This window comes from Lethenteron reissneri, chromosome 2, assembly GCF_015708825.2.
Source record: "Lethenteron reissneri isolate LAM-NWPU_2019-01 chromosome 2, ASM1570882v1, whole genome shotgun sequence".
Taxonomy (NCBI): domain Eukaryota; kingdom Metazoa; phylum Chordata; class Hyperoartia; order Petromyzontiformes; family Petromyzontidae; genus Lethenteron; species Lethenteron reissneri.
In genome coordinates, this window is record NC_083780.1 from 461,775 (window position 1) to 711,616 (window position 249,842).

General features: G+C 52.1%; 6 protein-coding genes across 16 annotated transcripts; 1 reads left to right on the top strand and 5 right to left on the bottom strand.

Annotated features, from left to right (window-relative positions):
* Positions 1–2,051: 2,051 nt before the first annotated feature.
* Positions 2,052–64,129, bottom strand: LOC133362815 (serine protease HTRA3-like). Of its 6 annotated transcripts, none has more exons than XM_061582017.1 (12): positions 63,831–64,129; positions 58,789–60,295; positions 55,906–56,078; positions 50,295–50,507; positions 38,301–38,418; positions 34,087–34,300; positions 31,273–31,467; positions 27,700–27,732; positions 17,698–17,812; positions 17,108–17,165; positions 3,061–3,156; positions 2,052–2,685 (listed from the first exon to the last, which is right to left on the bottom strand). In XM_061582017.1, exons 2-12 carry the CDS (start codon positions 60,150–60,152, stop codon positions 2,520–2,522), a joined length of 2,745 nt encoding a protein of 914 aa, XP_061438001.1. In that variant the 5' UTR covers positions 60,153–60,295; positions 63,831–64,129; the 3' UTR covers positions 2,052–2,519. The 6 variants fall into 6 exon arrangements, with proteins under 6 accessions (XP_061438001.1, XP_061437775.1, XP_061437854.1 ...); XM_061581791.1 differs by having other exon boundaries at positions 58,789–60,552; positions 63,831–64,003; XM_061581870.1 differs by having other exon boundaries at positions 58,789–60,552; positions 63,835–63,973.
* Positions 64,130–69,571: 5,442 nt separating this feature from the next.
* On the bottom strand, positions 69,572–85,715 carry LOC133339722 (urokinase plasminogen activator surface receptor-like). 2 transcript variants are annotated; one of them, XM_061547958.1, is made up of 4 exons: positions 84,907–85,715; positions 84,341–84,464; positions 83,105–83,227; positions 69,572–72,965 (listed from the first exon to the last, which is right to left on the bottom strand). In XM_061547958.1, the coding sequence occupies exons 2-4, from the start codon at positions 84,402–84,404 to the stop codon at positions 72,763–72,765; spliced, it is 390 nt and encodes a 129-aa protein (XP_061403942.1). In that variant the 5' UTR covers positions 84,405–84,464; positions 84,907–85,715; the 3' UTR covers positions 69,572–72,762. The 2 variants fall into 2 exon arrangements, with proteins under 2 accessions (XP_061403942.1, XP_061403902.1); XM_061547918.1 differs by lacking the exon at positions 84,907–85,715 and having other exon boundaries at positions 84,341–84,888.
* A 2,405-nt stretch (positions 85,716–88,120) lies between these two features.
* CHMP7 (charged multivesicular body protein 7) lies at positions 88,121–119,573 on the bottom strand. Of its 3 annotated transcripts, none has more exons than XM_061548308.1 (12): positions 119,410–119,573; positions 111,189–111,834; positions 110,381–110,555; positions 109,966–110,145; positions 109,537–109,670; positions 104,868–104,916; positions 103,536–103,655; positions 102,157–102,258; positions 91,886–91,943; positions 91,090–91,212; positions 90,056–90,151; positions 88,121–89,667 (listed from the first exon to the last, which is right to left on the bottom strand). In XM_061548308.1, exons 2-12 carry the CDS (start codon positions 111,686–111,688, stop codon positions 89,621–89,623), a joined length of 1,584 nt encoding a protein of 527 aa, XP_061404292.1. In that variant the 5' UTR covers positions 111,689–111,834; positions 119,410–119,573; the 3' UTR covers positions 88,121–89,620. The 3 variants fall into 3 exon arrangements, with proteins under 3 accessions (XP_061404292.1, XP_061404274.1, XP_061404283.1); XM_061548290.1 differs by having other exon boundaries at positions 90,056–90,162; positions 119,410–119,571; XM_061548299.1 differs by having other exon boundaries at positions 90,056–90,166; positions 119,410–119,570.
* Positions 119,574–125,652: 6,079 nt separating this feature from the next.
* ADO (2-aminoethanethiol dioxygenase) lies at positions 125,653–136,487 on the top strand. The gene is made up of 2 exons (XM_061548036.1): positions 125,653–126,223; positions 133,881–136,487. Exons 1-2 carry the CDS (start codon positions 125,672–125,674, stop codon positions 134,304–134,306), a joined length of 978 nt encoding a protein of 325 aa, XP_061404020.1. The 5' UTR covers positions 125,653–125,671; the 3' UTR covers positions 134,307–136,487.
* Positions 136,488–150,636, bottom strand: BCAS2 (BCAS2 pre-mRNA processing factor). Its single transcript, XM_061548110.1, has 7 exons — positions 150,148–150,636; positions 146,766–146,858; positions 143,181–143,251; positions 142,671–142,832; positions 138,226–138,276; positions 137,777–137,857; positions 136,488–137,038 (listed from the first exon to the last, which is right to left on the bottom strand). Exons 1-7 carry the CDS (start codon positions 150,220–150,222, stop codon positions 136,831–136,833), a joined length of 741 nt encoding a protein of 246 aa, XP_061404094.1. The 5' UTR covers positions 150,223–150,636; the 3' UTR covers positions 136,488–136,830.
* Positions 150,637–171,768: 21,132 nt separating this feature from the next.
* TAPT1 (transmembrane anterior posterior transformation 1) lies at positions 171,769–195,198 on the bottom strand. Of its 3 annotated transcripts, XM_061548256.1 has the most exons (14): positions 194,929–195,198; positions 192,272–192,396; positions 191,593–191,711; positions 190,536–190,698; positions 180,962–181,097; positions 180,409–180,506; positions 180,099–180,168; positions 179,566–179,646; positions 178,961–179,070; positions 178,160–178,219; positions 177,735–177,803; positions 176,422–176,498; positions 175,438–175,601; positions 171,769–174,483 (listed from the first exon to the last, which is right to left on the bottom strand). In XM_061548256.1, the coding sequence occupies exons 1-14, from the start codon at positions 195,155–195,157 to the stop codon at positions 174,182–174,184; spliced, it is 1,803 nt and encodes a 600-aa protein (XP_061404240.1). In that variant the 5' UTR covers positions 195,158–195,198; the 3' UTR covers positions 171,769–174,181. The 3 variants fall into 3 exon arrangements, with proteins under 3 accessions (XP_061404240.1, XP_061404214.1, XP_061404161.1); XM_061548230.1 differs by lacking the exon at positions 194,929–195,198 and having other exon boundaries at positions 191,623–191,711; positions 192,272–194,794; XM_061548177.1 differs by lacking the exon at positions 194,929–195,198 and having other exon boundaries at positions 192,272–194,789.
* Positions 195,199–249,842: the final 54,644 nt, after the last annotated feature.

Here is a 249,842-nt window from a genome sequence, read left to right on the forward strand (position 1 = left end):
GACAGGTAGGTTCCCCACAGCGTTATGCAGACGATTAAAAGATAATGCCGTTTGACTGATTCGGAGTGAGACCTCTATTGTCAAACCGCAGCTGGTCATAAGCACACCGCTCACACACTACGATCACCCTCACACTCTCCCACACGACTCACCCTACACTCACCCACAATCTACACACACGACACCCTGCACTCATTCAGTCACTCACACTCCACACCCTACACTCACCCTGACCCACATGCCACACTCTGCACTCACCCACTCACGTCGCAGTATTCAGAATAGTTTATTTTGAGGAGTCACGTGCCCGCCATCATCGTCATCAGTGTTCACGCGCGACAGCTGCCCGAGACCGCGTGCTACACGCGTGCGTGCCTGTGTGAGCATGTGAGGAAGGCTGTTGAGGGGGCGGAGTCGTGTTTGTGTGATGTTGAGGTGAGTGTGTATTCGTCTGTGTGCGAGTGTATTAGTCTGGAGGTGTGCGTGAGGTTGAGATGTGTGTGAGGAGGTGTAATATCAAGGGGCGTGAGGTAGAGGTGAGTCTAGGAGGCGTGTGTGTGAGGCGGTGTGCTAGTGGCGAGCGGTGGCGCAGTGGTTAGCGCACTGCGCTACGAACCCTTGTGACACGAATTCGATTCTCGCTCACGGTTAAAACCAGTGACGATTATCTGAACCAGTCCTGTGGCTCCCCTAGGTCGACGCACCTCATATTAGCGTGATTGGCAACGTATGGTGCGAAAGAAGTTCAACATACATACAAATGAGTACCTGGTGCAGTGTGTAAAATCAACGCTGGGGGGACAAAGGCGGGCGGGCATGGTGCTGGCCATCCACTGCCTCGTGTGCCATGCCGGCCTTCATAGGTGCTTCTCGCGACCAGCACTTGCCCCAAAAGTCCGTTAAGGCTATACGGGGGATCGTTGTCTTGTCTAAGTGAGGAGGTGTGAGTGAAGTTGAGGTGTAAGTCCGAACACTTGTTATCAAGTCCAGTCAACCACGAACACACACAGAGTCAGCTCTTTGAATGAACAACGTCTGCCAGGGGTGACCAGTTCCAGGTCGTTGGTCCGGAGAGCCGACCGTGGAGAGACGGCGCTGGCCGCGGTGCCGCGTGCGGTTCGCGCTACGAGGGGGCAGCGGCAGCGGTGGATTGCGGTGGGATCCTGGGCAGCGTCGATTCGGGACCAGTGAGGCTGGGCACTGCTCATGGGGATAGGGGGGAGCGGACTGGTGCTTGTTGCAAACGAACCGGCAAAGGTTGATAGGCGACGGTGTGTTTGATGTAACTCGTGGCGAGGCACTCTCGCTGACAGTGTTGGAGAAGATGGCAGGAGCTCTGTGTGTCGATGTGGGGGTGAGGAGGAGTTCTGTGTGACGATGTGGGGGGTGAGGAGGAGCTCTGTGTGACGATATGGGGGTGAGTAAGAGCTCTGTGTGTCGATGTGGGGGGTGAGGAGGAGCTCTGTGTGTCGATGTGGGGGTGAGGAGGAGCTCTGTGTGACGATGTGGGGTGAGGAGGAGCTCTGTGTGACGATGTAGGGTGAGGAGGAGCTCTGTGTCGATGTGGGGGTGAGGAGGAGCTCTGTGTGTCGATGTGGGGGTGAGGAGGAGCGCTGTGTGTCGATGTGGGGGTGAGGAGGAGCTCTGTGTGTCGATGTGGGGGTGAGGAGGAGCTCTGTGTGTCGATGTGGGGGTGAGGAGGAGCTCTGTGTGTCGATGTGGGGGTGAGGAGGAGCTCTGTGTGACGATGTGGGGGTGAGGAGGAGCTCTGTGTGTCGATGTGGGGGGTGAGGAGGAGCTCTGTGTGACGATATGGGGGTGAGGAGGAGCTCTGTGTGTCGATGTGGGGGTGAGGAGGAGCTCTGTGTGACGATGTGGGGGTGAGGAGGAGCTCTGTGTGTCGATGTGGGGGGTGAGGAGGAGCTCTGTGTGACGATATGGGGGTGAGGAGGAGCTCTGTGTGATGATGTGGGGGGTGAGGAGGAGCTCTGTGTGACGATGTGGGGGTGAGGAGGAGCTCTGTGTGACAATGTGGTGGGTGAGGAGGAGCTCTGTGTGACGATGTGGGGGGTGAGGAGGAGCTCTGTGTGACGATGTGGGGGGTGAGGAGGAGCTCTGTGTGACGATGTGGGGGTGAGGAGGAGCTCTGTGTGACGATGTGGGGGTGAGGAGGAGCTCTGTGTGACGATGTGGGGGGTGAGGAGGAGCTCTGCGTGACAATGTTGGGCGTGAGGGCGAGGAGCTCTACGTGACGATGGGGGGTGAGGATGAGAAAGAGCTCTGTGTGACGATGTGGGGGTGAGGAGGAGCTCTGTGTGACGATGTGGGGGGTGAGGAGGAGCTCTGCGTGACAATGTTGGGCGTGAGGGCGAGGAGCTCTACGTGACGATGGGGGGTGAGGATGAGAAAGAGCTCTGTGTGACGATGGGGGGTGATGATGAGGAAGAGCCAGGCGTGACGATGTTGGGCGTGAGGGTGTGGGGGTGAGTGGAGGTGAGGGTGGGGTGTGAGGGTGAGCTCTACGTGACGATGTCGGGCGTGACTGTGAGGAGCAACTCCTCCTGGCCGCGCCGTATGAGGAGAAGCAGCTTCTCCTCCCTCTGCACCGCCTCCTGCAGTGACGTGGTGCGCGTGGCCACTCGGCCATTCACAGCCACCACCACGTCGCCGTTTCTCACCCCAGCGCTACAAACAGCACAACATCCACATCACCGTTACTCACCCCGGCACTAACACCACCACCACCACAACATCCACAATAACAACATCACTGTTACTCACCCCGGCACTAACACCATCACCACAACATACACAACAACATCACTGTTAGTCAACTCGGCACTAACATTCACCACAACATCCACATCACTGTTACTCACCCTGGCACTAACACCATCAGACGAGGTAGTTAACATCTCGCCACCGTAGTGCCCCAACAACAACTACCACCACCATATCACCATTACCCGGGCACTATCAACAGCAACCACCACAACAATAGTATCAACCACAACATCACCACAACATTACGGCCACCGCCGGCACAGGGAGTAAGGTCACCTGGCAGCGGGTGAGCCCGGGATGACCTCGTGCACGTAGATTCCGCCGGAGACATCCGGGAAATCCCGGAACCGGAGCCGGAGCTCCTTAATCAAACTGGGACATCATCATCATCAACACCACCATCATAATTATCATCATTACAAGCAACACCATCATAATCAACGTCATCATCACCACGCTCATTATCATCACCACCATCTTCACCACCATTAACATCATCACTACCACCATCATCATCATCACCACGGAACCGGAGCAATAGCTCCTTAATCAGACTGGGACATCAACATCATAATCATCACCACCATTATCATACCATAATTATCATCACCACCACCATCATCACCATCATTAACATCAATATCATCATCACAAACATTATAATCACGGAACCGGAGCCAGAGTTCCTTAATCAGACTGGAACATCACCATCATGACCATCATTAACATTATCATCACTACCGTCATTATTATCATCATCACCGTCATCATCACTAGCATCATCAGCACGGAATCAGAATAGGACCTCTTTAATCAGACTGGGACATCATTGCGACGATATGGTGATTAACACTCACTGTACCGTTGGGTCTGCAAGTTCGTGCTTGTGTAGAGTTCTGATGTTAATTGCTGTATCGTTCTGCAAACAGGTTTTGAATGTTTGGTACCAAAATGCTGCACGCGCGATAATTGTTTTGACGTCTGTCAATGGTAATGAGGGCTGGCGGGAGGTGTGGGAATAAACTTCCTCTGTACATGGAGCAGTGCCCCGTGTCAACCTCCTTCTGTTCCTCTCTCAAAGTTTCACCTCCTCCTCTTCTTCATCGCCCATTCCCCTCCTCCGTCCCCTCGCCCGACCACTACGTCCGATCCCTCCCTTGCCCTTCCGTGACCCCCATGCGCCCTCTGTTACGGTCACTCATTCCTCAGCCCTTTGCATGCCCCTTGCCATCTAGATCACTCTCGATTTGTTACCGCTTTTAAACTACGTACAGCGCCTTGAGCTAGGACGCTCTATATAAAAATAAATTAAGATAATTACCTCACCTATTTAAACAGCAGTTCAGACAATTAAATGCATCACTGCCAGGAGACAAAAGCGTGGCTGAGACTTCACATTTGAACTGGACAGAAAGCGTGATTGTGTTTAGTTATAACTTTATATCCATGATAGAGGTTTTTTGGGTTAGATCGCGTAAATATATAAATGTGTCACTAAAACCCGCCACCATCCGACACAGCCAACTAGTAAGGGTTGTCACGTAAACAGAATGTAGTGTACTTCACGGAGGCACACACTTGAACTTGGAGGCAACACGTTTATTACACGGCCCCAACAGGGCTACTACATAACCGTACACAAGTAAACTAGACCCTGACGGGGTCAGTCAGTAACACTCTGAATGATCCACGATGTCGAGCGAAGACCGAAGATCGAGGAGGCGTAGCACGGCGGGTTTATACCAGAAGACAGACCATGAGTGCTCTCGGGACTTCCCTTTTATGTTCCCGAGCGTGAGCTCGCTCCGTTTTCGGCCACGCCCCCTTCTGTATCTCACCAGAAGGTTCTTGACCGAACATCACGTGTCCCTCAAGCCACCCCTCGGGCCCCCCCCCCCCCCGCTACCCTGTCCCGATCACTTGCCCTCTTGGGTTCACCCAGACTGTCACGACCGTCGCCAGAACTATCCCCCTGAGGGCTCGCTTCCATGCATACCCACTTCATTGCCAGAAAGAGGCTCAAGACGTACAATTCCACTCTTGTGACAGTAGCTGGCACTAAACGCCAGAGTGACTCCATTTACGTCACTACATCACCCCCCGCCCTTTAGAAACAACCGCTGAAAGAGCAATAAAAACGCTATCTATCTATCTATATATAAAAGTCATTGTGTGTGGGTTTGTGTGTGGTCGCGCCCTTGGCTCTCCAACGGTGGGGTTTATGTAAAAAAAAAATAGCCAGGCACCACGCCGTAAGCCCCGTGGTCAGCAAGCGCTATTCCTTTTTTACATCCTGCAACTTAAATTTAGTTTAATTAGCGATTTACTGCAATTTTTGTGCGCTTCGCATTTATTGATTTATGACGCGTGCACGACCATACCAACTCACGCGCCTTTGGTGGGGAGGATGGCCCATGCGAAGTCACACGCCTTCGGTGGGAGTGAGGGTCGCGTTAAAAATCCTATAAAAATGACACTAAACGCTAAGGTAAATTCTTCACTGTCTCATGTCCCCCCCCACCACGATGCGTGCAGTTATTACTACTATACAGTCGGTAGATGCACCACTATAGGCCATAGATATTACTGCAGAGCGGCCGGGGACATTGTGCCTGGGGGGAGGTGGGGGGGGGGGGTAGGGGTAGCAGCCCAGCCCCAGACTGCGAAGGTGCCATCTCGGCCGGCTGGACAATCTAGGCGAGGCCGGAGGCTCTGCACGGGACTAGACCTCAACACGCCACTCTGTCAGGTGAGTACTTTGTGCTATAGAGTCGATAAATACTGCTATAGAGTCAGCATGTACTACTGTAGTGATAGCAGGTACCACCACAGTCAGTATGCACTGGTGTAATCATAGCAGGTACCACCACAGTCGGTATGCACTGCTGTAATCATAGCAGCTACCAACTCGGTATGCATTGCTGCAGTGAAAGCAGGTACCACCACAATATACACTGCTACAATCATTCCGTGGGTCTACACCGCCTCCTACCCATAAGACAAGCACATTGGTTCCCTGGTGGCAATCGTGACAGTGCATCTGCATTTCCGTGGCAGACACCTTTTCTGTATAGGACTTTAAACGAGTAGTCCTGGAGGACTTCCAACAATCGGGAAAGCTGCCCGGACAGTTGTTCAACCCGCACCGCATACTGGAGCGCTGTGCGATCCGTGCGTACCACAAAGTCTCTGCCATAGAGGTACGGATGGTATTGTTGCATAAAATACACGATGGCCAACAATTTACGACGCATCACGCAATAGCGCTGCTCTGCTGGGGACAATACATGACTCCCATATGCCACAACATTCTCCACCCCATCCACAACTTGAGACAACATGGCGCCAATCCCGGTATCACTGGCGTCTTTGTCCAGGATGAAAGGCAAGGATAAATCAGGGTATCGGAGGGGAGGTGCCTTCACCAACCCATCCCAAAACACGACAAATGCTTCCTCCTCATCCTTCCTCCATCAAAATTTTTGGCCTTTAGCCATTAGAATATGGAGCGGTTTTGCGATTGTTGTGAACCTGGGGACACAGTAGCCGATATTTGTCTTATAATCCCCAGGGATCTGCCGTTTGCGGCAAAACAAGGAATCTCAATGGTGCGAAGTGTGCACGCTTTTTGTGGCAAACAATAAAAAAAAATCCGATATTATGGTAGCGGATGCACCGGTGTCAATGAGCATCCGCACCTCTACCCCCTGTATGGTTCCAATGACGGCTGATAATCCCACCGACGCAGTGATAATACGGTGGTCCAATGCCGACCACTGACCAGGCTGCCATGGTCACCCGTCACCTGCTAAACCCCGATTCTCCCGCTCAACGACTCGACAAGGCAGTCCAACACGCGAACACGACCTGGCGCCCGAATACAATGGGTGAGGTGAATGCAAGGGCCGGGTGTGTGGTGTGCCGCGACTTGCCTGGGGACCCAGCGGAGTAGAGGATGGCCGGGGGGAGGATGACGGCGCCATGGAGAGTCTCCCTCGATCGGCCCGGCATCCCAACGAGATGTGTCCCGGCAGGCCGCACTTGAAGCAGTTGATGGGAGTGCTTTCCGGGCGAAGGCCGGTCCCCTTCCTCAGGTCTTGATCTTCTTTCCACTCTGCCTCGTCCTTCCTCCACCTGTTGCCGTCGAGCGAAGCGAAAGCTTGAGATGGATCAATGGCTTCGGGCGATTTTGCCAACTCGGAGGGTCTGGCGCACGCCGCCACCCTCGCACGCTACTTTAAATTGAAGTGCGCCTAAAGACACTGCGCGACCTTTAAAGATGACAAGTCGTCATCTTGTGGCTGGCAAAACGATGTCCAGTTCCTTGGCCAGCCCCAACATGTGCTCCAGGACCAAGGAGTCCAACCATCCTTGTCCTTCTTCAGGTATACAGCCTGCACCAGTGACACAAGCACGCTGCAGAAGGCAAGGGTCATCTCGGCCTCCCCCCGCCGTCGTGCAGCAAACTTGTGTCGCACATTAGATAGCGGGTAAAAAATTCCTGCCATCTGGGCAAGAACTTGTGGAAGTGATTGGCGGTCCTCTGATGAAATGCCATAAAACGCCCCCAAGGTGTCGTCGCCCAGCGGAGTCGGAAGCGCCCGCAGCGCCTCCACGTCCATCCACGCCGCAAGGTTGCAGGTAGCAGTGAAGCGTTGGCGAAACGCCGCCCAGTCGCCTCCCGCCACCACAAGTTCCTTAACAAAAGAAAGCTTCTTCTGTAGTGTCGGCACCGTGGACTGCAGGTTTTTCGGGGGGTCTGTTTTGGTGGGAACTCCATCCCGTCCGTCGGCCTAAATGGCGGCCACATGCACGGGCCACGTTTCTTGTGTTTCCTACGCGCGGGAAACAGAAGCAGCGGAGTCTTCTCCCCGTGGCACCGGCACGCCGACCCCTTTGGTTGGCTCCCCCAGCCCCAGCTCGGCGATCAGTGCTGCTGCGGCAGCCAGCAGGTCAGCGAGGCGGCGGCCGATCGATCGGCGCTTTCCCCCCAACAATGGCGGCGTAGTGAGGGCGGGCTCATCTGGCTGCTCCGCCGGCAGAGCCCCCTCGCTCTCTGTCTCTGGGGCTGCTGCTCCCGGGGCTGTCTGGGGAATCACCCCATCATCGTCCTCCTCATCTGAAGACGCCTTGGTGAGTAGTTGTCACCTAGTTAACATTGCGCTACACTAGGGCTATCACCGAGCTACTATTTTAACTTCTAACGCCAGATGTAGTGTACTTCACGGAGGCACACTTCAACTTGGAGGCAACACGTTTATTACACGGTCCCAACAGGGCTACTACATAACCGTGCACAAGTTAACTAGACCGCAACGGGGTAACTACATAACTGGGTCAGTCAGTAACACTCTGAATGACCCACGATGCCGAGCGAAGACCGAAGATCGAGGAGGCGTAGCACGGCGGGTTTATACCAGAAGAAAGACCATGAGCGCTCTCGGGACTTCCCTTTTATGCTCCCAAGCATGGCCTCGCTCCGCCATGACCCCTTCTGGATCTCACCAAAAGGTTCTTGACCGAACATCACGTGTCCCTCAAGCCACCCCTCGGGTCCCCCCGATACCCTGTCCCGATCACGTGCCCTCTCGGGTTCACCCAGACTGTCACGTCCTCACTTGCCCTTCCTATGACCGTCGCCAGAACTATACCCCCGAGGGCTCGCTTCCATGGCATACCCACTGCGTGGTCACCACATCTATGCCTCTATATAAGGAACAAAACAATTAGACTTCTCCACAAATTTGCATGTCGCCTGATGAAGCTAGTTGTAATTACTGGCAAAACGTCGTACTCAGATTGTAAATGGTGTGGCTTGGCAACACACTGGTGTGCTGTACTAGTGACGAATTGGCATGTTCTGTTTACGTGACAACCCTCACTAGTTGGCTGTTTTGGGTGGTGACGGGTTTTATCGCCACATTTATATATTTCTGCGATCTAACCCAAAAAAACCTCTATTATGGATATTGGTTGCAAAAGCCTACGTGTTAAATGTAACTTTATACTTTAATAAGATAATACAGATTCTTAGACACATAGATGTAAAATTATTGTTCTATTGAAAACGGACATGGTTATAGCCCTCAAAGTTAAAAGGCAAAATGTAAATATTCAGAGAGAAAGGACGTGTTTAGTGAAAGTGTTGGCATTCGTTTTCATCAACCTGCCCTGTAGTGGTGACGACGATTGTCCGGTCCGTAGCGAAGTGGTGACGGCATAGCCACCACCGTAGCGCATTGTTCCTGATCGTGTGGGGGTTAAACACGAGAGCAAGCAAGGGTCATCAGGCTCTTTGTCGACAGGCAGAGACACAAGCTTGCACTCTTGGTGCACAACAAACGACACTCCGGTGCAAATGACAACACACACACCTGTATTTTGCAGGACGTTAAGAGAAGTGTTTTGCTATATTTTGCTTTGATGTGGCACCTCAACCTTTGTCGTGCAAGCATCTCGCGGGAGACGAGACAGAGGACTGATGCAGTTTAAATTGGTAAGTTAGCCAATAGCACAGCACATTGCTAAACCAGAAGTACCAACTAATAGTGGAATCGGTAAAAGGAAGACACCAGTAGTGTATTTTGCTTGTTGCACATTTGGACATCTGGGAAGGGACTGTTGGGGGAGAAAGAAAATTGGTGAAACAACCCGAAAAAAATAAACTCCACATCAAAAGAGTGAGAAAGTGTGACAATTAAAAAGAAACTCTTGCAAAGGCAGGATGTCAACATGTCATGCCAGCAGAGGTGATACATCAAACAGTGGAATTGGACGGAAAGACAACAGTCTCATTGTTCGGAACATGCGCTGTTGTAACCAACGTACCAACAGAGTCAGGATTTGTGAGTGGTTCAAAGGGTAAATAGTGGGTTACAGTCATGAGAGATACCGGCTGCACTGTCGTAATCATCAAAAGAGGACTGATTTGTGATTCATAATTGATAGGGGGAGAATGCACACGTGTCTTAATATATGGGGTGTCCCATTGCCAAAATTAAACGAGAATGTCCATACTTCACCAGAACTGTACACGCGATGTGCATGGGCAGTCCGATTTATGATGTAGTGGTAGGCGACGTAACAGGAGCCAGAAAACTAGAAGACATTGAAAACCTTAATATAGTGATCAACAATTCTAATGGGGAGACTCCCCTAGAGAATGTGTACCCAGCGGGCAAACTGACTGAACTCTGGCGAGGACAGGAATGTAGAGAGGAATCTTGAAATACATTACCAGAGCAAACAATAGTTGATATACCACCAAAGGAAAATAAATAACAGAGTTGCAAGGTAGCTAATGCGGTGACCACTCGAGTAGCAGAGATTCGTGTAAAAAAGGCAATGAAGCCAATAAAAATAAATTCACTCACTGCAAGAAATAGGGGTAGCAGAAATGAAAGAGGCACAACAATAGGCCCCAAAGTTTGGAAGATCTGTCGATAAAATCTGCCACTGGTCAAAAACATTACACAAAAGAAACATGATTGTGGAGACGGGAGTGCTACATTGAGAATTTCAATCTCCAAACATTGAGCATGGGAGAAAATGCAAGCAGTTAATTCTGCCTCAGACCATGCAAAAGCAAGTATAGCAGCTGGGACATGATTGATGAGCATTAAGCAAAAGCTTAGCAAAGTGCAGATATTTCCAATTTTGTGACATGGGTATTGAAGGTCCCATTGGGACAAATTGCCATTGGAGATGCAAATTTTGAAAGAGTTGCAGTAGATTTAATTGGCTCATTTAGTCTCTCCAACGGGATACGGGTATCTTAACCCCGATAGAGTATGCCACGCGATATGGTGAGGCAGTACCACTGAAAACCATTGAAACAGTTGAAGCTAAAAACTAGAAAAAAAAAATATTTTACCAGGTACAGGGCCCAATGAGCTATTTCGCTCTTTTTCAGAAGCGACCTGACCACAAAACACGTTGCTTTGGAGTGGCCAGGTAGGAACTTGGTTCAACCAATCCGAGAGCGTACATGTTTGGGAGGGGCGCACCTCTGGTTGGCTGCTGGCTCGCGGTCACTTGACGCACTTCAACCAATCCGAGAGCGTACATGTTTAGGAGGGGCTATGCACGACAGACAAATAAATCCCTGGTGGGCAGTGTGGAACTGTTGTTCCTACCTGTATAATAGTTCAGTGAAGTAGATTATTGTGTGGAAATGTATAGCAACCAAATACTGCAAATGCATGTTTTCTAGTAGTAGAGGGAAAACCGAGGGACCCAGAGAAAAGTTCATGTGACTACGAGGAGAACATGCAAACTCCCAATATACAGGTGTCAGGGTCAGGATCGAAATCACCACCTTCTGTATACAGGGTGAGGTAGTTAATATCTCGCCACTGTGGGTTCATTCTAGTTTTGATAATTGCTTTTAATGTTCGCCAACTAGGTTCGACTGGTTTCTACCGGATTGTTATACGTGTGTTAATTGCTTTGATGGTCACACTGTTCGGTCATACTGGTGTCATGAAGTGACCAGTGTGGCGGGGGAGGGGTTAAGATAATCACCTCACCTAAATAAACGGCAGTTCAGATTGGGGGCGCCGCGGTGGAAAGATGTTCACTATCTCGCCTGCTTTACAGGGGCGCATGGGTTCGATCCTGACCCTGACGCCTGCATTTTTGGAGTTTGCATGTTCTCCCTGTGGTTGTATGGAGTTTTCTCCGAGTCCTTCGATTTTTTTCTTCCACATTTCGAATCATGTGTTTAGAGTCTTTAGCTGCTATAAATCTCCACATGACAAGCACTTCATTGAGCTATTGTGTCCAGGTCGCTCCTGAAAAAGAGGCTCAGTGGGGCTTACCCGGTAAAATAGTTTCAAATAGTTTCATAAATCTTTTTCCCTCTCCTATTCCTTCTCTTTCTGCTCTCTTTCCCTGCCTTCATCCTTGTGGACTTCCTCATTCGTCTCTCTCGCTCGACCTGTAGCTCACGCCCGTCTCCAAAATGTGTGTAGCTCTGCACCCTCATAAAGCCCAACAGCTCACCCTCCCTCTCTGATGAGTTCCTCAGTGTCTGCCATGCTTCAACTGTGATCTCCATTGGCATACAAGAGTCACCGTGTATAGGACTCGGCTTCCTGCACAGATCTGACGGCTTCCTTTAGTGACACTTTTTTGACATCTCTGTGGGCCCATTTTTGCCGGTATCAAGATGATGAAATGAAGAATAATCTTTACCCCCTCCGACACTCCAGATCCCGGAATATAAGCACCCACTATGTCACGTACGGGGACATTAAATCCAGTGGGAGGATTTGTGGTGATGTAGAGTAACTTATTTTTGTATTGGTGATATATTGGACACCGAATGAGATGACAGTTTGCCAGTACAGGAGACCCTTGAATATCGCGAGGGGTTACATCCTTGGAAAGTGCCAGGAAAGTTAAAAATGCGACATTCAATACTTAACCCTTACATACATAATGGAGCTAGGTACATGGCAATCAAAAATAGACAGCATCATAATTGAAATAAGTATACTATACCGTATGCCAATAAACTAAAAACTAAATAATTTTAATAAACATGGAAGCCCAGTACCCAAGTTCGATTCCTGCTCACGCCTGACACCAGTGACTATTATCTGAATCTGTCCTGGGTCTCCCCTAGGTCAACTCTGCCTCAAACAAGTACCTGGTGCGATATATAAACATCTCCACGAGGGAGACAAAGGCGACCGCGCGTGGTGCTGGCCACCCACCCTCTCGTGTGCGTGCCGGCCTTCATTAGGTGCTCACTAACAGCACTTGCCCCAACAATCTGTTGAATCAATACGGGGGGTCTTTGTCGACGAGATGCTTGCATGGCAAAGGTTGAGGTGCCACATCAAAGCAAAATACAGCAAAACACTTCTCTTAACGTCCCGCAAAATACAGGTGTGTGTGTCATCGTTCGCACCAGAGTGTCGTTTGTTGTACACCAAGAGTCCAAGTTTGTGTCTTTGCCTGTAGACAAGGACCCTGATGACCCTTGCTTACTCCCGTGTTTAACCCCCACACGATCACGAACAAAGCGCCACGATAGTGGCTATGCCATCACTACTTCGCTACGGACCGGACAATCATAGTCACCACTACAGGGCAGGCTGATGGAAACGAATACCAAAACTTTCACTAAACAAGTCCCTTCTCTGTCTGAATATTTACATTTCGCCTATTAACATTGAGGTATATAACCATGTCCAACAACATTTACAATTCGAGTACTACGTTTCGCCATAAATTACAACCAGCCTCATCAGGCAACAGCCAGAGATGTGGATAAATCATCCTCCTGTTTCCGTCTTAAATGGAGGGATAATTGTGATGTCATCACTTGTGAGCCAATTAGGTGTGAAGACCTGAGGTGATATATCGTACTCAAATTGTAAATGTTGTAGGTTTATTCTCCAACACACGACCGGTGTGCTGGACTAGTAACGAATTGGCACGTTTTGTTTACGTGACAAGCCTTCATCATTGGCTGTGTCAGGTGGTGGCGAGTTTAACGACACATTTGTATATACGCGATCTCCCCCCACCCAAAACCTCTATTATGGATATTGGTCAAGAAAGCCTACGTGTTATAAAGTGATGAGTGTGAGTGAACAAGTAAAAGTATTAGATAAGCTCGATATCGGTGAGAGTGCAATGATAACTGTTGCGTTATCATTCATGGCCGATGCGGCCACCTGATGCACAAATGACGCATCAAAGATTCGGCGGCCACGAGTGTGGTCACCAATCCCAAGCCAGCTGCTGTCTTCACTCCTTTAAGGGAGGAATGGACAAGATCCACTCTTCGTCTGAACAGACAATTGAGTGGATAACAAATCTAAAGTTACATATTTAATCTGCTGCTATTAGTACATACGAAAGAAAGAAAGAAAATAAAACGCCTGCATCTCCCAAAAAGTCATGCTCCTGAATTCCTCACCATCACTTCCTACACCGTCATCGTCAAATCATCATCATCATCAAAGGTAATAAAAAAAGTTCTTCATGATTTATTACTTATTTATTGTAGTAATCGTTATTAAACATCTACCATTCCCCCCCCCCCCCTACTATGTTCACTCGCACCAGGAACGTAACCCAATTATTCCCGTTGAGCAAGGTTTCTGCACTCGCGAATTCTGCATTCGCGAGCGTTTTTAAGAATGTATTCCCCGCGACTGGAGAGGGTTTACTCTATAGCTCAGCGGGCTTTACATGGTAAAATACTTAGTTTATAGATAGAGAAATGCAGCATTGCCAGGAGGAGACAGCGTGGCAGAGGCTTCGTATTTGAACGGGGCAGAAAGCGTGAGTGATTTTTGTGTTCTAGATTTGAAGCTTTCGTGACTGCAATGATTCATATTCTTAGGTTTTTTCGGTAAAGTCACGTAGGTAAAAACATTAAAAAGTAAAATAAAATAAAAATCACGACGTTTCGGAGGCAACACAAGCTTCCGTCTTCAGGTGGTACCGTCACAGCCACGACAGCTGTATCAAGTAAATGAGAGATTGCAGGAGTTACCACTGCGTTTATATAATGGTTGGAGAAGGTGGTGGGGCAAGGGCCGCATACTTATTATTAATATGGTAAGATGAGGTTTGAGACTAAGAATAGATTGCATAACAAAGGCTGAGCCTTTGTTATGGAGAGGTGCGGTTTGTGACTCAACCTGTAACAAGAAGACCACCACTAAACATGGTTAAACAGTAATGGTTGTCTGTCAAATAAGATTGGCAAATAAGTGTAGTTAAATCTTTTTTGCATGGTTAATCACATCTTTCCAATGATTACTCAGTTTGTAACCGTCATCACGGTTGAAATTATGTTATTTTATTTTACGTTTTAATGTTTTTACCTACGTGACTTTACCGAAAAAACCTAAGAATATGATTTGTGTGTTGTTTTAACTTTATACCTTCATAAGATAATACAGACGCTTAGACACATAGGTGTAAACAGCCATTCAGATAGTGAAATTCAGTTAATTTAGGTCGATTTAATAACCTAAATCGACGTAATTTATGGAAACTGAGAGAAGGGGCGTGTTTAGTGAACATGTTGGTATTTATTGTCATCAACCTGTTCTGCGGTGGTGACTACGATCGTACGGTCTGTAACGAGGTGAACCTACCCGACTGGTGACGGCCTAGCGACTACCAAGCCATTGTTCGTGATGGCGTGCGTGTCGAACACGAGATCAGCAAGGGTCAGGGTTAGTCATTCTGGTGTTGTCAGCGTCGTTGAGACGTTTCTTTGCTGGACTGCGCTTTAATGTGTCTAATCTGTCACCAAATCAAAAACCAAGCTACTCTGCCTCATTACAGATTATCCCAGTGAATGTCATTTCCCCGTATGTGACAATCATCAACATCATCAACACCACCATCATAACCACCACCATCATCACCACAGAACCAGTCGGAGCTCACTAATCAGTCTAAGACATCATCACCATCATTATCAGTGTGTGGTGAATGAGAGTGGTGAGACGAAATTTCAATTTAAAGCTTTCGTGACTGCAGGGATTCATCTTCTTGGTTCTTTCGGTAAAGTCACGTAGAAGGAAAATAATAAAAAATAAAACATAATAAAATAATTATCACGACGTTTCGGCCACAACGCAAGCAGCCGTCTTCAGGTGGAGAACAGGTCTGTCGAGAAGGCCTTCTCGACAGACCTGTTCTCCACCTGAAGGCCTTCTCGACAGACCTATTTTCCACCTGAAGACGGCTGCTTGCGTTGTGGCCGAAACGTAGTGAGAATTATTTGATAATGTTTTATTTTTATTATTTTATTATTTTCCTTCTACGTGACTTTACCGAAAGAACCAAAAATAAAAAGTGGTGAGACTGTTTATGTGATGATAGTGTGTGGTGAGTGTGTGAGTGGTTAGAGTTCGCACCTTGAGGTGAGGTTGTGTATGTGTGAAGAGGATGTCGTGTGAGTATGGTGAGACTGGAGTGAGTGTAGTAAGATGACGGAGTGTGGTGAGGCTGTGGTAATGTGGGTTTGTGTGGCTCTGGTGAGTAAATGTGGTGAGGCTGTGATGATCATGTAGGTTGTGAGGCTGCGGTGAGGCTGTGGTAATGTGGATTTGTGAGGCTGCGGTGAGTGCGTGTGGTAAGTGTAGTATTGACGATGAGGTTAACTGGTGGCGAAATGGTCCGGGAAGCAATGTCTTCAGTATGAGTTATATGGCTCTCCGACTCACCAGCCCTGCTCCTGGCCTCACAAGCTGCGCCTCGGATTTCCTACGGAGCTGGCCCTCTGCTCCCTTCGTCGGCCATCCTCTACACTGCGGCTTTGGCCACAGCTGCGCCCGTGTCAGTCCATCAACAATGCAGCCTCAATTAACCTATCCTTGTTATCCAGCTCAGCCACAGATGCTTCAGCGCAATTCGTTTTTTTAGTCTTAGCAGCCTGCCAAGAATGTCTTCCCATGTATCCTATATAACTGTTGTGCAATGCCCATCCTATTCGACTTGTGCATTGTGCGATGTTGGATCTATGGGTAATAAGTCATTGTTGATTCATGATCTTGTCAGTGATATCGACACTTTTTATTTAGTTTTTCACTGAAACCTGACATTCACATGCTTGAGTTAAGTTGGGCTACACAATTCATCATGACCATGAACTTGCTTAAACTCAGTGGTTGAGCCGGTCGCTAACATCGCACTGCTCGCCCGAGACCTCGCCCGGGACCTTGCTCGTCATCCTGGGGGATACGGAGAGGCCGACCCACGTCCATGTGTTTGCAAGGAGCGATTACTGCGATGCTGTTCTTTCGTGTTCCCACCCGAGTCCTCGGTGAACTTGTTCATGTTTTTGTTTTTTGTTTGTTGCGGTTGCACCCGATTCAAGAGCCGAATGGCTCACAGGGCTATACCAAATAAATGAAACTGAAAACTGAAACTCAGCTGCTAGAATCTTATCAAGAAACCCAGCCGAGCCCTATGAAGTTCAGATTGAAGTTTAACATTCTCCTTTTTGACCTATGAGGCTCCCCAAAGTGGACAAGTTGGTTACCTTACAGCCTCACCGGGGCCTTGTGCTTGTGTGGCCACCCCGAAGGCTTCATTCTGCCCCCCCCCCTAGTTTAAGTCCCAGCTTCTTCGTTTTTCCTCTCCTTGGACAAAGATTTGTTTATGTTGTGATGTGCCATTGCCTTGAGTACCTTGTAGGAAAGCGCTTTATTAATATGCGTTATTAGCGTGCATGTCGAGGATGTGGTGAGACTGTGGCGAGTGAGGTGAATGAGTGAGTTATTGTGGCGAGGCTGTGATGAATGTGGCGAGGCTGTGGTGAATGTGGAGTGAGGGCTCGCACCTCGTGGTGAGCGTCAGCATGCTGATGCCGATGTATCGTCGCTTCATCTCGTTCTTCTCTGTGAAGACGACGAGGATATCATCATCGCCATAACGACAAAAAGGGGGGGGGGGGTTGGAGGAGGAAGAGAATGTGCATGAGCGGGAAGAGAAGGGGGAGGGAGGAGTAAGGGGAGGGGGAAGTGAGGAGGAGGGAGGGAGGAGGAAAGGGAGGATGAAAGGAGGATGGGAGAAAGAGAACGAAGCAGTGCCGGATTAAGCTGGTGCGGGGCCTGTAGAATTTGTTATAAAGGGGCCCTAAGTAAAAAAACACATACATATTAAAACACACATTTTGTACTTGCACAGTAAAGTAATTATATTTTTTCATTTGCTATACAGGCAGATAATACGACAAAATGCTAACCTTAAACACGCAGTCGTTCATACAAGTTGAAGGCAGTATAGTACTATAGTATTAGAGCAAGTGTAGAATCACTGATAGCTTGAAAGCATTTGGTGCGGGGCACTTGAAAGTTCGGGGCCCAGAGCATATGCTACTTTTGCTGCACTGGAAGGAAGGTAGAGGATTAGGGAGGGAGGACTCCCCACCTCTGGTCTGCCGGTGGTGCGACTCGGAGAGGAAGAGGCGAATGCGGTCAGAGGGGATCGCAAACGAGATCCCAGCAGCCACCTTGAGCGCATTGATGCCAATCACCTCGCCATCCTAGCTCATCAACACCATCAACATCATCAACATCATCAACATTATCACCTCCAACATCACTACCGTCATAATCAACATCATTGCCTACCACTTGGTTTTCCCGGGCCATTGGTTCAGGGAAAGCTGCAGTGGTGGCCACCATCTTTTCAACCTTTTCCACCTTTTCCCACCCACCTTGTGGACCCTCCATCAACTGCCGCATTTCCCCTGGTCCCCTGTGTGGTCATTGGTCGCGACCTTGCTGCCCGCTGGCTCATCTTTAGCGGCTATTATGTGGCTGGGAGGTTACCTGCATACATCAGCGCGGTCCTCTCGGCGGCGTCTCCGGCTGGCTAAACCGGCTTGGTTGATCCGGTGTCGCTTCTGTCACTAAAACACGTCACCTACTTCTGAAATGTAGCAACGAGTTACTCGCCTGATTTTCTGCTGGGCCTGAAATACACTTCCGCATCATCCTGACCCAAGCGCCCACTCGGCTTGTCAACTGCGGGGATTAATACAACGACGGCCTTATGTACAGTACACCGTAGGTGTACAGTCGGAGAATGCATTCATCAATTGACCTGACTCATGCGAACAAATGCATCATTAATTCTCATCGCTGGTTCCCAATCTCATATACCCATCATATCGCATAGACTCCGTCATCTGCCACTCGGCAAGAATCAATGGTCTCCTCCACAAACTCTCATCCCGTCTACACCTGCCCCACATTCTGTATACCCATGATGATTACATTTTCCTTATTAAACATTCTCTGAATTAACAATACAACATTGAGTATTGATGATTTTCCTCTGGAGGGGATGACTGAGGGTGCCACGGTGTCTGGATGTTAACTGCCTCGCCTGGTATACAGGAGGTAGTGGGTTAGATTCCGACACTGAGGCCTACATATTTGGAGTTTGCATGTTCTCCCCGAGGTCGCGTGGATTTTTCTTTCGGTCATCCGGCTTCTCCCCCCACATTCGGAAATAGGCGTTTAGAGCATTTGGCTGCTGTAAAAAAAAATCCACATGATAAGCTATTATTTGTGGCAAGGTTGCTTTGAAAAAGAGCTTTGTATCTCAGTGGGTCTTACCTGGTAAAGTAATATGTAGTGTAGCTATTATCTGCCTTACTGGAACGTGAAATTCATCATTCGATGTTCTCCCCTTTCTTAAATCAGTTCCTTCACGTTTCCACTTCTTTGAACGTGCTCGGCCTATAGGTTGATAATAGGGGTTTTCCCCTTTTTCTGGCAACAAAACTGAAACCTTTTTACAAGTGTAATGCGGGCGTAAATGACCTTCCGGATGTGACGTCACGAGGGGGAGGAGTTACGTCACGTAGGGGTAAGGGTTCAGGTCTTAAAGGGGAGAAACCGGAAGAGGAGGGGAGTGATCGAGGACTGAGCTTGAGTGGGGCCACGCAGGGCGAGAGCTGGGGGTGGCGAGATCGCCACACACGCACAGAGTACGGTCGGCACCGTCGGCCAGCGGTGACCGACCCCGGAGGAACCAGGAGCAGCCGAGGGGGCTGTAACGAGAGCAGCCGGAGCGGCTGCCCGAGAGGACCAGCAGCGGGGCTGCCTACGAGAGGGAGAGACAGCAGCCGGAGAGGCTGCAGCGGGAGCAGCCGGAGAGGCTGCCGAAGAGTCCAGCAGCGGGGCTGCTGAAGAAAGGAGAGAGAGGCTACAGCAGCGACAACAGCGTCAGCCGCAGAGTGGAGAGTCTATGCGAGAGAGCCGTGTGGGGAAAGAGGAGGCGAACCCGAATAAAGGACACCAAGCCAGATACCGTAGTCGAGTCCTTTATTACACTGGTGTCGGCATGTCAAAGCAACTAAGAAAAAAGAATATTCCGACGCCATCATCTGCTTCATCATCCGACGATGACGGCCTCCCTCCAGCGATGGACCCAGCTGCGTTGGTGGAGGAGACCCGGCCTGGAGCGAGTGCGGGTCCGGGGGTTCAAGATGTCGCCGCGTCGGCGGGCCCGTCAGCACCAACGGACGCGGATTTCCGATGGGCACAGATGGCGGAGCAGCTTGAGACGCTCAAGAATGTGTTGGCGCAGTTATGTGCCCTCGTAACGCCGAGGACGGCGTTTGGGGGAGCCGAGGGTGGTCCACAGGCCGCCGCCTTGCCTTCGCCGTCGACGCCATCAGCCACGCGGCACGAAGACGCCATCTTGGGGGAAGGACGGCGGGAGGCCGCCATCTTGCGCTCTCCGCGACGGGAAGCCGCCATCTTGACCACGCCGCGATGCGACGCCATTTTGAACCTGCCACCGGAGGATTCATCGCTTGAGGACGGCGCGCCAAGGAGTCGCAGTCGTCATCTTACTACGGTCAAGGAATTCTCCATCGGGGGCGATTGGAGCGCTTTCGCCTGCAGATTTTTGGCGGCGGTACGCTCTGCAAGGTGGACTGACGCTGAGGCTTTGGAAGTGCTGCCGACTCTTCTGGATGACGAGTCGGTCAGATTCTTTCGTTCTATAACGGCCGAAAAGAAGAAAACATTACGAGGAGTTTTTGACGAAATGGCGGATGCTTACGAGCCACCCGATGATGCTCATCGCCGATTTGCTCAACGACAGCGAGCGCCCGAGGAGTCGCCGGTGACGTTTAGGGGTGCGGTGCTGGAGTTGGCTATGGCCGCATATCCGGAGACGAAGCCTGACCTGCTCGAGCCTCTCATCTTGGGTAAGATGCTCGAGCTGTCCCGGGATCTGGGGATCCCCATGCCGATGTGTGGCCACGAGAAGCTGACGTCCCGGGCGGCAGCTAAATGTCTGGACGCCCAGTTTAACCTGCGCCGGTGGAAGCAAGTCGCGGCGTGGACGGGGGGACCCATCATCGAGGGAGGTGCCGTGGGTTGGGACCCTAAGAAGGCGGTATACGTGCCGGATGAGGGGAGCCCGCAGGAGCTGACGGCCGCCTCGGGTCCATGGTCGGGCCGCGGTAGGCCGGTCCCGCGTGCTGCACCGCCGGCACGGGGCCGTCGGGACGCGGGGCCTGCGATGCGGCGCAACGACGTTGACTGCTTCCGCTGCGGGCGTAGGGGCCATTACGCCAGGGACTGCTGGGCCCGTATCCCGGATCCGCCCCAGTAGGAGGCCTCGTCAATGGACGCGCCAAAGAAGGAACCTCCAAGACAGGCAAGTCGGTGCGCACCAGACACCCGGCAAGGCTTTACACCTCACCCATCACCGTTGTCGTGCGATCCGGGTGTTGTTATTAACGAGAGGCCATCGACGGGGCCATGTCGCTCGGTGACACAGTGGCGTAAATTGGCACGGAGGGTCGTCGCGGCCGCTACTGGTTCGTCTACTGTACCGGGGTCTATACAAGGGGTGGACGTGCGTATTTTGGTTGATTCCGGTGTGTCCGCGACCATTATATCGGATGTCATTTTCCATCTCCTGGGCATCCCACCGATGGCCGTGCGTCCGGTATACGGGTCGTGCGTCGCTGCGAACGGGGGTAGCATGGGCATTGTGGGACAGGTGGACGCTAAAATATCTATCGGGGAAGTGTCGGCCTCGGGAATAGTGTTAATTTCAAGATCTCTGACTGTTCCTTGTTTATTGGGCACTGATTTTCTGGCTAAGATGCCCATTTTGATTAAAATTAATGAGAATTGTATTGAATTGCCGGGTGGCCGCAAAATTTCGTTTCTGCCGTCGCCCTGGGGGCGACCTGTTCGCCATCCGCCACCATAACGGCCGGATTGGCGCTGGTTGGGGCGCAGACCATTGTCCGGCCGGACCAACAACCGTTTTTGCAGGTGCTCAATGCGAGTGCCGAGCACGTATGTGTTCCGGCTGGTACGGTGGTGGGACATGCCACTACGGCATTTACGGCTCAGGATTGCCTGCACAGCCAGGGTGTGGTTGATGGAATTTCGGTGTCGAGAGCTTCGGATGATCGCTGGATTGCTGACTTATGTAGGGAAAATTCTTCCCTGTCCGAGGAACAACGGGGTGCGATTCGTAAATTGTTATTGGCTTATTCGGATGTGTTTAGCTCTGACGATTTGGATTTAGGACGCACCTCGTTGCTTTACCATCATATTGACACAGGGGACGCTGCCCCTATTCGGTTGAACTCGCACCGGATGAGTCTGGCTGAACGAGAACATGTTCGGGGGGCAGTGGATGACATGTTGGCTGCGGACATAATATCTCCATCTAACAGCCCATGGGGCGCGCCTGTTGTTTTGGTCAAGAAAAAGGACGGCAAAATGCGATTTTGTGTTGATTTCCGGAAATTGAATAAAATATCGGTGGCAGATGCGTATCCCCTGCCGCGTATGGACGACTCCCTCGATGCCTTGTCGGGGGCCAAGTTCTTTTCGACGCTAGATCTCTCTTCGGGATTCTGGCAGCTCCCCCTTGACGAGCCCTCGTGGGAGAAAACTGCATTTCGTACGCCGCAGGGGTTGTTTCAGTTTAATTGTCTCCCGATAGGGCTGAACGCGGCCCCTGCCACATTTCAAAGGTTGATGGAACTTGTGTTGACGGGGTTGCAGTGGGAGACATGTCTCATATATTTGAATGACATTATCGTCTTCAGCCGCACATTTGATGAACATTTACGGCGGTTGGAGTCGGTGTTCACGAGGATGCGTTCCGCGAATTTGAAATTTAAACCTAAGAAATGTCACCTACTGCAACGGTCCGTCCGTTATTTGGGGCATATTGTGAGTGCGGATGGGGTTGTTACGGATCCGGAGAAAACAGCGTGCGTCCGGGATTGGCCAACCCCGGCCACCGTGGGGGATGTACGTCGCTTTTTGGGATTTGCCTCATATTATCGGAGATTTGTTCCGAATTTTGCGACGATCGCGAGGCCCTTGCACCTCCTTACGGGTAAGGGACGAAAATTTGGTTGGGGACCGCCGGACAGAGGCGGCTTTTCAGGGCCTGCGCGATCTACTGGCAACGGCGCCAACGTTGGATTATCCGGATTTCGATCACCCCTTCATTCTTGATACGGACGTGAGCGACACAGGCATTGGCGCGGTGTTGTCTCAGTCTAAGGGAGGTGTGGAGTGCGTGGTGGCGTACGGTAGTTGGGTTTTGTCTCCCGCAGAAACCCGCTACTGCGTCACTCGCAGGGAACTTTTGGCTGTTGTTTTTTTTCTACGCCAATTTCGACCGTACCTGTATGGTCGTTCGTTTATTGTACGCTCGGATCATGCGGCCTTGCAGTATGCTCTTAAAATGGACCAGCCATCCGGCCAGTTGGTGCGTTGGTTGGACACGCTGCAAGAATTTTCCTTCCAAATTCACCATCGGAAGGGGGTGCGCCACGCCAATGCGGACGCACTTTCAAGATTGCCGCAGCGCTCCCCTTGCGCGTGCGCGTCGGGGACGCATAGGTGTGCGCTGATTCAATCTCCCCCTCAGCCGGTTGTGCTGGCTGTCAAGATGCCGGATGCTCCGATGGAGCCGGGTCCGACTGATGGGGTTTTGAATCTGCCACGGTCTGTGTGGATTCGGGAGCAAATGTTGGATGATTCGTTGTTGTCCTTACGGAAGCGGTCTGTGGGGGACAAGGGGAGTCCGAGTACGGGTGGGGTGCCGGAAACCGCTCTCCGGGATGGTCTGCTCATGTGGCGGGAAGGCGTCCAGGAATGCTGGCGTCTGGTAGTGCCGGCGTCCTTGCGATACGAATTGATCCGAACTCTCCATTGTGACACGCTCTTACATCTGGGTGTTCAAAAGACCTTATTGACGTTGCAACGTCATTATTTTTGGCATGGCATTGCGACAGATTTCGTCGGGCACGTGCGTGCGTGTCCAGATTGTGCCCGGCGAAAGCCACCTAAACATCCTTATGTGCCGCCGATACAGTCCATTCAGGTGTCTCGAGTTAATGAATTGGTGGCACTGGACATTTTGGGACCCTTCCCACCATCTGCGAGGGGTAATAAATATTTGCTGGTTGGGGTGGAATACCTCTCCCGTTGGCCGATGGCCTGGCCGTTGCCCGACCAATCGGCCGCGGCTATTACCGACGCCTTTCTGTTTGGGTACGTTATGGACAAGGGTGCGCCGGAGAGACTCCTCACAGACCAGGGCCGAAATTTTTCTTCTAAATTGTTGGCGGAAGTGTGCGCAGCTCTTGGGACTAAGAAAATACGGACATCTCCATACCATCCGCAAACGGATGGTATGGTCGAACGGCTAAATCGGACCTTGTCCGCCATGTTGTGCCACACGGTGAGTGAACAACAATCGGATTGGGATTTGCACATCCCTGGGGTGCTTTCGGCGTACCGTATGACGCCGCATGCGGCTACAGGATATTCGCCGTTTTTCCTGATGTATGGTCGGGAAAACGTGCCACCGATGGATGTGCAGTTGGGTACCGGGGTGAGGGGACCTGGTAAGCCACTTCCAGATTACATCCGAGACACCGTTCGCCGGGTCACGGAGGCGCGGGAGGGGGCCCGCGTGGCTACGGCCAAAGCTCAGGCCCGGAACGAGCGGTATGCTCGGCGCTCTAAGGGGGAGTGCCCCTGGAAGGTTGGGGACCTGGCCTGGCTCCATTGTCCGCAAGTGCGGCCAGGTACCTCACCTAAGTTGCACAAGCCATGGCAAGGGCCCGTCCGCCTCATTGAGGTTCCCAACTCGCAGTCGGCACGTGTTCGGATTGGATCTCGTCGCTGGTTCGTTCACACTTCGCGTTTGAAACCATATGTTGCTCCTCTACCTGATGCGTCATCTCCTGATGTTGCCTTGCCGGGGTCTGTTGCTGCCGACTCACCCTTGCCTACGTCCGTTGATCTTGCAAGAGCACCTGTCGTGCCTGTTGCAGACAGACCGGCCGTGACGCCGCAGGTGAGGAGGGGCTCTGCTCGGGGGGTGCCTGCCAGGACTGCGGGAACTCCGAGCCCCGCAGCCCTTTCGACCCCGCTGCCAGCACAATCGCAGGACACCTCCGTGGCTGAGCCGTCGGGTACACGGGACCGGGATGCTGGTGGGCCTCCGACAGCGACAGGAGGATTGCGGCCTTTTGCTCTTAAGACCCCATCACGCTCCCGCTCTGCGGGAGGGCCGCCGACCGTCCGGGACGGGCCGGCGACCCGCACACATTCTAAATATCTCACGTTTCGTTAATTGTTCATGTTGTGTTATTGTTCTTGCTGTTATATTTATTGCATGCTTTGTGTCCTTTGATGTGTCTGGGTCGGTTTCGCTCGTTACTTGTTCATGTGGTGTTGTTGTTCTTACTGTTATATTTATTGCATGCTTCGTGTCCTTTGGTGTGTCTGGGTCAGTTACGCTCGCATTACTTGTCAGAGGTTTTGTTCAGCCGAGGACGGCTGGGTTTTCTCTACGGGGGAGGGTGGTGTAATGCGGGCGTAAATGACCTTCCGGATGTGACGTCACGAGGGGGAGGAGTTACGTCACGTGGGGGTAAGGGTTCAGGTCTTAAAGGGGAGAAACCGGAAGAGGAGGGGAGTGATCGAGGACTGAGCTTGAGTGGGGCCACGCAGGGCGAGAGCTGGGGGTGGCGAGATCGCCACACACGCACAGAGTACGGTTGGCACCGTCGGCCAGCGGTGACCGACCCCGGAGGAACCAGGAGCAGCCGAGGGGGCTGTAACGAGAGCAGCTGGAGCGGCTGCCCGAGAGGACCAGCAGCGGGGCTGCCTACGAGAGGGAGAGACAGCAGCCGGAGAGGCTGCAGCGGGAGCAGCCAGAGAGGCTGCCGAAGAGTCCAGCAGCGGGGCTGCTGGAGAAAGGAGAGAGAGGCTACAGCAGCGACAATAGCGTCGGCCGCAGAGCGGAGAGTCTATGCGAGAGAGCGGTGTGGGGAAAGAGGAGGCGAACCCGAATAAAGGACACCAAGCCAGATACCGTAGTCGAGTCCTTTATTACACAAGGAATCATGTGTGGACCAATCAGTTTCGAGGACAATGCATATATTATCAGAGTGTGTTTTTTGTTTACATTTTGACCACACGTATTGTCGTTAATGCACACATGATTCCTTGTAAAAAGGTTTCAGTTTTGTTGCCAGAAAAAAGGGGAAACCCCCTATTATTATATTTTAGTACTCGTAAAGGAGGTCTAATGACATATATAGGTTCTTCCTCTTGGCAAACTCATTTCAAGCTTTTGGTATAAAACACAATTTCCTGAACATGATACACAGATTAATTATTATTTTCAATCAGTCTGATTTAAATCCACTTTCCACCCTGACGTCCTGTCTTACTGCAACTTCTGACTGGCTCGCAGAAAATTTTCTTCAACTAAATAACTAGAAAACGGAAGTTCTCTTAGTTGGGCAAATCAATTACCTCACATCAGCAATCTACCGTCGGTCTGCTTGACTCTGATCTTCATATTCGTCAACAGGCACGAAATTTGGGGTTCATTCTTGACTGTAACCTCTCCTTTTATTCTCACATATCCTATATGTGCAAGCCCGTTTACTTTCATCTCATCTTCGTAACATTTCCCGTATCCGAAACTCTCTCCGATATGACTGCCGAAGCAATAGACGACTGCTATGTTTTTTTTAATTTGGTCTTCCTTCGTTTCTCATCCAACGTGTGCAGTACAGCCAAAGCGCAGCTGCAAGAGTACTTACTCATACCCGTAAGCATCATCATATTACGTACACCCACTTCACGACCCCTCCACTGGCTACCTATTCGGTCTCTAATCACCTTCAAGGATGCATTGTTTTCCAAATTCTTTGTGGACATTGGAGCGATTGGTATAAATGAGTCGTTACCTTTTTGGCACTCCATCACCGCCCCTTCTATGAAGGTTTCCTGGCTTGGTTGAGAAGTTGGGACTGTGCTCTGGGATGTGTAGTAGACCTCATGGACTGATTTGTTGTTGTGATAACCTTTGTTGTTTGTGCATTTTGTTTTGGTGACAATTGTTTATTAATTTTGATTTTGCTTGGTAGTAGTAGGGTTTTCATTTACTTGGTAGTAGTTCCTGTATAAGGTAGTTGGTCCTTATATAATTAATGTACAGCGTTGTACATTAATCTTAATTTATATAAAAGGGAAATTTGTGAATATGTGTGTCTGTTCAAAATGTTTAGCATACTGCCCAACATGCAACAAACTTGAAATTTGACATGTGGGTACTTTCCAGACTGTACACCATGCAAAAATTATAAAAAGATACTTTTGGGGGGGGGGGCGCAATAATGCATCTATTTTGCACGGCAAGTAAGCTGTGACGTCACATCTGTCATGTCGCCCGCATGCGGAAACGTAATGCGGTGTGCCTGCTGACGTCCGCATTCTCCGCGTAGGCCGTGTATCCCGCACAAATGCGTGGCATAGCTGTCTCGATTTTCTAAGTCAACGCGACAATTTTCAGTTCGCTATTAAATATAAAGCAGAAAATACATCTGTTTGTGTGAAGCAGCAAAAACTCTCGACGGCTGATCTCTGACGTCATGAAATTTGCACCGCTCATGCTGCCTGGAATTTCTAAGGGAACGCGACAATTTTCAGCTCGCCACGTAATTCCCTTCCCGAGTTGCCTAAATCGACCTTGCGTATAAGTGGGTTAGGGTTGAATTTCCTTCAGTGAAAAACATCCGATTAGTTCCATTGATTTGTTACGGCTTTTTTCTTTATTGCAAGCAGGAATTTTTTCAGGGGTTTTCAGTGAAATATAAGGGAATATGAAATTAATCCTAGACAAGAATCCAAGTACCAGGCGAAGCAGGGTAGTAAAGCTAGTTATTTATAAAATGAAAGTACGTTTATTATTATCACTACCATCACTACAACCAACGTGAACATCATCATGGTTATTACATCATCGCGCAGGCTGCCTCATCATCGTCGTCGTGGTCGCACTGTGTTTGACAGCCGGTGCCCCAGAGTAGGGTCAGGGTCATGTGACATCACTCACCAGGTTGACGAGCGGCCCTCCAGAATTACCGTACTGCAATGACATCACCAACATCATCATCACCATCGACACCAGCATCACTGGCATCACCATCATTAACATCATCACCAACATCACCGGAAACTATCAATATTACCAACATCATCACCACTGTCAAATCTGAGTTTTTGGGCAAGAGTGAGAGTATGTGAATGAGTGTGAAAGTGTGTGTCAGAGAGAGTGCTAGATTGTGTGTTAGCATATGTGAGAGTGAGTGTGAGAGTGTGTGTGAGAGAGTGCGTGAGAGTGTGAGAGTGTGTGACAGTGAGAGAGTATGGGTGAGAGAGTGCGTGAGAGTGAATGTGAGAGTGTGTGTGAGAGAGTGCGTGTGACAGTGTGCGTGTGTACGGGAGTGATAGTGTAGCGGTTAGCGCGCTGTGCTAGGAAGCTGGCGACCTGAGTTCGATTCCCGCTCATGGCCGACATCAGTGACGATAATTAATCTAAACCGGTCATGGGCCTCCGCTAGATCGACTCAGCCTCAAATTAGTACCTGGTGTGATGTGTAAATATTGCCACTAGGGAGACAAAGGCGGCGGGGCGTGGTGTTGGCCACCCACCCCCTTGTGTGCCGTTCTGGCCTTCATTAGGTGTTCGCTAACAGAACTTGCCCCAACAGTCTGTTTAGGCTATATGGGGGATCTTTATCTGGCAAAACAACCCCCTACCTCCTCGTTGGTGCCGGACGGTAACGCTGTGGTGAGCAGTGCCATGGCGGGAGGGCAAATTTCGATTGGCCATTCCCCTCATGCCAAAGGGGGCTCTGGACGGGTGCGAGGGGCTGGTTACCCCTCCACCTTCAATTCAAGTACCACTAAATTATGGAAAAAACATGTACTTAAGCTTGTGCCGGAGGCCCCAGGGTAACATGCGTCGATGACGTCTCCTGGCCAAACCCCATTTGGCAGAACCAGGAGATTTAATCTTTACCCTCGGGGTTCCTCCAGAAACAGCCAAAAGCCACTGCGGGTGGCCACATGGAATGTTCGAATGCTCACTGCAGAGGAGAGGCTGCCACTCCTCTGTCAGAAGCTGGACCGGTACAGCCTGGATCGCTGTGGTATTCAGGGGGTACGGTGGACCGGCTCTGGCTCCTACCACCATGAGGGGTCGACAGTCCTCGACTCGGGGCAGGAGACTGCGAAACAACAGGGAGTGGCTCATCTTTTGAACAAAAGAAGGAAGGGGGCATGGAAGCGTGGCGGTGTGGAAAGCTGTAAGCCCCAGAGGCAATGAGTGGTGGTCGTGGTTACTTATGCCCCCACCAAATACGAACATCAGTGGAGGGATGCAGGCAAGGCTGATGAGTCAGATGCCTTCTATGACCTGTCACAGGTGCTAGCTAAAGTGGCCCCTTGGGATAGAGTCATCTTCTTGGGTGACTTTAATGCCCGAGTTGGTCATGATGCTAACACCTGGTCTGGAGTGATTGGAAGGTATGGGCCAGATCAGTTCAATCACAACGGTAGGAAGCTGATAGATTTTTGTGTAGCCCATGGGCTTGTAATTACCAACACGCTGTTCTGAGATGATCTTCAAAGCAAAATTCTGAGGGAGAGTGGTGTTTGTGTGTAGACTCTCCTATATAACATCACAATAACAGTCTGGACCACTGAACGGGTTCTGCTGGATTGGAAGGTGGTCCCTCTCTTTAAGAAGGAGGACCGCACAGACTGTAACAACTATAGGGGCATCTCTCTCCTGAGTATGCCCGGGAAAGGTTCTGGCAAGGATTATTCAACATCGCCTTGCCAGGCACGCTTAGGAGAGGCTTGCGTAGCCCCAATGTGGTTTTAGGAAAGGGCGCTCCTGCACAGATGACATATTTTCTGTCTGTCTGCTACAGCAGAGGTATAGCGAATTCCGACAGGATCTACAAAAAAAAGATCTATTATGGAGGACCTACATCTCTGCTTTATTAACCTGATCAAGGCCTATGCTACCATGAATAGGCCTGGGCCCTGGGTTGTTCTTCATGCTTTCGGAGTCCCTAACTCTCTGCTCACAAATCATTAAGGACCTTGATGATGGTGGGCAGGCCCGGATAAAACTATTTTGGCAGGAGTCTGAGCCATTCCCTGTTCACTTTGGGGTGTGACAGGGATGTCCTCTGGCTCCCAGATAATTAAACTTGTTTCTTACCACTTAGTTTGTGAAGCCTTCTCTGGCTGTACCGGAGGAATCTCTGTCTGATACAGATACAATGGGAGGCTGATTGATGCCCTGGTGCGGTCAAGGGATGGCACCCTATTGGTCAACCATGTTATGTATGCTGATGATCGGGTCATTGCTGCTCACTTAGAGGAGTTGGAAGTGCTGCTGCTCAATCTGGGATGTGCCACTATGAGGTGGGGCCTTACCATCAGCCCCACAAAAATGAAGCACCTGCCTGGGTATTTTGTGCCATCAAACACTCCACTCCTTCAACTCCCCATTGGTGATGGGGCAGTTGTGAGTGGAGTTTTCCATACCTGGGCAGTGTGCTTATGACCAGCTCTGGTTTGACAGCAGAGGTCTCACTTTGAATCAGTCGAGCGGCATTTGCTTTTCATCGGATGCGTAATACTGTGTGGAAGCTTCCTGGTCTGTCGCTCTACACGAAGCTTCAGGTCTTCTTGGTCACCGTCATGCCCTCCCTTATCTATGCTTGTGAAACGTGGACCCCCCTAAAGGAACATCTTCGCAAGTTATAAACATTTAGGCTGGCCTGCCTACAATCCATCTTGAGTTTAACCAGGCTGGATTGTGTGAGGTCACAAATCCTTGAAAGATCTGGACAAAGTCCCATCGGTGAGCTCCTCCAGCAGGCAAGGCTGCATTGGCTGGGTTATGTAGCCCGCATTCCCAGACACCGTATACCTAAATAGCTTTTTTCAGTTGGATAAAAGGGGCTAAACCGGCGTGGCACGGGCTAGAGAAGAGATGGGGTGATGTGGTACAAGAGGATGTGGAGCTGAGTGGACTTGCTGATTACTGGTACTAGCAGTGTAAAGATCGATCTCTGTGGAGGAGGCTCGTGAAGGACGCTATTGGACAGTTGAAGGCAGTTGCCCTCCAGCAACAACAGAGGAGCGATGCTCACGACAATGAGTGGAGCGCCGGGTGGCTAAAACACAGCAAGTTGGCACATTAGGGGGCACAGGTGGTGCATCGGCCCATCATCTCAGTCAGCCAATCCATGGCACCTGGGTCTGTCCCGTGACCTCCTGCCAGCATGCGTTCGATACTTCACGTGGCCATAAAGTACATCTAGTGGCGAATAGTGTTTGTTGATGTGAGAGTTGGAGTGAGAGAGTATGAGAGTGTGTGAAAGTATCACGGTGTGGTGTTTGGTGTTTTGCGATCCAGGGTGGTGAGTATCACAGTGAGGTGTTGTGCGCATTGTGTTGTGGTGCAGTGTGGTGATTATCGCCGTACCGTGGGTGCAATAAGTATCACGGTGTGGTGTCACGTTGTGGCGAGTATCTCGGTGTGGTGTAACGGTGTGTTACGGTGAGTGCCGTGGTGCGGTGAGTGCCGTGGTGCGGCGCGCACATTGATGATGGCGTCGGTCTGGATGTAGTCGAGGTCGGAGTCCTGCAGGCCCAGCTCGCGGCCCCCACGCTGCGCAGTGCTCACAATCCCGGTGGTCACGGTGTTCTGCAGAGCGAAGGGGCTGCCGATGGCTACCACAAACTCGCCAGGCCGCAGCTCACTCGAGCGGCCCAGCTGCAGGACGGCCAGCGGTTGCTGCACAAATGCACGCCCACATACACACAGTCACGGACGTACACACCTTCACACACGCATACGCAGTCACGCATGTGCAACGACAACCGCCACGAAGTGACGATGACGTCACCGTGGCACTTGTGCCAGGCTAAGTGCCCTTGAAGGCCACGTGAAGTGTTGAACGCCCGCTGGCTGGAGGTCACGAGACAGACCCAGGTGCCATGGATTGACTGACTAAGATCTTCGGTGGGGGCATAAGTAACCACCACCACCACTCCTCGCCTCTGGTTGATGGGAAGGCGAGCCCAAAGTAGCCTGGGGCTTACAGCTTCCCACACTGCCACGCTCCCACGCCCCTTCATTATTTTGTTCTGAAGAGCCACTCCCTGTTGATTGGCAGTCTCCTGCTCCGACTAGAGGACTGTCCACCCCTCATAGTGACTGGAGCCAGAGCCAATCCACCGGACCTCCTGAATGCCAGAGATCCAGACAGTACCGGACCATCTCACGACAGGGGAGTGGTAGCCTCTCCTCCGCAATGAGCGTTCGAACATTCCACGTGGCCACTCGCAGTGGCTTTTTGTTGTTTCTGGAGGAACTCCGAGGGTAAGGATTCAGTCTCCTGCCTCTGACAATTGAGGTTTGACCAGGAGATGTCAGACGTCTGTCTACCCTGAACCTCCGGCAAAAGCTTTGTTCTATATTTTGCACATAGTTCAGTGATAGTTGAATTGAAGGTGGAGGAGTTACCAGCCCCTCGCACACATCCAGAGCCCCCATTTGGCCGCTGTAGTGGCTACAAGCACCATGTGGGGAATAACCGATTTTTGAATTGGCCTTAACTGCATGGCATTTCTCACATCCACCACAGCATTACAGTCCGGCACCATCGAGGAGGTATGATGTTGTTTTTGCATGCACAGCCATGCACTCACGCGCATGCGCACACAAATGCAGTCACAACAACAACCGCCATTCGCCACGAAGTGGTGGTGACATCACCACGGTGTTTGTGCCAGGCTATGTCTAGTCATACACACAAGCACAAGCAGTCATCCAAAAAACGTGTGACGTGAGAGGCAATTAGTGTGACAAGCCACCAGCAGGTGTCTGCAGGGAAATTCGACCGCAAATCGCTGTTCCCATGCCGAATGTTCAACCTAAGGCTAAGAATTAAAGATGGCCACCAAGATAACTACTACAACCTGTTGTGATTTTTTCCAGTTCCAGAGCAGCTTCTCTTGATATTTCAAAACTTTGTACAGGATGTTTGAGGTCTCGAAATTCAATGGAATATTTTTTTAATGTGCAGGAATTATCCGAAATATATGTGAGAACAATTTTTGAAATGTTGTCACATGATTTTTATACACGTGAAAAATATTGTTTTGAAGGTAAAACACCAACCTACGGCACTGCATCAAATGTACTGCTACAAATCTGTTTTCCTGCAAATTACGTGATTCCTTTCAATTCTAAATACGACAAAAATTTGACATTTTACACATCTGACAAGAGCACATGGTTGTACACGGCCATTGCACTTTTTTTGCACATACGGTTCCTGCTTCACGTCCACGTCAAAGCAGGCATCCGCAACGGCATTTACGGGGGGTCAATTTTTCCTACAGCGCCGTTGTTTCCACCCCGAGTCACGTGTAGCATGAAGCTCCCATGTGGACTGCTTTGTCGTGCGAACGCATGATTTGTTGTGACGGTGCATCACTCGCTGGGGACAGAGATTCTATTTGTTTGTTGTTTTGGTGAATGGAAAGTAGTAGACAGAGTCGATGCGGTGCCTGTGGTCCGACCGCCTAAAGCTACACCACAAACTCGTCTGCAGCAGGTATTGCATTGTCAGTGAAAGGAACCTTGCCCATTTCGGAATCTCTCCCACCCTGCATGCTTGCTGAGTGCATCACACCTTGCGGGGATGCAGATGGTGGGTTTGTGTAGTGTGTGGTGTATGAGTGTGTGAGTAAGTGGGTCAATGAGTGTGTGTGTATGAGTGGGGAGCGGTAGTGTAGCAGTTCACCCGCTGGGCTACGAACCCGGTTACCCGAGTTAGATTCGCGCTCACGGCCAACACCAGTGACAATTATCTGAACCAGTCCTGGGACTCCCCTAGGTCGACTCTGCCTGAAATAAGCACCGGGTGCGTTGTATAAACATCACCACTGGGGAGACAAAGGCGGCCTGGCGTGGTGTTGGCCACCCACACCCTCGTGTGCTGTGCCAGCCCTCAGAGATGCTCGCTAACAGCACTTGCCCGGGAGACAAGGTTGTGATGGCCAGATCATGTAGGATGTGGAGCTAAGTGGACTTGCCCAAGACTGGGCACTTGGAGACAGTCGCCCTCCAGCAACATCAGAGGGCATAGGAGAGACGCTCACAACGAGGAGAGCACCAGTCAGCTCAAACGCAGCGAGTGGGGCCACAGGTGGTGCATCTGGTAGTCATCTCAGTCAGTCAACTCATGGCACCTGGGTGTGTTCCGCGATCTCCTGTGAGCGAGCCTTCGACACTTCACGTGGCCGCAAGATTCAACTAGCCTGGCACAAGCGCCATGGTGGCGTCACGGCCACGGCCGTTGTTGTGGTTATTGTGTGGGTGAGTGAGTTAGCGAGCACGTCACACCTGCGGGTGGATGCGGATCGTCGCGATGTCCACCTTGGTGTCCACGTCCGTGACCTCGGCCTCGTACGAGCGGCCCCCACGCAGCGTCACCATGACGACGCGCGTGGCACCCCCGCCCCCCACCACGTGCGCGTTGGTGACGATGAGCCCCTCGTCCGAGACAAGGAACCCCGAGCCGCTCGACACGGGGGCCGCGCGCGCATACGTGGACGGGCTGCGTCGCACCCCACCGCACCACCATACAGCACCATCACGCGTCACACCACATTCACACACCTACCCTGGTGTGTATCTCGATCAAGGCCGTAATTATAATATATATTGGGGGGGACACATCCTCCCCAATATTCAAATATGCTCAAAATGTCCCCCCTCAATATATTGCTATAAAATAGGTTTCTGTTTATATGATTGTGGTTATGGTTGTACTTTATTAATCCCTAATCTCTGCCATTACATACAATGAAACAAGAAAAGGTAAAAAAGAAAAAAACAGAGCAATGTAATACAATACACTATTAGACATTATTGTAAAAAATAAATAAAAAGTCCATCCTATGTGTTAGTGATTTTTTTATTTTAGGCAGGAAATGGAGGGGGACCCCAGACCCCCTGGAAGATGTGTCCCCCCCCCAATGTTGACTCCATGGCTATGGCCTTGATCTCGATGTACACACACACACCTGTTTCTTACACGCACACAGACCTCTGTAAAAGACAAAGGTCCACCGTGCAGCCTACACAGGCTGTGGGGGCAAGTGCTGTTAGCGAAGGCCAGCATGGCACACGAGGGAGTGGATGGACAAACAGCACGCCAGACTGCCTTGATCTGATGTTTACACACCGCACCAAGTACTCAATTAAAGGTCGACTAGATCTAGGGGAGGCCCAGGATTGGTTCAGATATTCGTCAGCAATGTTGGCCATGAGCGGGAATCAGTGCACTAATAACTGCACACGCACATCACACACGGATACACCCCTCTCACACCCCACATACACAAACCTTCAATGCACCCACACACCTCTCCATCACACGCCTCTCCATCACACGCCTCTCCATCACACGCCTCTCCACCACACGCCTCTCCACCACACGCCTCTCTCACACATACATTTCTTACTTTAGTAGTAGGTTTTTACCCTTTTGAAGTGGTACAAAACTGACACCTTTATTCAAGGCATCATGTTTGCAATAACCACAACACAAGTAGTCAAAAAAGCAAACAAAAAGAAGCAACTCTGATAATGATAATAATATGCACTGTCCTTGAAGTTGATTGGTCCACACCCAAGACAGCTTTCTTTAGAGCCTAGTCCCCATTGGTGTTGGACCAGATGACACCAGAAGGCGTACAACTCAAACACAGTGCAATATCAGAGTCTTGAGAGCTCGGGGTAAGCATTTACACTATGAGATCTCTTCTACCAGTGGCAAAATATAGTAGTAGGTTTTTACCCTTTTAAACTGGTACAAAACTGACACCTGAATAAAGGTGTCAGTTTTGTACCAGTTTAAAAGGGTAAAAACCTACTACTATATTTTGCCACTGGTAAAAGAGATCTCATAGTGTAAATTTCTTACCTTCTCACAAATGTGCCAAATTGCTGCATTTTAATCGCCCGGCGCTATGATCATTGTTGTCAGCATCGCTCCTCCGCTGTCTATTGTTGTTGGAGGGCGACTGCCTCCAAATTCTTGGAACACCATTCAGAGAGGCCGATCTTGAATCCGCTGGTACCAATCATAGGCAAGATCACGCAGCACCATATGCTTCTGTACCGCGTAAGTCTATCTCTTCTCTAGCCCATGCCACGCCCATTCAGCCCACTCAGCCCACTCTATCTGGCCAAACAGAAGCTGCTCGGGCATGCCGTGGCTGGGAATGCGGGGGCTACATGATCCAGCCAACGCAGCCTTCCCTGCCGGAGGAGCTCACCGATAGGACTGTGTCCAGATCTTTCAAGGATATGTGAGCTCCTCTCACAACTCAGTCTAGTTAAACGCAGGAAGGATTGTAGGCAGGTCAGCCAGATGTTCAATTAGAGGGCTCCACACTTCGCAAACATATACAAGGGAGGGCATGACTGTGGCCGAGAAGACCCAAGGCTTTGTTTGGAGCGACAGGCCAGATAGCTTTCACATAGTATTACGCAGTCGATAAAAAAGATAATGCCGCTCGACTGATTTGGAATGAAACCTCTGCTGCCAAACCAGAGCTGGGCATAAGACACACAAAAACCATCGCATATACACTCATTCACATTTACACACGCTCCGCACACACACACACACAACAACCGCCATTCGCCACTAAGTGGAGGTGACGTGACTACGGCTCTTGTGCCAGGCTATATGCACTTTGAGGCCACGTGAAGTTTCGAAGGCTCGTTGACAAGAGGTCACGGGACAGACCCAGGTGCGATGGGTTGGCTGACTCAGATCACCGGCCGATGCACCACTCGCACACATACAAAACAAAGATCCCCCGTATAGCCTTAACATACTGTTGGAGCAAGTGCTGCTAGCGAGCACCTATGAAGGCCGGCACGGCACACAAGGAGGTGGGTGGCCAACACCACGCCTGGACGCCTTTGTCTCCCTAGTAGCGATGTTTACACACTGCACCAGGTACTCATTTTAGGCTGAGTCGACCTAGGGGAGGCCCAGGATCGGTTCAAATAATCGTCACTGGTGTTGGCCGTGAGCGGGAATCGAACCCGGGTCGCCAAGTTCGTAGCGCAGCGCGCTAACCGCTACACTACCGCTCCCCACACACACACTGGAACACACACACACAACAACAACAACCGCCATTCGCCACTAAGTGGTGGTGACGTCACCACGACGCTTGTGCCAGGCCATGTGCACATTGAGGCCACGTGAAGTGTCGAACGCCCGCTGGCAGGAGGTCACGGGGCAGACCCAGGTGCCACGGGTCGACTGAGATAACCGATATGACTGGCTGATGCACCACCTGTGCCCCCTACTGTGCCAAACTGCTGTGCTTTAGCCACCCGGCGCTCCGCTCGTTGTTGTGAGCATCGCTCCTCCGCCCTCCGTTGTTGTTGGAGGGCGACTGCCTCAAACTGCCCATTAGCGTCCTTCACGAGCTTCCTCCACAGAGGCCGATCTTGACACTGCTGGTACCAGTCATCGGCAAGTCCACTCAACTCCATGTCCACATCACTCCATCTCTTCTCTAGCCCGTGCCGCGCCCGTTTAGCCGCCTCGATCCGGCTGAACAAAAGCTGTTTAGGCATGCGGTGGCTAGGCATGCGGGCTACAAGACCCAGCCAGCGCAGCCTTGCCTGCCAGAGGGGCTCACCGATGGGACTTTGCCCAGATCTTTCAAGGATTTTGTGAGCTCCTCACACAATCCAGCCTGGTTAAACCCAGGATGGATCGTAGGCAGGCCAGCCTAAATGTTTCTCACCGGCAAAGATGCTCCATTAGGGGGGTCCACGTTTCGCAAGCGTAGAGAAGTGAGGGAATGACTGTGGCCGAGAAGACCTGAAGCTTCGTACGGAGCGACAGACCAGGTAGCTTCCACACAGCGTTACGCAACCGATGAAAATATATTGCCGCTTGACTGATTCGGAGTGAGACCTCTGCTGTTAAACACACACACACACACTGGAAAGCACACACACGCACACTGGAACACACACACACACACTGGAACACACACACACACACACACTGGAACACACACACACACACACTGGAACACACACACACATACACTGGAACACACACACACATACACTGGAACACACACACACATACACTGGAACACACACACACATACACTGGAACACACACACACATACACTGGAACACACACACACATACACTGGAACACACACACACACATACACTGGAACACACACACACACATACACTGGAACACACACACACACATACACTGGAACACACACACACATACACTGGAACACACACACACATACACTGGAACACACACACACATACACTGGAACACACACACACATACACTGGAACACACACACACATACACTGGAACACACACACATACACTGGAACACACACACACATACACTGGAACACACACACACATACACTGGAACACACACACACATACACTGGAACACACACACACATACACTGGAACACACACACACACACTGGAACACACACACACACACTGGAACACACACACACTCGCACGCACCTCTTGAAGATCTCGATGTGCACCACGGCGGGCGCGGCGCGCTGCACCACGTCCGCGATGAAGTTGTAGCGCGCCCGCCGGCTCTCACGCTGTGGTTGGGCCCCGGCACCACCGGGGTCTACAGGCCGCACGAACAGGTACGCAAATACCCCGATGCACAGCAGCACGAGCACGCACGCGCACACGCGCACGCGCACCACCCAGTGCGGCGTCGCGCCCGCACGCACCCCGGAGACACCATGACCGTGGCCACCCTCCTCCTGCTCCTGCCTGGCACCCGCCATCACTCTGCCTGGGAGGCGAACTGATGGAACTGATGGTGGTGCTGGTGATGATGGTTACACTGATTTAGCTGATAACAATGATTCAGCTGATTACACTGGCCAATTAATGGGACTGATTACAATGATTTAGCTTATCACATCGATTTTCCTGATGACACTAAGATAGCTGAAGACACTGGTTTAATTGATCACATTAGTTTAGCTGATAACACTCGTTTTCCTGATGACACTAAGATAGCGAAAGACCCTGTTTGAACTGATCACACTGGTTTAGCTGATCATACGGATTTAGCTTATGATACTCATTTAGCCGATGAAAATAATTCAGCTGATTACACTGGTCAACTAATGGAACTGACTTAGCTAATGACACTGATTTCGCTGATGACACTGATTTAGCTGATGACACTGATTTCGCTGGAGATACTGGCTAAACTGATGGCACTGATTTAGCTGAAAACACTGGATTTAGCTGATGACATGTATTGGATGACAATAATTCAGCTGATAGCACTGGTCAACTCATGGAACTCATTGAACTGATTTAGCTAATGACATCAATTTAGCTGATGACACTGATGTGTCTGATGGCACTGGTTTTGCTGATGACTGATGAAGCTGAAGACAATACTGGTTTCACTGATGACACCGATTCGGCTGATGGCACTGGTTTGACAACTGCTGTATCTATTGCTCATGCTAATGTGCTGTTGCCACTGCTGCTGCTACTGACGATGATACTGATGGTGGTGGTGCTACTAATGCTGATGACGATAAGTTTAGAGCGGCTCAATTCGACTCTGGGTGCCTGGACCCTCGTGGTTCCGCTCCCTGCTTCCCCGGCCCCTCCCCGCGTGTCCCAGCACAGAGGACTCAATGTGGGAGTCTGGGCTAACATCCAACCACAACCACCGAGGTCTGGGGCCCAGTGTACACAGCCAAACGGTAGGGTTCCATAATGCCTAGAGACAGCACAGTGTACACACACATTAGTGTACACACACACACATTAGTGTACACACACAGTGTACACACACATTAGTGTACACACAGTGTACACACACACATTAGTGTACACACAGTGTACACACACAGTGTACACACACACACTAGTGTACACACACACATTAGTGTACACACACACACATTATTGTACACACACTAGTGTACACACACACATTAGTGTACACACACATTAGTGTATGCACACAGTGTACACAAACATTAGGGTACACACACATTAATGTACACACACACATTAGTGAACACACATATTAGTGTACACACACATTAGTGTATACACACATTAGTGTACACACACACACATTCGTGTACACACACACACAGTGTACACACGCACACACATTAGTGTACACACATATTGGTGTACACACACACATTAGTGTACACACACAGTATACACACACATTAGTGTACACACACAGTACACACACACACATTGTACACACACAGTGTACACACATTAGTGTACACACACACATTAGTGTACACACACACATTATTGTACACAGACACATTAGTGTACACACACAGTGTACACACATTAGTGTACACACACACATTAGTGTACACACACACATTATTGTACACAGACACATTAGTGTACACACACAGTGTACACACATTAGTGTACACACACATTATTGTACACACACACACATTAGTGTATACACACACATTAGTGTACACACACACATTAGTGTACACACACATTATTGTACACACACACACACATTAGCGTACACACACAGTGTACACACATTAGTGTACACACACACACATTAGTGTACACACACACATTATTGTACACACACATTAGTGTACACACATTATTGTACACACACATTAGTGTACACACATTATTGTACACACACATTAGTGTACACACACACACATAGCCCATGGGCGAGGTCAAAGAAGTGGTGCCACCCAAGGGACAAATCCCGAGTGGTTCTGAGCTCTTCACGTGGCCAATGAGAGTGACGTTTGGCAGCGCCATCATTTACAACGCGACTCGCCGTTATTTTCCACACAAAGATATTAGAACCAAACGAATCGGCTGTACCCTGTCCGGCATTAATAGAGCAGGTATGAATATGTACAAACACCAAAAAGGCATATATTGGTGGCGGGATGTTGACTACCTCGCCTGGTATGGAGGATATAGTAGTAGGTTTTTACCCTTTTAAACTGGTACAAAATTGACACCTTTATTCAAGGCATCATGTTTGTAATAACCACAACACAAGTAGTCAAAAAAGCAAACAAAAAGAAGCAACTCTGATAATGATAATAATATGCACTGTCCTTGAAGTTGATTGGTCCACACCCGAGACGGCTTTCTTTAGAGCCTAGTCCCCATTGGTGTTGGACCAGATGACACCAGAAGGCGTACAACTCAAACACAGTGCAATATCAGAGTCTTGAGAGCTCGGGGTAATCATTTACACTATGAGATCTCTTTTACCAGTGGCAAAATATAGTAGTAGGTTTTTACCCTTTTAAACTGGTACAAAACTGACACCTTTATTCAAGGCATCATGTTTGCAATAACCACAACACAAGTAGTCAAAAAAGCAAACAAAAAGAAGCAACTCTGATAATGATAATAATATGCACTGTCCTTGAAGTTTATTGGTCCACACCCGAGACGGCTTTCTTTAGAGCCTAGTCCCCATTGGTGTTGGACCAGATGACACCAGAAGGCGTACAACTCAAACACAGTGCAATATCAGAGTCTTGAGAGCTCGGGGTAAGCATTTACACTATGAGATCTCTTTTACCAGTGGCAAAATATAGTATAGGGCTTTAGCTGGTAAAATAAACAAGAGTTTAGGGTCTGGATGAGGTGTGAGGAATGTGTGGCGAGGTGGAGGGGTGAATGAGGACGGGTGTAGGGGGAGACGCAGGGCGGCGAGGGTGACTTTAAATGATCCATGAAAAATGTTCCGAAGCAACCCCCCACATACACCCCAACATAATACTCAACCACACAGACTCGCCTCCTCGCCACACACACTCCGTCTACTCCACATCCTGCAGAGACCGATGCTTGGCACAGTCGCTAGCTCACCCACTCACTCACCCGTTCACCCACTCACTCACCCACTCATTCTCTCACCCACCCAATCGCCCACCCAATCGCCATCTTAACTGCTCACCCGCTAACTCACCAAATCGCTCATTTATCCACTCACCTGCTATTGCAATCCCTCATCCATTCACCCTACTGCTCACCTACCCATTTCTCTCACTCACTTCTGACCCATTCACTCACCTCATGCGCCATTTCAATAGGAATAATTAGTGTCTTGCCTCACGGCAGATGTGGAGCGTACGTTCACAGGAAGTTCCTGTTTTTTATGATAATTTTGGTCACGTGACCAGGAAGTCACGATGTTAGATTTCAGTGAACCACGCGGGCATGGGCCATCTTACTCATAATTCAAGATGGCGGCACGCATCGCATCTCAGTGAGACCACAGCCGCACTTGTCCATTGTGGGAGCTTAAGAAGCATTGTCTGTAAGTTTGTTTATATTCCTATAATATTGGCAATGCTGTTGTAATGTTGGAATGACCGTTATAGTGATGTAAATGCCTTTGTAGTAAGTATATATGGAGGCTTGACGACAGGATCGGAGGCACACTTATTTATTACACCAACACAGTTGTACAGGTCACTTGGCTACAGGGATTCTCGACAGCTAACCCCTCCAACCTATACCAATTCCTCCACTACGGGACTAGGGGAGGCTATCTGTCCCAGCTTGGTTAAGCTGGGATCCCGGCTCCCTGAGTCACCAGACCAGCTTCGTCTGGGCTCTCGGGGCCACGCCACCGGCTTGCCCTGGTCGGCCCTTATAAGGACAGCGAGCCAGGGGAGCTCTGGGGCCTACACTAGCTGGTCTTACGTCTTCTCTGGTTAAAGCTGAGTCCCGACCTCGAGCCCTCGAGCTCATCACCTTTTATAGGACTCGCCCCCGAGGGGGGGCCCGTGGGGGATACACATGCGGACGTCGGTGCTAGCGCCACCCTTGTGTACGGCCGTAACCCCGCCCCTTGTGTTTGTTGGCCATCCGTGGCCATGCATAATCACACCTCAACATTCGTAGCCATGCGCAATTACACCTCTACATCACCCCCCCCTGTACAGCTCGCAGCCGTCCCTGGCTGCAAAAAAAAAAATCAGAATAAAGGTGCATCCCTCACAAAAACCCCGTGTGTGTGCCTCGCGTAATTTTTAACAAGAACAAGAGAACCTTAACAAGAACAACAACAGGAAGAGAGAGAGAGAGAGAGGAAAAAAAATAACCCGACGCACCCCCCCCGAATAAATACCCCAAAACCAACATATATACACACACTCCGGACGCCACCCCTCCCATTGTCCGCAAGGCCCCCCAACGGCCGACCTCACAATAGTCTGCGCGTTTTGGCGCGCGTCCGCGCGGCGGGCCCGTCACAAGGGCCCGTCCTGGCACGCTCAGTGACGGTTGTTGACGGTCCGGGTGCAAGAGAGTCAGGCGTCGCTGCCGAGTGACCCCCGACCCCTCCGGGAGGGGTTGGTGGGTGTGGACCCGTCACTCCTGTTTCACCTGGGGACGGAACAGTTGGCGTCAGGTTAGGCGAGTGCAGCGACGACGGGGAGTCGGCGACACCCTCACACGTTTGGCCATGCGTGTGTGTGTGTGAACCACGGGGCGGCGCGACAAATGGTTTTAACCTTGAGGGGTGCACATACCACCGGCGCCTCCCCCATTTGACGCGAACACATTGCGGCCGCAAAACCTGCACGACCTCCACTGGCCCCCGCCACGGCCGTACCAATTTCGACGAGGTTGCCAGCGGCACCTGAGGACAGTGCAACCACGCCCTGTCCCCTGGTTCCCATTTGACCACCTGCACCCGCCCCAACCGAAGCCTCTCGTTCGCCTTCTGGCGGAGTTCAGAATTTTGCACGGCCGCTTCCCGCGCCTCAGACAATTTAGCGATGTTAAATTTAATGTGTTCGGACAAATTAGACTTCGCCGGGAGCGCCGAGAGCTTCAGCTGGGTCGCCACAGGGGGGTTAACTTCGCGCCCATACATTAAAAAGAAAGGGGAAAATCCGGTGGCCGCATGAGGAGCCATTCTGTAGGCCTGCAACACACCGGCTATGCGGAGGTCCCAATCCGTCTGGGATACCGACACCTGCTGGGACAGCATGGACGTGATGGTCCGATGCAGCCGTTCCACCATCCCGTCAGTTTGTGGGTGATACGGAGAGGTCCGAACCTTCTCCGTACCCAAGAGGTCGCACACCTCACGTAGGAGTTTACCAGAAAAATTCCTACCCTGGTCAGTAAGCAGCCGTTCCGGAGCACCTTTGTCGAGGACATAGCCCTGGACAAAGGCCTCCGCGATGGCTGCTGCCGACTGGTTCGCCAGGGGCCAGGCCATAGGCCATCTCGTGAAGTATTCAACCCCCGTTAGTAAATACCTATTGCCCCTGGGCGTAGCGGGAAATGGCCCAAGTATGTCCAGAGCGACGAGCTCGTTAACCCGGGAAACTTTTATGGACTGCAGCGGAGGGTTGGACCCCCTCGCAGGCGGCTTCCTCTGCGCGCATTGCGTGCATGACCCCAAGAGATCCCCCACGTCCTTTTCCATGCCCGGCCAGAAGAAATCCAGCTGGAGCGTGGCAAAGGTCTTGTGAACCCCCAAGTGCAGAAGCCGCTCATGAACAGCCCATACCACCTTACCCCTTAAAGCAGCAGGCACCACAAGCCGCTGGCGCCGGGTTTTTCCATCCCAGTGCATCAAAAGACCCTGGAACAACCCCCACGAGTCAACGTTTTCCACCCCCTGACCAGCCCCCCCGACGCGACGGCGCAAAGCGAGGAGGGAGGTGTCCTCCATTTGGAGGCGTCCCCATTCCGCGACCGGCAACCCCAGCAACGAATCCCTCCCTTCTTGCTCGATAGGACCCGAAGCCGAAGGTGCATCGGTAGCGGCCACGAGGACCGAATCGGTGGTGACGTTCGGGGGCCTACAACGCCCCGAACCCAACAGGCACGCGCACTCCGAAGTGGGTGGCAATCGTGACAGGGCGTCAGCGTTCGTGTGGCGGACACCCTTACGATATGTGGTGACAAAGTCATAGTCTTGGAGGATCTCCAACCATCGAGACAACTGGCCCGATGGTTGTTGAACCCGCAGGGCGTACTGTAGGGCCGCATGATCTGTACGGACGGTGAACCGCCGACCGTACAGATACGGGCGGTACTGCTGAATGAAATAAACAATGGCCAATAATTCCCGACGGGTAACGCAGTACCGCTGTTCGGCTGGAGACAGTACCCGACTACCGTAAGCCACCACATGCTCTACGCCCCCGATGAGCTGGGACAGCACACCCCCGATGCCCGTGTTACTTGCGTCAGTATCGAGCAAGAAGGGTTGTGAAAAATCCGGGTAATTCAACGGCGGAGCTCCCACCAAAGCATTTCTGAGGGCGCGAAAAGCAGCCTCCTCCTCCGGCCCCCAATGAAACCTGACTCCCTTGGACGTCAAGGCATGCAATGGTTTCGCAATCGTAGCGAAGTCAGCCACAAATCGCCGATAATACGACGCGAACCCAATGAAACTCCTGACCTCTCCCACAGAGGTGGGAGTCGGCCAGGAGCTGACGCATTCCGTTTTGGCGGGATCAGTGGATATCCCCGAGCGCCCAACAATGTGACCCAAATATCGCACCGATTCGCGGAGTAAATGGCACTTCTGTGGTTTAAATTTCAAATTGGCAGCCCGCATTTTGAGAAAAACAGCACGCAACCTCTGGAGGTGTTCCTCGAAGGATTTGCTAAAGACGATGACATCGTCTAAGTAAATCAAACACGAATCCCATTGCAAACCTGCCAAGACCAATTCCATTAACCGCTGAAAAGTTGCCGGCGCAGAATGTAAACCCATCGGCAAACGGTTAAATTGGAAGAGGCCCTGCGGTGTACGAAAAGCAGTCTTAGGTTTCGATTCGTCATCCAGAGGAAGCTGCCAGAATCCAGATAGCAAATCAAGGGTGGAAAAGAATCGCGCACCGGCCAAGGCGTCGAGCGACTCATCCATCCGAGGAAGCGGGTACGCATCTGCCACAGAGATTTTGTTGAGACGCCGAAAGTCAACACAAAATCTCAGTGAGCCGTCGTGTTTTTTCACCAAAACGATCGGCGCGCCCCACGGGCTGGTGGAAGGGGAAATGATATCGGCGGCTAGCATGTCATCAACAGCCGATTTGACATGATCCTTTTCGGCGGGACTCAACCGAAAGGGATTTTGGCGGATCGGCGCGCTGTCACCCGTGTCAATATGGTGTCGCAGCAATTTTGTACAACCAATATCAAATTTGTGTTGACTAAAAACGTCAGCAAATTCGCTCAGGAGAACTCGCAGCTGCGCGCGCTGCGAGTCAGACAGGTCCACTGAACCCGCGCAAAGCGCATCCAGCCATCCGTCATCAGAGTCCGAATGCGGTCGCGACGGAGGATCGGTGGATACCTGACCCACGAGTGGTTCCTCATAGGGCACCGGCGTTGCGTGTGCAAGCACGGTCCCTTGAGGAACCACGGCCGTTCGCGATCCCACATTAAGGACTGCAATGAAGGGGTCCCCATCCCCTCTCACCATAGTCTGAGCCGCGAGCAAATCGGGTCCATTGACCCCGGCCCGAGATGGACCCAACAAGACCCCCCGATCCGCAACCCCTGCATCAAACGACCGACGCAACCTAAGAGGGACGAGCATCTGAGCCCCCGGAGGCACGCGCACAGTTTTTGTGACGAGCGCCTGCACGGTGGCAAACGCCCGACGCTCCGTGGTGGGGGAAGACAGAAATGTAACGCGTCGGCCCGATGGGAGCTCAATGCACCCTTGGTCAATAAGGATACGGATGGGCATTTTGGCCAGAAAATCCGTCCCCAACAGGCACGGAACCGCGAGTGAGGAGGAAACCAAAACAGGGCCGGATAATTTAATGTCCCCAATGCAGATAGTGGCGCGGATTTGGCCAATAATGCCCAGAGAGCCTCCGTTAGCGGCATAGCACGGCACGTCAACAGGGAGCAAGGGACGACTTTGAACGGGAAGGATGTTATAAATTAAATCAGATATAATGGTCGCCGATGCCCCTGTGTCAATTAAAATCCGCACCTCTACCCCATCAATGTGACCGACCACGACCGATGATCCCGCCGACGCAGCAACGACACGATGGGCGAGCTCCGACCACTGACCCGGTTGGAGCGCTCGCCGCATTACCGAACAATCGCGCGCGACGGACGGGGAATTTGGAGCCCTGTTTAGTTGAGCGCGTGAGTGTGTGTCGGATGTGTGCGTGGGCCAAACGTGTGAGGTGCCGCGACTCGCCGTATTTCTCTGCTGGAGCTTGGGAGGAGACGGCGTGGCGTCCTGACGAGGTGTCGCCCCGCGCTGACGGGGAGCCCGGCATCCAGACGCAACGTGGCCTTGCAGGCCACAGTTGTAGCAGCGTGTGAGCGCCCCAGATGACCTGGGCTGCTCCTGGCGGCTCGGTCCATTCCGAGCCTGCGGTGCCGCCGATCTCCATTCCCCTCGCCGCTCCACCCCGCAGACCTCCTCCGATGGGAGGGCGGTGGTCGCCATGGCATGGCCGGCCGCCCCCTTTTGCCGCCTTCCGACGCAGGGACCGCAAGCCCCCGTGGATGTGGCGCGCGACCAGCAGGGACGACATCTCCGCGTCGTCCTGAGCCAGGACGTTGACGTCCAGCTCGTCAGCGAGTAGCAGCAGCTTCTCAGCCACCATGGCATCCACTCCTTCCTCGTCCATCCTTGGGAAAGCAGCCTTTGCCAGAGCCAGGAGAGCCGTCCGGAAGGCCAGGGGTGACTCGTTGGCGCCCCGACTCCGATCGTGGAACAGCTGCCTGCAGTCCGAAGGCGGCCCATAGACGGCTGACAGCAGCTGCAACGCCAGGTGTAGAGTGGCGCGCTTTTCCCTCGGCGCCGAGGTGAGGGTAGCCAGGGCGTCGTTGTCCAGCATCGCTGGCAGCGCGCGTAGAGCCTCGGCGTCCGACCAGTTCGCCATCTCTTGATGAGCGATGAACCGCCTCTTGAAGCCGCCCCAGTCTCCGTCAGCGCCGACAAATTCTTTAAGAGGCGGCAGACGCTGTTGTAAGGCGGCGTCCGTGGCCGCAGAACGCTCTCCGTCGCTCCCCGCCGATGATACAGTGTGGGCGGGCCGTGCACATGGCATCGCCGGTCGCTCTGATGTTGACGCGCCGGCCGGCGTTGATGATGTCACGGCTTGTGCTTGGCGCTCAGCAGACACGTGACGCGGGCCGGCCCCGCCCTCCGCTCGTACTGTAGAGATGGCGGGAAATTTGACCGCGAGCCGCGTCGGGGTGGCGGGAAACGTCGCCCCGCGCCGGCTGCCGTCGTCGACCCGCGCTGCTCCTCCAGCCCCCAGCCGCGTGATCTCCTCCAACGCGGCGGCCGCGGCGTAGAGCAGGTCCGCCAGGCGGGAGTGGGCCAGCCGGAGTCCCTCGGCCGACGCATCCCCCTCCTCCTGTCGTAGCGGCGCGGGCGTACTCGGCCCCGGCTGCTCCGATTCGACCCCGGCCATCACTGGTGGAGAATCGGCCGCGGCGTCTTCCATCTCCGACTCCCTGGTACGTGTCGTCCCTCGTGTGTCCATCGTTGGACGTTTACTTCTGACCCCAGATGTAGTAAGTATATATGGAGGCTTGACGACAGGATCGGAGGCACACTTATTTATTACACCAACACAGTTGTACAGGTCACTTGGCTACAGGGATTCTCGACAGCTAACCCCTCCAACCTATACCAATTCCTCCACTACGGGACTAGGGGAGGCTATCTGTCCCAGCTTGGTTAAGCTGGGATCCCGGCTCCCTGAGTCACCAGACCAGCTTCGTCTGGGCTCTCGGGGCCACGCCACCGGCTTGCCCTGGTCGGCCCTTATAAGGACAGCGAGCCAGGGGAGCTCTGGGGCCTACACTAGCTGGTCTTCCGTCTTCTCTGGTTAAAGCTGAGTCCCGACCTCGAGCCCTCGAGCTCATCACCTTTTATAGGACTCGCCCCCGAGGGGGGGCCCGTGGGGGATACACATGCGGACGTCGGTGCTAGCGCCACCCTTGTGTACGGCCGTAACCCCGCCCCTTGTGTTTGTTGGCCATCCGTGGCCATGCATAATCACACCTCAACATTCGTAGCCATGCGCAATTACACCTCTACACCTTTATGGTGCCGTTAAGTTGTTGTAGTAAATACGAGGCCTAGTTAGTAACGAAGCCTGCGACTTTCTTTATTGTGGATGTTACTTGTGATTTAGTAGGTCGAGTCAGACTTGTGCCTATGTTGCCATCATGAGAGTAAAGATGACGAAGTATCTCATCCACAGTTTAGTGTTATGTGTAATGCTGTACTTTTGGGGTGCAGTGGGATGAATACACGATGTGCCTGTATGCAACGCACCGGCTTGTGCTTTTGGCTAGTTGTTCAGTGGTAATGTAGGGGCCTAGTCCATCCAGGATCTATTGTTATCTAAGACAATGTTCTGATGCTGTGGTGTTCATTGTGTTGGTGTTTCCGGATTATAACAGATGCTGTATCTGTGTTTTCTTACCAGTTTTACCTTGTTACAATCAATAAATGACGATTGGAGTTGGACGTTCATCCTGGCTCCGAGGGTTTATTGAACGCAAGGTTATATACTCGACTAGCGGTGCAACGCAGCGCACAGCGAGGCCGAGATAATTAGAATTCCATAGATATCTGCAGACAAAGTAAATCTTAATAAATCTTAAGCATCGCTCTCAGGAGGTTCCTGCAGCACTGGGATGCTTGGTCTGGAGCTCGTCGTTTTTAATGAGAGTTCGGCTTCCTGTGGGAGGAGGAAATTTGAGAACCCGGAGAAAACCCATCACCGCGATGTATATGAGGCAGGGGGCGGGGGGGCACTGGGGGTCTACACAGATCGATTTATGAATTCGCGTGATGCACTACCATCTCCTGGCCACCACCTCCTTGCAGCTCGGCGAGTTTGGAAGCTTGGCGATCTCTGTGTGAAACACCAAACCTTGCCTTCAACGTGCCGAATCACAGGTGTGCATCACCCCACAGAGGCAGGTAACATTGCGGTCGTGGATTCCTAAATCCGTCTGTGTGGAACGTATTATACCTAGGGTAAAACAGATCACGGGAGCACGCAGCTACGTTTACAGGAATAATTTTCCTTGCGTCCACACAGCATGCCTCACCCCACTCCTCACCTCACCCCACTCCTCATCCCAGTCCTCACCCCACCCACTCACTCACCTGCCCACTCTATTCACTTACACACCTATCCATTTACTCACCTGCCCACTGTATCCACTCAGACACCTGCCCACTCACTCATCTGTCCAGTCACTCAACTGCCCACTCACTCACCTGCCCACTCTATTCACTCACACACCTGCCCACTCACTCAGCTGTCCACTCATCTATCCACCCACATACCTGCCCACTCATTCACTGGTTAACTCTTTAGACGAACACGAGTTCACTCGTTTGTCCACCCACTCACCTACCCACTCACCTGTAAACACGCTTTCCTGTCATAAAACACCCCCCCTGCGCACCCACTCTCCACACCCCTCCCAGACCCCCCCCCCCACCTGGGTCGCAGGCTCCCCGCTGGAGCGCAATGATGGAAGGGAGTCCCTGGTGGGTGCTGTGCGAGCGCGCCGCGAAGAGCGCGCACTCGCTGCGGTACGTCACGCCGTCGCTGCCACACACTGCTGAGTGGGGGGCCGCCGCACACACGCACCACGCTCGGGGGGGCCGTGCACCCCCACCACCAGCGCTACGCCCAACACGCCGCGACGAGCCTGGGTGGGAAGGTGGCGGGGGGGGGGGTGCATATGGGGAGAGGGGGGGGGTCAGTGGATGGGGGGGCATACAAGAAAGAGAGGTATCATCATCCGACACAACAATCCGCGCCAATCAACTGGACCTTAGCCTGAAACACATCATTGAGACTTAATTACCCGTCAAACGCGTCGCCGACCGGCTCCCCTCTCGTGACAACCGCGGCTCTCAACCGCAGCTGTTGCATCTAAACACAGCAGTCGCCGACCGGAGGCCGTCTACCTATGCCCCGGGCTCGAAGCCAGCCACATCTCTCGCCTGAAAAGCAGCCACCAGCAAGCTCATCACAGTCCTCGTGCACTTCACACAATCGTAAACACGGTTCTCTGCAGTCAACCGCCCACGTCAACTGCGGTCCGCACTTCGCGCCATCTTCTATCACAGCGAAGTAGAGACCGCGTGCCATCACCTGGCCGAATCTTCACTTGCTCTCAAATTCTAGCGAACTAGCATCACCTCCACCATCAGCGTGCATCTTTCAGCTGTAAAGATCAACCACCAGCCATTCCCCTTTACTCCCCTCACTCGAAAAGCCCTCTCACCGTTACACCCCAAGAAGTTCTCATCTAATCTTCAGCATTGTGAGATGCGTTCGCACGACTGACGCTATATAACATATTATTATTAATATAATAAACTCTTCTGGATCTATTACCAGACAGTGCCATGATGCACTGTGCTGACAAACTTGCAATTATGGCCTCTCCTTTTACTCGTGCCTCATTCCCGTCAGTGTTATCCATTCATCACTTAAATTGAGCCGAGTGACACTTCTGCTAATGAAACCTATCTCTAAACCCTGATGACCCAGCAAACCACTGCCCCAGCACCAACTTATAAACCATCTCCAAACGTCCAGAGTGCCTCGCATTTGTCAGAATTCAAATATCACTTCACTTGAGCCCCTAATATCTGCCCTCTTTGTCTGCCTTCGCCCAGCCCACTCACGATTAGCGATTACATTTTAATTTTTCATTCATTCCCTAGTCAGCCTCGACATATGCTGCCTTTGACACTATAAATCGGCACAGCTCTTCAGTGGCTTATATCGTATCTCTCTGACAGACTGTACCTACGTCAAAGTAACATCCACTGCAGGTGTCCATCAGGGGTTCATCGTGGGTCCTTTTCTCAGTCTAAGTTTCCCCAATCGGTCACCTCATCGACAATCGCAGCATAAACTATCACACCTGCAACGACGACACTCAATTATAGCTCACTATTAACTCCGATCAGGGTCCAATGAACCTTGCCGATTGTACCTCAACCTTACAGAAATCGTATTGGTCTAATCATCTCATATTAAACCCCGCATAATTAATCGGAAGCTCTTTTCCTAGGAATCAGGCAGTGGCTCACCATGATGTCTCTCCCTCAAAATCTACTCATCGCTGGCTCAACCATGAGTCTCTCAAATCATTTGGAAATCCTCGGTATCAATTTGGACCCCGGTCGATAATCACGTGCTCCACATAATGAAGAAATGCAATCATCATATGGCACATTCACGCAATGCCGACTGCAGCCACTGCAAACACTGTGGATTGTAGCATTGTTAACACTCGCTCTCAACAAACTACAACCTCTCACACACTGTCCAGGGCATTAGGTCTGGCCATGTGGCTTCAATGGCTACGCGAAAAGCCTTGCACTGCCACCCCCCCCATTCATTTATAAAATACTCGAACCACGAAGTTCGTGAGGAGCGTTGATTGGCCATGATAACGTGGCTTTGTGTGGGTTAGATTGCGTAAATGTAAATGTGTCGCAAACCCACCTCCACGCGACACAGCCAATTCGTAAGTTTCGTCACGTGAACAAAAACGTGGCAATTTGTTACGACTGTACTTTAGCACACCGGTTGTGTCTTCGAGAACAAACCCACAACATTTACAATTTGAGTTAACGACGTTTCACTGGTGATTATCACCAGCTCTCTAACACGCAGGTAGTGCTGAAGTAGTAACCAATTGGCACGTTTTGTTCCACTGTCCAAGCAGTGGAGCAATTCCTCTACCTGGGATCTTCACAGACCACTGATGGACAATGTCGACCTGATGCCATGCGGCAGATTGGCCTGGCCTCAGGAATAATGAATGGTCGGAACCGCATTTGGTCCCAGAAACGTTTAAGTCGGGGCACCAAAGTGAGAGGCTACCAATGCTTGTTTTGTCAGTTTTGTTCTCCTGTGCAGAGGCCTGGACATTGCTTCAAGCTGATTTGGATCGGCTGCAGTTCTTTCACATGTGATGCCAAAGACACCTTCTTGGCATCTGATGGTTTAACTTCGTTAGTAATGTCACCATGGCATCTGCGACCGGTTTCCTAGCGATTGGGAGCTTAGTTCGAGTGAGACGGCTGTCACTTTTTGGACACGTCGTCCCTATTGATGCGAAAAATTGCGCATTTCGGTTTGCGGTTGATTTTCAAAATGGACTGCGACCCTGAAAAAAATGGAGCCGCCCCCGTGGTACCCCCCCCCTCCCCTGCAGTGATCCATGGATCAAACAAATCACTTGAGATGCTGGTGTACGGCCGTAAGAGCAGTTTATGCGAATGCTGTTTGGTGCAACGGTCCTTCGCTGACTATGCGCAATAAATGAATGAATGTGTTGGGTGGAGGTGGGTTTACAACAAATTTAAATTCACGCGATCTAACCCAAAAAAACGTTATCTTGAATAATATTGGCCGCGAAAGCCGACATGTTGAAGGGAGTCGATTGCTTTTATTGTATGTTTTGCCGCATTCTGGCACCTTCTCAACTGATCCTTGCCCTTCAATAGCCCTGAGTTCACCAGCGGATCTTTACCGACCTTTATAAATCCATTAATTTCCCTGGGCTTTCGCGGTTTGAACCATTCCACCAATCCGCTCTTCCCATTCACGACCCACCAATCCGATGAGCGAGAACGGGCAGCCCATCGGGGCGCGAGTTGATGCTCGTGGTTGAACATTCGGGGTATTGCAGAGAAAGACCATACCCATTGTAGCAGCGTCCACTACCCCCCACTGTCCCGGCTGAATGGCATTTCTCCGTAGCTGCACCAGCGGCCATCTTGACCTCTCTCTCCCTGCACATACGCAGCAGCAACATCCAAGCACCATCCACATCCAAGCTCAAGCTCTTACCTATTCAGTGACTCAACCATTCAGTGAATCACCCGTTCAAGCTCTCACCCGTTTAGGCTCTCACCTGATCACAGACTCACCTGTTCAGAGACTCACCTGTTCAGTGACTCTCCCATTCAGTGACTCACCTATTCAGGCTTTCGCCTGTTCAGGGTGGTGTACCAGGAACTTGAAGCTTTGGGTCCAATTCGCAAGATATGCGCGTTATAAATTGTGTCTCTTTCTATCCTAATTTTGGAGCTTTCGTGACTGCTGTACACGCAGGGGTATCCTGATGTGTACCCCTGCGTGTACCCTCGTGTATATCCCTGTCTATCCTCGTGGATACCCCTGTGTGTGTATCATTATACGTAGCCTAATGAATATCCGTGTGTACCTCTGTCTACTACTGTTTACCCCCGTGTACCCGTGTGCACCCTCGTGTACTCCTATGTGTACCCCTGTGTGTACTGCATGTACAAGTCCATCCTTGGCCTCCCAGATGCCAGGAAGAGTCAGGGCTAGGGCCTATTCACCTTCGTCTGTATTTGTCTATTTGAGATTGGGTGCTGTTAGTGGTTTTGGAGGCTTGTTCAGAGTGTTTCTTTTCTTCCTCCCCTGTGTGTTTAGAGCTATCATTCCCTCCGCACTTGTATCATTCAGGTACCTTCATCAGGAGCCCCCTCCCCTGCCTCCCAGGAAAGATTCCCCGGACTGTCATGGCAGAGGCAGCCTGTCGAGGTGCTTGCATCTCTGGGTCCCAGCGGCTTGGGCAGAGCCGGCCCTGCAGCTCTCCACTCAGGGGATCGAGCAGGTACCCAGGTATAGGAAAGCGGGCATCGAAGCCCATCGGACTTGCTCCCTGGTTAATATTCCTATCCAGCGTAATGTTGTGCTGCAACCTATGGTCACTCGGGATGTTCAGGAGCCCACCCTTGCCATCGCGCTTCTGAATGCAAGGTCAGCTCTGCATTGTTTACGCCCCATTAGTGTGCGACACAATTGCTGTGGGATGCCCCCACCTTGGCTGCGCGAGGGTTGTGATCAACCTTGACCAGATAGTAAGAGAGGCGAGGGTGTAGCCATAATTTTTAAGTCTGATCTGATATGTACCATCCATCCTGGATCTAAGGTCAGGTCGTTTGAGTATCAGACCTGCATTCTGCCACAAACGGGAGTCATGGCATGTATATCATCCTTGTGTAAAGGCCACACGGCTACAGGAGTGATGCTGTGCATAATTTATCCAGGTAATCTCCCCGCTAAGTTTGCAATTCCCCTGTACTATTGTGCTGGGAAATTTCAACTCTTGGGTCGATGATTCCACGGATTAACTTGCCATAGATCTATTGGCCACCATGGGGTCCATGGGTTTCACCCAGTCTATGTGTGGTGCAACTCATGATCACAGCCACACACTGGACCTCATCTTCACTCAGGCGGTAACAGAATGGGGAACTTAGCTTTCTTTCCCCCCTCATGGGCTGATGATGGGGTGATTCAGGGTTTCGTCATGAGAGGTACTCATACCCCTCTCAGATGGTGTAGTGGATCCGAGCTTCATTGAATCCGGTCCAAGGGGCTCATGGAACCTACTCGGTTTGATATGGCTGGATCTATTTATTCCCATTTTGGGGCACCACTGTCAAGCAAGTTGAGAAGCATGATTGTTTACTCTGATGCTCTGCCATCAACAATGTTGTACCTCGTCAATTAGTTCCTGCATGCCTGTTGGCAGCTCATGACCTTGTATAATCAACCCATGCCTTTGTATCGCTATGCCTAGACTATGGCAATATCCTTTATGCAGAGCTTCCATCTGTCCTCGTGCAGAAGCTTCAGCCAGTGAAGCTTTAGCAGCTCGAATGCTGAGGCGCAGCTCCCACTCTCCACGATCTGCACCGAGTTCCAGTAAGCATTCACATCCAGTACAAGCTTGCTATTTTAGCCTATAAAGCTCCGCACAGTCTTGGACGTGCATGTCTATGGGCCTGGTTGGTCTCTCATTCCACTGCGGTCGATGTGCTTGCCGGACGGAATGTGGGACTCACTGCTTTCTCATTGCATTTTCTTAACTATACTGTGTTTTATCGTTTTCACCAGAGTGTATCTTTTGAGACTGTGCAATGTTGTGATTCCCCCTTGAGTGGGGGTGATATTACATTTCTAATAAACCTTTCAACCTTTTTAAACCCAGAGTGTATCCCTGTCTGCCCCCACGTATACCCACATGTACCCCCGTGACGCACCGGCCCTGCACACGAGTCCCCTTCCGCAGGGATCCCAGGCCGCTGGGAGGCACAGGGTCCCCTCGGGGAGGCCGCACTGATGGCAGCAGCCACACGGGTCCCACACCTCCCCCTGGGGGCAGCCCGAGGGGGGCAGCAGGGGGCAGCGCGCCGTGTTGCACAATTCGGGGCAGCTGGTAGCACACACACAGTACACACGCATCACACACACAGTACACACGCATCACGCACACAGTACATACGCGGCACACACAGTAAACATGCAGCACACACAGTACATACCTGATGCAAACAGTACACACGCAGCACACACAGTACATTTACAGTGCACATAGTACACACGCAGCACATACCACGCAGTACAGAGTACACACGCAGTACACATACAGCACGCACGCAGTACACACATAGTATACACGCAGTACACATACAGCACACAAACTAGTTGAGTTCTGCACCCACTTTGCTACGATCTGCTGTGGAAATGCTGACCCCTACCCAGCCGTGTGCGTCACTTATTGCGATGCTGTGTACATCGTTGTGCTGCAGATCTGGTCGCCTCTGCTTCTACCCGACATCCACACGACCACAAAGGAGCGTATTCATCGCTATACTGCTGCTAATGTCGGGTATCGAGCCAAACCCTGAACCAGGGTTCCTCAACTTTGGATTGGCCAATGCACGCCCTATCGTCAACAAGACGGTGCTCATCCAGGATATGATCAACGAGTGTGGACTCCACATATTGGCTGTTACAGAAACCTGGACATATGACGACTCACCAGACGTAATTAAGCATGAGGCTGCATCGAAGGGATACGCTGTTGTGCATAAGCACCGTTGTGGGAAGCCTGGTACCAGCAGCCTGCATGGTGGTATTGCACTGATTCACCATGAAGACACCTGCGTGAAAGTCCTAAAGCGACTCATTAACTGAGAATAGGGGTTTCCCCTTTTCATCTGGCAACAAAACAGGTGTTAAGATGTTAAAACACCAAACTGAAACCTTTTACAAGGAATCATGTCTGCATTAACCACAATACTTGTGGTCAAAATGCAAGCAAAAAACATACTCTGATAATATATGGGTACGAGTTCATCAAGAACAGCAGTGATGCAATTTCCTAATTGAGCTGTAAGCAAAAAACATACTCTGATAATATATGGGTACGAGTTCATCAAGAACAGCAGTGATGCAATTTCCTAATTGAGCTGTAAATTAATTGGCCGTCTATGCATGATTCAGACACGCCGATGATGACCAGATCTTCTGATAGAAATCATCATGGTCCAGTTGTTTCCAGTCTCTGTATAATATCGTTGTGACAGGTGGGCGAGTCATCGGTAATACCACTTTGCTCATGATGAGACTGTGATCTGAAATACCCACATCTGCGATAACGTTGGTCACAGTTACAGCATTGGCGGATATGAAGATGTGATCCAGTACATTTTCCCAAGCGACATGTTGCGTCGCTGGCGTGCTGGGTTCAACTGTGACTGTCAATGCTCTTGGCAAACTCGCTGTTGATTTTATCACAAGCACCAGTTAGTCCGGGACACTTCAAGTCACCACAGATTATGTGGTGCAGCCATGTCAGGTGAGTTGATGTTGATGTTGAGGACATTGTCAGTTGTTGTAGGGTTAGCCGGTTGTTCTGGATCATGATGGTTGAGTACCTCTAGGAAATGTTGGACCCATCTTAATGCTTGTTCACGCTCAGCAGTGATATTTTTTCCATTTTGGTCCTTGACAGGGGCTAATTGGTTGTTTTTTGCCGCAAACGTTTAATAATCTTGTACAAAGTAACCATATCGCCAATGGCTGCATCTCTATCGGCTTTGTTTGCCATGTCCTTCACAAAAGCGCTTGTGTCTCTCCTGGCGCCCCTCTTTACCTCCTTGTCTCTGCTCTTGTAGGCCAACCGGATCTGTTCCTGGATCCTCTGTGACTTCGTGTTCAGTAGCTTAGCTTTCAGCTGTTTCATTTCCTCTATTCTTTGCCATGTGTCTGATGAAATCTATTATTTGTTCTCTTTCTGTTTGAAACCCAGGTCTTTTTTGCTGTTTGAAGGTACATACCCAACCAGAATATGTCGTTTGATCACCACGTGCAAAATATAGTCAGGTCCTGCAATTTTAATATCAGGACTCAATGACACATTCGACCACTATTGAGTAGTGACAAAGCCAACAGGGTGGTGTGTAGCATAGACTCTACAAAGCTCAATTATGGAAACTCACTCTACGAGACGTCTGGCATAAACATTACGAAGCTGCAGCGTGTACAAATTCTTTGGCACGTGTCGTGATAGGTACTCAAAATCCGACGATGTCCATCCAGTACTCGCTGAGCTGAAATGGCATCTGGTTGCCAAACGAATATATTATCAGGTTGCACTCATTATGCACAAAGTGCTTGTCACAAATGAACCACAATACCTTGCTGATCTAGTCAAGGAGCATAAACAATCACGCGAACTCCGGTAATCCTCACAGCGGCTTTTGGCTAACCATAGAACAAAGCCTGCGTCACTGCATCGCACGTTTTAAGATGCACTTCTGCAGCCATCTTGAACACTCTGCCTTCTGATATTCGGAAGTGCTATGCACTTTTAAATCTAGATGGACACCCCATTTCTTTAAAAATTATTTTTGTGTTGAGTTTGTTGTCCTTCCCCCGCACCTCTGATTAGTACGGTTGGCTATGTACGGTGCTAAAAAAGTTAAACATACATACAACATACATATATACATGAAGTTGATGCCGATGGCAGTGATGATGATGGCAGTGTTGTTGATGAAGTTAATGCTGATGGCAGTGTTGATGATGAAGTTTGTGACGACACTGTTGATGTTGATGATGTTGTATGCTCCACGCACCTCGCGAGTAGCGTGGCTGGATGGAGGGTTCTCTCTCGCCGGCGGCCATTCTGGCTTAGGGGGGTCATTGCGGTCACGGCCCTTTCGTCCTGGGCCCCCCGTCGCTCCTGGAGCCCCCCACCCCCGCCTCTCCACGGCTCTGCTGATGGTTCTAGTGATGATGCCGCTGCGACTGATGATGAGGCGCATGATGGTGCTGATCTGGTCCTGTTGCATTGAGACCCATTCAAGTGATGGTTCGGTCCAGTTATGACGCTGTCCGTGCTGTGGTGGTGGTTATGGCGGTGGTCGTGGTGGTTGTGACTAGCAGTGGTAGTAGTTTTAATGTGAGTGTTGGTGGTGGCGTTTTTGTGGTTGTTGGTGGTGGTTCGGCCATTATTAATGGTTGTTTGAGTGGTGCTTTGTTTGTTGTTGTTGTGGCTAATGCGAGTTTTATTGTTGCTGCGTGTGGTAGTTGTGTGTTTCTTGTTGGGGTTTGCAGCTGGTTTGTTTATGCGTGCCTTGTGCTTGACTGTTGTAGTGGTGGGTGTTTTAGAGTTGTGGCTGTTGGTGGTGGTTGTGGGTGTTTTAGAGTTGTGGTTGGTGGTGGTTGTGGGTGTTTTAGAGTTGTGGTTGGTGGTGGTTGTGGGTGTTTTAGAATTGTGGTTGGTGGTGGTTGTGGGTGTTTTTGAGTTGTGGTTGGCGGTGGTGGGGATTTTAGAGTTGTGTCTGTTGGTGGTGGTTGTGGGTGTTTTAGAGTTGTGGCTGTTGGTGGTGGTTGTGGGTGTTTTAGAGTTGTGGCTGTTGGTGGTGGTTGTGGGTGTTTTAGAGTTGTGGGAGGTGGTGGGGGGTGGGTTAGAGTTGTGGTTGGTAGTCGTAGGTGTTTTAGGCTTGGTGGTGGTGGGGGTTTTAGTGTTGTGGTTGGTAGTGGTGGGGGTTTTAGAGTTGTGTTTGGTGGGTCTTTTAGAGTTGTGGTTGGTAGTGGTAGTTGTGGGTGTTTTAGAGTTGTGGTTGGTGGTGCTGGGTCTTTTATAGTTGTGGTTGGTGGTGGTGGTAGTTGTGGGTGTTTTAAAGTTGTGGCTGGTGGTGGTAGTTGTGGGTGTTTTAGAGTTGTGGTTGGTGGTGGTGGTTGTTTTAGAGTTCTGGTTATGGGTGCCAGGTGGCCCTTGGCTGTGTGTAGTCGTGGTGCGTGTTGCGCTGGTTGTGCCGTTGTTCCTGGCTCTTCTTTTTTTGTCACTGCCCATGGCTGTCCTCCCGAGCCTGTGCGTGTCGACCTGCTTGTTGTTGTTCGTGAGTCTGCTAGATAAATTACTTTGGTTCTTCTTGCGGGCTGAGCGTTTATGGCTCATAGGCTTGTTGGTCATAGTTGTATTGTTCATTAACATCCTTCTAGAAACAGTCTGGTTGTTGTTGTTGTTTAAGAGTTCAATGGGCACGGTCTTGTTGTTGTTGTGTTCCACCACGGCCGCTATTTTGCCACTCCAGGACCCCTTGGGTCCTTCAGACCAGGGCAAAGGGACCTGGGACCCTGCGGGGTCCCCAGCGCGGTCTGACTTCATTGTGACCCCCACGCACCCCAACAACACTAGCACCAGCCACTGAGGAATCCCCATGTCCCTGCCTCGGGCCCCCACACCACTAGTAAAGGGAGTTGGTGCCCAAGTGGACTGGGATCCAAAGTATATGGGGTGCTGGCCAGGAGGAGAGCAAGGAGGGTCAGGGAGAGCAGGGCCGTGCGCAGGTGAGTTCCGGTGAGTTTAGCTGCAGCACAAAGGAATCGTAAGCCTAGAGGAGAGACAAGGAATAGTTAGACACCTAGGGAGGGTGATGGGTCGAGGTACAATGGGGGAGGGTTGTGGCTGCATTTGAGGTATTGGTTGGGAGAGGGTGAGAGGTAGGCGTGGGTTAGGGGTAGGGTTGTGACTGCGTTAGCGTTATTAGTCGGGAGACGGTGAAAGGCAGGCCTGAGTTAGGGGTAGGGTTGTGGCTGGGTTAGCGGTATTGTTAGGGAGCGTGTGAGAGACAGGCATGGGTTAGGGGTAGAGTAGGGGTAGGGTTGTGGCTGGGAACTGATCAATGAATAAAGGATCAGGGATAGGGGTTAGGGTGAGAGTTGATACTGCGCTATGGTTAGGACTGGGTTAGGAGTTATGTTTCATTTATGGTTCGAGGTAGGATTGGGTTAGAGGTAGAGTTAGGCCTAGTTTAGGGTTCGAGTTAGATATTTCTAGTGTGCAGTTAAAATGCGAGGCCTAAACCCGTGTTAAGGGTCGAGGTTGGCTCTGAGACTTCATTCACGGTATAAACATCCATTTCACCCCCACGTCCCACTCCTCTATTACAGACAAGGCCTCCTCAGTCAAGTCCTGTTTGTATCCTTCACCCACGGGTCACGATGTCCTGCTACAGCTCTCCCAGCTTGAAAAAAAGATTTAACTACACATATTTGGACCATCTTATTTGACAGGCACTATTCTTCAGTTACCGTATAGTTTCTTCTTTTTTCACACACTGGTTTTCCTACTTTAAGTTTTACCACACATATTTGGCAAATCTAGAATTAATCCCAGCAACGTAACAAAGTGCTGTTTCATCTACATAACAAAGGCTCAGTCCCATTCACAGCAGCCGCACCTTTACATCAGCCGCACCTGAACAACTCTTAGAACCTCCCAGTTCAACCATTCTACACAACAAAGACTCATTCCTAACACCGTGCTTCAGCCGCACAGAACCTCACAAAAATAATATTCAGGGCCTACCTTGGCTCCTCCCACCCTCAACCAGTATATATATACAAGGACTGTTTTCTTGGAATTTCTCTTACTTGATACAGCTATCGTGCTGTGACGGTTCCACCTGAAGACGGAAGCTTGTATTGCATCAGAAATGTCGTGATTTTTATTTTATTTTACTTTTATTAATTAAATTTTTTTACCTACGTGACTTTACCGAAAAAACCTAAAAATATGACTCCTTGCAGTCACGAAAGCTTCAAATCTAGAAACAAAATGGCAGTGATGTTTATGATGGTGGTGACGCTGACGATATTGTGATGGCGGTGATGTTTTTGGCTTGGACAGTGATGGTGATGTTGGCAGTGATGGTGGTGCCAATGTATTTTTCTGTGTGTGTGTGGAGGTGCTGATGTGATTGATGTTGAACTGGTCACTTATGAAGTCAGTGGTTCACAGCTGAGGTTATTGGTGGAGTCAGGGCGACCCCCAGTGAGGGTCATATTAAGGGGTGACGGCAGAGTGGGGGCTGGTAGTGGGTGGGCATGGTACAGAAAACATGAAGGCACAGTGAACAGTCACGCACGAGCTGACCACAGGGACACGGTGATCCTGGTGGGAATCCAAACCCAGGCGCCCACATGGACTTCACTCTCACCAACAACAACACTAAGCAGCGGTGACGTCACCACAGCGCTTGTGCCAATTTCGGCGCACTATGAAGCCATGTGAATTGTCAACGGCTCATTGTTAGGTCACCGAACAGGCGCACCACCTGTGCCACTACTGTGCCTACTTGCTATGTATCAGCCGTCCGGCGTTCTGCTCGTTGTTGTGAGCATTGCTCCTCTGCCCTCCGCTATTGTTGGAGGGCGACTGCCTCCACCTGCCCAGTGGTTTCCATCACAAGCCTACTCCATAGAGGCATTTCTTGGCACCGCTGGTACCAGTCATCGAAAAGTCCACTCAGCTCCACATCCTCATTTACCGTATCAGTCCATCTCTTTTCCAGCCGGTGCCATGCCCGTTTACCCCTGTCTATCCGGCCAAACAGAACATGCAATGGTTGGGCATGTGGGCTACATGAGCCAGCCAACACAGCCTCGCCTGCAGGAAGAGCTCTCCGATGGGACTGTATCCAGGTATTCTAAGGATATATGTGCTCCTCACACAATCCAGTCTGATTAAACCAAAAATTAATCATGGGCAGGCCAGCCTGAAATTTTCAAACCGACACAGATGTTCCTTTGAAGCAGTGGTTCTCAACCTTTTATTGGCTACTCTGTACTCCCCTTGTTAAAATTTAGTTTCAACCGAATGTACCCCCTTTGAAGGACTCAAAATGGTTCTGAGAAATAAATGTATGAAAAATGAACATCAATATTGTAACCCATTATCCATTTTGTGAGGTATCCTAACTAGCTAGTACCCGCAAGCGAATACAAAAATTCAACGGACGCTCTGCACGAATGATGTAATTTGTTCGCGCTCGCTGGTTACTCTTGGAAACCACATTGCTTACGTTCAATGAGTTTAGAAAGGTATTTTATATCTTTCGAGGTTACCATATGGATTAAAATTGTATTGTACTTATTATATATTGACAGCTTCATACGTGATTATTCATATATGATATAATTTCACAAATTTATGAATCACTTCACGTGCCCACTGGGACATTGCCACGTGTGGAGTGACAAGTCAAGAAACGTCCACACAGCGTTACGCAGCTGAGGAAAAGATAATGCCGCTTGACTGATTCAGAGTGAGAATTCTGCTGCCAAACCGGAGATGGTCATAAGCACACCGCCTTGGTAAGGCAACTTCTTCACTCTCTCCACAACTGCCCCATCACTCATGGGGAGTAGAGGGGCTGGATTGTTTGATGACACAAATACCCAAGCAGGTTTATGCGGGGCTAATGAGAAGGCCCCACCTCTTAGTGGGACGCTCCAGGTTCAGCAGTAGCGCCTCCAACTCCACCTCTGAGTAAGCAGCAATCATCAGATCATCGGCATACGTAACATGGTTGACCAATTGGGAGCCATCCCTCGAGGCATCGATCAGCCTCCCATTGTATCTACAACTATCTCACCCACAGTCACACTCTCACTAAGCCACACTAGACAATACCAAGATCCCCCGTATAGCCTTTAACAGACTGTTGGGGCAAGTGCTGTTAGTGAGCACCTGTGAAGGCCGGCATAGCACACAGGGTGGATGTTTAGCACCACGCCTGGTCGCATTTGTCTCCCTCGTAGAGATGTTTGCACATCGCACCACGCTAACCACTACTCCCCACACACACACACTCACCTACACACTCACCTACACTTCCAGTGTGCACGCTGACCTCACCGCAGCCCACGAGGTGAAGAAGTGAGAGCGGAACGCGGGTGAGGTGGGGATCGGCAGAGTGGGGAGACGCGCGGTGAGCCAAGGGATCTCCTTGGAGGAGGCGTGAGGGAGAGAGCGACCGGGGAGGAGGGAGGAGAGGAGGGGTGGTTTGTACGAGAGGGAGGATGGAATGATCGAGATGGGAGGAGAGATGCAGGAGAGGAGGCGGCGGGACGAGAGAGGTAGGGAAGAGGGTGGAGTGGTGAGGAGAGGAGGAGGTGGATGGAGAAGAGAGGGAGGAGGAAGGGGGTCACGGGAGGAGAGGTGCAGGAGGTTGAGGGAGGAGGAGAGCGATGGAGAGAGAGCAAGAGAGAAAGAGAGTAGCTGAAGAGATGGAGCTGCAATAGGAGATCAAGGAGAGAGCAACTCTCCGTGTCTTCGTGTTGTGGTCATTCCTGCAGTCACGAAAGCTCCAAATCGAGTGTGAGGAGGGGGTCTTGGAGATCTTTCCGAGCTGCCCGAACCCCAACCTCGTCCCCTCCACCTCCACGTGGCCTCCCCCTGGTGCAATCCACACAGGGCGGGGGAGGAGTCTGATGGGGGGTGGGGGCTGTGGTGAGGTGGGAGCTGATGGGGGTGGTGTGGTGGGGGCTGAAGTGAGGTAGTGGGGTGGGAACTGTGGTGAGGTGGGAGCTGATGGGGGGTGGTGTGGTGGTGCTGTGGGGCTGGGGGCTGTGGTCCAGGTGCTCACCACGTGTTGGGCTCACGGCGCGTGTTGTTGTGGGCGCGTGTCACGTGATCAGCTCACCCCCTCCCCCGGAGCCCCTCCCCCCACCTCCAGGAACGCGATGCTAAGCGCCGCCATCAACTCTTTCACGATGACCACAGCCACATCGAAACAACAGACGATGACCATTACCACACAATTAACACGAACACCGATTTAGTGAGCAACTACCACCACCACTGTCAATGGGAAGCGACTCCAGACGTCGCGCCGGTTTGTGCAGAGTTCGTTGACCATACTTCACCAGACTGGTCAGCGCGGGTTTGTGCAGAGTTCGTTGACCATACTTCACCAGGACAGAGTGCAGCCCATTCTCCTACAACGCGTGTTTTAATAACGCTAGATGGATGTAACGCGATGAATATTGTAGGAAACACCTCTTTTTATATAACGCGGATGCGAATTGGCTATAACGCGATCGGGGTGAACAGAACGACGTCAAGCGAGTGGGAATCAGCGGTGGTACGGCTGCCTCCCACAGGGCGGGATGCTGCTGGATGCTTGTGCGGCCCTGCGGACGCGCCTCGATGTGCTCTACCTCCTCTCTTTATACAACTAGCAGGTGGACCCGTTCTTCGCACGGAAATTAATAGTTTAGTCCTAGTCTATTATATCCATTATTTCCTTCCCCCCCCCCCAAAAAGCCGCGCATTTGTGCGGGACACACGGCCAACGCGGAGGGTGGGGGGGTGCGTGACGTCAGCAGGCACACTGCGTGACGCTGTGACATCACAGATGTGACGTCACCGCTCACTTGCCGTACAAAATATATCCATTATTGCATTGTGAACAGTCTGGAAGCTACCCACGTGCGAAATTTCACGTTTGTTGCATGTCGGGAAGTATACTAAACATTTCGAACAGACACACACATTCACACATTTACCTTTTATACATATAGACGAGAAAGATATACAATTATAACGCGATTTTTCCACAACGCGGCGTTCTTGAAGAACGCAACTACCGCGTCATTGTAGAACAGACTGCATGACAACAATGAGAGTAGCTGCACTGCCTTAGCCCCCCCCCCCCCCCCACAGCAGCAGCAGCCTGTAGCACCTGGCATGCACCGCGGTGGGCCCTGTCCAGGCCCAACCGGCGCACTGCGCCTCCGATCTCAGCGCCGCCCACTCACCATGGCCCATTGTCACTCGTCACCATCACCGCCCAATAAAATCCGCCGTCATTAAATTACCACCAATTGCCATTAATATCCATGTCCTCTTTCACCAATCACCAACAATGAATTAGAAACGGAGCTTCATATTAACTGCAATTATCTCCGTCCTTTCCCAATCCATGTTGACCGGCGTGGTGTAGTATGGCCAAGCAACACAGTGAGAGGCGTGGGGAGGCTTTCTTCATCCAGCAGTGGAGCGGTGCATTCCATCACCCGACAGATGAGCATCAGCGACAGACCACACATCCCGAGATTGAGCACAATCTGCAGTTATAGCCACGTGGGGATAACGACTCTGACAGCGATGCCCTTGTTCATTACAATTATTGTAAGTTGGTGACTATGAAGCTACTGAGTGAGTGACTGGGTGAGTGACTGAGTGGGTGACTGGGTGGGTGACTGAGTTAGTGACTGGGTGGGTGACTGGGTGGGTGACTGAGTGAGTGACTGAGTGAGTGACTAAGCTGCTGAGTGAGTGACTGAGTGAGTGACTAAGCTGCTGAGTGAGTGACTGAGTGAGTGACTAAGCTGCTGAGTGAGTGACTGGGTGAGTGACTAAGCTGCTGAGTGAATGACTGAGTGAGTGACTGGGTGAGTGACTGAGTGAGTGACTGAGTGAGTGACTAAGCTGCCGAGTGAGTGACTGGGTGAGTGACTAAGCTGCTGAGTGAGTGACTGGGTGAGTGACTGGGTGAGTGACTAAGCTGCTCAGTGAGTGACTGGGTGAGTGACTGATTGAGTGACTAAGCTGCTGAGTGAGTGACTGGGTGAGTGACTAAGCTGCTGAGTGACTGGGTGAGTGACTGATTGAGTGACTAAGCTGCTGAGTGAGTGACTGGGTGAGTGACTAAGCTGCTGAGTAAGTGACTGAGTGAGTGACTAAGCTGCCGAGTGAGTGACTGAGTGAGTGACTGAGTGACTAAGCTGCTGGGTGAGTGACTGGGTGAGTGACTAAGCTGCTGAGTGAGTGACTGGGTGAGTGACTGGGTGAGTGACTAAGCTGCTGAGTGATTGACTGGGTGAGTGACTGAGTGAGTGACTAAGCTACTGAGTGAGTGACTGAGTGAGTGACTAAGCTGCTGAGTGAGTGACTGGGTGAGTGACTAAGCTGATGAGTGAGTGACTGAGTGAGTGACTAAGCTACTGAGTGAGTGACTGAGTGAGTGACTAAGCTGCTGAGTGAGTGACTGGGTGAGTAAGCTGCTGAGTGAGTGACTGAGTGAGTGACTAAGCTGCTGAGTGAGTGACTGGGTGAGTGACTGAGTGAGTGACTAAGCTGCTGAGTGAGTGACTGAGTGAGTGACTAAGCTGCTGAGTGAGTGACTGGGTGAGTGACTAAGCTGCTGAGTGAGTGACTGAGTGAGTGACTAAGCTGCTGGGTGAGTGACTGGGTGAGTGACTAAGCTGCTGAGTGAGTGACTGGGTGAGTGACTAAGCTGCTGAGTGAGTGACTGGGTGAGTGACTGATTGAGTGACTAAGCTGCTGAGTGAGTGATTGGGTGAGTGACTAAGCTGCTGAGTGAGTGACAGGGTGAGTGACTGAGTGAGTGACTAAGCTGCTGAGTGAGTGACTGGGTGAGTGACTGGGTGAGTGACTAAACTACTGAGTGAGTGACTGAGTGAGTGACTGGGTGAGTGACTGGGTGAGTGACTAAGCTGCTGAGTGACTGGGTGAGTGACTGATTGAGTGACTAAGCTGCTGAGTGAGTGACTGGGTGAGTGACTAAGCTGCTGAGTAAGTGACTGAGTGAGTGACTAAGCTGCTGAGTGAGTGACTGAGTGAGTGACTGAGTGACTAAGCTGCTGGGTGAGTGACTGGGTGAGTGACTAAGCTGCTGAGTGAGTGACTGGGTGAGTGACTGGGTGAGTGACTAAGCTGCTGAGTGATTGACTGGGTGAGTGACTGAGTGAGTGACTAAGCTACTGAGTGAGTGACTGAGTGAGTGACTAAGCTGCTGAGTGAGTGCCTGGGTGAGTGACTAAGCTGATGAGTGAGTGACTGAGTGAGTGACTAAGCTACTGAGTGAGTGACTGAGTGAGTGACTAAGCTGCTGAGTGAGTGACTGGGTGAGTAAGCTGCTGAGTGAGTGACTGAGTGAGTGACTAAGCTGCTGAGTGAGTGACTGGGTGAGTGACTGAGTGAGTGACTAAGCTGCTGAGTGAGTGACTGAGTGAGTGACTAAGCTGCTGAGTGAGTGACTGGGTGAGTGACTAAGCTGCTGAGTGAGTGACTGAGTGAGTGACTAAGCTGCTGGGTGAGTGACTGGGTGAGCGACTAAGCTGCTGAGTGAGTGACTGGGTGAGTGACTAAGCTGCTGAGTGAGTGACTGGGTGAGTGACTGATTGAGTGACTAAGCTGCTGAGTGAGTGATTGGGTGAGTGACTAAGCTGCTGAGTGAGTGACAGGGTGAGTGACTGAGTGAGTGACTAAGCTGCTGAGTGAGTGACTGGGTGAGTGACTGGGTGAGTGACTAAACTACTGAGTGAGTGACTGAGTGAGTGACTGGGTGAGTGACTGGGTGAGTGACTAAGCTGCTGAGTGAGTGACTTGGTGAGTGATTAAGCTACTGAGTGAGTGACTGGGTGAGTGACTAAGCTGCTGAGTGAGTGACTTGGTGAGTGAATAAGCTGCTGAGTGACTGGGTGAGTGACTAAGCTGCTGAGTGAGTGACTGGGTGAGTGACTAAGCTGATGAGTGAGTGACTGAGTGAGTGACTAAGCTGCTGAGTGAGTGACTGGGTGAGTGACTAAGCTGCTGAGTGAGTGACTGGGTGAGTGACTAAGCTACTGAGTGAGTGACTGTGTGATTGACTAATCTGCAGTATAAGTTAGTGGGTGAGTGTTAGGGAGTGCGTGTATTAGTGTGACTGTTAGCCACTGTTAGTGGGTGGGTGAGTGAGAGTGTTAGTGAGAGTGTGTATTACCGTGAGTGGTAATGTGTGTATTCTTGAGAGTGTGAGTGTTAGTGAATGTTTGTATTAGCGTGAGTCTTCGTGATTGTATTGGGGTGAGTGACAGTAACGCTGTGGTGAGCAGTGCCATGGGGGGTGGAACAATTCTAAATTGGCCATTCCCCTCGTGGCAATTGGCCACCTGTAATGTTTGAACGCTCACTGCGGAGGAGAGGCTGCCACTCTTTTGTCAGGAGCTGGACCGGTACCGCTTGGATCTCTGCAGTATTCAAGAGGCCCAGTGGACTGGTTATGGCTCCAGTCACCATGAGGGATGGAACGTCCTCTACTCGAGGCAGGTGGCTGCCAAACTACAGGGGATAGCTCTTCTTTTGTACAAAAGAACGAACGGGGCGTGGGAGCGTGGCAGTACGGTGTGTGGGAAGCTGTGGGCTGGCCTTCCCATCAATCTGAGGCGAGGAGTAATCGTGGTGGCTACTTATGCCCCCACCGAAGATGAACATCAGTGAAGGGATGCAGGGAAGGCCGATGAGTCACGTGCTTTCTATGACCTGTCACAGGTGCTAGCTACAGTGGCCCCTCAGGATAGCGTCATTCTGTTGGGTGACTTTAATGTCCGAGTCGGTCATGATGCTGGCACCTGGGCTGGAGTGATTGGAAAGCATGGGCCAGATGAGCTCAATAACAGTAGGAGGCTGTTAGACTTCTGTACAGCCCATGAGCTTGTAGTTACTAACACGCTGTTCCAGCATCGGCGCATCTAAACAACTTCACGGATGCATGCCGGGTCCAAGTGTTGATGGGTTCCCACGGACGCACTCGGAGACGGAGGTAAGTTATGGCCTTTCACCAAGGGTTTATTAAAGACTTCACAAATACACACAAGGGTACACAACTTCCAGGGGCTAGGGGTCCTACACCGAGTCCTGGTCCCTGCCCGGCTAGCTCCAGTCTCTCTCTCTCGTGTCGGATCGGGGACTCTGCCAACTTCACCGACCGGAGAGAGAGCACCTCTATCGGCTACCACCGGCTTCTCCCCAGACTCACTACTCGATCCCTCTCTACCCCTGGTTCTCTCTTCACCCTTTGTACTCTACCCGTTCCCACAGTGACCCCGCTTTCGTCACGGGGTCTCCCTTAAGTACTCTAGGAGACGTGACGTCATCGCACTGAACACATGACGTCACGTTCCCATTTTACTCCTCTACACAAGTAAGAACTGGACTTTATAGTGATGAAACAATGGATACGGGCCCATGTCCTTGACACTAGGACCTACTTTGGAGCTGATCTGGCCACTGAAGATGCGCCTACCATTCTTTCACTCCAGTAATGGGTGTATATCTAACACCCCATACAAACCTGCAGTGGCCTGGTCTCAGTTAGCTGATGAAAGTAGCAAGCCAGAATTTCATCATCACTTGCAGCTGGGGTTGGCATCGTCAAACCCTCCTCCTGATGCCAAGGGGAAATGGGCGAGGTTTAGGACTGTGGCTCATGCAGCTGCAATGGCTGCTTTGGGTACACAGTGAAAACCTCCCCAGAAGCCCTGGCTGATAGAGGTGTTCTGGATGGCTAAGAAAAAGTGACAGGCCCACTCCCACCATCGACAGCATCCCACGTCGGAGAATGAGGAGGTTTACTGCAGCCGTCGCTCAGAGGTTCGGAGAGCCGTGCGGTGCTGTAAGGGTGGGTGGTGTTCACGGGTTGCTGAGGAGATGGATTCATATTCTTTTGGTCTTTCAGTAAAGTCACGTAGATTGGTTCAAAGAAAATAACAAAAAAAATTACAAATACTACGTTTCAATCACAAAACAAGCGATCGCTTGTGTTGTGATTTAAACGTCGTAGTTTTTAGTTTTTATTTTATTTGAACCTATCTACGTGACTTTACCGAAAGACCAAAAGCATACTCTTTAACTCCAACAGAAAAGTAACTTATAGCACCACACCTATCACCATCATTAGGGGGAAGAAAGCTTATCCAATCTCCGACCCCCAAGAACAGGTTTGCAGATGTTCTAAACATTTATGTGAGGTCTTGGGGGAGGGGAAATTCCTCAGCCAAGAAAACATCATGGTACAAAGTGTGGATCACCCTGCTGCGGCTGTTGTGCCTCAAATATTGTAAGTAGTCACCTCCTGTGACTGGCTGGCTGAAGTGCTATCTGTTGAGGAAGTACAGAAGTCGTTTCAGAGTCTAAGACCAAAAAAGCGCCGGGCAGAGATGATCTCCCAAGTTAAATGCTGAGGGAGGGTGGTGTTTGTCCGCAGACTGCCCTATATGACATCATAATAACATCCTGGACCACTGGACGGGTTCCGCTGGATTTGAAGGATACCCTAATAGTCCTCCTCTTTAATAAGGTGGACCGCACAGACTGTAACAACTAGAGGGGCATCTACCTCCTCAGTGTGCCGGGAAAGGTCCTAGCAAGGATTATATTTTATACCTACGTGACTTTACCGAAAGAACCAAAGAATAAGGATTATACAACATCGCCTTGCCAGGCACGCTGAGGAGAGGCTTGCGGAGCCCCAATGTGGTTCAGGCCAGGGCAGTCCTGCACAGATGCTATATGGTACAGCAGAGGTGTAGGGAATTCCAAGAAGACCTACATCCTTGCTTTATTGACCTGGTCAAGGCCTATGACACCATCAGTAGGCCTGGGCTCTGGGTTGTTTTTCGTGCTTTCCGAGTCCCTGACTCACAATCATTAAGGACCTTCATGATGGTGGGCAGGCTCTGGTAAAACTACGTGGCTGGGAGTCGGAGCCATTCCCTGTTCACCTTGGGGTGCCACAAGGATGTCCTCTGGCTCCCACATGATTTAACATATTTTTCGATCACGTAGTTCATGAAACCTTTTACGGCTGTACCGGAGGAATCTCCATCAGGTACAGATACAATGGGAGGCTGATCAATGCCATGTTATGTTTTCTGATAATCTGGTGATTACTGCTCACTCAGAAGAGGAGTTGGAGGTGCTGCTGCTGAACCTGAAGCATGCCACTAAAAGGTGGGGCCTTACCATCAGCCCCACCAAAACTAAACACCTCCCTGGGTATTTTGTGCCATCAAACACCCCACCCCCTCAACTCCCCATTTGTGATGGGACAGTTGTGTAGAGAGTGGATCAATCGAGTAGCATTATCTTTTCTTGGGCTGCATAACGCTGTGTGGAAGCTACCTGGTCTGTCGCTCCTCACGAAGCTTCGGGTCTTCTTGGCCACGGTCATGCCATCTCTTCTCTCTGCTTACAAACATTTTCACCGGTAGGGAATATTTAGGCTGGCCTGCCTACGATTCATCATTTGGTTTGCCCAGGCTAGATTGTGTGAAGAGCTCACAAATCCTTGAAAGTTCTGGACAAAGTCCCATCAGTGAGCTCCTCTGGCAGGCAAGGCTGCGTTGGCTGAGTCATGTAGCCTGCATGCCCAGCCACCGCATGCCTAAACGGCTTTTGTTCGGCTGGATAGAGGGGGCTAAACAGTTGCGGCACCGGGTAGAGAAGAGATGGAGTGATGTGGTACAAGAAGATGTGGAGCTAATTGGACTTGCTGACGACGAGTACCAGCGGTGTCAAGATCGGCCTCTGTGAAGGCTCGTGAAGGACGCTACTGGACAGTTGGAGGCAGTTAGCACAGTAGGGGGTACAGCTGGTGTATCTTCCAGTCATGTCAGTCAGCCAACCCATGGCACCTGGGTCTCTCCCGAGACCTCCTGTCAGCAAGCCTTCGACACTTCACGTGTCCTCAAATTGCACCTGGCCTGGCACAGGTGGGGAATGGCGGGTATTGGTATTGCTATCAGTGTGAGGTGTGTGTATTAGTGAGTGTTAGTGTGTGAATGCATTAGTGTGAGTGTGAGTGAGTGTTATTGAGTGTGTGGATTAGTGCGCGTCTTAGTGAGTGCATGTATGAGTAAGTATGTGTATTACTGAGTGTTCGTGTGTATTCGTGAGTGAGTGTATTAATGTGTGTATTTGTGAGTGTTATTGAGTGCATTGGTGTGAGTTGGTGTCCCTGTCATCCCATGACCTAGGTAGCGACCCCCAACAGGAGAACGAGGAGGAAGAGGAGGGGGGGTAGCCACGTGACCGGTCCCGCGCGGGGAAGGCCATGCCCCCCAGATTTCTCATTGCAGCGGTCGCCGTGGCAGCAGTGGACGCGCACCCCCGCGGGGGGGGCTGACTCGGCAGCGCGGCAGAGCACGCGCATGGAGCACATCTTCATTACACCTCCTGCACTCCGCACAGCAGTGTCACACCACACGGCACTGTCACACCCCACGGCAGTGTCACACTACACATCACGTGGTGTCACACCCCACGGCACTGTCACACCACATGTTACGCAGTGTCACACTACACATCATGCGGGGTCACACCAAACGGAAGTGTCACACCACACAGTGTCACAACAACAACCGCCATTCGCCACTAAGTGGCGGTGACGTTACCACGGCGCTTGTGCCAGGCCATGTGCACCTTGAGGCTACCACGTGAAGTGTCGAACGCCCGCTGGCAGGAGGTCACGGGGCAGACCCCGGTGCCACGGGTCAACTGACTGAGATGAGTGGCCGATGCACCACCTGTGCCCCCTACTGTGCCAACTTGCCGTGCTTTAGCCACCCGGCGCTCTGCTCGTTGTTGTGAGCATCGCTCCTCTGCCCTCCGTTGTTGTTAGAGGGCGACTGTCTCCAACTGACCAGTAGCGTCTGCAGGAGCCTCCTCCAGAGGTCGATCTTGGCACCGCTGGTTCCAGTCATTGGCAAGTCCACTCAGCTCCACATCCTCCTGTATCACATCACTCCATCTCTTCTCCAGCACGTTCAGTGCCTGTTTAGCACCCTCTATCCGGCCGAACAGAAGCTGTTTAGGCATGCGGTGGCTAGGCATGCGGGCTACATGGCCCAGCCAACGCAGCCTTGCCTACAGGAGGAGCACACCGATGGGACTTTGCCCAAATCTTTAAATGATTTGCGAGTTCCTCACACAATCCAGCCTGGTTAAACCCAGAATGGATCATAGGCAGGCCAGCCTAAATGTTTATAGCTGGCGAAGATGTTCCATTAGGGGGGTCCACGTTTCACAAGCGTAGAGAAGGGAGGGCATGACTGTGGCCGAGAAGACCCGAAGCTTAGTGTGGAGTGACAGACCAGGTAGCTTCCACACAGCGTTATGCAACCGATGAAAAGATAATGCCGCTCGACTGATTCGGAGCGTGACCTCTGCTGTCAAACCGGAACCAGTCATGAGCACACTGCCCAGGTATGGGAAACTCTCCACTCTCTCCACAACTGCCCCATCACCAATTGGGAGTTGTGGGGGTGGAGTGTCCTATGGTATAAAATACCCAGGCAGGTGCTTAGTTTTGGTGGGGCTGATGGTAAGGCCCCACCTCTTAGTGGCACGCTCCTGGTTCAGCAGCAGCGCCTCCAACTCCTCCTCTGAGTGAGCAGCAATTACCAGATCATCGGCATACATAACATGGTTGACCAATAGGGAGCCATCCCTTGACCGCACCGGGGCATCGATCAGCCTCCCATTGTATCTGTGTAGTGGCCAACTTGTAGACAATAAGATTTGGAGGCACTTTTTTATTAACAAGTACCATCAGGGTTAACACACATCTATTATTGGCGACACTACTCAGCCAGGACAGTTGGTAGGCTGAATGACTAGTAGCACCCCAAGATGGTAGAGACGGAGACGACAACGAGAAGAATGGTGAAGACGACGAGAAGAATGGTGACGAAGGACTTCAGCAGCGCGACAAGGATCCCACTCCAACAACAGCCCCGAGGTCTCCTACAGGGGCCCCTCTTACACTCTCTGCGTGGCCTCACTCCACCCCCGGCCACGCCCCCTTTCTGGAACCTACTAGCGGGTTCCTGGTGGGCTCCTTCTGTGACTTTCCCCTAGATCCTCTCGTGTATATCCTGGCCTGCTGACGTCAGAACTGCTGTATGCCGCAGATCTCTTTTTCTGCCAGCAGCCAGTGCTATGCCACTACACCTGTACCAGATGGAAATTCCTCCGGTACAGCAATTAAAGGCTTCACGAACTACGTGGTCAAAATAGATGTTAAGTAATGTGGGAGCCAAACGACATCCCTGTCGCACCCCAAGGTTAACAGGGAATGGCTCCCACTCCCGGCCACGTAGTTTTACCATCATGAAGGTCCTTAATGATCGTGAGGCGGGAGTCGGAGACTCCAACAGCACGAAAAACAACCCAGAGCCCAGGCCAACTGATAGTATCATAGGCCTTGACCAGGTCAATAAAGCAGAAATGTAGCTCTTGTTGGAATTCCCTACACCTTTGCTGTAACAGACAGACAAAAAATATGGCATCTGTGCAGGACCGCCCTTTCCTAAAACCACATTGGGGCTCTGCAAGCCTCTCCTCAGGGTGCCTGGCAAGGCGATGTTGAATAATCCTTGCCAGGACCATTCCCGGCACACTGAGGAGTGAGATGCCCCTGTAGTTGTTACAGTCGGTGCAGTCCCCCATCTTAAAGAGGGGAACCACCAGGGCATCCTTCCAATCCTTCGGAACCCGTCCAGTGGTCCAGACTGTTATGATGTCATGTAGGGCAGTCTGTGCACAAACGCCACCTTCATTCAGCATTTTGCTTGGGAGATCATCTCTGCCCGGTGCCTTTCCTGGTCTCAGACTCTGGATCGCCTTCAGTACTTCCTCAACAGATGGCACCTCAGCCAGCCACTCACAGGGGGTGACTTATTCCTACAATCAGAGGCAACGCAGGCTCAGCAGGGTCATCCCCACTTTGCCCCATGATGTTTTCCAGGCTGAGGGATTTCCCCTCCCCCAGAACCTCACAGAAGTGCTCAGCAAATCTGCAAACCTGTTCCTGGGGGTTGGAGATTGGATCACCGTTCTTTCCCCTAATGATGGTAATAAGTGTGGCGCTGCAAGTTACTTTTTTGATGGAATTAAAGAGCGATTTGTGATCGCGGGCCACTGAGGCAGATCCCATCTCCTCAGCAACCCGCGACCATCACCCATCCTTGCAACACCTCACGGCTCTCTGAACTTCCGAGCGAAGGCTGCGGTAAGTTTCCTCATTCTCTGATTTGGGATGTTGTAGACGATGAGAGTGGGCTTGTCAGCCAGGGTCTCTGGGGAGGTCTGGACCGTGTACCCAACGCAGCCATTGCAGCTACATGAGCCACAGTCCTAAACCTCGCCCATTTCCCCTCGACATCAGGAGTGGGGGACAATGCCATTAGCTAGCTGAGACCAGGCCACTATGGGCTTGGTCCTGGTGTCAAGGACATGGGCCCGCATCTGCTGTTCTGTCACTATGTAGTCTAGCAGATGTTCTTGCTTGGACCCGGCATGCATCCATGATGTTGTGTGGATGCGCCGATGCCATACAGTGTCACACCACACAGCAGGCTGTGTCACACCACACGGTGTCACATCACATGTCTTTTGTCACCCTAGTGGCGATGTTTACACACTGCACCAGGTACTCATTTGAGGTTGAGTTGACCTAGGGGAGGCCCAGGACCCATTCAGATAATTGTCAACACGCACACACAAGCACACCACATGATGTTACACCAGCACATCACACCGCATCACACTGCAACGTTATTACACCACATGGTTTTACAACAGCACACCACGTGGCAGTATGCCACACGGCAGCACGCCACACCATACACGTATACAACATACACGTAGCAGCATACACACGCGATCAGGCGAACAGCATCACACCACACAGCATAAAACCATATACGCCATGCACACAGTAGAATACGTATCATACCATATACATAACATCATACCATATACCCACCACACATCCCATCATCTGCCCTTCTACAAGCACCACACACCCAGAGGATGCGCGTGTATTTGCTCGCTGAGACGTAAGGGCAGTATGGTCCATGCAGGTGAATGGTCTCATGTTGACGCTGTGATGAAAGAGGAGGAGAGAGGGAGGGGGAGGAGGAGGGGTTGGAGAAGAAGGTGGAGAAGGTAGTGGAGGAGGAGATGGAGGAAGAGGATGGGTTGGAGCAGCAGCAGTAGGAAGATGAGGGAGACGTGGTGGAGGATGACGAGTTGGATGTGGAATGGGAGGTGGAGGAGGGGAGGAGGTGAATTAGGAGGTGGAGGGGAGAGAGAGGGGGAGGAGGGAGAGGTTGAGGGGGAGGTGAATTACGAGGAGGTAGAGGGGAGAGTTGGAGGGGGAGGTGGGAGATGTTGAGGAGAATGAGCACGTGGGAACACGGGAGCTCTGTGCTCTCTGTTTGTTTGTGTTTGGGGCTGGCGCGAGTTTCAGATGGAACCTGTGCAAGGAGAAAACGCGTGTGTGTATGTGCCTGTGTGTGCATGTGTGTTTTCCTGTGTACGTGTGCATGTGTGTGCCTGTGTGTGTATGTATGCCCGTCTGTGTGTGCCTGTGTGTGTGCCTGTATGTGCGCGCCTGTGTGTGTGTATGCCTTTGTGCGAGAGCGGTAGGGAGGGGTAGTGGAGCGGTGAGCGCGCTGTGCTACGAATCCAGTCACCCGAGTTCGATTCCTGCTCACGAACAACACCAGTGACGATTATCTGAACCGGTCCTGGGCCTCCTCTAAGTCGACTCATCCTCAAATGAGTACCTGGTGCGGTCTGTAAACATCCCCATTGGGGAGACAAAGGCGGCCGGGCGTGATGTTGGCCAACCCCCTTGTGTGTCGTTCTGGCCGTCAAAAGTCTGTCAAAGGCTGTATGGGGAGATCTTTGTGTGGGGTGCGTGTGTTTTATAAAGGAAACCGAGCGAATGTTTTGCATTCTTTAAATGTATATGCCACCGAGCTGATGTTATTTTGACATTTTTACTCTCAAAGACAAAGATCCCCCGTATAGCCTGAACAGACTGTTGGGGCAAGTGCTGTTAGCGAGCACCTATGAAGGCCGGCACCACACACAAGGGGGTGGGTGGCCAGCACCACGCCCGGCCACCTTTGTCTCCCTAGTGGGAATGTTTTTTACACATCGCACCAGTTTCTCATTTGAGGCTAAGTTGACATAGGGGAGGCCCAGGACCGGTTCAAATCATCGTCACTGGTGGTGCCCATTGTCTCCCTAATGGGAATGTTTTTAAATCCTTTATATTAAGTTCACTTGCTTGCTTGCGCGCTTACGACCGTGCAAATCTTTCGGTCGTGTTTTAACCCACTTCCCGTGATCCAATCGAGCTGACATTTTGCACACAGACTCGTTGTGCGTGACAATGTATTTTCGTGGGAAAAAAAAATCCAAAATTTTACACCTTTTTGGGAAAAGAAATTATATTTAATTACCAATTGCTTAATGGTGGCAGGCAATCATCTGACCCATAGGTGGCAGCCATCTCAAGCCAGAGGACGAGAGGACTCTAGCTGCCACGCATATAAAGGATTTATAGTGAAAAACTTTGTTTTTACGGGTTAATTTTTTTACACATCGCACCAGGTTCTCATTTGAGGCTCAGTTGACATAGGGGAGGCCCAGGACCGGTTCAGATCATCGTCACTGGTGGTGCCATGAGCGGAAATCGAACCCGCGTCGCTGGGTTCGTAGCGCAGTGTACTAACAGCTACACTACCACTCCACTAATACACCATCACATGTACACAACAACACCCGCCATTCGCCATTAAGTGGCGGTGACGTCACCACGGCTCCTGTGCCAGGCCAGGTGCACGTTGAGGCCACGTGAAGTGTCGAAGGCACGTTGACAGGTCACGGTACAGACCCAGGTGCCATGGGTTGACTGACTGAGATGACTGACAGATGCACCAGCTGTGCCCCCTACTGTGCCAACCTGCTGACTTTTATCCACCTGGCGCTCCGCTCGTTGCTTCTCTGCCCTCCGTTGTTGGAAGGCAACCGCCTCCAACTGACAAGTAGTGCCCTTCACGAGCCTCCTCCATAGAGCATGACACCGCTGGTACCAGTCTTCGGCAAGTCCACCGAGCTCCTCATCCTCCTATACTGCATCAGTCTATCTCTTCTCCAGCCCGTGTCGTGTCCGTTTAGCCCCTTCTATCTGGACAAACAGAAGCTGCTAGGGCATGCGGTAGCTGGGCATTTGGGCTACATGCCTCAAACCAATGCAGCCTTGCCTGCCGGAGGAGCTCACTGATGGGAATGTGCACAAATATGTAGTGGGTTCTATTAAGACACATGCCGAGACTTGGAGGCAACACGTTTATTCCTTGAACAACACAACTTCCACTGCACAACTACTTAGGGTGTTGACCACCACGGGCTAACACATAACCACTCAATAGCGAGACTATATACGGCGGTAACCACCCCGGGTAACTTCGTAACCACTGACGGGATAACTATATTCGGTGACCACCACGGCTATTCACAACCATTCGTCTACGCGCTCGGATCCAGAGAACCACGTGCTGTCAGGTCCACGCTGTAGCAGGGGATCGTGGACGTCGCCCGCTGAATCCATTCCCAGAGACGAGCCCTGAGAATCCGCGCGACTCGCCTTTTTATCGACCCTGGCATGGCCAGGCTCCGCCCTTGGCCACGCCCCCTTTCCAGATCTTTCTGGTAGAGTCGGGGATCTGGTCACGTGGCCCGTCACATGCCCCGTGGCCCCCGTTATCCCCTCGTCTAGTCACGTGCCCTGCCCGTGTTCACCGGGAGTACCATGTCCTCACACGGCCTCTCCCCACTGGCACTCGGACCATGCCCCCTGGGGGCCCAACCCCTCACGGATGCACACCAGTGCTCGGGAGAGGTCCCGCATCTGCAGTACCTCTTTTCCGCCGGTACAACGCTATATACACACTATGTACACCACTACAAATATATCAAGGTTTTGTGAGCTCCTCACACAATCCAGCTTGATTGAACCCAGGATGGATCGTAGGCAGGTCAGTCTGACTGTTTCTAACCGGCGCAGATGTTCCATTAGAGGGGTCCACATTTCACAAGCATAGAGAAGAGAAAGCATCACTGTGGCCGAGAAGACCCGAAGCTTAGTGTTGAGCGACAAACAAGGTAGCTTTCACACAGCATGACGCAGCCGATAAAAAGACAATGCCACCCGACTGATTCAGAGTGAGATCTCCTGCTGTTAAACCGGAGCTGGTTATAAGCACAATACCCAGGAATGGGAAACTATCCACTCTCTCCACAACTGCTCCATTGCCAATGGAGAGTTGAGGGGTAGGGAGGTGCTTAGTTTTGATGGGGCTCATGGAAAGACCCCATCTATTCAGGTTCAGCAGCAACGCCTCCAACTTCTCCTTTGAGTGAGCAGCAAACACCAGATTATCAGCAATATGATTGGCCAATAGGGAGCCATCCATTGACCGCACCCGGGCATCGATCAGCCTCTCATTGTGTCTGTACCAGATGGAAATTCCTCCGGTATAACCATGAAAACTTCTAAGACTACGTGGTCAAATATTATGTTAAATAATCTGGGAGCCAAAGAACATATATGTCCTACCCCAAGGTGAGTAAAAGGGAATGGATCTGACTACTGGCCACGTAGTTTTACCCGGGCCTGCCCACCATTATAGAGGCCCTTAAAAATTGTGATTAGAGAATCAGGGACTCCGAAAGAACGAAGAAGTGCCCAGAGCCCTGGCCTGTTGATGGTATAATAGGCTTTGACGAGGTCAATAAAGTAGAGATGTAGGTCTTGTTGGAATTCCCTACGCCTCTACTGTAGCAGACGGACAGACAATATGACATCCGTGCAGGACCGCCTTAGTCTGAAACCACATTGGAGCTCCGCAAGCCTCTCCTCAGCGTGCCTGGAAAGGCGATGTTGAATAATCCTTGCCAGGACCTTTCTCGGCACACTGAGGAGTGAGATGTCCCTGTAGTTGTTAAAGTCTGTATGGTCCTCCTTAAAGAGGGGGACCACCAGGGCATCCTTATAATCCTGCAGAACCTGTCCTATGGTCTAGACAGTTGTGATGATGTCATGTAGGGCAGCTTGTACACAGACACCAATCTCCCTCAGCATTTCGCAATGGAGATTATCTCTGCCCAGCGCTTTTCCTGGTCTCAGACTCTGGATCGGCTCTTGCACTTCCTCATCCAGCCATTCACAAGGCTGGCTACGCCTGCCAATATTTGAGGCACTTCAGCCACAGTAGGTAAAGGGTAAAGATGTCGACATGCAAGGGGTAAGGTAAAGGTAGCTCGGAAGAATTACCCGGTAGGGTAAAGATAGCGCAAAGTATTACCCGGTAAATACGGTACCTTGTTAACAGATAAAAGCTCCGTGGCGCAGTCCGTGGCGCATTCCGTGGCCTACATTTAATAAGTAATATTAAAACAAACTTGATTAAAAACACGCTTTTATGAAATGTGCGAGTAATGATAGAACTCCACGACTCCAGGAAGTGGCCCCGAAGCTTGCCACAACGTAAGGGACCGTGGTGATTTACAGCCAACGTCAGTTGAGCGTGGACAATTAGACCCAAGCCGAAACATAACATGTAAAAAATATTGTTTATAAATATAGATTTTTTATGATAGAATATAGTATTATCATCTACATGACCTAAGTATACCAAGTTTGCAGTCGATACCACATTAGGATAAAAATTGAGTTTCAAGATTTGAGGATACAACAACAACAATAATGACAACGACAGAGTGAGTTAAAAGAAAGCGTGTAAAATTGGAATCATCGAGAGTATTCTATATGATTAAAACGCTCTACGTAGCATTTACCGTTATCAACCTTGTTCATGTGTAGTAGATCCCTAGTAATTACCCTGTAATCGGGTAATTTGTATGGGGTAAGGGTAAAAGGTAGGGTAAAGGTAGGCTCGTTGCTTTTTACCCTTTACCTTGTACCTTACCTGCTAAAGGGTAAAATGTAAGGGTAGAGTGATTGTATTGTGGTAAGGTAAAAGGTAGGGTAAAGTAGGCTCGTTGTTTTTACCTTTTAACTTTTACCTTACCTTGCCAATGCCTAACAGTAGGGTTGTCCCCTTCCCCAAGACTACATAGAAATACTCTGCAAACCTGCAGACCAATTCCTGGGGGATCAGATGACAATTCTTTCCCTTAAGGATGGTGATAGGTCAGGCGTTGGAGTGATTTATGATTGGGGGCTACTGAGGCAGATTCCATTTCCTCAGCAACCCGCGCCCACCACTCATCCTTGCAGCGCCGCACCGCTCTCGGCCGGAACACCTCCTCCTTCAGCCAGGGTCTCTGGGGGGGTCTGGCCATGTGTGAGGAGGAGTGTCCGGGCTTTAAAAGCCTCTCCCTTTTTTACTCTCACTATAACTACTTTATTTTATTTTACCAGGTAAGGCCCACTGTGCTATATAGTTATTTTTCAGAAGTGACAAATGATAGCTCAATGAAGTGGCTTATTGTGTGGAAATGTATAGCAGTAACCAAATATTCTAAATGCGTGATCTTGATTTTAAATGTGGAGGGAAAGCCGAATGACCCAGAGAAAAATCCACGCGACCACGGGAAAAGAGAGAGAGAGACACGCAAACTCCAAATATACAGACATCAGGGTTGGGATCAAACCTACGACCTCTTGCATACCGGGCGAGGTAGTTAACATCTGTGGTTTTATATGTATGCTGAACTTATTTTGCACCGTACATAGCCAACATGAGTCTCTGGATCTCTATAGGTCTCCATGTGTATGGGTCTCTGTGGGGCTGGATGGGTCTCTGGGTATATGTGGGTCTCTATGAGTCTGTAGAAAAATTCGTTTAGAGTATTTGGCCGCTATATATTTCCACGTGATCAGCCACTTCGTTGAGCTATAATTTGTGATAGCTATAGAGTAGCTCAGTGGGCATTATCTACATAAATAAAATAAAAGATGCCCTGCAGCCAGGCGACGGCCCGCGTTATGCGTCCGCGCGTGGCACAGACTGCGAGAGAAGCCGGCGCGATGTGGAGGGAGCATCAAAACTGGCGAGCTAAAGGTGGCCTGGCATGGTGCTGGCCACACCATCCACTCATAGGTGCGCCGTGGCGGCCTTCATTGGGGCTCACTGACAGCACTTCCCCTAACACCGTGTATGGGACATCCTTGTCTTCGTGTCTCAGTATCGCCACATGTCGTTGATAGGTGGAGGTGACAGCGGCGAGTGACTGGCACGGGGATGAGTGCAAAATTACACTGCAAGTGGCACACCACATCCAGTATACCCGGCTCCCAAACACGGAAGTAATGTTTTCGGTGGTAGTGATGGTAGTGATGTTAATGGTTGTGATGGTGATGGTAGTGATAGTGGCGGTGATGACCCTGATGGTGATGATGTTGGTGATAGAGAGGTGATGTTGATGGTGGTAATGATAATGGTGATGATGATGGTGATGTTCGTCGTGGTGGTGGTGGTGATGTTACTCACGTGTGGAGGGCCCCCCGATGAAGGTGGCACACGTGTCGGAGTGTGGGGGGCACGCCGTGACCCCCTGCGCGTTGCACTGCCGCTCCGAGAGGCCCACACACGCGTAGCACTGGATCCCAGCCACTGCGACATCACAGCATCTTCAGCATTACAACATCCGCATCACAACATCTGCATCACATCAGCATTACAACAGCAGCATCACAACATCGGCATCACCTTATGCGCATCATAACATTGGCATCACAAAGTGGTCATCAACATCACAACATCGGTATAACATCACAGCATAAGCATTACATCATCATCACATCACCACTATCACAACATTCGCATCACAACATCATCACAACATCTGCATCATCCATCACAACATCAGGAATACATCATTAACATCACAGCATCATCATCACAACAGCATCAGCAATATCAGCAGCATCTCATCAACATCACATCAGTTTCATAACATAATTTCAACATCACATCATCATCATTTACATAATCAGAATTCACATAATCATCACTGCATCATCAGTACACGACATGAACAATATCAGCAACATCTTCATCACTAAAATGAGCAATTTCAACATCAAAATAATTATCATCAGCAACATCACATCATCAATATCATCACACAATCAGCATCACATCAACATCACTACTTCAGTATCATAGCAGCCACATCATATCAGCATCACATCATCAGCATCACAACACCAGCATTACATCAATACCAAAATCAGCATCACATCATAACCGTCATCACACCATTACCATCATCACATCATCGTGATTACAATCGTCAATATCCCCATCACACCATCACCTTCACAGGTCACCATCACATTAGTAGCAACACACCGTGACCATCACAATGACCACACGACCATCACCCATGCCTCCTCCTGTCCCTGTTCCAAAGTTCAAACTTCACATCTCATTTATCTCCACATCTCTTGGCTCCTAACTCTGCTCATGAGACACTGAATGTCGGAACCGGTCCAGTGTTGCTGGTACTGCACCGCTGCTGTTGAAATGATGCACTCCCACAAGGACGTGTAGCTGATGGGATGGGTAAAACACAACTGCATTTATTTGTGAAGAATAGTACTGAACGGATCTTTGTTCCATATCTCATAATCTCAGCTCCCCTGGCCCCAGGTTTCGATGTCCCAGATTCTCCCTGGTTAGAGATCCCAGATCTCCTGGTCCCCTGCTCCAAAGTTCTCTTACCTGTGATGATGCTGGAGCTGGAGATGAGGATGAGGAGGAGAGCGGGAGAAGGGAAGGAGAGCATGGCTCCGGTGAGGAGCAGCGCGGGGAGTGAGACGGGGAGAGCTCAGCTCACACGGGCAAGCTCACGCACACACACAGGTGCACACAAAGACAAATATCTCCAGTATAGCCTTTAATAGACTGATGGGGCAAGTGCTGTGAACGAGTAGCACCTATTAAGACCGAAACAGTACACGAGGGGACGAGGGCCACCACCAGATCCGACCGCCTTTGTCTCCCTAGTGGCGATGTTTACACACCGCACCAGGTACTAATTTGAGGCAGAGTCGACCTCGAGGAGGCCCAGGACCGGTTCAGATAATCGTCGCCGGTGTTGGCCGTGAGCGAGAATCGAACTCGAGTCGTCGGGTTCGTAGCACAGCGCGCTAACCGCTTTACCACCGCTCCCCACAGCCACGGACACAGTGACACACAGTCACGTACACACACATACCCACGTACACATACATAATGACATCGTCACACGCATAACCTCGTAGGCACACAGTCACGTACACACTCACCTTCCGCCGCCCTGTGGGGGGATTGAGGGGATTGCGGGGAGTGGGGGGATCAGGAGTGATCCCCGAGTGGAACGCGCTCATCCGATTACTACTCAAACCGGCCCCGCAGGAACATAAAAGCCGGCTCACTCTCCTGCCCTCCTCCCGTGAGCAGAGGCCAGGGTCCAGGTGTCAACCCAGGTTCTGACCCCTACATCCGGGGTAGGGTCAGGGATAGGGGACAGGGCTTCCGGAACCACCAATCACTACCACAACCACCACAACCCATAACCACCACAACTAACCATCACCACCACCACAACCACCCATCATCACCACTATCAAACCACAACCACCACCATCAAACCACCACTATTAACACCAGCACCCTCATCACCACCACTGCCCACATCACCACCATTATCAACACCACTACCACCCATGACCTCTAGCACCCAGGCTGGGAGGGTGGTTGCAATTGTGGTGGTGGTTGTAGTTGTGTTTGGGATGCCTTGTGAGCCATCAGGCCACGGCAGGTTGGTTGCGGTTGCTTGCATGGCTGTAGAGATTAGACTGTGGTAGTCGTGTTAGTGTTGGAGGGTATGTGTGTTGTGATTGTGATGGGGGTTATCTCAACTGGTCTTGGGCCTCCTCAGCTTCAAATGTGTACCTGGTGTGGGGTGTAAACATGGGCGTGGTGTTGGCCACCCACCACCGTGTGGTCTTCATAGGTGCTCGCCAACAGCAATTATCCCAATAGTTTGTTCAAGGCTACACGAGGGGATCCTTGTCTTTGGAGATGGTGGGTGCGGTGTGTGGCTGTTAGCGTGGCTCGAGCGATGATCCCGTTAGAGAGGAGATTGTCTCCGCGTGACTACAGATCGTCTCTCGGTGTCACCGCGCGGCATGGGACCAGCGCTGGTGGGGAGCAGTGGCGCCGCGTTTAGCGTTCTGAGTAAAACGAGGTTTTCGGAATTGCGTTGAATCTGGTTGTCATAAATGGTCACTGACACGATATGACTCGCAGCCATTGAACTTTCTCCTGTGCTGGGCACTCCAGGAACTTTACATCGATGACAATTGTGAATACAGTAATCCCTCGGTTAACACGAGTAATCCTTTCCATGAAAACTGCTGCTAACCGATATAACTGTTAATCGAATATAGGAATTACATGAGTCTGCAAGAGAGCTGTTGCCACGACTAAAACAGAAAACATAATGTAAAAACAAAGCCAATCGAGGTCTAAACTCTCATAAATGGGCGTCGCTGATTGGCTGAGGGCATGGTTCAGTCCACTTACGAGCGCTCGGATTGGCCGAAATTGGCACCCGCGTGCATAACCTAAACATACCATTAATCAAAAATGTAACGTTAGTTGAAACCATGGGAGTTCCGATGTGAGGCGAAACGTTAACTGGAAATCTGTTAACCGATGTCACCGTTAACCTAGGAACTACTATATTAAGCAGGGTGTGACTACCACACCGCCATTTTCATCAGTGACGTAACTCGTGACGACATAACCAGGCCAGCTGTCGGGCAGGTCACGTACATGACTCCTACATCTACAAACGAGATTAATGGGACAAATACATCCAACGCAAAGCATTACTATAAGGTAGCCAATGCCAGCCAAGGACACGCAAAGTTACCCACAGCGGACCGGAGCATTCTTGGCAGTGGGTTCATCGTGTCCCCTCCCTACGGGTGACTGAGGGGAAGGAGCGCGGGGGGATGCAGAGCGTGTCGGTCACAAACTCTGACCACCGACACAGGTGACTTTTCTCCTCAGCGGTTGGGCGCCATCACCTCCATACTAGTTATCAGCTTTTTCATCCATGTTTTGACGGTGTCCCTGTGCAAAACTGAATGCCTCGCGAAAGTTACATATCTCTCAAAGCTTGATTTGCCCGAGGAGGAACATTCTCCATCCTCCTTCAGTGGCAAAGGCTAATCCCCCGAGTTATCCTCCTCCACCCTGGGGCTCTTTCCCTTCCCGGTATTTTCTCCTGCCCCATCCCGAGGGGTCAGACGCAGGCAGTGCCTTCTCGGGGACCTCCCGAGGAGGCCCCCTCCAACGTGAGACAACAGGCTTCTGGCCATGTCAAAACCGGACCGTCTATGTGCAGCTTCCCTGGGCCACCCCGTGGTCAGATTCACCCAGGCTCTGTAGCTCAGAGACCTCCTCACTGTCAAGGTCTCCTTTGAAGACACATGACTAACCCACTGCTTCCTCGTCCGAGCTACTCGGCACTGGCTTGCATGCCCTCCTGCACGGCAAAGCTTCCCTATTAACCGTTGCTCTTCTAATGGTCCTGGGTCCAAGGGCACTTCTCGCTGTGCCAACTGCCTCCGGGGCCATCACTGGGTGAGGCAGGCATTGACGGCACGATGGTTCCGACCATTTTTGTTTCCCCCAGTTCACTTGGGGAGGCGATTCCTCATGGCGCCGACACAAAGTGGTGTCTGGACGCTGCCGGTTTTAGCGATCGGCTACCCCACGGCCCCACCGGGAAGTTTACGGGCCTTTGGCCTCGATTCACCCGGGTCTCTCCGCTTCCCGGGGTGCTGTGTTTTGTGCGAGGGTGCTGTGCCGGTCCCTGGGCTGCTCCTTTTGAGCATCACCACCGCATCCTTCGGAACGCAGGGGGACCTGCCTTGCGTTGCTGTAGCCATTATCGCTCACGGCTTTCACTTGGCGCCAAAATTCCGAAATCTCCACGCTCTCTCCTCCCTCTCACGAGGAGGAAAGGCGCCAGAGTGTGCACTCCTCATCCATTGTGCGCAAGTGCTCGAGGCGCAAGTGCTCGAGGCACAAGCGTGGAGAGGTGCTGGTCACTGCCCTTTAATCACTCGTAGCCAAGTTATTGCTGTGAGGCACGGAAAGCATATCTGCAGATACAGTTAGCCCTCTCATGGCTGCCGTGTCGCAAGAACACAGCTCGAACCCCAGCTGCTAAAACTAATCTCAGAATGAGCCTGCCTTCCACACCATCTTCAGGATCGTGCTTCTAGCCTCCCCCACAGATATTGGCGCTCCTGATAGTGATGAAATAGTGGCAGCGTGGCCATGTGGGGGTAGCAGGGTTCCCACAAAGCACAGAGGGATTAATATTAAACATGTTCAGTGATTTTAAAAGTTTCTGGAGAACCCGGCGCAGGATGTAGGTCAATGGTTGCTAATTGGAGAGTATCAGTGGCCACCGTATGATCACAATAACCGATGCTGTGATCAAACTATTGGCTTTTATTTAAAGTGCAACACCGCAACATAATCCCAGTCTAACCCAAGATCCCGTGAAACCCGTCCGAACCACAGGTTTACACCTCGTATTAAACCCTGCCCACAGCAAGCCCTCACCTCAATCAGGACCTCATTGAACAGTCTTAAACCTGGTTTTCAGTTCATCTGGCCTCAAACATTCGTCAGCTTCATCTTGAAACCCAGCCTCGTCCAATAAATACGATTTAAACGCAGTCTTAACCCCGGTCTAACATCAACATAGTTTTAAACCTGCTCTAACATGAACAAACAAGCCCTTTCATACGATTTCAATTGAACAGTCTTAAACCTGGTCTAAATTCAACAAACGTGGTCTTAAACCAAGTCTAAATTCAACAGTCTTAAACCACATCCAGTACACCCTCTTGTCATGGTTGTGGATACTACTGGTCACATGCGTGGCCTGCTCGAGTCTAGAAGTGACCTGGAGGACATCAAGGGAGATCCCAAGTGCCGAGTACTGATGTCACTGGCGAGCTCCAGTTGAGTCGAATCCGGCTTGAGTGACGGAGGGAGACGCAGGATGATCACTCACAGCTCTCTTCTCTCGTAGCTCACTGCTCAGCAGCTGCCTCAAACACAGGAAATCTCTGGAAGAACCAGGACAGGTGGCAACCCTCGACCTTGGCCCGATTACCAATCACTGCACACACAGAAAACAAGTGCGGCTCTGCACTCAATTTAGCTGAATTCCAGCTCTGTTTTACACGTAGGGTTTCGCGACTAATATCATCTATAATATAGGTTATCTGGGTTAGATCCCGTAAATATAAACCTTTACGGTTTGACTGCCACACAACGGACACTGCCTCTCTGTGGCAGAGCGGGCAGCAAGGTCAAGTCAGGTTGATTTTGTTTGACCCGGGCGAGATCTCAAGGAGACAGGGGGGTTAGAGTTCTCTCTTGCAAGAGCCACCTGGGTCACCAAAACGGTGTTGCCCTCTACTGTGTGTGGACCAGAGTGCCACATGAAGAAAAGGCTCTCGGATGTAGCTCCGTTGTATCTTCTTCCACAGGGCCACTCTCTATTTGTGAGGGGGGTCTACTCCCCTGCAGCTCTGCGAGATTTCCAAAGAGAATCCTTTGTTTTAGCGATGATGCGAAGCCAAGAGTAGCACAATCAGGATTACAATGGGGTGTGTGCGAGTCTCGTACTCAAACTCTCGCAGCTGCCGGGACTGCATTCTCCTGTGGAGTGGCACTTCAATAAAGAGGCAGGTACGATGATCTATCGTGCCTTCTGGCAGTGCCGCTTGCCGCTGGTGGCTTGCCGCAGTGGGCCTTTGCAGCCGTGCTCAGCACGAGGAGAGGCACAGAGTGATCGAGCCCCCCGTCATCTGGGGGCCGTGAGATGCGGGGCCTTGGGAGGGCCAGAGGGTGCAGGCACCCCCCGTGGTGCACCGCTCCGTGACGGGGAGATGCAGAAACAAAATGAAGCAAGGGCGGAGGTCACAGGGCATCCATGACGGAAGTCTGACGGTCGCTCGCCTGCAGTCCTGACATGTACAGAGACACGCACACACACACACAAAGACAAATATCCCCGTTTAGTCTGAACAGATTTTTGGAGCAAGTGCTGTTAGAGAGCACCTATGAAGGCTGGCACGGCACACGCAGGGGTGGGTGGCCAGCACCATGCCCGGCCGCCTTTGTCTCCTCAGTGGCGATGTTTACACATCGCACCAGGTACTCATTTGAGGCTGAGACGACCTAGGGAAGGCCCAGGACCGGTTCAGATAATCGTCACTGGTGTCGGCTGCGAACGTGATTCGACTCGGGCCGCCGGGTTTATAATGCAGCGTGCTAACCACTGCACCACTGCTCCCACACACACCGTACCAGTGTCACTGGAAACGGTGCTGACGATGTTGTGTCGCCATCTACCTGTGATGTTGCCGTGGCTACGGGCCACGTCGCCGTGGATCTGGAGCCGCGACAGGTCCAGCTCCACGTCGCTAAGGAGCCGCTCCGACATGCGACCTGCGACATCACTTCCTGTCACACAGCACCACTTTCTGTCATGCGACGCCACATTCTCATTATTACTGCTACGACGCTATTATTAGAAAATATTTCAGGAGGATCCTGCCAAGTTTTCGAAGTAGGTGGCAATGTTGTGCATTATTTTTGGTTCATCATTGGGGATGTGATTTAGCAATATAATTGCACTCACTAACTAAACTATTTTTTATTTTACTAGGTAAGGCAGCCAAATACTCTAAACGCATCTTTCTAAATGTGGACGGAAAAACCAGAGGACACAAAGAAAAACCTACATGGGGAGAAAACATGCAAATTCCAAATATACAGGCGTCAGGGTCGGGATCGAACCCGCGACCTCTTGTATATCAGGAGAGGTAGTTAAAATCTCGCCACTGCGGCGCAGAACGAGGAGAGAACATACAAACTCGACATGCACTCTCACATACACACGAATATACACAGGTCCTCCATACAACAATTAAAACTGTTGGGACAAGTGCTGTTAGCAAGCACTTATGAAGGCTGGCACAGCACACCAGGAAGTATGTGGCCAGCACCACGCCTGACTGCCTTTGTCTCCCCAGTGGCACACCACACGAGGTACTCATTTGAGGCTCAGTCAACCCAGGGGAGGCCCAGGACCAGATCAGATAATCTTAGTGGCCGTGAGAGTGAATAGAACTCGTGTCACCGGGTTGGTAGCGCTGCACGCTAACCAATGCGCAACTGTTCCCCGCACAGGTAAACGCACATGGATAGACACACAATCACATGCAGACTCACTCTGTACAACAGGGGGGAGAACAAACTCCACGCAGAGAGGAAGCACCCTAGTCAGGAATTCAACCGAGGCACCGTTTGCTGTGCCGCCACCCTACCGCTTCCTGACATAAGATGTTACTTTTCCTGTCATGTGACGTGTCACCGCAGCTCACCGTGGCAATCGGGGCTGGCCTGGGGAACTCTTGGTAACTCCGGCAGGAGCGTCGAGGAGGCGGTGGGGGGTGCCTCATCCAGCAGCAATAGTGCTGACAGCTCCTCCTCCAGCTCCAAGTCGTCTACGGGGAGGGGCACGGGGGGATGGGCACAGGGGGGTGCATGGGGGGGGCATGGTGTGGGGGACAGCACAGGGCCACAGAGGGACACGGGGAGACAGGGAGATGTGGGAATACAAGGAGACAAACAGGAAGAGTAGGTGTTTGTGTGTGTAAAAGTATAGGTGTGCGTGTATGTGTGTATATGTGTGGGTGCACTTCTATGGAGGAAGTGGCTCATGAAGGAGGCTACTGGGCAGTTGGAGGCAGTCGCCCTCCAACAACATCAGAGAGCAGAGGAGCGACACTCCAGCAAAAACAGAGGGGCCCCAGCTGGTGCATCGGCCAGTCATCTCAGTCAGTCAAACCATTGGACCTGGATCTGTCCCGTGACCTCCTGTTAGTGAGCCTTCGACACCTCACCTCACGTGGCCTCAAAGTGCATCTGGCCTGGCAAAGGCGCCATGGTGACGTCACCATCACTTAGTGGCAAATGGCGGCTGTTGTTGTTGTGCATTTCTGTGTGGGTGTCTTTGTGTACATCTAGGATTCTAGGTGTGTAATCGTGTAGGTGTGTGTGCGGTACCAGCCTTCATAGGTGCTCGCTAACAACACTCGCCCCAACAGTTAGTTAAGGCTATACGGGGGTGTCTTTGTCTTTGCTGTGTGCAAACATGTCTGTGTGTGTGCGTGTTACCTGTTCCGGATATGTCTTGAGAAATCGCATGACTCACATCTTCCTGCTCCTCTTTGAGCTGCACACACAGACGTGCACGTACAATGACAAAGATCCCCCATATAGGCTGATGAGACTGTTGGGGCAAGTGTTGTTGGCGAGCACCTATGAAGACCGAAACAGCACACGAGGGGGTGGGTTGCCAGCACCACGCCCGGCCGCCTTTGTGTCCTCAGTGGCGATGTTTACACATCACACCAGGTACTCATTTGAGGCTGAGTCGACCTACGAGAGCCCAGGACCGGTTCAGATAATAGTCACTGGTGTTGGCTGCGAGCGGGAATCAAATTCGGTATGCCAGGTTCGTAGTGCAGCGCGCTAACCACTACATGACCGCTCCCCACTCATACAGACGTACACGTACAACAACCGTCATTCGCCACTAAGTGGCGGTGACGTCACCACGACGCTTGTGCCAGGCTATGTGCGCGTTGAGGCAGGAGGTCAGGAGGCAGACCCAGGTGCCACGGGTCGACTGACTGAGATGACTGGCTGATGCATCACCTGTGCCCCCTACTGTTCAACTTGCTGTGCTTTAGCCACCCGGCGCTCCGCTCGTTGGTGTCAGCATCGCTCCTCCGCCCTCTGTTGTTGTTGGAGGGCAACTGCCTCCAACAGCCAAGCAGCGTCCTTCACGAGCCTCCTCCACAGAGGCCGATCTTGACACCGCTGGTACCAGTCATCGGGCCCTTGCCGAGCTTACATTTACACTTACAAGCGGATTTCCGGGTCCTAGCCGAGCTCCGCCCTCACCAAGCTTCTGTGCACAAACACCACCGTCCCTCAGCATTTCGCTTGGGAGATCATCTCTGCCCGAAGCCTTTCCTGGTCTCAGACTCTGGATCACCTTTAGTACTTACTCAACAGATGGCACCTCAGCCAGCCACTCACAGGGGGTGACTTCTTCCAATATTTGAGGCACCACAGTCTCAGCAGGGTCATCCCCACTTTGTCCCACGATGTTTTCCATGACAAGGCATTTCCCCTCCCCCAGGACCTCACAGAAATTCTCAGGAAATCTGCAAACCTGTTCCTGGGGGTCGGAGATTGGATCACCATTCTTTCCCCTAATGATGGTAATAGGTGTGGCGCTGCAGGTTACTTTTTTAATGGAGTTAAAGAGCGATTTGTGATCGCGGGCCATTGAGGCAAACTCCATCTCCTCAGCAACCCGCGACCACCAACCGTACTTGCATCGCCTCACGGCTCTTCGAACCTCTGAGCGAAGGCTGCGGTAAGCCTCCTCATTCTCTGACGTGGGATGCTGTAGACAATGAGAGTGGGCCTGTTGCTTTTTCTCAGCCAGCCTGAACACCTCCTCTGTCAGCCAGGGTCTCTGGGGAGGTCTGGACCATGTATACAAAGCAGCCATTGCAGCTGCATGAGCCACAGTCCTAAACCTTGCCCATTTCCCCTCGACATCAGGAGTGGGGGACGATACCAACCCCAGCCACAAGTGATGATTAAATTCTCACTTCCAATTTTCATCAGCTAGCCGAGACCATGCCACTATGGGTTTGAATGGGGTCCTGGGTGTACACCCACCACCGGAGTGGAAGAAGGTCAGGTGCATCTTATAGATGACAAGTCAATGGTCAGTGAGCAGATCAACTCCACGGTAGGTGCTGGTGCCAAGGACATGGGTCCACATCCGCTGTTCCGTCACTACGTAGTCCAGCAGATGTTCTTGCTTGGACTCGGTATGCATCCATGATGTTGTGTGGATGCGCCGATGCCGGAACAGCGTGTTGGCAATTACAAGCCCATGGGCTGATCTGGCCCATGTCTTCCAATCACTCCAGACCAGGTGTTAGCATCATGACCAACTTGGGCATAAAGTCACCCAACAAGATGGCTCTATCCCGAGGGGCCACTTTAGCCAGCACCTGTGACAGGTCATAGAAGGCATCTGACTCATTGGCCTTGCCTGCATCTCTCCACGGATGTTCGTCTTCGGTGGAGGCATAAGTAACCACGACCACAACTCCTCATCTCTGGTTGATGGGAAGGCGAGCCCAAAGTAGCCTGGGGCTTACAGCTTCCCACACCTCACCGCCAAGCTCCCACGCCCCCTTCATTCTTTTGTTCAGAAGAAGAGCCACTCCCTGTTGCTTGGCAGTCTCCTTCCCCCGAGGACAGGACTGTCCACCCCTCAGTGAGCATTCGAACATTCCACGTGGCCATCCGTAGTGGCTTTTTGTTGTTTCTGGAGGAGCCCCGATGGTGAGCACAGTCTCCTGGCTCCGCCAAATGAGGTTTGGCCAGGAGAAGTCATAGACACCTGTCCCCCCGGAGCCTCCGGCACAAGCTTAATACATTTTTTAACTCGTAGTTTAGTGATAGTTAATTGAAGGTGGAGGGGTTACCAGCCCCTCGCACCCGTCCAAAGCCCCCATTTGGTCGCTGTGGTGGTTACAAACGCCATGAAGGAAAGGGCCAATCTAAATTGGCCCTCCCCCCATGGCACTCCCCACCACAGCGTTGCCGTCCGGCACCACGAGGAGGTAGGGGGCTGTTTATGCCGGACACGTGCACTTACACACACATGTACAACAACAACAACCGCCATTCGCCACTAAGTGGCGGTGACGTCACCACGATGCTTGTGCCAGGCCAAGTGCACCTTGAGGCCACGTGAAGTGTCGAACGCCCGCTGGCAGGAGGTCACGGGGCAGACCCAGCAGGTGCCACGGGTCGACTGACCGAGATGACCGAGATGACTGGCTGATGCACCACCTGTGCCCCCAACTGTACCAAGTTGCTGTGCTTTAGCCACCCGGCGCTCCGCTCGTTGTTGTGAGCGTCGCTCCTCCGCCCTCCGTTGTTGTTGGAGGGCGACTGCCTCCAACTGCCCAGTAGCGTCCTTCACGAGCCTCCTCCACTGAGGCCGATCTTGACACCGCTGGTACCAGTCATCGGCAAGTCCACTCAGCTCCACGTCCTCCTGTACCACATCACTCCATCTCTTCTCTAGCCCGTGCCGCGCCCGTCTAGCCCCCTCGATCTGGCCGAACAAAAGCTGTTTAGGCATGCGGTGGCTGGGCATGCGGGCTACATGACCTAGCCAACGCAGCCTTGCCTGCCGGAGGAGCTCACTGATGGGACTTTGCCCAGATCTTTCAAGGATTTGTGAGCTCCTCACACAATCCAGCCTGGTTAAACCCAGGATGGATCGTAGGCAGGCCAGCCTAAATGTTTCCAACCGGCGAAGATGCTCCACTAGGGGGGTCCACGTTTCGCAAGCGTAGAGAAGGGAGGGAATGACCGTGGCCGAGAAGACCTGAAGCTTCGTGCGGAGCGACAGACCAGGTAGCTTCCACACAGCGTTACGCAACCGATGAAAAGATATTGCCGCTCGACTGATTCGGAGTGAGACCTCTGCTGATAAACTGGAGCCGGTCATAAGCACACTGCCCAGGTATGGGAAACTCTCCACTCTCTCCACAACTGCCCCATCACCAATTGGGAGTTGTGGGGGTGGAGTGTCCGATGGTACAAAATACCCAGGCAGGTGCTTAGTTTGGTGGGGCTGATGGTAAGGCCCCACCTCTTAGTGGCACGCTCCAGTCTCAGCAGCAGCGTCTCCAACTCCTCTTCTGAATGAGCAGCTATTACCAAATCATCGGCATACATAACGTGGTTGACCAATAGGGAGCCATCCCTTGATCGCACCCGGGCATCGATCAGCCTCCCATTATATCTGTACCAAATGGAAATTCCCCCGGTACAGCTATTGAAGGCTTCACGAACTACGCGGTCAAAATAGATGTTAAATAATGTGGGAGCCAGAGGACATCCCTGTCGCACCCGAAGGTGTACAGGGAAAGGCTCCGACTCCCGGCCACGTAGTTTTACCCGGGCCCGCTCACCATCATGAAGGTCCTTAATGATCGTGAGCAGAGGGTCAGGGACTCCGAAAGCACGAATAACAACCCAGAGCCCAGTCCTACTGATGGTATCATAGGCCTTGACCAGGTCAATAAAGCAGAGATGTAGGTCTTGTTGGAATTCCCTACACCTCTGCTGTAGCAGACGGACAGAAAATATGGCATCTGTGCAGGACCGCCCTTTCCTGAAACCGCTTTGGGGCTCCGCAAGCCTCTCCTCAGCGTGCCTAGCAAGGCGATGTTGAATAATCCTTGCCAGGACCTTACCCGGCAAACTGAGGAGTGAGATGCCCCTGTAGTTGTTACAGTCGGTGCGGTCCCCCTTTTTAAAGAGGGGGACCACCAGGGCATCCTTCCAGTCCTGCGGAACCCGTCCAGTGGTCCAGACTGTTGTTATGATGTCATATAGGGCAGTCTGTGCACAAACGCCACCCTCCCTCAGCATTTCGCTTGGGAGATCATCTCTGCCCGGTGCCTTCCCTGGTCTCAGACTCCGGATCGCCCTCAGTACTTCCTCAACAGCTGGCACCTCAGCCAGCCACTCACAGGGGGTGACCTCTTCCAATATTTGAGGCACCGCAGCCTCAGCAGGGTTATCACCACTTTGTGCCATGATGTTTTCCTGGCTGAGAGAATTTCCCTCCCCCAGGACCTCACAGAAATGCTCAGCAAATCTGCAAACCTGTTCCTGGGGGTCGGAGATTGGATCACCGTTTTTTCCTCTAATGATGGTAATAGGTGTGGCGCTGCAGGTTATTTTTTTGATGGAGTTAAATAGTGATGTGTGATCACGGGCCACTGAGGCAGACTCCATCTCCTCAGCAACCCGCGACCACCACCCATCCTTACAGCGCCTTACGGCTCTCCGAACTTCCGAGCGAAGGCTGCGGTAAACCTTCTCATTCTCTGACGTGGGATGCTGTAGGCGATGAGAGTGGGCCTGTCGCTTTTTCTCAATTAACCTGAACACCTCCTCTGTCAGCCAGGGTTTCTGGGGAGGTCTGGACCGCGTACCCAAAGCAGCCATTGCAGCTGCACGAGTCACAGTCTTAAACCTCGCCCATTTACCCTCGACATCAGGTGGAGTGGGGGACGATGCCAACCCCAGCTGCAAGCGATGATGAAATTCTCGCTTGCAACTTTCATCAGCTGAGACCAGGCCACTTTTGGTTGGAATGGGATCCTGGGTGTACACCCACCACCGGAGTGGAAGAAAGGCAGGCGCATCTTACAGATGACTAGTCGATGGTCAGAGGGCAGATCAGCTCCACGGTAGGTCCTGGTGTCAAGGACATGGGCTCGCATCCGCTGGTCCGTCACTATGTAGTCCAGCAGATGTTCTTGCTTGGACCCGGCATGTATCCATGATGTTGTGTGGATGCTCCGATGCCGAAAGAGCGTGTTGGTAATTACAAGCCCATGGGCTGCACAAAAATCTAGCAGCCTCCTACCGTTATTATTGAGCTGATCTGGCCCATGCCTTCCAATCACTCCAGACCAGGTGCCAGCATCATGACCAACTCGGGCATTGAAGTCACCCAACAAGATGACTCTGTCCCGAGTGGCCACTTTAGCCAGCACCTGTGACAGGAGGTCATAGAAAGCGTCTGACTCATCGGCTTTGCCTGCATCCCTCCACGGATGTTCGTCTTCGGTGGGGGCATAAGTAGCCACGACCACCACTCCTCGCCTCTGGTTGATGGGAAGGCGAGCCCAAAGTATCCTGGGGCTTACAGCTTCCCACACCTCACTGCCACGCTCCCACGCCCCCTTCATTCTTTTGTTCAGAAGAAGAGCCACACCCTGTTGTTTGGCAGTCTCCTGCCCCGAGTAGAGGACTGTCCACCCCTCATGGTGGCAGGAGCCAGAACCGGTCCACCGGACCTCCTGAACATGTACACACACATGTTTACACACACACGTACGCACACACACGTACGCACACACACGTACGCACACACACGTACGCACACACACAAGATAATCACGCTCGTGAGTTGTTTGTTATGGAACCGCCCTCCTGCAATGAGCGACTTGCATCCCATCAACACACTTGTACCCCAAGTGTCAGCTGGCCCTGTGTGGCACAAGGTGACTCAGCACCTGGCATTATGCTGCTAGGAAGGCGCGATGCTCGCGACCGCATGTGATCCCAATTGCGCGATTTGTGCAGTAACTTTTCGAATTTAGAACATTTTGACCGTGACTCCAGCACACAACAGCATACTCTTGTGAATGACGTCAGGGGATCTTTAACGTTCACTGTGAAGCAGGCGGCGCATGGTATTTGTACAGTTTATACACCCACCAGTGTGTTAATCAGGGTGGTCTGAGTGAGAGCACTAAAGTGTACGGATATGTTTTGTGTTAAATTTTTTCTCTAACCCCTGCCTCTCTCCGCCCCCGCCCCCGCCCCCCCCCTCTGTCTATTTAAAGGCCTCGCCACAGAGACGATTTCCCTCTCTGTGCCTGTGTTACTCTCTCTCTATGTATCTTGGTGATATCTGTCTGCTTATATGTCTGTCTATAGTTTTCTGGTTAGATTTTTGTTGCTATTTCAATTATACCTGATGATGATTGCTTGTGTTGCAATCGAAACGTCGTATGCTATTATTTAATTTATTATTTTATCTTTATACGTGACTTTACCAAAAGAACCAAAGAGTATGTTTCGTGTGTTTGTGAGTGTGTGAGAGAGTGAGTATATGCGTGTGTGTGTGGGGGGAGTGGTAGTATGTATGTTGAACTTCGTTCCCACTGTACATAGCTAACTGTGCTAATCTCTTTACCTCGCTCAGTGTACTGGCAGTCTTTCATGTAGACTGTATTCTGCTTTTTAAGCTGCTGATCGTATTGCCAGCTTATTATGTCGACTGTAGCAATGCTTATGTCATTGAGTCAGCGCACTGCCAGTCTATAATCTAGACTGTAGCCTGCTTATTAACTTAAGTGTGCGTACTACTGCTCTATAATGTACAAAAAAATTCATGCAAGTCACATTGACACATTTATCAGTGCTGCGCTACCTGACCCCCATCAAGACACTGCCCTTTTTTATGTCGTCTGCAACCAAATGGTCCATGGCCCATATGGGCAGTTCAATACAAATTCGCCATGTATGCAAGACCGCAGGTGTACCAAGAAGTATCCACAAAACTTCTTGAAAGACACTCAGTCGGCCCATGATGGCTATCCACTATATCGTCACAGAAATACTGAGCATGGTGGATTTGAAACAGCGCTCAGACCTGCCGCTAACTCTCAAATTATGGTTGACAACCGGTGGATCGTTCCCTACTGCCCTCTTCTGTGCAAGATCTTCGAGGCCCACTTTAATGTGCAATTCTGCAATTCCGTGAAAGCCATCAAATATGTTTGCCAATACATCAACAAAGGTTCTGATATAGCTGTCTTTGCCTTACAAAACAATGCGGCAAAGTGTGGATGAGGTTCAACATGTTGCCCAAGGAAGATACATCAGCAGCAATGAGGCCATTTGGAGAATTCTTCGCTTCCCCATCCATGAGCGTTCCCCCACACTCATCCTTTTGGCAGTTCACCTTGAAAATGGTCAACGCATCTACTTCACCGAAGGAAATGCCCACCAACAGGCGCTGGCTCAACAAGATATCACCCTGATGGCGTTCTTTGTGTTGTGCCAAAGTGACCCATTTGCTGCCAACCTGCTCAACCATGAAGTTCCCTCCTACTATACATCGAGTGCTAAAAAAAATGGAAGCAACATGCTTCTTACGGTGAATCTGATGCCTTACGAAGAGTCTACACAGTTCATCCCAACAATCAGGAGTGCTACTTTCTCCGAATGCTTCTCCATGTTGTCAAATGGCCCAAGTCTTTCCAAGACCTCAAAACAGTGGAAGGAGTTGTCTATCAAACATACAGGGAAGCTTGCAATCTTCGTGGAATTCTTGAGGATGATCAGCATCTTGATAAAGCTATGACAGAAGCTTCTGTTAGTCAGTCCCCTTCCCAACTGAGATTGCTCTTCTGCATACATCTTCAAGTTTGCAGCCCATCTAACCCCATGGGACTCTGGCAAAAATACAAAGAGGGCATGAGTGAGAACATCCTCCACAGAGCTTAACGAGAAAATGCAAACCTCCACGTCAACTTTTCTGATGTCATCTTCAAACAGGCCCTCTCACCCTCCTTGAGGAGAAACTGCACTCCATTGGTGGAAAAGACCTCGCACATCTATGGGACTACCAACACCCTACAGGGACAACATGCATCCCCTTGCTCAAGAGATCCTACGTGAAATATCCTATGATGGTTTAGAGCTTCTTAAATGTATTGAGAAAAATGAACCAAAGCTGATGGATGCACAAAGAGAAGCCTACACGAAAATCTTGGAAGACATTGAGAGAAAATGCAAACCTCCACGTACTGGGAAGTCCTTTGTTCTCAACCTGCTCCTCGCTAAGGTTCGCCAGAGGGAGAAAATTGCTCTAGCTGTGGCATCATCGGGGATTGCTGCGTAAGTCGATGTGTGTGTGTGTGAGTCGATGTGTGTGTGGATCAATGTCTGTGTGTGCAAGTCGATGTGTGTGTCTCTTTCGCTAGGGCAACTCCGGGTACTTCCCGCTAGTCTTATATATAAATGTCATTTTTCGTCTGTCTGTCTGTCTGTGTGTTCGCACGCTTGCGAAGGATTTGGCTCTCAAACGGTGGGGTTTACATTTTAAATAAACAAGTAAACCCGTAAAAACAAAGTTTTCACTCTAAATCCTTTATATGCGTGGCGGCTAGAGTTATCTCGTCCTCTGGCTTGAGATGGCTGCAATCTATGGGTCAGATGATTGTCTGCCAGTATTAAGCAATTGGTAATTAAATATTTAATTTGTTTTCCCTAAATAGTGTAAAATTTTGGAAAAAAAATTTCACGAAAATTAATTGTCACACACAACGAGTCTGTGTGGAAAATGTCAGCTCGATTGGATCACGGGAAGTGGGTTAAAAAACGAGCGAAAGATTTGCACGGTCCTTAGCAAGCAAGCGAACTTAATATAAAGGATTTAAAAATATATTCGCCTGTGGAGGACGCGGGGATCGATCCCGCGACCTTTGGCATGGGAAGCGAGGGCGCTACCAACTGCGCTACTCCACCACGGCCTGTGGAGGGGTTACGCTCTGGGCTCTTACACTCTGACGTTCAGCCAAAGCCATGAATGCGTTCTATTTGAATATATGTAAAATATTTTTTTTTGCCTAAAAAGTGCAAAATTTTGGGAATTTTTTTTCACGAACAATAATTGTCTGGCACAACGAGTCTGTGTGGAAAATGTCAGCTCGATTGGATCACGGGAAGTGGGTTAAAAAACGACCGAAAGATTTGCACGGTCCTAAGCAAGCAAGCACGCGAACTTAATATAAAGGATTTAAAAATAGCTAGGTACCATGTCGTAAGCCCCGCGGTGAGCAAGCGCTATTCCTTTTTCCCAGCCCTCAACTTTGAATTAGTTGAATGAGTGATTTTGTGCGATTTATTGTTATTTATTCATTTATTCTGCGCACTAGACCATACCAACTCACACGCCTTCGGTGGGGGGGACGGCCCCTACCAAGTGACACACGTTCAGTGGGGGTGAGGGGGACATTTTCTTTCGCATAAAAAATGCTAAAAATACACCAAACGCTCCGGTAAATTCTTCCACAGTGTGATGTCCTCTTCTCCCCTCCCCCACCCTGATGCGTGCAGTTATTACTATACGGTCGGTAGATGTTAGCACTTTAGGTCGTACATATTACTGCACAGTGGGCGGGGGGATCATGGCTGGGGGGGGTGAGGGGTAGCAGCCCAGCCCCAGCCTGCCAAGGTGCCACCTCGGCCGGCTGGGCAATCTAGGCGAGGCCGGGAGCTCTGCACGGGACTAGGCCTCACAACGGCTATGTTAAGTACTTTTTTCCTGCTTCTTTTGCTAAACTCACGTTGATAGAAACATTTTATTTAAATAATCACCTTGCAAATATTACGCTAATCATGTGTGTGTGCACACAACTAATATTTCTAAATTTACTTGGTGAATATTAATCAAATTATTATTGTGTCTAAGTCCTTGTGTGAGTCCATGTGTGTGTAAGTCGATGTTTGTATGTGTGTGGGTCGATGTCTGTGTGTAAGTCAATGTGTGTGTGTCTTTTTTGCCTGGGCAACGCCGGGTACTTCCCGCTAGTAAAAAAATATTCTGATTATATCTGTGGGTGAGTAAGTGAGTGAGTGAGCAGGTGATTTGGTGAGTGGGTGAGTGTGCCAGTGATCGAGCAACCGGGTGAGTGAGTGGGCAAAGTGGGTGAGTGGGTGAGTGAATGAGGGAGGGTCCTTGCCTGCTGGATCTCGTCCATTAGGGCGTCCACCGCATCTGTGTCAGGGCCCGACTGTAACACTTTGTGCAGAGCAGCCTTGCCGGCCTGAAAAGCCTGGATCACCTAGAGACACGGGGACACACGGAGAAACAGAAGCAGACACGCGGACGCACGAGGATGCAGGGGGAGACATGGAGATATGCACGGAAACGGGGAGATATTGAGATACACAGGAATGCACGACACACAGGGAGACGCAGGGAGACACGCGGACATGGGGAGGCACGGAGATACATGGGGACGTACAAAGATACGGGTCCATACGGTGAGACATGGGGACACATGGGGGAAAATGGAGACACGGACTTGCATGAATATACAAGTTGTTGTGGTGGTGTGTATACGGTGTATGGCGTGTGTTAGTGTTGCATGTGTGTTTTGTTGCATGTGTAAAGACCCCGACACACATTGTGCCTTACTAGGAGCCTTTATTTGGACACAACCCTATCTCTAGGCCCGGGCTCGTTCGTGATGCTTAAATTTCGTCCTCTCTCCGAACGTCTCCTCCCCTTACGCCGTCCCCCACTTTTATAATTCCTAAACCCCCTCTCTGGAAACTTTGCTCACCCTACGCCCCTCATCTTCCTCCAACGGTTGTCAACTGTCGCCTCTACAGTCAACCTTCGCTTCCCGCCTTTTACATTTGAATCTCCCCTCTAATCTCTTTGAATCTCGTCTCCTGACCAATCATTTTTGAGACCGCCCTGCACCAATCGGAGGCCTTGGTTTATTTCCTGACTCTCTGTTCGCGCATACGCTTGGGTCTGGTAAGTGGTCTGTTGCCTCGGTCATTACACGTGTGTGTGGTGTGTGTGGAGAACAGTAGTATAGCAGTTAGCACGCTGCACTATGAACCCGGTGACCCGAGTTCGATTCCCGCTCATGGCCATAGCCAGTGACGATTATCTGAACCGGTCCTGGACCTCCTTTCTGTTAAAGAGACAAAGGCGGGCGGGCGTGGTGCTGGCCACCCACCCCCTCATGTGCTGTCCCGGCCTTCATAAGTGCTTACTAACAGCACTTGCCCCAACAGTTTGTTAAGGCTATAAGGGGGATCTTTGTGTTGTGTGTGTTGCAAGTGCGTGTGTGGTGTATGTGTGGTGTACATTCAACATCTCAGTCAGTTGACTCATGGCACCTGGGTCTGTCCCGTGACCTCCTGTCAGCAGGTGTTCGACACTTCACGCGGTCTTAACGTGCACATAGCCTTGCACAAGCGCCGTGGTGATGTCACCGCCACTTAGTGGCAGATGGCGGTTGTCGTCGTTGTACATTTAACATCAACCGTATTTGCCCAAGTGCTTGTGCCAGGCTAGGTGCATGTATAGTGTACCATGTACCATGGCGTCGGTGTGTGCCGCGTGCACGCTCTCCAGGAGATGCTCCAGCGACTCCTGCTGCTGCTCCAGGCGATCGAGCTGCTGCTGCACGCGCTTACACGCACGGAGGCAACGCAGTGCCTACACACAGACAAAGATCCTATGAACGCCGGCACGGCACGCAAGGGGCTGGGTAGCCAGCACCACGCTCGGCCGCCTTAGTCACGCGAGTGGCGATGTTTACACGCCGCACCAGGTACTACACGACAACAACAACAACCACCATTCACCACTAAGTGGCGGTGACGTCACCTAAGGCGATTGTGCCAGACTATGTGCACGTTGAGGCCACATGAAGTGTGGAACGCCCGCTGGCAAGAGGTCACGGGGCAAACCCAGGTGCCGCGGGTCGACTGACTGAGGTGACTGGTCGATGCACCACCTGTGCCCACTACCGTGCCAACTTGCTGTGCTTTAGCCACCCCGCGCTCCGCTCGTTGTTGTGAGCGTCGCTCCTCTGCCCTCCGTTGTTGCTGGAGGGCGACTGCCTCCAACTGCCCAGTAGCGTTCTTCACGAGCCTCCTCCACAGAGGCCAATCTTGACACCAATGGTACCAGTCATTGGCATGTCTACAAAGCTCCACGTCCTCCTGTACCACATCATTCCATCTCTTATCAAGCCCGTCCTGCGCCCGTTTAACCCCCTCTATCCGGCCAAACAAAAGCTGTTTAGGCATGCGGTGGCTGGGCATGTGGGCTACATGACCCAGCCAATGTAGCCTTGCCTGCCAGAGGAGATCACCGATGGGACTTTGTCCAGATCTTTCAAGGATTTGTGAGCTCTTCACACAATCCAGCTTGGTTAAACCCAGGATAGATCGTAGTCAGGCTAGCAATTTTCAAACCAGTGCAAATGTTCCTTTAAAAGGGCTCCAAGTATAGAGAAGGGAGGTCATAACTGTGGCCGAGAAACTCCTGGAGCTCCGTATGGTGTGATAGACCAAGTAGCTTCCACACACTGTCATACAGCTGTTGAAAAAATTATGCCGCTCAAATTATTCAGAATGAGACCTCCACTGCCAAACCGGAGTATGTCACCAGCACACTGCTCAGGTACAAACGAATTGCAGCCTCTCCTCTCCTTCAAAGTTAGCCTTCGAACATTCCACACGGCCAATCATTTCCTATCATTTCTGGCTCCGTCAAATGGGGTTCAGCTAGATGTCTGAGGTGCCGTTCTTCCTGGAGCCTCCGGCACAAGGTTACATAGGATTTTTCTTTGTATTTTTTTAAAGGATGCTGAATGAATGAAAGTGAATAAATGACGGAGCGAATGACAGTGAGTGAATGTACCTGGCGCTTGCTTCCCTCCCGCACGTGGGTCCTAGCATCCTCCTTCAGCCTGTGGAGAAACAGCGACTCAACCACAGCCACCACAACAACCACAACAACCACCAAAACAATTACTAAACCACGATAACCTTTGCTCCGTGTGTATGTGTGCACATACAGTGTGTGTGGTGTGTGTGTGTGCGCGTGCCTGGGAGTCGAGCCATTCCCTGTTCACCTTGGGGTGCGACAAGGATGTCCTATGGCTCCTACACTATTTAACGTATTTTTCGACCACGTAGTTCATGAAGCCTTCTATGGATGTACCAGAGGCATTTCTATCTGGTACAGCAGATGCAATGATCGATGCCCAGGTGTGGTCAGGAGATAGCTCACTATTGGGCAACCATGTTATGTATGCCAATGATCTGGTAATTGCTGCTCAATCAGAGGAGTTGTAGACTACTGCTGAACTTGAAGCGTGCTAAACAAAACTAAGCACCAGCCTGGGTATTTTATGTCATCATATTCTCCATCTTCTCAACTCCCCATGCGTGATGGGGCAGTTGTGGAAAGAGTGAAGTTTTCTTACCTAGTTCTGGTTTGGCTGCAGGTCTCCAAATCAGACGATCAGCCTTATCTTTTCATCAGCTGTGTAATACTGTCACACCATACGAAGCTCCGAGTATTTTCGGCCACAGCTATACCCTCCCTTCGCTATGCTTGCAAAAAATGTACCCCTTTAAAAGGGACATCTACACTGGTTTGAAACATTCAGGCTGGCTTGTGTACAATCCATCCTGGGTTTAACCAGACTAGATTGTCTAAGGATCTACAAATCCTTGAAAGATTTCGACAGTCCCGTCAGTGAGCTGCACAAGTCAGGCAAGGTGAAGGACGCTACAAGGCAGTTGGAGGCAGTCGCCTTTCAGCAACAACGGAGGGCAGAGGAGCATCGCTCATGACAATGAGCAGAATGCTGGGCAGATAAAACACAGCAAGTTGGAATAGTAGGGAGCACAGGTGGTGCATTGGCTAGTCATCTCAGTCAATCAACCCATGGCACCTGGGTCTGTCCCGTGACCTTCTGCCAGCGGGCGTTCGACACTTCATGGGGCCTTAAAGTGCACATAGCCTCGAACAAGCATCGTAGCGACTTCACCGCCACTTAGTGATGAATGGCGCTTGTTTTTGTTGTGTGTACGTGTGTGTACGTGTGTGTGCATGTATGCACGTGTGTACGCACGTGTGTACGAGCATACACACGTGTGCACGAGCATACACACGTGTGCAAGCACATTTGTGTATGTACACACGTGTGTGTGGGCAGCGATAGTGTAGCGGTTTGCGTGCTTCGCTACGAACCTGCCGACCTAGGTTCGATTCATCCTCATGGCTAACAACAGTGATGATTATCTGAACCAGTCCTGGGCTTCCCCTAGGTCGACTCAGCCTCAAATGAGTACCTGGTGCGATTTGTAAACATTGCCACTAGGGAGACAAAGGAGGTCAGGCGTGATGTTGGCTGCCCACCCCGACATGTGCTGTGATCTTTGTCTTTGTACTTGTACACGTGTGTGTACTCGGCAAAAACAACCCCCTACCTCCTCGTGGTGCCGGACGGAAACGCTTTGGTGGACAGTGCCATAGGGAGAGGGCCAATTTAGATTGACCATTCCCTTCATGGCGTTTGTAACCACCATAGCGGCCAAATGGGAGCTCTGGACAGGTGCGGGGGACTGGTAACCCCTCCACAGGCATCTATGACGTCTCCTGGCCAAACCCCACATGGCGGAGCCAGGAGATTGAATATTTACCCTCGGGGCTCCTCCAGAAACAACTAAAAACGACTGAGGGTGGCCACGTGGAATGTTCGAACGAGAGGCTGCAACTCCTCTGTCGGGAGCTGGACCGGTACCGCCTGGATCTCTGTGGTATTCAGGAGGTCCGGTGGACCAGCTCTGGCTCCTGTCACCATGAGGGGTGGACAGTCCTCTACTCGGGGCAGGAGACTACAAAAAAACAGGGAGTGGCTCTGCTTCTGAACAAAAGAACGAAGGGGGCGTGGCGGTGTGGGAGCGTGGTGGTGAGGTGTCGGAAGCGGTAAGCCCCAAACTACTTTGGGCTCGCCTTCCCATCAACCGGAGGCGAGGAGTGGTGGTAGTGGTTACTTATGCCCCCACTGAAGACGAACATCCGTGGAGGGATGCAGGCAAGGCCGATGAGTCAGATGGCTTCTATGACCTCCTGTCACAGGTGCTAGCTAAAGTGGCCCCTCGGGATAGAGTCATCCTGTTGGGCGACTTCAATGCCCGAGTTGGTCATGATGCTGGCATCTGGTCTGGAGTGATTGGAAGGCATGGGCCAGATCACCTCAATAACAACAGTAGGAGGCTGCTAGATTTTTGTGCAGCCTATGGGCTTGTAATTACCAACACGCTGTTCCGGCATCGGCGCATCCACACAACATCATGGATGCATGCCGGGTCTAAACAAGAACATCTGCTGGACTACGCAGTGACGGAACAGCGGATGCGGGCCCATGTCCTTGACACCAGGACCTACCGTGGAGCTGATCTGCTCACTGACCATCGACTTGTCATCTGTAAGATGCGCCTGCCATTCTTCCACTCCGGTGGTGGGTGTAAACCCAGGACCCCATTCAAACCCAAGGTCGCCTGGTCTCAGCTAGCTGATGAAAGTTGCAAGCGAGAATTTAATCATCGGGGAAATGGGCAAGGTTTAGGACTGTGGCTCATGCAGCTGCAATGGCTGCTTTGAGTACACGGTCCAGAACTCCCCAGAGACCCTGGCTGACAGAGGAGGTGTTCAGGCTGGCTGAGAAAAAGCGACAGGCCCACTCTCATCGTCTACAGCATCCCACGTCAGAATGAGGAGGCTTACTGCAACCTTCGCTCGGAGGTTCGAAGAGCTTTGAGGTGCTGCAAGGATGGGTGGTGGTCACGTGTTGCATAAGAGATGGAGTCTGCCTCAATGGCCCGCGATCACAAATCACTATTTAACTCCAGCAAAAAAGTAACCTGCAGCACCACACCTATTACCATCATTAGGGGAAAAAACGATTATCCAATCTCCGACCCCCAGATTTGCTGAGCATTTCTGTGAAGTCCTGGGGGAGGAGAAATCCCTCGGCATGGAAAACATCATGAGACAAAGTGGGGCTAACCCTGCTGAGGCTGCGGTGTCTCAAATATGGAAGAAGTCAACCCCTGTGAGTGGCTGGCTGAGGTGCCATCTGTTCAGGAAATACTAAAGGCGATCCAGAGTCTGAGACGAGGAAAGGCACTGGGCAGAGATGATCTGCCAAGCGAAATGCTGAGAGAAGGTGGCGTTTGTGCACAGACTGCCCTACAAGACATCATAACAACAGTCTGGACCACTGGACGGGTTCCGCAGGATTGGAAGGATGCCCTGGTGGTCCCCTCTTTAAGAAGGAGAACCGCACAGACTTACAACTACAGGGGCATCTCACTCCTCAGTGTGCCGGGAAAGATCCTGGCAAGGATTATTCAACATCGCCTTGCCAGGCACGCTGAGGAAAGGCTTGCGGAGCCCCAACGTGGTTTCAGGAAAGGGCGGTCCTGCACAGATGCCATATTTTCTGTCCGTCTGCTACAGAAGAGGTGTAAGTAATTCCAACAAGACCTACATCTTTGCTTTATTGACCTGGTCAAGGCCTATGATACCATCAGTAAGCCTGGGCTCTGGGTTATTCTTCGTGCTTTCTGTCCCTGACCCTCTGCTCACAATCATTAAGGACCTTCATGATGGTGAGCGGGCCCGGATAAAACTACGTGGCCGGGAGTCGGAGCCATTCCCTGTTCACCTTGGGGTGCGACAGGGATGTCCTCTGGCTCACAAATAATTTAAAATATTTTTCGACCACGTAGTTCGTGAAGCCTTTGATGGCTGTACCGAAGTAATTACAATGGGAGGCTGCTCGATGCCTGGGTGCGGTCAAGGGATGGCTCCCTATTGGTCAACCACATTATGTATGCCCATGATCTGGTAATTGCCGCTCACTCAGAGGAGGAGTTCATTCCCACCCTTCTCTACGCTTGCGAAACATGGACCCCCCTAATGGAACATCTTCGCCGGTTAGAAACATTTAGGCTGGCCTGCCTACGATCCATCCTGGGTTTAACCAAGCTGGATTGTGTGAGGACATCACAAATCCGTGAAAGATCTGGACAAAGTCCCGTCGGTGAGCTCCTCCGGCAGGCAAGGCTGCATTGGCTGGGTCATGTAGCAAGCCTAAACAGCTTTTGTTCGGCCGGATAGAGGGGGCTAAACGGGTGCGGCACGGGCGAGAGAGTGATGTGGTACAGGAGGATTTGGAGCTGGTATCTGCGGTGTCAAGATCGGCCTCTGTGGAGGAGGCTTGTGAAGGACGCTGCTGGGTAGTTTGAGGCAGTCGTCCTCCAACAACAACGGAGGGGGGAGGAGCGATGCTGACACCAACAAGCAGAGCGCCGGGTGGCTAAAGCACAGCAAGTTGAACAGTAGGGGGCACAGGTGGTGGATTAGCCAGTCATCTCAGTCAGTCGACCCGTGGCACCTGGGTCTGCCCCGTGACCTCCTACCTCAACGTGCACATAGCCTGGCACAAGCGTCATGGTGACGTCACCGCCACCTAGTGGCGAATGGCGGTTGTTGTTGTTGTTGTACTCACGTGTGCGCTCTCTGTCTCTGAGCGTGAGCCCGCGCTCCCAGCAGCCCCTGCGCCATCTCCAGCTTCATGACGCCGACGTCCACAGGAGACAGCGGTGGTGCGTGCACCGCGCCTGGCGCCGCAAACTTCACTACCTATACCACAGCCACAACAACCACAACAACTGCAACCATCACGAACGCACACGCTTAAACGAGCACAACAATCACAACCACATCAATCACGACCGCCACAACAGCCACCACACCTGTAACTCTCCAGGTGAAGTGATGAGGCTTTGCTCGCCTCTATATGGTAGATGGTGACCGTGCTGATTGAGTGGCGAGTGTAATAAGTAGTGAATGTACAAAGTGCGTGGTTACTATGGTGAGCTGTCTGTGAGCTGTGTGGGGAGCTGCGTGGGGAGCTGTGTGGTGAGGAGTTCCTGACCTCCACGCCGTCAATGGTGAGTGTGGTGAGCTGCTGCCGTTGCTGCAGGACTCGGAGAGCCATGCACAGCGTCGCCTCATTTGGCCAGACGGCCGCCTCAACCACGGCGCTCAACCTCACAGCGACCGCAGCAGCGTGGGGCCGGCCAGCCCGCCAAGCCAGCACCGCACTCGCCGCCTCCTGCAACCACGCGCACAGCCACCCTCGTGATAACACAACCACCCTCGCAACCAAACTCACAACCACGCTCGTCATAACACAACCACTCACAACCACTAAACTGCGCTCAAACACACTCGTCATAATACCACCACACTCACAACCAGAACAACCAGACTCAACACCACACCTGGTAACACACATCGTGATGCATGACATCACACTGCAAATGCACCGATGTTATCACGACAGTTACCTCGACGACGCTGGGCAGAATGAGGCACTCGTCGGGAGCGATCACGTCACCGCGACCGCCGAGCAACGAGTCGCGCGCCCACCTCAGCGGAGTGAGGGCCAGGCGCCCAGCCCCCCACAACCAGCCATGCCCCGTGCCCCCCCCCATCTCCGACTCACGTACCAGTGCCCCCTCCCTGCACACCGCACACGCCACATAGTGTGTACACCACACACACCACAAATAGTAGTTATACAGCCCACATAACGCAGAGTGAACTAAACTTTTATTTTACCAGGTAAGGCCCACTGAGCTACGTAGCTCTTTTTCAGAAGCGACCTGCCTGCAAATGATTGCCCAAAAGAAATGGAATATCACGTGGAAATGTATAGCAGCCCACTGGCCGTGATGTGATCTCTGTGTTGTTCAAATGCCAGTCCTGCTAAGCCACACGCAAACTCACAGGAACCAAACCTAACGACCTTGTGATTACACGCGAACTCACAGGAACCAATGATAAGGAACGTGTAAGGTGCCGAACGATTACCGGCTCCAAATGCAAGAGAGGTCATTGTCCTTGGGAACAGACTGCATGATTACACCACATATACACTACACACAACACGCAGAGTGTGTACAGCGCACATACACACACAACACGTATAGTGTGTACAGCTCACACACAACACACATAGGGTGTATACCTACACCACCACCTTCAAAACCTCCACCATCATCACTATCCCCACCACCACCTGTCACCACCATCACCATCCCCACCACCACCACATCTCGCCGCCGTCGCCGCCGCCGCTTTCCGGCCGCTCACCGCATCATCTCGCGCAGCACGGTGGCGAGGCCGAGGGGCGGCCGCGGGTCGGCGTAGCGGTGCTGCAGCCGTGCCAGCGACAGCGCCGCGTCGCCGCTCGCCCGCGCCTCGCCCACCATGCGCTCGCGCCAGAATCTCAGCCGCCCGTCCCAGTCGGCCGGGTTCACGGCGCGCGCCGCCTTGAACGCCGCAAACAGCACTCGGCGCCGCTCCTCGTCCGGCCACGGCGCCACCGCCGCCTCCTCATCACTTTCGCGAGCCGGCGAGCTCACCGGCAGGCCGACTGGCGAGTGGACTGCTGGTGGTTTGGCTGGGGAGCTTACTACGATGCGAGCCGAGTGGACAGGTGAGCCAGCCGAGTGGACGGGTGAGCCAGCCGAGTGGACGGGTGAGCCAGCCGTGTGGCAGGCTGGTGAGCTGATCGGTGAGTTTGGTGGTGAGCGGACCGGTGAGCGAACCGGTGAGCCAGCTGGATCGTACATTTTATCCGGACCGATCATTCGGTCCAGAAGGGATGTTCTGTCCAGAACAGATGATCTGTGTAGATCGGGTGAATTGTTCTGAACCAGACACTCTATCCGCAGGAGACGCTATGTGGGATCTGGAGTCTGCAGTTGTGCGCTGATGTCATCACCTCCGGCATCACCTACATCACCACGCACATCACAGAAATTAACATCACTAGCAACATCACAACACTAATATACCTGCAACATCAGCAATGATACCAACATCATCAGCACATACATCACCTCCACCGACATCACCAACCACATCACTTACATTAACAGCAAAATCCGACATCACCAACCACATCACTTATATTAACAGCAAAATCAACACCATCACCAACTATATCACCACCATCATCTTATCATCATCATCATCATCACTTTATCACCACCATCATCTACATCATCACCACCATCACTTACATCACCCTCATTTACATCACCACCATCGTCACCATGACGTGAATCATCGCCTCATCACCAATACGGTGACGTCACTACGGCGCCCGTGCCAGGCTACATGCACTTTGAGGCCAGGTGAAGTGTCGAAGGTTGCCAACAGGAGGTCACGGGACAGATTCAGCAGGTGCCATGGGTTGACTGACAGATGAGTGGCCGATGCACCAGCTGTACCCACTACTGTGCCAACCAAATTCGAGCCACCCGGCGCTCCGCTCATTGTGAGCGTCGCTCCTCCACCCTCCGTTGTTGTTGGAGGGCGACTGCCTCCAACTGCCCAGTAGCGTCCTTCACGAGCCTCCTCCACAGAGGCCGATCTTGACACCGCTGGTACCAGTCTTCGGCAAGTCCACTCGGCTTCACATCCTCTTGTACCACATCACTCCATTACCACCATCACCACCTACAGCATCACCAGCATCTACATCACCATCACCTACCTCAATCTCACCACCACCTACATCACCACCTACATCACCACCACCTACATCACCACCACCACTTACATCACCACCACCACTTACATCACCACCACCTACATCACCACCACCTACATCACCACCACCTACATCATCACCACCTACATCACCACCACTTACATCACCACCACCTACATCACCACCACCACCTACTTCACCACCACCACCTACTTCACCACCACCATCACCACCACCACTTACATCACCACCACCTACATCACCACCACTTACATCACCACCACCTACATCACCACCACCTACATCATCATCACCACCTACATCACCACCACTTACATCACCACCACATACATCACCACCACCTACATCACCACCACCTCTTACATCACCACCACTTACATCACCACCACCTACATCACCACCACCTACATCACCACCACCACCTACATCACCACCACCACTTACATCACCACCACCTACATCACCACCACTTACATCACCACCACCTACATCACCACCACTTACATCACCACCACTTACATCACCACCACCTACATCATCACCACCACCTACATCACCACCACCACCTACATCACCACCACCACCTACATCACCACCTACATCACCACCACCACCTACATCACCACCACCACTTACATCACCACCACTTACATCACCACCACCTACATCACCACCACTTACATCACCACCACTTACATCACCACCACCTACATCACCACCACCTACATCATCACCACCTACATCACCACCACTTACATCACCACCACCTACATCACCACCACCTACATCACCACCACTTACATCACCACCACCTACATCACCACCACCACCTACATCACCACCTACATCACCACCACCTACATCACCACCACCACCTACATCACCACCTACATCACCACCACCACCACCACCTACATCACCACCACCACCTACATCACCACCACTGACATCACCACCACCACCTACATCACCACCACCTACATCACCACCACCTACATCACCACCTACATCACCACCACCTACATCACCACCTACATTACCACCACATACACCACCACTTACATCACCATCACCTACATCACCACCACCACCTACATCACCATCACCACTTACATCACCACCACCACCTACATCACCACCACCACCTACATCACCACCACCACCTACATCACCACCACCACCTACATCACCACCACCTACATTACCACCACCTACATCACCACCACATACACCACCACTTACATCACCACCACCTACATCATCACCACCACCTACATCACGATCACCACCACCTACATCACCACCACCTACATCACCACCTACATTACCACCACCTACATCACCACCACATACACCACCACTTACATCACCATCACCTACATCATCACCACCACCTACATCACGATCACCACCACCTACATCACGATCACCACCACCACTTATATCACCACCACCTACATCACCACCACCACCAACATCACCACCACTTACATCACCACCACCACCTACATCACCACCACCACCTACATCACCAACACCACCACATACATCACCACCACCACCACATACATCACTACCACCACCACCTACATCACACCTACATCAACACCTACATCACCACCACCTACATCACCACCACCACCTACATCACCACCATTTACATCACCACCTACATCACCACCACCACCTACATCACCACCACCTACATCACCACCACCTACATCACCACCACCACCTACATCACCACCACCACCACATACATCACTACCACCACCACCTACATCACCACCTACATCAACACCTACATCACCACCACCTACATCACCACCACTTACATCACCACCACCTACATCACCACCACCTACATCACCACCACCACCTACATCACCACCTACATCACCACCACCACCACCTACATCACCACCACCACCTACATCACCACCACTGACATCACCACCACCACCTACATCACCACCACCTACATCACCACCACCTACATCACTACCACCACCTACATCACCACCTACATCACCACCTACATCACCACCTACATCACCACCTACATTACCACCACATACACCACCACATACACCACCACTTACATCACCATCACCTACATCACCACCACCACCTACATCACCATCACCACTTACATCACCACCACCACCTACATCACCACCACCACCTACATCACCACCACCACCTACATCACCACCACCTACATCACCACCTACATTACCACCACCTACATCACCACCACATACACCACCACTTACATCACCACCACCTACATCATCACCACCACCTACATCACGATCACCACCACCTACATCACCACCACCTACATCACCACCTACATTACCACCACCTACATCACCACCACATACACCACCACTTACATCACCATCACCTACATCACCACCACCTACATCATCACCACCACCTACATCACGATCACCACCACCTACATCACGATCACCACCACCACTTATATCACCACCACCTACATCACCACCACCACCAACATCACCACCACTTACATCACCACCACCACCTACATCACCACCACCACCACCACATACATCACCACCACCACCACATACATCACTACCACCACCACCTACATCACCACCTACATCAACACCTACATCACCACCACCTACATCACCACCACCACCTACATCACCACCATTTACATCACCACCTACATCACCACCACCACCTACATCACCACCACCTACATCACCACTACCTACATCACCACCACCACCTACATCACCACCACCACCACATACATCACTACCACCACCACCTACATCACCACCACCTACATCACCACCACTTACATCACCACCACCTACATCACCACCACTTACATCACCACCACTTACATCACCACCACCTACATCACCACCACCACCTACATCACCACCATCACTTACATCACCACCACTTACATCACCACCACCTACATCACCACCACCTACATCACCACCACCACCTACATCACCACCACCACTTACATCACCACCACCTACATCACCACCACTTACATCACCACCACCTACATCACCACCACCTACATCACCACCACTTACATCACCACCACCTACATCATCACCACCACCTACATCACCACCACCACCTACATCACCACCACCACCTACATCACCACCTACATCACCACCACCACCTACATCACCACCACCACTTACATCACCACCACTTACATCACCACCACCTACATCACCACCACCTACATCACCACCACTTACATCACCACCACTTACATCACCACCACCTACATCATCACCACCACCTACATCACCACCACCACCTACATCACCACCACCACCTACATCACCACCTACATCACCACCACCTACATCACCACCACCACCTACATCACCACCTACATCACCACCACCACCACCTACATCACCACCACCACCTACATCACCACCACTGACATCACCACCACCACCTACATCACCACCACCTACATCACCACCACCTACATCACCACCACTTACATCTCCACCACCACTTACATCTCCACCACCACCTACATCACCACCACCACCACCACATACATCACTACCACCACCTACATCACTACCACCACCTACATCACCACCTACATTACCACCACCTACATCACCACCACATACACCACCACTTACATCACCATCACCTACATCACCACCACCTACATCACCACCACCACCACCTACATCACCATCACCACTTACATCACCACCACCTACATAACGATCACCACCACCACTTATATCACCACCACCTACATCACCACCACCACCTACATCACCACCACCACCTACATCACCACCACCACCTACATCACCACCACCACCTACATCACCACCACCACCTACATCACCACCACACCTACATCACCACCACCACATACATCACTACCACCACCTACATCACTACCACCACCTACATCACCACCTACATCACCACCACCTACATCACCACCTACATTACCACCACATACACCACCACTTACATCACCATCACCTACATCACCACCACCACCTACATCACCATCACCACTTACATCACCACCACCACCTACATCACCACCACCTACATCACCACCTACATCACCACCTACATTACCACCACCTACATCACCACCACATACACCACCACTTACATCACCATCACCTACATCACCATCACCACTTACATCACCACCACCTACATCATCACCACCACCTACATCACGATCACCACCACCTACATCACCACCACCTACATCACCACCTACATTACCACCACCTACATCACCACCACATACACCACCACTTACATCACCATCACCTACATCACCACCACCTACATCATCACCACCACCTACATCACGATCACCACCACCTACATCACGATCACCACCACCACTTATATCACCACCACCTACATCACCACCACCACCAACATCACCACCACTTACATCACCACCACCACCTACATCACCACCACCACCTACATCACCACCACCACCACCACATACATCACCACCACCACCACATACATCACTACCACCACCACCTACATCCCCACCTACATCAACACCTACATCACCACCACCTACATCACCACCACCACCTACATCACCACCATTTACATCACCACCTACATCACCACCACCACCTACATCACCACCACCTACATCACCACTACCTACATCACCACCACCACCTACATCACCACCACCACCACATACATCACTACCACCACCACCTACATCACCACCTACATCAACACCTACATCACCACCACCTACATCACCACCACTTACATCACCACCACCTACATCACCACCACCTACATCACCACCACTTACATCACCACCACTTACATCACCACCACCTACATCATCACCACCACCTACATCACCACCACCACCTACATCACCACCACCACCTACATCACCACCACCACCTACATCACCACCTACATCACCACCACCACCTACATCACCACCACCACTTACATCACCACCACTTACATCACCACCACCTACATCACCACCACCTACATCACCACCACCACCTACATCACCACCACCACCTACATCACCACCACCACCTACATCACCACCACCACATACATCACCACCACCACCTACATCACCACCACCACATACATCACCACCTACATCACCACCACCACCACCTACATCACCACCACCACCTACATCACCACCACTGACATCACCACCACCACCTACATCACCACCACCTACATCACCACCACCTACATCACCACCACCACCACCTACATCACCACCACCTACATCACCACCACTTACATCTCCACCACCACTTACATCTCCACCACCACCTACATCACCACCACCACCTACATCACCACCACCACCACATACATCACTACCACCACCTACATCACTACCACCCCCTACATCACCACCTACACCACCACCACCTACATCACCACCACATACACCACCACTTACATCACCATCACCTACATCACCACCACCACCACCTACATCACCATCACCACTTACATCACCACCACCTACATCACGATCACCACCACCTACATCACGATCACCACCACCACTTATATCACCACCACCTACATCACCACCACCACCTACATCACCACCACCACCTACATCACCACCACTTACATCTCCACCACCACCTACATCACCACCACCACCTACATCACCACCACCACCTACATCACCACCACCACATACATCACTACCACCACCTACATCACCACCTACATCACCACGACATCACCACCTACATTACCACCACATACACCACCACTTACATCACCATCACCTACATCACCACCACCACCTACATCACCATCACCACTTACATCACCACCACCACCTACATCACCACCACCACCTACATCACCACCACCACCTACATCACCACCACCACCTACATCACCACCTACATTACCACCACCACCTACATCACCACCACCACCACCACCTACATCACCACCACCACATACATCACCACCACTGACATCACCACCACCACCTACATCACCACCACCTACATCACCACCACCACCACCACCTACATCACCACCACCTACATCACCACCACTTACATCTCCACCACCACTTACATCTCCACCACCACCTACATCACCACCACCACCTACATCACCACCTACATCACCACCACATACATCACGATCACCACCACCTACATCACGATCACCACCACCACTTATATCACCACCACCTACATCACCACCACCACCTACATCACCACCACCACCTACATCACCACCACCACCTACATCACCACCACTTACATCTCCACCACCACCTACATCACCACCACCACCTATATCACCACCACCACATACATCACTACCACCACCTACATCACCACCTACATCACCACCACCTACATCACCACCTACATTACCACCACATACACCACCACTTACATCACCATCACCTACATCACCACCACCACCTACATCACCATCACCACTTACATCACCACCACCACCTACATCACCACCACCACCTACATCACCACCACCACCTACATCACCACCTACATTACCACCACCACCTACATCACCACCACCACCACATACATCACTACCACCACCACCACATACATCACCACCACCACCACCTACATCACTACAACCACCTACATTACCACCTACATCATCACCACCACCTACATCACCACCACCTACACCGCCACTTACATCATCACCACCACCTACATCACCACCACTTACATCATCACCACCACCGACTTGACCACCATCACTTCTTTTTCTCCACGATCCAGAGAACACGGTCCGCGGTTCCTTCTCGCAGGGATCCGGATCCGCTTTATGCGATCCGATTCCGTGTGTCGCGTAATCGTCAGTGTGGGAACGCCGCTCCCCGCTGCGCCTTCCCGCCCACTGCGCCCACTGCGCCCACAGCGCCCACAGCGCCTGCGGCAACACAGAGCGGGGGGGGGGGGTCCAAACCCCGGATGGAATCGTAATCGAGTTAAAAGTGTCGATGTGATTGGATCGGAAGCCGCCGCGCACCGACTCCGCGGGAATCGATCCTAGCGGAGTCAAGCTCGCAGCGATGCACGAATCGATTATTAATCACCGCTGGGCGTGGGGGGGGGGAAACGTTCCAGTCGCATTGCGATAGCGGCGCGATTCCTGAACCGAGCTCACGGGTCTTGATCGATGCCATTAATCGACCCGGGGGGTCGGGAGGTGACTCTGTCCCGCCCCTCGCGGGTCGCCCACCCCGTGACGTCACCAGCGCGACTCCTCCGCCGCCATCTTGGCGAGGGAGGGAACTGTGACGTTTCGGGCCGGGGGCCTTCTTCGTGAGTCATGGAGATGGATCCCGAGCGGGGTGGTGGCTATGCACGCCTGTGTAATGCAAGCGAGGAGTCGGTGGACCACACGCAGATGTTGCGCAACCTGCCTTGCCGTGGCTCGCCAAGAGACGGCAGTACAGACCGTGGTCTCATCGCCATCTGTTTCCATCTGTATGGAGATGGATCGCTGCTGCGCTTGGCGTGGGTTTCCACCCCACGTGAATTAGCTGAGCACATCTTACAAATAAAAACCCTATTGTAGCGGCGGCAGGACCCTCCTAAAACAGGGTCACACGGAGTGGCTCCCCTGGATAGATTATTATTTGACAATAGCAGACAACGCCTGCATCACACGCACGCGTTTTCACACATACAGGCGATGCTTTACCCATCCCATCACCCGCTCCACAGCCTTCCTGCTGGGAGTGCCTCTCATCAGCGGCACAACTCTGCACCGGGTTCGACATTCAACTTCTCACCAGCAGAGCCAGCCTCTCTTGAACCGGTGAACTGCCCAGATGTTCTGCCGGTATTTGGCTGCTATAAGTGTCCACATGATGATACGCCACTTCGTTGAGCTATCATTTGTTAATAGGTAAGGACTGCATATTCTTGGGTCTGTCGGTAAAGCTACGTAGATAGGTTCACTAAGGTTGGTTCATCAGCATTCAGTCCTTGTTGTACCAAATCTTGAATGATTGCAATGGTGTCAGGCACAGGAACTTTGGTGAAAAGAGAGACCACATCGAAACTAACAAGCAAATCGCCTGGAGATAGTAAGATGTCTTTAATTAGAGAAACCAAATGAGCTGAATTAAGTACACGCTGTGGGCTCACACGATATTGATTTATCCAAGACGAAGGTACTTTGCAAACCCACTGGCTATCATCACAGATTTGTTCATGAAGCCATCCAGATATATAAACACAGACACAACTTCAACCGAGAAGATAGGTACAAATTGAGCAACCATTGGAAGGACGTGATTAACCAGGTAAAATATTAACTTGCTATGATGTTTCCATCCTTTCTATCGATGTTAACTGACTCTGAGTTGCATTACTAGGTTGGATGTCTTTGTATTGACAGGCTGGGTAACCACTGCCCCAGCGTCTGTGGTTGGACCATCTCTAGCTCCACCCACCGACCTTGATGCACCCATCTCAGGCCTATATAAGACCGTGTCTCATCAGATTTCTCTCTCTCTCACCTGAAGACGATTGCTTGTGTTGCGATCAAACAGTCGTGATCTATTATATTTTTATTAGAGCATGTTTTCATGTTTTGCCACAAGTTAGTGGGGTTAATGCAGACTTGATGCCTTGCAAAAGGGATCTATTTGGTGTTCGAACATCTTAACACCTGTTTTATTGTCAGAAAGTATAAAGCCTATTCTTTCTAGATTTGAAGCTTTCGTGACTGCAAGGATTCATATTCTTAGGTTTTTTCGTTAAAGTCACGTAGGTAAAAAATTAAAATTAATAAAATAGAAATAAAAAAATAAAAATCACGACGTTTCGGAGGCAACACAAGCTTCCGTCTTCAGGTGGAACCGTCACAGCCCGACAGCTCTCATTTGCAGCATTTTGTTATGTAGGCTAGGCGTAGTCACAAACCGCACCTCTCCATAATAAAGGCTCAGTCATTTGTTATGTAGTCTATTCATAGTCTCAAGCTGCACCTTACCATAATAATGAAAAGTGAGCCGTTCCTGGCCACCCCCCCCCTCAACCATTATATATACGGAGTGGTATCTCTTGTAATCTCTCATTTACTTGATACAGCTGTCGGGCTGTGACGGTTCCACCTGAAGACGGAAGCTTGTGTTGCCTCCGAAACGTCTTGATTTTTATTACTTTTATTAATTTTAATGTTTTACCTACGTGACTTTACCGAAAAAACCTAAGAATATAAAGCCTATTCTTATTTTAACCTCATGCAGAGCACCCGCCGGGTGCTCTGCGCACCCGCCGGGTGCTCTGCGCACCCGCCGGGTGCTCTGCGCACCCGCCGGGTGCTCTGCGCACCCGCCGGGTGCTCTGCGCACCCGCCGGGTGCTCTGCGCACCCGCCGGGTGCTCTGCGCACCCGCCGGTGCTCTGCGCACCCGCCGGGTGCTCTGCGCACCCGCCGGGTGCTCTGCGCACCCGCCGGGTGCTCTGCGCACACCGCCGGTGCTCTGCGCACCCCCGGTGCTCTGCGCACCCGCCGGGTGCTCTGCGCACCCGCCGGTGCTCTGCGCACCCGCCGGGTGCTCTGCGCACCCCCGGGTGCTCTGCGCACCCGCCGGGTGCTCTGCGCACCCGCCGGGTGCTCTGCGCACCCGCCGGTGCTCTGCGCACCCGCCGGGTGCTCTGCGCACCCGCCGGGTGCTCTGCGCACCCCCGGGTGCTCTGCGCACCCGCCGGGTGCTCTGCGCACCCGCCGGGTGCTCTGCGCACCCGCCGGGTGCTCTGCGCACCCGCCGGGTGCTCTGCGCACCCGCCGGGTGCTCTGCGCACCCGCCGGTGCCTGCGCACCCGCCGGGTGCTCTGCGCACCCGCCGGGTGCTCTGCGCACCCGCCGGGTGCTCTGCGCACCCGCCGGGTGCTCTGCGCACCCGCCGGGTGCTCTGCGCACCCGCCGGTGCTCTGCGCACCCGCCGGGTGCTCTGCGCACCCGCCGGGTGCTCTGCGCACCCGCCGGTGCTCTGCGCACCCGCCGGGTGCTCTGCGCACTCCGCCGGGTGCTCTGCGCACCCGCCGGGTGCTCTGCGCACCCGCCGGGTGCTCTGCGCACCCGCCGGGTGCTCTGCGCACCCGCCGGTGCTCTGCGCACCCGCCGGGTGCTCTGCGCACCCGCCGGGTGCTCTGCGCACCCGCCGGGTGCTCTGCGCACCCGCCGGGTGGCTCTGCGCACCCGCCGGGTGGCTCTGCGCACCCGCCGGGTGCTCTGCGCACCCGCCGGGTGCTCTGCGCACCCGCCGGGTGCTCTGCGCACCCGCCGGGTGCTCTGCGCACACCGCCGGGTGCTCTGCGCACCCGCCGGGTGCTCTGCGCACCCGCCGGGTGCTCTGCGCACCCGCCGGTGCTCTGCGCACCCGCCGGGTGCTCTGCGCACCCCGCCGGGTGCTCTGCGCACCCGCCGGGTGCTCTGCGCACACCCGCCCCCGCCGGGTGCTCTGCGCACCCGCCGGGTGCTATGCGCACCCCGCCGGGTGCTCTGCGCACCCGCCGGGTGCTCTGCGCACCCGCCGGGTGCTCTGCGCACCCGCCGGTGGTGCTCTGCGCACCCGCCGGGTGCTCTGCGCACCCGCCGGGTGCTCTGCGCACCCGCCGGGGGTGCTCTGCGCACCCGCCGGGTGCTCTGCGCACCCGCCGGGTGCTTCTGCGCCACCCGCCGGTGTGCTCTGCGCACCCGCCGGGTGCTCTGCGCACCCGCCGGGTGCTCTGCGCACCGCCGGGTTGCTGGCTGCCACCCGCCGGGTGCTCTGCGCACCCGCCGGGTGCTCTGCGCACCCGCCGGGTGCTGCTGCGCACCCGCCGGGTCTCTGCGCACCCGCCGGGTGCTCTGCGCACCCGCCGGGTGCTCTGCGCACCCGCCGGGTGCTCTGCGCACACGCCGGGTGCTCTGCGCACCCGCCGGGTGCTCTGCGGCACCCGCCGGGTGCTCTGCGCACCCGCCGGGTGCTCTGCGCACCCGCCGGGTGCTCTGCGCACCCGCCGGGTGCTCTGGCACCCGCCGGGTGCTCTGCGCACCCCGCCGGGTGCTCTGCGCACCCGCCGGGTGCTCTGCGCACCCGCCTGGGTGCTCTGCGCACCCGCCGGGTTGCTCTGCGCACCGCCGGGTGCTCTGCGCACCCGCCGGGTGCTCTGCGCACCCGCCGGGTGCTCTGCGCACCCGCCGGGTGCTCTGCGCACCCGCCGGGTGCTCTGCGCACCCGCCGGGTGCTCTGCGCACCCGCCGGGTGCTCTGCGCACCCGCCGGTGCTCTGCCCCCTCCGGTTGGCCGGCCAACCCGCCGGGGTGCTCTGCGCACCCGCCGGGTGCTCTGCGCACCCGCCGGGTGCTCTGCGCACCCGCCGGGTGCTCTGCGCACCCGCCGGGTGCTCTGCGCACCCGCCGGGTGCTCTGCGCACCGCCGGTGCTCTGCGCACCCGCCGGGTGCTCTGCGCACACCGCCGGGTGCGCTGCGCACAGCCGGGTGCTCTGCGCACATGAAACCGCCGGGTGCTCTGCGCACCCGCCGGGTGCTCTGCGCACCCGCCGGGTGCTCTGCGCACCCGCCGGGTGCTCTGCGCACCCGCCGGGTGCTCTGCGCACCCGCCGGGTGCTCTGCGCACCCGCCGGGTGCTCTGCGCACCCGCCGGTGCTCTGCGCACCCGCCGGGTGCTCTGCGCACCCCCGGGTGCTCTGCGCACCCGCCGGGTGCTCTGCGCACCCGCCGGGTGCTCTGCGCACCCCCGGGTGCTCTGCGCACCCGCCGGGTGCTCTGCGCACCCGCCGGGTGCTCTGCGCACCCGCCGGTGCTCTGCGCACCCGCCGGGCTCTGCGCACCCGCCGGGTCTGCGCACCCGCTGCTCTGCGCACCCGCCGGGTGCTCTGCGCACCCGCCGGGTGCTCTGCGCACCCGCCGGGTGCTCTGCGCACCCGCCGGGTGCTCTGCGCACCCGCCGGGTGCTCTGCGCACCCGCGGGTGCTCTGCGCACCCGCCGGGTGCTCTGCGCACCCGCCGGGTGCTCTGCGCACCCGCCGGTGCTCTGCGCACCCGCCGGGTGCTCTGCGCACCGCCGGGTGCTCTGCGCACCCGCCGGGTGCTCTGCGCACCCGCCGGGTGCTCTGCGCACCCGCCGGGTGCTCTGCGCACCCGCCGGGTGCTCTGCGCACCCGCCGGGTGCTCTGCGCACCGCCGGGTGCTCTGCGCACCCGCCGGGTGCTCTGCGCACCCGCCGGGTGCTCTGCGCACCCGCCGGGTGCTCTGCGCACCCGCCGGGTGCTCTGCGCACCCCCGGGTGCTCTGCGCACCCCGCCGGGTGCTCTGCGCACCCGCCGGTGCTCTGCGCACCCGCCGGTGCTCTGCGCACCCGCCGGGTGCTCTGCGCACCCGCCGGTGCTCTGCGCACCCGCCGGGTGCTCTGCGCACCCGCCGGGTGCTGCGCACGCCCCGGGTGCTCTGCGCACCCGCCGGGTGCTCTGCGACACGCCGGGTGCTCTGCGCACCCGCCGGGTGCTCTGCGCACCGCCGGGTGCTCTGCGCACCCGCCGGGTGCTCTGCGCACCCGCCGGGTGCTCTGCGCACCCGCGGGTGCTCTGCGCACCCGCCGGGTGCTCTGCGCACCCGCCGGGTGCTCTGCGAACAGCCGGGTGCTCTGCGCACCCGCCGGGTGCTCTGCGCACCCGCCGGGTGCTCTGCGCACCCGCCGGGTGCTCTGCGCACCGCCGGGTGCTCTGCGCACCCGCGGGTGCTCTGCGCAACCGCCGGGTGCTCTGCGCACCCGCGGGTGCTCTGCGCACCCGCCGGGTGCTCTGCGCACCCGCCGGGTGCTCTGCGCACCCGCCGGGTGCTCTGCGCACCCGCCGGGTGCTCTGCGCACCCGCCGGCATGGCATGAGCGCTGTTGTCTCCCTACCCAACATGGCGACACGGGGGTCACACGCCCCCCCCCCCAGCTGGCCCCGTCCTGCAGCTCGCATGGCGGGCAGCAGCAGCAGCAGGCGGCGAGGAGGAGGAGGCGGCGGCGGCGGCGAGGAGGAGTTGGGAGTCGTGGCGGCCATGGCGGGCAGCGCGGTGAAGGGGATCTTCCGGCAGGCGCTGAGAACCTTCAGCAAACCCTCGGGGAGGGCGGCGGCGGCCCGGGGCTCGGACCCCGCGGCCTTCGCCGAGAACCTCGCGGCCCTGCGCGCCCTCCTGGACGCGGTGCGGCCCGAGGACGTGAACGTGGCGCCCGGGAAGGGAGGAGACGGAGTCGATGAGGATGAGGACGACGGCGGTGGGTACTCGATGTCCGGGGGGTTCGGGCCACCCCCCGTGAGCTACATGGAGATCGCCGAGGGGGTCCACTTCTCCATGGGGATCTTCGTGCTGCGGGCGGGGGCCTCAATCCCGCTGCACGACCACCCGGGCATGCACGGCCTGCTCAAGGTCCTCTACGGGGAGCTGCGGCTCAGCGAGTGGGACCGGGGGCCCCGGCGGGAGCCCGCGGGGAGCCGCGCCGCCGCGGACCCCGCGCCCCCCGAGTTCAAGGTGACGACCGCGCGGGGCGCGGGGGGAAGACAAAGGGGGCCCCTTCGGCCCCCCGCGGGGCGGCTCTCAGAGGGGGCCCGCGGGCAGTGCTGGAGGCTGTGGATGGGGTCCTCCCGGGGTCCTCGAGTTGAGGGGTTGAGCGGCAGTGGGGACGGGATCACGGGGCGGGGTGAGGGAGGGAGGTGAGTGGTGAGGGAGGTGAGTGGTGAGGGAGGGGAGTGGTGAGGGAGGTGAGTGGTGAGGGAGGTGAGTGGTGAGGGAGGGAGGTGAGTGGAGAGGGAGGTGAGTGGTGAGGGAGGTGAGTGGTGAGGGAGGTGAGTGGTGAGGGAGGTGAGTGGAGAGGGAGGTGAGTGGTGAGGGAGGTGAGTGGTGAGGGAGGGAGGTGAGTGGTGAGGGAGGTGAGTGGTGAGGGAGGTGAGTGGTCAGGGTGGTGAAGGAGGTGAGTGGTCAGGGTGGTGAGGGAGGTGAGTGGAGAGGGAGGTGAGTGGAGAGGGAGGTGAGTGGTGAGGGAGGGAGGTGAGTGGTCAGGGTGGTGAGGGAGGTGAGTGGGTGAGGGAGGGAGTTGAGTGGAGAATGAGGTGAGTGGTGAGGGAGGTGAGTGGTGAGGCCTTGAGGTGAGTGGTGAGGGAGGTGAGTGGTGAGGAGGTGAGTGGTGAGGGAGGTGAGTGGTGAGGGAGGGAGGTGAGTGGTGAGGGAGGTGAGTGGTGAGGGAGGTGAGTGGTGAGGAAGGTGAGTGGTGAGGGAGGGAGGTGAGTGGTGAGGGAGGGAGGTGAGTGGTGAGGGAGGTGAGTGGTCAGGGTGGTGAGGGAGGTGAGTGGAGAGGGAGGTGAGTGGTGAGGGAGGTGAGTGGTGAGGGAGATGAGTGGTGAGGGAGGTGAGTGGTCAGGGTGGTGAGGGAGGTGAGTGGAGAGGGAGGTGAGTGGAGAGGGAGGTGAGTGGTGAGGGAGGTGAGTGGTGAGGGAGGTGAGTGGTGAGGGAGGGAGGTGAGTGGTCAGGGTGGTGAGGGAGGTGAGTGGGTGAGGAGGGAGTTGAGTGGAGAATGAGGTGAGTGGTGAGGGAGGTGAGTGGTGAGGGAGGTGAGTGGTGAGGGAGGTGAGTGGTGAGGGAGGTGAGTGGTGAGGGAGGGAGGTGAGTGGGATGGAGGTGAGCGGGAGGTGAGCGGGAGGTGGAGGGAGGTGAGTGGTGAGGGAGGTGAGTGGTGAGTGAGGGAGGTGAGTGGTGAGTGAGGGAGGTGAGTGGTGAGGGAGGTGAGTGGTGAGGGAGGTAAGTGGTGAGGGAGGGAGGTGAGTGGTGAGGGAGGTGAGTGGTGAGGGAGGTGAGTGGTGAGGGAGGGAGGTGAGTGGTGAGGAAGGCGAGTGGTGAGGGAGGTGAGTGGTGAGGGAGGGAGGTGAGTGGTGAGGGAGGGAGGTGAGTGGTGAGGAAGGTGAGTGGTGAGGGAGGGAGGTGAGTGGTGAGGGAGGTGAGTGGTCAGGGTGGTGAGGGAGGTGAGTGGAGAGGGAGGTGAGGGGTGAGGGAGGTGAGTGGTGAGGGAGGGAGGTGAGTGGTCAGGGTGGTGAGGGAGGTGAGTGGGTGAGGGAGGGAGGTGAGTGGTGAGGGAGGTGAGTGGTGAGGGAGGTGAGTGGTGAGGGAGGGAGGTGAGTGGTGAGGGAGGGAGGTGAGTGGTGAGGAAGGTGAGTGGTGAGGGAGGTGAGTGGTGAGGGAGGGAGGTGAGTGGTCAGGGTGGTGAGGGAGGTGAGTGGTGAGGGAGGTGAGTGGTGAGGGAGGGAGGGTGAGTGGAGAGGGAGGGAGGTGAGTGGTGAGGGAGGGAGGTGAGTGGTGAGGGAGGTGAGTGGTGAGGGAGGGAGGTGAGTGGTGAGGGAGGTGAGTGGTTAGGAAGGTGAGTGGAGAGGGAGGTGAGTGGTGAGGGAGGGAGGTGAGTGGAGAGGGAGGTGAGTGGTGAGGGAGGGAGGTGAGTGGTGAGGGAGGTGAGTGGTGAGGGAGGTGAGTGGTGAGGGAGGTAGTGGTGAGGGAGGTGAGTGGTGAGGGAGGTGAGTGGTGAGGGAGGTGAGTGGTGAGGAGGTGATGGGTGAGGGGGAGGTGAGTGGTGAGGGAGGGAGTTGAGTGGTGAGGGAGGTGAGTGGTGAGGGAGGTGAGTGGTGAGGGAGGTGAGTGGTGAGGGAGGGAGGTGAGTGGTGAGGGAGGTGAGTGGTGAGGGAGGTGAGTGGTGAGGGAGGAGGTGAGTGGTGAGGGAGGGAGGTGAGTGGTGAGGGAGGTGAGTGGTGAGGGAGGGAGGTGAGTGGTGAGGGGGAGGTGAGTGTGAGGGAGGTGAGTGGTGAGGGAGGTGAGTGGTGAGGGAGGTGAGTGGTGAGGGAGGTGAGTGGTTGAGGGAGGTGAGTGGTGAGGGAGGGAGGTGAGTGGTGAGGGAGGGAGGTGAGTGGTGAGGGAGGTGAGTGGTGAGGGAGGGAGGTGAGTGGAGAGGGAGGTGAGTGGTGAGGGAGGTGAGTGGTGAGGGAGGTGAGTGGTGAGGGAGGGAGGTGAGTGGTGAGGGAGGTGAGTGGTGAGGGAGGTGAGTGGTGAGGGAGGTGAGTGGTGAGGGAGGTGAGTGGTGAGGGAGGTGAGTGGTGAGGGAGGTGAGTGGTTGAGGAGGTGAGTGGTGAGGGAGGAGGTGAGTGGTGAGGGAGGGAGGTGAGTGGTGAGGGAGGTGAGTGGTGAGGGAGGGAGGTGAGTGGAGAGGGAGGTGAGTGGTGAGGGAGGTGAGTGGTGAGGGAGGTGAGTGGTGAGGGAGGTGAGTGGTGAGGGAGGTGAGTGGTCAGGGTGGTGAGGGAGGTGAGTGGTCAGGGTGGTGAGGGAGGTGAGTGGAGAGGGAGGGAGGTGAGTGGTGAGGGAGGTGAGTGGTGAGGGAGGTGAGTGGTCAGGGTGGAGAGGGAGGTGAGTGGTGAGGGAGGGAGGTGAGTGGTGAGGGAGGTGAGTGGTGAGGGAGGTGAGTGGTCAGGGTGGTGAGGGAGGTGAGTGGTCAGGGTGGTGAGGGAGGTGAGTGGAGAGGGAGGTGAGTGGAGAGGGAGGTGAGTGGTGAGGGAGGGAGGTGAGTGGTCAGGGTGGTGAGGGAGGTGAGTGGGTGAGGGAGGGAGTTGAGTGGAGAATGAGGTGAGTGGTGAGGGAGGTGAGTGGTGAGGGAGGTGAGTGGTGAGGGAGGTGAGTGGTGAGGGAGGTGAGTGGTGAGGGAGGTGAGTGGTGAGGGAGGGAGGTGAGTGGTGAGGGAGGTGAGTGGTGAGGGAGGTGAGTGGTGAGGAAGGTGAGTGGTGAGGGAGGGAGGTGAGTGGTGAGGGAGGTGAGTGGTCAGGGTGGTGAGGGAGGTGAGTGGAGAGGGAGGTGAGTGGTGAGGGAGGTGAGTGGTCAGGGTGGTGAGGGAGGTGAGTGGAGAGGGAGGTGAGTGGAGAGGGAGGTGAGTGGTGAGGGAGGTGAGTGGTGAGGGAGGTGAGTGGTGAGGGAGGGAGGTGAGTGGTCAGGGTGGTGAGGGAGGTGAGTGGGTGAGGGAGGGAGTTGAGTGGAGAATGAGGTGAGTGGTGAGGGAGGTGAGTGGTGAGGGAGGTGAGTGGTGAGGGAGGTGAGTGGTGAGGGAGGTGAGTGGTGAGGGAGGGAGGTGAGTGGTGATGGAGGTGAGCGGGAGGTGAGCGGGAGGTGGAGGGAGGTGAGTGGTGAGGGAGGTGAGTGGTGAGTGAGGGAGGTGAGTGGTGAGTGAGGGAGGTGAGTGGTGAGGGAGGTGAGTGGTGAGGGAGGTAAGTGGTGAGGGAGGGAGGTGAGTGGTGAGGGAGGTGAGTGGTGAGGGAGGTGAGTGGTGAGGGAGGGAGGTGAGTGGTGAGGAAGGCGAGTGGTGAGGGAGGTGAGTGGTGAGGGAGGGAGGTGAGTGGTGAGGGAGGGAGGTGAGTGGTGAGGAAGGTGAGTGGTGAGGGAGGGAGGTGAGTGGTGAGGGAGGTGAGTGGTCAGGGTGGTGAGGGAGGTGAGTGGAGAGGGAGGTGAGTGGTGAGGGAGGTGAGTGGTGAGGGAGGGAGGTGAGTGGTCAGGGTGGTGAGGGAGGTGAGTGGGTGAGGGAGGGAGGTGAGTGGAGAGGGAGGTGAGTGGTGAGGGAGGTGAGTGGTGAGGGAGGTGAGTGGTGAGGGAGGGAGGTGAGTGGTGAGGGAGGGAGGTGAGTGGTGAGGAAGGTGAGTGGTGAGGGAGGTGAGTGGTGAGGGAGGGAGGTGAGTGGTGAGGGTGGTGAGGGAGGTGAGTGGTGAGGGAGGTGAGTGGTGAGGGAGGGAGGTGAGTGGAGAGGGAGGGAGGTGAGTGGTGAGGGAGGGAGGTGAGTGGTGAGGGAGGTGAGTGGTGAGGGAGGTGAGTGGTGAGGGAGGGAGGTGAGTGGTGAGGGAGGTGAGTGGTTAGGAAGGTGAGTGGTGAGGGAGGTGAGTGGTGAGGGAGGGAGGTGAGTGGAGAGGGAGGTGAGTGGTGAGGGAGGGAGGTGAGTGGTGAGGGAGGTGAGTGGTGAGGGAGGTGAGTGGTGAGGGAGGTGAGTGGTGAGGGAGGTGAGTGGTGAGGGAGGTGAGTGGTGAGGGAGGGAGGTGAGTGGTGAGGGAGGTGAGTGGTGAGGGAGGTGAGTGGTGAGGGAGGTGAGTGGTGAGGGAGGGAGGTGAGTGGTGAGGGAGGGAGGTGAGTGGTGAGGGAGGTGAGTGGTTGAGGGAGGTGAGTGGTGAGGGAGGGAGGTGAGTGGTGAGGGAGGGAGGTGAGTGGTGAGGGAGGTGAGTGGTGAGGGAGGGAGGTGAGTGGTCAGGGTGGTGAGGGAGGTGAGTGGGTGAGGGAGGGAGTTGAGTGGAGAATGAGGTCAGTGGTGAGGGAGGTGAGTGGTGAGGGAGGTGAGTGGTGAGGGAGGTGAGTGGTGAGGGAGGTGAGTGGTGAGGGAGGAGGTGAGTGGTGATGGAGGTGAGCGGGAGGTGAGCGGGAGGTGGAGGGAGGTGAGTGGTGAGGGAGGTGAGTGGTGAGTGAGGGAGGTGAGTGGTGAGTGAGGGAGGTGAGTGGTGAGGGAGGTAAGTGGTGAGGGAGGGAGGTGAGTGGTGAGGGAGGTGAGTGGTGAGGGAGGTGAGTGGTGAGGGAGGGAGGTGAGTGGTGTGAGGAGGGAGTGGTGAGGGAGGTGAGTGGTGAGGGAGGGAGGTGAGTGGTGAGGGAGGGAGGTGAGTGGTGAGGAAGGTGAGTGGTGAGGGAGGGAGGTGAGTGGTGAGGGAGGTGAGTGGTCAGGGTGGTGAGGGAGGTGAGTGGAGAGGGAGGTGAGTGGTGAGGGAGGTGAGTGGTGAGGGAGGGAGGTGAGTGGTCAGGGTGGTGAGGGAGGTGAGTGGGTGAGGGAGGGAGGTGAGTGGAGAGGGAGGTGAGTGGTGAGGGAGGTGAGTGGTGAGGGAGGTGAGTGGTGAGGGAGGGAGGTGAGTGGTGAGGGAGGGAGGTGAGTGGTGAGGAAGGTGAGTGGTGAGGGAGGTGAGTGGTGAGGGAGGGAGGTGAGTGGTCAGGGTGGTGAGGGAGGTGAGTGGTGAGGGAGGTGAGTGGTGAGGGAGGGAGGTGAGTGGAGAGGGAGGGAGGTGAGTGGTGAGGGAGGGAGGTGAGTGGTGAGGGAGGTGAGTGGTGAGGGAGGGAGGTGAGTGGTGAGGGAGGTGAGTGGTTAGGAAGGTGAGTGGTGAGGGAGGTGAGTGGTGAGGGAGGGAGGTGAGTGGTGAGGGAGGGAGGTGAGTGGTGAGGGAGGTGAGTGGTGAGGGAGGTGAGTGGTGAGGGAGGTGAGTGGTGAGGGAGGTGAGTGGTCGAGGGAGGTGAGTGGTGAGGGAGGGAGGTGAGTGGTGAGGGAGGGAGGTGAGTGGTGAGGGAGGTGAGTGGTGAGGGAGGGAGGTGAGTGGTGAGGGAGGTGAGTGGTGAGGGAGGGAGGTGAGTGGTGAGGGAGGTGAGTGGTTGAGGGAGGTGAGTGGTGAGGGAGGGAGGTGAGTGGTGAGGGAGGGAGGTGAGTGGTGAGGGAGGTGAGTGGTGAGTGAGGGAGGTGAGTGGTGAGGGAGGTGAGTGGTTGAGGGAGGTGAGTGGTGAGGGAGGGAGGTGAGTGGTGAGGGAGGTGAGTGGTGAGGGAGGGAGGTGAGTGGGTGAGGGACGGAGGTGAGTGAGTGGGTGAGGTGAGTGGTGAGGGGAGGGAGGTGAGTGGTGAGGGAGGTGAGTGGTGAGGGAGGGAGGTGAGTGAGTGGGTGAGGGAGGGAGGTGAGTGAGTGGTGAGGGAGGTGAGTGGTGAGGGAGGTGAGTGGTGAGGGAAGTGAGTGGTGAGGGAGGTGAGTGGTGAAGGAGGTGAGTGGTGAAGGAGGTGAGTGGTGAGGGAGGTGAGTGGTGAGGGAGGTGAGTGGTGAGTGAGGGAGGTGAGTGGTGAGGGAGGTGAGTGGTGAGGGAGGGAGGTGAGTGGTGAGGGAGGTGAGTGGTGAGGGAGGTGAGTGGTGAGTGAGGGAGGTGAGTGGTGAGGGAGGTGAGTGGTGAGGGAGGTGAGTGGGTGAGGGAGGGAGGTGAGTGGTGAGGGAGGTGAGTGGTGAGGGAGGTGAGTGGTGAGGGAGGGAGGGAGGTGAGTGGTGAGGGAGGTGAGTGGTGAGGGAGGTGAGGGAGGTGAGTGGTGAGGGAGGGAGGTGAGGTGAGGGAGGTGAGTGGTGAGGGAGGTGAGTGGTGAGTGAGGGAGGTGAGTGTGAGGGAGGTGAGTGGTGAGGGAGGGAGGTGAGTGGTGAGGGAGGGAGGTGAGTGGTGAGGGAGGGAGGTGAGTGAGTGGGTGAGGGAGGTGAGTGGTGAGGGAGGTGAGTGGTGAGGGAGGGAGGTGAGTGGTGAGGTGAGTGAGTGGGTGAGGAAGGGAGGTGAGTGAGTGGTGAGGGAGGTGAGTGGTGAGGGAGATGAGTGTTGAAGGAGGTGAGTGGTGAGGGAGGTGAGTGAGGGAGGGAGGTGAGTGAGTGGGTGAGGGAGGGAGGTGAGTGAGTGGGTGAGGCAGGTGAGTGGTGAGGGAGGTGAGTGGTGAAGGAGGTGAGTGGTGAGGGAGGTGAGTGGTGAGGGAGGTGAGTGGTGAGGGAGGGAGGTGAGTGGTGAGGGAGGGAGGTGAATGGGTGAGCGAAGTCGGTGGGAGGTGAGTGGGTGAGTTGGTGAGGGAGGGAGGTGAGTTGGTGAGGTAGGGAGGGAGGTGAGTGGGTGAGGGAGGGAGGTGAGTGGTGAGGGAGGTGAGTGGTGAGGGAGGTGAGTGGTGAGGGAGGTGAGTGGTGAGGGAGGGAGGTGAGTGGGGGAGGAAGGTGAGTGGGTGAGTTGGGGAGGGAGGGAGGTGAGTGTGTAAGTGAGCCACGGGACGATTCGTGGTAGGTACCCGGCATGCTGCCTGAGAATGATGGAGCCCCAGAGTTTTGAGACGCAGACTCGCACAGAGACCCATAAGCGCGTGATCGGTGTCTTGGTCAACGGTGACTTTCATTCAAATCCGCGCTGTGTAACCCGGTGAGAATTCGAAAAACCAGGACAGGAGTCGCATTCGCAAGGGTGACCCGGGCCACCACGATGACAACAGAAAACAAAGTGCAGCATTGAAGCTAATGGCAATGGGTGACATCCTCTGTGCGGTGCTGTGACTCATTGAGACTTCACATTTCGCGCTGTGCCCCCCCCCCCCCCACAGCCGCCACTGCGCGCGTGGCAGCGGCCCCTCGTGCGTGCGTCGCGCTACCACGGGCAGCAGCGCCTCTCCGCGCTGGCGCCCTGCCGCCTGCTCACGCCACACCGCGGCAACCTGCACCGCGTGGACGCCGTCGGTGGCCCGGCTGCCTTCCTCGACATCCTGGCGCCCCCCTACTCCCCGGACACGGGCCGCGACTGCCACTACTACCGCCCGCTCGTGCCGGCCACCGCCACGCCGGGGCGCGGCCTCCTCCCCCCGCAGTCCACCGCGCCGCTCCACCACCGTGATGATGGCAGCAACGACGACGACCATGGTGGTGGTGGTGATGAGGATGATGTAGGGGAGTCCTGCTGGTTGCTGGAGATTCCGCAGCCAGCTGAGTTTTGGTGCGGGTCGCAGGATTATCCGGGCCCGCCGGTCATCTAGGCTCACCGAGGATCACTTGCCGAGGATCGGCAGTGAGAGGACTCTGTGAGATGGCGACGATGGTGATAATGAGTTAAGGTTAGATGTCGTGATTTTTCAGTTGCCATTGGCCGAGTGAAGAATCGACATTGAAGTTAATCTGCAAGGTAAAGGAATCAATAGTTATCACTGTGTGTGTACTAGTGTTCTGCGTAGAAATAGGGCCCACGTCTAACAGAGAGGGTCCGTGCCTATAAACATCCGGCAGATCACCAGCATTGGTTCAAGCGAGCCTGGCTCTGCTGATGAGACACTGCATGTCGAAACCGGTCCAGTCTGCTTGAACTGAATCAATGCTTCCAAATTGTAACACTTGCAGAATGTCGTATAGAATCTACATATCTATAACTAAACACACATGAATCAGAATAATCAAGTGTGACAAATATATTTTGAATTAACCCGAAACCAGTTCCTTATCATTATTGCCCTTGTAATTAATTAGCACTTATTTATATCTCTGTAAATGTACATAAATTAGTGTGCGAGGTGTGGGGAGTGGTGGGACAGTGGTTTGCACACTGCACTATGAACCTGGTGACCAGAGTTTAATTCCTGCTCATGACGAATGAGTGGCAAATATTTTAACCAGTCCTGGGCCTCCCCTAGGTCAACTCGTCATTAAATGAGTACCTGGTGCGGTGTCTAAACATCACCACTGAGAAGACAAAGGCAGCCGGGACACCCACCCCCTCGTGTGCCATGCTGGCCTTAATGGGTGCTCTCCTAACAGCACTTGCCCCAACAGCGAGTTAAATACTTTGGGGGTCTTTGATAAGTGTGAGTATGGCTGTGTACACTATTTAACATCTGTGACCAAATAGTTCCAGACGCTTTACATGGCTGTACCAGAGGAATTTCCATCAGGTACAGATACAATGGGAGGCTGATCGATGGCCAGGTGTAATCAACCATGTAATGTATGCTGATGAACTGGTAATTGCGATTGACTTGTTGGAGTTGGACGCTCTGCTGCTGAACCTGGAGCGTGCTACTAAAAGGTGGGGGGCATTGCCATCAGCCCAACAAATCACCTTCCTGGGTATTTTGTTTCGTCAAACACTCCACCTACTCCACTCCCCATGATGGGGCAGTTGTGGAAACGTTTTCATACACAGTGTGCTTATGACTAATTCTGGTTTTGCAGCAGAGATCTTGCTACACATCCGTTGAGCGACATTCTCTTTTCATCAGCTGTGTGACACTGTGTGGAATCAACCTGGTCTATCACTCCACACTTAGCTGTAGGTCTTCTCAGACAGTTATGCCCTCCCCTCTCTATGGTTGCAAAACATGGATCCCTTTGAATGAACATCTGTGCCGGTTATAAACATTCAGGCTGACCTGCTTATGATCTATCCTGGGTTTAAGCACACTGGATTGTGTGAGTTCACAGATCCTTGAAAGATCTGGACAGTCCCGTCAGTGAGCTCCTCCGGCAGGCAAGGCTGCCTTGGCTGGGTCACGTAGCCTCCATGCCCAGCCACCACATGCCCAAATAGCTTGTTTGGCCAGATGAGGGGGCTGATGTGGTACTGGAGGATATACAGTTGAATGGATTTGCCGATGACTGGTACCAGTAGTCTCAAGATCAGCCTCTGTGGAGGAGGTTCGTGAATGACGCTACTGGGGAGCTGGAAGCAGTCGCCCTCCAAGAACAGTGGAGGACAGACAAGCAACGCTCACAACAATGAGCGACACACCAGCAGGATAAAACTCAGCAAGTTGGCGCAGTAGGGCGCACAGGTGGTGCATCTGCCAGTCATCTGTCAACCCATGGCACCCAGGACTGTCTGGAGACCGACCACCGAGCCCTCAATACTTTGGTAGCCTCAAGGTACACCTAGCCTGGCACAACCGCTATGGTGATGTCACTGCTACTTGGTGGGGAATGGCGACTGCTGCTACGGTTCTCCGCTAGCCAAACACTCGCACATCAGCGTGACCTTTCCGGGGAAGGTGATGTGCGTGGCGACTGGATGCCCAAACTTGCGCCAAGCGGACGGCCGCGTCCCCCATGTCTCGTCGAGCTCCCAACACGCACAAAGAAACGTCGGACATTGGTTGGAGGTTCACGGTGGCCGTGACCAGAGACACGTTTGATGCCGACCGCGACCACAATAAAATCTGGAGAGAACTCGATGAGTGTCAGTGTTTATTCTGGTGCGGTGACGGCGTGATGGCAAGGGGGGGGGGACCGCCCCATGATGGTTGATGTGTGGCTGTGCGGTAAATTTGGGGTGTTGTGTGGTTGCCACAGTGACAACGGTATGTGGGTGTTGTGTGGTTGTCATGGAGACATCGAGGTGATGTGCGATTATCATGGTGACAACAGGGTGTGTGCACTTTGTCTGGTCACAGTGACGTCTCGGTGTTGTGCACGTGCCACGGCGACAGGGTGTTGCATGGTTATCACAGACACAGTGGGTCGTGTGTGGGTGTTGCTTGGTTGCCATGGTGTATGAGCGTGGTTGTCATGAAGGGGTCAGGGTGCCATCTTCTCCTCTTCCTCCTCCTCGCCTTGTGGTTGCGGTGCTTGTTGCGGTGCTTGTTGCGGTGCTTGTTGCGGTGCTTGTTGCGGTGCTTGTTGCGGTGCTTGTTGCGGTTGTTTTTGTTTGAGCGAGGCGACCTCCGCCTCAAGCTGCAGCACCGCTCGCTCAATCTCATAATTCTTGCTCACCAGGGTCGCCCACCTGCACCACCACAACACCATCAGCAACAATCACCATCAGTAACCACTACAACCACCATCAGTAGCCACCATCAGCAACAACCCCACAACCAATAGCGGAGCCAGGATTTTCAGGTAGGGGGGACAACCCCCCTCCAGCAATGAAAACTGATAGAGGAGTTGTTAGTAAGGACTTGTCCCTTGCTTTTTATTCGACGCGTGTGCGGCGATGGCGCAGCCATCGATCGAGGGTCGAATTCGAACCGCGGGGTGTGATCGGCATCGCGCTCGCTGAAGGTGAATGCCTTCAGGGAAGTCGTGCCCTGTATACGCAGCTGCGCACAATTCTGAGTCACTTATAACTGCTTTGCCGTTACTTATTGCCAATTATGGACTCGACTACTGTCCTATCATCTCATAGAGTCCCTGGCACGTAATATGCTACACAGTGACAGTGGGGGTTGCAAAATGCCGATTTATTACTAATAAACCCCAATGATCCGATCGAAATTATGGATTTCGATCGGATCATTGGGGGGGCAACGTGCCACCCCACCTCCCCCCAACTGGCTCCGCCAGTGACCACAAGAACTGTCGGCAACAGCAATAAACCACTTAGCACGAACCACTAGAAGCCACGGCACAACCACCTCAAGAACAACCACCAGATGTGTGAGGTGTGGGTAAGGATGGCTTTTGGTGTGGGTGTGGTGAGGGTATGGTGAGTTGTGGTGAGGGTGTGGTGATGGGCAAGTTGTACTGTGTCTCCATCCTCCGTAGCTCCACCCCGGTGCTCAGCTGCTCGCTCTTGCGTTGCCAGTTTATGTCCTGGATGTCCTTCCTGCTCACACACATGGGTTCATGAACACACAGTCAAAGATCCCCCGTGTAGCCTACACTGACTGTTGGGGCAAGTGCTGTTCACGAGTACCTATCAAGGACACGGCACACAAAGGGATGGGTGACCAGCACCACGCTCGGCCGCCTTTGTCTCCCCAGTGGAAATGTTTACACATCGCACCAGGTACTCATCTGAGGCCAAGTCAATTTAGGGAAGGCCCAGGACCGATTCAGATAATCGAGAGTGAGAATCGAACTCGGGTCGTCGGGTTCATAGCGCAGCGCACTACCTGCTGCAGTACTATCCGCTACCTACACACACACAGGTGTAAACACACGCGATGTAAATGTGTTACCCTAACTACTGACCTCAGTTTCTGCAGCTCCTTCTGTGCTTGCTCAGCCATTTGAGACAGAAACCTAAAACACACCAGACACCCCAGCATGTACCACACACTGCACACCCAAGTCACATCCCAGCCACACCCTTTGTACACATACCAGACCGTGTACACACACCACACACCTCGTCCTTAATTCTAGATTTGAAGCTTTCGTGACTGCAAGGATTCATATTCTTAGGTTTTTTCGGTAAAGTCACGTAGGTAAAACATTAAAATTAATGAAAGTAAAATAAAATAAAAATCACGACGTTTCGGAGGCAACACAAGTCTCCGTCATCAGGTGGGACCGTCACAGCCAGATTTGCTGCATCAAGTGAGGCAATGATTCAAGATGTAATCCCTTAAAAGCAAGTTGACGGGGGAGGAGAGGGGGGGAGCTTATCAGAATGTGGTAGCCAATTAATGGAACGTGGCACTTCGTGCCGCCTTTGAGCCCCGCCCCCCTCCCTCCCGATACGTTCCATTCATTGGCTACCACATTCTGATAAGCTCCCCCCCCTCTCCTCCCCCCTCAACTTGCTTTTAAGGGATTACATCTTGAATCATTGCCTCACTTGATGCAGCAAATCTGGCTGTGACGGTCCCACCTGATGACGGAGACTTGTGTTGCCTCCGAAACATCGTGATTTTTATTTTATTGTACTTTCATTAATTTTAATGTTTTACCTACGTGACTTTACCGAAAAAACCTAAGAATACACCTCGTCCTGTACTGCACGTGCGTACTATGCGAGTGCTGCGTATACTGCATGAGTGTGATACACGTTGGGGCCGTGTGTACTGCGTACTGCATTTATATACTGTGTATCTTATGTGTGTACTTAGTAATGCGTGTGTGTATACTGCGTGCATGTCCAGTTTATATACTGCATGCGTACTGTGTGCGTACTGTGTGCGTACTGTGTGCGCACTATGCGTTGGTGCCGTGTGCGTACTGCGTGCATACTGTGTATGTGTACTGCACGCATATTGCGTGTGCGCGCCACGTGTTGGTGCCATGCTTACTGTGTATGTGTACTGCAGTCATACTGTGTAATTAATACGAACTGCGTGTGTCCCGTATACTGTGTACATGCACTGAGCGTACTGCGTGTGTCCCGTATACTGTGTACGTGCACTGTGAGCGTACTGCGTGTGTCCCGTATACTGTGTACATGCAATGTAAGCGTACTGCGTGTGTCCCGTATACTGTGTACATGCACTGTGAGCGTACTGCGTGTCCCGTATACTGTGTACATGCACTGTGAGCGTACTGCGTGTGTCCCGTATACTGTGTACGTGCACTGTGAGCACACTGCGTGTGTCCCGTATACTGTGTACATGCACTGTGAGCGTACTGCGTGTGTCCCGTATACTGTGTACGTGCACTGTGAGCGTACTGCGTGTGCCCGTATTCTGTGTACATGCACTGTGAGCGTACTGTGTGTGTCCCGTATACTGTGTACATGCACTGAGCGTACTGCGTGTGTCCCGTATACTGTGTACGTGCACTGTGAGCGTACTGCGTGTGTCCCGTATACTGTGTACATGCACTGTGAGCGTACTGCGTGTGTCCCGTATACTGTGTACATGCACTGTGAGCGTACTGTGTGTGTCCCGTATACTGTGTACGTGCACTGTGAGCGTACTGCGTGTGCCGTATACTGTGTACGTGCACTGTGAGCGTACTGCGTGTGTCCCGTATACTGTGTACGTGCACTGTGAGCGTACTGCGTGTGTCCCGTATACTGTGTACATGCACTGTGAGCGTACTGCGTGTCCCGTATACTGTGTACGTGCACTGTGAGCGTACTGCGTGTCCCGTATACTGTGTACGTGCACTGTGAGCGTACTGCGTGTGTCCCGTATACTGTGTACGTGCACTGTGAGCGTACTGCGTGTGTCCCGTATACTGTGTACGTGCACTGTGAGCGTACTGCGTGTGTCCCGTATACTGTGTACGTGCACTGTGAGCGTACTGCGTGTGTCCCGTATACTGTGTACATGCACTGTGAGCGTACTGCGTGTGTCCCGTATACTGTGTACGTGCACTGTGAGCGTACTGCGTGTCCCGTATACTGTGTACGTGCACTGTGAGCGTACTGTGTGTGTCCCGTATACTGTGTACGTGCACTGTGAGCGTACTGTGTGTGTCCCGTATACTGTGTACGTGCACTGTGAGCGTACTGCGTGTATCCCATATACTGTGTACGTGCACTGTGAGCGTACTGCGTGTGTCCTGTATACTGTGTACGTGCACTGTGAGCATACTGCGTGTGTCCCGTATACTGTGTACGTGCACTGTGAGCGTACTGCGTGTGTCCCGTATACTGTGTACATGCACTGTGAGCGTACTGCGTGTGTCCCGTATACTGTGTACATGCACTGTGAGCGTACTGCGTGTGTCCCGTATACTGTGTACATGCACTGTGAGCGTACTGCGTGTGTCCCGTTTACTGTGTACATGCACTGAGCATACTGCGTGTCCCGTATACTGTGTACATGCACTGTGAGCGTACTGCGTGTGTCCCGTATACGGTGTACATGCACTGTGAGCGTACTGTGTGTGTCCCGTATTCTGTGTACATGCACTGTGAGCGTACTGCGTGTGTCCCGTATACGGTGTACATGCACTGTGAGCGTACTGTGTGTGTCCCGTATTCTGTGTACGTGCACTGTGAGCGTACTGCGTGTGTCCCGTATACTGTGTACGTGCACTGTGAGCGTACTGCGTGTGTCCCGTATACTGTGTACGTGCACTGTGAGCGTACTGCGTGTGTCCCGTATACTGTGTACGTGCACTGAGCGTACTGCGTGTGTCCCGTATACTGTGTACATGCACTGTGAGCGTACTGCGTGTGTCCCGTATACTGTGTACGTGCACTGTGAGCGTACTGCGTGTGTCCTGTATACTGTGTACGTGCACTGTGAGCATACTGCGTGTGTCCCGCATAGTGTGTACATGCACTGTGAGCGTACTGCGTGTGTCCTGTATACTGTGTACGTGCACTGTGAGCATACTGCGTGTGTCCCGTATACTGTGTACGTGCACTGTGAGCGTACTGCGTGTGTCCCGTATACTGTGTACATGCACTGTGAGCGTACTGCGTGTGTCCCGTATACTGTGTACGTGCACTGTGAGCGTACTGCGTGTGTCCTGTATACTGTGTACATGCACTGTGAGCGTACTGCGTGTGTCCTGTATACTGTGTACGTGCACTGTGAGCGTACTGCGTGTGTCCCATATACTGTGTACGTGCACTGTGAGCGTACTGCGTGTGTCCTGTATACTGTGTACGTGCACTGTGAGCATACTGCGTGTGTCCCGCATAGTGTACATGCACTGTGAGCGTACTGCGTGTCCCGTATACTGTGTACATGCACTGTGAGCGTACTGCGTGTGTCCTGTATACTGTGTACATGCACTGTGAGCGTACTGCGTGTGTCCCATATACTGTGTACGTGCACTGTGAGCGTACTGCGTGTGTCCTGTATACTGTGTACGTGCACTGTGAGCATACTGCGTGTGTCCCGCATAGTGTACATGCACTGTGAGCGTACTGCGTGTCCCGTATACTGTGTACATGCACTGTGAGCGTACTGCGTGTGTCCCGTATACTGTGTACATGCACTGTGAGCGTACTGCGTGTGTCCCGTATACTGTGTACATGCACTGAGCGTACTGCGTGTGTCCCGTATACTCTGTACATGCACTGTGAGCGTACTGCGTGTGTCCCGTATACTGTGTACATGCACTGTGAGCGTACTGCGTGTGTCCCGTATACTGTGTAATGCACTGAGCGTACTGCGTGTGTCCCGTATACTGTGTACGTGCACTGTGAGCGTACTGCGTGTGTCCCGTATACTGTGTACATGCAATGTAAGCGTACTGCGTGTGTCCCGTATACTGTGTACATGCACTGTGAGCGTACTGCGTGTCCCGTATACTGTGTACATGCACTGTGAGCGTACTGCGTGTGTCCCGTATACTGTGTACGTGCACTGTGAGCGTACTGCGTGTGTCCCGTATACTGTGTACATGCACTGTGAGCGTACTGCGTGTGTCCCGTATACTGTGTACGTGCACTGTGAGCGTACTGCGTGTGTCCTGTATACTGTGTACATGCACTGTGAGCGTACTGCGTGTGTCCCATATACTGTGTACGTGCACTGTGAGCGTACTGCGTGTGTCCCGTATACTCTGTACATGCACTGTGAGCGTACTGCGTGTGTCCCGTATACTGTGTACATGCACTGTGAGCGTACTGCGTGTGTCCCGTATACTGTGTAATGCACTGTGAGCGTACTGCGTGTGTCCCGTATACTGTGTACATGCACTGAGCATACTGCGTGTGTCCCGTATACTGTGTACATGCACTGTGAGCGTACTGCGTGTGTCCCGTATACTGTGTACATGCACTGTGAGCGTACTGCGTGTGCGCGCGCCACGCGTTTGTGCCGTGCGAGCCGAGCAGCGTGAGGTTGAGGATGCGCTCGGCCTGGTGCTCCAGCTGTGCGCACGAGTTGGCGACGCTGTCCTGCCACGCCGACACGTCGTTCCGCTGGCCCGCCAGGGGCTGGGGCAGCTCGTACCTGGAACACGCGGGGACAAACGGGTACGTGTGGGAAGACACGTGGGGACACGTTGGGATAAGTGGGGACACGCGCGAGGACACGCGGGATATACACGTGCGGGAACACACACAGGGACACGTGGGGGGAAGCGCAGATACATGGGGACACAAAGAGATGGTGGTTACGGTGTTGATGGTGGTGGTGATGAAGGCGATGATGATGGTGATAATGATGACGGTCATGATGATGATGGTGGTTATGGTGATGATAATGGTACTGTGATGGTGTTGTTGACGATGGTGGTGTTGATGATGGCGTTGATGATAGCGTTGATGATGGCGTTGATGATGGCGTTTATGAAGTCACCTCTTCATGCTCAGAAGCTCCATGGGTTGTCGGGCAGCCAGACGCTCAAACTCATTACGCATGATCTCCGTCTACTCGCCATCACACACCACAACACACCACCGCTAGTGAGCGTCACTCCTCTGCCCTCTGCTATTGCTGGAGGGTGACTGCCTTCAAATGTCCAGTACCATCCTTCACGAGCCTCCTCCACAGAGGGAAATCTTGACACTGCTGGTACCAGTCATCGGCAATTCTACTCAGCTCTACATCCTCCAGTACCGCATCAGCCCATCTCTTTTTCTAGCCCGTGCCATGCTCGATTAGTGCCCCTCTATCTGGCCAATCAGAATCCGCTTGGACATGCGGTGGCTGGGCATGGAGGCTACATTACCCAGCCAACGCAACCTCGCCTGCTGGAGGAACTCACTGATGGATTATGTTCAGATCTTTCAAGAATCTGTTAGCTCATTACCCAATTCAGTCCGATTGAAACCAAGATGGACCGTAGACAGGCCAGCCTGAATGTTTAAAAATGGCACAGATGTTCCTTCAACGCATAGAGAACGGGGACAAAGACCCAAAAGCCTTGTATGGCATGACAAGCAGGTGCTTTGTTTCGGTGGGGCTGATGGTAAGGCCAACAGTGACTCTGGACGTGTGTGAGGGTCTGGTAACCCCTCCGCCTTCAACGAAACGACCAAAGGATCAAACCAAGCGTGTGCATGTGGCCTCAGGGGGGCCGGCACCTTTCACATCTCTTGGCTGAACCTAGTTTAGCGGTGCCAGAAGACTGAACTCCCCTGCCCCCTCCCTTGGGGTTCCTCCAGAAACAGCAGGGAACAACTGCGGGTAGCTACGTGGAATGTTCAAACACATCATATACCATACAACAATCGTCGTTAAGTGGCGGTGACGTTACCACGGTGCCCGGGCCAGGCTAGGTGCACTTTGAAGTCACGTGAAGTATCGAAGGCTCGCTGACAGAAGCACAGCAGGTGCCATAACCACGACAGACATCACGCTGCGCGTACAAGGAAGAAGACACTCAAAAGTGTTTCATGTAGCTGCTGCTCTAAAGTGTTGGAAACAACTGGTGTCTTCTCTCGGGATCACCACAATACAAACAAGTGTGAATGGACCAGGGACGTGCGGTCAGGGGAGGCAGAGCCTCACCTGTCATACTTCATTGAAAATAGTTGTTACTAAAAAAAAAGAATAAATAAAATAAATATTCAGATTTTTCCACTGATCTGTGTCATAAATGTCATTTCTGTACGATTCCAATCATTTTTATAGTCAAAATCGCCAAATTTGCAGAGCTCCGCTGCAAATACAGGAAGAGGCGAGAGGTGAGGCAGCGACGAGCTCAGCCTCCCCTCTGATTGCGCAACCCCTCAGTAACTGGATGGAGCGCGTGCAATAAGCGCGTGCCTGTTACTATCTCAGTATGTCACCAATGTAATGTTTGTAGACCCCTTCATTTCATGTCCTCGTCTTCCATACTCCAGGTAACTTATTTCACGTATATGTGTATAAAGATATTTAGGCTCACTGGTCTCACGGGTTAGTTAGAGTCTACCACCTTGACAACTGTAGACCAAACCCGGACACGGTTCTCAACCCAGGTCTATCAAAACTGCAGTATCCTGTATTCCAGTCCGACACAATGTAATGCTGTACAACACAAAACAGGTACCAAATCCCATTACAAATCAATTACTGCCGCACGAACAACAATTCCACTTTTCCGGACTGTGTGGGTCAAACCCGGGCAGGTGGCTACCCCAATGGTTACAGCCTATACCAATGTTGGCCCAACGTTGGAATGTCGTGGTTTTTTATGTTTATTTTATTTTTTATTACTGAAAGAACCAAGATTAAGTCTACATTATAGACTGCCAGTACACTCACCCAGCTTAATAACCATTGCTACAGTCTACATTATAGACTGATGGTACACTCACCAAACGTAATAACCAGGCTACAGTCTACATTATAGACTGCCAGTATACTCACTCCGATTAAGAACCAGCCGACAGTCTACATTAGTGTTATTTTTATTTTTTATTCACTTTATTATTATTTTTCTATCTACGTGACTTTACCAACAGAACCAAAGAATACGTTCAGGGACGTGCGGTCAGGGGAGGCAGAGGAGGCAGAGCCTCACCTGTCATACTCCAATTAAAATTTCTGTACGATTCCAATCATTTTTATAGTCAAAATCGCCAAATTTACGGAGCTCCACTGCAAATACAGGAAGAGATGAGAGGTGAGGCAGCGACGAGCTCAGCCTCCCCTCTGATTTGCGCAACCCCTCAGTAACTGGATGGAGCGCGCGCAATAAGCGCGTGCCTGTTACTATCTCAGTATGTCACCAATGTAATGTTTGTAGACCCCTTCATTTCATGTCCTCGCCTTCCATACTCCAGGTAACTTATTTCATGTATATGTGTATAAAGATAATTAGGCTCGCTGGTCTCGTCGTGAAACTGCAATGAAAAAGCACCAGGTGAGGCAGCTATCACATCTGCCTCACTGAGGGGGGCGTGTCTAACACGCCCCCCTCAGTGAGGCCACGCCCCCCTCAGTGAAGACACGCCCCCCTCAGTGTGTGAATCTGGCTCTGACACGAGCCAGTGCCTCCCCAGCCATTGACCTCACCGCACGTCACTGGAATGGACACAGTCGTCCCTCGGTGAACAGTGGCATCGGTTACCCCAAGGATCTGGAATGCCTTACTGGCGGTGTTAATAAGGGAGTGTAAGCCTCACTATTTTCTCATGGCTTTTACTTAAACATTATTGTCTTACATTTTATTTTAGTGTACAATGTTTGATACCCCCTTCAGCGGAGGTGATATTACATTTAAAATGAATACGGTTTCGGTTAATGGTTTTTCGGTGAACATTTCGTCTCCCATAGGACCTCCCATGGTTTCAACTGACGTAAAAATGTTGACTCACGGTATGTTTACGTTATGCACCGGCGTCAATTTCGGCCAATCCGAGCACTCGTAAGTGGGGCTGAGGCATGCTCTCAGCCAATAAGCGACACCTATTTATGAGCGTTTAAACTTTTACTGGCTTTGCTTAAATTATGTTTTATTTTTTGGCAGTGGAAACAGCTCTCTTGCAGACTCAGTGATTTTTACTTATTTTTCAACTTATACGTTAATTCGATTGGCAGTTATTTCAGTTAACAGTAGTTTTCATGGAACGGATTAAAAACGTTAACAGAGGGACTACTGGAAGTGATTTGTAACATCTTGTTATAATTACTTTATTTGTATCTTTTTAGTATTTGAGATGTTTATTTATTAATTTGCAACATTTGCTGCTGTCGGGTCTGTCTGCTGGCCGAGTCACCCTTGAAAAATAGCGGTAGAGCTCAATCGGTGATTTACTCTGGTAACTGACTTCTGAGTCTGCTTGGCATTGTGTTGTGTGGTGACCTGAGTGTAGTGTTGTGAGTGTGGTGAGCACGGTGACACACAGTGAGGACTAGCGGTGAGTGCTGAGGTGTGGCGAGGCGAGGTGTGTGCGGTGAGTGCTGAGGTGTGGAGAGGGGTTGGTGGTGAGGTGTGGTCATTGGAGGTATCACCTCGAATGCGCTCAGCTCGGGAGGGGGGAGGCAGCTCAGGTAGTTCTTGGTCGGGCGGTATCGCCGCGTCTCCTCCTCCACGAGCGCAGCGGCCTGCGACAGAACCGCACACACCGCATCAATACTTGCCACACACAACACACGTCAATACTCACCGAACACCGCACGCACACCACGTCCATACCACACACACCACGTCAATACTAACCACACACCACGCACACCACGTTAATACTCACCACACACCGCACACGCCGCACACACCACGTCAATACTCACCGCACACACCACCTCCATACTCACCACACACACCGCGTCAATACTCACCACACACACCGCACACGAACCACATCAATACTCACCACACACACATCAATACTCCCCACACACACCACGCAAATACTCACCATACACCCCGCACACGCCCCACATCAATACTCACCACACGAACGGCACCCACATCAATACTCACCACACGCACCGCACACGCACCACATCAATACTCACCATACACATCACACACACACGACATCAATACTCACCACACACACACGACACGAATACTCACCACACACACCACATACTCCCCGCATCAATACTCACCGCACACACCACACACACACCACGGCAATACTCACCACACACACCACACACACACGACATCAATACTCACCACACACACACACCACGTCAATACTCGCCACACGAACCGCACACACACCGCACACACACACGACATAAATACTCACCACACACACCGCACAAACACGACATCAATACTCACCACACACACACCACGTCAATACTCGCCACACGCCCCGTAGGCCGTAAGGTGAAGACGTTTTACGTTTAATCCCGTTCCCATATATGGGGCACTAAATTATTTTCATTCTAATAAAAAGATCTATTGCTGTTGGCCGTGAAAATAAAAGTTCTCCATGTCTAATCCTGCAGTTTATTTTTTATTATTGTTTAAAGTCGGCAATATTTCTTTCCTCGCGTAATAATATTTTGATCATCAGTGATGAGGCTTTGCGTCACGTGCTTCCCGCTAGACCAATAAGGTGGCTGCTTTTTGGGACGAGAGGTAAACATTAGTCCAAGATGCCTGCGCCCTTGTTGTCAATATCGAGTAGTGAAGAGGAGGAAATTACGGCCAGACCTCCTACAAAAGTCCGTAAAAAGTATTTTAAACAATGCTATATGCATCTCACATCCATAAAGAAAGAAGAAACAAAGGATTACACGGACACGGTGGGATACATTCAGAAACTGCGTCAAACGGTGGCTTTTTTTGCAAGGTGAGAATCGGAGAATAGCAGAAACATACAAACATTGTCTAGAAATCGAGTTTGACAATGTTCCCGAAGACGCTGGGTTTCACTCCACTTGCTACAGGCGTTTCATTGACAAAAAGCGCTTGGATGCGGCCGAGAAACGGGCCACACAGTGTCCTGAAGCTCAAGATCAAGGCCAGTCTGTGCCATCGGGTAGTAACGTTACTATCGCTGCAGTTGATTGTCCCGCAAAAAAACTTAGGTCCAGGACCAGCCTGCCAGTAACTTGTGCTGGTCCTGTGCTTTCTACCTTGTGCATAATTTGTAAGAAAACGGACAAGTACATAATTTCCACCCTAAATTCCATGCTGAATCCTTTTGACACACACCAAGATGTCATTGTGTGTCTTAGCTCTGGGACAGTAGCAGCTGAAGAAATCATGTGGGATTTGCTCGCAGCTCCGGAAAAAGGGGGAAAATGCTTTCGTGACTGCAGGGATTCATCTTCTTGGTTCTTTCGGTAAAGTCACGTAGAAGGGAAGTAATAAAATAATAAAAATAAAACATAATAAAATAATATAATATAATAAAATAATATAATATTTTATTTTATTATGTTTTATTTTTATTATTTTATTACTTCCCTTCTACGTGCCTTTACCGAAAGAACCAAGAAGATGAAGGGGAAAATGCTGTCAAAGAGTTTATGGACCAAAGACTGTTATATATTTGCTCCCATCAAAACACAAAAACTGAAGACCTTTAGTGACCAAGCAAAGACAAAGAAGAAATCTGCAGCAGGCAAGGAAGTGATTCTATGTGCCGACAAGAAACTATTCTCCAGATTACTCGTCATAAGTCAAAGTAGAAAAATTTACCTGCGGGAAATTCTGTCTTACTCCTTGGGAACTGTGTCATATCCTTTAGGCAGTGCTGGCATCGTCAGCTTTTCCAGAACTATCCATGCCCCTTCCAAGTGACGCCCTGTACCAACACTGCAAAAGGGCAAACTACCAAGCAGCCATAATGAGACATTCTCTGAAAAGGCATAATGTGTGCCCCTTCACCCGTTGGCAATGGATGGCACCTCGAGGATGGTGAGTTAACAGTGACCTGGATGACTAGAAATCCTGTCCCTAAAAGTGTGTTTCAGGCAGTGCACTGCAGTTGCAAGCATAGCAAATGTGAGACTGGAAGATGTTCCTGTATGTCTGCAAGACTGTCTTGTACTGATTTATGTCGGTGCCAAAATTGTGCCAATGTTTGACAGGAAACAGAAGAAGACCTACATGGGATGATGGCTCTGATTAGTGATAGGGATGATACCGATGAGTAAATATGCGCTGTGTTATAATTTAAGGTGATTTTGAGCTGTAAAGAATCTGTGGTAGAATTGTAAATTTTTTTGGCAGCATTCCAAAACAAGGGGACAGTGTAGCATTTCGAGTCATTTCAGCCAACTTGGGCCAAAGTGTGCTTATATTTGTATCTTTCTGTGATTACACAGTACCTATTGAAAATGTTGATGTACAAAACATCACAGTTTTGCTAAATTTAAGATGTTTATGTTTAATTTTTCTTAGTGCCAATCCGTGAAGTTGAAGCATATTTTCTACAAATTTGCCATATTTCATGGTCTACATTCACACTTGAGTATATAATGCACCAAAACCTGTCTCAAGTGTTTAGGTACATGTATAAGTGTCAGTTTGAGAGATATTTGGTGTTGCTAAAATGTATATAAATAAAGTTACAAACAAAACCAACAGCATAAGATTTTCGTTTTTTCCAATTCACAATTATATACATTTATGGATTTTGAAAAAAAACTGCAGGGTATTTTGCGGAGAACTTTTAACATAAAGTCGAAAATGGTTTTGTCTATGAAAAAAATCATTTAAAAAGTAGTTCCCAGGTGTGGGAACGAAAATCATTTTCTAGCCACTTTTTCCTAGTTCACCTTACGGCCTACCGCACACACACACGACATCAATACTTACCACACACACCACACCGCGTCAAAACTCTCCACCCACACTACACACCGCGTCAATACTCACTGCACACCTCACACCAGACACGTCACCCCCCCCCCCCAGCCTCACCGCCTCGCGGACACCCGGCGCGTCGTAGCCCTGGTCGAAGTAGGGCAGTGCGTCCACCACCACCTCCCCCGCCATGACGGAGACACCCGGGAGACACGCGGGGACACGCGGAGAGAGACGGGGACACGCGGAGAGAGACGGGGACACGCGGAGAGGCGCGGAGAGAGACGGGGACACGCGGAGAGAGACGGAGACACGCGGAGAGAGACGGGGACACGCGGGGACACGCGGAGAGAGGTGGGGACACGCGGAGAGATGCGGAGATAACGCGGGGACACACAGGGATAACGCGGGGACACGCGGAGACACGCGGAGAGACGCGGGGACACGCGGAGAGACGCGGGGACACGCGGAGAGACGCGGGGACACGCGGAGAGACGCGGGGACACGCGGAGAGACGCGGGGACACGCGGAGAGACGCGGGGACACGCGGAGAGACGAGGAGACGGAGATTGCTGAACACGCGGGAGCGGTTCGCACGCGCGGAGAAGCGGCTCCGGGTTAAAGGTGGCGGCTCCGGCTTCCGGTTCCTGTTTCCCAAGGCGGAACCCCCCTGGACCCACAGCAACCGTTGCTATGGGATGGCCCACGGGGGCCCCAGCAACGGTTGCTATGGGAAGTTTGGAGTCGAAATAAAGGCTGAGTTCGTCGTCTCGACATCTTAAAAAGGCCAGAAACAGTCGGCCCTGACAGCTCCTTTGCCTTGTTTCAGAACGTTTTTATTATCATTGCATTACTGCTGCATGTATACTGCACAGCAAATCCATGGATTAGTGCAGGGGTCCTCAAACTACGGCCCGCGGGCCACATGCGGCCCGCCGAGGACATTTATCCGGCCCGCCGGGTGTTTTTGCCGCCGCTGCCTGTCTGTTACTTTTTTTCTACATGAGAAGGACGGTCATTGGTGGAAGAGGGAGAGGGGGCGGAGTTCCCCCCAATCAGACTGCATTGATGGGCAGTGCAGTCTGTATGTCTCTGTGTGGGCAAAGTTATTGCTGGTATATTGTTTTTGTAGCGCTGTATATATTGGTATTTTACTAATAGCAATTTTGACTCCCTAGGAAACAATGATGTCAAGAAAGAGAAAAATTTACTCGGAGTGTAGGATATTCAAAGAACAGTGGACTTATGATTACTTTTTCATGCAGTACAAGGAAAGAGCTGTGTGTCTGATATGCCAGAATATAGTGTCTGTGTTCAAAGAATACAATTTACGTCGACACTATGAAACTCAACATAAAGATAAATATGATTGTTTGGTCGGAGAAGTGAGAAAAGATAAAATATTAAAACTGAAAAATACATTAGCAACTCAGCAAAATACTTTTGTGAAGCAGAAGCAGCTAAATATTTCATCACTGCAAGCAAGTTTTCAAGTTGCCAAGCTAATAGCGAGCACTGGCAGACCATTCGTGGAGGGAGAATTTGTTAAAGAATGCCTTCTTTCTGTTGCCAAAGAGATGTGTCCAGATAAGGCCGATTTATTTAGTACAGTGAGTCTTTCAGGAGCTACAATTACACGGAGGATTGAAGAAATGGGAGACAATTTGCATCAGCATTTGCAAAACTCCACAAAAAAACTTTCCTATTTTTCCTTGGCACTCGACGAAAGCAATGATGTTCGTGATTCTGCACAACTTCTAATTTTTATTCGTGGGACGAATGACTATTTCGAAGTCACAGAAGAGTTTGCTGCACTGCAAAGCATCAAAGGAACAACTACAGGAGAGGATTTCTATGAAAAGGTTTGCCAAACTGTGAATGGTTTGGAGCTGAATTGGGCTAAACTAGCCAGTGTGACAACTGATGGTGCTCCGAGCATGGTGGGGTCTAAGAAAGGAGTAATTGCTCGCATTAACCAAGAGATGGACAAACATAACCATTCTCATCCAATAGCCATACACTGCCTCATCCACCAACAAGCGCTGTGTAGTAAATCACTGAAGTGGGACTCTGTTATGAAATTTGTGGTATCTTGTGTTAACTTCATTAGAGCTCATGCACTAAACCACAGACAATTTCAGGCATTTATGTCTGAGCTAAATGTTGACTATGAAGATGTTCTGTATCACACAGAAGTCCGTTGGCTGAGTCGAGGGAGAGTTTAGAAACGTTTCTATGACTTACTTCCACAGATTACAGCTTTTCTGCTTTAAAAAAACGAAGAAGTACCAGAGCTCAATGATGCAGAATGGAAATGGCACCTTGCCTTTCTGACAGATGTAACAGAGCTACTCAACAGTTTCAATGTGCAACTTCAAGGAAAGGGGAAGCTCATCTGTGATATGCAATCACATGTCAAAGCATTTGAAGTAAAATTAGGCCTTCTCATCAAACAAGTGAAGGAGGAAAACTTCTGCCATCTCCCTACAACTCAAAATCTGTTAGCGGAAAAACCATTGGTTGCATTCCCAAACAAAACATGTGTGGATTCACTGGAAAAATTGCAAAAGGAGTTCCAATTTGGATTTAAAGAGCTTCATCTCCATGAACAGGACATACAGCTTTTCCGTATCCCCATTTTCTATTGACATTGAAAATGTGGATACAATTTAACAAATGGAACTGGCTGAACTGCAGAATTGTGACTCTCTGAAAGACGCATTCAAGTCAAGCAGCCTTCATAATTTCTATGCATCTCTCCCCTCTGAGACATATCCTCATCTCAGGAATCATGCACTCAAAATGGCAACCATCTTTGGCAGCACTTATGTCTGTGAACAGACTTTTTCCAGAATGAAACATTTGAAATCTCCAACCAGATCTAGACTAACGGATGCACACTTGCATCACTTGTTACGACTAGCAGTGACAAATATGGAACCGGACATTGACCATCTCATTAGCCAAAAGCAGGCCCATAGTTCCCATTGAAATACTGGCAAGTTTGTTGATTTAACTTTACTTATTCTTCATTTTAAATATTGTATTTGTTCCCGTTTTGTTTCTTCACTTCAAAATAAGATATATGCAGTGTGCATAGAAATTTGTTCATAGTTTTTTTTACTATAGTCCAGCCCTCCAACAGTCTGAGGGACAGTGAACTGGCCCCCTGTTTAAAAAGTTTGAGGACCCCTGGACTAGTGTATACAGTATCAGAATCATTTATTTACACTGGAGGAATCCGATGAGCTATAAAGCCCTTTTTGACAGATGTCCAGTGGCGGCACGGGGTCAGAACGTTACAACAAGAAACAATATAAAACACGATAGGAGTGCAAGTTTTTAAAGGTTAACAAATCAGGATTTGAAACTTTCGTGACTGCATAGATTCATACTCTTAGGTTTTTTCGGTAAAGTCACGTAGGTAAAAAAGTAAAAATAAATAAAGAAATAATAGAATTTATAATAGAAGTAAAATAATAAATCACGACGTTTCGGAGGCAACACAAGTCTCCGTCATCAGGTGGGACCGTCACAACTACATTTACTGTATCAAGTGAGGAAAAATCCAAGAGACAAGCCCTTAAATACAAGTTAAGGGGGGGGGGGAGGGGGGGGGCTTATCTGAATGTGGTTGCCGGGGAGTGGCGGGAGGTGGCGGGGCTATAAGGGGAACAAATGAGCACATCGGCTCAGGGTTGTGGCCGGTGTTAGCTGATAGTAAGCATAAAAGTACTGGTAAACGCTGGGGATGTCAACACTCGGTGAAGTAGAATATTACCTGTCAAATGAGATGGTACAAATATGTGTAGTTAAATCTATTTTTACATGGTTAATAACATCTTTCCAATGATTACTCAGTTTGTAACCATCATCACGGTTGAAGTTATGTCTGTGTTTGTATATCTGGATGGCTTCGTGTACAAACCTTTGATGGTAGCCAAAAGGTTTGCAGAGTACCTTGGTCTCGGAAAAGACAATATCATGAGAGCCCACATCATTGTAGCAATGATCGGCAACGGCGGAAGACTCAATTTTGCCATGTTTCAGATCTAACTTGTGCTCGCGGACACGATCGGAGACGTGAAGTTTCGTTTCCCCAATGTAACAATCACCACAAATGCAAGTCAATGTATAGACTCCAGGGTATTGCAAGTCAGGAATGACATCTTTAACAGATGGGATTAGATCACGGATTTTATGAACTGTACTGAATCGGACTTGGATCTTTTATTTGTTTATAATTTTGGAGATATTTTTGGTCACGCCTACTATGTATGGTAACGTGATAGTTTTGATCGGAGTTACAAGTGGTTGTTTCTGTATGGTGGGAGAAACAGCTTGGCGAATAGTGCGGTCAGAGTATCCATTCATCTTTAGGGCCCAATGTACATGTTTTAATTCACTGGCCAGGTGGTGTTGGTCAGATATGCCATGAGCTCTGTGGTATAGTGTTTTGATGAGATAATTATTTTGAGCTGGGTAGTGGTGGGAATAAGGTTTCAAGTAGGAATCTGTGTGGGTGGTTTTCCTGTAGACGGAATGTCCCAAGGATCCATCAGGTCTCCTCTCAAACAGAACATCTAAGAATGGTAGTTTGCCATCTTTCTCCACTTCCATGGTGAATCTGATGGATGGGTGTTTGGAATTGATGTGGTCCAGGAAATGGTTCAATGCTGAGAGGCCATGTGGCCAAATGACGAAAGTGTCATCTACATACCTCTTCCACAGGGAAGGAGGTAGGGTGGACGTCTGGATGGCGTCTGATTCAAACTTTTCCATGAACACATTGGCTATCACTTGTGACAAGGGGGAGCACATAGGGGTACCCTCATTCTGTTTGTAGAAGGTGCCATTCCAGGTAAAATAAGTGTTGGTGAGGCAATGCCTAACCAGCGCAGGTACATCCGAATTCAATCCATGTTGGACCAAGTCGTCAATTATTGTTAGGGTGTCAGGCACTGGAACTTTGGTAAACAGAGATACCATATCAAAACTGACGAAGATATTGTCAGGAGATAGTACCATGTCCTTGACCATAGAGACCAATTGGGTTGAGTTGAGTACTGCCGAAGAGGTCTTGCCTGTGAAGGGAAGTAGAGTATCTGATAGAAAACGGGCTAGTTTGTAGGTAGGGGAGTTAATCGTTGACACGATGGGTCGTAGCGGGCGGCCTTCCTTATGGATCTTGGGAAGACCATAGAGTCTGGGAGGTCTAGCAGCCGAGGGTTTTAGAGAGGGACGTTTGGTTGGGTCGATTAGGGAAGTCGAACTCGTGATGATCTTGTTGGTTTTTGTCGTTAGGCTGTTAGTAACCATGTAAAAATAGATTTAACTACACATATTTGTACCATCTTATTTGACAGGTAATATTTTACTTTACCGAGTGTTGACATCCCCAGCGTTCACCAGTACTTTTATGCTTACTATCAGCTAACACCGGCCACAACCCTGAGCCGATGTGCTAATTTGTTCCCCTTTTAGCCCCGCCACCTCCCGCCACCCCCCGCCACTCCCCGCCACTCCCCGGCAACCACATTCAGATAAGCCCCCCCCCCCCTTAACTTGTATTTAAGGGCTTGTCTCTTGGATTTTTCCTCACTTGATACAGTAAATTTAGCTGTGACGGTCCCACCTGATGACGGAGACTTGTGTTGCCTCCGAAACGCCGTGATTTATTTTTGTACTTCTATTATAATTTCTATTATTTCTTTTTTTATTTTACCTACGTGACTTTACCGAAAAAACCTAGGAGTATGTTAACAAATCACTTTAAAATATATATACAAATCAAACTAAACTATATTTTTATATATTAACAGGTAAAGCCCACTGAGCTAATAACCTATTTTTCAGAAGCAACCTGGCCTCAAATGATAGCGCAACTATGTGGCTTATCATGTGGACATGTATGCATACAAAATACACGTCCACTGAAGGTTCCGAATATGTTGTGGTACCCGAATGTTTTGTGTTTATTTGGGGTACCTACATATGCGCTGGCCTTCACAGGTGAATTCAACCGACTCTGCATCCTAATATATAAAACTAACGGGAAGTACCCGGCGTTGCCCGGGCGAAAAATAAATTTCAAAACTTCTCTTAAAAATCTTACATATACATACACAGATACTAAGCTATTGTGAAAGCCCGGTGGGCCGTTTGTCCATTTCTCCACCAACAGAAATCCCCGCGTAGGTATATATACCGACACACCTACATACAACAGAGTAAGTAGTATCTATTGACTCTGCAGTAGTATCTGCTGACTGTACAGTGTGTAATAAATGACTCGTTCACTGTGTCTGTCTCCGTTGTCTTTTATTCGGGTTCCTTTACACTTGTCCCACACGGTCCTCGCTCAGAGCCTCTCCGCTCGGCAGCTCGATGCTGCCTTCGCTCCCGTAGCCTCTCCCCACTCCGATGCAGCTCCACCGCTGCTGGTTCCCCCATGCAGACCTCCGGCTGCCCTCACAGCAGCTCCACTGCTGCTGCTCATCCCTCCGTGCTCGGTCACCGCTGGCCGACGGTGCCGAGTCTCACTCCCTGTGTGGCGATCTCGCCACTCTCCAACCTCCGCCCTGCGTGGCCTCACTCTATCTCAATCCCCAACTCTCCCCCGTCTCTTCCGGTTTCTCCCCCTTAAGACTTGATCCCTCTCTCCCACGTGACCTAACTCCTCCCCCCGTGACGTCATATCCGCGAGGCCATTTACGCCCGCATTACACCACCCTCCCCTGTAGAGAAAAATCCAGCCGACCTCGGCTGAACAATAATGACAACAAGTAATGCGAGCGAATACGACCGAGACACATTGAAGGACAACGAAGCATACAATAAATATAACAGTAAGAACAAGAACACAACAATAAAATTCAACGAAATGTAAGGGATTTCGAGCGTGTGTGGGTCGCCGGCCTGTCCCGGACGGTCAGCGGCCCTCCCGCAGACCGGGAACGTGGCGAGGTTTTAGGAGCGACAGGATGAAGTCCTCCTGTCGCTATTGGAGGCCCGCCAACGTCCCGGTCCCATATCCCCGAAGGCTCAGCATCGGAGGTGTCCCGCAATCGTGTCCGCAGCGGGGTCGGAAGGGCTGCGGGGCTCGGAGTCCCCGCAGCCGTGGCAGGCACCCCCCGAGCAGAGCCCCTCGTCCCCTGCGGTGTCACGGCCAGCTTGTCTGTAACAGGCACGACAGGCGCTCTTGCAAGATCAACAGGCGCAGGCAAGGGTGAGTCGGCAGCAACAGACCCCGGCAAGGCAACATCAGGAGATGACGCATCAGGTAGAGGGGCCACATATGGCTTCAAGCGCGATGTGTGAATGAACCAACGCCGAGATCCAACCCGAACACGTGCCGACTGTGGGTTGGGAACCTCGATGAGGCGAACCGGCCCTTGCCATGGTTTATGTAATTTAGGAGAGGTACCTGGCCGGACCTGTGGGCAATGGAGCCAGGCCAGGTCCCCAACCTTCCAGAGGCACTCCCCCTTAGAGCGTCGAGCACACCGCTCGTTCCGGGCCTGGGCTTTGGCCGTAGCCATGCGGGCCCCTTCCCGTGCCTCAGTAACACGGCGAACGGTGTCCTGAATGTAATCAGGAAGAGGCTTAGCAGGTCTCCTCACTCCAGTTCCCAACTGCACATCCATCGGCGGCACGTTTTCACAACCGTACATAAGGAAAAACGGCGAATATCCTGTAGCCGCATGCGGCGTCATCCGGTACGCCGAAAGTACCCCAGGGATATGCAAATCCCAATCTGATTGTTGTTCACTCACCGTGTGACACAACATGGCGGACAAAGTCCGATTTAGCCGTTCGACCATACCATCCGTTTGCGGGTGGTAGGGAGATGTCCGTATTTTCTTAGTCCCAAGAGCCGCGCACACTTCCCCCAACAATTTAGAAGAAAAATTCCGGCCTTGGTCTGTGAGGAGCCTCTCCGGCGCACCCTTGTCCATAACGTACCCAAATAGAAAGGCGTCTGTAATAGACGCCGCCGACTGGTCGGGCAACGGCCAGGCCATCGGCCAGCGGGAGAGGTACTCCACCCCAACCAGCAAGTATTTATTACCCTTCGCGGATGGCGGAAAGGGTCTCAAAATGTCTAGCGCCACCAATTCATTAACTCGAGACACCTGAATAGACTGTATCGGCGGCACATATGGATGTTTAGGTGGTTTTCGCCGGGCACAATCGGGACACGCGCGAACGTGCCCGACGACATCTGTCGCCATGCCGTGCCAAAAGTAATTTCGCTGCAACGTCAGTAGGGTCTTCTGCACCCCCAGATGTAAGAGCATGTCGCAATGCAGAGTCCTAATCAACTTGTACCGCAAGGACGCCGGCACAACCAGACGCCAGCGTTCCTGTAATCCTTCCCTCCACATGAGCAGACCATCGTGGAGAGCGGTTTCCGGCACACCGCCCGTACCCGGACCCCCACTCTCCTTCGCAGGCCGCTTCCGTAAAGACACCAATGAATCGTCCAACATTTGTTCCCGAATCCACACAGCCCTTGGAAGATTCAAAACCCCATCAGCCGGTCCCGGCTCCATTGGAGCATCAGACACCTCGACTGCCAACGCAACCGGCTGAGGGGGAGGCTGAATCGGCGCACACCTATGCGTCCCAGACGCGCACGCGCAACAGGATTGCTGCGGCAACCTAGAAAGCGTGTCCGCATTCGCGTGACGCGCCCCCTTCCGATGGTGAATTTGGAAGGAAAATTCTTGCAGTGTGTCCAACCAACGTGCCAACTGGCCGGATGGTTGGTCCATCTTAAGAGCATACTGCAAGGCCGCATGATCCGTGCGCACAATAAACGAACGACCGTAGAGATACGGTCGAAATTGGCGGAGAAAAAAAACAACAGCCAAAAGTTCCCTGCGAGTGACGCAGTAGCGGGTTTCTGCAGGAGACAAAACTCGGCTACCGTACGCCACCACGCGCTCCACACCCCCTTTGGACTGAGACAACACCGCCCCAATGCCCGTGTCACTCGTGTCCGTATCCAGAATGAAGGGGTGATCAAAATCTGGATAATCCAACGTCGGCGCCGTAGCCAATAGATCGCGCAGGCCCTGACAAGCCGCCTCTTCTGGCGGTCCCCAACCAAATTTCCGTCCTTTACCCGTAAGGAGGTGCAAGGGCCTCGCGATCGTCGCAAAATTCGGAACAAACCTCCGATAATATGAGGCAAACCCCAAAAACCGACGCACATCCCCCACCGTGGCCGGGGTTGGCCAGTCACGGATGCACGCTGTTTTGTCCGAATCCGTGGCCACCCCGTCCGCACTCACGATATGCCCCAAGTAACGCACGGACCATTGCAGTAGGTGACATTTCTTAGGCTTAAATTTCAAATTAGCGGAACGCATCCTGGCGAACACAGCCTCCAACCGCAGTAAATGTTCATCAAATGTGCGGCTGAAGACGATAATATCGTCTAAATATATCAGACATGTCTCCCATTGCAACCCCGTTAATACCAGCTCCATCAACCTTTGAAATGTGTCAGGGGCAGCATTCAACCCCATCGGAAGACAATTGAAATGGAATAACCCCTGCGGCGTACGGAAAGCAGTTTTCTCCCGCGAAGGCTCGTCAAGGGGAAGCTGCCAGAATCCCGAAGAGAGATCTAGCGTAGAAAATAACTTCGCCCCCGACAAGGCATCGAGGGAGTCATCCATACGCGGCAGGGGGTACGCATGTGCCACAGATATATTATTTAATTTCCGGAAATCTACACAAAATCGCAATTTGCCGTCCTTCTTAACCAAAACAACAGGCGCGCCCCATGGGCTGTTAGATGAAGATATTATGTCCGCAGCCAACATGTCATCCACTGCCCCTCGAACGTGTTCTCGCTCGGCCGGACTCATCCGATGTGAGTTTAACCGAATAGGGGCAGCGTCCCCTGTGTCAATATGATGGTAAAGCAACGAGGTGCGTCCCAAATCCAAATCGTCGGAGCTAAACACATCCGAATAACTCAATAACAATTTACGAATCGCACAACGTTGTTCCCCGGACAGGGAAGGATTTTCCCCACACAATTCGGCGATCCAGCGATTATCCGCAGCTCCCGGCCCTGAAACCCCAGCAACCACGCCCTGGCTGCCCAGATAATCCTGTGCTGTAAATGCCGTAGTGGCATGTGCCACAACCGTACCAGCCGGAACACATACATTTTCGGTACTCGCATTAAGCACCTGCAAAAATGGCTGCTGGTCCGGCCGGACAATAGTCTGCGCCCCAACCAGCGCCGATCCGCCCGTTATGGTGGTGGACGGCGACAACAAAACCCCAATTGCACCTTGCCGACCAGGCACAGGCTTCCGATATCGCAAGGGGATAAGCATCTGTGAGCCAGGTGGAATGTCAACAGATACCTCGGACAGCGCCTGCACCTGGGCGATCGGAGCAGGTCGCCCCCAGGGCGACGGCAGAAATCAAATCTTACGGCCACCTCGCAATTCAATGCAGTTTTCATTAATTCTAATCAGAATGGGCATCTTGGCCAGAAAATCAGTTCCCAACAAACAAGGGACTGCAAGAGACCTCGAAATTAACACAATTCCCGAGGCCAACACTCCCCCAATAGATATTTTAGCATCCACCTGGCCCACAATGCCCATGCTACCCCCGTTCGCAGCGATGCACGACCCATAAACCGGACGCACGGCCTCTGGTGGGATGCCCAACAGATGGAAAATTACATCCGATATAATGGTCGCGGACGCTCCGGAATCCACCAAAATACGCACGTCCACCCCTTGTATAGAACCAGGTACAGTGGACGAACCAGTAGCGGCCGCGACGACCCGCCGTGCCAATTTACGCCACTGCGTTACCGAGCGACATGGCCCAGTCGATGGCCTCCCGTTGTTAACAACACCCGGATCGCACGACAACGGTGATGAGTGAGGTGTCAAGCCTTGCCGGGTGTCTGGTGCGCACCGACTTGCCTGTCCTGGAGGATCCTTCCGCGGCGTGTCCGTTGACGAGGCCTCCTGCTGGGGCGCGCAGCGGAAGCAGTCGATGTCGTTGCGCCGCGCCGCAGGCCCCCCGTCCCGACGCGCCCGTGTCGGCGGCGCAGCTCGCGGCCCCGGCCCACTGCGACCCGACCACGGAGCAGAGGCGGCTGTCAGCTCCTGCGGGCCCCCCCCAGTCAGGCACGTACACCGCCTTTTTGGGATCCCAACCCACGGCACCTCCTTCGACGATGGGCCCCCCCGTCCACGCCGTGACTTGCCTCCAACGGCGCAGGTTGAACTGGGCATCCAGACACTTAGCGGCCGCCCGGGATGTCAGCTTTTCGTGGCCACACACCGGCATAGGAATCCCAAAATCCCGGGACAGCTCGAGCATCTTACCCAAGATGAGAGGTTCGAGCAGGTCAGGCTCCGTCTCCGGGTATGCGGCCATGGCCAACTCCAATACCGCACCCCTGTGTGCCACCGGCGACTCCTCGGGTGCTCGCTGTCGTTGAACAAACCGGCGATGAGCATCATCCGGTGGCTCGTATGCATCTGCCATCTCGTCGAAAACTCCTATCAATGTTTTCTTCTTCTCGGCCTTTATAGAACGAAAGAATCTCACCGACTCGTCGTCGAGAAGAGTCGGCAGAACCTCCAATGCCTCAGCGTCAGTCCACCTTGCAGAGCATACCGCCGCCAAAAATCTGCAGGCGAAAGCACTCCAATCGCCACCGATGAAGAATTCCTTAACGGTTGTAAGATGACGACTGCGACTCCTTGGTGCGCCGTCCTCAGCCGATGACTCATCAGGCGGCATATTCAAAATGGCGTCGCATCGCAACGTGTTCAAGATGGCGGCCTCCCGCCGCGGAGAGCGCAAGATGGCGGCTTCCCGCCGTTCTTCTCCCGCCACGCCCAAGATGGCGTCTTCGTGCCGCGTGGCCGATGGCGCCGCCAGCGCAGGCAAGGCGTTGGCCTGCGGACCACCATCGGCTCTCCCCAATGGCGTTCTTGGCGTGACGAGCTCACACAACTGCGCCAGCACGATTTTCAGCGTCTCCAGCTGTGCCGCCATCTGTCTTCATCGCAAATCCGCGTCCTCCGGCGCAGACGGGTCCACCAACGCGGCGACATCCTGAACTCCCGGACCCGCACTCGGTCCCGCTCGGATTTCCTCCTCCATCGCAGGCAGGTCCACTGCCTGAGGAAGGTCGTCGTCGTCGGATGATGTAGCAGATGATGGCGCAGGAATATTCTTTCTTCTGAGCTGTTTTGACATGCCGTTTCACTTCTGACACCAGTGTAATAAATGACTCGTTCACTGTGTCTGTCTCCGTTGTCCTTTATTCGGGTTCCTTTACACTTGTCCCACACGGCCCTCGCTCAGAGCCTCTTCGCTCGGCAGCTCGATGCTGCCTTCGCTCCCGTAGCCTCTCCCCACTCCGATGCAGCTCCACCGCTGCTGGTTCCCCCATGCAGACCTCCGGCTGCCCTCACAGCAGCTCCACTGCTGCTGCTCGTCCCTCCGTGCTCGGTCACCGCTGGCCGACGGTGCCGAGTCTCACTCCCTGTGTGGCGATCTCGCCACTCTCCAACCTCCGCCCTGCGTGGCCTCACTCTATCTCAATCCCCAACTCTCCCCCGTCTCTTCCGGTTTCTCCCCCTTAAGACTTGATCCCTCTCTCCCACATGACCTAACTCCTCCCCCCGTGACGTCATATCCGCGAGGCCATTTACGCCCGCATTACAGTAGTATCTCCTGAGCCAGTAGTAGCTACTGACTGTATAGTAGTATTCACTGACTGTAGTAACGACTGACCGTAGTAGTAGTAGTATCTACTGGCCCTGCAGTACTATCTACTGACTAGTAGTAACTACTGACTGTAGTAGTATCTACTGGCCCTACAGTAGTATCTACCGACTCTATAGTAGTAACTACTAACTGTATAGTAGTATCTGCTGACCTTATAGTAATATCCAGTGACTATAGTAGTAACTACTAACTTTATAGCAACACCTTTATTGTAACACTAATGGGGTAACTGCCCCTTTACCAGATTTAACCTAGGGTGGTGACCACCCAGCTAACTACACTATACAGGGGAGTTACTGCTATGAAGGGTCGGTCCCTTGCTCGGGTCTCTGGCCACGTGGTCCCCCGTAGGACGAGGTGCTTCCAGCTTGAGACGCGGAACTTCCAGCTTGTAGAACGAAGAGAGACCCCGGTCCCTCTCAGAAACCCACCTTATATCCCTCTCCGGTCGGGGCCGCTCCACCCTCGGCCCCGCCCGCCTTCCCGAACATTCTCGTTCCCTCTCGATCCTTTTCAAGAGCTCTCTCTGGACACGTGATCACCCCCGAGTCCCCCCACCTGGGGCCCCCTGTATGGACATTCCAGATCACGAGTCTACGGGGTCGACCAGAGTGCCATGGCCCGGGGCAACCCTGCTCCTGGGCTGACATTCACCCCCTCCCCCTCGTGGGAGCCCCCACCACACGTTGTGCGTGGTGCCCGCACTATCCCAGTGCTCGCCAAGCCCCGCTAGGGCTGGTATTACACACAGCCACCCACACGGTGCTGTCCACGATGTAGGAACATCGAACGGCACGACCCTTCTGGGCGGGCACCGTACAGTGACATCCCCAATGTCACTACAGTAGTATCTACTGACTGTAGCAGTATTTACTGACCGTAGTGGTATATACTGACTGTTTTAGTATCAACTAACTCTATAGTAGTATCTACCAACTCGACAGCAGTATCTACTATCACTACAGCAGTGCATACCAATTGTGGTGGTACCTGCTATCACTGCAGCTTTGCATACCGACTGTGGAGGAACCTGCTATCACTGCAGAAGTGCATACTGTCTGTGGTAGAACCTGCTATCACTACAGCAGAGCATATTTACTGTGGTGGTACCTGCTATCACTACAGCAGTGCATACTGACTGTAGTGGTACCTGCTTTAACTGTAGCAGTGCATACCCAATGTGGGGATTCCTGCTTTAACTGTAGCAGTGCATAGCCACTGTGGTGGTTCCTGCTATCACTACACACACAGTGACTCACACACGCACACACATCGACTTACACACACACATATGGACTTACGTGCACACATTGACTCACACACACACATATCGACTCACACACACAGATATCGACTTACACACACACAAACAAATGGATTTACACATACATACATGGATCCACGCACACACATCGACTTTAAACACACAGGGACTTACACACACACATCAATGCACACACACACTAATGGAATCGCACACACACATGGACTCACACACACACACACATGGACTTACACACACACATCGACCGACGCACACACACATCCACTTACAAACACACATCGATTTACACGCACACAATATATTTTAAAAAATTGACTAACTTGATTTTTAAATGTTAGTTGTTTACACACACACACCACACACACACATCGACTGACACACATACATATATCGACTCACGCACACACACATCGACCTGCACACATCAACTTATACATACACACATGAACGTACACAGACACATGGACCCAGATACAAACAGATCGACTTACACACACACATCGACTGACACGCACATATCGACTCACGCACACACATATGGACTTGCACACACACACATCGACTTATACACACACACGGACGTACACACACACACATCGTCGCAATCACACAAGTCGACTCACACGCACACAAGGACTTAGACGCAGACATTATTATTTGAATATTTACCAACTTAATTTGGAAATATTAGTTGTTTACAGACAAACATTATTATTTTAATTTTACCAAACAGATTTTTTAAAACATTAGTTTTCTATCTATGTGAGTTTAGCGAAAGAAGCAAGAAAATAGTACTGACTTAACATTGCCGTGGTGATGCCTAGTCCCGTGCAGAGCCCCCGACCTCACCTAATTGCCCAGCCGGCCGAGGTGGCACCTTAGCAGGCTGGGGGCTGGGCCGCTACCCCCCCCCACCATCCCCCCACCCACGCTACAATAATACTATCTAAGCGCTATAACATTAGTATCTACCGACTCTATAGTAGTAACTGCACCCAATGGGATGGGGGGAGAAGAGGACATAACACTGTGAAGAATTTACCTCAGCTTTTTGTGTTTTTTTTTTGCATTTTTAACGCGAATGAAAAATCCCCCCCCCCTCCACCGATGACGCGTGTGCGTTGCTCGGGGCAACCCCGGGCAGCTTTGGCGCTCGCGGAGCGGCGTGAGGAAATAATTACATAATAAAAAATTTGCACTACATTGCTTCTTTAAAGTTGACGGATGGCGAAACGGAATAGTGCTGGCTCACCACGGAGCTTATAGCGTGGTACTTGGCTACTTTTTTTAACCGTAAACCCCACGGTTTGCGAGCCAAATCCTTCTAAAGTTGCGTCCACAGACGGACACACGGACAGACAGACGGACAGACAGACAAAAAAATACATTAAGATAAGATAAAACCCCGTCGCTCATCAACCCTTCAGGTCCTCGTGACAAATATTCTAGAAAAAGTTTGTAAAGGTGAATGTGCTGGAAAATCATTTTCGTGACCGCCACAATGATATTTGGTATTTGACTTACGGACCTGCTTCGAGCTCCACATGAGATAGCTGTTTTGTTTAAATGCCCCGCCCCTAACACGGCAACTTAATGACGAATGGCAGCTGCTGGGTTTATGATGATGATGGATATATGTTGATGGTGGGTATATGATGATGATGATGGGTATATGATGATGATGCTCCAGGGTATATGATGATGATGCTGCTGGTGGTTATGATAATGGTGGGTATATGATGATGGTGGGTATATGATGATGGTGATTGAGTTCACGTGTGTATGTTGAACTTATTTCGCACAGTGCGTAGCCAACCACGCAAATCGGAGGTGCGGGGAAAGGACGACAAACTAAATCCAAAAATCAGTTCTAAACAAATGAGTTTTCAATTTGGATTGAAAAGTGAATCGCTCAAGTGTCTTCCTAACTTCGGAAAAGCGTTCCAGACGGCCACAGAAGCGCAACTGCAAACACGTGATGTGGTGACCGTCTTTGTTTGTGGGCTAGCCAAAAGCCGCTGCGAGGATGACCGGTCTCGTGATTGTTTATACTCCTTGACGATATCAGCAAGGTATTGTGGTTAATTTGTGGCAAACACTTTGTGTGTAATGAGTGCGACCTTTTATGAGCAACCTTGTGGGTACCACCTGAGGTGGCGCTGGCTTTAGTGCGGTGGTGGGCAGTCCACCAAGCACTGGGATCTTCTGCCATTCTGGGGGTTTCACCGGCACAACTGCACAATCCACCACGAGAAAGCCACGACCAGCGATCTCACCTGGTGATGGATTTAACCCGGTGATATTCTGCAGACATACCCAGTTACTAGTGGAGTGAGTCCAACTGAGTCGCAGACGTCATCTTGGGAGCAACACTATTTATTCACATAAAAGTATGTAACATAACACAACCTACGCTCGGATCTCAAATGCCCATCTAACCACGCTACGGCAGAACTAGACACGGTTCGCTATCCCGGTCCGGACCACGAGCTGGGTCCCGGACCGCGTGGCTAGAGGCTTCTTCTCCCCTACGTGGATCTTCCAACACCAACACTTGAAGAACCCCGAGCTCCTCACGGGGCTCTCGTTATGTGCCCCCGGGCTGGGGCTGGCTCCGCCCTTAGCCCCGCCCACCTTCCAGGCTTCTCGAGCTCCCTCTCGAACGTTCCCGAGAGCTCTTTGGGACCACGTGACCGCCCCTCGGCCCCCATCCACCGGTGGCCCCCCTCCAGTATCGTCCGGCCACGTGACAACAGGTCATCCAGAGTATCATGCCCCAGGGTAACCCTGGCTGGCTGAAGCTTGCTCTCGCTCCCTCACTGGGAGCCGGCACCGCACGCTGCTCGCGGTGCCTCTACGCCAGGGGTCGGCAACCAAAATAACCAGAAGAGCCATTTCTTTCCAATTCGGTACAAAATTCAGTATTTCAAGAGCCGCAATGCATCTGAGTACATACTGTACATACGTACATATCGTCAAGAAGCAGCCCGTAAAGAGCCGCATGCGGCTCCGGAGCCGTAGGTTGCCGACCCCTGCTCTACGCGAACCAGCGCTCACCCAACCACCGCTAGTGTTGGTACTGCAGCCCGCAACCCGGGCTGCCCGTAATGACATTACCGGCCGTGACTTCTTAAGTCCCAGCACCACACAGTGACAAGGACAGTCACTACACGAGCGCCAAATATTGTGGAAGTCGGTGAGTTTGTAATATTTGAATTCTTCTCAGTTGGGGATTTGTATTAGTTTTCTGTCAGCCATAACGGGGATTGTTGCCGTCTGCTGATGTCGGTGTCTATTATGATTTGTTGTGATATCTTATTTTATATTTATGGAATGCCTTTGTGCTCTGTTGACCACCACCACTGCTTTAACAGTTCCAATTTCTTCACGTGGCAAACACTGCTAGTTTATTGGTAACCTTTGTTCATGAGGTTATAAAGTAATGCACTCACATTGGCCGTGTAAATAAATCGTGGCCGCCAAGATTCTGCTTGTGTAGGTGCCACCGATGTCCGCTGAGGCCCAGGGGCCATGAGTTGCTGTGGGTTGCGCCAGTCATCTCAGTCAGTCAACCCATGGCACCTGTTGGGTCTATTCCGTGACCTACTACCAATGGGCCTTCGACACTTCACGTGGCCTCAAAGTGCACCTGGTCTGGCACAAGCGTCATGGTGAGGTGACTGCCACTTAGTGGCGAACGGCAGCTGTTGTGGATGTGGGTGTCGGCAGGGGCCGTTAGTTGTCTGGGCAACATGGGAGGCGGGGGGGGGGGTAAACGGTATAAAGATTCTGATTCTGAAACAGGAAACAGTTCACCGTCAGTTACATCTGGGACCTGTCTGGGGAGTCCAAGGAAACCACATTCCAACGTATTCAGTGACGTGCGGTGAGGTCAATGGCTGGGGAGGCACTGGCTAGTGTCAGAGCCAGATTCACACAGAGGGGGGCGTGACCTCAAGAAGGGGGCGTGGCCTCACTGAGGGGGCGTGTTAGACACGTCCCCCTCAGTGAGGCAGATGTGATAGCTGCCTCCCCTGGTGCTTTTTCATTGCAGTTTCATGACGAGACTAACGAGCCTAAATATCTTTATACACATACGTGAAATAAGTTACCTGGAGTATGGAAGGCGAGGACATGAAATGAAGCGGTCTACAAACATTACATTGGTGACATACTGAGATAGTAACAGGCACGTGCTTATTGCCCACGCTCCATCCAGTTACTGAGGGGTTGCGCAATCAGAGGGGAGACTGAGCTTGTTGCTGCCTCACCTCTCGTCCCTTCCTGTATTTACAGTGGAGCTCCGTAAATTTGGCGATTTTGACTATAAAAATGATTGGAATCGTACAGAAATTTTCATTGGAGTATGACAGGTGAGGCTCTGCCTCCCCTGCCTCCCCTGACCGCACGTCCCTGAACGTATTCTTTGGTTCTATTGGTAAAGTCACGTAGATAGAAAAATAATAATAAAGTGAATTAAAAAAAAATAACACTAATGTAGACTGTCGGCTGGTTCTTAGTCGGAGTGAGTGTACTGGCAGTCTATAATGTAGACTGCAGCCTGGTTATTACGTTTGGTGAGTGTACCATCAGTCTATAATGTAGACTAGCAATGGTTATTAAGCTGGGTGAGTGTACTGGCAGTCTATAATGTAGAACAGGGGTCCTCAAACTACGGCCCGCGGGCCACATGCGGCCCGCCGAGGACATTTATCCGGCCCATGGTCACTAATTGGGCTGCGCTTGTGAGCACTAATTGGGCTGCGCTGGTGAGCACTAATTGGGCTGCGCTTGTGAGCACTAATTGGGCTGCGCTGGTGAGCACTAATTGGGCTGCGCTGGTGAGCACTCATTGGGCTGCGGTGGTGGGCACTGATTGGGCTGCGGTGGCGAGCACTGATTTGGCTGCGCTGGTGAGCACTGATTGAGCTGCGGCGGTGGGCACTCATTGGGCTGCGCTGGTGAATGGTTTAATGGGCCAATTGACTGGACTTGCCCCCCAGGCCTAAGGCTGCCAGCCCTCCCCTGGCTGCGCTTGACTGGCTCAACCCTCCCTCAGCTCCCTCACTTGCCCCTCGGCTCCTGTCCCAGTGATATTCCTGTGTGCTGGGGATGTACTGCGATCTGTGAACAAAACTGCAGGTGTAATTAACTTTTTAATGGCACCGGCACCAGTGTGAGCCTGGGGTAAAAGCGGAGTTCCCCCAATCAGACTGCATTGATGGGCAGTGCAGTCTGTATGTCTCTGTGTGGGCAAAGTTATTGCTGGTATATTGTTTTTGTAGCGCTGTATATATTGGTATTTTACTAATAGCAATTTTTACTCCCTAGGAAACTGATGTCAAGAAAGAGAAAAATTGACTCGGAGTGTAGGATATTCAAAGAACAGTGGACTTATGATTACTTTTTCATGCAGTACAAGGAAAGAGCTGTGTGTCTGATATGCCAGAATATAGTGTCTGTGTTCAAAGAATACAATTTACGTCGACACTATGAAACTCAACATAAAGATAAATATCATTGTTTGGTCGGAGAAGTGAGAAAAGATAAAATATAAAAACTGAAAAATACATTAACAACTCAGCAAAATACTTTTGTGAAGCAGAAGCAGCTACATATTTCATCACTGCGAGCAAGTTTTCAAGTGGCCAAGCTAATAGCGTGCACTGGCAGACCATTCGTGGAGGGAGAATTTGTTAAAGAATGCCTTCTTTCTGTTGCCAAAGAGATGTGTCCAAAGAAGGCCGATTTATTTAGTACAGTGAGTCTTTCAGGACCTACAATTACACCGAGGATTGAAGAAATGGGAGACAATTTGCATCAGCATTTGCAAAACTCCACAAAAAAACTTTCCTATTTTTCCTTGGCACTCGACGAAAGCAATGATGTTCGTGATTCTGCACAACTTCTAATTTTTATTCGTGGGACGAATGACTATTTCGAAGTCACAGAAGAGCTTGCTGCACTGCAAAGCATCAAAGGAACAACTACAGGAGAGGATATCTATGAAAAGGTTTGCCAAACTGTGAATGGTTTGGAGCTGAATTGGGCTAAACTAGCCAGTGTGACAACTGATGGTGCTCCGAGCATGGTGGGGTCTAAGAAAGGAGTAATTGCTCGCATTAACCAAGAGATGGACAAACATAACCATTCTCATCCAATAGCCATACACTGCCTCATCCACCAACAAGCGCTGTGTAGTAAATTACTGTAGTGTTATGAAAATGGTGGTATCTTGTGTTAACTTCATTAGAGCTCATGCACTAAACCACAGACAATTTCAGGAATTTCTGTCTGAACTAAATGTTGACTATGAAGATGTTCTGTACCACACAGAAGTCCGTTGGCTGAGTCGAGGGGGAGTTTTGAAACGTTTCTATGACTTACTTCCACAGATTACAGCTTTTCTGCTTTCAAAAAACAAAAAAGTACCAGAGCTCAATGATGCAGAATGGAAATGGCACCTTGCCTTTCTGACAGATGTAACAGAGCTACTCAACAGTTTCAATGTGCAACTTCAAGGAAAGGGTAAGCTCCTCTGTGATATGCAATCACATGTCAATGCATTTGAAGTAAAATTAGGCCTCCTCATCAAACAAGTTAAGGAGGAAAACTTCTGCCATCTCCCCACAACTCAAAATCTGTTAGCGGAAAAACCATTGGTTGCAATTCCCAAACAAAACATGTGTGGATTCACTGGAAAAATTGCAAAAGGAGTTCCAATTTAGATTTAAAGAGCTTCATCTCCATGAACAGGACATACAGCTTTTCCATAACCCATTTTCTATTGACATTGAAAATGTGGATACAATTTACCAAATGGAACTGGCTGAACTGCAGAATTGTTGATTTAACTTTACTTGTTCTTCATTTTAAATATTGTATTTGTTCCCGTTTTGTTTCTTCACTTCAAAATAAGATATATGCAGTGTGCATAGGAATTTGTTCATAGTTTTTTTTTAACTATAGTCCGGCCCTCCAACGGTCTGAGGGACAGTGAACTGGCCCCCTGTTTAAAAAGTTTGAGGACCCCTGATGTAGAATGTAGCCTGGTTCTTAACCTCGGTGAGCGTACTGGCAGTCTATAATGTAGACTGTAGCCTAGTTCTTAACATCAGTGAGGGTACTGGCAGTCTATGATATAGACTGTAGCCTGGTTCTTAACCCGAGTGAGCGTACTGGCAGTCTATAATGTAGACTTGATCTTCGTTCTTTCAGTAATAAAAATAAAATAAACATAAAGAACCACGACATTCCAACGTTGGGCCAACATTGGTATAGGCTGTAACCATTGGGGTAGCCACCTGCCCGGGTTTAACCCACACAGTCCGGAAAAGTGGAATTGTTGTTCGGGCGGCAGTAATTGATTTGTAATGGGATTTGGTACCTGTTTTGTGTTGTACAGCATTACATTGTGTCGGACTGGATTACAGGATACTGCAGTTTTGATAGACCTGGGTTGAGAACCGTGTCCGGGTTTGGTCTACAGTTGTCAAGGTGGCGGACTCTAACCAACCCGTGCGTAGCAGCTAGTTACATATTCAGTGAGAAATCAATCCGTGTGTGCAGTACTCATGAATTCATCTCCTCCTCCAACTCCACCAGACACCAGCATCATCAGTGGTGCTGTGCTGGTATGACAGGAGAGACATAAGACACCATTGATGCCATCTCGTGTTTTTATTTCTGCCGCAGTTAACACACAGAGGCTTCGGTTAAATAAACTCGCGGTCTCACTCACGCTCGCTCACACTCACTCATTCACTCATGCTCATAATAAAGATCCCCCATGTGGCCTCAACAGTGTTTTTGGGGCAAGTGCTGTTAGCGAACACCTATGAAGGCTGCCACGACACAAAGGGGTGGGAGGCCAGCACTACGCCTGACCGCCTTTGTCTCCCCAGTGGAAATGTTCACACCGCACAAGGTACTCATTTGAGACTAAGTCGACCTAGGGGAGGCCCAGGACCAGTTCAAATAATCGTCACTGTTGTCTGTGAGCGTAAATCACACTTGGTTCACCGGGTTCAAAGTGCAGAGTGCTAACAGCGACACTACTACTCCCCACACTCGCTCACACTCACTAGCATTCGCTTGCTGCCTCTGTCTCACTTCCCTTGCCAGCCACACTGATGGTAAGGCCGGTGCTAGTGAAGTTATTGCTGGTGAGGTTGGGCCCAATATGACAGCACCACAATCACAACCACCACTACCGATAGCGCCACGAGTAGCGCCACCAGTAGCCCCACAAAGAGCGCTACCTACAGCTCCTGCCCAGTCACCATGATTAACCCCCCACAGCAGATTAACCCCCCACAGCACCATACACAGGGGTCTTGCCAGATGATGAGATCCCCGCGACCCGATACAGACCTCTCCATTAGGCACCCCCATTTCCATCGACTACCCCTCCCATAGGTATCCCCTTTACACTGAACCCCCCATAGGGACCCCATTTTCACCGATTCCCCTGGGGACCCCCTCATATACTGACTGAGCGGCCACGTTCCCACACGCACCCACGCGTTTCTCTTCCATGCGGTCTAAGCAGGAGAAATGTACAGGATCATTCCGATGACGATGATTCGCATTGGCAATATATAAATAAATGAAAATCTCACACTGAAGCGCTTTAAAGTTGTGTATTAGTGTGCGTGTGAATGTGTTGCATGCACCTGGCCTGGCACAGGTACAGCGGTGACGTCACCGCCACTCAGTGGCGAATGGTGGGCGTTGTTTTTGTATTGTGTATGTGTATGTATTGATACTCTTTGGTTCTTTCGGTAAAGTCACGTAGGTATAAAATAAAATAAATTAAATCACGACGTGATTCCAAAGAACACAGGATGAGATGTTACTATCCTTTGTGCAAGCACTTCCAAGAGTTCATGAACAGTGAGCCTGGTGAAATTTGGGGAGCGCATCGTCAGTAGTGACCCTTTGGTTCCTAGGGTGTTTCGGCCTTTCATACTATACACCCTCCCCAAAGGCGGCCAGCGACAGGGTGATCAATCCTACGCTTGCGTCCCATTCCCAATTAGTCATAGGAGTTGCCTTGTTGTTGGTAGCCAACATCCCATGGGACTATGCATGGCAGGGGCGTCCTCCTCCCTGAGTCAAGCATTGTTGACTGCATACCTCCTGGCCCTCTCACTTTGGGGCCCAGCTGGGGTCTTTCCTCTTCATCCAGAGCCACTGACTGCTGCCTTCTGCCGCCTCCGATACAGCTTTGATTGCCGAACGCTGGCTCTGGCCCTTAATTCCCAGGTCTCTAAGCAGTCTGGTTGTAGATGTTGCCACGTGGCTGACCATTGCTACAACGCTGTGGGCTCTCATGATATTGTTTTTTCCGAGACCAAGGTGCTCTGCAAACCTTCGGGCTACTATCAAAGGTTTGTTCATGAAGCCATCCAGATATATAAACATAGACGTAACTTCAACCAAGAAGATGGATACAAATTGAGCAATAATTGGAAGGATGTTATTCACCAGGTAAAACCTTAAATGCTTTATGGTGTTGCCTTCATATCCGCATCTCCAGTTTCTCTTCAACCTCCCACTCCCAGCCCCGCCCACTTCCCCCCCCACATTTTGTCATTGCTCGCCCTTTAATCCCTTCTAGCTGCTCTTCACTCCCCCTACCCCCTCTCTGTCTCTCCTCCCTGGCTCCTCCCCCCCCCTCTCTTACCTATATAGCCTCTTGTTACAGCAGCCCTTTTGCTCACTTCAGCAATTGTTTCTTGCTGTGGTTGTCCCACCTAATGACGGATGCTTGTGTTGCGCCCGAAACGTCGTGATTTAATTTATTTTATTTTATACCTACATGACTTTACCGAAAGAACCAAAGAGTATGGATCCCTGCAGTCACGAAAACTTCAAATCTAGATTGTATGTATTGAGTTATCTATGTGTGTATATGAGTGTGTGTATGCATGATGTGTGTTTATCCGCTGCTAGTCTGCAGTTGCCACAGATTGTGTGTGCATATGTGCACACGTGTATGTGTACATGTGTATGTATGTATTTCTCTGAGTGTGTATGTGTGCGTGTATAAGTGTGTGTATTTATCCATCGCTAGTCTATGCGGTTGCCACAGATGGTGAAGCGGTCTATCTCCAGCAGGTCAGTCTTAGGTTCCTCCTCCCTGCGGTGGGGGGTCTCCATGGTACCCCCCCCCTGAGGGGACTCCCCCTCCCCCCTGGGGGACCCCTCCTGGACCCCGGCGGCCCCCCTCTTGTCGGCCCCCCGTGAGCACGTGCGTGGGGAGCGGACCCAAGCCTGGGACTCGCCTGGGGACGAGGGCGACCGAGATGGCTCCCGCATGAACGGGAGGGGGGGGCTCACGGAGGAGGAGGTGGGGGGCGGAGACGTTGGGCCTGGGGGGGGGCATAGGGGGAGACACAGAGCGTGTGAGACATGGGGAGAGGCGGTGTGGTGAGAGCTCTGGTGGTGGTGGTATGAGTCTCATCAGGTGAGGTGATGTCGTGAGTGCCTTGATCGTGTGAGTCTGGGTTGTTGTTGGTGCTTTCAAAGTTCTTGACAATCATTAAGGACCTTCATGAAGGTCGGGCAGGCCCGGGTAAAACGACGTGGCCGGGAGTCGAAGCCATTCCCTGTTCACCTTGGGAATGCGACAGTGATGTCCCTCTGGCTCCCACATTATTTAACATGTTTTTTGACCACGTAGTTCGTGAAGCCTTCTATGGCTGTACCGGAGGAATCTCCATCTGGAACAGATACAATGGGATGCTGATCGATGCCCGGGTGCGGTCAAGGGATGGCTCCCTATTGGTCAACCATCTTACGTATGATGATGATTTGGTGATTGCTGAATCTGGAGCGTGCCTCTAAGAGGTGGGGCAGTTGTGGAGAGAGTGGAGAGTTTTCCATACCTGGGCAACGTGCTTATGACCAGCTCTGGTTTGACAGCAGAGGTTTCACTCCGATTCAGTAGAGCGACCTGGTGTGACGCCACACGAAGCTTCGGGTCTCCTCGGCCATAGCCATGCCCTCCCTTCTCTATGCTTGCGAAACGTGGACCCCTTAATGGAATAACTTTGCTGGTCAGAAACATTTAGGCTGGCCTGCCTCCAATCCATCTGAGTCTTAATCAGGCTGTATTGTGTGAGGAGTCTCACCAGGTGAGGCGGTGTGGTGAGGGCCCTGGTGGTGGTGGTCTAAGCCTCACCAGATGATGTGTGTGGGAAGGTGCTGGTGTGAGTCTCAGTAGTTGAGGCAGTGTGGTGAGGGCCCTGGTGGTGGCGATGGTGTATCACCAGGTAAGGCAGCATGAGGAGTCTCATCAGGTGATGTGGTGTGGTGAGTCTCACCGGGTGAGTCGGCGTGGTGAGTGCCCCGCTGCTGGTGCTGCTGGTGTGGCGTGCGCTGCGGGGTGCATGGCGTGCGGAGCTTGTGCTCCAGTTTGGCGCTGCGGACGTAACGACACGACTTCCCCAGTAGCACCACACTTGTGAGCACCTTCAGGGTCAGCAGCCTGCACACCGCACACACACACAACATACAACACACAAACACAACACACATACAACACACACATACAACACACAAACACAACACACAGACACATACAACACACACATACAACACACAGACACATACAACACACACATACAACACACAAACACAACACACAGACAACACACAAACACAACACACATACATACAACACACAAACACAACACACAAACACAACACACAAACATACAGAACACACATACATACAACACACAAACACAACACAGACACAGCACGCATACATACAAAACACACACAACATACAACACAGAAAAACCACACACAAACACTACATATATACAAAACACACACAACATACAACACACACACAACAAAGATCCGCCATATAGTCTTAACAGACTGTAGGGGCAAGTGCTGTTAGCGAGCACCTATGAAGGCCGGTACGGTGCATGAGGGGGTGGGTGGGCAGCACCACGCCCGGCCGACTTTGTCTCCCCAGTGGCGATGTTTACACATGACACTAAGTTCTCATTTGAGGCTGAGTAGACCTAGGAGAGGCCCTGGACTGGTTTAGATAATCGTCACTATTGTTGGTCATGACCAGGTATCAAACTCAGGTCGCCGGGTTCGTAGCGCAGCGCGCTAGTCACTACACTACCGTAACACACACGTAACACACATATAACACACACACATACACAACACACACGTACACATACAATACAGACACAACTCACATACACACAACAAAGACAAACACACATACACAACCCAAAACACAACAGGCACGCATATCACACAATGTGCGTTATGCGTACCCGAGGAAGATGAGCAGCGCGGTGGCGTACGCCAGGGCTCCCTGAATCCTCACCGAGTTACTCACCACACGGATGAGCTGCACACACACAGCACACACACAGTACACACACTGACAAAGACTCCCGTGTAGCCCACGCAAACTGTTGGGGCAAGCGCTGTTAGTGAGTAGCCCCTATGAAGTCCGGCACAGCACACGAGGGGGTGGGTGGCCAACACCACGCCCGGCCGCCTTTGTCACCCACACACTTCACCAGGTACTCAATTAAGGCCGAGTCGACCCAGGGGAGGTGCAGGGATGGTTCAGATCTTCAATGCTGTTATCGGGCGTAAGCGGGTTACTCGGTTCGTAGCTAGATGAGCCAACTACTGCACTCCGTTCCCCCACACAACCTGGAAAGGCCTCACCATCAGCCCCACAAAAACAAAGCACTTGCCTCCACCGCCTCCACTCTCCCATGAGTGATGGGACAGCTGCAGAGAGAATGGAGAAGTTTCTGTACCTGGGCAGTGTACTCATGACTCGTTCTGGTTTGGCAGCAGAGGTCTTACTCCGAATCAGTCGAGCAGCATTATCTTTTGATCAGCTGTGTAACGCTGTGTGGACGCTACCTGGTCTATTACTCCACACGAAGCTGCGGGTCTTCTCGGCCAAAGTTATGCCCTCCCTTCTCTATGCTTGCGAAACATGGATCCCTTTGAATATCTGCACCAGTTAGAAACATTCAGGCTGGCCTCCCTATGATCCATCCTGGCTTTAACCAGACTGTCCCATCAGTGAGGTTCTCCGGCAGGCAAGGCTGTGTTGGCTGGGTCATGTAGCCCGCATGCCCATCCACCGCATTCCCAAGCAACTTTCGTTTGACCGGATCGAGGGGGCTAAACGGGCACAGCATAAGCTAGAAAAGAGATGGGCTGATGTAGTACAGGAGGATGTGGAACCGAGTAGACTTGCCAAGCGGTGTCAAGATTGGCCTCTATGCAGGAGGCTCATAAAAGACGCTACTGGGAAGTTGGGGACAGTCACCCTCCAACAACAGCGGAGGGCAGAGGAGCAACGCTCACATAACGAGCGGAGTGCCCGGCGGCTAAAACACAGCACAAATTGGCACCGTACGAGGCACAGGTGGTGCCCTCTGCCAGTCATCTCAGTCAACCCATGGCACCTGGGTCTTTTCCATGACCTCCTGTGAGCGACCCTTCGACGCTTCACGTGGCGTGAAGGTGCACAGGCGCTGTCTTGATGTCACCATCACTTAGTGGCGAATGAGGGCTGTTGTTGTTGTGTATGAGTGAGTCTATGTGAAAGTCTTACCACCACTGCCAGAGGAAGAGGGATGAATCCCATTCGCCGAGACACTGAGTCACTGTGATCAGTGTGAGCCTAAACACCACACAAACCACAAACATTACACACCACACACACCATATACAATACACACTACATACAATACCCACCACATACACCACATGATGGCAACGACGACGATGGTGATGATGGTAATGGTGAGGATGGAAGTAATGGTAGTGATGATCTGATAGTGGTGATAGTAAAAATGGTGAAAATAGCGTTGGTGAAAATGATGTGCCAATGGTGATAATGATAGTAATGATGGGGAAGATAATGGTGGTAGCAATGGTGAAGGTGAAGGCAGTGATGGTAATGATGGTGGTAAAGGTAGTCGTGATAGTGATGGTGATGATGGTTGTGATGATGACGATGATGATGATGTTACTCACATATCGCTGACGGCTGCTCACCAAGTCAAAGGCCAAACTCGCCCTGTACTCACTGTACACCTGAAAAATCATAGGCATCACCATCACCACCATCATCGCCATCACTGCCACCACATAATTATATTCACCACCAACAATGAATTACAACAGCCTTCTCTCACTCTCAGTTTCATGAAGGGTTGATAGCCTCAGCCGAGGCACCGGTGACTGCTCTAAAACCCCTGATTACAATGACTGTGAATCCGCACTGAACTTGGATGAGTTCCAGTTCTGAGAATTTAACATTCAATTAACTGATGGCAGTGATGATGGTGATGGCGGTGATAGTGTTGATGGTGATGGTGGTCTTATCTTATATAGATTTATATAACACCTTAATCCAAGGCACAACAATAATGAAATTGTACATAAGATGATATTGGTAAAAAAGTGGGGTATTCAAAGTGGTGTTGTAGTTATGGTGACAGGAGGATAGGTGGGAGTGGTTAAGGAGTGGTTGCAGTAGGGGTAGTGACAGGGGTTGGGGTAGTGATAGGGGTAGTGATTGGGGTAGAGGTAGGCCTGGTCGTAGTAGTAGGATGGGCTAGAGGAGAAGAGACGAGAAAGAGAAGCAGGTGAGTGGAGATGATTGCTCTGTATGCTGCAGTGGGAGTTGGTTCCAGTGAAGAGGAGCGAGAAAAGAGACAGAGCGAGAGAGTGAGACTGGGCACAGCAAAGCGAGGGAGGCACAGACAAGGACAGTGGAGACTGGAAGCGTAGACGACAGGACAGTGGTGATGGTAGTGATGGTGGTGATGCCACCTCGTCGGTGATGTCGTTGAACTTGGTGATGAACGCGTGCTTCACAAAGTCCACCACCACCTCAGAAACGACGACCATCGCGACGTCTGGGACCAACACCCACAGGTGATCTACGGGGGACACGTAGACACGGGAGACGTGGGGACATGAGAGAGGGACATGGAGACACGGGAGACACGAGGTTGCAGGAAACATGGGAGAGACGAGGACGCGGCAGACACAGTGACGTGGGGAGAGAGGGACACGGGAGACACGGAGACAGGGGGACGTGGGAAGAGAGGGACACGGAGACATGGGGAGATGGGAGACAGGAGGACGTGGGGAGAGAGGGACACAGAGACATGGGGACACGGAGACAGGGGGACGTGGGGAGAGAGGGACACGGGAAACAAGGGGACATGGGAGACAGGAGGCCGTGGGGAGAGAGGGACATGGAGACATGGGGACATGGGAGACATGGGGACGTGGGGAGAGAGAGACACGGAAAAACAGAGACGTGAGAACAAAATGAGAAGCATCTCAAACGACTCGATTGCGGTGATGTGGCGATGTTGTTGCTGCTGCTGGTGATGATGTTGTTGAGGTGGAGGAGATGATGGCCTCACCCGGGTTCCAAGAGAACTGTTCCATGTTGCGCAGACAGACAACCAAGAGTAGCACGGCATTGTGGAACCGCTCACGGATGTCTGGGAGGCGAAAGAGGGATGGGGTCAGAGTCCCCCACGTGAGTCCCACGTGTTGTGTGTGTCACCACACATGTCCACGTGTCTCCATGTCGAGCTATGTGCGTGTGCTGTGTGTCAACGTGCCTATATCCCTATATTTCAGTGTTCATGTCTCTCCATTGCCATGTGTGTGCGGTGTGTGTCCTGTGTGTGTGTTGCATGTGTGTCGCGTGCGTGCTGCGTGTGTACTGTGTGTGTACGCTGTAACTTGTCTGTACTGTGTATCCCACGTGAGTCTCATGCATATCATGTGGTTCCTTACTCGTGATTATCAGGCTTTGCGACGAGCACTAATCGCTGTCGCCCCCCTCACCCCACTGTCCCCGTGTAGGATGCAAAGCCCAACCTTTGCATCCTACACGGGGACAGTGTCGTTTGCTTGGCTCTGCCTGGCCCTGCTGGGACCTACTCACCACTGTTAGACATCTGAAAGAGGTTGTTCTTCTCAAACTTCTTGAACACGCTTCCCTTGAGCTCCACAAACTGCAAACGCACTCACACACACATATGCACGTGTCAACTCCTACAGAGACACACGCACACACACTGTGTGATCCTGTCTCTCCCCGTGCGTCTCCCCCTTTGTGTTACCCTCTTTAGGTCTCCTCCTTTGTGTCCGCGTGTCTCCCCATGTCCCCCCGTGTGACCCCCGCGTGTCCCCCCGTGTGTCCCCCCATGTGTCTACCCGTGTCTACCCGTGTGTCCCCCCGTGTGTTGCCATACGTTGTTGGACATCATGATGGTGAGTAGGGATTTGTTGTGGGAATTGAAGGCGACGTTCAGCGTCGTGGCCTGCACCAGCACCAGGATAGAGTGCAGGACTTCCAGGTTGCAGGTCAGGGGTCAAGGGTTATTGAGATGTGATCATCCCCAACACCCCTACCCCGTCACAAAGATGGTGGCAACAAAGACGAGGATGATGGTGGTGATAGCGGTGATAGTAGTAGTGCTAGTGGTGATAGTGGTGGTAATGGTGGTGGTGATGGCAGTGACAGTAGTGGTGGTGATGGAAGTAGTGGTGGCGGTGATGGCAGTGGTGATGGTGGTGGTAGTGGTGGTGCTAATGACGGTAGTGGTGGCAGTAGTGGTGGTGGAGAGGTCGAGGTCGATAAAGAAGTGTAGGAGGTATAACCGAGAGCCATGTGGAGGTGTTACCAAGGTGTTAGTGATGATATGATGATGAGGTTTGATGACACGGTTGATGGTGTTGAAACGCTGTTGACCATGAGGTTGAGGAGGTGGGCGAAGAGGTGGGCGAAGAGGTGGGCGAGGATACAGACGTAGAGCACGGCCATGAAGAGGTGAGGCACGAGGCCCAGGCGGTGGCGGGTTGGTGCACGTGGCTCCGTCGCTGTCCAGTAGAGCGCGTCCAGGATGTCCTGGCCGAACGACGAGAAGAGGCGGTCTGCCACCTACACACGGACACAATAGAGACGGATCCCGTGTAGCCCACACTCTGAACACTAACCGCGGTGCCACCGCTCCCCACCAGCGCTGGCCCTGTGTTGCGTGGTGATAGGGAGAGGAGATCCGTGGCCACGCGGAGACAATCTCCTCTCTAACGGGATCATCGCTTGAGCTACGCTAACAACCACCCACCGCACTCACCACCACCAAAGACAAAGACCCCCCCCCAACCCCCCGTGCAGCCTTTAAGACTGTTGGGGCAAGTTCTATCAGCAAGCACCTACGAAGGCCGGGACGGTGCAAGAGGGCGTGGGTGGCCAGCACCACACCCGGCAGCATTTGTCTCCCCAATGGCGATATTTACTACACACTGCACCAGGAATCCATTTGAGGCTGGGTCAAACCAGGCGAGGTCCAGCATCGGTTCAGATAACCGTCACTAGTTTTGACCATGCGCAGGAATTGAACTCAGGTCGCCAAGTTAATAACGCAGTGTGCTAACCACAACGCCACCACTCCCTACACACAGCACTCAGTGTGTACCCGGTGTGGACCACCACTGCAGTTCACCACCAAGTGTTGGTACATGTGGTATGGTGGTACGTGTGGTGCACCTGTAGTGACTAACATGGAGATGATAAGACTTGGAGGCACTTCTTTATTAATGATTACCATCCGGATTAACACACTTAATATTTAGTCCATCTATTATTGGCGACGCCACTCAGCCAGGACAGTTGGTAGGCTGAATGACTAGTGGCACCCCGAGATGGTAGAGACGGAGACAACGACGAGAAGAATGGTGAAGACGACGAGAAGAATGGTGACGAAGGACTTCAGCAGCGCGACAAGGATCCCACTCCAACAACAGCCCCGAGGTCCCCTACAGGGGCCCCTCTTACACTCTCTGCGTGGCCTCGCTCCACCCCCGGCCACGCCCCCTTTCTGGAACCTACTAGCGGGTTCCTGGTGGGCCCCTTCTGTGACGTGTCCCCTAGATCCCCCTATCGTGTATATCCTGGCCTGCTGACGTCAGGACTGCCGTACGACGCAGTTCCCCTTTTCTGCCAGCAGCCAGCGCTATGCCACTACACATATTGTGGTGTGGTGTGTGACGGCGTATGGTAGTGCGGTGTATGGTGGTGTTGTGGTAGGTGTGGTGCATGTATGGTAGTATGGTATGTGACAGTGTATGGTGGTGTGGTATATGATGGTGTAGAGGTACGTGTGGTGCGTGTATGGTGGTGTGGTGTGTGACAGTGTATGGTGGTGTGGTGGTACGTGTGGTGGAATGTCTGGTGTGGTGGTACGTGTGGTGCATGTATGGTGGTGTGGTAGTACGTGTTGTGTGGTGGTACGTGTGGTGGTGTGTGGTGCGTTTATAGTGGTGTGGTGATACGTGTGGTGTGGTGATACATGTGGTGCGTATATGGTAGTGTCGTGCGGTGTCTGACTGTATAGCGGAGTGGTGTATGGCGGTGTGGTGATCCGTGTGGTGTGGTGGTACGTATGGTGCGTGTATGGTGGCATGGTGCGGGACAGTGTAAGGTGGTGTGGTGATACGTGTGGTGCATGTGTAGTAAGTTCGAGGAGACGAGGTCGGAGTTGAGGCACACTCTGTTTATTAACTCAGTGACAGGCACAATAGTTGAAGGGGTAACGGCCCCTTCACCCGTACTATGGGAAACCCACCCTAGTACTATGCCCTCTGTCCTGTACCCCAGTCCTCCTCTACTGGGCTACGGGAGGCTGACTGATCTGGCCCTGGCAAGCACAGATCTCGGCACCAGCTAAGCCGGCCTTGCCCTGACAAGGGCAGAGGTCCGGGAGCTCTTGGGCCGCGCCGCTGGCTTACCCAGCTCGGCCCTGACAAGGGCAGCGAGACAGGGGAGTCCCAGGGCCTAATCTCCGAGTCTTCGATCTTCACTGGTCAGCTTCGTGTCGTACTGTCTCGAGCTCTCTGGCTCCCCGCCTTTTATAGGGATCCCCTCAGAGGGCTTGGGGGCGTGGGGGATCACGGATGCGGATGTCGGTGCGACCACCCGTGTGTGTGAGTGCACACACCTCTGTGTTTCTCGTCCGCCGTTTCTCCCGTAATAACCCCTACATCACCCCCCCCTGTACAGCTCGCAGCCGTCCCGGCTGCAACAATTCCTCAACCCCCAAGAATAAGGATTAACCCCCGTCAACACGCGTGTGCCTCGTAACCGTAACAATAACAAGAACAAGTGTAACAACACAACAACAACAACAACAACCGACGGTCCCCTATACGTACCCACTTCCCCAAAATGCAACATATATACCCAACGTGGTTCCCCATCCCCATGCACACAACAGGAAAAAAAAAAAACAGGTGAGTGAGCCCACCAGCAGCGGAACGCGCGCGGAAAGCACTTTACAATAACCGGCGCGTCTTGGCGCGTGTCCGTGCAGCGGGCCCGTCACAAGGGCCCGACCCGGTAGGGTCGGCGGCAGGTGGTGAATGTACAGGTGCGCGGCGCACCGGCATCCTGGACGAGCCAGCGTCGACCTCCTTTGAGGAGGCTGGCGGCAGAGAGGGCATCAGTCCTCGGACCCCTGAAGACGGAACAGTTAGCAGCGGATCAGAGGCAGACGGCGACCCCGCCCTCCCGGAGTCAGTGGACCCCCCACATGTTCGGCCATAGTCAGGAGAGGAAGCATGTGGAGCAAAGAACGGCTTCAACCGTGAAGGGTGGACAAACCACCGACGTTTCCCCCATTTAATGCGAACACATTGCGGCCGCATAACCTGCACAATTTCCACGGGGCCCCTCCACGGCCTCAACAACTTCGACGAGGTGGCCAATGGCACCTGGGGGCAGTGCAGCCACGCTCTGTCACCCGGGTGCCATTCGTGCGTGTGTGACCGGCGCGATCGCAACTTTTCGTTTTGCTTCTGGCGCGAGGCAGAGTTTTGCATGGCCGCCTCCCGTGCCTCAGCCAACCGGAGGACGTTAAACTTAACATGGTCCGCCAACTTAGATTTAGCGTGCGGCGCGGTACATGTCAGCTGAGTCACGACAGGTGGGTCAACTTCGCGGCCATACATAAAAAAAAACGGCGAGAATCCGGTCACCGCGTGAGGAGCCATTCTGTATGCTGCTAGGACTCCAGGGATCTGAAGGTCCCAGTCGGTTTGGGACTCAGATACCTGGTGGGATAGCATGGACGTAAGAGTCCTATGCTGGCGTTCTACCATCCCATCCGTTTGTGGGTGGTAAGGCGAAGTACGAATTTTCTTCGTACCCAGAAGCTCACACACCTCGTGTAAAAGGGCACTAGTGAAATTCTTTCCCTGATCGGTTAACAACCGTTCCGGAGCGCCCTTGTCAAGGACATAGCCGTGAACAAAAGCCTCCGCAACGGCCGCTGCTGACTGGTTGGCGAGGGACCAAGCCATAGGCCATCGCGTGAATACTCGACGCCAACCAGCAGGTACTTATTACCCCTCGGCGTGGAGGGAAACGGCCCCAAAATATCGAGGGCGACAAGCTCATTAACCCGGGTGACCGAAATAGACTGGAGCGGTGGGCAGGCTCCCCTCGCCGGCGGTTTGCGTTGAGCACACTGGGTACAAGATTGCAAGAGATCGTCCACATCCCTTGCCATGCCCGGCCAAAAGAAATTAAGCTGGAGCATGGCAAGGGTTTTGAGGGTGCCCAGGTGCAGGAGCCGCTCGTGAGCGGCCCATACAGCCCTACCCCTCAACGCGGAAGGCACCACCAGCCTGTGGCGGCGGATCGTACCGTCCCAATGCATGAGGAGGCCCTGGCACAACCCCCATGAGTCAACGCCCGACTTTCCCTGAGCGGATCCTTCCGCGCGACGCCGTAGCGCCAGGAGGGAAGCATCCTCCATTTGGAGGCGCCCCCACTCCGCACATGACAAGCCCAACAGGGAATCCTTCCCTCCCGCCGCAATAGGGTCCACGTCCGAAGGGGCCTCAACGGCGGCCGCTAGGACCGGATTGTGGCCGTCGTTTGCCGATTTGCAACGCCCCGAGCCCAAGAAACAGGTGCAATCAGAAGCGACCGGCAGGCGTGACAGGGCATCGGCATTGGTGTGGCGAATCCCCTTACGGTAAGTTGTTTCGAAATCGAAATCCTGAATGATCTCCAGCCATCGGGACAACTGCCCCGATGGCTGGTGAATACGCAGGGCATACTGCAACGCCGCATGATCTGTACGGACGGTGAAATGCCGGCCGTACAGATATGGCCGGTACTGTTGGATAAAGAAAACAATAGCCAACAGTTCGCGGCGGGTGACGCAGTATCGCTGTTCGGCCGGAGACAATACTCTACTACCATAAGCCACAACGCGCTTCACGCCACCCACAATTTGTGACAGCACGCCTCCAATCCCGGCATTGCTCGCGTCCGTGTCGAGCACGAAGGGCATAGAAAAATCGGGGTAGCTTAACGGCGGGGCCCCCACCAGGGCATCCCGAAGAGAGTTAAAAGCGGCCTCCTCCTCCGGTCCCCAATGAAATTTGACCCCTTTGGACGTTAAGGCATGTAATGGCTTAGCGATGGAAGCGAACTCCGCGACAAACCGGCGGTAATATGAAGCAAATCCGATGAAGCTTCTAACCTCCCCCACCGAGGTGGGAGTTGGCCAGGAGCTGACACAACGCGTTTTGGCGGGATCGGTTGAGATGCCTGACCGGCCGACGATGTGACACAAATATTTAACAGATTCGCGCAGCAAATGGCACTTTTGTGGCTTGAATTTCAAATTAGCTGCGCGCATTTTGAGAAAGACGGCCCGAAGCCTATCAAGATGTTCCTCGAACGTCTTACTGAATACGATAATGTCGTCTAGGTAAATCAAACACACCTCCCATTGCAAGCCAGCGAGAACCAATTCCATCAGGCGCTGAAACGTCGCGGGAGCGGAGTGGAGCCCCATGGGTAACCGATTGAATTGGAAGAGGCCGTGCGGCGTTCTGAAAGCTGTTTTGGGCTTTGACTCGTCGTCCAAGGGAAGTTGCCAAAATCCTGAGAGTAAATCCAAAGTGGAGAAGAATCGCGATCCCGCGAGGGCATCCAGCGATTCGTCCATTCGAGGAAGCGGGTAAGCATCGGCCACCGAGATCTTATTTAACCGCCGGAAATCAACGCAGAACCTTAGGGACCCATCGTGCTTTTTAACCAACACTATGGGTGCACCCCAAGGGCTGGTCGAGGGAGAAATGATGTCAGAAGTCAACATGTCATCTACAGCCGATTTGACATGATCCTTTTCGGCGGGACTTAACCGAAAAGGATTTTGTCGGATAGGAGCGTTGTCACCGGTGTCAATATGGTGGCGCAGCAAATTGGTACATCCGATATCGTATTTATGTTTACTAAAGACGTCGGAAAATTCCCGCAAAAGGGTGCGCAATTTAGCACGTTGTGAGTCGGACAGGTCAGGTGACTCAGCACACAGCGCCTCGAGCCAACCCTCGTCAATGTCTGAGGGCAGCCGCGACTGAGAATCGGTGGCCACCTGGCCAATGATCGGCATCTCCGCAGGTACCGGGACTGCATGTGCGAACACGGTTCCCTGCGAAACCACCGCCGTCCGTGTTCCGACATTTAGGACCGCGATAAACGGGTCCGCATCCCCTTTAACAATAGTCTGGGCCGTCACCAAATCTGGCCCATTCACCCCGGCCCTAGACGGGCCCAGCATAATGCCCTGGTCTGAGACCCCTTTAGCGAATGGTCGACGCAACCGCAGGGGCACCAGCATCTGTGCCCCCGGGGGTACGCGCACCGTTTGAGCCACAAGCGCCTGTACCGTTGCACAGGCAGTATGCAAGGCAGGGGTGGAAGGCAGGAACGTTATACGTCGGCCCGATGGAAGCTCGATGCATTGCTGGTCAATCAAAATTTTGATGGGCAATTTGGCCAAAAAGTCTGTCCCCAACAGGCACGGAATTGCCAGCGAGGAGGAGACGAATACCGGGCCAGATAGTTTAATGTCCCCGATAGAAATTTGCGCTCGAATTTGGCCGATAATACCTAACGAGCCCCCGTTCGCAGCGTAAAACGGTATGTCGAGAGGGAGCAATGGGCGACTCTGAACGGGCAGGATATTATAAATCAAATCCGAAATGATAGTCGCCGAAGCTCCCGTATCGACCAGTACCCATACCTCCACCCCGTCAATATGCCCCGTGACAACGGACGACCCCGCCGACGCAGCTACAACCCGGTGAGCCAACTCGGACCATTGGCCCGGTTGGAGCGCCCTCCCCGACAAGCCGCGACCCGACGCACCAGCACCCAAACCCCGAGACTCGTGTGTCGGACCATGTGAGAGGGAAGTGGGTGTGCGTGCAGGCCGAACGTGTGGGGTGCCATGACTTGCCCGAGGATGTTGCGAAGGCTTGTGAAGAGGACCGTCCGCAGCCCCAGGTCTCGCTCCACGCTGTCGAGGAGCCCGGCATCCCGACGCCACGTGGCCCCGGAGGCCACAATTGTAGCACGTGACGAGCGCTCCCGAAGACTTGGGCTGCTCTCGGTGGCTCGGTACGTCCCGAGCCGGTCGCTCGGCAGATCGCCATCCCGCAGAACGGTCCGCAGCGAAGGCTCCCTCAGAGTCGGAAGTGGTCGCCGCCACGGTGTGTCTTGCAGCTGCCTTGTTAGCCTTCCACCGCTGGGAAATGAGATTGGCATGAATGTGCCTTGCAGCCCGCAATGACGACATGTCCGCATCATCCTGTGCTAGGATGACGAAGTCCAAGTCGTCGGCCAGCAGCAAAATTTTCTCGGCCACCATCGCATCGATCCCTTCTTCGTCCATACGCGGGAAGGCCTCCTTCGCCAATGACAGCAGGGCCGTGCGATACGCAAGTGGTGATTCCTTGTCGCCCTTCTGTCGCTCGTAGAAGAGCTGGCGACAATCAGAAGGCGGCCCATACACCGTGGCCAGCAGCTGCAGCGCCGACTGAAGTGTGGAGCGTGCCGACCTGGGTGCAGCAGTGAGGGTGCCCAGGGCGTTGCCATCCAGCATCGCCGGGAGAGCACACAGCGCCTCGTTGTCTGTCCACGCAGCCATTTCTTGGTGGGCGAGGAACCGGCGCTGGAACCCACCCCAATCGCCGCCGCTTGCTACGAACACCTGCAGGGCGGGCAGGCGTTGTTGAAATGTCGGCTTCCGTCCCCGATCCTGTCGCAGCACTCATACTGTCCCCATGGACAGTATGAGCAATGGCGGCCCCTACTAGAGGTCGCACCGTCCGTGACGCGCTGGTTCCAGCTTGGTCGGTGCCGGCGTCCACTGGTGGTGACGTGGCAACCCCTGATAGGCAGCCACTGCGACCCGCCCCCGCCGATGACGTGGCGCCCGCTGGTTGGGCCCCGCCACCCACGTGACGAGCTGGGGCCCCTCCCTCAGCCCCTACTGTCCCCGTGGCGGGAATTTCAAGCCTCCCGCCCATCGCAAAGGCGGGAGTTTCTAGGCGGGCGTTGTCCATCTTCCCGCCGCGTCGCTCCTCCCGGCCCCAGGCGAGTTATCCGCTCCAGCATGGCGGCCGCTGCATACAGGAGCTCCGCCAGTCGCGAGTGGGCCAACGCCAACTCGTCAGCCGACGTCCCGAGCCTCTCCGACGACCCCGCAGGTGTTGGAGCCGGCAGCGGTTGTGCAGGTACGCTGGCGGCGACGTCTTGCACCACCTCTCCCTCGTCGTCATCCTCTCCTGGGTCTTGGGCACGAGTCGTCCGTCTCGTATCCATGCTTGGACCACTTCTGACGCCAGATGTAGTAAGTTCGAGGAGACGAGGACGGAATTGAGGCACACTCTGTTTATTAACTCAGTGACAGGCACAATAGTTGAAGGGGTAATGGCCCCTTCACCCGTACTATGGGAAACCCACCCTAGTACTATGCCCTCTGTCCTGTTCCCCAGTCCTCCTCTACTGGGCTACGGGAGGCTGACTGATCTGGCCCTGGCAAGCACAGATCTCGGCACCAGCTAAGCCGGCCTTGCCCTGACAAGGGCAGAGGTCCGGGAGCTCTTGGGCCGCGCCGCTGGCTTACCCAGCTCGGCCCTGACAAGGGCAGCGAGACAGGGGAGTCCCAGGGCCTAATCTCCGAGTCTTCGATCTTCACTGGTCAGCTTCGTGTCGTACTGCCTCGAGCTCTCTGGCTCCCCGCCTTTTATAGGGATCCCCTCAGAGGGCTTGGGGGCGTGGGGGATCACGGATGCGGACGTCGGTGCGACCACCCGTGTGTGTGAGTGCACACACCTCTGTGTTTCTCGTCCGCCGTTTCTCCCGTAATAACCCCTACACATGTGTGGTGTGTTACGGTGTGTGGTGGTGCAGTGTATTGTGGTCTAGTGTGGTGTGTAGAGGCCGACCAAAATTCGGTTTCGGCGCCGAAAGTTAGCAAATGGCCTCTTTCGGCAGAGTTTCGGTTTCGGCCGAAAGTACATTTTTAACTTTCGGTTTACTTTCGGTTTCGGCCGAAAGTACATTTTTAACTTTCGGTTTACTTTCGGTTTCGTCCAAAACCAGATATTGTTTCGGTCGGCCTCTAAACTACAGGTGCGCACGCGCATGCGACTCCGGGCAGCAGCAGCGGTGGTTGATGGCAGACGCTTCTCATTCTCTCCGGCGATCGCAAGCAGCGCACACTCAAGCAAGGATGGGGGTGAGGGGGGATAAGACAGACGACGGAGAAGAATAAAAAAAAAATAACTTCCCCCCAAAACCACCAAACTAGCGAGCAGCAGCAGCACATGCGTAGCCAGCACTCGCATCAGCAGCAGCAGTCCACCAGGAGCACTTTTGTTTGAGCGGTTCAGAGGCTGGGCTCTCACAGGCAAGCTCGAGGCACACACAACACACACACACGCGGGCGCACGCACAGCACACAGACGCGCGCACGCACAGCAGACTGAGCTAATTATAGCAGCGTGCTGATGCCAACAGTGTGCATACGCGCGCGCGCGTGCACACTCACTCACTCATACACCCACCAGCCACACACACATCAACCCACCCCTCCAATGATCCAATTCAACCCTCCCACCACCCCATCCTACCCCCACCTCCTCCTCCACATGGGTTCCACACAGCAGGAGGAGGCTTTGGTGTGTGTGCGAGTCTGTGACACGTCTAGAGGCCGACTGAAATTCGGTTTCGGCGCCGAAAGTTGACAAATGGCCTCTTTCGGCATAGTTTCTGTTTCGGCCGAAGCCAGAAATTCAGTTTCGGTCGGCCTCTAGTGGTGTGTTACAGCGTATGGTGGTGCTGTGGTACGTGTTGGTGCATGTATGGTAGTTTAGTGTGTGACGGCGTATAGTGGTGCAGTGTATGATGGTGTGGTGTGTGACAGTGTATAGTGGTGTAGTGTGTGACGGTGTATGATGGGGTGTGTATGGTGGTGTGGTGTGTGACAGTGTGTGCGGTGTGCACATGCACCTCGAGCATGTTGTAGATGATGTAGAGCTTGATGACCGATTGCCCGCGGATGAGGTGGTATGTCATCGAGTAGTCTATGTGCTGCATCAAAACGTAGCAACCGGCCATTATGACTCCCTTGAGTATATCGCACACCTGTGCTGGCTCCAGCCAACGCTTACGCCTGCGCACGTACACATGCACACACGCACACACCGTGGTGTGATGTAGGGTATGGTGCATTCTGGTTTGTGATGGTATATGGTGTGTTGTGGTGGTATGACTGTGTGTATTATTGTGGGGACCGGTGCTACAAATCCGGCGACTTGAATTTGATTCCCACTCACAGCCAACTTCACTGACAATTATCTGAACTGATCCTGAGCCTCCTCGAGGTCAACTCAGCCTTAAAATTTGTATCTAGTGCGGTGTGTAAACATCAGTACTGGGGAGACAAAGAAGGCCGTGCATAGTGCTGGCCGCCTACATCCTCGTGTGCCGTGCCGGCATACATAAGTCCTCGCTAACAGCACTTGATCTTGTCTTTCTGGAAAATGGTGAATATGGCATGTAATGTATAGTGATGTGTGGGTGATGTATGATGGCCTGTATGGTACAGTGTGTGGTGCAGTGTATGCGGTGGTGTAGAGAGAGGAAGTGTAGCGGTTAGTGCTCTGCACTAAGAACCCAGTGACCCGAGTTGCATTCCCCCTCACAGCCAATAACAGGTAGACTCAGCTTCTGATGTGTACCTGGTGCAATGTGTAAACATTGCCACTTGGACGAGAAAGGAGGCCGGGTGTGGTGCTGGCCACCCACCCCCAAGTGTGCCGTGCCGGCCTTCTTAGGTGCTCGCTAACAGCATTTGCCTCGAGTCTGTTAAGCCTATATGGGGGATCTTTGTCTTTCGTGATAACGGTTAATATGGCGTGTGGTGAATATGAAATATAGCACAGTTGGCTACGTGTGGTGTGAAAAAAGTTGAACATACATACATAATGATGTGTAGGTGGTGTATGGGGTGGCATATGATGGTGTGTGGTGGTTTTGTATGGTCCGGCATGATGTGCGGTGGTACCCATGTGGCCGGCACGGGACGGTGCACAACCTCAGCAGTGCCAGGCCGATTCTCAGCGGCAGCAGCGTGAAGACGAAGAGGAACGCGTCAAGACAGAGACACGAGCCAAACGCCATGAGCTGCACGCGCGGAGAGACATGCACGGACAAGAACATACACCTATATGCACATACACACTCTACATGCACAGCGAGTGTGCACACCTTCTCACACACGGTGCAGCAACAACAGGAGCTGCCGCTAAGTAGCGATGATGTCACCACGGGGCTTGTTCCAGGCCAGCTGCATATTTTCTACCTGGCGCTCTGTGCTGCCTCCAATTTCACGAGCCCCCTCAAAAGAGGCTGACCTTGACAACGCTGGGACCAGTCTTCAACCACATACCCTCTTACACCCTCTCCCACACACAATAAAAGGGGGCATACACCCTCTTACACCTACACACATGGGGCGCACACCCTCTTAAACCTACAAACACACGGGGCGCACCCTCTCTTACACCTACACACACGGTGGACACACTTTTTCACCTACACACAAACGGTGGACACCCTCTTTCACCTACACCCACACGGCGAACACACCGTCTTACACCTCGACATACGTGGGGCGCACCCTCTTACATCTACACACACACGGTGCGCACACCCTCTTACACACACATACACAGGGCGCACACCTTCTCAAGCTCCCGCGGGATGCGTAGGAAGGTGTAGACGCGCTGCCTGCGCTCGCTGTACGAGGCCTCGTTCCGCTCCAGCTGGTACCCACGTGCCAGCTCCTCCGCCAGGAAGCACAGCACACCTGGGCACACGCCACATTGTGCGCACGCGGCACACATCGTGTACGCTCCACACTGTACACACGCGGCACACGTGTACGCTCCACACTGTACACACGCGGCACACGACGTGTATGCACTACATACATGACACACTAAATACACGAGACACACCACATAAACAATACATACACATATTATACCCTCCACATATAACATACACACCACATAACAATATACACACATGCTATACCCTCCACATATAACATACACAACACATACACGATACACTTCATATGTACCACATAACATACGTAAGACATACAATATCCTCCACACACTACACATAACATACAGACCACATACACAATACTGTACACAAAATAAACACCACACACACTCTATATACAATGTACACATGAGACGCACCACAAACCAAATACACACACACACACCACATTTAACATATACACCGCATGCACCAGCCACACAAGACACTTCACACACATCATATATTACACACCATGCACGACATACCCACCATACACCCCATACTGTATACACTATACAGATACACACCATGTACATCTTCCACGTAGCGTACACACCACACACTATATATAAACTATACACACCACAAATGGCATACATATCACATACATCATACACTCTACGATCCACAAATATAAACACGCACACACAACATACACACATTGTATGCATACACGCTATATACATTATACACAACACACACACCATCTCCATCATATGAACCTTATGGCGGGACGTCGGGGTCCGGAATAAACGGAAGTCAAAATCGTAATTAATTTATTTTTGGCGACTCCGTCCCACCACCGCGCACATAAACGCCGCGACCCGCCTGATACAGATCATTCTGTGTCTTGTTGTCCAAGCGTAGCGAGGACGAATGCTGCACTCCATGCTCGGGTATGGGCAGGATCATAAGTCTTATCCAAAGTTGCTCAAACTGCCTACATGACTTAAGTCCTGTATTTGTCATAACAGTATGCATAACACAGTGAAACTGCTCTCTTATCTTCATTATAATTTGTGACCTACCAATGTCTGCTGCCAGGATCAATCTATGACAATCCTATTACCTGCAGATATTTAACAGATGACATGCATTGTACCGTTAATTCCTCCTGCTTGATAATACTTCTCTTGTCCGTATGCATCTGTGCAGATAGGTTTTTTTATGTTAAGCCAAAGTCCCCACATACCGTTCGTATCAATGCGGATAAGAGGAGCAACGACCCACTACTCTGTAGAGTAACATTGGTATAAACGCGTGTTACAATATGAACAGCGCATTGAAAACGCGTACTATGTTATGTACTGTTTACAAAGTGTGTTCACAAATCCACACTGAGAAACACGATTATTGACTGAGGGGTGTAAATAATTTTTTCGATAGTGTTTTAAATAGAGGTATTGCAGGTAAGTAGTTTTAAGTTTTAAAGGCAAAGTTTAACAACACTTGCCACCATCCTTCAAACCCATTGGTGAAAAAAAGCAAAGTTTTTGTTTACATTATGTTTATGCGAGAGCCGGGGGCTTATGGGACCCTGGGGTCCCGCCATACAGTTGATATACATAACACTCACTCCATACACACCACAGTCTACACACTAAAGATCCCTTTTGGGACAGGCCCAATTCGTGAGCATGCCGGAACAGCAAAGGGGTTGGGGTAACCAGCACAACGCCCGGCCGCCTTTGTCTCCTTAGTGGCGATGTTTAGACATTGCACCGATTACTCAGAGGCCGAGTCGACCGAGGCGAGGCCCATGACCAATTAAAATGAATGCCACCGGTGTTGGACGTGAGTGAGAATCGAACTCTGGATTACTGGGTTCGTAGCGCAGCACGCTAAGCGCTACAATACCGCCCCTCACTCCACACAGACACCACGAACATAACACACCACACACATCATACACTCCACACACAACATGCCTCCCAAACAAACCGCACACCACATACACCATACATACATCTCACGCACACTTAACCTTAGACACCACACACACAATCTTCCTTACCCTTGTGCACTCGACACACAGCCCGGCGTACACACAGCCCGGCGTGCACACAGCCCGGCGTGCACACAGCCCGGCGTGCACACAGCCCGGCGTGCACACAGCCCGGCGTGCACACAGCCCGGCGTGCACACAGCCCGGCGTGCACACAGCCCGGCGTGCACACAGCCCGGCGTGCACACAGCCCGGCGTGCACACAGCCCGGCGTGCACACAGCCCGACACACCAGTGCACTCTCCACACATACACCACACACACCCTACACACACAGGTCCACACCTCAAACACACCCTACACACACCCCCTACACACAAACCACACGTACACTTCTCCTCACCCCCTACACACGCACACACTCTTCCTAACCCCCTACACACAACACACCCACTACACACACTACTCCTCACCCCCTACGTACACCCCACACACGCCTCACACACACCACAAGCCCCCCAGACCACCACCACCTCACACTCGTGTCCCTCCCCTCACCCGCCCTTCGACTCCTGCCCCCCGCGGCCCCCGCGGCCCCCGCGCCCTGCTGCTCCGTGAACCCGACGCTCTCGGCGCGCCACGCCGCGGATGAAGCCGCCGTTGGCGCGGAAGGGTTCGGGGCGGACTCGGCCGCCGTGGGGGTTCTGAATCCGCCGTTGGCGTCCCCCGCATCCTCCTCCTCTGCCTCCTCCCGGGCGCCGCGGCCCCGCAGAAGCGCGGCCATCATCACGGCAGCGATGGCGTGCGGGCGGACGTGACGTCACGTGTTTAGGGACGTGACGTCACGGGACTGAATGACCACGCGCAGGGCCCGCCTCCCCTTTCTCGTGGACTCAGGCGTGTGTGTCCCGTGTGTGTGTACTCCGTGTATACCGTGTGTGTGTACCCCGTGTGTGTCCCGTGTGTGTGTACTCCGTGTATACCGTGTGTGTGTGTACTCCGTGTGTGTGTGTCCCGTGTGTGTGTACCCCGTGTGTGTCCCGTGTGTGTGTGTACCCCGTGTGTGTCCCGTGTGTGTGTACTCCGTGTATACCGTGTGTGTGTACCCCGTGTGTGTCCCGTGTGTGTGTACTCCGTGTATACCGTGTGTGTGTACTCCGTGTGTGTGTGTACCCCGTGTGTGTCCCGTGTGTGTGTACTCCGTGTATACCGTGTGTGTGTGTACTCCGTGTGTGTGTGTCCCGTGTGTGTGTGTACCCCGTGTGTGTCCCGTGTGTGTGTACTCCGTGTATACCGTGTGTGTGTACTCCGTGTGTGTGTGTACCCGTGTGTGTCCCGTGTGTGTGTACTCCGTGTATACCGTGTGTGTGTGTACTCCGTGTGTGTGTGTCCCGTGTGTGTGTGTACCCCGGTGTGTCCCGTGTGTGTGTACTCCGTGTATACCGTGTATGTGTACTCCGTGTGTGTGTGTACCCCGTGTGTGTCCCGTGTGTGTGTACTCCGTGTATACCGTGTGTGTGTACTCCGTGTGTGTGTCCCGTGTGTGTGTACTCCGTGTATACCGGTGTGGTACTCCGTGTGTGTGTGTCCCGTGTGTGTGTGTACCCCGTGTGTGTCCCGTGTGTGTGTACTCCGTGTATACCGGTGTGGTGTGTACTCCGTGGTGTGTGTGTACCCCGTGTGTGTCCCGTGTGTGTGTACTCCGTGTATACCGTGTGTGTGTGTACTCCGTGTGTGTGTGTACCCCGTGTGTGTCCCCGTGTGTGTGTACTCCGTGTATACCGTGTGTGTGTGTACTCCGTGTGTGTGTGTCCCGTGTGTGTGTGTACCCCGTGTGTGTCCCGTGTGTGTGTACTCCGTGTATACCGTGTGTGTGTGTACTCCGTGTGTGTGTGTACCCCGTGTGTGTCCCGTGTGTGTGTACTCCGTGTATACCGTGTGTGTGTGTACTCCGTGTGTGTGTGTACCCCGTGTGTGTCCCGTGTGTGTGTACTCCGTGTATACCGTGTGTGTGTGTACTCCGTGTGTGTGTCCCGTGTGTGTGTGTACCCCGTGTGTGTCCCGTGTGTGTGTACTCCGTGTATACCGTGTGTGTGTGTACTCCGTGTGTGTGTGTCCCGTGTGTGTGTACCCCGTGTGTGTCCCGTGTGTGTGTACCCCGTGTGTGTCCCGTGTGTGTGTACTCCGTGTGTGTCCCGTGTGTGTGTACTCCGTGTATACCGTGTGTGTGTGTACTCCGTGTGTGTGTGTCCCGTGTGTGTGTGTACCCCGTGTGTGTCCCGTGTGTGTGTACTCCGTGTATACCGTGTGTGTGTGTACTCCGTGTGTGTGTGTCCCGTGTGTGTGTACCCCGTGTGTGTCCCGTTCGTGTGTGTGTACTCCGTGTGTGTGTGTGTGTACCCCGTGTGTGTCCCGTGTGTGTGTGTACCCGTGGTGTCCCGTGTGTGTGTACTCCGTGTATACCGTGTGTGTGTACCCCGTGTGTTGTCCCGTGTGTGTGTACTTCCGTGTATACCGTGTGTGTGTACTCCGTGTGTGTGTGTCCCCGTGTGTGGTCCCGTGTGTGTGTACTCCGTGTATACCGTGTGTGTGTGTACTCCGTGTGTGTGTGTCCCGTGTGTGTGTGTACCCCGTGTGTGTCCCGTGTGTGTGTACTCCGTGTATACCGTGTGTGTGTGTACTCCGTGTGTGTGTGTACCCCGTGTGTGTCCCGTGTGTGTGTACTCCGTGTATACCGTGTGTGTGTGTACTCCGTGTGTGTGTGTCCCGTGTGTGTGTGTACCCCGTGTGTGTCCCGTGTGTGTGTACTCCGTGTATACCGTGTATGTGTACTCCGTGTGTGTGTGTACCCCGTGTGTGTCCCGTGTGTGTGTACTCCGTGTATACCGTGTGTGTGTACTCCGTGTGTGTGTCCCGTGTGTGTGTACTCCGTGTATACCGTGTGTGTACTCCGTGTGTGTGTGTCCCGTGTGTGTGTGTACCCCGTGTGTGTCCCGTGTGTGTGTACTCCGTGTATACCGTGTGTGTGTACTCCGTGTGTGTGTGTACCCCGTGTGTGTCCCGTGTGTGTGTACTCCGTGTATACCGTGTGTGTGTGTACTCCGTGTGTGTGTGTACCCCGTGTGTGTCCCGTGTGTGTGTACTCCGTGTATACCGTGTGTGTGTGTACTCCGTGTGTGTGTGTCCCGTGTGTGTGTGTACCCCGTGTGTGTCCCGTGTGTGTGTACTCCGTGTATACCGTGTGTGTGTTGTACTCCGTGTGTGTGTGTACCCCGTGTGTGTCCCGTGTGTGTGTACTCCGTGGTATACCGTGTGTGTGTGTACTCCGTGTGTGTGTGTACCCCGTGTGTGTCCCGTGTGTGTGTACTCCGTGTATACCGTGTGTGTGTGTACTCCGTGTGTGTGTGTCCCGTGTGTGTGTGTACCCCGTGTGTGTCCCGTGTGTGTGTACTCCGTGTATACCGTGTGGTGTGTACTCCGTGTGTGTGTGTCCCGTGTGTGTGTACCCCGTGTGTGTCCCGTGTGTGTGTACCCCGTTGTGGTCCCGTGTGTGTGTACTCCGTGTGTGTCCCGTGTGTGTGATACTCCGTGTATACCGTGTGTGTGGTGTACTCCGTGTGTGTGTGTCCAGTGTGGTGTGTGTACCCCCGTGTGTGTCCGTGTGTGTGTACTCGTGTATACCGTGTGTGTGTGTACTCCGTGTGTGTGTGTACCGTGTGTGTGTGTACCCCGTGTGTGTCCCGTGTGTGTGTATTCCGTGTATACCGTGTGTGTGTACTCGTGTGTGTGTGTACCCCGTGTTGTGTCCGTGTGTGTGTACTCCGTGTATACCGTGTGTGTGTGTACTCCGTGTGTGTGTGTCCCGTGTGTGTGTGTACCCCGTGTGTGTCCCGTGTGTGTGTACTCCGTGTATACCGTGTATGTGTACTCCGTGTGTGTGTGTACCCCGTGTGTGTCCCGTGTGTGTGTACTCCGTGTATACCGTGTGTGTGTGTACTCCGTGTGTGTGTGTCCCGTGTGTGTGTGTACCCCGTGTGTGTCCCGTGTGTGTGTACTCCGTGTATACCGTGTGTGTGTGTACTCCGTGTGTGTGTGTCCCATGTGTGTGTGTACCCCGTGTGTGTCCCGTGTGTGTGTACTCCGTGTATACCGTGTGTGTGTGTACTCCGTGTGTGTCCCGTGTGTGTGTGTACCCCGTGTGTGTCCCGTGTGTGTGTACTCCGTGTATACCGTGTGTGTGTACTCCGTGTGTGTGTGTACCCCGTGTGTGTCCCGTGTGTGTGTACTCCGTGTATACCGTGTGTGTGTGTACTCCGTGTGTGTGTTCCCGTGTGTGTGTGTACCCCGTGTGTGTCCTGTGTGTGTGTACTCCGTGTATACCGTGTATGTGTACTCCGTGTGTGTGTGTACCCCGTGTGTGTCCCGTGTGTGTGTACTCCGTGTATACCCGTGTGTGTGTGTACTCCGTGTGTGTGTGTCCCGTGTGTGTGTGTACCCCGTGTGTGTCCCGTGTGTGTGTACTCCGTGTATACCGTGTGTGTGTACTCCGTGTGTGTGTGTACCCCGTGTGTGTCCCGTGTGTGTGTACTCCGTGTATACCGTGTGTGTGTGTACTCCGTGTGTGTGTGTCCCGTGTGTGTGTGTACCCCGTGTGTGTCCCGTGTGTGTGTACTCCGTGTATACCGTGTGTGTGTACTCCGTGTGTGTGTGTACCCCGTGTGTGTCCCGTGTGTGTGTACTCCGTGTATACCGTGTGTGTGTGTACTCCGTGTGTGTGTGTACCCCGTGTGTGTCCCGTGTGGTGTGTACTCCGTGTATACCGTGTGTGTGTGTACTCCGTGTGTTGTGTGTCCCGTGTGTGTGTGTACCCCGTGTGTGTCCCGTGTGTGTGTACTCCGTGTATACCGTGTGTGTGTGTACTCCGTGTGTGTGTGTACCCCGTGTGTGTCCCGTGTGTGTGTACTCCGTGTATACCGTGTGTGTGTGTACTCCGTGTGTGTGTCCCGTGTGTGTGTACCCCGTGTGTGTCCCGTGTGTGTGTACTCCGTGTATACCGTGTGTGTGTGTACTCCGTGTGTGTGTGTCCCGTGTGTGTGTGTACCCCGTGTGTGTCCCGTGTGTGTGTACTCCGTGTATACCGTGTGTGGTACTCCGTGTGTGTGTGTACCCCGTGTGTGTCCGTGTGTGTGTACTCCGTGTATACCGTGTGTGTGTGTACTCCGTGTGTGTGTGTACCCCGTGTGTGTCCCGTGTGTGTGTACTCCGTGTATACCGTGTGTGTGTGTACTCCGTGTGTGGTGTCCCGTGTGTGTGTGTACCCCGTGTTGTGTCCCGTGTGTGTGTACTCCGTGTATACCGTGTGTGTGTGTACTCCGTGTGTGTGTGTACCCCGTGTGTGTCCCGTGTGTGTGTACTCCGTGTATACCGTGTGTGTGTGTACTCCGTGTGTGTGTGTACCCCGTGTGTGTCCCGTGTGTGTGTACTCCGTGTATACCGTGTGTGTGTGTACTCCGTGTGTGTGTGTCCCGTGTGTGTGTGTACCCCGTGTGTGTCCCGTGTGTGTGTACTCCGTGTATACCGTGTGTGTGTGTACTCTGTGTGTGTGTGTCCCGTGTGTGTGTACCCCGTGTGTGTCCCGTGTGTGTGTACCCCGTGTGTGTCCCGTGTGTGTGTACTCCGTGTGTGTCCCGTGTGTGTGTACTCCGTGTATACCGTGTGTGTGTGTACTCCGTGTGTGTGTGTCCCGTGTGTGTGTGTACCCCGTGTGTGTCCCGTGTGTGTGTACTCCGTGTATACCGTGTGTGTGTGTACTCCGTGTGTGTGTGTCCCGTGTGTGGTGTACCCCGTGTGTGTCCCGTGTGTGTGTACTCCGTGTATACCGTGTGTGTGTACTCCGTGTGTGTGTGTACCCCGTGTGTGTCCCGTGTGTGTGTACTCCGTGTATACCGTGTGTGTGTGTACTCCGTGTGTGTGTGTCCCGTGTGTGTGTGTACCCCGTGTGTGTCCCGTGTGTGTGTACTCCGTGTATACCGTGTATGTGTACTCCGTGTGTGTGTGTACCCCGTGTGTGTCCCGTGTGTGTGTACTCCGTGTATACCGTGTGTGTGTGTACTCCGTGTGTGTGTGTCCCGTGTGTGTGTGTACCCCGTGTGTGTCCCGTGTGTGTGTACTCCGTGTATACCGTGTGTGTGTGTACTCCGTGTGTGTGTGTCCCGTGTGTGTGTGTACCCCGTGTGTGTCCCGTGTGTGTGTACTCCGTGTATACCGTGTGTGTGTGTACTCCGTGTGTGTGTGTCCCGTGTGTGTGTGTACCCCGTGTGTGTCCCGTGTGTGTGTACTCCGTGTATACCGTGTGTGTGTACTCCGTGTGTGTGTGTACCCCGTGTGTGTCCCGTGTGTGTGTACTCCGTGTATACCGTGTGTGTGTGTACTCCGTGTGTGTGTGTCCCGTGTGTGTGTGTACCCCGTGTGTGTCCCGTGTGTGTGTACTCCGTGTATACCGTGTATGTGTACTCCGTGTGTGTGTGTACCCCGTGTGTGTCCCGTGTGTGTGTGCTCCGTGTATACCGTGTGTGTGTGTACTCCGTGTGTGTGTGTCCCGTGTGTGTGTGTACCCCGTGTGTGTCCCGTGTGTGTGTACTCCGTGTATACCGTGTGTGTGTACTCCGTGTGTGTGTGTACCCCGTGTGTGTCCCGTGTGTGTGTACTCCGTGTATACCGTGTGTGTGTGTACTCCGTGTGTGTGTGTCCCGTGTGTGTGTGTACCCGTGTGTGTCCCGTGTGTGTGTACTCCGTGTATACCGTGTGTGTGTACTCCGTGTGTGTGTGTACCCCGTGTGTGTCCCGTGTGTGTGTACTCCGTGTATACCGTGTGTGTGTGTACTCCGTGTGTGTGTGTCCCGTGTGTGTGTGTACCCCGTGTGTGTCCCGTGTGTGTGTACTCCGTGTATACCGTGTGTGTGTGTACTCCGTGTGTGTGTGTACCCCGTGTGTGTCCGGTGTGGTGTACTCCGTGTATACCGTGTGTGTGTGTACCTCCGTGTGTGTGTGTACCCCGTGTGTGTCCCGTGTGTGTGTACTCCGTGTATACCGGTGTGTGTGTACTCCGTGTGTGTGTGTCCCGTGTGTGTGTGTACCCTGTGTGTGTCCCGTGTGTGTGTACTCCGTGTATACCGTGTGTGTGTGTACTCCGTGTGTGTGTGTCCCGTGTGTGTGTACCCCGTGTGTGTCCCGTGTGTGTGTACCCGTGTGGTGTCCCGTGTGTGTGTACTCCGTGTGTGTCCCGTGTGTGTGTACTCCGTGTATACCGTGTGTGTGTGTACTCCGTGTGTGTGTGTCCCGTGTGTGTGTGTACCCCGTGTGTGTCCCGTGTGTGTGTACTCCGTGTGTGTCCCGTGTGTGTGTACTCCGTGTATACCGTGTGTGTGTGTACTCCGTGTGTGTGTGTCCCGTGTGTGTGTGTACCCCGTGTGTGTCCCGTGTGTGTGTACTCCGTGTATACCGTGTGTGTGTACTCCGTGTGTGTGTGTCCCGTGTGTGTGTACCCCGTGTGTGTCCCGTGTGTGTGTACTCCGTGTATACCGTGTGTGTACTCCGTGTGTGTGTGTCCCGTGTGTGTGTACCCCGTGTCTGTCCCGTGTGTGTGTACTCCGTGTGTGTCCCGTGTGTGTGTACTCCGTGTATACCGTGTGTGTGTGTACTCCGTGTGTGTGTGTCCCGTGTGTGTGTGTACTCCGTGTGTGTGTGTCCCGTGTGTGTGTACCCCGTGTGTGTCCCGTGTGTGTGTGTACCCCGTGTGTGTCCCGTGTGTGTGTACTCCGTGTATACCGTGTGTGTGTGTACTCCGTGTGTGTGTGTCCCGTGTGTGTGTGTACCCCGTGTGTGTACCGTGTGTGTGTGTCCCGTGTGTGTGTGTACCCCGTGTATACCGTGTGTGTACCCCGCGTGTGTGTGAACCCCGTGTGTGTACCGTGTGTGTGTGTCCCGTGTGTGTGTGTACTCCGTGTATACCGTGTGTGTACCCCGCGTGTGTGTGTGTACCCCGTGTGTGTACCGTGTGTGTGTGTGTGTACTGTGACCGTTCTGTCACTACATGTGTACTCCGTGTGTACCGTGTGTGTATCCCGCGTGTGTCACGTGTGTGTGTACCCCGTGTGTGTATCGTGTGTGTGTGTACCGTGTGTGTGTGTACCCCGTGTGTGTGTACCGTGTGTGTACACCCCGTGTGTGTGTACCCCGTGTGTGTGTACTCCGTGTGTACCTTGTGTGTACCCCGCGTGTGTGTGTGTACCCCGTGTGTATACCGTGTGTGTGTGTACCCCGTGTGTGTGTACCCCGTGTGTGTGTACTCCGTGTGTACCGTGTGTGTACCCCGTGTGTGTGTGTACCCCGTGTGTGTGCGCTCCCCGTGTGTGCCCCGAGTGTGTCCTATGTTGTGCGTCACAATGGAGGTCCGCGTAAAACGAGAACCCCCAGTGATGGCCCTTATAAACATGTGGCAGTCCATTTCCACGATTGGTTCAAGCAAGCCTGATTGCTGACGAGACACTGAATATGGAAATCAGGCCTTGCCTATAAATATCTAACAGGTCAGGATTGGTTCAAGGGAGTGCAACCCTGCTAATGAGACACGGAATGTTGAAACCAGCACAGAGGTGTGCGTGTGTTGAACCAACGATACACGAACATCCAGAAGGCAGGGTGGCTGATGGGATGTGTAAAAAATAACTGTATTATGTCGAGAGATGGATAAGTGAAGGAGACATGATCAGCTTGATTATATCCTCCACAATGACGGTCATAATTATGTTTACACGCTTTTATTTAACTCACTGTTGTATCCTCAAATCTTGTAACTCAATTTTAACCCACTTCCCAATGTGGTATCGACTGCAAACTTGGTATACTTATGTCATACTGATGACAATACTATATTATATCCAAAAAAATAAAAAAAAGTATTTTTAAACATTAATTTTTATATGTTACTAGCGGTCAGTACCCGGCGTTGCCCGGGCGAAAAAGACAGACACACACATCGACCTACACACACACACAGACATTGAGCCACACACACAAAGACATCGACTTTAGCTACACATACATCGAGTTACACACGCAAATCGACGTACACACGTACAGCGACTCACACACACATTGACCAAAGCACACATATCGACTAAGAGACACACATGGACTTACAACAACAACAACCGCCATTCGCCACTAAGTGGCGGTGACGTCACCACGACGCTTGTGCCAGGCCATGTGCACCTTGAGGCCACGTGAAGTGTCAAACGCCCGCTGGCAGGAGGTCACGGGGCAGACCCAGGTGCCACGGGTCGACTGACCGAGATGACCGAGATGACTGGTTGATGCGCCACCTCTGCCCCCTACTGTACCAACTTGCTGTGCTTTAGCCACCCGGCGCTCCGCTCGTTGTTGTGAGCGTCGCTCCTCCGCCCTCCGTTGTTGTTGGAGGGCGACTGCCTCCAACTGCCCAGTAGCGTCCTTCACGAGCCTCCTCCACTGAGGCCGATCTTGACACCGCTGGTACCAGTCATCGGCAAGTCCACTCAGCTCCACGTCCTCCTGTACCACATCACTCCATCTCTTCTCTAGCCCGTGCCGCGCCCGTTTAGCCCCCTCGATCCGGCCGAACAAAAGCTGTTTAGGCATGCGGTGGCTGGGCATGCGGGCTACATGACCCAGCCAATGCAGCCTTGCCTGCCGGAGGAGCTCACTGATGGGACTTTGCCCAGATCTTTCAAAGACTTGTGAGCTCCTCACACAATCCAGCCTGGTTAAACCCAGGATGGATCGTAGGCAGGCCAGCCTAAATGTTTCCAACCAGCGAAGATGCTCCACTAGGGGGGTCCACGTTTCGCAAGCGTAGAGAAGGGAGGGAATGACCGTGGCCGAGAAGACCTGAAGCTTCGTGCGGAGCGACAGACCAGGTAGCTTCCACACAGCGTTACGCAACCGATGAAAAGATATTGCCGCTCGACTGATTCGGAGTGAGACCTCTGCTGATAAACTGGAGCCGGTCATAAGCACACTGCCCAGGTATGGGAAACTCTCCACTCTCTCCACAACTGCCCCATCACCAATTGGGAGTTGTGGGGGTGGAGTGTCCGATGGTACAAAATACCCAGGCAGGTGCTTAGTTTTGGTGGGGCTGATGGTAAGGCCCCACCTCTTAGTGGCACGCTCCAGTCTCAGCAGCAGCGTCTCCAACTCCTCTTCTGAATGAGCAGCTATTACCAAATCATCGGCATACATAACGTGGTTGACCAATAGCGAGCCATCCCTTGATCGCACCCGGGCATCGATCAGCCTCCCATTATATCTGTACCAAATGGAAATTCCCCCAGTACAGCTATTGAAGGCTTCACGAACTACGCGGTCAAAATAGATGTTAAATAATGTGGGAGCCAGAGGACATCCCTGTCGCACCCCAAGGTGTACAGGGAAAGGCTCCGACTCCCGGCCACGTAGTTTTACCCGGGCCCGCTCACCAGCAGAGGGTCCGAAAGCACGAAGAACAACCGAGAGCCCAGTCCTACTGATGGTATCATAGGCCTTGACCAGGTCAATAAAGCAGAGATGTAGGTCTTTTTGGAATTCCCTACACCTCTGCTGTAGCAGACGGACAGAAAATATGGCATCTGTGCAGGACCGCCCTTTCCTGAAACCGCATTGGGGCTCCGCAAGCCTCTCCTCAGCGTGCCTAGCAAGGCGATGTTGAATAATCCTTGCCAGGACCTTACCCGGCACACTGAGGAGTGAGATGCCCCTGTAGTTGTTACAGTCAGTACGGTCCCCCTTTTTAAAGAGGGGGACCACCAGGGCATCCTTCCAGTCCTGCGGAACCCGTCCAGTGGTCCAGACTGTTGTTATGATGTCATATAGGGCAGTCTGTGCACAAACGCCACCCTCCCTCAGCATTTCGCTTGGGAGATCATCTCTGCCCGGTGCCTTCCCTGGTCTCAGACTCCGGATCGCCCTCAGTACTTCCTCAACAGCTGGCACCTCAGCCAGCCACTTACAGGGGGTGACCTCTTCCAATATTTGAGGCACCGCAGCCTCAGCAGGGTTATCACCACTTTGTGCCAAGATGTTTTCCTGGCTGAGAGAATTTCCCTCCCCCAGGACCTCACAGAAATGCTCAGCAAATCTGCAAACCTGTTCCTGGGGGTCGGAGATTGGATCACCGTTTTTTCCTCTAATGATGGTAATAGATGTGGCGCTGCAGGTTACTTTTTTGATGGAGTTAAATAGTGATTTGTGATCACGGGCCACTGAGGCAGACTCCATCTCCTCAGCAACCCGCGACCACCACCCATCCTTACAGCGTCTTAGGGCTCTCCGAACTTCCGAGCGAAGGCTGCGGTAAACCTCCTCATTCTCTGATGTGGGATGCTGTAGGCGATGAGAGTGGGCCTGTCGCTTTTTCTCAATTAACCTGAACACCTCCTCTGTCAGCCAGGGTTTCTGGGGAGGTCTGGACCGCGTACCCAAAGCAGCCATTGCAGCTGCATGAGTCACAGTCTTAAACCTCGCCCATTTACCCTGGACATCAGGTGGAGTGGGGGACGATGCCAACCCCAGCTGCAAGCGATGATGAAATTCTCGCTTGCAACTTTCATCAGCTAACTGAGACCAGGCCACTTTTGGTTGGAATGGGATCCTGGGTGTACACCCACCACCGGAGTGGAAGAAAGGCAGGCGCATCTTACAGATGACTAGTCGATGGTCAGAGGGCAGATCAGCTCCACGGTAGGTCCTGGTGTCAAGGACATGGGCTCGCATCCGCTGGTCCGTCACTATGTAGTCCAGCAGATGTTCTTGCTTGGACCCGGCATGTATCCATGATGTTGTGTGGATGCGCCGATGCCGGAAGAGCGGGTTGGTAATTACAAGCCCATGGGCTGCACAAAAATCTAGCAGCCTCCTACCGTTATTATTGAGCTGATCTGGCCCATGCCTTCCAATCACTCCAGACCAGGTGCCAGCATCATGACCAACTCGGGCATTGAAGTCACCCAACAAGATGACTCTGTCCCGAGTGGCCACTTTAGCCAGCACCTGTGACAGGAGGTCATAGAAAGCGTCTGACTCATCGGCTTTGCCTGCATCCCTCCACGGATGTTCGTCTTCGGTGGGGGCATAAGTAACCACGACCACCACTCCTCGCCTCTGTTTGATGGGAAGGCGAGTCCAAAGTATCCTGGGGCTTACAGCTTCCCACACCTCACCGCCACGCTCCCACACCCCCTTCATTCTTTTGTTCAGAAGAAGAGCCACACCCTGTTGTTTGGCAGTCTCCTGCCCCGAGTAGAGGACTGTCCACCCCTCATGGTGGCAGGAGCCAGAACCGGTCCACCGGACCTCCTGAATACCACCGAGATCCAGGCGGTACCGGTCCAGCTCCCGACAGAGGAGTGGCAGCCTCTCCTCCGCAGTGAGCGTTCGAACATTCCACGTGGCCATCCGCAATGGTTTTTTGTTGTTTCTGGAGGAGCCCCGAGGGTGAAAATTCAATCTCCTGGCTCCGCCAAATGGGGTTTGGCCAGGAGACGTCATAAAAGCCTGACCCCCCGGAGCCTCCGGCACAAGCTTATTAGTTACAGGTTTATGTTTAATTCGTAGTTTAGTGGTGGTTTATTGAAGGTGGAGGGGTTACCAGCCCCTCGCACCCGTCCAGAGCCCCCGTTTAGCCACTGTGGTGGTCACAGATGCCATGAGGGGAGAGGCCAATGGGCATTGGCCCTCCCCCCACAGCATTGCCCACGACAGTGTTGCCCGTCCGGCACCGCGAGGAGGTAGGAGGTAATTCTAGATTTGAAGCTTTCGTGACTGCAAAGATTCATATTCTTAGGTTTTTTCGGTTAAGTCACGTAAGTAAAACATCAAAATAAAAATAAAATGAAAATAAAAATCACGACGTTTCGGAGGCAACACAAGTCTCCGTCATCAGGTGGGACCGTCACAGCCGAATTAGCTGCATCAAGTGAAGCAATGATTCAAGATGTAATCCCTTATAAGCAAGTTGAAGGGAGGTGGAGAGGGGGGGGAGAGCTTATCAGACTGTGGTAGCCAATGAATGGAAACGTATTGGGAGGGGGGGGAGCGGTGATCAAAGACTGCACGCAGTGCTCAACACAATGAATGGAAACGTATCGGGAGGGAGGAGGAGCGGCGATCAAAGACTGCACGCAGTGCTCAACACAATGAATGGAGACGTGTCGGGACGGAGGGTGAGCGGCGATCAAAGACTGCACGTAGCGCTCAACACAATGAATGGAGACGTGTCGGGACGGGGGGTGAGCGGTGATCAAAGACATCACGCAGTGCTCAACACAATGAATGGAAACGTGTCGGGACGGAGGGTGAGCGGTGATCAAAGACTGCACGTGGGGATGTTAACACTCGGTGAAGTAAATTAAAGTAGTGCCTGTCAGATAAGATGGTCCGAAAAAGTGTAATTAAGTCTTCTTTGCGTGGTTAATAACATCTTTCCAATGATTACTGAGTTTGTACCCATCATCACGGTTGAAATTATGTCTGTGTTTGTATATTTGTATGGCTTCGTGTACAAACCTTTGCTGGTAGCCAGGAGGTTTGCAGAGAACCTTGGTCTCGGAAAAGACAATTTCATGAGAGCCCGCCGAGTTGTAGCAATGATCGGCAACGGCCGAAGAATCAGTTCTGCCGTGTTTCAGATCTGACTTGTGCTCGCGGACACGATCAGCAACATGACGTTTTGTTTCTCCAATGTAGCAATCACCACAAATGCAACTCAATTTGTAGACTCCAGGATACTGTAAGTCAGGAACGACATCCTTCACAGATGGAATCAGATCACGGATTTTATGCACTGTACTGAATCGGACTTGGATCTTATGTTTGTTTAGAATTTTGGAGATCTTTTTGGTCACGCCTGCTATGTATGGTAACGTGATAGTTTTGGTCGGAGTTTCATGTGGCTGTTTCTTCTGTGTGGTGGGAGAAACCGCTTGGCGGATAATACGGTCAGAGTATCCGTTCATCCTGAGGGCCCGATGTACATGTCTCAATTCACCGGTCAGGTGGTGTTGGTCAGAAATGCCATGGGCTCTATGGTATAGCGTTTTGATGAGAGAATTCTTTTGAGATGGGTGGTGGTGGGAATCCGGTTTCAAGTAGGAATCTGTGTGGGTGGCTTTCCTATAGACAGAATGTCCCAAGGATCCGTCAGGTCTCCTCTCAAACAGAATATCCAAAAATGGTAGTTTGCCGTCTTTCTCTACTTCCATAGTGAATCTGATGGATGGGTGTCTAGAATTGATGTGGTCTAAGAAGTGGTTCAGTGCTGGGAGGCCATGTGGCCAGATGACGAAAGTGTCATCAACATACCTCTTCCAAAAGGAAGGACGCAGGGTGGATGTCTGGATGGCGTCTGATTCAAACTTTTCCATGAACATGTTGGCTATAACTGGTGACAAGGGGGAGCCCATAGGGGTACCCTCATTCTGTTTGTAGAAGGTGCCATTCCAGGTAAAATAGGTGTTGGTGAGGCAATGCCTCACCAGCGCAGGTACATCAGAATTCAATCCATGTTGGACTGACTTACAGTATCCTGGAGTCTACAAATTGAGTTGCATTTGTGGTGATTGCTACATTGGAGAAACAAAACGTCATGTTGTTGATCGTGTCCGCGAGCACAAGTCAGATCTGAAACACGGCAGAACTGATTCTTCGGCCGTTGCCGATCATTGCTACAACTCGGCGGGCTCTCATGAAATTGTCTTTTCCGAGACCAAGGTTCTCTGCAAACCTCCTGGCTACCAGCAAAGGTTTGTACACGAAGCCATACAAATATACAAACACAGACATAATTTCAACCGTGATGATGGGTACAAACTCAGTAATCATTGGAAAGATGTTATTAACCACGCAAAAAAGACTTAATTACACTTTTTCGGACCATCTTATCTGACAGGCACTACTTTAATTTACTTCACCGAGTGTTAACATCCCCACGTGCAGTCTTTGATCACCGCTCACCCTCCGTCCCGACACGTTTCCATTCATTGTGTTGAGCACTGCGTGATGTCTTTGATCACCGCTCACCCCCCGTCCCGACACGTCTCCATTCATTGTGTTGAGCGCTACGTGCAGTCTTTGATCGCCGCTCACCCTCCGTCCCGACACGTCTCCATTCATTGTGTTGAGCACTGCGTGCAGTCTTTGATCGCCGCTCCTCCTCCCTCCCGATACGTTTCCATTCATTGTGTTGAGCACTGCGTGCAGTCTTTGATCACCGCTCCTCCCCCTCCCAATACGTTTCCATTCATTGGCTACCACAGTCTGATAAGCTCTCCCCCCCCTCTCCACCTCCCTTCAACTTGCTTATAAGGGATTACATCTTGAATCATTGCTTCACTTGATGCAGCTAATTCGGCTGTGACGGTCCCACCTGATGACGGAGACTTGTGTTGCCTCCGAAACGTCGTGATTTTTATTTTCATTTTATTTTTATTTTGATGTTTTACTTACGTGACTTAACCGAAAAAACCTAAGAATAAGAGGTAGGAGGTTGTTTTGCCGGACCATGGACTTACACACACACATTGACGTACACACACACATTGACTGACACACATAGACACACACACAGTGACTTACTCACATGGAGCCATGCACACAAATCGACTAACACACACACAGCGACTGACACACACACATGGACTGACACGCACACTTGGACTTACACACACATATCGACTTACACACAAACATGGACCTAAACGCACACACATATGGACTGAAACAAACAAACACATCGACTGACAGACACACATCGACTTACACAGCAATCCCCGATGATACCACAGCTAGAGCAATTATCTCTCTCTCTGGCGAGCCTTAGCAAGGAGTAGTTTGAAAAAAAGGTCTTCCCAGTACTGGTAGGTGCATCAAGGGAAAAAAAGACTCGATTTGTAGTCTCAATGTCTTCCAAGATTTTCGTGTAGGCTTCTATTTGTGCATCCATAAGCTTTGGTTAATTTTCCTAAATAAATTTAAGAAGCTGTAAAGCATAATAGCATATTTGTAATGTGACGATATACCAGGGCGTGGGTGATGGGGCTGTCAGCTCAGCCACAGCCAATGCGGAGTCAAGCCAGGGGCGGAGCCCCGAGGGCTGAACAGCGCCCTGGAAGGTTCTAACGTGGTGGCTGTGGATTGGCTGGGGGTATCACGTGACCCAGGGTATAAGAGGGGTGGAGAGAGCGGACACGTGGTCTTCGTGCCAGGGTCTGAACGGGTGAGGCCACGCAGACGGGTGGTCCGAACTAAGCCACGTGGCGGTTGTAGCAGCCTCTCTGCCTCTCCCCTTCATGCTGCCAGCCAGCAGCGGGTTGGGAGTGGAGAGAGGAGTGGGGAGTGTGGAGCGGAGAAAGGCTGGAAGGAGTAACCGAATAAACTCACCAAAAGTCAAGTCGTGTCTGGATCAATTATTACACTGGTGTCAGAAGTGATTTTTGAGACCGCTTGGATCATCATCAACGATGTCCAAGCACCTCAAGAAAAGGAACTCACCGGATCCGCCGATGGACGCCGACGTTGACACCGGAGACGACGAGCTACAAGATGCAGCTGTGCCGCTGCTCACGCCTGCTGCTCTCCCCGGCGCCGCACCGACAGGACGTGCCGGCGTGGAAGCCACTCCACCTGCCGAAGAGGGTTGGCGACATGTTGCGGACCAGATTGAATCTCTCCGGGCGGTGATGTTGAATCTCCTCACGGTGGTCGCGTCATACGTGACCATGGGACGAGCTCGAGAAATGGGGCCGTACGCGGACGACCTTGGCCTCCAGCAGGGGGTCGCCATCAGAACAGCCGCCACTATGCCTGCTGCGCGGGAAGGAGCCGCCATTTTGAATGAGCCGCGTGTTGCGCCTGCGGCCACCATTTTAAACAAGCCGCGCGCCGCGGGGGTGGCGGGAACAAGCCCGCCCAAGGTCGACAGCGGGGGTCGGAGCCATCGCTTTCCGACCATTAAAGAATTTGTGGCCGGTGGTGACTGGAACGCTATCACGTGGCGGTTCGAGTCCGCCTTCCGATCTGTGCGATGGTCGGAATCGGAGGCATTGGAAACCTTGCCAGCGCTGCTTGATGATGTTTCCTTGGCCGTGTTCCGCTCCATCCCGGCGAGTAAGAAAATGACGCTTAAGGACGCTTGTGCTGAAATGGCAGAATTCTATGACCCGCCATCGGCCGCCCATAGGAAGTTTCTGCAACGTCGTCGAGGACCTGAGGAGTCGCCGCTGGCTTATCGGGGTGCCCTGGTGGCGCTAACGATGGCCGCCTACCCCGATTCCTCCACCGATCTTCTGGACCCTCTTAGTCTCACAAGGATGCTCGAGCTATCGCAGGAGTTGGCCATCTCGCTGCCTGTGTGCGGCCATGAGCCGATGACGTCTCGCTGGGCAGCTCGATGTTTTGATGCCAAATTTAACTTACGACGGTGGGACCAGATGGCGGCGTGGACGGGGGACCCGAAGAAGAATGGTCAACCGTTCGGATGGACCCCGCGTCAGGTCGTGCAAATGCCAGATGACTCCAGCGACGACGACCTCGTGGCTGCCGCACCTCGTTGGACCCCACAGGGCCGCCAGGGAATGCCGCGTGGCGGGGCTGGAAGGCCGCGAGTTGGTGCCGAGGTGACCGACCGGCGGGCAGCAGCGACGTGTTTCAAGTGTGGCCACGTGGGCCACTTCGCCCGCGATTGCCGACGCCGGTCCCAGCCTCCGCAACTTCAATCGACCCGTCCCCTGTCTTCTTCACCGGACACAGAGTGGCATCCTTCTCGGGCAAGTCAGCGCACATCAGGCACCCGGCATGTCCCACCACCTCGGGCATCCACTCATTTACCTTAAGCATCCACCCACACACCCGTGAATTCTCCTGAGGTTGCTTGCCGACATACTGACTCGTTACCACACACTATTACACAGTGGAAAAAGTTGGCTCGGAGGGTGGTCGCGACCGCGTCGGGATCTTCTACAGTGCCGGGCACCATTCAGGGAGTGGATGTGCGTATGTTGGTTGACACCGGGGCATCGGCCACCATCATTTCAGATGTTATTTTCCATTTGCTATCCATCCCTGCCTCGCGAGTTCAGGTTGTCGATGCATGCGTTGTTGCTAATGGGGGCAGCATGGGTATTATAGGACGCGTTAATGTCAACATCGCTATGGGAAATGTCGCCGCATCAGGCCCGGATCTTATCTCCCGATCGTTGGCTGTTCCCAGTCTGGTGGGCACCGACTTTCTTCATCGGATGCCTGTTAAAATTTTGGTTGATCAGGGCTGTTTGGAAATGCCAGTGGGCTGTAGGATGCCTTTCTTGCCGTGCCCATTGGGCCGCGCGACTCCAGTGCATGCCGTTCACGCTCTTGCCGATGTCGCTGTGGAGATTCCTCCTGGTACGCAGATGCTTGTTCCATTGCACTACCGTAAGAGATTTGAGGTTGCAGACAGATCAGTGGGGGTGTTACTGTCCCTGTCGAACTCCATGGCTAAAGCGTTTTCTCTTGTCGCGGCTCAGACTATCGTTCGGGCTGGGCAAGCCCCATTCTTACAAATGTTGAACGGGGGCCCAGAACGGGTAGTCGTTCCGGCTGGTGCGGTATTGGCCCATGCCACTACCAACTTTACTGGCCTCGACATGGACCAGCTGCGGGTGCTGGCCGCGTAACGCAGTGGACGATATGCTGGCGCTGATATCATTTCGCCGTCCAACAGTCCTTGGGGCGCGCCAGTGGTGTTGGTTAAAAAGGATGGCGGATCGAGATTTTGTTGATTTCCGCCGGTTGAATAAGATATCCGTGGCGGATGCATACCCCTTGCAACGGATGGACGATTCATTGGACGCCTCGTCTGGGGAAAAATTTTTCTCCACTCTTGACCTCTCGTTGTGGTTTTGGCAGCTTCCCCTCGATGACGCGTCAAGGCCGAAAACGGCGTTTCGCACGCCCCAAGGCTTGTTTGAATTTAACCGCCTCTGATGGGGTTGAATGCGCGCCAGCGACATTCCAACGCCTGATGGAGTTGGTATTGGCGGGCCTGCAGTGGGAGGCGTGCCTCATATATTTGGATGACATTATCGTTTTTAGCCGCACTTTTGAAGAACACCTTCAACGGTTGGAGGCTGTTTTTCAAAGGATGCAATCTGCCGATCTCAAATTTAAACCTAAAAAGTGCCATTTGCTACAACATTCCGTCCGTTACCTTGGTCACATTGTTAGCTCTGACGGGATCTCCACGGATCCCCAGAAGACTTTGTGTGTCCGTGAGTGGCCGACGCCCACTTCCGTGGGTGACGTGCAACAATTCATAGGGTTTGCTTCCTATTATCGCCGGTTCGTTAAGAATTTTGCAACGATAGCGAGGCCTCTGCATGTCTTGATGGGGAAGAATCAGAGATGCAAATGGGGGCCGGAGGAGGAACTAGCGTTCCAATCTCTCCGGGACCGATTGGCCACCGCGCCGATACTGGACTATCCAGATTTTTCACAACCGTTCATCCTTGACACAGATGCTAGCGATACCGGCATTAGTGCTGTTCTGTCTCAACGAAAAGACGGTGTCGAACGGGTTGTGGCGTATGGCAGCAGGGTATTGTCTCCCGCTGAAACTCGCTATTGCGTCACCCGTCGAGAGTTACTGGCGATCGTCCATTTTGTTCGCCAGTACCGGCCCTACTTATACGGTAGGAAATTTCTTGTGCGCACTGATCATGCGGCCCTGCAATACTTATTGAAATTGGAACAACCGTCGGGACAATTGGCTCGATGGTTGGATTTGTTGCAGGAATTTTCTTTTGACATAATGTACCGTAAGGGTGCCCGTCATGGCAATGCAGATGCTCTTTCGAGATTGCCCCTGAACCCTCCTTGTGCTTGTTTGACGGGTACACATCATTGCGCAGCGCCGGCACCCCCACCCTGTCCTGTTGTTGGCGCAGTGCCAAAACGTGACGACCACCGTACGCCGATTGGGACCGATGACACGCTTCACTTGCCGCACTCGGTGTGGCTGCGTGAGCAAACGGCTGATGCCTCGCTGGCTTCGCTGCGGAAGCAGAGCGGTAAGCCAGGATCTTGCTCGCCTGGTGGGGAGTCGAAATTTTTTTTGCAATCAAGCTGGGTTGCTCATATGTATGGATAGCTTGTCGGGCCGATCACGTCTTGTCGTGCCGACATCCCTGCGTGGCGATCTTATCCGCACTCTGCATGCTGACAAATTGATGCATCCCGGCGTGCAGAAGACGTCCCTTGCAATGCAGCGGGCTTTTGGCCCGGTATGACGGTGGATGTGACCGAGGCTATCCGGGCGTGCCCTGAATGTGCAAGGCGGAAACCGCCACGTCAAAATTACATACCGCTGTTAAAGTATATTGAGGTATCTCGGATTAATGAGCTGGTCGCTCTAGATATCCTCGGGCCGTTTCGCACTTCAGCTAGGGGTAACAAATTTATCTTGGTCGAGGTCGAATATTTTTCTCGTTGGCCTATGGCCTGGCCCCTACCCGACCAATCGGCTTCATCTATTACCGAGGCTTTCTTGAATGGTTATGTCATGGACAAGGGGGCTCCGGAGAAGTTGCTAACTGATCAAGGCCGAAATTTCTCTTCTAAATTGCTTCGGGAGGTGTGCACTGCGTTGGGAACGAAAAAGATATGCACTTCCCCATACCACCCACAGACGGATGGCATGGTGGAACGGTTTAACTGTACCCTGTCGGCCATGCTTTGCCACACGGTCAATGAAAAGCAGACCGACTGGGACTTGCACATAACTGGCGTTCTGTCTGCCTACCGCATGGTCCCGCACGCGTCCACGAGATATTTGCCATTTTTTCTAATGTATGGTAGGGAAAATGCGCCTCCGATTGAGGTGCAGCTGGGTACGGCCGGGAAAGAGTCATCCCCTTCCTTGCCTGAGCACGTCCGTAAATCGCTTTGTCGTGTTACGGAGGCGCGGGAAGCAGCCAGGCATGCGACAGCTCGGACACAGGCCCGGAACGAAGGATACGTGCGTCGGTCGCGACGTGACATGCCGTGGAGGGTGGGTGATGCGGCGTGGCTCCATTGCCCTCAGGTCCCTGTGGGAACATCCCCTAAACTGCACAGGCCCTGGCAAGGGCCCGTTAGGCTGATTGAGATCCGCAATCCCCAGAGTGTCCGCATCCAGTGTGGGCTGCGTCGTTGGTTTGTGCACTGGTCACGGTTGAAACCTTATTTCACGCCACGCAAGTGTCCTTCATCCCCACTTGATGGCTTGCCGGGGTCTGGTGTGCCTGATGTACCACCTGCCTTGCCGATTGATCCCTGGCGGGGACCTGTTCTGCCCCCCGCAGACACACAGGCCGTGAAGGACGTCGTGTCCCCCGATGAGCTGCCTCTGAAAGGACCTCTTCCGCCTGTGGAGGACACTGCGCCTGCTCCCTCTCTTCTGCCCCCTCCTGCTGGGCGGTCGGCGAGAAGACCGCGCTCAATGGAAGGAGAGGGACCGGTGTCGCGCATGCGTTCTAAATCGCTCCCGTTTCGTTAAATATTTGTCGCGTTGCGCTTGTTGTCCCTTTTTGTCGTGTAGCACTTCACCTGGCGCCCTAATGTTGTTGTTATCCCCCTCGCACATTACCGTGCCCTAATGTTCTTAATTACATGCACTCGTTGGGCGCCCTAAAACTGTTTTACATAACTGCGCATTATCGGCGCCTTACTTGTTTATTCCGGGGGATTGGTACGTCGCTCGTCTCTCAGCCGAGACGGATGATTTTTTACACCGGGGTGGGGGGGGGGGTGATGTAATGTGACGATATACCAGGGCGTGGTTGATGGGCTGTCAGCTCAACCACAGCCAATGTGGAGTCGAGCCAGGGGCGGAGCCCCGAGGGCTGAACAGCGCCCTGGAAGGTGCTAACGTGGTGGCTGTGGATTGGCTGGGGGTATCACGTGACCCAGGGTATAAGAGGGGTGGAGAGAGCGGACACGTGGTCTTCGTGCCAGGGTCTGAACGGGTGAGGCCACGCAGACGGGTGGTCCGAAATAAGCCACGTGGCGGTTGTAGCAGCCTCTCTGCCTCTTCCCTTCACGCTGCCAGCCAGCAGCGGGTCGGGAGCGGAGAGAGGAGTGGGGAGTGTGGAGCAGAGGAAGGCTGGAAGGAGTAACCGAATAAACTCACCAAAAGTCAAGTCGTGTCTGGATCAGTTATTACATATTTAACGTAGCATCTCTTGAGTAAGGGCATGCAGGTTGTCCCTGTAGGGCGTTGGTAATTCTATAGACGTGAGGTATTTTCCACCAATGGAGTGCAGTTTGTCCTGAAGAAGGATGAGGGCCTGTTTGAAGATGACATCAGAAAAGTTGACGTCGTGGTTTCTATTTTGTCATAGAAAGAGGAGTCACGAGCTACTGAAAGAAGTGGCTCGGAGTTCCACGATGCCTTACCACCATAGGCCTCTATGGAGATGGTGTCCTCAAGCTGCCCCTCACCAGTCTAACCGAGGAATTCAAGTGTGCAAAAACCAGGCTCCAGATGACACTGAATGAATCTCGAGACTGTTGTATGTGTCGGGTTATGAAATTTTGATAAAAATAATAAAAATTAATAATTTTCCGAAAAATGCGCAAATCGCATTAATTATGATAGTGTGTGTATTGATATGCATAAATTATGATAATGTATAATTATATGCATAAATTATGATAATCACGGAGATAATCGTAGTAATTTATGTGGAGGCTTGCGATTATGTTAATGTGTGCAGTTATGATAATTTGCTTAGTTTCGTTTATCCAGGGTTATATCAATCAGGATAACACGATTATCATCGATTAAACATTTGCTGATTATCTTAGTGTGTTTATTATTTTTAGGTCTCCAGGTTCAGATCTCATCACAGGATACAGCTATCAAGAATAAGACAGTTTTGCATGGACTTGGAAAGAAGCACTCGAACAGTTGGTGTTAAGCAATTTTAATTCTAAACAAGCACATGACACTCTAGTATGCGAAAGCGAGTATACGTCAATAAATTCCTGGGCAATCTTATGCAATTAACGAAATTGAATGACTAAAAATACTTCTTCATTGGCGAAATTATGCAGTTAACGAAAATGAATGACTAAAACATTTCTTATTCATGTAACTCGACGGCAGCAACTGCTTTGCACGATCAGTTGATATTGAACGCACCACCTCGAAATGGCAACCCTTTTTGAAACGCAAAGACAGTTTTTCTTTTAAAGTCTTATTCGTGTGCGTGCTGTGTGTGCGTTGTCCCCTTGTAATATCAATTAATTCTTAGAGTCGGGAGTTGTGTCGTTAGCTTGTGTGGTGTGGGAGGATACGAACAGCGGCCAGAAGTTTTCTCTGGGTTGGGCGTGGCCGCCGCTCTGCTCCTGCTGCTCCCTCGCTCGGCGTGTCGCTCGGCTTTTGCTCTCTCTCTCTCTCTCCACTGCTCGATGACGAGTTGGCACGATGCTGTCCTTGAAGATGCTCGGTCGCTCGGTGTCGCTCGGTGTCGCTCGGTGGCGCCCGGTGGCGCACGGTGGCGCAAGGTGGCGCACGGTGGCGCACGGTGGCGCACGGTGGCGCACGGTGGCGCACGGTGGCGCACGGTGGCGCACGGTGGCGCACGTTGGCGCTCGTTCAGCGATCTCCGCCTTTCCTGCGGGTTGTTCGCTGGTCGTCACTCTGACGAGGAGCGATGCTTCGTTCGTGGCAGGGTGGACGTTGGCGTCTTTGTTGGCTTCACTTGCAACTCGGCGACTCAGGGTAGCGATTCTTCTCAGGTGGTGCAGACCTCGGCTTGTAGCGGCCAGCTTCCTCTGCAAACCTCGTCATTCTGGATGACGAAAACTTCTTGACGATTTCTGGTGGGGCCCGTGGCCCGGACGAACTGTGTTGGAGCCGAAGCCCGGACGAGATCTGCTCGTGGCCCGGACGAACTGTGTTGGAGCCGAAGCCCTGACGAGATCTGCTCGTGGCCCGGACGAACTGCTTTGTATGGATTTTCCTTCGGTTTATATCGGAAAATTCCACTCGGCTTCCCGAGTTGTTCAAAGGCTGTGTCATAAAACCTTCCTGTGGGCTGAACCATCTGCGTCCGTGTGTGTGGCCGTCCGTGTGTTTCGCGTGCGTGTTTGTCCGTGTGTTTATTAGCTTTGAAGACACAGATGTGTGTCGTTCTGGAAGAAAGGGGTGGGAGTGGGGGCCTCGTGACGGCGCCACCGAAGTTATCCATTAGCCAGACCGATGATTCGCGTCGAGTTATATAAAAAAAACATTCGAATCTATGTTTTGTTACTGAATAATATTTGTCGCGAAAACCTACGCGTTAAGCGAGCTTAATTATTCCCTCCCTTGCTCTGGGATCACATCCTTTGTCTCACACAGCTTAAGTTGGTTTGGTTTGGAAGTTGAAATGCGACTTATTTGCTGCTTGGTTATGCCGAAACCGTGTTCACGATGTTTCATCGTGACCCGATCTCTCATGGAAATGTTATTTCCTCGCGTGTGCAATTTTTGCTGTCCGTGTTGTGGGGAGACAAAGGCGGTTGTTTCCACGATGGGAGCACCCGGCGCATGCTCTTATTTATCCGAAGGCGTGTGTTAATTTCCTTTGAGCCATTGCCCCAACCTTTATGGGTGTCATTACCTGGCTTGGTGCCTGTTTTGAGGTTTTTTTTAAAAAAAAAGGATGTCCTGCTGACCCCCCTGCCTGCCATTCCCCCCTCCCTTGTTCCTCTTGTGTGAAATTCGGGGAGTTTATGACCTTGATTACCCTCTTTCATGCCGTCTTTCCTTTGAATTGAGGTATGCGCGCATCTGTGGAAGTGTGGGGGCGTGTTCGTTCCACGTTGCCCCGTGTCTATTAAAAAAACAATATTATATATGATGGCAGAATAATTCTTAAAAAAAAAATAATATTAAAAAAAATAAAAAGGGGGTACATACACAACAGTCCGCCCGTTTGAAAATTATCAGGGGTCGATTTGGCCACTGGCGAATTTTCAAACAAAGTAATGCCCCCTTTTTATGTCATGAATCCCATCAGCCGCCCTTACTCTCGGCGGTTATTTCTTACGACGCGCGTGCACGTATTACAATCTTAACCTGGTTACATCTGAAATAAGCAAAGAAAATAAACAACCGTTAAACATCGATATTGCGTTACATTGGTTCTCATACATCATAACTCCGACGAATATTCATTTTTGTTTTTGCTTAACATGGTTACATTTGAATTAAGCAAAGAAAATAACAACACGTTAAAACATCGATATCATCAGTTACATGGTTCTCATACATCATAACTCCGACGAATTTAATTTTTGTTTTTGTTAAATCCTGGGAAACGCTAGGTAGCGGTTTCGAACGCATTTATGCGTTACCTTCCTCATGTTGCCTGGTTTACCACTTATCACTTTGATAATTTGATCACGGTTTTCGGGTTCGTTTTTGTAGTTTCCTCTCTCACTCTCTCGCGTCGTGGGAGTGTGTGGTGAAAAATTGTGCTGCACGTAACCAGAATTCGCGCACACGACCCACTTTGACACTTGGTTCGAGGCATTCGCTCTCTCTGCGATTACATGCACATTTGCCGAGTCAGTGTGTCGATTTAATTCTGTCCCTCGTAATGTTGCCCTCTTTGTTTTTACGAGTGTGTTGGATTTCAACACCATTCCCGATACGTCATGGACATTCGTCTCCATTTTAGCACTCCGATCCACATAATTTTTGGTTTCCCTTGGATATTTTCCATTCAAAGGCTCATGCCTGCGCTCCTCAGGGCGTGTCCCTGCTGTCTGTTTTTGTACTGTCCGATCACGCTTCAATGCAACCCTGTCCTTGTATTCGATCCGCGCGTCATTTACGGGAGCACTGTCCACGTTTTTGCCCGCCCTGTCACTTGCAGCCTGCCTGTATTTCCCATTGAGCTCCGGGTTTAACAAAACCTCGGCGGGTGGGGCGCGTGTTGGCCGCTCGCTCGCGCTCACTGTGGGTTGTTTATCATGTATTTGGACCGCATTCTGTGTTATTCCTCTATTCCCTCCTGGTATAGCCGGTGGAGGAATTGGTCGGAATTGGATCGATTGTGTTTGACCTCCCATCCTGCGATTCTCCTGAATGTTCGCATCCATACCTCCGCGGTCTGTGTAACACCTTCCCGCTAGGTGGTTATCTTGCCATCTCTGTGCGTAATTTGAACCTTGCGTGTGTCGTGGGATGGGGTGTTGATATGGTTCTGCTCTGAACCTCTCCCTCCTGCGATTCTCGTACATTTTTGGCCCAGTGTTTCTCCCATTTGGGTGCCAAATTTTTCCTGGATTGTTACTTCGCCATCTTTGTGGGTAATTTTGATCTTGTGTGTGTCGTGGCATGAGGTGTTGGTATGGTTCTGTTCTGAACCTCCCCCTCCTGCGATTCCTCTGAATGTTCGGCTTTGTGCCGCTCTCATTCTCGTGCCAACCTCTCTCTGGGTTATTTTGCCATGTGTGCGTGCGTTTTTGCTCCGTCCTGCATTGTGGGACTGCTCGGTGATTTTTATTCCTCTCTGAGAAGCTGGGTTCCTCATCCCTCTCCCTGTGTTCTGGATCCGAATTATGATTCTTAGCTCTGTATAACCATGCCATGTACGCCTTGCTCTCTATGCGGCATAAGGATGCGGTTTCTGGATTCAAAACCATCCTCACCCTTTCTGTAATCTCTGGGCTCAAGGATTCAAAAAACATAATTTTGAACATTTTATCTCCTTCGTGGTATTGATTCACATCGCCTGCGTAATACGCTCTTTTAAATTGGACGAGGTAGTCACGTGGATCTTGGTCCATGCCCTGGGTCATCGATTTTACAGCATAAAACCCCTCAGTGAGTGTCGAATATTCTCCAAACTTCCGAATCACTGCCAGGCTCAATTGTTTAATATCATTTCTAACCTTGTGTGGTAGTGACTTTACCCATGGGATAGATTCTTTATGTAAGGTCCGTTTCAACAAACTCGCTTTTTCATCCCGTCTCCACAGCCCTCTAATCATTGCCTCCTCTTCTACTGTTGCGATATGTGTGTATATATCCATGGACTTATTGTGGGGGTCAAAATCGGGAATTCTGACTAGAGCCTTGTCCATCAATTTAAGGGTTTTACTGGTGAATAGGTATTCCGAAAGTTGATTGCCGACAGCGTCATCATCAAACAAGTTATCATCAGGCAATCTGTCACTTTGGTCTGTGCTGTGTCGGGCGTGTTGCCATTTCCCTTCAGTTTTTGCCTTTGCCCTTAGTGGGGCATGTCCTGTCGACTTTACTTTAAAAATTTTCCTCCCTCTATCTGTGAAGTTGTCAGTCTCACAAATTTTTGTTTGCATATGTATCTCTCCATCCCTTCTCTCGAATTGTGAGGGTTTCCCTCTGTCAAGGATTTTTTGTTCGATATCCATAATTTTTGTGCGATCAGTTCCTGGACTCTGTCCACGTACCCAAGAGTGTGATTTACTGTTACTTCCATATTTATTCTGTGGATCAACGTCTGTGAGTTTCGCTGGTGTCGCGAGCACTGATTTCTCATCCCTCTCGAGGGTGTGAGGACATTTCTCCTTGTTTATTAGAGACGATTTCTCTCCCGTTTCCTTTCCAAAATTTTCCTCATTCCACAATCCCTGTCTGTATGCCTGTGTGGGAAGGCATGAGTCCTGTCCTGCCTTCTCTGCAGTTTTTGCATCGTGTTCGCCTTTGTTACATCTTATCCAGTCACTTAGTTTCCCTCGAGGTGTGTTCGTGTTATCGATATAGCTCTCTTCCCATATGTCTCTCTGACTGTACTGCTTTGTAACAGATTGGTCGGTACGTTTTAATACGAGTTCCCAGTATCCTGTAACCCATTCAAAAATTATTCTTAATCCCAGCATCTCAAAAGTGTGGCGGGAGTTACTTTGACATTCCCTTTCAGAGTGCATATAAAACAATTATCTCACAGAGTGTAGTCAATTTGACTCGAGCTATCTGTTATTTTCCGATTCAGAGTGCTTACCTCTAACACCATTTATCACAGGATGCAATTGGTTTGATACGGTATTATCTTAATTCCACTGTCTCTGTTTTAACCTGCTATTCTGGGTTTTAACCTTAGAGGGCGTTTTTTAGTTTTCCGCCCGTTCACAATTACCATGCAATGTTCGATCCCGATATTCTGGTTAACACGAAGTGATTCATTCCATCATCCATGCAAAACACTGTCTGCGAGAGATCCCGGACGACGTCACCCATTATGTTGTATGTGTCGGGTTATGAAATTTTGATAAAAATAATAAAAATTAATAATTTTCCGAAAAATGCGCAAATCGCATAAATTATGATAGTGTGTGTATTGATATGCATAAATTATGATAATGTATAATTATATGCATAAATTATGATAATCACGGAGATAATCGTAGTAATTTATGTGGAGGCTTGCGATTATGTTAATGTGTGCAGTTATGATAATTTGCTTAGTTTCGTTTATCCAGGGTTATATCAATCAGGATAACACGATTATCATCGATTAAACATTTGCTGATTATCTTAGTGTGTTTATTATTTTTAGGTCTCCAGGTTCAGATCTCATCACAGGATACAGCTATCAAGGATAAGACAGTTTTGCATGGACTTGGAAAGAAGCACTCGAACAGTTGGTGTTAAGCAATTTTAATTCTAAACGAGCACATGACACTCTAGTATGCGAAAGCGAGTATACGTCAATAAATTCCTGGGCAATCTTATGCAATTAACGAAATTGAATGACTAAAAATACTTCTTCATTGGCGAAATTATGCAGTTAACGAAAATGAATGACTAAAACATTTCTTATTCATGTAACTCGACGGCAGCAACTGCTTTGCACGATCAGTTGATATTGAACGCACCACCTCGAAATGGCAACCCTTTTTGAAACGCAAAGACAGTTTTTCTTTTAAAGTCTTATTCGTGTGCTTGCTGTGTGTGCGTTGTCCCCTTGTAATATCAATTAATTCTTAGAGTCGGGAGTTGTGTCGTTAGCTTGTGTGGTGTGGGAGGATACGAACAGCGGCCAGAAGTTTTCTCTGGGTTGGGCGTGGCCGCCGCTCTGCTCCTGCTGCTCCCTCGCTCGGCGTGTCGCTCGGCTTTTGCTCTCTCTCTCTCTCTCCACTGCTCGATGACGAGTTGGCACGATGCTGTCCTTGAAGATGCTCGGTCGCTCGTGTCGCTCGGTGTCGCTCGGTGTCGCTCGGTGGCGCACGGTGGCGCCCGGTGGCGCACGGTGGCGCACGGTGGCGCACGGTGGCGCACGGTGGCGCACGGTGGCGCACGGTGGCGCAAGGTGGCGCACGGTGGCGCAAGGTGGCACACGGTGGCGCACGGTGGCGCAAGGTGACGCACGGTGGCGCACGGTGGCGCACGGTGGCGCACGTTGGCGCTCGTTCAGCGATCTCCGCCTTTCCTGCGGGTTGTTCGCTGGTCGTCACTCTGACGAGGAGCGATGCTTCGTTCGTGGCAGGGTGGACGTTGGCGTCTTTGTTGGCTTCACTCGCAACTCGGCGACTCAGGGTAGCGATTCTTCTCAGGTGGTGCAGACCTCGGCTTGTAGCGGCCAGCTTCCTCTGCAAACCTCGTCATTCTGGATGACGAAAACTTCTTGACGATTTCTGGTGGGGCCCGTGGCCCGGACGAACTGTGTTGGAGCCGAAGCCCGGACGAGATCTGCTCGTGGCCCGGACGAACTGTGTTGGAGCCGAAGCCCGGACGAGATCTGCTCGTGGCCCGGACGAACTGCTTTGTATGGATTTTCCTTCGGTTTATATCGGAAAATTCCACTCGGCTTCCCGAGTTGTTCAAAGGCTGTGTCATAAAACCTTCCTGTGGGCTGAACCATCTGCGTACGTGTGTGTGTCCGTCCGTGTGTTTCGCGTGCGTGTTTGTCCGTGTGTTTATTAGCTTTGAAGACACAGATGTGTGTCGTTCTGGAAGAAAGGGGTGGGAGTGGGGGCCTCGTGACGGCGCCACCGAAGTTATCCATTAGCCAGACCGATGATTCGCGTCGAGTTATATAAAAAAAACATTCGAATCTATGTTTTGTTACTGAATAATATTTGTCGCGAAAACCTACGCGTTAAGCGAGCTTAATTATTCCCTCCCTTGCTCTGGGATCACATCCTTTGTCTCACACAGCTTAAGTTGGTTTGGTTTGGAAGTTGAAATGCGACTTATTTGCTGCTTGGTTATGCCGAAACCGTGTTCACGATGTTTCATCGTGACCCGATCTCTCATGGAAATGTTATTTCCTCGCGTGTGCAATTTTTGCTGTCCGTGTTGTGGGGAGACAAAGGCGGTTGTTTCCACGGTGGGAGCACCCGGCGCATGCTCTTATTTATCCGAAGGCGTGTGTTAATTTCCTTTGAGCCATTGCCCCAACCTTTATGGGTGTCATTTCCTGGCTTGGTGCCTGTTTTGAGGTTTTTTTTTTTAAAAAAAAGGATGTCCTGCTGACCCCCCTGCCTGCCATTCCCCCCTCCCTTGTTCCTCTTGTGTGAAATTCGGGGAGTTTATGACCTTGATTACCCTCTTTCATGCCGTCTTTCCTTTGAATTGAGGTATGCGCGCATCTGTGGAAGTGTGGGGGCGTGTTCGTTCCACGTTGCCCCGTGTCTATTAAAAAAACAATATTATATATGATGGCAGAATAATTCTTAAAAAAAAAATAATATTAAAAAAAATAAAAAGGGGGTACATACACAACAAGACCCAGTGGTGAGCAACAACGCGCCGACCTTGGCAACTGGGCGTAAATGGAGGCCAGGAAAAGCAGTTCAGGAGGCAACAGCAGCCCTCAGACATGCTGACATTGTGGGTCATGTTCAGCAAGGGAGAGGAGGCCTTGGGCTAACTAGCCGTGCTGTTTGGAGTAAGGCCACTGTACCAGAGCGGCAGAAGATGGTAGTGCAGGAAGTACGCTATCAGGAGGAGGCTGCAAGGTGGGCCAAGGCAGTCTCTCTTGCCAAACAGGGACAGTGGACTCGATGCGACAGTGTGGAGAAGAGAAAGATCAGCTGGAAGGATCTGTGGGCCATGGAAGCGAGGCGGTTGAGCTTTTTCATCAGAGCAACATATGACGTCCTTCCAACACCAGTTAATCTTCACCAATGGTATGGTGAAGATCCGGACTGTGCCCTCTGTTCCATGCCAGCCAACCTCAGGCACATTCTCACAGGGTGTAAAACAAGCCTCACCCAAGGACACTACACTTGGCGTCACAACCAAGTCCTTAAAAACCTTGCATCCGCCCTGGAGGACAAGCGAGCTGCCACCAACTCCCTACCACCCCCAGCAGCATCACACCCCTTACGGACGACCTTTGTCCGCGAAGGGGCTAAACCACCGAAGAGCGGCTCTACACCAATAGAGCGAGACCAGCTGCTCTTGGCTCGAGACTGGAAAATGCTAGCTGACATTGGCCGGCAACTTGTGTTTCCTCCGGAGATCGCAACCACCACCCTAAGACCTGACATGGTGCTCTGGTCCCATTCGCTCAAGAAGGTCTTCATCATTGAGCTCACAGTACCCTGGGAGGACTCAGTAGATGAGGCTTATGAGCGAAAACATCTGCACTATGCCGATCTAGCTGCCGAAGCACGGCATCATGGCTGGAACACAGAAGTCCGACCAGTGGAGGTGGGCTGCAGAGGTTTTGTGGCAACATCTACAACCAGACTGCTTAGAGACCTGGGAATTAAGGGCCAGAGCCAGCGTTCGGCAATCAGAGCTGTATCAGAGGCGGCAGAAGGCAGCAGTCAGTGGCTCTGGATGAAGAGGAAAGACCCCAGCTGGGCCCCAAAGTGAGAGGGCCAGGAGGTATGCAGTCAACAATGCTTGACTCAGGGAGGAGGACACCCCTGCCATGCATAGTCCCATGGGATGTTGGCTATCAACAACAAGGCAACTCCTATGACTAATTGGGAATGGGACGCAAGCGTAGGATTGATCACCCTGTCGCTGGCCGCCTTTGGGGAGGGTGTATAGTATGAAAGGCCGAAACACCCTAGGAACCAAAGGTTCACTACTGACGATGCGCTCCCCAAATTTCACCAGGCTCACTGTTCATGAACTCTTGGAAGTGCTTGCACAAAGGATAGTAACATCTCATCCTGTGTTCTTTGGAATCTGAATATCTGGACTTGTCCAGTGACTGCTGAGAAAGATCAGCTGACAACAGGGGAAAGTCCTTGGGACGGCACGGAGAGACGGCTGACAGGAGGGAATAGACCCCACTGGGACAGTCATGGGTTAGCTTCCCATTTCTGTAGTTTCTCATGCTTCGCAGTATGTTGGAAACACCCGCTTTAGCTACAGAGTGTCAACATACGAGAATACCCCTAGAGTCTGCGAGAGCGGGGGCGGAAGATGACTCATCGACTGACAACATGGTAACGACTGGACCGGAAACGACTACGAGGAATGAGAGCATAGCACAAGAGAACACCACAGCAACTGTCACAAGTTCCGCTGCAACAGCAGGCCACAAACAGATGCAGGTATGTGTCTGTGGTTGGAGGAAAGTTACATCACACCATGGGTTGAGGATCCACCAGGGGAAGAAGGGGTGTTTGGGTAAAGAGAGACAGAGGCCTCGCATTGATTACTTACTGCGAAAGTGATCAAATCAGTCGAATGAAGCACAGCAACTGGACGCAAACCATAGTTTGCAGTGCATCAGTACCACTGTCATGGAGGACGTAAACTCAAGCACCGAAGTAACAACTGAGGTGGAACCAACAACAGGAGTGGAACTCACCCAGCCTCCCAGACCTGCAGTCGAGAGGAGACTACTAGGGCACAGACCGTATGTGAAGTGGCCTGGCGCCAGTGACAAGAAGTTGTGGGAAACAGTGAATACTGACCTTACCTTGACCCTCGAGAAACTTCGAGGCACAGTGGAGAAGAAGTTGGAGAGGATGGGGGACATCATCTATGAGTACGGGGCAGAAAGCTTTGGAGTGCAAGAGGCAAAAGGCGGGAGAAAGGTTCCAACCCCACCAGTTTCCAGGAGGCAACAAGAAATCAAGCGCCTCGTTCAAGAAAGGAGACAGCTTAAAAAACAGTGGAAGAAAGCCTCGGAAGTGGAAAAGGAGGGCATAGAGGCACTTCAGGCTGACATCAAAACCCGGTTGGCATCCCTCCGTAGAGCAGAGAACCTACGGAAGCGCACAAGGAAGAAAGACCAAACTAGAACTCGATTCTATAAAGATCCCTTCAAGTTCCTTAAAAGTCTCTTCACGAAGGAAAAAAGTGGAGTTCTAAAAACAACAAAGAAAGACCTAGAAGAGCACCTGAGAACAACAAACTTTGACTCAAAGCGACATGAACATCTGGCCATCCCATCAGATATCCCACCCATTGAACCCCCGGAACATCATATTGAGACCAGCCCTCCGACATGGAAAGAGGTGGAAAACACAGTTCAAAGGGCAAGAACAGCATCAACCCCGGGGCCAAATGGAGTCCCGTACAAAGTATCTAAGAACGCACCAGACGTCCTGAGGGTCCTCTGGAGGCTCATGAGAACAGCTTGGCAAAAAAAGATAATACCCAAAGTGTGGCGTAGGGCAGGTGGGGTCCTGATCCCTAAGGAGAAGGATGCAGTGAACATCAGCCAATTCCGCCCAATCTCCTTACTGAATGTCGAGGGTAAAATCTTCTTTAGGGTCATTGCCCAGAGGATGGCCGAGTACCTGCAAAGGAATGCGTACGTCAATACATCTGTACAGAAGGCAGGAATATCAGGGTTCTCTGGCTGCTTGGAACATTTCAGCATGATCTGGCACCAGATCCAAATGGCCAAGGTGGAGAAAAGGGACCTCCATGTAGTCTTCCTTGACCTCGCCAATGCATTTGGCTCTGTGCCCCATGAACTCCTGTGGTCTGCCTTCAGATTTTTCCACATACCGGACACCATCACAACCCTGGTGAAGTCGTACTTTCAGGATCTGTAGTTCTGCTTCACCACCTCAGAGTTCACCACCTCATGGCAATGCCTGAATGTAGGTATAATGGCGGGATGTACCATTTCTCCATTGGCATTCATAATGGCAATGGAGGTTATCATCAGATCCTCAAAATGGGTTGCTGGTGGACAGCGAGTCGACTCTGGTTTTCGCCTCCCTCCACTCAGAGCCTACATGGACGACATTACAACATTGACCACCACTGTCCCATGCACCAGGAGACTGCTCAGAAAACTCGAGAACATCAGCTGGGCCCGAATGAAGATTAAACCATCCAAGTCACGCAGCATCTCGATTGTGAAGGGAGTACTCTGTGACCTGAAATTCTTCATCGGAGACGACCAAATCCCAACAGTGTCTGAGCAGCCGGTAAAAAGCCTTGGAAGGTGGTATGATGCAAGCCTGAAGGACAAAGACCAGGTGCAACAGCTGTGTAAAGACATCAGTAGTAGCCTACAGTCCATCGACAACACCCAGCTACCTGGAAAGTTAAAGGCCTGGTGTCTGCAGTTTGGTCTCCTACCCCGGGTGTTGTGACCCCTAGCAGTGTATGAGGTTCCAATCTTAACAGTGGAGAAGATGGAAAGAGGAGTCACGAGCTACTTAAAGAAGTGGCTCGGAGTTCCACGATGCCTTACCACCATAGGCCTCTATGGAGATGGTGTCCTCAAGCTGCCCCTCACCAGTCTAACCGAGGAATTCAAGGGTGCAAAAACCAGGCTCCAGTTGACACTGAATGAATCTCGAGACCCAGTGGTGAGCAACAACGCGCCGACCTTGGCAACTGGGCGCAAATGGAGGCCAGGAAAATCAGTCCAGGAGGCAACAGCAGCCCTCAGACATGCTGACATTGTGGGTCATGTTCAGCAAGGGAGAGGAGGCCTTGGGCTAACTAGCCGTGCTGCTTGGAGTAAGGCCACTGCACCAGAGCGGCGGAAGATGGTAGTGCAGGAAGTACGCCATCAGGAGGAGGCTGCAAGGTGGGCCAAGGCAGTCTCTCTTGCCAAACAGGGACAGTGGACTCGATGGGACAGTGTGGAGAAGAGGAAGATCAGCTGGAAGGATCTGTGGACCATGGAAGCGAGGCGGTTGAGCTTTTCCATCAGCAACATATGACGTCCTTCCAACACCAGTTAATCTTCACCAATGGTATGGTGAAGATCCGGACTGTGCCCTCTGTTCCATGCCAGCCAACCTCAGGCACATTCTCACAGGGTGTAAAACAAGCCTCACCCAAGGACACTACACTTGGCGTCACAACCAAGTCCTTAAAAACCTTGCATCCGCCCTGGAGGACAAGCGAGCTGCCACCAACTCCCTACCACCCCCAGCAGCATCACACCCCTTACGGACGACCTTTGTCCGCGAAGGGGCTAAACCACCGAAAAGCGGCTCTACACCAATAGAGCGAGACCAGCTGCGCTTGGCTCGTGACTGGAAAATGCTAGCTGACATTGGCCGGCAACCTGTGTTTCCTCCGGAGATCGCAACCACCACCCTCAAGACCTGACATGGTACTCTGGTCCCGTTCGCTCAAGAAGGTCTTCATCATTGAGCTCACAGTACCCTGGGAGGACTCAGTAGATGAGGCTTATGAGCGAAAACATCTGCACTATGCCGATCTAGCTGCCGAAGCACGGCATCATGGCTGGAACACAGAAGTCCGACCAGTGGAGGTGGGCTGCAGAGGTTTTGTGGTAACATCTACAACCATACTGCTTAGAGACCTGGGAATTAAGGGGCCAGAGCCAGCGTTCGGCAATCAGAGCTGTATCAGAGGCAGCAGAAGGCAGCAGTCAGTGGCTCTGGATGAAGAGGAAAGACCCCAGCTGGGCCCCAAAGTGAGAGGGCCAGGAGGTATGCAGTCAACAATGCTTGACTCAGGGAGGAGGACACCTCTGCCATGCATAGTCCCATGGGATGTTGGCTATCAACAACAAGGCAACTCCTATGACTAATTGGGAATGGGACGCAAGCGTAGGATTGATCACTCTGTCGCTGGCCGCCTTTGGGGAGGGTGTATAGTATGAAAGGCCGAAACACCCTAGGAACCAAAGGTTCACTACTGACGATGCGCTCCCCAAATTTCACCAGGCTCACTGTTCATGAACTCTTGGAAGTGCTTGCACAAAGGATAGTAACATCTCATCCTGTGTTCTTTGGAATCGTGTCCTCACTCATGCCCTCTTTGTATTTTTGGCAGAGTCCCATGGGGTTAGATGGGCTGGAAACTTGAAGATTCATGCAGAAGAGCAATGTCAGTTGGAAAAGGGACTGACCAACAGAAGCTTCTGTCATCACTTAATGAAGATGGTGATCATGCGCAAAAATTGCACGAAAATTGCAAGCTTCCCTGTATGTTTGACAGACAACTCCTTGCACTGCTTTGAGGTCTTGGAAAGATGTGTAGCCTTTGGCAACATGGAGAATCATTGGGAGAAAGTAGCACTACTGATTGTTGGGATGAACTGTGTAGACTCGTCCTAAGGCATCCGATTCACCGTCAGCAGCATGTCGCGTCAATTGTTTTTGAGCAGTCCATGTATAGTAGGAGGGAACTGAATGGTAGAGGAGGTTGGCAGCAAATGGGTCAGTTGGGCACAAAACAGAGAACGCCAAAAGGGTGGTATGTTGTGGAGCCAGGGCCTGTTGTTGGGCATTTCCTTTGGTGACGTAGATGCGTTGACCATTTTGGAGGTGAAGTGCCAAATGGACGACTGTGGGGGAACGGTCATGGATGGGGAAGCCAATAATTCAGCAAATGGCCTCATTGTTGCTGATGTATGTTCGTTGGGAAAAAAAGTTTGAGCTCATGCACACTTTGCCCCTCTGTTTTGTAAGGCAAAGACAGCCATGTCAGAGCCTTTGTTGATGTATTGCCAAACATATTTTATGGCTTTTTTAGAATAGCAGAATTTAACATTAAAGTGGGCCTGGAAGATCTTGCACAGGAGAGGGCAGTAGGGAACGATCCACCATATGTGAACCTTAATTAGCAAGTTAGTGGCAGGTCTGAGTGTTGTTTGAAATCCACCATGCTCAGTATTTCTGTGACGATAGATAGCCATCATGGGCCAACTGAGTGTCTTTCAAGTAGTTCCGTGGATACCTCTTGGTACACCTGTGGTCTTGCATACATGGCGCATTTGGATAGAACTGGCCACATGGACCATGAACCTATTTGGTTGCAGACCACGTAGAAAAAGGGCAGGGTCTTGATGGGGGTGAGGTAGCTCAGCACTGATAAATGTTTCAATGTGACTTGCATTGTTTCCCTCATCCATAGCGAAATGTGAGCATGAGGAAGACGACATTTTTGCCACCCAATGGTGTGTAAGTTACTGATTGTTTATCCAAAGAGGCCGCCTTCGTTGGTAGTAATAAGCATCATGAGGTAAAAAACTTAGAGTTTTAAGACCCTCGCTAAGATGTCATGTCTGTCTGGTGGCTTTTGGTTTGGATAAAGGTAAATCTGGATCTCCTTTCATTTGGGATTGCAAGTGAAGGTGATGAAGAGATGAGGCGTGGCATATTGGCTGATGTACGTCATGGCATCCTGAGTCTTGTCATGCATGTATCTTGGTGGAGCTGTGAAGGATGAAGGCTAAATAAGTAATCTGCCCACATTGTGAGCGTTTGCATCTCCTTCCGCAATGATGGCGTCCCAGAGATGAGCATACTGTTCACACGCAGGCGGTTTTGATTAGGTTGAATGTAAAGAAGGTGCTCACTCTCAATGTTGTCATACTCATTGACAACATAGTGGTGAAAGACGTTGGCCCACCATAATGTGCTTTCCTCCTCTGTCCATGATGATGAAGGAGCAGAAGTTTTTTTTAGAGGCGACAGTTTTGTGAGGATGTCTTTGTCCTGCAGCTTTGTAATTGGAGGAATCGTGACGTAGCACCCATCTTGGCCTTGTGACTTGGAAAATGTGTTAATGTAGGGCATCGTATGCTCTGTCAGGAAATCGTGCGATGGTGTTTTCTTGGTATGGAAGAACAATGTGTCTCTCTCAATGTTCCTCACCCACTGTAAGAAAGCAAGGTCAACAATATTTGGGACATTGAACCTCCCTGCGTGCTCCCCGCTTTGGTGGAAAGTAAAGGTGCGGTACGGCAACATTTAAATGGGTGATGTTCCCACGAATGTAACAAAACGATAGACGAAATGCAATGGGCTGTAGCTAAGAAAGTGCAACGTATCTAGCAGTATAATATATTAATCAGCATCGCAGTACTACGTATCAGTAAATAGCAGGACGTGAGCAATCGAAACAATAGAAATGCATTGAAGAAATAAGCAGAAATAAGTGTACATTAAAGAGCAGCAGTACGCACAGGTAAGTTGAGAAGCAGGATACAGTCTAGATTATAGACTGGCAGTACGCCGACTCAATGACATAAGCATTGCTAGAGTCGACATTAAAAGTTGACAATACGGGCAGCAGCTGAAAAAGCAGGATACAGTCGACATGAAAGGCTGGCGGTAAACAATGAACCTGAGTTCTTATCTGCACACAAACATTAGTATTGTAATATCTGCCAACTTTTAGTTTGATAATAGTAAACGATTAACCTGAGTTCTTATCTGCACACAAACATTATCATTGTAATATTTGCCAAGTTGTTTGTTTCATAATAGTAAACAATGAACCTGAGTTCTTAGCAAAAGATTAAATAAAATTGTACTTTACATTGCCGTGGTGAGGCCTAGTCCCGTGCAGAGCCCGCGGCCTCGCCTAGATTGCCCAGCCGGAGAACGTGAGACATTGGCAGGCTGGGAGCTGGGCCGATACCCCCGGCCCTCCAGCATCCCCCCGCCCGAACTAGTTCAAGTTAATTTATTAGGTATAGCCCTGTGAGCCATTCGGCTCTTGAATCGGGTGCAACCGCAACAAACAAAAACATGAACAAAAAACACCTTAAAGTGAATATGTGACTAAGTGCAAACAGAAAATCCAAGAAAAGACAGCAAAATATTGCAGAAAAAAAACACCGTACACCAACGCTGTGTGCAAAAATCCCAGTGGGATGCAAGTCAAACAACAACAACAAGAATACTACAATAATACAATCTACGGGCTATAATATTTGTATGTGCCAAGGCTATAGTAGTAAGTGCACACATTGGGGTGGGGGAGGGGGAGAGAAGAGGGCATGACACATGGATGAATTTACCGCGAGGGTTGCGAGTATTTGTTGTTGCATTTAGAACGCGAAAGAGAAATCTCCCCCCACCCTCCAGCGATGACGCGCGTGCGTTGCTCGGGGCAACCCCCGTGCAGTTTGGGCGGGGCCAGGAAGTAATTAAATAACGTGAAATAGCACAACATTGTAAATTAAACTACTTTAACGTTTACGGATGGGAAAACGGAATAGCCTATTCCCACCGCGGGGCTTAGGGCATGCTGCCTGTTAATTTTTTTCGACGTAACCCCACCGTTAGAGAGCCTAATCCCTCGCAAGCGCGCGTGCGCAGAGACTTTATATTTAAAAAAAAAGAAGAAAGAAAGGAGATAGATAACCAACATATGAACAGTTACTTTCTATTGCCAATACAGACATATTCACAAAAAGAAAAATGCTTAAAAACGTAACGTTTACATTGGAACATATACAAACAACATATGAGCAGTTACTTTCCATTGTCAATGCAGGCATATTCACAAACATAAACGGAATCAAAACTTTACTTTTCAATGACAACATTAAGAACATACCAGCAGTTACTTTCTATTGTCAATGCAGACATTCACAAACATAAACGGCTTAAAAACGTACACGTTTACATTACAACACGTGACCAACATATCACCAGTTACTTGCGATTGTCAATCGAGACATATTCACAAACATCAACACGTGACAAGCTCTACGTTACAATAATAAGATATTCAGCAGACATTCCCAAAAATTAACGGCTTAAAACCTTTACGTTCAAATGACAACATTAACAAGATATGAACACTTATTTCCCATTGTGAATACAGACATATTTGCTCAAAAATAGTATGCGCGCCCAGTCAGTTACAAGAGTATAAGAAACATATCATGCAAAGTACTCGAACAGAAAATATTTATTTTCAACTTTTAGTACGTTTCATAAAAGCGTGTTTAAAAAAAAGTTTAAAAATCTTTTTTTTTCTACCAGGTAGGGCCCACTGAGCTATATAGCTCTTTAAGCGGCCTGGCCACAAGTCATAGCTCAACGAAGTGTATTATCGAGTGGACATTTCTAGCAGCCAAATACTCTAAACCAGGGGTCGGCAACCTGCAGCTCCGGAGCCGCATGCGGCTCTTTAAGGACTACTTCGTGATGTTATTTACATGCATTGCAGCTCTTCAAATATTGAGTTGTTTATTTCACCGAATTCGAAAAAAAATGGCTCTTTTTATTTTGGTTGCCAACCCCTGCTCTACTTGTGTGATGTTGATTCTAAATGTGGAGGGAAACATCAGAGGACCTGGAGAAAAAATCCATGTGACCACGCAGAGAGAGAGACATGCAAACTTCAAATATACAGGCGTGATCGAGATCGAACTCTGAACCGGTTCTGAGACTCGTGTCACTAGCAGTTTGCTCGCTTGAACTAATGCTGGTGAACTGCCAGATGGGTTTATAGGCAAGGACCCTCTCTATGTGTCGTGACTGACTCAGAGACACTAAGAGTAGGAGGCCCTCTGGTTTATTAACACGACCTGACAGTAACACTTAGTAACTAAAGTTCCTAGTCAGGACAGCTGGTAGACTGCCTGACTGGCGACGCCGAGATGGTGAAGACGGAGATGACGGTGAAGACTCCAGCAGCACGACGGGATTCCACTCCAAACGACAGCCTCGAGGTCCCCTCCCGGGGCCCCTCTTATACTCTCTGCGTGGCCTGGCTCCGCCCCCGGCCACGTCCCCCTTCTGGAACCTACTAGCGGGTTCTCAATGTGCCCCTTCCGTAACCTTTCCCCTACATCCCTCTCTGATCTATCACGTGACCTGCTGTCAGTCAGAGCTGGTGTAAGCTGCAGATTCCCTTCCCTGCCAACAGCCAGTGCTATGCTGCTACGTGACCGATTTTATGTTACTACATCACTCCCCCCCCCCAAAAAAAAGTCAGCCATCCCGACTGACATCAATCACCTGCGCAGCATGAAGCTATAAGAACAACATAAACCCAACAGAGAGAATTAACAATTTCTGACGAGAACCCACAGTAATGAACCCGGACCCCAGTGATGGAACAATGTCCAACAACCGTCAGCGTGCTACAGCCCGTGAGCATCGGGAAGGAGCCCAGGTCAACCAGTAGTCACAGCCCGACTCGCGACTGCGGACACCCGCCAGACGGCGTCAGCACTAATTTGGTCAAGCTTCAATTCCTGGATGTTCTGTTTGAGAAGAGGCCTAACGGCTCTTTGGGACAATCTGTCCACAGGAAATCCACCCACACAGATTCCTATCTAAAACCTGATTCCCACCACCATCCGGCACAGAAAAATTTCCTCATCAAAACACTACACCATAGGGCCCACTGCATCTCCGACCAACACCACCTAGCCAGTGAACTGGAACACGTACACCAGGCCCTCAAGATGAATGGGTACTCGGACCGCATTATTTGCAAAGCTTGTTTCTCCAACCAAGGAGAAACAATCTCCTGAGAATCAAATCAAAACCATCACTTTATCATACACTAGCAGAAGTACCCGGCGTTGCCCGGGTGAAAAATATATTTCTTAATAACCTTATTGTCAAAGCCCAGTGGGCTTTGACAATACCTTTCACCACTCATCACTCACAACTCACCCTCACCACTCATCCTCACCACTCACCACTCCCACTCACTACTCACCCTCACCATTCACCCTCAAAACTCACCAATCTCCCTCACCAATCTCCCTCACCACTCACCCTCACCACTCTCCCTCACCACTCACCACTCACTCTCACCATTCACCCTGACCATTCAGCCTCATCACTCACCCTCACCACTCACCGTTACAACCACCACTCACCCTCACCACTCACCCTCACCACTCAACCTCACCCTCACTACTCACAATTCATCATGACCAATCACCACTGACCAATCACCACTGACCAATCACCACTCACCACTCTCCACTAACCCTCACCACTCAACCTCACCACTCACCCTCACCACTCACCCTCAAAACTAACCACTCTCTCACCACTAACCCTTACCACTCACCCTCACTACTCAGCACTCACCCTCAGCACTCACCCTCACCACTCACCCTCACCACTCACGCTCACCACTCACGCTCACCACTCACCCCTCACCGCTCACCACTCACCCATCACCACTCACAACCGCCACTCACCCTCACCACTCACCCTCACCACTCACCCTCACAAGAACCAGTCACCCTCACCGCTCACCCTCACCACTCACCCTGACCACTCACCACTAATCCTCACCAATCACACCCTCACCAATCACCACTCACCCTCACTGCTGACCCTCACCACCCACGCTCACCCTCACCACTCACCCCTCACTAATCACCACTCACAACCGCCACTCACCCTCACCACTCACCCTCACCACTCACCCTCAACACTCACCCTCACCCTCACTACTCACCACTCATCCTCACCAATCACACCCTCAACAATCACCACTCACCCTCACCACTCACCCTCACCACTCTTCCTCACCACTCTTCCTCACTCCTCACCACTCAACCTCACCACTCACCCTCACCACTCACCCTCAAAACTAACCACTCTCTCACCACTCACCCTCACCCCTCAGCACTCATCCTCACCACTCACCCTCACCACTCACGCTCACCACTCACCACTCACCCCTCACCGCTCACGACTCACCCATCACAACTCACAACTGCCACTCACCCTCACCACTCACCCTCACAACAACCACTCACCCTCACCGCTCACCACTCACCCTGACCACTCACCCTCACCACTAACCCTCACCACTCACCCTTACCACTCAACCTCACCACTAACCCTCACCATCACCACTCACCCTTACTACTCACCACTTAACCTCACCACTCGTCGTCACCACTCACCCTCACCACTCACCCCTCACCATCACCACTCACCCTCACCACTCTCCCTCACCACTCACCACTCACTCTCACCATTCACCCTCACCATTCAACCTCACCACTCACCCTCACCACTCACCCTCACCACTCACAACTCACCGTCACAACCACGACTCACCCTCATCACTCACCCTCACCACTCACCACTCACCGTCACAACCACGACTCACCCTCACCACTCACCCTCACCACTCACCACTCACCGTCACAACCACGACTCACCCTCATCACTCACCCTCACCACTCAACCTCACCCTCACTACTCACCATTCATCCTGACCAATCACCACTGACCAATCACCACCCACCACTCTCCACTAACCCTCACCACTCAACCTCACCACTCACCCTCACCACTCACCCTCAAAACTAACCACTCTCTCACCACTCACACTCACCACTCAGCACTCACCCTCACCACTCACCCTCACCACTCACCCTCACCACTCACTCTCACCACTCACCACTCACCCCTCACCGCTCACCACTCACCCATCACCACTCACAACTGCCACTCACCCTCACCACTCACCCTCACCACTCATTCTCACCTCACAACAACCACTCACCCTCACCGCTCACCACTCACCCTCACCACTCACCCTGACCACTCACCACTCATCCTCACCAATCACACCCTCACCAATCACCACTCACCCTCACCACTCACCCTCACCACTCACCCTCACCACTCACCGCTCACCCTCACCACTCACCCCTCACTAATCACCACTCACAACTGCCACTCATGCTCACCACTCACCCTCACTACTCACCCTAACCACTCACCCTCACTAACCCTCACTCACCCTCACCGCTCACCACTCACCCTCACCCTGACTACTCACCACTCATCCTCACCAATCACACCCTCACCAATCACCACTCACCGTCACAACCACCACTCACCCTCACCACTCAACCTCACCACTCAACCTCACCCTCACTACTCACCATTCATCCTGACCAATCACCACTGACCAATGACCACTCACCACTCTCCACTAACCCTCACCACTCAACCTCACCACTCACCCTCACCACTCACCCTCAAAACTAACCACTCTCTCACCACTCACACTCACCACTCAGCACTCACCCTCACCACTCACCCTCACCACTCACCCTCACCACTCACCCTCACCACTCACTCTCACCACTCACCACTCACCCCTCACCGCTCACCACTCACCCATCACCACTCACAACTGCCACTCACCCTCACCACTCACCCTCACCACTCATTCTCACCTCACAACAACCACTCACCCTCACCGCTCACCACTCACCCTCACCACTCACCCTGACCACTCACCACTCATCCTCACCAATCACACCCTCACCAATCACCACTCACCCTCACCACTCACCCTCACCACTCACCCTCACCGCTCACCCTCACCACTCACCCCTCACTAATCACCACTCACAACTGCCACTCATGCTCACCACTCACCCTCACTACTCACCCTAACCACTCACCCTCACTAACCCTCACTCACCCTCACCGCTCACCACTCACCCTCACCCTGACTACTCACCACTCATCCTCACCAATCACACCCTCACCAATCACCACTCACCGTCACAACCACCACTCACCCTCACCACTCAACCTCACCACTCAACCTCACCCTCACTACTCACCATTCATCCTGACCAATCACCACTGACCAATGACCACTCACCACTCTCCACTAACCCTCACTACTCAACCTCACCACTCACGCTCACCACTCACCATCACCAACCATCCTCACCCTCACCCCCACCACTCTCCCTCACCACTCTCCCTTATCACTCTCCCTCACCACTCACCCTCACCACTTACCACTCTCACCACTCACCCTCACCACTCACCATTCACCACTCACCTTCTCCACTCACCCTCACCACTCACCCTCACCACTCACCCTCACTACTCACCACTCATCCTCACCAATCACACCCTCAACAATCACCACTCACCCTCACCACTTACCACTCACCCTCACCACTCACTACTCACCCTCACCACTCACCCTCACCATTCACACTCACCACTCTCCCTCACCACTCTCCCTCACCACTCTCCCTCACCACTCACCCGAACCATTCAGCAGTCACGCTCACCACTCACGCTCACCACTCACCCTCACTACTCACCCTAACTACTCACCACTCACCCTCACTCACCCTCACTGCTCACCACTCACCCTGACCACTGACCACTCATCCTCACCAATCACACCCTCACCAATCACCACTCACCCTCACCTTCACCACTCACCCTCACCACTCAACCTCACTACTCACCCTCACTACTCACCCTAACCACTCACCCTCACCACCACCACTCACCCTATTCCCGTTTTAAAAAAAACTTGCTTACGTGTCGCCAAGTATGCTTAACATTTCTTACAGACACACATTCACTAATTTAGCTTTTGACATTACACATACAAAACGTCAGCTTGTACTACTGTCATGATAGCAGGTACCACCACCACAGTGATGGTGAGTGGTGAGGGTGAGTGGTGAGCGGTGAGGGTGAGTGGTGAGGGAGAGCGGTGAGTGGTGAGGGTGAGAAGTGAAGAAGAGTGGTGAATGGTGAGGGTGTGTGGTGAGTGGTGAGAGTGAGTGGTCAGGGTGAGTGGTGAGGGTGAGTGGAGAAGGTGAGTGGTGAATGGTGAGGGTGAGTGGTGAGGGTGAGTGGTGAGAGTGGTGAGTGGTGAGGGTGAGTGGTGAAGGTGAATGGTGAGTGCTGAGGGTGAGTGGAAAGGGTGAGTGGTGAGGGTGAGTGGTGAAGGTGAGTGGTTAAGATGAGGGTGAGTGGTGAGGGAGAGTGGTGAGGGAGAGTGGTGGGGGTGAGGGTGAGGATGGTTGGTGATGGTGAGTGGTGAGCGTGAGTGGTGAGGGAAAGGGGTGAATGGTGAGGGAGAGTGGTGAGGGTGAGTAGTGGTGGTGAGGGTGAGTAGTGAGTGGTGAGGGTGAGTGGTGATGGTGATTAGTGAGTAGTGAGGGTGAGTGGTGAGGAGTGAGGAAGAGTGGTGAGGAAGAGTGGTGAGGGTGAGTGGTGAGCGTGAGTGGTGAGGGAGAGGGGTGAGCGTGAGTGGTGAGGGTGAGTGGTGAGGGTGAGTTGTGAGTGGTGAGGGTGAGTGTGAGTGGTGAAGGGTCTGTGGTGAGTGGTGAGGGGTCTGTGGTGAGCGTGAGGTGGTGAGGTGGTGAGGTGTTGAGTGTGAGTGGTGAGGGTGAGTGGTGAGGGTGAGTGGTGAGGGGGTCTGTGGTGTTAGTGGTGAGTGTGAGTGGTGAGGGGTCTGTGGTGAGTGTGAGTGGTGAGGTGGTGAGGTGGTGTGAGTGGTGAGTGTGAGTGGTGAGGGTGAGTGGTGAGAGTGAGTGGTGAGGGTGAGTGGTGAAAGTGAGTGGTGAGAGTGCGTGGTGAGGGTGAGTGGTGAGGGTGAGTGGTGAGTGGTGAGGGTGAGTGGTGAAAGTGATTGGTGAGAGTGAGTGGTGAGGGTGAGTGGTGAGGGTCAGTGGTGAGTGGTGAGAGGTGAGTGGTGAGTGTTGAGGGTGAGTGGTGGTGGCAAGGGTGAGTGGTGAGGATGAGTGGTGGTGGTGAGGGTGAGGATGATTGGTGAGGGTGAGCGTGAGTGTTGAGGGAGAAGGGTGAGTGGTGAGAGAGTGGTGAGGGAGAGTGGTGAGGGTGAGTAGTGGTGGTGAGGGTGAATAGTAAGGGTGAGTGAGTGGTGAGGGTGAGTGAGGGAGAGTGGTGAGGGAGAGTGGTGAGGGTGTATATATTTGTGCCTATGATGACAGCAGTACATGCTGACGTTTTGTATGTTAAATGTAAAAGCAAAATGTGTGAATGTGTGTGTCTGCGACACGCAGTTTGTTAAAAAGGGAATAGGGCGATTCTAAAGTAATCTACAACCCTTGATTCCTTCGCAACGATTGCAAAGAATAGCTTCTTTTCGCGCTTGGTCTACATTTTTAATTACAGAGTTTTATTTTCATTGGTATGTTATGTTTGAAAGTTTTCATGAGTTTTTAATAATATGTTTGCCCCGGTCAATGCCGGATATTTCCCATTCGTAGCAGTTTATATCGACTCTATAATCAACTTATTTTAAACGGGAGCAGGGCGATTCTAAACGAATCTACAACCATCGATTCCTTTGCGCGATTCAGAGAATCGATTCTTGGCGCGTCGGGTTTAAAAGTAATAACACAGTTGTATTTTTATTGGTATGTAATGTTTTAAAGTTTTCAGAAGATTTTAAATGTATTTTCCCCCCGGGCAACGCTGGGTATATCGAGTTTATAGCACAAAGTCTTCGCCTGACACGTGTGGGGTGTCGAGGCCTAGTACCGTGCAGAGCCTCCGGCCTCGCCTAGATCGCCCACCCGGCCGAGGCTAGGGGCTGGGCCGCTACCCCCACCCCCCCCCCCCCCGCGCTACAAAAATACTGTCTAATCGCTATAATTTTATTATCTACCGACCCTATAATAGTAAGTGCACACATTGGGGTGGGGGGGAAGTGAAACTTTGATGTATTTACCTCAGCGTCGCGTGTTAATGCGTGTGCATATTTTTAACGAGAATTAAAAATGGCGTCCACCCCGCAGCGACGGTGTTGCCGCCCGTTGCCAGGGGCAACCGCCGTGGTCAGCGCAGGTCGGCAATCTAACCTATATAATTCATTTTTTGTCTGTCTGTCTGTTTGTCCGTCTGCGTACGCTCCCTTCCGGGAGATTTAGCTATCGGACCGTGGGGTTCGCCGAGATTAAATTTTGCAGGTGGGCACGCCCCCGGCCCGCGGTAAACTTAGGCATTTCCGATTTTTCGTCTCTAAATTTTAAATCGGACCGATTATCGATTTAGTGCGATTGCTCTTTATTTAGTTACACAATTAATTATTTATTTAATATTGCCGGTCGGCGCGGACCACGGCGGTTGCCCCTGGCAACGGGTAGCAACAACTTCGCTGCGGGGTGGACGCCATTTTTAATTCCCGTTACAAATATGCGCACGCATTAACACGCGATTCTGAGGTAAATTCATCAAAGTTTCACGTCCTCTTCACTCCCCTTCCACCCCAATGTGTGCAATTACTATTATAGGGTCGGTAGATAATACAATTATAGCGATTAGACAGTATTATTGTAACATACCAATGAAAATACAACTGTGTAATTAAAATTATAAACCCGACCGCGCCAAGAATCGATTCTCTGAATCGCGAAAAGGAATCGAAGGTTGTAGATTCATTTAGAATCGCCTTATTTCCGTTTAATAAAGTTGGTTATAGAGTTGATATAAACTGCTACGAATGGGAAATATCCGGCGTTGACTGGGGCTAAAATATAATTAATAACTCCTGAAAACTTTAAAACATAACATAACAATGAAAATAAAACTCTGTAATTAAAAATGGAAACCTCCTATGCGCCAGGAATCGATTCTTTGAATCGTGCAAAGGAATCATCGAAGGTTGTAGATTCCTTTAGGAGCGCCTTTAACATGTGGTGAGGGAGAGAGTGGTGAGGGGGAGAGTGGTGAGGGAGAGAGTGGTGAGGAGGAGAGTGGTGAGGGGGAGAGTGGTGAGGGAGAGTGGTGGTGAGGGAGAGTAGTGGTGAGGGAGAGAGTGGTGAGGGAGAGAGTGGTGAGGGAGAGAGTGGTGAGGGAGAGAGTGGTGAGGGAGAGAGTGGTGAGGGAGAGAGTGGTGAGGGGGAGAGAGTGGTGAGGGGGAGAGTGGTGAGGGAGAGAGTGGTGAGGGAGAGAGTGGTGAGGGAGAGAGTGGTGAGGGAGAGAGTGGTGAGGGAGAGAGTGGTGAGGGAGAGAGTGGTGAGGGAGAGAGTGGTGAGGGAGAGAGTGGTGAGGGAGAGAGTGGTGAGGGGGAGAGTGGTGAGGGGGAGAGTGGTGAGGGGGGAGAGTGGTGAGGGGGAGAGTGGTGAGGGGGAGAGTGGTGAGGGGGAGGGTGGTGAGGGAGAGGGTGGTGAGGGAGAGTGGTGGTGAGGGAGAGAGTGGTGAGGGAGAGAGTGGTGAGGGAGAGAGTGGTGAGGGGGAGAGTGGTGAGGGAGAGAGTGGTGAGGGGAGAGTGGTGAGGGGGAGAGTGGTGAGGGGGAGAGTGGTGAGGGGGAGAGTGGTGAGGGGGAGAGGGTGAGGGGGAGAGTGGTGAGGGGGAGAGTGGTGAGGGGGGAGAGTGGTGAGGGGGAGAGTGGTGAGGGGGAGAGTGGTGAGGGGGAGAGTGGTGAGGAGAGTGGTGGTAGAGTGGTAGAGTGAGTGGGAGAGTAGTGGTGAGGGAGAGTGGTGAGGGAGAGTGGTGGGAGGGGGAGAGTGGTGAGGGAGAGAGTGGTGAGGGAGAGAGTGGTGAGAGTGGTGAGGGAGAGAGTGGTGAGGGGGAGAGTGGTGAGGGGGAGAGTGGTGAGGGGGAGAGTGGTGAGGGAGAGAGTGGTGAGGGAGAGAGTGGTGAGGGAGAGAGTGGTGAGGGAGAGAGTGGTGAGGGAGAGAGTGGTGAGGGAGAGAGTGGTGAGGGGGAGTGGTGAGGGGAAGTGGTGAGGGGGAGAGTGGTGAGGGGGAGAGTGGTGAGGGGGAGAGTGGTGAGGGGGAGAGTGGTGAGGGGGAGAGTGTGAGGGGGAGAGTGGTTGAGGGGGAGAGTGGTGAGGGGAAGAGTGGTGAGGGAAAGAGTGGTGAGGGAAAGAGTGGTGAGGGAAAGAGTGGTGAGGGAAAGAGTGGTGAGGGAAAGAGTGGTGAGGGAAAGAGTGGTGAGGGAAAGAGTGGTGAGGGAAAGAGTGGTGAGGGAAAGAGTGGTGAGGGAAAGAGTGGTGAAGGGGAAAAGATGTGGTGAGGGAAGGAGTTGGTGAGGGAAAGGAGTGGTGAGGGAAGAGTGGTGAGGGCAAAAGAGTGGTGAGGGAAAAGCAGTGGTGAGTGGAAAGAAAGAGTGGTGAGGGAAAGCAAGAGTGGTTAGGGAAAGAAAGAGTGGTGAGGGAAAGGAAAGGAGTGTGAGGGAAAAGAAAGAGTGGTGAGGAAAGAAAGAGTGGTGTGAGGGAAAGAAAGAAGAACGAGTGGTGAGGGAAGAAAGAGTGGTGAGGGAAAGAAAGAGTGGTGAGGGAACGAAAAGTAAAGAGTGGTGAGGGAAAGAAAGATTGTGAGGGAAAGAAAGAAGTGGTGAGTGAAAGAAAAGAAAAGAGTGGTGAGGGAAAGGAAAGGGTGAGTGGGGAAAGAAAGAAGAGTTGTGAGGAAAGAAAGATTGGTGAGGAACAGAAAGAGTGGTGAGGGAAAGAAGAGTGGTGAGGAAAGGTGAGGGAAAGAAGAGTGGTGAGGGAAAGAAAGAGTGGTGAGGGAAAGAAAGAGTGGTGAGGGAAAGGAAAGAGTGGTGAGGGAAAGAAGAGTGGTGAGGGAAAAGAAAGAGTGGTGAGGGAAAGAAAGAGTGGTGAGGGAAAGAAAGAGTGGTGAGGGAAAGAAAGAGTGGTGAGGGAAAGAAAGAGTGGTGAGGGAAAGAAAGAGTGGTGAGGGAAAGAAAGAGTGGTGAGGAAAGAAAGAGTGGGAGGAAGAAAGGGAGGAAGAAAGAGTGGTGAGGGAAAGAAAGAGTGTGAGGGAAAGAAAGAGTGGTGAGGGAAAGAAAGAGTGGTGAGGGAAAGAAAGAGTGGTGAGGGAAAGAAAGAGTGGTGAGGGAAAGAAAGAGTGGTGAGGGAAAGAAAGAGTGGTGAGGGAAAGAAAGAGTGGTGAGGGAAAGAAAGAGTGGTGAGGGAAAGAAAGAGTGGTGAGGGAAAGAAAGAGTGGTGAGGGAAAGAAAGATGGTGAGGGAAGAAAGGGAGGAAGAAGAGTGGTGAGGGAAAGAAAGAGTGGGAGGGAAAGAAAGAGTGGTGAGGGAAAGAAAGAGTGGTGAGGGAAAGAAAGAGTGGTGAGGGAAAGAAAGAGTGGTGAGGGAAAGAAAGAGTGGTGAGGGAAAGAAAGAGTGGTGAGGGAAAGAAAGAGTGGTGAGGAAAGAAGAGTGGTGAGGGAAAGAAAGAGTGGTGAGGGAAAGAAAGAGTGGTGAGGGAAAGAAAGAGTGGTGAGGGAAAGAAAGAGTGGTGAGGGAAAGAAAGAGTGGTGAGGGAAGAGAGTGGTGAGGGAAAGAAAGAGTGGTGAGGGAAAGAAAGAGTGGTGAGGGAAAGAAAGAGTGGTGAGGGAAAGAAAGAGTGGTGAGGGAAAGAAAGAGTGGTGAGGGAAAGAAAGAGTGGTGAGGGAAAGAAAGAGTGGTGAGGGAAAGAAAGAGTGGTGAGGGAAAGAAAGAGTGGTGAGGGAAAGAAAGAGTGGTGAGGGAAAGAAGAGTGGTGAGGGAAAGAAAGAGTGGTGAGGGAAAGAAAGAGTGGTGAGGGAAAGAAAGGTGGTGGGAAAGAAAGAGTGTGAGGGAAGAAAGAGTGGTGAGGAGAAAGAAAGAGTGGTTTGAGGGAAGAAAGAGTGGTGAGGGAAAGAAAGAGTGGTGAGGGAAAGAAGAGTGGTGAGGGAAGAAAGAGTGGTGAGGGAAAGAAAGAGTGGTGAGGGAAAGAAAGAGTGGTGAGGGAAAGGAAAGAGTGGTGAGGGAAAGAAAGAGTGGTGAGGGAAAGAAAGAGTGGTGAGGGAAAGAAAGAGTGGTGAGGGAAAGAAAGAGTGGTGAGGGAAAGAAAGAGTGGTGAGGGAAAGAAAGAGTGGTGAGGGAAAGAAAGAGTGGTGAGGGAAAGAAAGAGTGGTGAGGGAAAGAAAGAGTGGTGGGGAAAGAAAGAGTGTGTGAGGGAAAGAAAGAGTGGTGAGGGAAAGAACAGAGTGGTGAGGGAAAAGAAAGAGTGGTGAGGAAAGAAAGAGTGGTGAGGGAAAGAAAGAGTGGTGAGGGAAAGAAAGAGTGTTTGTGTCGTGAGGGAAAGAAAGAGTGGTGAGGGAAAGAAAGAGTGGTGAGGGAAAGAAAGAGTGGTGAGGGGAAAGCAAGAGTGGTGAGGGAAGAAAGAGTGGGTGAGGGAAAGAAAGAGTGGTGAGGGAAAAGAAAGAGTGGTGAGGGAAAGACAGAGTGGGTGAGGGAAAGAAAGAGTGGTGAGGAAGAAAGAGTAGTGGTGAGGGAAAGAAGAAGTGGTGAGGAAAGAAAGAGTGGTGAGGGAAAGAAAGAGTGGTGAGGAAGAAAGAAGATGGTGAGGGAAAGAAAAGGTGGTGAGGGAAAGAAAGAGTGGTGAGGGAAAGAAAGAGTGGTGAGGGAAAGAAAGAGTGGTGAGGGAAAGAAAGAGTGGTGAGGGAAGACGAGTGGTGAGGGAAAGAACGAGTGGTTGAGGGAAAGAAAGAGTGGTGAGGGAAAGAAAGAGTGGTGAGGGGAAAGAAAGAGTGGTGAGGGAAAGAAAGAGTGGTGAGGGAAAGAAAGAGTGGTGAGGGAAAGAAAGAGTGGTGAGGGAAAGAAAGAGTGGTGAGGGAAAGAAAGAGTGGTGAGGGAAAGAAAGAGTGGTGAGGGAAAGAAAGAGTGGTGAGGGAAAGAAAGAGTGGTGAGGGAAAGAAAGAGTGGTGAGGGAAAGAAAGAGTGGTGAGGGAAAGAAAGAGTGGTGAGGGAAAGAAAGAGTGGTGAGGGAAAGAAAGAGTGGTGGGGGAAAGAAAGAGTGGTGAGGGAAAGAAAGAGTGGTGAGGGAAAGAAAGAGTGGTGAGGGAAAGAAAGAGTGGTGAGGGAAAGAAAGAGTGGTTGAGGGAAAGAAAGAGTGGTGAGGGAAAGAAAGAGTGGTGAGGGAAAGAAAGAGTGGTGAGGGGAAAGAAAGAGTGGTGAGGGAAAGAAAGAGTGGTGAGGGAAAGAAAGAGTGGTGAGGGAAAGAAAGAGTGGTGAGGGAAAGAAAGAGTGGTGAGGGAAAGAAAGAGTGGTGAGGGAAAGAAAGAGTGGTGAGGGAAAGAAAGAGTGGTGAGGGAAAGAAAGAGTGGTGAGGGAAAGAAAGAGTGGTGAGGGAAAGAAGAGTGGTGAGGGAAAGAAGAGTGGTGAGGGAAAAGATTTGTGAGGAAGAAAGAGTGGTGAGGGAACAGAAAGATGGTGAGGGAAAGGAAAGAGTGGTGAGGGAAAGAAAGAGTGGTGAGGGAAAAGAGAAAGATTGGGTGAGGGAAGAAAGAGTGGTGAGGGAAGAAGAGTGGTGAGGGAAAGAAAGAGTGGTGAGGGAAAGAAAGAGTGGTGAGGGAAAGAAAGAGTGGTGAGGGAAAGAAAGAGTGGTGAGGGAAAGAAAGAGTGGTGAGGGAAAGAAAGAGTGGTGAGGGAAAGAAAGAGTGGTGAGGGAAAGAAAGAGTGGTGAGGGAAAGAAAGAGTGGTGAGGGAAAGAAAAGTGGTGAGGGAAAGAAAGAGTGGTGAGGGAAAGAAAGAGTGGTGAGGGAAAGAAAGAGTGGTGAGGGAAAGAAGAGTGGTGAGGGAAAGAAAGAGTGGTGAGGGAAAGAAAGAGTGGTGAGGGAAGAAAGAGTGGTGAGGGAAAGAAAGAGTGGTTGAGGGAAAGAAAGAGTGGTGAGGGAAAGAAAGAGTGGTGAGGGAAAGAAGAGTGGTGAGGGAAAGAAAGAGTGGTGAGGGAAAGAGTGGTGAGGGAAAGAAAGAGTGGTGAGGGAAAGAAAGAGTGGTGAGGGAAAGAAAGAGTGGTGAGGGAAAGAAAGAGTGGTGAGGGAAAGAAAGAGTGGTGAGGGAAAAAGAGTGGTGAGGGAAAGAAAGAGTGGTGAGGGAAAGAAAGAGTGGTGAGGGAAAGAAAGAGTGGTGAGGGAAAGAAAGAGTGGTGAGGGAAAGAAGAGTGGTGAGGGAAAGAAAGAGTGGTGAGGGAAAGAAAGAGTGTGAGGGAAAGAAAGAGTGGTGAGGGGAAAGAAAGTGGTGAGGGAAAGAAAGAGTGGTGAGGGAAAGAAAGAGTGGTGAGGGAAAGAAAGAGGGTGAGGGAAAGAAAAAGAGTGGTGAGGGAAAGAAGAGTGGTGAGGGAAAGAAGAGTGGTGAGGAAAGAGTGGTGAGGGAAAGAAAGAGTGGTGAGGGAAAGAAAGAGTGGTGAGGGAAAGAAAGAGTGGTGAGGGAAAGAAAGAGTGGTGAGGGAAAGAAAGAGTGGTGAGGGAAAGAAAGAGTGGTGAGGGAAGAAAGAGTGGTGAGGGAAAGAAAGAGTGGTGAGGGAAGAAGAAGTGGTGAGGGAAAGAAGAGTGGTGAGGGAAAGAAAGATGGTGAGGGAAAGAAAGAGTGGTGAGGGAAAGAAAGAGTGGTGAGGGAAAGAAAGAGTGGTGAGGGAAAGAAGCGTGGTGAGGGAAAGAAGAGTGGTGAGGGAAAGAAGAGGGGTGAGGGAAAGAAGAGTGGTGAGGGAAAGAAAGAGTGGTGAGGGAAAGAAAGAGTGGTGAGGGAAAGAAAGAGTGGTGAGGGAAAGAAAGAGTGGTGAGGGAAAAGAGTGGTGAGGGAAAAGAAAGAGTGGTGAGGGAAAGAAAGAGTGGTGAGGGAAAGAAAGAGTGTGAGGGAAAGAAGAGTGGTGAGGGAAAGAAAGAGTGGTGAGGGAAAGAAAGAGTGGTGAGGGAAGAAAGAGTGGTGAGGGAAAGAAAGAGTGGTGAGGGAAAGAAAGAGTGGTGAGGGAAAGAAAGAGTGTGAGGGAAGAAGAGTGGTGAGGGAAAGAAAGAGTGGTGAGGGAAGAAGAGTGGTGAGGAAAGAAGAGTGGTGAGGGAAAGAAGAGTGGTGAGGGAAAGAAAGAGTGGTGAGGGAAAGAAAGTGGTGAGGGAAGAAAGAGTGGTGAGGGAAAGAAAGAGTGGTGAGGGAAAGAAGAGTGGTGAGGGAAAGAAAGAGTGGTGAGGGAAAGAAAGAGTGGTAGGGAAAGAAGAGTGGTGAGGGAAAGAAAGAGTGGTGAGGGAAAGAAAGAGTGGTAGGGAAAGAAAGAGTGGTGAGGGAAAGAAAGAGTGGTGAGGGAAAGAAAGAGTGGTGAGGGAAGAAAGAGTGGTGAGGGAAAGAAAAAGAAAGAGTGGTGGGGAAAAAAGCGTGGTGAGGGAAAGAGAGTGGTGAGGAAGAAGAGTGGTGAGGGAAAGAAAGAGTGGTGAGGGAAAGAAAGAGTGGTGAGGAAAGAAAGAAAGTGGTGAGGGAAAGAAAGAGTGGTGAGGGAAAGAAAGAGTGGTGAGGAAAGAAAGAGTGGTGAGGGAAAGAAGAGTGGTGAGGGAAAAAGAGTGGTGAGGGAAAGAAAGAGTGGTGAGGGAAAGAAAAGAGTGGTGAGGGAAAAAGAGTGGTGAGGGAAAGAAAGAGTGGTGAGGGAAAGAAAGAGTGGAGGGAAAGAAAGAGTGGTGAGGGAAAGAAAGAGTGGTGAGGGAAAGAAAGAGTGGTGAGGGAAAGAAAGAGTGGTGAGGGAAAGAAAGAGTGGTGAGGGAAA

Bases quoted from the DNA above. Each gene is read 5' to 3' on its own strand.
- LOC133362815 (XM_061581791.1), bottom strand. From the start codon at position 60,380: ATGGGGATTCCTCAGTGGCTGGTGCTAGTGTTGTTGGGGTGCGTGGGG. The intron at 31,468-34,086 runs GTGTGACGTGCT...GCATTTGTGCAG, and splicing joins CGATCCGCATCCACCCGCAG to CAACCGCTGGCCGTCCTGCA. The intron at 17,166-17,697 runs GTGGGGAGTCCT...TCGTCTTCACAG, and splicing joins GCACCACCGGCAGACCAGAG to AGAAGAACGAGATGAAGCGA.
- BCAS2 (XM_061548110.1), bottom strand. From the start codon at position 150,222: ATGGCGGGGGAGGTGGTGGTGGACGCACTGCCCTACTTCGACCAGGGC. The intron at 143,252-146,765 runs GTGATACCTCCA...GATGGCGAGTAG, and splicing joins CCGAGCTGAGCGCATTCGAG to ACGGAGATCATGCGTAATGA. The intron at 138,277-142,670 runs GTACGCTCACAG...GGTGTGTTTTAG, and splicing joins GCGTGGCGCGCGCACACGCA to GTTTCTGTCTCAAATGGCTG.
- ADO (XM_061548036.1), top strand. From the start codon at position 125,672: ATGGCGGGCAGCAGCAGCAGCAGGCGGCGAGGAGGAGGAGGCGGCGGC. The intron at 126,224-133,880 runs GTGACGACCGCG...CCCCCCCCACAG, and splicing joins CCGCGCCCCCCGAGTTCAAG to CCGCCACTGCGCGCGTGGCA.
- CHMP7 (XM_061548290.1), bottom strand. From the start codon at position 111,688: ATGATCGGTCCGGATAAAATGTACGATCCAGCTGGCTCACCGGTTCGC. The intron at 102,259-103,535 runs GTACATGGTACA...CCGTGTCTCTAG, and splicing joins CGGCACACACCGACGCCATG to GTGATCCAGGCTTTTCAGGC. The intron at 91,213-91,885 runs GTAACACGCACA...CCCTCCCCGTAG, and splicing joins TCAAGACATATCCGGAACAG to ACGACTTGGAGCTGGAGGAG.
- LOC133339722 (XM_061547958.1), bottom strand. From the start codon at position 84,404: ATGCTCTCCTTCCCTTCTCCCGCTCTCCTCCTCATCCTCATCTCCAGC. The intron at 83,228-84,340 runs GTAAGAGAACTT...GTGATGTCGCAG, and splicing joins CAGCTCCAGCATCATCACAG to TGGCTGGGATCCAGTGCTAC. The intron at 72,966-83,104 runs GTGAGTAACATC...TGCGGAGTGCAG, and splicing joins CATCGGGGGGCCCTCCACAC to GAGGTGTAATGAAGATGTGC.
- TAPT1 (XM_061548177.1), bottom strand. From the start codon at position 193,141: ATGATGGAGATGGTGTGTGTGTTGTGTATAATGTATATAGCGTGTATG. The intron at 181,098-190,535 runs GTGCATGTGCAC...GTCCGTGTGTAG, and splicing joins TCATCTACAACATGCTCGAG to GTGGCAGACCGCCTCTTCTC. The intron at 176,499-177,734 runs GTAAGACTTTCA...GTGTGTGTGCAG, and splicing joins CTCTTCCTCTGGCAGTGGTG to CTCATCCGTGTGGTGAGTAA.